Source organism: Gouania willdenowi, chromosome 16 (assembly GCF_900634775.1).
Source record: "Gouania willdenowi chromosome 16, fGouWil2.1, whole genome shotgun sequence".
NCBI lineage: Eukaryota > Metazoa > Chordata > Actinopteri > Blenniiformes > Gobiesocidae > Gouania > Gouania willdenowi.
In genome coordinates this window covers 7,061,361-7,349,718 of record NC_041059.1, presented here as the reverse complement: position 1 = coordinate 7,349,718, position 288,358 = coordinate 7,061,361, and the positions used below count along the sequence as shown (strand labels likewise).

Genomic DNA, 288,358 nt, shown 5'->3' with positions numbered 1-288,358 from the left:
TTGATTTACATAGCACTTTATCCCTACTAATAAAGGGAATAAGAAGCAGTTATGTAATCTAACCTTTTTTTTGCAGATATCCAGCAGTGTTTGAGTAGGAAACCATGAGCTGCATCTAGTGTTACCATAGTATGGATAGGATGACGAGCGTTCCCACTGAACTATACTTTTTTCCCAAGATGCATTTGGAACTACAACGACAAAAACCTGAATCACACTGAGGCTAAATATCTCTGTTGATTCTCTACCTTTGAAAGTTCTGAAAACATTTTAAGTGAGAAAGTGACCAAGGAGAATATCAACACATTTGATTCATAAAACTCACGGAAACACATTTCATGCCGACATTTCGGGGATTTTCGGAGAACCTGCCATTGTGCTACAGAGAAAACTTCTGCTTAACTTCAAAAGTGTTAAAAACTAATGGAAGACAAGAGGAGATGCTTTTATTTTGAAAAGGGGATGATTGACTTTAAGCTTGAAGCTGTTCCCAGGACAATTTTACGTTGCACTCGCAATGCATCATGGGACGGTTGAGTATGTCCCATATCGTATACATTTGGGTATTTCTTGCGTACAATCTTTCCATACTATCTAATGTGAATATATACTAATTTTGACATCAGACTTATTATGAGTCATACGTTAGTATGAGTCGTACGTTAGTATGAGTAGTACTTTAGTATGAGTCGTACGTTAGTATGAGTAGTAAGTTATTATGAGTCGTACGTTAGTATGAGTCGTACGTTAGTATGAGTAGTACGTTAGTATGAGTCGTACGTTAGTATGAGTAGTATTTTAGTATGAGTCGTACTTTAGTACGAGTCGTACGTTAGTATGAGTAGTACGTTATTATGAGTCGTACGTTAGTATGAGTAGTACGTTAGTATGAGTAGTACGTTATTATGAGTCGTACGTTAGTATGAGTAGTACGTTAGTATGAGTTGTACGTTAGTATGAGTAGTATTTTAGTATGAGTCGTACTTTAGTACGAGTCGTACGCTAGTATGAGTCGTACGTTAGTATGAGTAGTACGTTAGTATGAGTCGTACGTTAGTATGAGTAGTACGTTAGTATGAGTCGTACGTTAGTATGAGTAGTACGTTATTATGAGTCGTACGTTAGTATGAGTAGTACGTTAGTATGAGTTGTACGTTAGTATGAGTAGTATTGTAGTATGAGTCGTACTTTCGTACGAGTCGTACGTTAGTATGAGTAGTACGTTAGTACGAGTCGTACGTTAGTATGAGTTGTACGTTAGTATGAGTTGTACGTTAGTATGAGTAGTATTTTAGTATGAGTCGTACTTTAGTACGAGTCGTACGCTAGTATGAGTAGTACGTTAGTACAAGTCGTACGTTAGTATGAGTAGTACGTTAGTATGAGTAGTACGTTAGTATGAGTCGTACGTTAGTATGAGTAGTACGTTAGTATGAGTCGTACGTTAGTATGAGTAGTACGTTATTATGAGTCGTACGTTAGTATGAGTAGTACGTTAGTATGAGTTGTACGTTAGTATGAGTAGTATTGTAGTATGAGTCGTACTTTCGTACGTTAGTATGAGTAGTACGTTAGTACGAGTCGTACGTTAGTATGAGTAGTACGTTAGTATGAGTAGTACGTTAGTATGAATAGTATTTTAGTATGAGTCGTACGTTAGTATGAGTCGTACGTTAGTATGAGTAGTACGTTGGTATGAGTAGTATTTTAGTATGAGTAGTACGTTAGTATGAGTCGTACGTTAGTATGAGTCGTACGTTAGTATGAGTCGCACGTTAGTATGAGTCGTACGTTATTATGAGTCGTACGTTGGTATGAATCGTACGTTAGTATGAGTAGTACATTAGTATGAGTCGTACATTAGTATGAGTAGTATGTTAGTATGAGTCGTACGTTGGTATGAGTCGTAGGTTAGTATGAGTCGTACGTTAGTATGAGTCGTACGTTTGTATGAGTAGTACGTTAGTATGAGTCGTACGTTTGTATGAGTAGTACGTTAGTATGAGTAGTATTTTAGTATGAGTGGTACGTTAGTACGAGTCGTACGTTAGTACGAGTTGTATGTGATTTTGTACAAAGCCCTGGGCTCTCACCTATAGAAACACGATCTGATGGGGAAACGTGACACTTTCACGAAAATATATGTTTCAATTTATACATAATTTCTGCATTGTTTTTGTGCTCATATTTTTCAATTGAAAGTTATTTTATGCAACTTTATTGATTAGAGCATTTTATTAACGATTATGGTAAATAAACTTGATTTATATTGCGCTTTATCCCTACATTGAAGTAGTCTCAAAGCGCTTTACAATCTCAACTCATTCACCCATTCACACACCAGTGGGACTGAGCTGCCATGGAAGGCACTAGTCGGCTACTGGGAGAAAGTTAGGGTTCAGTGCCTTACACAAGGACATTTCGATCAAACCCCCAACCTCTCGATCAGTAGGCGACCCCTCTACCACCTGAGCCACGGTCGCTCGTAAGGGATATGGTCACAGTGATGAATCCAGTTGACATACATAGTTTTACAATTTGTTCCTAGCAGTTTGACATACAGTAAATTGTGCTGCATAACACAAAAAAAAGTGCTGAGTTTTTTGTGCTGAGTTCCGCAGCACAAAAAATATGAAAAAATTTTGTTGCAACGCATAAAAATGACTTAAAGCATTTTCGAAAGCTAGCATGATTTTGACTGTAGCTTCCCTGAAGGCTCCGCCTTTATCCCACCCACCCCGTCGCTTGTATTGTGTAGAAACTTTGTCGTCTCATGTCTCATTCAGCAGTAAGTGAACACTGAACTTTATCATTATATATGTAAAAAAAACGTGACAAATAATTCAGTTTTGTGTGTGGGCTCGTGCACGCCAGGGGTCGAGAACGAGCAGGGAGACAGGTAGACGTGATTGGTTCAAATAAAACTAATCGTCTTTTTTCATTGGTCGTTGTTTTTACAGGTTTACAGCTGCTACAGATGATGGATTTTCTTTGTTCTTTCTTCAGATCACATAAGATCTTAATTTCTGTCAGGACATAAAGACAATTTCAAACAAGAACTTAAAAAAGGAGAAAATCACCTACCCTAACTTTAATGTCATTTTTATGACAGTTTCACCATCCTCATCAAAACAGGTCATATAATCTATAAACAAACCATGTTTTTAAAATGCTGGGTAAGAAAAACCTTGGTTTTCTGTTTGAAACAAACGTCTTTATGCTTCATCACACCTAAATGTGATGAGTAGCTTGTTATCCAGCTTTCTACAGAGTGGATGATTACACATTCATTAGATTCAGGTGTGTTTGTGCATCTCATACATGAAGGACTGTGGCCTAGAACAATCTTATTTATTCATGTGGAAGTGGTTTGTGCATGAACTGCATGAAATGAAAAGAGAAAAACACCCCTTTGACAAATCTAATGAGAAAAAAATTGGAAAAACAAAATCTGATGTTTAAACGTCGGGAACGTGCAGAAAACCAAACTAATGTTTAAGAAGCATGTTGTATAGCGGAGTGGGTAAATAAATCAGCTGCCAGTCAAAAAGTCAGGGAGAAAAACTTCAAAAATATTTTTGTGTTTTCAAGTGAGCCGAAGTGGATCCACATTGGCAGGATTAGTGAGAATAACATTAGAATTAGACAGCTGTCTACAAATCTAACATAGATTTGTAGACATAAATCTAACATAGATTTGTAGACAGCTGCAGATAAGACAGATTTAGGTTTCAGTTTCATTCATCTAAAGCAGACGTGGGCCCCCGAAGTAAACACTGAGTCCAAAAACACTTTCACATAAAACAGCAAAAATACACAAAACAATTCTAAAAAACAAAGAAGGAAATGAAAGAAAAATACACAAAAAGACAACAATAATGGACAAAAGGAAAACTAAAATATGCAAAATAACAATAAATATACGCAAAAAGACTCCAAAAACACATAAAACAACAACGAAAACACTTAGAATGAGAGAAAGATAAACACAATTACAACTAAAATACACAAAATGAGAAAAGAATATCCAAAATTAATTCCAGCAAAGTTAATGTTGCCTTCTTTTTTGAAATAATATACCAACTTAAAACAAAAAATACCCAAAATTAATCCAAAAACACAGCACATATAAATATAAATCTACACCAAAATCTTTGATCATTAAATTAAGAATTTATTTTCAAAAGAACCTAAATATTTAAAAGGTTTAGTACATAGCAGGGTTGTCCCAATCCAATATTGATATCTGATATCGGTCCAATATCAGCCAGAAAACAATTATAGGATTTCATTGAACTGTATCTAAAATCTCTGATATAAATTATAGTATATTCATGTCATTGTAGAATACTGTAGATATTATGTTGAAGGTTAAAATGAATGTAACCAATTGGTTAATAATAAATGGGTCAGTTTTTCTCATCCCAACTGTTATTGACTATTGTTCTCTGTTTGAGTGACATCACTTGATCAAACCTTTTCTAACATTCCACACTACAGAATAAGTCATAAAAGTATGTATGATTTGTGCTGATATCGTATCGGATCGATATCGGTATCAGCTTTTAAAAAAATAAAAAAATAAATAAAATAATACTTAGTAGGGTATATGATATATTTCACTAAATTAAAGTCACAATTCTTTTAAGACACCTGTCTCAAAAATACAAGTAAATCAAGGATTTCACAATGGAAGTTTAGTGACATGTTTTCCAACAATCTTTTCAGCACCATATTACATTTTATCACAAGCTGTAAAAACCATAAAAAACAGACTCTAAATATGTGGTTAACCATGTCAGTGCAGGCCACGTCACAACGTGTGTTTAATGTGATCCCGACTGCAAATCACAAAGCCACAGATGCACTAACGCAGTCTTCATCTTCATGTGGATTACAGTCGGTCACTTGTGAATAAAGGTCATGTTTGTAATCAGCTACTCTGAGGGATTTCTAATACTTGTCATGTCTTCTGTATATTGCCATGTCAGCACAACGGGAGAATGATCTCAACTGACACACATCAACATTTATCACAATAACAAGAGCAGCCATGTCTAATTGTGGCTGTCACTCCTTTTTCACAAGGAGAACACATGAGAAACAAGAAGACTCACAAAGTACCAGATATCATCTTTACCAGATATCGGCCGTTATCTGGATCATTGATCCTGATCATGGTACCGTGATCATTCACATTTTAAAGGCATTACATCACATTAATAACCATACAGTAGGTCCAAATGTATGGTACGGAAAGGAATTAGGGCCATTGGGAAAAAGAAAAACAAAAAACAGAGCCACTGAAAAAGAAAAGAAGATGAAAAAAAAGAAAACGTTAAGACCAAAAAGAAATGACAAAAAAAAAAAAAAAAAAAAAAAATATATATAAAAATATATATATAAACACTAAAAAGATTTAAATAAAAACAAAAAACAAAAAAACAAGGAAGACAAAAAATGAAAAAATAATTCAATTAAATTCAACTTATTTATATAGCGCAAATTCCAACAATACTCATCTCGAAGCGCTATCAAAATATAAAATTCTTATGAAAAAACCATATAACATAATTTTCAAAAAGTTTTTTACGATTGGGATTTTTTTTTTTCTTCCACTACTGGATTTGACTATTTTTTCTATTGTTTTTTTTTTTTTCCAGTGGTCCTAATACTCTTCCATAGTTTAACAACAATCAAAAAATTGTGATGAAATGCACAATTTGGAGTCGAATTAGATAAAAACTTTTGAAATTGAGGAACCAACCCAGCATAACTAAGTTAAATTCAATAAATTTCGGTCAATTACAAACTGAGATATGAACTTTTGGAAATATCCCCAATAATGAGAGAGATTTTTCAATTTTTGAAACTAATCCACAATCATGTAATTGATACGGATCCTCTCAAAATGTAATTGAATCATCCTTTTTTGGGATAAAATTGATCAAAATCCTATTAGTACTTTTTGACGCAATCCTGCAAACAAACAAATAAACAAATAAACATTGGTGAAAATATTAATATTAAAAACCTCAAGTTTTCATTCAGTCTGACATTAAACCTCATTTAACAAACTGTATTTTCTTTAGCTATTACGATTTCCAGATAATTATTCAAAAATATCACATTTTCAGAACACTAAATTTTAAGATAAACTTCATAGCTTAGATCCTATGGAGGAACTGTTCTTTTTGTAGACAAACAGTTTTAATTTCCTGTGTCCTTGGGTAAGACACTGTGTCTGCCGTGTATGAATCCCATCATATTTTTAAGGCTGTTGGAAGGACTTTTGGTGCAGATTGGTCACACATTGAACTATTTAAATATTGGACTGAGAATCCACAATCTTTTAAAATCCTCAACGTTTTCCCTTATTAGAAATCCCTTTTAGAAAACGGTCTCTCTGATAGAACAAAGCAATGTGTGTGGCCTAGAGGAGTTGGAATAGATTGCTGTATTTCTCAGATGTGAGCTAATAAAGAATCATCTCTCTAGTCTATAGCACACGTCCCAATCACATCTATAATACAGCCCGTGGGCCATAAAAGACCCATCACAGGCTTCCTGCAGGCCTGCAGGATGGATTTGCAAGGTGTAAATATTACAGAGAATACATTATTTATAAAGGCTGCACGGTGGCAGGGAGATTGCCGGATCCATTACATCCAGATCCAGGAATATTTGAAAGAAGTTTGTCCATGTTCCTCCTGAATGTGGATGGCTTTCTTTCACATCCTCCATGCATTCACATTCAACGTTAAGGTGACTGGAGTTCTTTAAATGACAAGTAGAAGATGTATTTGCATTAATCATAAACTGGATTACTATAGAGTTCTGTTCTTTTGACACTTGACTGAATGTTTTATCCTGTCTGATATATAAAAAATATGTAAAACACAAGGGAGGAGGTGTGTGTGTTTGATCTGAGGTTATCAAATTCATGTATGCATTTAAAATAATGACCAATACAAGCATTAATACAGGAAAGAAAAAAGGTAATACTGTCCTTTTGTTGTAGCGTTGTGTGTTTTTGAAATCATTTTGTGTATTTTTCTGTCATCCTGAGTAATTTTGTTGTTATTTTACAGATTTCTGTTTCATCTTTTGTGTGTTCATGTAGTAATATTTGTCTTTTTTTTGTCCTTTTGTGTATATTTTTTGTCATTTTGTAATTCTCTGTATTTTTGTTGTTGTTTTAAGTATTTTTATAGTAATTTTGTATTTTGTCCTGTTTATTTTTTGTATTTGTTTGTCATCTTGTGTATTTGTGTTGTCCTTTTGTGTATTTTGTCGTTGTTCTGTGTATTGTCGTCATTTTGGGTAATTTTCAGTTATTTCTGTTGAGTCATTAAAAACTTCATTGTCGTTACATGTGCCTCAATGGTGTTGACTTTTGTTATCAGCCAATGTCTTTCTTCTTTGAATTTAAAGATATCCTCCACTGTTTTTACAAATGTGGCCTAAAACCTATGAAATGTACTTATTAGAAGATTTATGCCTGATATATAAATATTTAAAAATGGGACTACTTTACCATTTTATGGCCTTTGTTCCGCCATCTTGAAATGACGTGATTGATGATGTCACACGGCCCCACTTGCCTGTAAACATCCCATTGTTTACTAATGGAGGGAAGTTTTGAGCCTGCTTTTTAGATCATTTAGCAGCTTTTTTGGTCAAAATCCCAACTTGTTTTGGTTGCTTGCTAACTTCAGCCACCTGAGAGTCAATTACATTTTAAGTTGCTTAAAAACGTAAAACATATTTTTCTATGACCAGAAGATAAACAAGGGCTTTTTAATGCTCATTTGTAACAACAACACACAGCCACACCCCCTAGCGGCAGGGCGGCCAATCGCATAGCAAGGCGTTCCCCCTACGTAGAAGTAAAAGGACCAACCTCCGCGTCACGTTGACGGCATGCCCCCGGCGTAGGTCCTGACGCTGAACCTTAAACCAGGCTTAACAGGCAGCGGGGCCGTGTGACATCATCAAACAAGTGATTTCAAAAGATGGCGGAACACAGGCTCTAAAACGGTAAAGTAGTTCTATTCATAAAAAGTTAATTAGAACAAATAATGTGAAAAATAATGTGTTTTGTTAGGCAGAGATCTTCTAATAAGTACATTTCTAATATTTGAGGCCAAACTTGTAAAAACAGTGGAGGATCCCTTTAAATTCAAAGAAGAAAGAAATTGGCTAATAAAAGAACGTCAACACCTTTGAGGCAAATGAAACTACGATGGAGTTGTTAATGACACAACAGGAATGGCTGCCAAAGGCAAACAAGCACAATGATACCTTAGTGGTGTCTTCTTTAATAGTTTAGCAGCTCCACCCAAGGCAAGCTTCTTTATTGGCTTTTATTCAAACAGCAGTTTGTTCAATGAGTATCTACATTAAAGCATGAGCATTAACACATGGGCAATGCAAATGATGCCTTCCAGGTGAAAGGATGGGAAGTTCACGTCGGGTACACGTGACAGTGGAAGGATGCAAAGAAAGCTCATTGGGTAATGGATTAGCGCGCAGCTAGCATGAAGAGTAGCAGGAGGAAGTATGAATATTCATGAGCACGATTCATAAGATGAAGTAAAAAGTTGCTATAATTCATGACACATTGTTTGTGATCATCTTTACAGTTTTGCAGCGGTAATTATGAGTTACATCTGGTGACAAAGGGTATAAGTCTTCCAGTAGCTAAGCTAATCATCTGCTAACCATCCAAGCAGCTAGCAACGACTTTATTAGCATTAGCCGTAGAGTGCTTTATGTACATTTTTGCGCGTGGGCATCATGTTATGTAGATATGTACAAGTCCAAAATATGTATCCAGTGCTAGCTGACACATTCTTTGGGAATGTTTAGGCTAGTTTTATTTCGTTGTGTCATTATCATATATGAGAAAGCCACAGGTGAATGTAACAGATTGCAAGTATTCACGTTACTGTAATTGAGTTGCTGTTATGGACACTTTTTTTTTAAATATATTTCTAAATCAGTAATGTTATTTGTACTTAAATATGTTTTAAAATAAGTCAAGTAAATTGTTACATTCCTACACCCAACCATTACTGAGTAAATTATTATTTTTCATAAATGTAGCTATGCTTAGAGCCTGAGCATTTTTTTTTATTATTATTTTGAATTTAATTTCTTGGTGTTATTTTATTTAAAAATGAATTGTACATTTTGACAAAATGTTTTATTTTATACAGATGCCTTTGTGCAAAATAAATTAAGTTCCAACTGTGCAAGATTTGGTCTCTTGTTTTTTTTTAAGTTTATTCATGAGATGTTTACTGTATGCAAGGGAACCGTGGCAAGATTTATTACCAAAAATAAACGTTCGGGGTGAAAGTAATTAGTAACTTTTACTTTGCCTACTATTTAATTGAGCTTCTTTTTACTTGTATTTGAGTATTTTATGTATGAAAGTAACAGTAACTGAATCATAACATAACGTCACCACTTGAGCGGACATGTGTGAACGGTCACATTTACAGACCATGGAGTCGCTGTTAGCTTACCAATAAACAAGTAGAGATTTGTCACCTTTATAATAAGTGCTGACTAGGCCAAGGCCAAGGCAGGCTGACTTGATAATAATGTATCATGTTTTTCTGCAGTCAGTGTCTTCTCCTCGCTCTTCTCTCTCTGCTCTGTTTCAGGTGTTGTGAAGCTGATGATGGCAGTTCCTGATCTGTGGTTCACGGCTCAACTAGTCTGAGACACTGATGTTCTATCTCTTTATCCTGTTCTGCTGGTCCTTCTGTCCACTAACCCCAACCAGTCGACGCAGATGGCTGCCACCTCTGAACCTGGTTCTAACGGAGATTTCTTCCTAAATGCTTGTTCATGTGGATCTTGTTGGGTTTTTACTTTCTTATTATGAATTTTATATTTTGATAAGCGCATTGAGATTACTTTGTTGCATTTTGTGCTATACAAATAAAGTTGAATTGAATTAACAGTACTTCTACTTGAGTAGGATATAGCAGTACTCTGGCAATGGGTTTATTAGCATTGGACGTAGAGTGCTTTATGTGCATTTTTGAGCATGTGTATCATGTTATGTAGAAATGTACGAGTCCATAATACTGTATGTGTCTAATGCTAGTTGAGCATTTTAGATGGAATGATTAGGCTAGTTTTCTTATTTTGTGTCATTACGAAAAAGCACAATAGGGGGTTAAACTGTGTAATCAGTGCAGAGTTTATTTATACATTTTCCTCTCAAAGAGTGAGTGCCTCAGCGCACATTTAGGGTTAACTTTTAAACTCTGCTGCCACTTTAAAACAGCAGAAGGAATTATTAATAGCCGTCCACAGTAAGTTTTGGTGGTGTGTATTTTTTTTTTTACTGCCACCCATAATGTGTCTGCTTGGTTTTAACTCTTTTTTTTCTGGCTGGGCAGCAATTTTAAGTGCAGTCGAAGCCCTTTTTTGTTTATTCCCACAGTGAATAATGAAACATGCTGTTGTCAAATGATCAAAATCAATGAAGTAAACTTTCAGTCAAGTCTAATAAAATGAATAAAGTTGGGAACAATATTTTTCATTCGGTCTGGCTGTCCACTTTTATCCTCCACGTCAGAAAAAGTCGTATGATGATTGATGACATCTGAAAAATATCTTATGTATGACAGACATCATGAATCACAACAGTTTTTTTTTTTTTTTTTTGTAGGTTTTTTTGCTTGTGGTCTGGCCATCAGCTGCAATATGTTCTCAAATAGTGCTATTCTTATTAGCCTAGTCCAGGTATTCTCAATCTTGGGGGCAGAACCCCATTTGGTGTCGTGAGACACTAGGAGGGTGCCGCCAGATGCCTTCAAGGAACTAAAAATATTTTCTGAACAATTTGAGCCCATTTTTGCCATTTTTTTGCTTCATTTTTGTTAAATTACTCCAATTTCTGCCACCAAATTTTCAATGTCATTTTTTTTTATAAACCCTTTCCACCACTTTTCCTACCTAATGTCACATATGTTGACCCATTATTGTCACTTTTAACCACTTTTCATCTTATTTCATGCTTGCTTTTGCCAATTTAATCACATTCACGAATTAGATTCAGTTTAAACTAATTGTTCCTTCTTTTTCTGTCACTCTGCCAATATTGACATTTGGAACCCTTTTTTTACCTTCTTTTTTTTATCTGTTTTTGCCCACTGTAATTAGAAACTTAGCAAATTTCACCACATTTTCCACCATTTTTGGTCACTTTTAACCCATTTTATTTCTGATTAAAACAAGGATTTACATAATTAAGATGACTGTATACTATGGCCAAAATACAAAGACTTCCTGCATAACAGTGGAAATTATTCAGATGAATAAATGTGGTTATCACAGATTCATAGAAGATTCATATCCAACACAGTGGGGGTCCCCGGTCTCTGGCACCTTTATTTTTGGGGTGACGGGCTGAAAAGGTTGAGAACAACAAGACTCATCTAAAAAGATCTTTCTACAAGTTTTTCTTTCTTATTTTTATGTGTGTTTTTGCTTTAGAAGGATTACATTCAGTCTTACTATGTGTCCCAGAGATACAGAGGTCCTATTAGAACTACAGCACTTTTAACATCTAATGCATCATGCTCGGAATACTAAAAACCAGGAAAATGTGTCCCTAGGTTTAAAAAGTGTTTTTCGAGTTCAGCGTCATTTGGTGCAAAGCAATGATTGCTGCCTTTGCTTTACAACATGTTTGCACCATTTGATGAGCTACATTTATAAGATAAGAGCAATTTTCCCTTAATGTTCTTTTATTTCAGTACATGGAGTTTTTTGTATTTTTTTTATAAGTGTTTCATTATGTTAGCTACATTACCATGGAAAGAAATGAATAAAATTACAAGTAAATTGCTTTATTGTTTTGCAGGAATTACATTAATATAAATTAATTCATGTTTTAACACAAAAATATCAATTATTCAAATCAATGGTCTTTTCTGCTGTTCTAATCATCATTTTTTAATTTTTTAAACTATTGTTTTGTTATCGTTTTACATGTTAAAAATAAAGATATCAATCAAATCAATCAATCAATCAATCAATCAATCAAAACTAACATTTATGGCATTTCCTAGTTTAAAACTTTCTTTGTTGTTTCGGCATCATATATCATTGCAACTGTTACGTTTATAAGACTAAAGTAATGCCCATTTATTTTTTTCTCATAAAGAAAAGTTAAAGTTTGTACACTTTACAACACCTGTGTCAAACTCATGGCCCGGGGGCCAAGTCTGGCCCTTTGGAGCATCCAAATCGGCCCACAGGAGAAAGTTAAAATGACAGAAAAAACATGAATAATTTTGTGGATGAAACTCAACAATATTTGCAGGGACTCACAGTTTTCCCAGTGCTTATATCACATGATGGCAGACATTTTTAATGTTAAACTGTTGAAAAAAATGATCAACAATCCTACAAAAATCTTTACATTTCCCTTCAATTATTGCATAATATTTCCCCTAATTAAATAGGAAATTTAAAGTGAATATCCTGTTGGGACTGATATCTGTCACTTATTGTTTGGATATTGTCGGTTTCTTCAATATTTTGTATTTTATGCATACGTAGAAGTGCAAACTAGGGAACAATAATGTTGAAATTACCCATTTTCCTGCATAAAATCTTTGGCCCTCTTGAGATCACACTGCTCCTCATTTGGCCCCTGAACTAAAATGAGTTCGACACCCCTGCTTTGTATATCTAATTAACCTTTAGGCATTGTCTGTGCTAAAAACACATTGGCGCCACTGCTTTTACTGAAGGTTTCACCTCACCCTCGTTCCTGAAACACTTTGGCTGCATTACTAATGTTAAAAGCCACATGTATTTGTATACAGGTAAATCTATACCCTAAATGCTGTGGAGACGCTGTGCTCCCTAATGGCTTATCATCATGTTTTGCCTGATAAGTGCAGTCAGGGGCCGGATTAATATTTAATTACAAAGACTGCAGCCACGTGAGTATTGAGTGCATGCTGCACAATTCACAAAAGGATAGAAAAAACTGTCTTTTTTTTTTTATTGCAGACAGTTTCACTTGTGGTTTTGTTGTTCTGATCACTCAACAGACCAGAAATAAAATATCAGGTTCAGGAAAATAAGATCCCGATCAATTCCTGTGTCTCAGAGGCTCACAGAGCTTCACTCATGATCACAATGAAGTGATTCTATCATCGTTTTAAAATTCCACGAGATGTTTCACCAACTGTCGGAACATTCTGAGCCTGAGTATTTTCTCTAAAATATGTTCTCACTTATGATAAAGCTGGCAATATGGAGGAGGTTCCAATTTGTCACAATTATGAATCAGCAGTCGTTGATTACTGCCTTGTGCTTCTGTGTGCGTGTGCATGTGTATTAGGGCCTAAAACAGGGGTGTCAAACTCATTTTAGTTCATACGACCCAGTTTGATCTCAAGTGGGACCAGAAAAATCTATTTTTCTGTGAAGGAAATAAGCACAAATTCAAACAAAATCTGGAATGTTAAGAAATTCCTTGACTTTGCTACTCATTTTCTCAAAATTTGCCAGAATTCTGAACGATTATTTGCTTGAATTTTTAATTTAAAAAATAATTGAGATTAATATTACTGTAAATATTTTAGTATTGCAACCCCCATCGTTTTTTACCTATAACTTATCTGTTAATTTACAAAAAGTCCTGTTTTTGCTGTAATTTCTACTTTGAACAAAATCGTCCTGTGGGCTGGACTAGATCATCCGGGCTGAAGTTGGCCCGCGGGCCTTAAGTTTGACAGATGTGTCCTAAAGCAGGGGTTCTCAACCTTGGGGTCAGGACCCCATTTGGGATCGCAATAAATCACTAATAAACCACTTCCCATCACTTTTCCAATGTCGCACATGTTTACCCCTTATCGTCACTATTTACCTCTTTTCACCATATTTCATGATTATTTTGTCCAATTTAACCACATTCACAATTTGTCATGCCCGCTATTTGTTCCCACAAATTGTTTCAATATTGACACTTTGAACCCTTTTTACCCTTTTCTGTCTGTTTTTGGGAACTCTAATTTGCAACTTTTAACCAAATTGTGTAGTTTTGAAAAAAAAAAAAAAACCCATTTCACCACCTTTGCCATCATTTCTGGTTGAGAATCACTGACTTAAAGGATAATGGGTGCCAGTTACTCTCACTCTCATTGAGGTTTCCATTGATCACCTGACACTTCAAAGGCCGGGGAGTGAACATGTGAATCGACTCCATAGTGACCTCGAAACAGTCGTCCATTAAGATTTCTTCAGAACATTTAGAGACTCAATATCGACATGAAACTATAAATAAAAAACCTCCATGTGCAGACCCAAAGTGAAAGATTTTCTTGCTGCTGCCCATATATACAGTATATATATATATATATACATACTGTACGTAGTTCCCTGCAAACCCTGTAAAATGCATCACATCGTACCATTTGCATTTAGATCACTCCTTTTTTTTCCCCACTGCACATCTTGTACGTCGGGGAACCGAGTCGATACTGCGGCGGGATCTTAAGCAGAATAGATGGAGGTGGTAATGAAGGCGAACCACCAACACAAACAAGCCGCCTGATGGTTCCTCCACCCGGCACCGTGCAGCACCTGGAGTCGTTAGTTTTAATTAGAAGAGGAGGGGGGTGATAGCAGCTTCCCTCCCCACCCACATATATCCCCTCTGGTGGAGGGCAACAGAATTATGATTCTCCTACATCCTTCTGCACATGTTTTTCTTTCCTTTCATTATTTGGTACTTAATTAATGTACCAGATGTGGAATACAAGGGAGTTAAAATGTTTGCACAACAAAATAAATAATGCCATTATCATATTAACGAGTAGAGTTAGACAAACTGTAATATGTTTGAAATTTAAAGATGCTACCCCCGGTAATACTTTAATGAGATGAAATCATAGTGTATTTCTCATAGATCAATTAAATAAACATTATTTAGTCCAAAAAGAAAGGAAAAACCTCATAATCGCAACCTGAAAGTTGTTTTTTTTATCTACACCGTAAACACTCCCACAATGCAATGTGCAAAAATGTCAACAAACAGAAGCTGTTTTCAAAATCACAGACTAACGTACTACTCATACTAAGTATAACTTCAAAATGAGTATGTAATGCGTTCACATTAGATAATAAAAAAAGGTTGAGTACGTGAGAATTACCCGGATGTATACTATATCAGGACATTTTTTTAAGTGTGCATGGTGGGCACACTAGTCATACTCAACCGCCAAATGTGAGCATGGTGAGCGCAACATAAAAAAGTCCTGGGACCGGCTTCAAGCTAAAAGTCAAAACAAAAGCATCTCTTCTTGTCTTCCATTAGTTTTTTAAGGCTTTTGTAAACAGGGCTCTTGTTTTGAAGTTAACCAGAAGTTTTGTCAGTAGCACAATGGTGGGTCTCCAAAAACCTCCGAAATATCGGCATGAAATGTTTTTCCACAAGTTTGATGGATGAAATGAGTTCATGTTGATATTCTACTTGGTCATTTTCTCACTTCAAATGATTTCAGATCTTTCAAAGGTGGAGAATCAACAGAGATATTTAGCCTCGTTAATGTTGTAGGTTTGAAATGGATCTTGGAAAATTTGTAAGTATACTTCAGTGGGAACGTTCATCATCGGTCATCGTCCTCCTAATACTAATAGTATAACATAGACAGTATATACTCATTGAGTTTGTGGTGCATAGTATGGAGTGTGCCATTTCAAACACAGCCAGAGTGTTTAGAGTGGAGATGAAAACGCACTTTAAAGCAGCAATTTCAACATTTTCATTTTGGAATAGATGATGTTCAATTCATTGGTATATGAGGCGTACACTATAGATTATATCAAATAAAGAAATGTATCATGGACAAGCAGCTTTCATTTTAGTTTTCTCACAAAAAAACCCCATAAGATTAGGAGTTTTCTGAAGTGACCATTGAAGTGGTCCAAACTTACACAAATGTGTGAAAACTGAAGATACTTCTAAAGTAAACTGTGTTCACAGCTGTCTGTGGTCTCTTAAAGAGTGATAGTGAGTTCAACCACAAGAGAAAAATAGTAATTTGACTCAGTGCTTTTATTACTGCCTCCAAAAGCCTTTTACAAAGGCATCCACATTTACCACTTCACGCACACATTCACAAACAAAAAATAATGGGTTGGATTCTTAGAGTGCTTCATTTTCTTTACGCAGAAACTCAAAGCAGAACGGAAACCATTATTCTTGCACACCACAGTCATACTGAAAGACGATCATCGCCGCCCTAAGGCAGTGTGACAGGAAAGTGCGTTCACACTTATATTAGTCAGACAATGCATGTGAAGTTTGTTGCTCAATAACAGGAGACCAATTCCAATAGGACCGCCACCAGAGGCAGCTTTAAGGGTTTGGTGTCTTGCCCAAGAGCACTCCACCATTCACAGGTAGTGGGGAGTTGATCTGCAAAGCTTTGATGAGAGGATAATCTTCTTTCTACAGGAATTAAGTGCAACAATTTGATGTCCAGAGGTCAAGTCAAGTTCATCAGGATTAGCGTAACCCCCAATTTCCACCACGACAATGTGTATTATTAAACTGAAACAGCCCAAATGAGCCAAAGTTTGCCCAAGATGGCTGATTTCTGTCTCCAGTCTCTGTCCAGTTGTTGAAATGCCACTAGGTGCAAATACTGATGATGAAATTGCCACCAGACAGCAGCATATAGTTGAGAGCTGGATTGTGTGTCATCTGTGTGCAGTAATAATACGAGCGCTAGTTAGTGGCTCAGACCTGACACTTCCTGTTAGCTCAGGTAGAGGAAAAAAAACAAAAAATAATCATGCACTATCCACTCAAATCCAAGAAAAGCCACAGAATAGCCAGGAAGCACTGATAATATCATCTGATAATTCAGAATTTGGTGTGACAAATCTCCTGTTTGTCTTATATTAGAGTTCCGGTGGCTCCTCGGAGCTTTATCTATTTCATTCTTATTCAAACCACATGTGGAGGATTCTCTTCCTGATGGAATCACTTGGCTCCCACCCCCCCTCCCCTCAGCTCCTCTCCACTGAGGCGTATTCCATGATTTACATTACCTATCAAATCTTCCATTCCCATGCTGTCAAATACTCCACACAGCCTTCAGCCTAGTGGAATACGTTAGGCCTTGCCTCATCCTCTCAGTGCGTGGATTTCAAACTGAAGGAGTGGCTGCATGGGTTTTTGCCATTTTGATCAACTTAATTCTAAAAAATAAAGCCTGTGTTTTGGAAACCTGTAACAGTCTGGCAGTCACATTGCTATGCAAAGTCCAATCTTGGTTCAGACGAGTGGAACTTTTTTGCATTTACCAAAGCTTTTCAAATCCCACCGAAACTGTATAAAAGGTATACAGTGTAAATTTGTCCTCGGCTTCCAATTCAAGCTTACATTAGTGTGTGAGACAACATAGGGTTGAGGTTTGGAATTTAAAGACAGTTTTAGCCACTATCCCTGCTTTCTTTATGGTTTGTCTGAAAACACCAAAAGTAAATGTTTCCATTTATTTCTAATTTTCTTTATTTCTCTTTTTTTTCTCTTTTTTCTCTCTCTTTCTTTTTTTTTTTCCTTTTATTCTCTTTTTTGGTATTTTTTCTTTCTTTCTTTCCTTTTCTCTTTCTTTCTTTCTTTCCTTTTTTTCTTTTTTTTTCTCTTTTTCCCTTTTTTCCTTTTTATTTTAAACAATTAAATTGCAGCAATAATTGTTGATATACAGTCTGTAAACATGCGACTAAAGCTGATACCCTCGATTATTTTTTTAACTGAATAAAATCATAGTATATGCCTCATAGATCAATTAATCCCACATTGCATTGTGGGATGTGCAGTCACGGAGATGGGTACATAAGTGTTTTTACTTCATTCTGTTATCATATACTGGGAATACTGTAAGGCCGCAATGATTAGTCGACATAATCGATAATGTCGATGACAAATAATTGTCGATGCAGATTTTGTATCATCGATGCGTCGTTTAAACATGATGAAATTACACTTAAACTTGTGATATTCAATTTATTCATGATTTTATTGGGATTTCAATGATTTGATGTTTTAAATATAACAACACCACTACAAAGACATTGTTTTAATTCCTCTCTGTGAAACATGCTGTCACAGTAGAACAGGGACACTTACACAGGTGGAAGGTTTTAATCAAGTGTGCTAAAATAATACGGGCTTCAAAACAGAAAAATAATTGCGACTAGTCGACTAATCAAAAAAGTCATTGATAGATTAGTCGACTACAAAAATTAGTTAGTTGCAGCTCTAGAATACTGGGAACAAACTAGAACATAAATAGTGTCAAGCGACTGTCCTTGTATGGGGAAAAAAGACACCAAAAACAACAAGTAAAAACACTTGTATGCATCCGTTTACGGTACTCCACATCCCACAATGTGATTCATGAATGCATAAAAATGTCAACAAGCGGACCATTTAAGGTGAAGATAAAAAACAACAACTTTTAAGCAATAACTTCAACCGTTTCCCTTCTTTTTGGAGTAAAATGATTCATTGATCTTTTCGTCATACACTATGATTTTATCTAATAAAAAAAATGATCAGGGGTAGCAGCTTGAAATGTTTCCCTGCTTTCAAAACCAGCGGAAAATTACGTGATTTCACATGTGATAATGCACATTGCCAATGTGTCAAAATCTGCATAAATCAGTCAGTGTTACCCAGACTCATATTACTCCTGGGAGGCCCATGTGTTTGAGAGCAGCGCTGCACCCCCTGGTCCAAGTTGATTATATCAAGCAATATGCAGCACGACTGGAATGCATAACACGGTGCACACATCCCTCCCCTTGGCTGTAGTGTGAGAGAAGCTGCTTTATCTCAGGGCTCAGTTTAATACTCCAGACTTCAGACGAGCCACCCTGGGGTGGACAGATAGAGCTTGTCATTGTTTTACTGGCTCACACTCCACTATAGAGCTGTATAGGCCCCCCCCTGTGAGCCTCTAGTCAATGTAACGATGCAGCAAAATTATTGAGCATGGATTTGTCATTCTGGCTCTCACATGCACTTTGTCTCATTCTGGTCAATGTGTGCCCAGGCACTAAATGACATTCATTTGAGTGCTGCAGCACCCATTCAACTGCTTCAAGTGAGAGTTGGGGGGTGGGGGGGTTGGAAAGATTTTTCAAAGGGGAGTTTTTTTTCCATTACTGTCTCATTCTAATAACTCGTATAGAGTATTAAGTATGACAAGCCTAATGATGAATCAGTGTCTGAGTTAAGTCTATGAATTATTCCAAGATTTTTTTTTGTTCTGAACTAGTTAAAAGTAGCATTTTTCATTTTTTTTTTTTTCTTGTATCTTGTTTGCAGATGCTGTCGAAGGTCAACACGACATGTAATGCAATCTTTTTGTGAATGCATGTTTCATTATTGCAATTAAATAAATTAATTAATTTTATTGCATATTCGTGACCATCACCAGCCCTCCCTAACGAAAGGTAAAAAAAAACTTTATTAGAAAGGGAATATAAAAAAAGAGGGAAGTTTTACACCTAGGTGGGGGGAAGGGAACAGGGAAGAGGGAGTCAGGGTGAGACAATGGGAGGGATGCGGAAGAGCCAACTATTTTAAGGTGGAAGTGCAATGTGATGTTATAGTTGTGCATATTGTGCTTATTGTGTTGAGTAATTAGTTAAGCCAGTCTGGTGATAAGTGTGGAGTAATTGTAAAGTAGCATTTAAATTAGACATAGGAAACTGGCGGCCCGGGAGCCACTTGTGGCCCTCGGTCTAATTTTGTTTCATGAAGTTGGAAGTTCTATGAAGAACAACATAATACACAAAACTCCAGAAACACAGAAAACAACAGCTAAATGCACAAAGTGTCAAGAAAAGTACAAAAAGTATCAAAAAACAAAACAAAAAAAATTCATAAAAAACACCAAATGACTACAAAAACAACAACATATACAAGAGGACTTCAAACATACACAAAATTACACCAAATGACAGAAAAATACACAAAAGGACAAGAACAGAACAAACATAACAAAAACACACATAATGACTTGAAAAACACACAAAAAAACAAAGGAATTTGCCATATTGACAAAAGAAATCTACAAAATGAATTCAAAAACACACAGAATTGTTATTCATGAAGTTGGAAGTTCTATGAAGAACAACATAATGCACAACGTGTCAAGAAAAGTACAAAAAGTAACAAACTATACAAAAAACTATTCATAAAACACAAAAAATGATAACAAAGACACACTAAACAACAACTGGGTCGCGTACCTGTACTGGGTGGGTCGTGGACAGCTCGTCAAAAATGAAAAAATTCTTAATGTCTCTCATGTTGGATTTGGATCAAATAGCCTACATGAACTCGTTCTCTTCCTCTTCTTTCTCTTTGGGTCTTAACAGTGACATTTAACAGAACAGAGGTCCAGTTGTGGAGCAGCTGTCATATCCACTCAAAGGTATATTATTCATACCGTGGGCAAATTTACAGTAGCCCAGCAGATTTTAATTAAAAATAATCAGGCCCATCCTGATTTTTCCAGGCCCACCCATTAGCTATGCTCTGTTTCCGCCACTGGTCCCAGCATGAGACCAGTTGAGAATTTTTGCACTATATTACTACAAAAACAATAACATATACAAGAAGACTTCAAAGACACACAAAATTACACAAAATGACAACAAGAACTGAAGAAATATAACAAAAATGCCACATAACGATTTGAAAAAACACACAAAAAGACAACAACTTTCCATAATGACGAGAAAATCAACAAAAGGAATTCAAACCCACACAAAAGGACGACAAAGAGAAAACTCATTGTTCTTTCCTCTATAAATGCTTTGATTGGTCATTCTTCTATATGCTGACATGAACAACGTGGCCCTCGGATCAGACAATCACATTTTTGTGGCCCCCACTGTGATAGAAGTTGCCCATCTCTGATTTAGATCATGCATCAATGCATTCACATGGAATACAATAAAGACTTTGCGAGACATTTACAGTGTGATCATTTTCCACTCTCCAAAGGTCTCTCTGTTTCTGTCTTAGCTTTCATTCACATGCATGGCAGCGGATAGCCGCTAGCCCGCTAGCCTGAAATACGCCTGCCCCCCTATAATGAATGGGTCCGATTAGCCCCCACTGTGTATGGGCTCGACAGAGGCATGGCAAAGCGAGCACCGTGAGGCTGGTGATTTGTCGGCTGTACAGTGGGAAAGATATTAGCGGGGCCGTTTGGAGTCCCAGGAGAGCTATGTTTCTTGCTGACGCCATCACATCTGCAGGCAAATGCATACGTATGTCTACACCTCTCCTCTCCCCCCCCCTTCCCCTCCCCTCTCCCATCTCCTGTGCCATGGCTTCTGCGCAAATAACCTCCTGCTGGACCTAAAAATGAGCTTTGGCTTTTACTACGCATCGATCTGATTTTTGATCCTTTGGGTTCTCTTTTTCACGGTTTGCATGGTTACGTGTCCAGACCCTGAACCTTGTTTTGCATGAACACTACTATTACTGCAGTAAAGACCAACTGCCATATTTTTACTTTTTCTCGAGTGAAATTATATTGTTTTTTCTATTGTGGATTGACAGTCATAAGAGCTAAAAGTGCAGACATTATAAGGAGTTTGTTTTATGCACACAAGAAGACATCAAAGATGATGATATGATCACTGACAACTCATAAATATTGAGACATTGTGTGATTCTGTCTTTCTCTAACATTTTGCATGAGGATTTCAGTTCCACTGATGAGTGCCGACTTGTGATGGTAAGACCACTGGGTTAGATCATCTCCAAAACTGGTCCAGAGAAGGAAAACTGGTATAGATTAGATCAGGAATGAGATTTTCTGATCCGAGGGCCACATTATCAACATTCATACCAGTATTAGGAATAATGACGAATTTGAGCATGAACAGAGGAAAGAAGAAAAGATCTTTTGTCATGTTTTTTCTGAGTTTTTAGTCATTTTGCGAGTGTCTGGAGTAATTCTGTGTATTTATCTGTCATTTTGGGAATTTTTGCTGGAATTTTGTGTATCTTATGTCAATATATGTGTTTTGGTTTTTTTCTTGTGTGTTATATTTGCATTTTGTTTATTGTCAGTCTGTGCTATTTAAAAAAAAAAAAAAAAATCAGTATTTTTTTCCGTCTTTTTGTGTAATTGTTTTGTGTGTCTGATGTCCATGTGTGTGTATTATTAGTCTTTTTTGTGCATATTTTGAATATTTTTGTGTTTTTGTTGTTGTTGCTCTTTGTTTTTTGTTGACATTTTGTACATTTTGCTGTTGTTTTGTGTGTTTTTGGAGATATTTTGTTTCTCATGTTGGCCTTCATATTACATCCATTTTCTTGAATTAGAATTTTTGGTGGATTTGTCTTGGGGGCCACACAGAATTAGACCGAGGGCCGCATGTGGCCCCCGGGCCACCAGTTGCCTATATATAGCTTAGATTATTATTATGATTATAAGGAAGCAATGGTCCTTAATGCATTGATTACTGACTGAGCAACCTTAGGGAAAGTGTCACAATACAAAGCACACCAAATGTTCTGCTTTTGCTGACCTTGAGACTTGGCTAAAGAACAAGCAAAGAAGAAATCCCATTTCTATGGCTGGCGTAGTGGTAACGTATGGCTGACCTGGGAGACATAGCACCAGTGGACGTATGTAATTTTCTGCTTGGCAAATCTCCATTTACAGGGATGTTAGACAGATCCAGCCTTGCTTGGATGGGCTCCAGCAGATCGTTACTATCCTGTGCAGGATAAAGCAGTTACAGATAGGGGATTGATGAATAAATGAATGAGTATATCCAAATGGGTCCCACTCCACAGCAAAAAAAGGGTTCGGGAAGAGTTTGATGACATGAGAGATTAGTTTGAAATGTTGAACTTGATTTAAAGCTGCAGTATGCAAGTCTTATTGGTCAAAAACCCATAGTAATTTTTCAGCACATTGTAATTCAAAGAGAACACTGAACCTCTTGCCTTCTCTTGGCTCTGTGTGCAAGCTTTAGAAATCAAGCAGCGTGATGCTCTTTCGTTTACAAACCAAGTGGTCCTTGAGCTGTTTCGGGCATTACTATTGGCTGCTCGACAAAAGTTGAAGCACGTTCACATTCTGTTGGTTGAAGGCGCAATGGCGGACGTTCCAGCATGAAAAGTCTCCAAGGCTTACATGGCAAAGCAAGCCAAAAAAAGTAAGACGGATGTGGAGAAGCAAGAGGCTAAGAGGGAGAGTGATAACAGACAGAATAACAGACGTGTGCGAAAATGCCGGTGAACAACAGGAAAACAGGAAGCAACTTTGAAGCAGGGAGAAGATGCGGGACCGTGGTTGTTTTCATACCAGTGTCACAGATTTTTACATATTGCAGCATTAATCTGTGTGCTCTGAAACAGGAAGACATACATTCTGTATATCCATACACATGACTGTTCTTCATGTTAAAAGATTGAGTTTGATAAAGGATCTGCTGCTAATGTCCAGTTGCTCTACTTGGAGTAAAAAAGTGAGGTTCCAGCTAAACCTAGGGCAACCCATTGGTCCTCAAATATTACTTCTCCTCAAAAGAAAATCCCATCTGCGCTTGCTGCTCCATAACAAGTTAAATGAAGGAGAAAATAGTTTTTGGCTTTTTGGTCCGTTGCTGTACCCGAATCGAGCAAATCTTGGCTTTTGTAGATCTTGGTGACAGATACCGATTTTGCACCCTGTGGTGCTTGCTTGGCTCTACTGGATTCTATGTGTTAATCCTCTTTGGCCATTGGTCTACAGTCCCATGGTTGATACCAGATACAGATACAATGGTTTTCAGTATCTTCTTGTTGCTACTCATTGATGGCTGAGCAAATAATACCTGTGGTACAGTGTACATTTTAGGAAATCCTCAGGTCTCAGAGTGAGGTATCAGGTATCAGGAAAACCTCTTTCATTTATCACACGAAATTGACTCATGTCTCAGCAAAAACCTCCAGATGAAACAGCCTCAGGCATAAAAATAAAAGTCAGACTCAACGGCTTCAGGTCGTAAAACACGACGTGGCGATTTAAATTGAAGGAATCGGAAGTACACTTACTCTCGTATCCAAAGCATTACATGATATTAAAGACGTCACTTGTACTTCCGGTTTCTGTCGTGTTTTACTGCCTGAGGTGGTTTTATTTGAGGCCGTTTATTCTGATGACTTTTATTTTGAAGCCTGAGGCTGTTTCTTCTGACAGCAGTTTGGTTTGACAAATAACAGAGGTTTTCCTGATACCTCACTCTGAGACCCGAGGATGTCCGTAAACCCTACGATAGAATACTGCCTGTCATCAACACTGAGTTACTGTAAGCGTTGTAAAACCAAGCCAAATGATGCATTACATATCATATTTTAATAACTAATTCATGCATTTTCGAAACATGCTTAAGCTCACTTTCCAAAGACTGGATATTGTCCGACTAGGCTTAAGCCCTGCTGACAAGGTATGTCTCGTGTTATCAGAATCAGAATCAGAATCAGAAATGTTTTTAATGGCCATGTACAGTTTTAAGGACAGTACAAGGAATTTGTCTTGGTAGTTGGTGCACAAAACAAACAACAAAAAAAAAAAAAAAGAAAGAAAAAGAACAAAGAACAACCCAGCAACAACAATAATAATAATAATGATAAATACAAAGGATGAGGGATAAATAAAGGATAGATAGAGAATAAAGGATAAATAGGATAAATATAAATATATATATATACAGTGCAGCAGATAATGTCATCATGGAGGTGGTGATCGGGTGGGGGGGGTGTTCAGTGGGTGACTTGGGGTGTGTTCATGTGGATGGTGGCAGAGGGAAAGAAGCTGTTTTTGTGTCTGGAGGTTCTGGTCCTGATGGACCGAAACCTTCTTCCAGAAGGGAGAGATTGAAACAGTTTATGACCGGGGTGGGAGGGGTCGGCCACAATCTTTCCTGCACGCCTCAAAATCCTGGAAACGTACAGGTCCTGGAGGGAGGGCAGATTGCAGCCGATGACCTTCTCTGCGGAGTAGATGATACGCTGCAGTCTGGCCTTGTTCTGTTATGATAGCAGAAGCAAAAAATGATGACTGGAAGAACTCTTGTTTAGCTGTGCTGTGCTTTCACACGCTTCCATCTCCAAAAACCCTCATCCTCTTATGTAATTCTCACTAAATCCCAAAGAGAAGTCCTGAAAGCGAGGTTGTCAAACATGGAGCCAAGACCAAATGAAGATTTTTGGAGCATGTAGTTTGGCCTCGGGGGGTGAGTTTAAAAAGAAAGTAAATATTCCTAGAGTGGAAGTCTATATTTTTCTTTAAGACAGTTTTTGGCCCACAAGTATAAAAGGTATACTCTTATTAATTAGAGTGCCATACCATTTTTGCTGATAATTGTACTAAAACATCCATTTAAAATCTAAAAATATTATATCAAACATATCTATTCATTGTTTGAAAACTGACTTTTTAAAGATAAGATAACATGAGTGCTCAAAAAGAAATAACTTAATGCTCATTTATCCATAATGGGTTTTTAAACATTATTGTTTAGATTAATTTAGATTAGATTGTACTTTTATTATATTATCTATTTTTTTTTATTGTTGTTATTGTTTTTATACATTGCATTTATTTCCAGAAAGGCATACACAGTTGGTACCAATTTATCAATATACAAAACATGTGAAAAGCAAAATAAAATACTAAAATTTTTAACAGTATACAATAAACAAATGAGCTTTAGGTATTCGTAATGATAATAATTATTACTTATTTTAAAAACGTTTCTATGGTTTCCTGTCATTCATTACAGCCATATAATAGATCTCTTTAGAGGGATTTAAAAAGAATGGTGTCCTTGACACTGCAGCGGGCAAAAAAGCCGCAGCCTAATCCGAGCTGTGTTGTGTGCATTACATGCTTGTTTATGCGTGTGATGACTCAGCGCTTTTGGTACATTTTTAAAGGATCAATAAGCTTGTTTGAGCGGCTGTCCCCTTATCCCAAGGCCTTAGGGCATGGCTCACATCAAATAACAATCACACAAGCTCCATGTTGAGGGCAGAGGCCTTAAGGTTCCTCCACTCCTCTCCTCTGGGTGGACAAACCTTGCAAAAAGACACCAACTTGAAGAGTAGTTATTTATGACCGACACAGACAGGATCTCTCCATTGTGCCGAATCAGCTCTCCGGTGGCCTTGCAGAACATAAATCAGCAAACTCAAGCTTCATTCCCCAAACAATCATCTATCTGTCCCAATACCCCTGGCTCAGGAAAGTGATGTGGTGTGTGTCCATTATTGCTACAACCAACAAAGACTCCTCCGACCAAAGGTTTCCAAAGGTGATTGCCTTCAGGGAGTTAATAGACTACAGTCCAGCTTTGCCAAAAGTCCAACTCCAAAATTTTGCTGAGAAAATTTTGAAAACAACTCTAGAGCTAAAGAATCTAATTTTGTAACTAGAATATTTGCATTTCCTGAAGAGAATGCAAGTGAGGATGCAGGTGCTGCCCGCGTTGCATTGCACTGCATTAGCTTAGCATTAACATTAGCATTAGCTAGCATGAACATTAACATTAGCATTTCATTAACATAGCATTAACCAAGTTTAGCATTAACCAAGTTTAGCATTAGCCTAGCGTTAACATTAGCCTAACGTTAGCATAAGCACTAACCTAGCATTAACAGTAACCTAGCATTTGCCTAGAAACAACTTTAGCCTGGCATTGGCATTAGCCTAGCATTAGCACTAACCTAGCGTTTGCTTAGCAATAGCATTCACCTAGCAGTAGCATTAGCCTAGCATTGGCATTAACCTAGCATTAGCACTAACTTAGCACTAGCTAAGTATTAAATTAGCATTAGCTCAGGATTAACCTAGCATTAGCACTAACCATTATATTGTGAAGAAGAAGAAGATTTGTGCAACAGAAGAAGAACCAAATTTAAAAAAAACAATTAATTAATAAACACTACCGGTCAAAAGTTTTAGAACACCACATTTTTTCCAGTTTTTAACTGATAATTATTCAGTTAATTGTGTCATTGCACTCTGAAATGAAAGCATAGAACAAATAAGCGATTTGAGTTGAAAAATAAATCATGGAACCCTGATGCTCATGAGTGTCTGGTACCACAGTGTGTTCCAACACTGCTTTTATGCAGACAGTGGGGGTTGGAAGTAACCAAGAAAAGTTGGAACACCTGTAGGAATTAATAGCACCAGCTTTCAAGGCTGATTCAACCTTCAGAACAGCTTTAAATTGTTAACCCACTTCGTGTTTATTTATTATATTTTTTTCTTTAATGTATTTTGGGAAAACTGCAATGAAATCTTTTGAGCACTAGGGTCAAAACCACCACAACCTCCACGTATGGACTTCACGTTCAAAAAAACAAAAAATAAAAAATAAAAATCCCATCTGTGCTTGCAGCTGCACAATGAATTAAATGGAGTGGGACAGAGCTGAATTTAGCCATTTTTGGCTATAGGTAGTCAACCTGGTTAATCAACCGCTATCATACTTACTCATAGCTTTTTTTCATGATCTGGATGGTTTGTCTTCCAAAGAATCAACGTGGTGTGACAGATATGGCAAAAGATAGTAAACAGCAGATGGAGCATGAACAAGAATAGCTGGCACAATGATGACACCTGGACCGCCAGGATCTCTAAAGATTGATTGACTTTAACCTTCACGTGATAAAAGCCAACAGAAAAGACAGAAATGAATGAAGCAAAGACAAAGACCAAACAGTTGATAGTATAAATAAAACACATCCCCAAATATTGTGATTAAAAAAAAAATTGGAAGAAATATGCAATAAAAGGAAAAATAATACAAAAAATAACTCCAAAAACACACAAAATGACCGAGAACTGCACAAAATGTCAACAAAAGTACACATAATAACAACAAAAACACAAAGGATTTCAAAGATATGGAAAATGACTCATAAAACACACAAAATGACAGTAAAGACACACTAAAACAACCGTTTAAATACGCAGAATTACTACAATAACACACCAACAGAAAAATAATGGAAAAGTCACACAAAATATCAACAGAGTTACAAAAAAAATACACAAATCAACAGTCAAAATACAGTAAAAATGAAACAAAAACACACATAATGAGAAAAATAGAATATAAATTACAAATCAACAACAATAACACGAATCGTCAAAAATATTGTCTTCATTTTACATTTTAAAAAGTATTTATGTTAAGTGAAGTATGGAAATATTGTGTTTTTTAATTTACGATTTATAAAAACATGTCTTTTTTTCGGGTAGTAGTTTGTCAAGAGATCCATTATTAGCGTTACTGTTAAAAATGCAATCCATTAAATTGAGTTTTGGAAAAAACGGTTGTTTTTTATGTTGAGGCGGTGGAGGGTGTTGTCGGCCGGTGCTGAATGTAACTAATGTAACTTGTAATCTAACTTAGTTACTTTCAGAATCAAGTAATCCGTAAAGTAACTAAGTTACTCATAGGAGCAATCAGTAGTCAGAAACACTGACCACGAGTCTCAAAGAGCTGTGTCATGTTTCATTGGTGTAAACTGAAGTTGTAAAGGCTGTCAAAGGCAGATTTTAGAAAGGATCGTCACAAAAAAGTGCACAAAGGCTTTTTACTTTCTCATCTGCTCAAAAAAGAAAAGAGAGAGTTTATCATAAGAAGAGAACTAAAACCTAACTCACCCCTCCTACTGCTCCATGCTCTCTTTTCAAGAAAGGAATGATAAAGTATTGACTTTCCAAGCTTGTAAACAGTTGCTGGCTTTTTCTCCTTTTTTCTGTAGACTAGTTCAACAAGAAAAAAAAGACAGCCTTTGACAGTTTGCCAGAAACTACCTTGACCAAAAACTGGAACTGAATCATGAAAAATGCATCAAGTGACAACAAATGATTGGTAAGAATACTGAAGTCTTATTCAGATTTTGTTCCAGCCTTGAGATGTTTTAAAGACGAGCTCAGTTTCTGTCACTTTTTCAAAGCTCAAGATAGTTTATGTCGTGTTTTCTCTTTCAAATAGAATATCTTTTTGTACTGCACCTGCTGAGCCTCCATTAAAACATAAATCCACTACAGATCTGCATGCTCCGCAGTCGGCAACAATTCTGCTGTCTCGTAGATTAAGATAGAGTGATCCAAACAACTTAGCAACACTTCCTGACACTGCACTGATTTGCAAACTGATTACAATGTCAGAGTGACACTGTGTCTGATGAGGTGTAGGGTTGCTTTTTTTCTTTAATCCGAAGAAAAAACAGGAAATAAGAGCGCTGAAAGGTGGCAGATGGTGGTAAAGAAAATAGGCCAGGGTTAGAATAAAGATGGAGAGAAGAAGAAGAGGAAGAAGAAGGATCAGAATAAAATGAGGATTCTGTATCCTGAAAGTTGGGGATCTTGGAATTCAATTTCCTTAGTGCAAGCAGAAGAAAGAAGATAGAAAAAAAAAAGGTGAAGGAATGAGAGAAAGCAAAAGAGATTCTTTCAAAAAAACAGATAGAAGGAAGAGATAAGCAGGTTCAAGCCAAGGTCAAAAGTAGAAAAGCATCAGTAAACAGTCTGATCTCCTGTTGCTGCGCTAGAGTCTTAGGCTGTGTTCGGAATCCAATACTCATACTACTCATACTAATTCTGACATCAAAATGAGTATGTAGTGTGTTCACAACAGATAGTATGGAAAGATTGAGCATGCGAGAAATACCCAGATATACTCTATATGGGGACATTTTAGAAGTATGCACGGTGGGTACACTAGTCATACTCAACCGTCCCATGATGCATTGCGAGTGGAACGTAAAATCATCGTGGGACTGACTTCAAGCTAAAAGTCAAACATCCCTTTTTCAAAACAAAAGCCTCTCTCCTTGTTTTCCATTAGCTTTTTAACGCTTTTGTAAATAATGCTCTTGTTTTGAAGTTAACTGGAAGTTAAACCTTTAATCTTTTTTAAATCTATATATTTTCCTCTGCAACATGCATATGAAAGCATGCCTGTCAAAAGAAAAGTTTCTTTCAAAATAAAAGACAAGTCCAACATGAGAGACATTAAAGGTATAGAGGACAATTTTACCAAAGTTTAGAAAAAGAATACTTTGAAAATTGAATCGCAGTACTTTTTTAAAACTATATATTTATCCCTTCTCTTGTCCAGCAGTGTGCCGGCTTGTGGAATCTGCTACTATTTTCTCTCTGGCCGCCTTCTACACTTACATGTTAATGTTACATGTTAATAAATGATTCCTTACCCCTGTAGCACCGAAAGAATATTTGTAATATTACGTGAATATCTGTAAAAGTCACGTTTTTCTATTAGCTCTGTCTCTCTTCTTTACTGCTAGATTAGCTGCATGCCAACCGACCACTGGGTTACCACTGCCCTCTGCTGGTCCAAACAAATATCTGACGTAAATCAGTGCAATGACATTTTTTTTTTTTTTTTTGCAAAGTCCAATTGTTAAGGCACAAAATACATTTTCAGTTGCACTTTTAAAAAGAAAAATAACTATTATGCAGTTTTGCATTGTTTACTATAGAACCAGAATTTAAATTAATAAGCTTCTTCTTCATTTGTATTATTCCTTTATTTATTTCATTCAAGATTTATTTTTAGTTAAATTGCATTGTTTTGAATAGTTTATCAAGGGATTCTTTTGACCATTAAAAATAAAACTGTATTTTCTAGTTTTTTTCCCAAAAAAAATAAAGGAATATTTTTCAGTCATAATTTCACTACAGTCTCAAATTGGAAAATAAATCGGGAGAGAATCGTATCGTGAACCCAGTATTGTGAATCGAATCGTATCGGGAGTTGACTGAATCGTTACATTCCTATTTGTAAGACAAGGCAATTTTATTTGTTTTGCGCATTTCATACACAAGGCAATTCAATGTGCGTCACATGCAGTGCAACAGAAAACATCTAACAGTTTAAAAATCATTAAGAACATTAAAATCAGCAGTAAAAACATTTAAAATCAGCAGTAAAGAGTAGTGCATAGTATGGAGTATGCCATTTCTAACACAGCCTTAATGTTTTAATGTCTCTGTGCGTGTATGCCTAGTGCACGGTTGGCTGGAAGCTGGAAGCCCTCGATGGGGAGCCTGGCCACAGTCCAGGGCTCTCAGGTAATCTGGCGATCGTGCCAGTCAGACTGGAGATGAAGGGGATTGTTTCCCCCTGAGCTTGTTTGGCCGAGCTGTCGCGTCGACAGAAAAAATGAAAAGCAGCTTCTTCTCCGGGCCTATCCGTCTCTGATCTGTCCTCCACGCTCCAAGGTCAAACAGCCACAGAGTTAAAGGGAGAGCAGGCGTCAAAGGGGCTCTGTTGAGATGATGGGAGAGGCTGCCTGCGTCGAGTGTGTGTGTGAGACAGACAGAGAGAATATTCAGCAGCCAGGTACACGGCTTGGCTCGGAGCAGGTTTCTGTGTGCCCTTTGTTTGTCCTGAGATGAGTTTTAGTGTGTGTGTGTGTGTGTGTGTGTGTGTGTATGAAGGAATAAAAGAGAAAAAAATGCGAGAAACAGATCAAACACCATCAGCGTGCTGCTGAGACGGAGCTTGCCAACATGCAGTTTGTTTCTCCCACCTACGGTTAAGTGCGTTGGTCTCTCTTTGGTCTTCACAGCCTCCTGGAATGATAACCAACTCGCTTTCTTTGTGTTTACCTAAAACTTCTGTTCAAAGAAATGTTCAATACTAATGGATAACTCAAAGATGCCACAGTTTCCCTTCTGATGAAGGGAACTGAAAGTGTTTTGCAGTCCTTTTGTGTGTTTTTGATATTTTGTAGAAATATTGTGCATTCTTGTTGAAATTTTGTTTATTTTTTTAGTCCCTTTGTGTGTTTTTGGTGTCATTTTGTATATTTTTCTGTCAATTATGTATTTTAGTTATTGTTTTTGTTGTTATGGGTTATTTAGTTTTATTTTTGTGTTGTTTTGTGTCTTTTCTTTTGTGATTTTGTGTATTTTTCTACAAATTTGAATGCTTTTAGAGCAATTTTAGTTTGGGCTTCCAGTTGCCCATGTCTGCTTTGAAGTAAACTGACTTTGGTGTTTTTCTAAAAAGTTCATATCACATCATATTTCATCAGCTTTTACTTTTCTCTAATCCCATTTGTCTTGTTTGCAGCTCCTTTAGTTTTTGATGTCGAGAGGATTGCATAGTGTTTGCAGGACTGCTGTGTTTTCACTTTAGCACATGAAGAAGCGTGTGATTTCTGTGAATATTCACACATAGGAATGACCTGTAATGGATCCAAAATTTAAAGGAAACCTTGCTCACGAATGACGGATTTTGTTTTTGACGGATCTTTAGTCGTGTCGTTAAAACAATAAAGGCCACTTCGATGGCTCTTTAGAGGTGGAACATGCAGTGGAAGGAAAGGATTTTTTTGAACTATCAGAGACAAATGTGTTGAGTCATGTGATTAGCTATGCAGCTGCAAATGAGCCAATGATTGCAGAGCCTACGACAAACAGTCTGTGCCAGCCTATACGGACGTGTGCCAAAGCACCAATTACAGTTTTAAACATGCTGTGGATATTTTTCTTTGCCAACCCATTTCACCAGACTGAACGGGTGGGTCACATGGAGACTGTTTGCAAATATTTAATCCTGTTTTTAATCAGGATCCAAAGGGGAAAAAAACAAAACCCTCTGTGTTCTCGTCCAACGAGCCAAGCATATTTAGCTACTCCAATAACCAGGGTCCTCAACTAAAATCATAGTTGGTCTCCTTCCTACAATTATCGCTCCTCTCACTGATTAAAATGTTTCTAAAGTCCTTTGATCAGTTTAGTTTTAGCTTTGTGCTTCGTAACCTTTTTGGCCTCTGTTTCCTTTCCTTGACATAGAGCTGGTTTTTAGCACTTTGTTCTATACACCAGTGGTTCCCAACCAGGGGTACGTGTACTCCTAGGGGTACTTGAACACATTACAGGGGGTACTTGGAAACATTGATGAATCTATTTCCAACATGCAGGGTCATTTTTAAGCCTATTTCAGACACTGTGCATGCTCATCCAACATCTTTTCCACCCGTTGTCAATAAACGGCATTGATGCAATAAACAATATTGTGGCCTTAATATCCTACTAAATTGTTACTAACATGTTATGCGCATTACTAAAAATTTAGGTAACTATATTCTCTGATATACAATCATTGTAATGCACAAAATTGATATTTAGTGTGCGTTAAACGTACAGGTTGACATTTTCAAGCTTTAGGAGATTTCAGAGGCCAATATATTACAATATTTTGAAAAGAGGATGTTTGATTTTTAGCTTGAAACCGGTCCCAGGACGATTTTACTTTCCGCTCGCAATGCATCATGGGATGACTCAGCAGCAGCAGCAACAACTCAGTGTCACTTACAGCACCCACACGGAGGCTGCTGCGCGCACATGAATAACACATGCACTACAGAGTTCTAGTGTAACAATTACAACTCAAACATAATGTAAATCAAGCAGCAGTAATTACCTTTCAAGCAGAAAAGTCACCAATTCCATCTTCTACTGCTCTAGACCATACACTGTAAAAAAGATGGCGCTCTAGCTCCGGGAAAGGGGCGGGGCCTATGAGCAACAGCTGTCAGACAGCCCATCAAACACAATTCTGGCTCTGATTGGTTCTTTTTGCTCAGTCGCGGTGCATTCTGGCAATCTGCCAAAGGCTGCAGGAGCAGCAGGGGGCGGGGCTCAATGAGTCTGTTTTTTTCACACAAACTACTAGTTTCATGTAAAGCTGTCCTTACATAGTGACAGCTTTAGTAAATATGACAAAAAAGAGTTGCAGACTGCACCTTTAAGTCAACATGACTGAACTTCTGGACAGAGTTAAACCGGTGTTAATATTGTTCACCAAAATTATGTTGACCTCATTTTTGTAAGTGACAAAAAGGAGACTTTAACTAATCAAAAAAAATACACGTGAAAAAAAACTTTGTCAAAATAGATTGATATTTTTATTAACTAATAAAAGCGTAACTATAGATCAGAACTAATCAGAATCAGAAGTGCTTTATTTATCGCTGGGGGAAATTATTAATTGTCACAGATGCTTGAGAAATATTACAAAATTAAAAAAATAAGCACTAAAGAAAGAAAGAAAATGAAAAAAGAAAAAGTACATAATTAAGTAAAATACTGTTATTAAATGCAAGTGCACACATTACAGTAGAAAAAATTAAATAAATATACAAATATAACACAGATATATACAAGGATCAGAAAGCAGTCAGGTTAAAGTAGAATACTCATGTGATCATGTAGTTTTACGCATTGATTACATCAAATCTGTGTGTTTACAATCATTAATAACATCCATTATCAAGTTGATCAATGGTAAATGAATGCATAGACTCTTATACTTTATAATTTAGTCAACTATATTTGTAACAGATTTAGTCAACAAAAATCCTAATGTTATTTAGGTGACTAAGACTAGACTATAACTACATTTTGACTAAAACTAAGTTATAAAATATAATTTTAGTGTAAAGACTGTCATAAGGCTATAGGTTACATTATAGTTGTTTCTAGCTCTATCGTGTTTCATATGAATAAGCCTAGACTTTAAATATTTACAATATCTTTATCATAACTTAGCAGACTAACTTTGTCTGCTTTTGTGATTCTGACGGTCATTATGTTACTTATTGCGCCATGAGCCTTCACTGTGCATATTATTATAATATTAAGTTGTTTGTCATGATGCTATACCACATCACCCTCCGCTGGATATACTGTATAATCAGCTGCAATAAATTATACTTTAGCATTTTAGAATGCTAGTCATACTTCAGCAGTTTATTTTGGTGAAAGTAACTCAAAAGTAGTGTAATATCGTAATGTAATTAATTACTTTTAAATGACAGTAACTAATAAAATATAATGTAATATATATTTTTTAAAGTAACTTGCCGAACACTGATCGTCAGGGTTGAATCCATTTTATTTTTTGACAAAATAGTTTTCCAACAAATAGCTTTCATACCACTGAATCATGCAGTGTTTTGTATAAGGAGGTGTTAAACGTGTGACGGCACATTTGTTTTCTTTCTGTACTTGATGAGACTTTTTTTCTCTCAACTGTTAAATACACTTGCTGTTATGCTGCTGTTAGCTAGCACCCTTATCTTTAGATGTGTTTTTTATGTCTGTGAAGCCTGGGCATCATTTGTGTGTGTGTGTGTGTGTGTATCTCATATGTGTACTGTATAACTGTCACTGTATCATCTCTTTGTGGACGTAGATGAGTAAGTAGAGGTCAGAAAAAGCCATTTTTGCCCCATCAGGGTAACATAAAACCACATCACATTTTCTTTTTTTTTTTTTATTTCAAAACGTGTTAGCTCAGCTTTAGCGGTGAAGCAGTGCCTGCAAACCTCACAGTTGAAATCGCAATCGCACATTTAACCACAGCTCTTTTTCACACCACTGTATTAATCTTTTCAGGCTTTCGTGTTGGAGAAAATGTGATTTCCTTTATAAGAAATATGTATTTGAATGTTATGTGTGAGAGAATGAATCACTATCTTGTTTGAGAAGGTGTGAAATATACATTCATCGATCTTTGTCACTTTGGTGCAGAAATGGGTAACATTTATCACTGAGGAGGCCACAAAAAAGTGTTTGTCTGAACCGAGGGTCACATTATCAACATTCATGTCAGTGTTTAGAATAATAACTCATTTATAACAGGAAGGACAGGGTTTTTGTTGTGATGTTGTTCATTTTCTTGTCATTTTTGTTTGTTTGTGTTTTTTGATGCTGCTTTGTATATTTTTAGTCATTTTATGCATTTTGTTGTTTTGGAGATATATTGTGTTTTCTGGTCATTTTATGTGTTTTTGGACTCATTTTGTGCGTTTTTTCTGTTATTTTATATATTTTGGAGTAATTTTGTATAATTTCAGAGTCATTTTATGTGTTTTTCTTGTTATTTTATGCATTTTTGGTGGTCTTTTGTGTGTTTTTGATGTTTTTTATCTAGTTTTTTATTTGTTATGTTTATGTGTTTTGTAGAAATATGCATGTTTGGTGTTACATGTGTTTTCTGGTTGTTATTTTGTGTTTTTTTCGTGTTGTTTTTGATATTTGAGTCATTTTGTAAATTTTTGGAATCATTTTATGTTTTTGGTGTTGTTTTGGTTGGTATGGGTTTTTGTCATTTTGTGTATTTGTGTATTTTTCTATACTTTTGTATTCTTTTGGAGAAATTTTGTGCCTTTATTTTGGGGGCTTAATGTGGCCCCCGGCCCCCAGTTGCCCAGTTGAACAAACTGGTTGTTGTTGTAATCGAACATGAATAACTGTGTAACTGAAGACGTAATTGTAATTGAAAAATGTAATTGACCCCAACCCTGCCTCTACCCTTGTGATTATAAATGCTGCTGACATACTGTAGATGGGACTCAAAGATGTACAGCACGTCTGCTGGAATCAAAGAATGATTCCATGCAAAATCACTCATGAATGCAAACTGCACAAATGCAATATGATGATGCATGAACAGCATCACGCTTGATAATGAGGGGGTTCCTGGAACGCTGTGTAAGATTCAAAACACAAATGCCCTTCAGTCTTCATCACTCAGAGATCTGTGCTGATCCTGCAGAGAAAGCAGACCCAGCCTGAGCCTGTGATTGATGCCCTGTCCTGCTCATCCCAAAGCTGATTCACTTCTACAAGCATTGTGGGAACACTCGCTCTGCTTCACTGCTTTTTATTCCTGCCAGGCGGAGCATCCCCATTACCCCAGGCCCAGTCGTGACTGCAGACAATGGGCGAGTGGCTGATCAGAGGTTTGACACAATCAGGAATTGACAAAAAGAGTATCGTTGAGAAGATTGTGTCAGAGAATTTTGTACAATCTTTTGGTGAAGAGTTTTATAAGCAACTGCAGTCAGCTGAGGTTAAAGAGTTGAGAAAAGATAACAAGACAAAGGTAGACATGAAAAGAGCCTGACTAAATGTAGTTTATCTATTCGTTGCAGAAGCCGTTTTATTCCAAACAGAGTTTACATGTTCTTCAGATCCTTTTGATTCTAGCTTTTTATTGTTACCTTTACGTTGTTCACTTTCTTGTAAATTATTTGTACGTTGTCTGTTCCTGATGTTAATCATTGTATAATATTATCAGGTTTAGACTGCAAGCCAAGCACACAGATTTTACGCTGGTGGAGTTGGACCATCAGCTACAGCTGGTTCAGAACGTTGCAGATCCAGAACCAGAACAAAGAGGTCAGAGCTAGGGATGTAACGACGATGTCTAAATCTCACAATTTGATATAATCACAGTTATGGTTGATTATCGCCAGGTATCTCGCAATGCAATGTATCACAATATTTTTGCCCGCAATAATGATATTATCACGATACAGCGATAATCGATATATCGCTGGAAATACATCCACGATACATAACGATATCTGTGTCAATGAAGAAATTCAGAATTTATCTACTGCACTGAATCCATTTCACTGGAATTGCAAAACATTGTCAATCAATTTCACAAGAATGACAGCCAACTAAATCAAAGTGTATACTGTACAGTGGCTCTTCTTAACACACACTGATCACAACTAGTCACATGTCCTTGTGTTATGGTTAAATCTTTAGTTTTTAAGGGAAGACTGATACAAAATAATGCTTCACCAACATATTGTTGATGATGTTTTAAATTAATTTAAAATCATTAAAAAAAAAAGAGAAAATGCTGAAAATACTCATTTCAACTTGTCTGTAAACATGGACACATATCAGTGCTGCTTAACAAGCAGAATGAACTTGTTTTATGTAAACTGAAAAATGTTGGTGAAGCTGATCAGCAGATCTCTCAGATCAATGGACACAGGTCAGATAGTCGAGCCCAGAGTTCACAGCAAACACAGTGACGCGGCTTTTAGTTGTTATGCTGCAAAAAAGTGGAACAAATTGCAGCAGAGCTGAAGTCAGCTTTAAGTGTGCAATACAACAATATTGTCTGGATGGAGCAGGATTCAAACCACAGAGAAGGAAAATATTGGGGATACGACTCGATCTAGATACTGACCTTTGCCTAAAAAGGGGATCAGTCCTGTATCCCTCATGCTGGAACTTTAACGGTATTTACTAGTAAAGGAAAAGTTTAGATGCATTGATAGAAGGTTAAACGACATTTAGTTAGATTATCTTACAGTTAGAAGGTTGTGTGTTTGCCTCCAGGTCCCCAAGTTTAACTACAGTCTCTAGATGCTATCCTTGTACTCAAGGACAAATTGTTGTCTCTTGACTAGAGTAGCTTCTTCTAAGTCCTTTTGTCGAGGTACATGTTGATAAAATGTTGGCAGGTTAATGGAAGCAAGGAAACAGAAAGACGCACCGAGGTCTATGAATAACCAAGCTTCAGGACAGGAGTGAATGCCATTGTGCCATTGTGTGAAGGACTTGTTAGACTGCTGAAATATCCAGAATATGCACTGCCCGTTGTTCTTTGTCATGTTTTAACCCTTCGTCATCCTTGAACTGTAAACATGAAGAGTCTAAGTAGGTGTTGAAGATGAAAAGAAATAGTCATTCACTGTAGCTTCAAAAAGCTTCTACTGAATGAATTCCAATATAAATGGTTTATGCTATGGCTTATCGAGCAAGTTAATTCAACACTGAGTCTAGCCTGTGCAATAAAGTTATTTCATTCAACATGTATTGACAAATTGTAACCAAAGAGACAAATTCCATCTTGCTTTGGATTTTCGTGAAATTTTTACACAAGGGATAGCATCCGTAAAAGCAGTGGTTCTCAAACTTTTTTGGCTCAAGTACACCATTTCTCTTATTTCTGAATCCCAGTACCCCTTTTGTTTGATTACAGCATTTTGCTAAGAAAACTATTCAAAAACAACTATAGAACATAATGTTGGAATGAATGAGTTAATCTCATTTTGTAAATAAGTATATATAAACAGTATTTAGTGCAGTGGTTCCCAACCTTTTTTGGATCGTGACCCCATTTTGATATCAAGAATGTCTGGCAACCCCAAAAACTTTTTTTCTAGAATGCATTTTTGATCATTTTAGAGGTCAGATTTTCTTTTCTTTTCTTTTGACTGCATTTTAGTTGAGCTAGATTTATATTTCACTGAGTGAAAGTATCAAAATACAGTTATTGAAGATTGTGTGTTTTAATTAAAACATTTTTTATTTTATTTTTGTTTAAAAAATCTATTCACACTATTTATAAATTGAAAAGGTTGAAAAACACCGATTTAGTGGCTCCTGAATAGATTTATTTCTATAGTTTTGATCATTTCCAGTCATCTCACACCTGGATGGTTAATTTTCCACTCTCTCTTTTTTAAGTACCCCCTGTAGTGCCATTGCTTATCCCAAGGGGTACACGTACCCCCATTTGAGAAACACTGCCTTAAAGCCTCAAATACAACCAAAGATAATTAGAGAGATAAGTTAACTGATATCTGCAAAGAAATGTCTCCATCATTTGTGTGTTAAAATATACCTTCTCTACGTCTCAATGGGACCACCACAGAAATATCAGCTGTGGTTGTAAAGTCCTGCAGTGAATACCTTTTCATTCAACATTTGTTCTTTTATATAAATAATACATATTAAAAAAGAATTTGGACTAAAAAGAGAGAGCAGTTGTAGAGACAAAGAATTGGAGCATTGGAAATTGGGGAATAAATATTTATGTCTTGTGATGTTTCTGCTGGGCACAATCTATATTATATTTAAATGTGGCAATGCAGCTCACCCATGAGGAATGTGTTGTTGGGAATGATTGCACACTGCAGCCAAAGAGCACATTGAGGGTGTGTGAGGATTAAGCAAAAGGAGAGCTGTGCTACACATATGAGGTGAACAAGACAAAAGCCAGGGAATGAGAACGGACATCAAAGGTGTTGTAAATTGGACATTGCAAGTGAAGGAGATGAAGATGGTGGAGGCCTACACAGGGTTGTGCAGTTTGTGGCGTGATGGGAACCAAATGAATTGAACAAGACTGCTCACTCATGTGTGTCCTATGGACATGTGTGTGGGTCACGAAGAGGAGTGAGCTGGAGGTGTGAAAAAGGTGCACACGTTTTCTACCAAGCATGTTCAAGGAACAATGAGAAGAAGGACAGTCACATGTCAGCTCACCAATCATTGCAATATTTTCTCTCAGCAAAGGAAATCACCTTTAAGTCTATGCCAGAGGTTCCCGACCGTGGGGTTGGGACCCCATTTAGGGTCACGAGACACTGATGCCTTCAAGAAACTAAGAGTATTTTTTTAGACAATTTGAGCACATTTTTTTTTCTTATTTTTACCCTTTTTCTGCAACTACACCAAACGTGCCATATTTTAACTTATTTTCATCACTTTTTCTTGCCATATTTTTGTTCCTTTTAATGCTCTTTTGCTACATTACCCCCATATTTGCCACTAATCCATCAAATTCCAATGCGTTTTCTGCATAGTTTCCCCTTTCAAAGTATTTTTGGCACTCATAAACCCTTTCTACCACTTTTCCCACCTAATGTCACATGTTGACACATTATTGTCACTTTTTTGCCTCTTTTCACCATATTTTATGCTTAATTTTGCCAATTTAACCACATTCATGAATTTGTCATGCCCATTATTTGCCAGTTTAAACTTTTTTCTGCCACTTTTAAGCCAATATTGACACTTTGAACCCTTTTTACCACTTTTTCTGTCCATTTTTGACCACTCTAATGTGCAACTCTTAACTCATTTCTGCAGTTTTTATAATCACATTTCATCACCTTACCACTATTTTTGGTTAGTTTTAATCCATTTCATTTCTGATTAAAACAAGGATTTACATCTTTAAGATGACTATATACTAAGACGCAATTAATAATAAACTTCCTGGATAACAGTGGATATTATTCAGATAAATAAATAAATGTGGTTATCACAGATTCATAAAACAATGGATCATCATTCTGCTGATTTTATGGCTGGGCTCCAAAAAGTTCTCCCCTTTAGTTCCCATTATAGATGGCCCTGTCTCCACATGACTGTTCTTCAATGTTCAGGTCTGTGTTCAACCACCTTCAGGTACAGTTGGGGTCCCCTGATCTCCAGAACCTTTTTTTTTGAGGGTCGGAGGATGCAAAGGTTGAGAACCAATGGTCTAGCCAACTGTGTTTTGGCTCAACTCTGGACTATTTCACATGTACTGTATATCTGCTGTAAATGCACAATGTTAGCTCGCTGCTTTTTTAAAACAAGGCCAAGGAAAACATGCCTATCACGATGTAAGCAATCTATCTCTCTGAGACAATAAGAAATACAATGACATCCTTACACAGTGGATTAGATTTATTGACCACACTCCCTCCCAAGATGGACTTGGTGAGATTACCCACTGCACAGTGCCAAGAAATCTGATGTATATTATAGAAACCTGGCACCCACTCTTGTCATTAATTTTAATGGAAGTGCAAGATTGTACATCAAATGAAGCAACATGACTTCTCACATCAATTGGCATATCAATAATATGATTGGTTGGCAAAACAATGACTTCAGTGATGTTGTTTCATTGAAAAGAATTTATAATAATCACGACATTCACACATTATGGTCCTACATGTGATGTGTCATGAGAAACCCAAAAACAAATCGGCCAGAGGGCATTTTGAGTTATTTACAGATTGTAAAAGTGTGGAATCTAAGCTTTCCAATGGGGTAACACACATAAAAATTAGATAACATTTGAGAAAGTTATGGCCATTTGAATGTTTTCATTCTTTAAAGTACAAAGGAGGACAATGATCTTCAAAGATTGTGACGTTTTTGTCACCTTAGAACAGCTAGCTGAGGGAGCAGAAGAAATAATGCAAATTGGGACTAACCCAACCCTCGAGCAATGGTTGTCTATAGCTGTTATAACCTTTTTAACACAAATCCATGTCACATTTAATAACCTTACTTTCCATAAAAAGTTGAATCGATGCAGAGCAAGAGCGTTAAGAAACTGTTTCACTTTTAGCAGCTGTACTTTACTTTATCGGATGTGCTTGAAACAGCTAGTTTTAGTTATATGACTTATGCCGCAGCACACACCCTTCATAAAGCAGCGCTAGTCGGACACATAATCAGAATAGATGGTTACATAACATGTGTTTTACTTCAATGTGCAGTTTATTGGCTGAAAACAATAACAAAAGTGTGTCAATAGTCAAAGACATTCGCTTTGTAATCAGCTGTTGGTATTCCACACCCCCAATCAAGGAAGCTGTTTTCAAAGACAAAAAAAATCACTATTTTCTCAGAAAATTAAGGTTTTCTTTCCTTTTTCTCAGTTTTTCTCATGCTGACTCTCATGCTGCGTCACATTTTTTACCAACTGCTTTAAAAAAATACTGAATAGCGTTATACAAGCATGAAATCATGGCGGCAGTAGCTATTGATCGGGAATGTGCATTTTGGTTTTGAGCAGGTTTTAAGTGTGCCGGCACTCCTGTATGTGCAAGTTGTATAAGTATTCTTATATTGCACCAGTCATGTTTATTTGTGGAATAGATCTCATGTGGCATCACATTTAAAATAGCCTTAACATGTTATATGCATGGAAATATATATTTTGTGACTTCAAGTTAGATTTGGGGGGGCGGGACTTTGTATATGTTGGTATTGGTAAATATCGGAAATTGACTATTTTGTGTTGGAAAATATCTTCCGCCAAAAGCTAATATCAAACATCCCTCATTTTGTTGTTACTTCTGTTTTTCTCTCCGTCTTAATTCATGTTTAAGTACAAATTCCCTCTATTGTCACCACTGCAGTCTTCAATTATACGTACACGCAAGTTAATGCTATACAGCGCTAAGAGAAAGCACTGAGGTGTGACTGAATTGCCTAGCCAAGTGCTCACAGCCCATATCAATAGAAGTGCCTTCTATGCTTCCCCTAACTGCACTCAGACACAAACAAAGAACGAGGCTTCAGAGTGAAATCCCTGGAATGGACAGCTCTAGGACGCAGGGTGAAAGTTAAACAGTAGTCAGAGCTGCAGTCTGGTCTGGTCTGCCTGCTCCATTAATACACAATAAAACAGGTGAGTGCTGCAGTGGTGCAGAGGCTGGCGTATGCCAAAACTGAGGCTGCGGCTGCAGCAGTAGACCGCCCGCCTTGACTGTCATCTGTCACCTATTGTAGATAGTCTAGGGTTGTTTAGAGAGGAAGCAGAGTGGAGAGCAGAACGCTTGGTAGAGGTGGAGTAAGGCAATGCAACGGAGTTATCATTGTATAATAAGAATAAAGGAAAGCATGGACAGAACACAAGTCTGTCACAGGGTTAACATATTCCATACATGTAGAGCAGTGGTTCCCAAACAGAGGTACGCGTAAGGCAGACATAGGCCACTGGCGGCCCCAAAGTAAATGTAGAAAATTACAAAAAAAATACACAAACAAAAGCAAGAATACCTGCACAATAACCTGCACTGACGGCATGTTTATTGTATATATTATATTATATTTATTTAGTATATATATAATATTGTTATCAAGAACGTATTATTGCATGCCTTATTTTTTAATTTTTATTTTTTAAATCTATTCTATTCTATTGTTTGCTATTGCACCTTTTTTAAGCACCTGTAAGCCAAAGCAAATTTCTAGTTGTGAATTCTGTTCATCAACAATGGTAATAAAACATTTTGGTTCAGAATACAGAAGAAAATACAAAGAATTGCATTGCAGGGAAATACATTAAAGACGAGAAAAAACAGAACTACAAAAAAAAAAAAAAAAAAAACGACACCAATAATACACAAATTAGTTCAAATAACACAAAACAACAACGAAAATACACAAAATGACTAAAAATAAATAAATAAAATTACAGTACACAAAAAATGACTCTGCAAAAATACATTAAATAATAGAGAATTACAACATTGCAGGAAAATACAGTAAAACACAAGAAAATACTCCAAAAACACAAAAATACTACAAAGATTAATAAAAAAATAATAAACCAAAATTACTCAAAAAATATACAACATTTCAGAAAATGACAACAAAAGTACACAAAAATACAAGAAAAACTCAACAAACCCAGAGTACTAACAGACAAACAAAACAACAACACACATTCACAATATGACTCCAAAAAACATACATTTTACAGAAATTCACAAAATGCCTCATAACAAGAAATACAACAAAAATACATAGAATAACAAAAAAAAAAAAAAAACCTCCACAAACTTACAATTCAAAATATTAGTTTTTTCCTTTATTAATGCTCAGATTGGTCATTAAACTAAATGCTGACATGAATGTTGACAGTACTATTGCTCAATAAAATTCTATATTTTCCTGTAATTTATTTGAACAGAATTATTTTATTCTGTAGAGGCCATTTTATCACATACGATTTACATAGGAGACCGTAATCACTTAAAAGTTGCATTGTTTAAAAAAAATAAAAAATTCCACTCATTGTTTTGAATTTGTAGATTAAGTCTTAGGGAACCAATGTTTGAGACACAGTTATGGGTTTGCGAGAGCCCACTGTTCCTCAATGAAAAAAAACATATGAAACGACAACATTTTGCAATTCCTGAAAAAAATAAACTCACCAATAAGAAGCCAGCATTTCCCTTTGCTAACCATGACAAAGTAACTGTAACTAAGTAAATGATGGTGACATACATCAGAGGACCCATTACTGTGTGATGGAGTGGATGGGAAAATGGAAAATGAAAATGTGGAATAACTGAAAAAGTTGAAGACTTGTAAAAAAAAAAAATAATAATAATAATAATTGAAGTCTTATTTGTCCAAATCGGTTGAAAAGGGCGGGACTTGTTAGAGTAAACAATAACAATAGTTTGAGAGGGCACTTATGATGTGAAGAGGGGTACACATGAATTGCAGGATTACTATTGCAACAACACATCATCAGTAGAGTTAAACTAACCTGTCTCACCTTTGGGGGGTACACGGGACAAAAGAGAATGGGAACCACTGGTGTAGGGTAAGGCTGTACGATTAACCTTAATCGTATCGATATTAAGGTTTTCACTACTGCGATAACGTAACCTCAGATGCTAGAGTTTTTTCTTCCGTCTCCATCATTTGAGTGACATATATGTTCATCAATCAGCCTTCCTGGGCTGCTGGCCAATCAGAGATGGTTACAGGACACAAGCTTGTATGCGATACAGCGAGTCTCAGAGTGCGCTAATAACAACTACACCAGGGCCCTATAAAATCCACAATGATGGAATCACGGAATCGAACAATGAAAACGGAATCAACTGCTGAACGCGGAAATGGACAGAATTAGGTTGAAACGTCGTCACCATGAAGAAAAGGATGGTTTTTTATGCGGAAATGTCCTCCCCGCTCTCACCCAGGCTGCTTCAAACACCACCTAAACACCGTCTAAACTGGCAAAAACTATGCAAATCATCCGTGAATCCTAAATCAGAGAAGACCAGTTCCTGCTTCACTTTAATGTTTCTGTGAAACTCTGTTCGTTTCTCATGTAGCGCTGCTGTGTTCCGTGAAAACATGAGTCAGCTTTAATCAGCTTCACCTGCTCAGAGCGTTTAAACGTCTCATCAGAGCTACAGAAGATAAAGTTGCTCTATTGTTGTGGACGAGACCATCGACGCTATGATTGTAGAGACGTTAAAATATTCTAGCCCCTAGTGGTGAAAAGACACTTCTTACGTGTGATGTGTCTCGCACATTTATTCTTGTGTAATCATTACGGTCTGGTATGATGTCATCAAGATCATTTAAATTAGGTTAATTTAAATTAAATTGATCAAAACTTAATCAATAAACCTGATCAGATTCAGTAAACCATTGATCCCTGAGGGGTAATTGAGTGACAATGCTGCTCTCATACATCTTTATATGACATATAAATAAATAAAAAGGAACAGTTAGAATAAGCCATGTCACTACAACTTATATCTACCTTTTAATTGTATCTTACTCATTATTTTGAATTACATTTTTATTAATTACATACATTTTTGTTTAATTATGGGTTTTTTATTTAGCAATATTTTGTTTCCTCACAGGAATTCAAAACTAATATTTTCTGAAAAAATTAATTAATATTTCTCAAAAAAAAAATAGATGTGGAAAATTGAATTTGGAAAAAAATAAAACGCATACCCATTAAAATGTATAAAGTATTTTTCAAAAATCGTAAATTGAATCGAATTCGCAATATCTGTCAGAAAAATTGCAATTAGGTTTTTTGTCAAAATCGTGCATCCCTAACGTAGGGCTCATGTTTGCGCGGATTAGGTTTGGTGTAATAACAGTAGCAGGTATTGTCCTTGAGAAATGGTAAAACCCTCTGATGAAGTCTTCCTCACTTTTCTTTTCTTTTTATAAAACTAGTTTTCCATTTTCTGGTGTGAGCGAGTAGTATAGTAGACGTTTCCCTCAGGATAAATTTTATTCCTCTGCTGTTGAATAAAAAGAACGATGACTCACAAAAAACCTTGGTGAGATACAAAGTATTTTTTTTCTCATTATTTTTAAAAAAGTATTTCACTCATTTGAAGGATTTCTTGCTTTCAGTAACAACGTGGTTGTTTAACACAAACTAAAATTAGTGCCAGAAAGAGCAAATGTACTTCATGTTCTACTTATTTTACAAGAAGTTTTGTTCTAAGATACCTTGCACAACAGATGTTGCTCGCAAAATGAAAAGAAAAGCCACATTTTTGTCTACTTTAATGTAATTTTTAACAAACAAACAAAATAATGCAGTATTCCTAATAATCAGAGCCTTTCCTTTGAAAAGGTGTACAATAAAACTGGCTGATTTTTGAGTATTTCCAAAAGTCCATTCAGCTGAGCAGAACATCACGACATAAAGCATACTGTATCAAGCGGATATAAAGCTTCATCATTCTTGTAATGAAGGCAGATTCCTATTGTATTTGTTCTTTCTTTTTTTCTCTCTCTCTTTTACTGACAAATGTCAAAGCCTGGCTCTACACAACACATCTCTTTTCAGCCTTTAACACCATATAACTCCTCTCTAGTCCCAATTTATTACCAGGAAGTTGGTAATAAGCACTCAGTTGCACTCATGGGACACGTAACGCATGATTTTCTCCATCTCCCTTAACTATTAAGGTGGAAAACTGCTCTGCGATAAAGGCACCAACGTTAATCGAGGCTCAACATGAAGACACGAGCACATTGTGTCGTTGTGTCTTGTGTTACGTAACTACTACAAAGTGGAGACGAAAAACAACAAACCCGACACAATTCTCTGTGTCATTTCTAATGAACTTTGTCAGTACTGTATGAAAAGCCAAATATTTTTCAAGTTCTGCAGTGTTTTGAGTCCACTGAGCCGCATCTGTGGAGAGTAGAAATGTGTTTTAATCAATCTCAGTCAGAGTTCTGTAAGAAGCCCTCTTCACCTCCATGAACACACCGTGAGACTTTCTGCCTACCCATTTCTCTTTTCTCATTTAACTCCTTTTCTTCTCTTTCGCCACAGGGCACAATATGTCATTGTTCATAGCGGGTAACGCTGGCAGGATGTGACGTTCAGGTGAGAATACACAATGTTCCTTTAAGTGACTTTTAATCATTATCTATGTTAAATGAGAGAATAAATTGGCTTTGGTTAGAAAATAGTGGTAGAGGAGTTGTTCTTTGGTGCATCAAGAGTTATAAACTTTTCCTGTTCATTTTACTTACTGCATTGTTGTAGATATTTTACTTTCCTGCTTTTTGAAACTTTGGTGAATTTCCTCACTTTGGGGTTAAAATAAAGTATAATCTGAGCTAATTCCCCATTCGTTCACAGTTTGTACCAAACCAAATTGGAGGTACACTCAAAATGGAAGGTAGAAAGTGTTGTAGAGGAATTGCAAATGTAGTGTTAAAATTGTTGACCTAACATTTTTTGTCATAGTTTTCGTCCACTACATTGTTTGCAGTGACAATGCAGTGTCAAATTACACAATATCTGATCAGAACTAAGTCTTTTTTTGGAAGGTCATCCAATCAAAAATACTTTTTTTTGTGTATGTGTGGAAGGCGGGACAAACTGGTAAGTCATCCAACAGGACAGATATGGGCAACAAGACATAGCATCAAAAATTGTAATTCAAGATAATGGAAGTAATATGAAGCCCAACATTAAACACGAAACAGCAAAATGCACAGAATGTAAACAAAAATACACAAAGCACCAACAACTAAATCACAAAAGATTCCAAAAATAGACAAAACACTCAAAATACGCACAAAATGACATCAGACACACAAAACAAGCACCTAAACTCACAAAACAACACATTTACAAAATGACACCAAAGGACCACACAACGCTAACAATTACACAAAATGACAGAAAAAAATACCTAAAAAATGACAAAAATACTGAAAAAAATCCAAAAGGGCACAGATGATAATAAACAAAATGCAAACATAACACACAGGAAATAACAAAAGGACATATAATGACTCAAAAAATACACAAAATGCCAGCAGAAATTCCCAAAATGACAGATAAATACACAAAATGACTAAAAACTCAGGAAAAAAACAACAACAAAACAACAATAAAACCATTGTTTTTTCCTGTATTAATGCTCAGATTGGTCGTTTTTCTAAATACTGGCATGAATGTTAATAATGTGGCCCTCGGACCAGACAATCACATTTTTATGGCCCTGCTGTGATATAACAGTTGTCCATCCCGCGATAGGGAGTAAACAAATGATGGTCTTATGTATTGATCAAATTAAATCAATAATTCACAAACATTAATGCCATCCCATATCAGATATTAAGTTGACTAAAACTAGAGACTATAACTGAAATTAATCCCGCTGGCTAAGTTTTGACTGAGTTTTGGTCAAAAGACGATGACTAAAACTTGATCAAAAAGTGCTGACAAAATGAACACTGCAGATGACAATGAGAAGATGTTGGAGGTCATGTATGAAGACGTTGCAGAGATGATAGACGGGTTCAGGGTAAATGAGGGGCTGACAAACAATGTCTGGCAGCAGTCCTCATGGACTATCATTTTTGCAGATGGAGATGTCATCTGTAGTGACAGTGGGAAGCAGATGGCTGGGGTCTTGGAAAGGTGGAGGTGTGGGTTTGACAGTTGAAGAAGCAAAGTCTGCATATATACATTTCTGAATGACAGTAAAAAATTTAAAAAAGAAAGGTCAAGATTCAAGGTAGGAAATCGTTAAAAGAAGGGTCAGTGTATGTTTTGGTCGTTGGATTTTCTAAAGCCTACGCAAATTGTCATAGGGGGTATGTGATTTATTTATTTATTTTAAATTAGTGTGACAATATTGGAAACTAGAATATGAATAGACCAGCAGTCAGGAGCCTCCATGCATTGCCACAAATTACACAATGGCCTCTGTAAGAAATGATAAATATGTTGTATTTTTCTTTTTCCAAAATAAAAGAGGTAGCTTCTCACTGAAAATGCCAGTAAGCAAATAATTTAGATTTTTTTTTTTTTTAAAGAGTGATAATTGTAAATAATTTTTTTTATTTTGTGCTTACATTACATTTGAAAGTGTGCAGGAGTAGGGGGTACATGGCTTCAGGTTAAATGTCTGAAGGGGTATGGGACTGTGGAAAGTAAAAGTAATTATTTATTAATCATATTTTTCAAAATAAAAATTGAAGATTGAAATTCAAGGCATTTTTCTTCATCAGGGACGAGAAGGGATGATTTTCATTTTTTTTAATTTAATGTGAGAGGAAGTTGCCTTTTTCAAAGTAAGAGCGTGTTTGAGGATTGTGTTGTGTAGGAGACAGAAATAATTTTGGTGCTGTTGTGTAACAGAAGTTGATGGACATGAATCAGTGCATTGTTTTTCAAATATAATAAGAGTGTGTCTCCAGGGAAGAGGACACAACTGCCTTTTTATTACTTCTTTACCCTGTCAAATAAAATTTTAAAATGAAAATCAATTATCCAGTAATTATTTTGTGTTATAATATTCTTTACTGAATGGAAAAATCCAATGACCAAAACATACTCTGATTGTTACGGTGGATGCATTGAAATTTAAATACCTATGATCATCCATTAAAAGCCCTTTTCAGTTCACAATAGCAAAGAAAAAGTGAATGCAAGTCATAGCCTGTGGAATGTAGAGGTGAGTGACCAACTTAGGGGTTACGCGTAGTCGTCTATGTAGATATGCTGTATAATTGCATTAAAAGCTGGTGTCCACACCAGTAAAGACTCTTGTCAAATACAACATGAAAGTACAACACATTCCTGAGCCTATTGTGGCCACTGGCATCAAGTATATTTAGCAGAATTACCTAAGAAGTCGCCTAGATCGAAAATGCATCACTTTTTGGGAGGAGGACCAACCAGCATTGGATCTCTAATCTTTTGGAAGCAGTCACCCAAAAGTTGTGCCTGAAGCTAGAATTATACTGCTCTGCTTCCTGAGTCAGTGTTGTCAGGAGAGAAATGGCTTATTTTGGAGCCCTTGAGCAGGCTCAGCTTGGAACACCTGCTGCAGTTTAGAGGTGTAAGAGCATCAGCTAGCAGCTCACAAAGACTGCTTTGGAAAAGATAGAAACAAAGCTAAACTCTACTTTCCTAATTTCTTCCTATCTTAAATGTAGAGTGTCTTACACATGTTACATTAGCATATTTTAGAGCTTATTATTTTATGGATGGCAGTTTTTAATGTCTTTTAGCTATTGTAATGACTTACCAAAAATGTGAATGGGTACTTCCATAATTTAACAGTGTAACACTTTACTTGAAGTTTTATGCTTAACGCTGAGATTACGCTGTCATTATTATGACATACACCTCTCATTAGAATAGAATAGAATCATTTTGCCCCTCCCAACAACATAGTATTGGTTATATTTAGGCTCAAAACTAATATTTACTAGTAAAAGTAAGGAAAGTGTGCATTAATTATGTAAATTAGTGCATTTTGCTTACATATTTGGTGAGCACCGTCTGGGATTCATAAATATTTTCAAGGTCCTCCTGCAAGGTGTTTAAGTACCCCGAGGGGTACAGGTAGACCTACACTGTTCTAGATTGGACCAAATAGAGAGACATCATTCTGTGCGTCTATAAATCAATGTCTGTCAAAGAAAACATGGTGAAGCTACTTTGTGAATCTCACCAAAATGAAGAGGATATAATAATTGTGCTTGTTAAGCAGCACTATGTGTCCATGTATACAGAGAAGTTGACAATACTAGCACTGAAATTAGTATTTTTTGTATTCATTTTGTTTTTAATGATTTAAAGTTAATTTGCACAAACGTAAACAATATTTTGGTGAAGCAACATTTTGTATCAGGCTTCCCTTAAAGACTTAACCATAACACAAGGACAAGTGACTAGTTGTGGTCAGTGTGTGTTAAGAAGAGCTACTGTGCAGCATACACTGTTTTACGTTCATGTGAAATTGATTGACAATGTTTTGTAATTCCCGTGAAATGGATTCAGTGCAGTAGATAAATTCTGAGTTTCGTCAGTGACAGTTATCGTGATGTATCGTGGATTAATTTTCCCTTGATATATTGATTATCGCGAAAATACTGTTATCGCGGGCAAAACAAAAAACGCGATATATCGCATCGTGAGGTACCTGGTGATACCCACCCCTATAATTCAGTATGCTTTATGTACGTCTGCTATACGTTGCCACCTCTAAAAACTGTCTGCCCCCCTCTTGCCACCCCATTGAATTTCTAGATCCACCCCTGTATGTATGTATGTATGTACTTGTTTTGCTTTGATTATCAATTAATATTGTATTTTGATATATAGACATCAAATGTGAGATGGGGGTGGAGGTGGGGTTAAACATAAGCTAATGCTTCTGCCCATTTTCACTTGATCTGAGCAGAGTGTAGACTGTTTATGCTCTGACTCTGACCAATACATAAACCAAACTAATGACAACCTTCCTGACATCTTATTCATGCTAATGACATTGTCATGTCAGCCTTACGTATAAAACTTCAAGCAAAGTGTTCCCAAATTTTTATATTTCTGACAAATACAAAGAAAAATACAAATTGTGAATTTGCCAAACACCATCGAAAAAAACATGTGTATCTGTAAAACCTTGAGAGGACGTTTTTGAAACGGTAATTTCAGTGCCTGTTTCCTTGATGAGGAGCTTTTGACAGCAAAGCCTTGAGCTCCAACATAAGGACTCGTCATTCACAAAGCCTCTCTACACCCGTTGTGCTTAGCATATCCTTTTTACTGCGGAGTATAATTCTTAACACTGCTTTTAAAGTGTCATGGCCTTGTTTCGTGTTGCTCCGAAGACAAAGAAGCAGAGAACTCCTGAGGAAGCCAAATTTGCTGCTTTGCTATTCTGTCATTGGGAAGACACAGTCGCGTGGGAATTTCACTGTGGCTTGAGTTTCTAAAAGTGTGCTGCGAGAAGAAAAAGAAAGCAAAGAGGAAGATGAGTCAAGATGATTTACTTAACTCATGGGAGGAATTCCTTCTGTTAATTTAGTTCCCACTTGATGTGAATCAAAGAATGGTATAATTTGCAGCTTTGTAATTTCCAGTGGCCACTTTAAAACACAGACAAACAATAATAGGACGAAGGAAGGTCCACTTTTTCTTTTGGTCCATGTTTCAATGTTGGGCTGTGATCAAGCCGGGTTAGGTGAACTGTGGAAGTCATTGCTGTAGTAAGAGGTTCAACCTATTGCTTTACTCGGAGAACAACTAACGTGCTCTCATTTAGATCTTCACTGATCCTCCCAGGAAACCAGATATTAAAGGTCATGCCATTTGTTCTAAGAACCCCAAAAACATAGTATTTGAGGTTTATTTTCCCAAACTCGCCTGTTTTCCAGAGTTTTAGCCTCTGAAAAGTCACTTTCTGAGTAACTCTAAGCAAACAGGCTGATTTGTGGCCTACCTATGCATATTCATGAGTGGGCGTGTCTATAGACAGGACACTGACTTCCTCCTCCCCGTACGGTGACGTAGGGCCAGAGGACCGCCCCGCCCTTCTCCCACCCACTCTGTAGCCACGCTGAAATACTCACCTTTGTGGGCGTGTCGGTTTACATGTCAATCACGGCAGAGAGATTTCTGGAGGCGCGGCTTCTTCAGCTCAGTGCTGCGTCAAATTCGTCATCAAAGTGGGAACTCGTCATCAAATTGGAGCGAGGTGTTTGGGTTCACCCTGCAGTAAGAAAGGAGCAAATCACCCTCTAACTAACGACTGAGAGAATCACTAAAAAACCACTTTGGGCATGTGTATGAGGCCCTAATAACACTTTATCATGTTTAAAGCACAGAAAAGTCGATTTAGTGTAACATGGGCCATTTAAGCTCAGGTGCATCCAGATCTGTTTCTAGCTCTAAATCTATATTCTACAATCCAGTTCAGAATCACTTGAGGGAAATGGTCTTTCCATTCTGAAAAAGGTCAATACCTTATGAAATCAGAAAAAGAAATGAAAAAGCTACAATGCTGAAAAAACTCTGACCAATCCCTGCCATTCGTTCCCAATGGAAAGAACCAATCAGATGCCTTCATGTCCCTCTCTCATCCCATCGTACACTTGTCTTCCCTTCTGAGCCCCATATGCATTCAAGGTTGTGGGGGCGTGGCTTTAGACGGAGCCCTGATGGGAGCGCTAATGGGAGGGGGAGGAGCTTAGAGAAGGTATTGCTGGCTGAAATTGTTCTAGATTGCAAATATTGCACACTAGCAATTTGAGGGTCCTGAGTTTGACAAACATTTCTAACCCATTAAATGGTCCATGAACTGCTATGACAACCTATCTTTAAAATCAAACATCTTAACTTGTAGAACACCAAACTTGAGTAAGTGCCTATCTACGACTCAGCTAGGACTCAGCTCTGAAGCCCGCAGTTGACTAAGGCACCCTACGCATGTGCTTGTTTCGCATATAGGCAGACACGATATATATATCTTATCACCTAGTTCATGGATATAGAACATGCATCAGGTAAAAAGAAATGTAAGTTAAATAAAAAAAACAAAAATCCCTGGGAAACCTCTTCTATTCAAAACACAAGTTTTAAAATGTTAAAGTTAGTATAGACAATATATTGCTTTCAGATTTAGACCGCCTGTGTAGTAACATGTGGCTGGAGGCTTTAATATACCGCAGAAGGTCTGATGTTGTATCCAGCATCAACACATTAGCAGCAGAACTTTTAGGTTTCGTCATGTTTACTCCAAAATGTAGAAAACTAACTCACTACTGTGCTCATACCTAGTTGTTTTTCTTTTTTACTTTTTAATGTATGTATATATGTATGTATGTATTTCAGTGTATCTGCCCAGCTGAAAGGGGGTGAGGGTTTTCAATATGCTTTTTTGTCTTGGGAATTCAGAAGAAAAAGAAGAAGAAGGAGAAAAAAGTTCTTCTCGCAGAAAGCAACCAACGTTTTTGTTTGCAGGCTGCAGCACATCCGTAAACTAAAAATATTCCAGTGAGGTGTAGAAACTTGGCTGAAAGTTTTTGTGTGTTTATTTAAAGCAAGATATAAAAAAAAAAACACACGTCACTGTGTTTAAAGTACGCTTTTAGATTTTAGGAATTAGCGCTATTTTAACAGCCACCGTTTGCTTACGTATGGATGAATGCATACTCTATGTGCAATGTAGAATCTTTTCCACATCTTATATTTTTAATTATTCATCCTTTAAAATGTTGGTCTTTATCTATGAATTGACAAAATGTTTGTCAGTGCATCTCTTATTTATTATAGTAGTACAAAGACAAAAAGTGCTGGGACACTACAGGTGGCCTCTGGTGTTGTCATCGGAGGTTAAAAAAAAACAAAAAAATTCATGCGAATGTGGCGCTTGTCTCCTAACAGGTGCCACGCTGCCATTATCAGATACACTACGGAGCCAAAATAGATTATCATAAAGATGATGCAATTCTGCAAATGTATGATAATGAGATTTACACTGAGTTGCAAACTGCTTTTCTGAAAAGATATCACTGAACAAGGTTACAAGAGCAGCTGTGAAGATGACTCTATCATAGCAGAAATAGCTTCCAGTCTTTGTTTGTACTCCAGATGGTCTACTATTGTTTCAGTATAAATGACAGTTTAAAATAGACCGCCTGAACTTTTTGGTATAAACATCTGATAGGACATGATCAATGTGTATAGAGCAGGGAGCTATTGTGGGAGGTCAAAAAAAGATGGAGGAGAAGCTGAAGGGTGGAGAAATAGATGGATATCAGCTGAGTGATTGAGATGCAAAGCAACGGGGACAGACAGGTTGAGAAGCAGGCAATGTATCATTGACTGGAACTGTCACGAAGCCAGGACAGATTCCACCTGAGCTCTAAAAAGTTCAATTCAAACTTATTGGAAAATGCTTTCTTGTCCTTAGAAAAGCTGGTTTTATTGAATAGGTAAAACATGATGAGGTGTTCGTCTTGGGAAGACGCACAGCAAAACTTGAGCTTTTCATCACATGATTTACAGAGACTTGACAGTGTCTAGCAATCTATACATTAATTATGGCTGTGATATAATCGCACAGATGTTGACGGCAGTCTGGATCTGATTAATGATTTTACTGGGAATCCGTCCAAACCAGACAAAAAAAAAGTGTCAGACCCATGGCATTAATGGTGGAACACATCCAATACACGAGGGCTTAAATGTCTATTGATGGGCCATTGGTAAATAGGTTACCATGACAGCAGAGAGATGAATGACAGTCATAAACAACAAAAGATTCAACTGTAACATTCACCTCCATTTAGTATCAACACAATGCCAAACAGCAATCAATTTCAGAAGATGCTGATTTACTTTTCGTGGCTCTGAATGGCTTTCTTGATAAATTTTACTGCACTGGAAATGTTTCAGCTTTAGTTCTTCAACTCTCCCTGATCATCTGTGCTTTTCTGAAAAGCAGCTCTGAAAATAGATGGATGGATGGATGGATGGATGGATGGATGGATGGATGGATGGATGGATATTTGTGTATGTGCTGCCTGTTGGAGTGCTTGGTTGTGAATGTGTGTGTGTGTTTGTGCCTGTTGCTGCAGTGACAGTGTGTGTGTGTGTGTGTGTGTGTGTGTGTGTGTGTGTGTGTGTGTGATCTCTGCACCACCACTGCTGCTGCAGTCCCGTCGCTGATGGAGTTGCTCCGTTACAATTGCACTTCAACGTAAAGTCCTATGTTTGGTCCTGGTTGCTTTCTCACATGATTAAAAACCGCACCATGCTTTGCTTGAGCCGAACCGAGACCTAGATTTTTCAGAGGACCAGAGTTTGCTTGTTTTCTCCACACCAGATAGTTCCAGTGGCCTTTCACATATCGTAAAAAGACCGGACCATCAAAGGAAGCATGGTTTGGAGCAAAGATGCATGTGTGAAAGCACCCTTATCTCCCAACCCTGGTCCATGATTTGATCAGTCCTCACTTCACGATCCCTGCGAACACTGCACGAACTTCGGCAAATACAATGTGGCATAGATTGATTTTATTCCTCTGTTAATACATCAAGAACTGCAACTTTGAGGGTTGTTGCTGAATTATAAGAGAAAACAATCTGCCAGCAAATGCTTTTCTGATTGCACTGCAAACAGCTGACTGCAGCAACTTCTTGACTGCTTTTTGAATGTCTACAAAATGATGAGGTTTTTTTTTTTGGTGAGATCATTTGAGATGAGTCGATGAGAATGTATGTTTGGGTTGTTTTTTTTTTTTTACGACTCCATCTCTGCCTGTCAGTTCAAAAGCTACTTATCAATTCTGTTTCATTTTTTCGTCCATCAATCACACGCAACACTGCTGTACTTCTTCAGGGTGAATTTGTTTCCAAGCAACTGCCAAACAGCTCACCAAGAGGCAACTATCAAAGTGAAGAATAAGTGCAAGGCCATTTAGCACATCGCTAACATGGTTTGGTCGTTAAGTTGAAAGAATCGATACCTTCCCGTTCCTGCTTTCTGGTTGGTTGTTTGTTATACAATGAATCTACACAAAAGTTAATAGTACAAAATGAGGGAACGTGTCTTTAAGGAGACTGAAAGCTTGTTTCATCACTGAGTATATTTTTACAGATCTCTCCTTTGCTGTATTTTCCAAGGTAAGAATAATCTTTAATGGACTGTGGGTTGAGTTGAACAAAGCCGAGAGACATTTTCTAAACTACTGTCTCTTCTTATTTAGACAGACTAATAACAGTCAGACACTGTCAAGCTTCAGTCAGAGATTCAGGGGTGTTTTGGTGAAGCTTGTATAAACAAACTTCAGTATGGTGGTAAGCGTGTTGCTTGCCAATTCTCATTCCTCTGCTTTGAAACTTGCCTTATGCATTTGCTAAGCACTTGGCATAAGAATTATTGAATTTATTCTCCTCACAAAAATTGGCTTTACTCTTTGAGTTTGGAGAATGATAAACGTTCTTTCGGACAATGCAGTGAAAGGAAATTTCAGAGAAAAGTATTCAAAAAGGGAATGGTTCTAAACTTTGGTACTTACAAAATTGCACATCAGAGTTGACTTGCAATTGAGCAAGTTGCCACATTTAAACCACCTTGGCCAAGTACCTAGGTGCTTGAGACCTTTGTTTTTTTTTCCTTTTGGGGCCCCAAAGGGCCCCTGGGACCCAAATCAAAAATCTGGCTCTGAGCATCCATGCTTACACATCCATAGATTATACCGACCAAATTTCAGCCTGATCCATTCACAAATAACAGAGGAGTAGTGATTTTAACTAATGTACACAACAACAAGAACAAGAAGAAGAACAAAGTGATTGTCATGTTGAGTCCGGTAGTCCAGCCTAATAAAAATTAAGCAACTCAAGCCCGTGTTGAAATGAGCTAAGAAGTCAATGACATTTCTATTGTCAATGCAAACGTCACCATTGGTGTTAAAAGTCTGACCTCTGTTTTATGAAGTCCTGCTAATCTCCAGTAAAGGAACTTACATTAAATCTTACTTAGCCTGGAGTCCTCACATGGTTTTAATGTGTACCGTGTGATTCTACTGGGCGGGACACAACCCCCCACTGTTCTACTGTGTCCCTGAGGCAGGCTGCTACTGCTCTTTGGCAACGTCCAGTTCCAGAATGCGATTATTCTGATTCCAGGAGCATCTCTGTCCCTGGAAAAAATTCCCATAACACAAATTTCAACTGACAGTAAAAGTTGGCCCTCTTTCAGTGCATATGTTAAGTAAGCTGTGAACTTTCATTAACATTGTGGTTATTCCACAAACACATATTTTTGAGATGTTAATTACATACTGCTGCAAGTAAATGTGCAAATAGTTTGTGTTGTGTGTACACATTCCTTTTCTAGAGAATTTAAAGATATTCATGGGAGATTTAAGGAGCAACCATTCCAATTAGTGATGTCTCATGTCTATTAGTGCTCTGTTTATACAGAATTAATGGCTGTGATCATCATATTGTTTGAACTACGCCCATTCTGCAGCATGGGAATGCTCAGCAAGGCGGAGATTACCAAGAAAGAGGATATGAGAAAGAATGGGGGGGGGGCGGGATGGAGGGCATGCCTGTTTATAACGAGATGCCCCAAGAATGCTGAGCAGAAGAGATAGAGAATAAGACAGAATGGTAGAAATAGGACCAGGCGACCAAATGTGAGCAAACAGGAGAAACAGAAGAATTCATTTTTTCACCAAATAAGAGATATTGATTTGCACGTGTAACAAAGGTATTACCAATCAGAAGAGATACCAAAGTAAGAACACAGAGAAAAAAAAGGACTTGAAAATATAAATTACAAAACACTAGAACAATGGCAATCGATACTATCACAACTAGGCTACGGCTGTATATTAAATTCTTATTTAACTACACCTTTATAAGTTGTTTTTCTTTGACCGGTTTAGCATTTACAAACCAGAAGAACAAACACTTATTCATCGAACAATTTCCTTTTTTTATTTACACATTTTTTATTCATTAATCGCCTTTTCCTCTCTTACGTACCACGTCGGAGGAATATTTTATTTCCCAGGTTGTCTTTTAGATGAATTGGGCTGTCTACAGAAGCATCACTCACGCACCTCTTCCTGGCAGAGCTTTCTGAACTGCGTGGGCTGCTTCGTGCATTTAAAACCTTGTGTCCTGGACCATAGAAACCTTGACAAGTCACTTTATACTACATTAATCATTCAAATCAGCTAGAGATACTTTATTGTACAGAAATTACCTCAAAGCATTTTTTTTTTAACCAAATATTTAACTAGGCTTAATTCTGTTCAAAATTTGTGACTCCCAAATTGTGGAAGTCTCTCCTTCCCTAAAGCATTTTTTAATTAGTGAGGATGCAGGAGGCATTTCCGTTTTTTTCTTCTGTCAGTAATAGGGATGTAACGATTCACTCAACTCCCGATACGATTCACAATACTGGGTTCACGATACAATTCTCTCACAATTTATTTTACAAAATGGAACTGTAGACAAATGATGATTTAAAAATATTCCTTTATTTTTTGGGGGGAAAAAACTAGAAAGTACTGTACTATTTTTCTTTTATTTTTCATTGTCAAAAGAATCTCTTGATAAACTATTCAAAACAATGCAATTTAACTAAAAATAAATCTTGAATGAAATAACTATAGGAATAATACAAATGAAGATGCCTATTCATTTAAATTCTGGTTCTATAGTAAACAAAGCAAAACTGCATAATAGTTGTTTGTTTTTTTTAATGTGCAAATGAAAATGTATATTGTGCCTTAACAATTGGACTTTAAAAAAAAAAAAAAACAATCTGCACTGAATCGTGATACCTATGAATCGATTTTTAACTGCCTTTCGATTAATTGTTACATCCCTAGTAAGTAATAAACTCGTCCTACACCATTTGTCCGAATTTGACAATTAAGCAATTGCATCGTTCAAAAAGTTCCAAAGATTTATGCTTGTACTTTTGCATGTAACTTTTAAACTTTGACTTATTACATTTTTTCTGCAACTGCATTGACTTTTCATCTCCAATCTCATTTTTACAGTGGACAGCTCATTAAGCTAGCTTGGAGCTGATCCAGTTTTTACCTTAAAATCTTTGCAAACAATATGTCATAATTTCTTTTATTTTTCTTCAACCTTTTAGAACTTTCTTCAGCTTTTTTTTTTATTTTTTTTTTTAACTATGTAGTTTTATTCTATTTTGTTTAGAGTTGTCATGATTATGAATGTATTTCTGAAGGCTAGGTTGTACATGTTTTTATAGAGGGTACTTGTATATTGTTTTATAGGATTGTAATTTTATATGCTGTATTTGTTTTGGAGCCCAAAAGGACAGGAGTTGAAAATTAGCTGTAGCTATAACTTTATGTGCAGCACATCTGATTCATGCTTGAATTGAAACCATGAATTGCATTGTCCCTCAATAATAAATCTATATATGTGTGTGTGTGTGTGTGTGTTTATACTCTATATACATACAAATACAGACAGACACCATGTATTTATCTTCATTTATTTAAGGCCTATTGCTGAAAGCTGCTGAGATGAAGGAAGACACTGGGGGGGTATTTCATCAAAGTGTTCTCAGTAGAGCCAGGCTTATGGTTTAAACCTGGTTCAGCTAAGCCATCCGTGACCATGCTGGCTTTTACCATTTCATCAAACTCTTCTCAGCTTGGAGCTCCCCAGCTGAACCGAGCCAGCTGACAGTGTTTAGCTTAAGTGCATGTCCTCATAAGACCCACGAGATCGATTGATCACAGATTTAATGATTAGAGGGACGGCGCATGTGCAGAAGCTTTCACGATGAATGAGAAGCCAATAGGAACCAATGCTGAGACCAACGGGATGTGACATCATCTGTTACTGAGCTGATGGTTAGGGTTCACACTACAGTATTTAATGACACCCTCTCTGCTAATAAGACATCTCCAACGCACCCTTTTCTCCGACAAAAGGCAAAAACCACATGACGACGTCCATAAAGTTGGGCAGCCAGTACGGGTGAGAAGAGCAGTTGAAAATGACACGCAGATATTTTGTGTTGCTAAATTGAATGAATATGAATAAAACAAGTGAATCTAGCACCATGGAATTTTTTTTTATTTTTATTTTTTTTTATATATATATATTCATATTGTTTTTTATTGTGACAAAAAACTGGAGGATACTTTTAACCCAAAGTCCATGAGGACATAGTCTAAACAAAAATGCATTTAAAGAGTAGTGCCCAGAAATGGGAACGAAAATCCTTTTCTAGCCACTTTTTCATGGTTCACCTTATGGCCTACTATATGTTAATGTTAGACTAATGCCATTGGCAATGTTAATGCTAGGCCATTTCTAGTGCTAAGCTAAAGCTAGGCCAATGCTAATTCTAGGTTAATGTTAAAGCTGATATCCAGAGTTTGAGTTTATGTATGATTTTTTTGAAATGCAAAAAAACAGCTAACTCGTCTTTTACTATGTTCTACTGCCGGTGGTCATTCATATATATTAATGTATACAAGTCCCTCCTTCGTCCTATAGACCCCTATACAAATGGAAACGATCGCCGACTGCGCCCAGCCAATAGGCTTTGACTTCCTGTTTTTGAGAGTGTCAATCAAAGTGAATGCGGAACTGTGCATGGAAACAAGGCCATGCGTAACAACAGCAAACAGGTAAATATGATTTTGGCTCTTATCTGACCTATAGACCTATTTCAATGTGACCTTGTTATGTTCCACAAAAGTAGAGACGTGGCTTCTGGTAGTTTGGTAGAGGCAGTGGGAGGAAATTAGGTTGTTTAGGGTGGGACATCGAGACGTTTCTCATAAACTTTGAATAACAGCTTTAATGCTTGTTAATGCTAATGTAGTGTTCAATGATGGGGGCCAGCACCTGCATCCTCAATTGCATTTTCTTCAGGAAATGCAAATATTCTAGTTAAATATGCCTCGTGTTTTGTTTGACACTCATTCTTTGTCATTTCTGTCTGTCTTGTTGTCAGTTACCCTGAGACACACTTGCGTTCTTTTGAGCAGCAGCTAAAACATGCAACGCTCCAACTATTCCCCAGCTTGTCACCTTGGATTATTGCTCTCCTTGTCTTCACTCATCCATTTAGTCCCCTTTTGTAAATGATTCTTTCTTCTCATTTTCTCATAGACCACAGGCAAATAGAGCAATGCTCTTTTCATCATTAACCTCTCTGCCTTTATCCAGCTCACCCCAGGCTAGATCCACCTAAACCTGCACTCATTACTGGTAAATCAAACTGAGTTGACCAAATCTGAAGGTGAAGAGCAGAAAGATATTGACGCACTGGAAACACAATCATATATGAACTAAATGTCATAACTGGTGAGGGGAAGCCAAATAAACCAAGAAAGAGAGGGAAGACACATATTTGGGAAACAATAGCAAAGCAAGTACAGGGTAGGATAGTGATTCAGTTCAGTGCACTTCAATAAATAAAAAAAAGGATAAGAGAGACAGCGTGTCACAGACGACAGGGGCAGAGAATCCATTAAGGAACTCAAGAGTGGCTAAGATGATGTGTGGGGCAGTCATGAGCAGACACACTTAACGCCTAAAAACGATGGCACTTGGCATGGTTATCTGTGATAGATATCTACCGCCACAAACCAGTTATTTATCAATGCCATATTTCTCTTTGACCGAGACTACCAATTCACACTCCTTTTATAAGATTTCACTCGTTCCTATGGACCCTTTCACTTTATATTTGTACATGCACACTTTTCAACGTGTAAGGAAAGTCCCCCAACATGTACAGCATTGGCACTAATCACATTCCTAGATGGATCATAACTTGACCAAAGGAGGTGATTAAAGCCACATATATATATTAAAGGGGACATATCTCTATTTGTTCTAAGAACCCCAAACACATAGTATTTGAGGTTTATTTTCCCAAACTCCCCTGTTTTCCAGAATTTTAGCCTCTGAAAAGTCACTTTCTGAGCAGTTCTGAAATCGGGCCATTTTAGGGGCCTACTTATGCATACTCATGAGTAGGCATGTCTATAGACGCTCACTCACTTCATGTCTCGCTCTTTCACAGGGTGATCAGTGATCACCAAAGCAATTTTATTTGTGCTAAAAAACAGTTTTCAGCCAAAAAACTGCACATTACATTAAAACACATGGCTATTTAAGCAGTTATTGTTATTTTGAGTCCGTCTCAGCGCTTCAGGGTCCTTGCATCTCAGCAGCAGCAGTAGTCATTCAAACTCTCACCGGAGTGTTAAGCTGCTAAGTCACTTTCTCCTCCATTGCTCTTCTAACTACAGGAATAGTGCATTTAATGTGATAATCATTTGTTTTCTCCAACCGCGGCATCGGATTGTGTCACAAACATGTCAGATCAGCAATACGAGGCGAAAAAACAGGTTCGCCAATGCGCCGAACCACAAGAGTGTAGTACACCTCTGCATGAACAAATAGTGCTTACACTACAGTGTACGTTCACTGTGGAGGCGCGGCACCGGCAGCAGGCAAGTTCTGTATTTAGTTTTACCGGTAGCTAGCGAGACAAACAATGACAGACTTTCGCAAAAGTTTTTATCAGGTGGAGTTCATGGGTGGAGTTACCAGCAGTGGGGACGGTATTTTTTTTCCCGATTGGACTTGTGATGTCACAAATCTGGAAAATTTGAAACGAAGCAATTTTCTCTGTGTTGTAAGACTTACAAAGACCACAAAAAATGACTGAATGAATTTATTTCACATCTTATGTGCGGGTGAACACTCAAGTTACCTCATATGTAATTAAAAAAAAAACTGCAAAAGTGGATTTTTCATAATATGCCCCTTTAAGACAAGAAAGCTCCTCATTTACAAAACATTGAGTAGAATTTGCACTAAAAGGTAGCATACGTTGAAAATGTGCTACACCAAAAAAAATTCTGATTCACAAAACTGTGCGGAGCTCACCTGCACACACTTTTCCCACAGGAGATTTCATGTGCTGCTGTCGACATGCCCCCATTCTACCATAAGTGGTCAATGCAAAGGCGCTCATAAATAGTTTTTTCATCAAAATGAGCCTGCAATCCAATGGGATTCTACCATTGTTCATGGCAGTAGATTATCATACTTATATATTTATTATGTATTGTAATGCACACTAGGAAATTATTTATTACTTAGTTTTCATAGTTATATCTCTAAAGACAATTTATATTTAGTTTGGAGAAAACCATACAGGTTGACGTGTTCAAGCTGTAGAGGAGATTTCAGAGGCCTACGTGTCAATAAAAAATGAATAAAAGAAAGAGAGTTACTAAATTGGAGTGATTAATGGGTTATATGAATGTGAAGAGAGGCTTTGAAGAGAACCGTGTAAATGCTTCTCCTACTTCGATAGTATGATTGAAAAAAAAAGAAAAGGGAAGGAGTCTGCATTAGAGGCAGGCTTGAATAAATTCCATCATTTATAACTGGCCGACACACGGCTTTGATGTGGCTTCAAGGCCGTACTCTCCGACATGCCCAGTCTCCATTTGCTTTCTGAAAGCTGACTCTCCCTACAACTTGTTTTATCATTTACTGTCCATCAAATGAATATGCCTATGCAAGCCCACAAATCATTGGCACATCCTAGGCTCAAAATGATTAGCAGTGACCATGATCATACACATTTTGAACCTCAGAAAATAAAGCCTCTCTCAGTTGGCAGCCATCACCAACCATAGCCCTTCAATCCTGCACCAGCTTCACTAGTTCCCCTTTGGACAGATTTCCTTGATTTTAAGGTTTTTGTAGCCACACCCCTGCAGATTTCAGCTAAACACCTGATTGTAAAGAGAGGCTCATTACCAGGTTTTCAGCACAGGTGCATAATGACATCTTCATCAGAGTCAGGTGCTTTGGAACAAAGAGAAAGAGAAATCTAGGCTGTGCTCAAAAAGGCATACTAATGCACTACTCATACTAACATCCTGACATCAAAATTAGTATGCAGTGCATTCACATTAGATAGCATGAAAATATTCAGTATTCTAGAAATACCTGAATGTACTATCCTATACTATACTATATCGAGACAATATGTAGGCAAACTAGTCATACTCAACCGTCCCATGATTGCAATGCAGGTGTAAAATCATCCTGGAACCGGTGTCACGTACTGAATGTACCTCCGTACTGAGATTATAACCCTAATCCTAACATAATCCAATAAACAAATAAAACATGTGTCCGTTGACTTTAAAAACAAATTTATTTTTTTTTTAGCAAAAAATCATTTTTCGGCAGTGTGCATGTGCTCGCATGCGCATATACAATCTCAGTACGATGTGAACTACATGACACACATTAGTTTTGAACCCTTTTGTAAATAGGGCTCTTGTTTTGAAGTTAACCGGAAGTGTCAGTGGCATTATGGCAGGTCTCCAAAAATCTCGAGAAATGTGCATACGCAAGTTTCATGGATCAAATGACCACATGCTGATATTCAACTATTGTCACTTAAAATGTTTTCAGAACTTTCAAAGGTGGCGAATCAGTGATATTCAGCCTTAGTGTGCTTCAGGTTTTTGTCGTTGGTTCGAAATGGGAAACTTGGAAGTATACTTCAGTGGGAATCGTCATCATCCTAATCATATTTATAGTATAATGTAGTCAGTATATAGCCCCCTCATTCAGTTTGTAATGTATAGAATTGAGTGTGCCATTTTGAACACAGCCCTAGATGATTGAAGTCTACCATGAAGATCTGAGTTTGGACAGCTCTTGCTTCTCAGCATCTAATCAAAGTATTTTACTTACAATCTTAGGTCCTCTGTTATTCTGTAACTCCATGCTTACCGTAGTTTAACTGTCTGTAGATTAATATTTTGCTTTGCGTGTTCCAACATGGTTTCCTTATTGTTTTGGTGCTGCTGTGAATGACTTTTTTTGTTCTGCAACAAACAAAAATATGGGTCAGATGGATGTAACTCACGCTGGAAATGAATCCCTGCTAATTAATCCCGTGTTAAAGATCCGTGTGAAAGCCTTGACCACAGGGACGATTTAGTGAAGGTTCAGAGTTACTGTTAGGATAATAACTTCCAATATCATTTTTTTTTTAATTCCTTTCATACAGCATAAAAAAAGAGTTCTTAGCAACACCAAAAAGATGAGAAAATCGTGTTGGCACACATTAAACTATAGATTCTGTGTCACAGTTTCACAATCCAGTTTTTGTATGTGTTTGTATGTTTCCATTAAGAGTATTAATATATGGCTCGATTTATTTATCTACCAACTCCTTTTATCTAGAGTCATTGCATCATAGCTTTAAAAAAAAAAGATATAATGTATTTTAGATGCTATTACTTGAATTTGTATATATATTAAAATTCCCTTTTCTGTAGTTTTCCAGTTTTGAGAATAACTCTACTGTTGTATGTTTTATTTTAATGAATATCTGTTGGTGATTTTATTATTTGTCACTTGTTCTGTTTCTTCTTATATATATATATATATATATATATATATATATATATATATATATATATATATATATATATCCTTTTTTAAAAGGAGCAACGTTTATGTCCCTACTCACCCACATAAAAAACCCTTACATGAACAGCATTTTGTTCAATTATTATGGTCAAGGTAACAGCAATAACCTCCTTCATTTCTATATTGACCTTTAGAAGGGGAACCTTGTGTTAATCATAATATTCTTCACTGTAGCTTCATGTTTCCTTATCTCTTGACAAGTAGACCATGTTGTTTCCAATTTAGGTTTTAACCTTAATTTATGATGAAAATACTTTAATTTCAAGGTATTTTACCGTCACAGCATGCAGCGGCTCAAAAATCAGTTGCATGTTAAGAAAATGATGTAGTTACATTATAAACCCTTGTTTACGCTTTAAATGTACATACACTTGTGCACCTTGTGTACACAAATGGTCCGTCTCAAAAAGTGCAATAAAAATGTACTCCATGAATATTTTTTTTTACTTCCACCGCATCAGATTTTTTCAACAACGTCAAACCTATCCATAGATATGAATTGTATTATGCATTTCAAACCCTTTTTATGTTTCTACAGACTTTATTATGAGAACCTCAATTTTTTTCAGCAGGAAAAACACTAAATATACAGCATTTTTAAAATTAAGAGCCAAAGTGAAATATTTGTGATGAAAATATTATAGCCGAGGCCGTGTCATTAATTGATAACAGAATTGAATTTAATGTATTGTTTTTTTTTTTTGGCACAAGGACACTTAAATAAGAAATTACACTTGTACACCTGGTATATTTTGCAAAATAAGAAATCCAGGCCTTCACTAAAATTCCCCTAAAACTTTATGCTATGGTTCTGGTTACACCTAAAACATATTTTCTCTTTATTTTGAAGGTAGAGGCTTAGATCTATTAGGTATTATTGAAAAAGCATTATGATATTACAGTATATGAAAACTAAATGGTTACAAAGATAGTCAATAAGGCAGATTTGGTCAAGGGGTTACTAAGTTTCAGTATAATACATGTCTCCTTTCTTATACACTTCCAATACACAGGACTTTGGAATTAAGACAATAAACATGTAAAAACGTGTTTATTTAAAGGGCGACCGTGGGTCAGGTGGTAGTGGGTCGTCTTCTGATCAAGAGGTTGGGGGTTCGATCCCAGTACCTGACTATGTGTCGAAGTGTCCTTGGGCAAGACAGTGAACCCTAAGTTGCTCCCAGTGGTCGACTAGCGCCTTGCATGGCAGTCCTGTCCCACTGGTGTGTGAATGTGAGAGTGATTGGGTGAATGAGCTGATTTGTAAAGTGCTTTGAGACTGCTTCAGTGTGGCGATAAAGCGCTATATAAATCAAGTCCATTTACCATTTACCAAAACAATAGTGGCAAAATTCCATACAGCTAGCTTATAAAGGTGCAATAGGTAACTCTTATAAAACTGAATTTTTGTCATATTTGCTAAAATAGTCACTATGTAAAGACAGCATTACATGAAACAAGTAATCTGAAAAAAAAAAAAAAAAAAAACAGGAAATAAAAAAAAATAGGCTATTTAAGTCCCGCCTACTGCTCTTACCACAAATTGCCAGAATCCACCGTGACCGAGCAAAAAGAACCAATCAGAGCCAGGATTGTTTGATGGACTGTCTAACAGCTGTTGATCACAGCTCCCGCCCCCTTCCTCTTCAGCTAGCCTTAGCATCAACAGCTTACACAGCAAAGGTGCGTTCACACCGAACGCGACTGTAGCGACTGCAGTTACTTCAATCACCCATGATGAGTCGCTTGAACATAATGGTGCTTTTTGGTCACTTCATCACTTCATTGCTCTTGTGACGCGATGACCAGGGAACTGTGTGTGTGTGTGTGTGTGTGTGTGTGTGTGTGTGTGTGTGTGTGTGTGTGTGTGTGTGTGTGTGCGTGTGTGTGTGTGTGTGTGTGTGTGTGTGTGTGTGTAGAGCCGGTGACAGGGGAGAGAGAGGGTTGATCGCTTCTTCTCTATGTTTAAAGCACTTATCGTAAACTTTTACGGTTTAAATAATCAACGTATTGAGTTACTAAAGAATGAGTTCACTCAGAATGTAGGCTCATTCAAGAAGTTAATCGCTTTAATTTTGCCCCGATAAGCTGAGGAAGTGTAGTACAGCCCTCCGCTGCAGCCGTCTCACTGTAGCGGAAGGGAGGAGCTGCTGCCTCCGCTCTACAGACAGTGAAGGATGGGGTTCTTGTCACTTGAAGTAGCTTGAAAGTTCAAATTGTTCAATTTTGGTCGACGAGGTTGCGCTTGACCGAGTCGCTCAAAGTCACTTCAGTCGCGTTTGGTGTGAACGCACCTTTATCGGTTTTGTTGTGTGGTTTACTGGCCATTTAGCAATATTCACGCCAGCCTCCTCTGGGGGGAGGGACTTTGGAGGCAGGGCAGGAGATCAGCGGAAAGGGAGGGGGAGGGATCTGAAAGTTGTACTTGTTCAAATTTAATGCCAAGTCATTCTTTCTCCTCCAACTTACTGACTGCACTTTTAAAATGACCTGAATAATGAGAGCCAAACAAATAAAAACACTCAAAATGTCACTTATAGTCACAAAGATGCTCCGAGTGTTAAGGCACCAACAGCTGAGGTCATGTGTCTCGCTAGAGTTAAAAAATGTATTTAGTGGGCAAGTAATTCAGATCAAATCATTATTATTATTTTTCTTTTTTTAAACAGCCAATGAGCTGCTACTTCCTTGTCATTTTCTTATCTTCTTCATGATGAGCAAGCACGGCATTCCTCTTTTCCCCAATTTAAATCTCAATTTATTATATCCTATTAAAATCTACCCTTGAACCAAAACCTTTATTATCTAGCAATAGGGTGCTTTTCTTCGGCATTTAGCATTTTCCCCCCTCACCCCAATCTCTGTCCTTCTGCTTTTTTGGAAAACATCATTTGAAATACAAGCCCCTGAAAACCAAAAGAATTGCTTCTTTGGTCCTTCTCAGTGGGGTTCTCAGAAGGACAGTGATTACAAGCGAGTGACAGCCGCCTCCGCCATGCCAATTAACACCGGGGGCTTAGAAAATGGAGCATGTGGAGAATGGGAAAGAAGTGCTCGTGCCCAGCATCTCCATACATTACCATACTAAGCAGTCCAGTAGGGCGTCTCGACTCCACTGGTATTCTTACAACAGACACTTCAGGGACAGGTTGCAGCGAGCCCGATGTACTCCAAGTCAAACATGTTTGCATAAACTGACCTGCTCTTCAAACACACTCAGCGAGGTGCCCTTCTATGTTTGTCGTTACTGTCAAAGTTCAAACATCTAACCGTATTGATTGGGTCTGTTGTACAAATTATGTGGAAATAATACACATTTTACAATTACCAATATTTATCTTCCGCCAACTTTCATGTTGTTTTAGGATAAATTTAGTTACTTTTATGACTTCAGAAGTCTTTTTAGTTCTGTTCCAATCGACTAAAGCAGGACACACACATTTATAACCACTTTTATAGGCCTGTGTTTGTACTGATTTTCAAAGAATGGCAAACACTATATTATCTTTTATCAGATCATCCTATGAGTTTATCCTGTGGTCTGAGGTGTGTTAGGACTGAATTTGTTCCGACAATCAGCTCCAAAACTGGTCAAGACCAACAATCGTAATCATTAAACTTGTTCAACGCTTACGACCAAAACTCCTCGGGTTTCGGGAAAGCCGACGACTCCCGACTCATGACCTTTTGATTTATGACGTGGAACAAAATGGAACGAAATGAGCCAACTCGGAACCTGGCATTTCTGAGTCGAAAATTCAGATCTCCGAGTTCAACCAAGATCAGCGGCAGCATGTTGAAATATCTCAAACATAACATTAGATTTTTATTGTGACCTTAAAAAGCAGGAGCCCCGACTTTAGGTTACATTCTGTTGCACCCTCAAGATGAACTGCCAAGAAACAAGTCCATCTTCTTGAACAACTTTTATTAAACACGTTACCAGTTCAAAACAAGCTTAACTTCGGCTCGTCTCCGTCATTCGCCTTCTTACACCCACAGCGCCCTCTTTTGGTAAAGTGGAACTATAACAACTTTCTCTCTCCGCAATCATGCTCACCACTGAGTATTGTCTTCAAAGGGAACATGTTAAACAAAAGTAATTTAAGCACTTTCACATGTGAAAAGCAAGAAAAAAATACATGTATAAACAAATAATAAAAAATATTATGTCTCATTATGTCTCAGGGTGCTACAATTCCAAGTCACTTTTTCAAGTAGGTCGGAAGATCCTGGGTTCCGAGTTGCTTTGAATGCAGCCTTAATTCACGTTGTAAGATCTCGTGTTTGATCACGTGGGATTTCTGCCTTGGAGGAAGATCAGTGTTTGGACAGAATGGTTATGTGTGTACTGTGCTCTGTTGAATTTATTGAAGCTCACACACGCTGTATGATCAAAACTTTTCAACGCTTTAGACACGTAAAGCCCAAATGGTAATTGTTGACTAAATCCATAAAAAGTCAACTATTCGGTTTAACATATGGGTCTTCGTCTCCTAATTTGGGTTTCTCAGTAATGTCGTCTCATCCACCATTTACTATCTCACATGGGAGCAAAACCCTTATCAATACAGGGCGGTGTTTATTTGAGATTTACATAAATCAGGCTTGTAGTCTAGTGGACTAATAGTTTATATAGTTTCTCATAAAGACAAAATTCTACTTTAAATAAACCATGTCAGACTTTAAAGCTTTTTACCAAAGTACAAGAGGAACTATTGGATGGTGAAACAAGGTAAAATTGGAATGAGTTTAGTATAAATGATTGTGTATATAATAATGGGTTCCAATTATTAGTTACCTTTCCATTTGGAAAAGAGGAAATGGAATAAAAAAAAGCAATAAAAAGAAATCTAAAAAACGTATGTATTAAATTCTAATGCTATTCAGTGAGGAAAGGAGTATTTTTGTTTAACACCAAAGCACAGTTCAACCTCATTGTTCTGAAGCAGCCATAATGTAATTCATCCTCGTTAAACAATAACTCCAGAGCCCCTCGCCTCCACTTGTGTTTTACATTACTCTCAGCCAATATTTTAAATAACACCGCACTCATTTCAAACTTTGCCAACTTTGTCCTCTCTCGGGCTTTTCCTCAGATTTAAAGTCTCTATTTGCATGCTCTACCCACAAGTGTCCCCATTTCCCCATTCAGTCAAAGAGGAAAGTCCACGAAGAGTCTTTGTAATCCGTCTCTGAGTCACTTCAGTCTCCGTGGACTCAGGGAAGCAATAGTCTTCAATTCCAACTCAAAACTTAGATTATTGTTTGAAGTTGTTGCAGCTGAAATCCTACTAAGAGGCCTTGCCCACAGGGGAGAGAGGCAAACACAGAGAAGATAATGGAATTGGAAAGAAAAGAATGGAAATTAGTATGTTATCATCATTAAACCAAACATAAACGTGATGTTTGTTTGTCCTTTTCTTCAAAACGATCAGTTATGCTTGCTGTGCATTACTGATCGTTTTTTCCCGACCTGGATATCGTGAGTGTTTGAACAATAATTTCCTTTACAGTTTTTATAAACAACTATAATCTTAAGAGTCATAAAATTACTTGACATGTTGAAAAGAATGCATCGGAGCCTTGGGAAAGTCGTGTTTTAAATGTGTGCAGCACAGTCGAACACACAGCAAGAAAGTCCTGGGTTCATTTTAACATTAACAAATCAATATCTCAGTTCGTAAATGGCCGATCTTTATGAAATTTGACTTAGCTATGTTGGATTGGTTTCAAAATTTTTCCAACAAGTTTAATCCGGATCGAATTCATATTGAACATTTTTACAAAAAAAAAGGGGTGCCCATACATTTAGACCTACTATATTGTTAATAATAGAGAGTCTTAGGGACGGACATTTCTTCCAAGCCTTTAAAGTGTGAATGATCATGGTACCCTGATCAGGATCATTGATCTAGATAACTGCCTATATCTGGCAAAGAGGAGATTTGGCATAGGTTTGTTTTTATTTAGGTTTCCTGCCACCACAAAAAGGGTTTGGGTAAGGTTTCAACTAAATTAAGTCCAACACTAATTATGGCTTGTTTTAATTAAAAGTGTTTGCATTGAATCTCTGTAACCATGTGGAATAAATGTTTTCCTCCAGAGTCAAGCAAATAAATATCTTGGTTTGTAAATGATTGTTTTTTATGAACTTTGACTCAGCTATATTGGGTTGGTATCTCAATTATTCCACCAAGTTTCATCCGCATCGCAGGCGTATTGAGCATTTCAGCGTCATTTTACAACAAAAAAACAAAATAAAAATGGGGGTGCCCATACATACTGTATTGCTATTAATAGGGACATACATTTATTCCAAGCCTTTAAAAGTGAATGATCATGGTATCATGATCAGGATCACTGATCCAGATAACTGCCAATATCTGACAATGGGGATATTTGGTGGAGGTTTGCACTCTGAGTGCTCTTGTTTTTAGGCCTCCCTCCACCAGAAAAAGTGCATTGGTTACATTTAGTCATTAATTATAGACCCCCAAAAAATACTAGGTTTTTTTCATGTAGTTTTTAAAATTTTTATTTGTATTTTTTTTTTTTTTTTTTTTTGGGGGGGGGGGGTGTCAAAAGGTTCAAACTAAATAAATTCCAACACCAATTCACAATGGCCTGTTTCTATTCAAAGTGTTCGTGTTGAATCTCTGTAGCCATGCGGAATAAATGTTTTCCTCCAGAGTCAAGTTAAGTTTTATATTTTGATAAGAGCTACAAGAATACTATTGCTGTAACTGGTGCTACATAAATATAGGTGAATTGAATTAGAGTCTTCATTCTGTAGGGATTGTTGTAGCAACGAACAAGGAACAACATTTGGAACAATACTGAAGATCTGTGTTCATTCCAGTAAATTGGATTTTTCAAACCTGACGTGAAATGCAAGTTCGTGTCAACATTTTTCCTCAGGTGTTTCTACTTTGATCGAATAATTCAAACATTAGGGAAAAAAAAAACATGACTGGGGAAAAAGTCTATAAATATAAATTGGAGCTGTCAAGTAACTGAGTAAAATCTTGAATAGCACTAAGGAAGCTTGCCTGGTTAAAATAGTTGTTTGTTTGTTGGATCAGAGTTTTTAGTGTCAAACCGAGGCGTTGAATCAGTGCAGGCTTTACAATAATAAGCCTGCAGCATCTCATAGTAAATACAGAAGGCTGAAATAAAGAAGGGGGTGGAGGACATGCTGATTATGGGCACAGAAAACCATTCTGTGCTTAATTGTCTTGTACAAACAATAGCACATTTACAAAGGGTGCATAAGCTTATTTTGAAATTAGATATCCTTGAAGACAGAGAATAAAGCTCATTTAGCTCGTCTGGCTCTTGTGTATTACTTACAAAAACCATTTCCCTTTTTATGACCAATTAATTAAGTAAAAATGCACTTTTTTCAAATTAAACTATTCTGTACAGCACATCGCAGAGGAACACATTCCCTATGTAACGCAGTACTAAGATATGGTATAAACAGAAAGTGGATTTTTTTTTAGCTTTATTGTACGGGCGACCGTGGTTCAGGTGGTAGAGGGTCGTCTTCTGATCGAGAGGTTGGGGGTTTGATCCCAGTACCTGACTATGTGTCGAAGTGTCCTTGGGCAAGACACTGAACCCTAAGTTGCTTCCAGTGGTCGACTAGCGCCTTGCATGGCAGTCCTGTCCCATTGGTGTGTGAATGTGAGAGTGATTGGGTGAATGAGCTGATATGTAAAGCGCTTTGAGACTGCTTCAGTGTGGTGATAAAGCGCTATATAAAATCAAGTCCATTTACCAGTCCATTTACTTTTCACTGTTAATGCTTTAGATCAGAGGTTCTCAACTTGTGGGTGGCAGGAAAAAAAACTGTATTAACTCATTAATAGCTCTTATTTTGATGTTTTTCTTCACACCAATAAGAAGAAAAGCAGATTTTTATACAGTTTTATTTCAGGTTTTTTCTTATTAAATTGCACATTTTGTTTAATTTATTCAGAATCTGGAGATAAAACTGCACTGAGCATTGACTGTTACAATAGTGAAACTATTCCTAATTATCAGTTCCACTGATGTGATAATCTTTATCATTTCAGCGTTAAACTGCTATTTATTTTTCTGCATTAATAGTGAAATTGAAATTTTCCCTCAGTTTTGTTAATGGCTCCTTAAATTAGAGCATGTGCAAATCCCTGCTTTAGATTTTTGACAAAGAACGCACTTAAGAACTGGTCTGATTTTATGTTCCCTGCCCAAAACGACTGGATTTTTTTTATTTTTTTTTTTTAATTCCAACCATTTTCAATCAAAATGACCATTACCTTTTGCAACTGGAGGTACCACTGGGTTGTCTGTTGGATCAGATCATGTGGAACCTTCAACAGTCATTTCTGCTTCAAAACCAAACACTTCTGGTTACAAAATCAAATCCCATCACTAATTACAACAAAAATAAAGATACTATCATAGTTATTCACGTCACCTAATAGTGGTAAAAATAATATAACTGACTGATCTTTGATGTAATCTTCCTGAATTATACAAATATATTATTGTGAATTACATTTCTACTGTTGATGCAACGTGCAGATATTGATAAAAGAGGAATGCGTCATTTTGCTAAAGCCACGAGGCTAACACCCAGAAACACGTGCCTGACAGCGGGAAATAAACCTCAAACTCTTACGCAACCACCAAGAAATCATTAAGTAACTTCTTGGAAATTAGCAGCTCATTCTGACGTCACTCAACACAGCAGGCAAGCCATTTTACATAAATAATGCTAACATTTCATTAGCTGATTAATCAGTCCAATACCTGCTCACTCATCTCCCCCCACTCAACAGGGCATTATTTGGTAATTTAGGAAACAAAACAACAGTTTACAGCACTCCAACCTAAACACTAAATCAGAAATAGATAAATTCCAAGCTAAAAAATAATAATGAAATAAACACAGCATTTGAGCCCCGTGGTTTTGACCAAGTTGGCCAATGATGCAACCAGACTGTAATGAACTGCTATTATTGGGAGAGTAAGTTATGCATAAATTTGGCAGTCAGAGCCTTTCCTTAGTGTGTTTTTTTTCCCAGCCTTGCAGTTTCTAAGTAAGATGATTAGCTCTGTTCTGTTTAGATGACCCGTTTTTATACTTTCACCATCGACAGCCGAACAGCGCACACATACCAAGAGGCTGACATATTTACAAATGGTTCATTAGTAGTTGTGAGTAAAGACAAAGTGTTTCCTTAAATAGTTTTATGGTCCCTCTGTTAACAGTGTAATCAGAAGTGTTTTAAAGTTGGATTTAGCATCTATATTTGTTCCAGTCAACCCAGTTACGGACACAAACATCATGCTTCATGCTTTGACAATTGAAATTTCCACATTGCCTAATGGCTGCACCCCCCCCCCCCCCCCCCCCCCCCAAAAAAAAAAATATATATATATATGAGCATGTAAACGTTCTGGAAACACAGTTAGGCACTACCTAATTTTGTTATAGTATTTTTGAACAAGACATTTCACCCATAAAACTATTGAATAGATACAGTACAAATACAGGATGACAGAAATGGTCAAATTTGTTTACCACATTTTTTTTTTTAAACTAGACGGAAATCTTCTCAGAGAATACAATAAAATGGATATAAAGTAATGATCTAAAGCAGAACCTGACGTTAAATGAGTTCATCAAGAGTTGTCATTGTGGCTGGAGATGTTAAACAGCTTCTATAATGGTAGCACTACATCACTGGGTTGTAGTTGTAGCTAAATTTAAAAAAGAAAATGATTGATTAAATTGAATCAAACTGAAAGGTAAACGTGCTAAAGTAAACAAAGAGTTAACAGTGATGAGTAAAGCGTAAGTAAAGTGACAAAAAAATTGAGTAAGGTGGCAAAAAAAGGTTCAAAAGTGGCAAGAAAAGAGTGAATAGTGACTAAAATGGGCCAAAACCAGTCAAGAGTGGCAAAAAAAAAAAAAAAAAAAGAAAATGACAAGAGGAAACACGTGGTATGTAATGGCTAAAGGTATAAATGAGCAAAATGAAACAGTGAAAAAGGGTAAAAATGTGGAACAAAAAGTAGAAAAAAAGGGAAATATGTGTTATTTATTGGGCAAAAGATAGTTTATTTGGATGAAAAGTGAAAAAATGGTTAAATAATTGACAACATTTTGATAGAAATTAGGAAAAAGGGATATTTATTGTCAAAAGGAAGCTAAAATCTGAAAAAGGGGCAAAAACGTGGCCAGAAAAGAGTGAAAAGTGACTAAACTGGGACAAAAGCAGTCAAGAGAAGCAAAACAATGACAAAGAGGAAACAGGTGGTATATAACTGCAAAAGGCAGCTTAAATGAGAAAAATGTGTCAAACAATAGTGAAAAAGGGTAAAAATGTGGGACAAAAATTAAGGAAAAAAGGACACAAGTGGTATTATTTATTGGGCAAAAGGTAGTTTATTTGGATGATGATTGATTAATTGTGATCACGACTTTAGTTGTAACAAAAAAAAAACAAAAACTGACTGTCAACAACATTTACATTTAAAATATGAGCTATGCACTCTGTATAGTAATATATTTATTTTGCTAGCCTTTGGTACATTTAAAAATGTTTGGGTATTTATTTTTTATTTTGTATAATTGTATTCAAAGCTTCATTTTGCACTGCAAACTATATTGTTTGTTTTTATTACACTACATTTAAACATTTTTTTTGTAACATGATAATTGTGATTATAATCGTGATTACAATATTCATCAAAAACAATAACTTTGGCAATAATCGTGCAGCTCTACTGAAATGTGGCAAAGAAATTGTCAAAGAATTGACAAAAATTTCTGGGGGAATAATAATTAAAATTAAGACACACACACACACACACACACACACACACACACACACACACACACACACGCACACACACACACACACACACACACACACACACACACACACACACACACACACACTCTGCACCAACACCAAACTAACTATAAATCACAGCCATGCGTCGCTAGAGTTAGTCCCGCCCCTTTGCTCCTCTCTGATTGGTCGATGAGACCCCTCGGCCAGCCTCTCTGTTCAGGACATCGGCTCAATCATAAATCCCGCCTCCTTCTCAGCAGCTGCTGATTGGTTGAAAGTATCTCTCCTTGAAGTGTCAATCACGCGCTCTGTGGCGCGCCTTACGTGTTCAGTGGTGAGTGCGTGCGGAGCGGAGCGGAGCTCAGAGACGCACCGCATACCAACGGAGGGACTGGGACGCACGGACTGACTTCCATCCTCACAACAACTGCTCACCCATGTGAAACCAGTGGACACTTTACATTTCACCTTTTAAATCACACGCTTTTCCCTTTCTTTTTAAATCACTAATTAACTCCCTGGAATATTTTTTGGTGGTGGCTTTTTTTTTTTTTTTTTTTTTTTTGGAGAGATTTGGTGCTGGAGAAGATAATAATCAGCATTACGCATCTTTCTCAAAGTCAACGCTGATGTTTTCCTCCACTCACATGTAGTAAGAAGCGTTGGACGTTTATCCATTGGATTCACAGTTTAGCTGTGCAAAGAAAGAGGAAAAAAAGGAGAAGAAGAAGAAGCAGCAGCGAGGAATACAGAGACTACCAGGCTGCACCAAAACAAGCAGAGAGAGAATCAATCCTAACTCCATCATGGGCTGTCTGCTGTTGCGGAACATGTTTGCTGCTGTGATGCTGCTCATGCTCTGCAAAGGTAAGTTTACACTTACTTTAATGATGCTGCGCCTCTGTTCTGTGCATTTCATTTGGGGAAGATGTACGTCTGTGGGGGTGAATACTAATGCTGATGTGGAGGAGGGGGGGGGTAGGTACCTGCTTGTGAATTACGCGTGTCTCCATCCACGCAGAGGTGTACAAGGAAAGGGAAAGAAGCCACGCACGGAGCGAGCTTTCCCAGTTCATCCTCTGCACCTCGGTACTGGTGGTACTGGTGGTACTGGCACACGCGAGTCTTTACGCACCGTGATGTTGTGCAGGATGTTTTACGTAGCAGTGCAATGAATGGGCCGGGTGTCTCCACGCTCACGACGCATCATCATCATCACCACCAGTGCAAGAGGGGGGTTGTGGAGTTAATGCGCGTGGCAATGCAGGGGGGGGGAGAGAGAGAGAGAGAGAGAGAGAGAGAGAGAGACTCTTCTGTTTGATAAAAACCAAGGTCGAGAGAATAAACACTGATGGTAATGGATTGTGATCAGACCTTCTTTAGGTCAGGATTCCCTCTTACTGGGGTCATGGAGAGCTACTGTCCTGCATGGTTAGTTCTATCCATGCTTCAACATGCCTCACTAAATAAATGTCAAATTATGCAGTACAGCTAAAGTCCTGGACCAATAATGAACATTGATCTCCACAGTTTCACAAACACACACACCAATATTCAGTCACTTCCTGGTTTAGCGATGGCGGAATCACTAGCTGGGTTTCCATTACCCTGGGAAATACGCAAAATCTAAATTGTGCAATAAAAACTAAATTTCAAAACAAAACAAAACACCGACATATCGCTTTCATGAGGAGGAGGTTTTTCAGACGTTTTGATATTGAAATGTATCGCAAAAGTGACATGGAAACACTTTTTCGCAAAAAACACGTCACAGGACGTGATGGACTTGGTCACATGACCACTTCTCCCTGAGAAAACATGCGGATAGAAAAGGAGATAGACATTAGGAATATGAATTGTTGAAAGGAGGATGTGAGCGTCCATCTTCCTGCAGCGAAGTCTCGCGGGTTGAGATTATGGGGCTCTAAAACAACATTCAATAAAAACATTTTAAAAGCGCATTTATACTTTGTCGACATTTAGATATATCGCTTTAATTTTGCAAAAATCTGTAATGGAAACCCAGCCACTGTCTGTGCCTGACCCTTTCAGATCCTTTCCACCCATGCACGTAGACTACGTCACTTCCTTCACTCGCAATCTTTACGACAGAGCTCCAACGACGTGATATTTGAATGTAAACCTACCATATGACTTTTGTTAAATATTTGACATTATTTTACACATGTGAATATGTGACTGTTTTTGCGATGTTTTTTACTGTTAATTTAAAAAAATTGAAATTCACTCAAAACAAATTTTCAATAATTTGGGAAATCTTGGCAGCAGGTTTAGAATGCACAAGCTACTTATTTTTAAATAGCAGGGTTTCAACCTTTTAAATATTACACGAACTGCCATAAAATAGGCCAAATGGATGTAGACGAGTTTTGCGTTAAAAGGATCTGAAAGGATCAGGAGTTCAACTTTATTCATGTTGAAAGTTAATTCAATACAGAAACAGATTATGGCCAATTCTCGGAATTTCCACTTTATTCTCAACATTATTATAGATTTGCCCTAAGACTGTAACAGTTCGATGAAACACACACACCGAGGAAGAACATGGAAACTTTGCACAAAAGCTTATCCATGGAGCTTGAACCTACACCTTTCTGTTATGAAGCAATGATGCCGCTACTGCTTCATGGAGCAGTTTTCATTTGAAAAATCGTATGTGAATCATAAATCAATGAATAAAAGTAATGAGAACCACACAGTGCCGTGACCAACTATACCAGGGGTGTCAAACACAATTTAGCTCATGCTGAACTACAGTATGTTCCAACCAAACACATGAAACACATGTTCTCATAATTAAACCAAGTAACTTCTCTATTTTTATACACATGCCTACATCAAAACAGAGAGGCTTGTTTTGTTGTCTCAAATTGTCATTATAACCATTGTGGGATAAGACTCAAGCATTAAACCTGTATATAACAGACACATGCTGATGATCAAATTACACTCATTTTCTCACTTAAATACACATACTTTTTGACTGTTGTTTGACTCTTAGGAGCAATTTTTTACATAATTGTATGTAGTTGTTCATTTGTATTTATACTTAGATTATAAGTAGTATAATAATAGTAGATATAATAGTAGTAATATAATAGTAGTAGATAAGTAGTGTTGTTCCGATGCTGTTTTTTGGTCCCGATGCTGATACCCAGTTGCACAGTATCTGCCGATACTGATACTGCTGTTTATACAAAAAAAAAAAAAAATATACACATATATATACAGTATATGATCTATTTTTCTGGATCCAATACTACTTTTTATGAACTTAACGAGTAATTTCTCACAAGGCTATTTTCAACTAGTACACATTCTTCTTGATTGGTGTTCGGTTTGGTGTTGGTGGATTCTTCTTTGTTGGTGTTTGAGGATTCTTCTTCCGTTCGGCGGACTGGGTATTGAAAGTAGTTTGAAGAAGAGTTTGATGCAGTAAATGGTATGCCTTTTTAGTGCCGTATCAGGATCCCTCCCGATACTAGTATCGGTATTGGCACAACATGGATTATGAGCTATATTTTGTTTGGTTTTAAAGCTAGGGTAGGCAATTTTCTCGAGATACACTTTTTAAGTTTTTGGTTGAAATTGTCTTTATGTCCTAATAGAAATAAAGATGTTATGTGCTCTGCAAAAGGAACGAAGAAAACCCATCAACTGTAGCAGCTGTAAACCTGTAATAACTTCGACCAATGGAAAAAAAACAAACCATTTTTTTAAACCAATCACGTCTCCCTGTCTCCTTGCTCGTTCTCGATCCCTCACGAGCTCACGCTGAAAGCGTGTCACCGCTGACAGAGTTAAAACAGAGCTTTTAGTCACGTTTTTTAACATATATAATGGTAAAGTTTATTGTTTACTTACTGCTGAATGAGACAACAAAGTTTCTACGCAATACAAACGATGAGCTGAGCTCCTCTTCTGCAGCAGCTGTGCGCATGCATGTGAGGGAGACGGAGCACAGAGGGGAGGGGGAGGGGGGTAAAGGCGGAGCCGTTGGGGAGGCTACATTCAAAATCATGGTAGCTTTTGAAAATCGCCTACCCTACCTTTAATCTGCCAGCATTCACTGGTAGTATTCATTATTATGTGTGTAAATCACCAGTTCAATGACGATACAATAAGGTATCCATTATTTGGAGGATGGTACAATATTTACAGATATCACAAAGTTTGTCACGATTTGATATCGATTCGATTCAGAGGCCTTTGATCGATTTAAGACAACATTATACACCCACTTAACACAATCAGCTACATTTCACCATAAAGCTAGAAAACAATACCAAGTCATTTTGATGTTTTGATGATTTAGTCGCTGAAACATTTCAGACATTTAAATGGAAATCATTCTATTTGTCAGGTATAAATAGCACAATAAATCTTTCAATGTTAATCAATGGTTTGTTTCAATCGATTTCATTGGATCTTTGTTTAACCATTCAATGTATCAATCCAGGTCAATGGATCCATTTCAAACAATTACCAACCCTGAGTTTCACATTGTGAGACATTCTGCTGGTTTTCAATTCATGGTCCAACTCAACACTGACCATTTTCTGATGTTTTACCATCTATGGCAGTGGTTCTCAAACCCCTTTGTCTAATTACAATGTTTAGCTTGAATGAACAATTGATAACACTCTTTTTGATGATCTTATTTTGTAAACAAGTGGAAATAAACAGTATTAAGTGCAGTGGTTCCCAACCATTTTTTGGATTGTGACCCCATTTTGATATCAAGAATTTCTGGCGACCCCACACACTTTTTATTCTAGAATTACTTTCTGATCATGTTTAAGATCATATATATATATATTACATTTTTCTTTTTTCTGCATTTTAGTTGAACTAGATTTATATTAAACAAAGTGTAAGTACAGAAATGCAGTTGTTTTAAGATTGTTTGATTTTTAAGAATAATTAAAATAAATAAAAAAATCAAAATTTTAACTTTTTCAAAAATTTCAGGTGACCCCATTTAAACTTCAGGCTGCCCCACATAGGGTCCTGACCCCAAGGTTGAAAAACCCTGATTTAGTGTCTCCTGAAAATAAATATTTCTATAACTTTTATAATTTCCGGTCACATCACGCCTGGAGTGGGATCAAGACTGACACTTTATTTGTTAATTTTCCACTCTCTCTCTCTCAAGTACCACCTATAATCATTGCGTACTCTTAGGAGTACATGCACCCCCATTTGAGAAACACTAATCTACAGCATGTACAACCATTTAAAAGTCTTTCACTCTATTCTGAACAGCCACTCAAATTTCCTCAGCCTATCCAAGTCTCAATTAGTCTTGCCTTCGTCCTATGGGAAATCAGTATATAAATAAATTACTCTGGCCCCTAATAACAATAATTGATGCGTCAGTGGAATAAGATGTTAGGTTAACAACCTGCAGATGCAGATGAGCCCTATAGCCTCCTGTCGGCCCCTGGTAGGGCTTCCCACAGCGGGGGGGGAGCAGACGGTCGGCCCGGCAGGACGCTCACAGCACACCGGCACTGATCTCAGCATCGTCCAATCCAACATTTATAACCGGACCCATTTTCATCATTTCAGGTGTTGACCCCTCTGGGTTTTTAAAGTGAAGGTGTGACAAATGGTATACGACACAGGGGAATGATTGGTTATTGATGTGCACGTTGCAGCACAGGTTCATGTGAGGGGTATCCTGCTTCTTTCCTTTCAGTTGCTTTGAAGGCAACAGTGAAATTATTTCTATCTGTGAGTTTTTCCAATGATATTTGGAATAATAGTTTGGATCAGTGTTTCCCAAGCAGGGGTACAGGTACCAGGGTTGGGGTCAATTATAATTATAATCGCTAATTGATAATTAATTACAATTGTGATGTAATTATAATTGTAATTTTAAAAAACCTGTTGCTGTCGTAATCGTAGTTAAATTCTGTAATTGTAATTGCCATAAAAATCCTATGAAAATTGTCAATTATTATTCAACGCAAAACTGGGGAACCATGTTAGTTTAATTAATGTTAATTAAAATATGTTTCAAATCAAGCTTTCACACATTTTACCATTTAAAAAAATTGAATCAAGGGATAAACTGACAAAAATAGGCTCAAATGTCCACACCAAAAATATTAAAAACTATATTTTCATTGATTAGGAAGCCTAACAAGGTAACCAATAGATCGGAAAGAAATTCGATGATAGATATTTGTTTTTAGTGTATTTTACAGCTGATTTAGGAGATGCTAACAAAGCTAACACAAGAGGAAGGTTAAGTTTTATGGGGTTATTTATTTTTATTTACTTGATTAATTGTAATTGAACTTTAGTATTTGATAACGTAATTGTAATCGACTTTGAGGATAAAAGAACTATTGTAATTGGAAAAAATGCCGGTCAACCTAGTCACAATTGAACATGGATAATTGAAGACGTAATTGTTTTTGCTCAATAAAATACTATATTTTCCTGGCAACCGATACTTACTATTGCAGTAATAGCATAAAAGTTACATGCTATTTAAAAAAATCAAAATCTACTTTAAATTTCACTCATTGTTTTGAATTTGTAAATTAAGCCTGAGGGATTTTAATCAATGAACTGATTTGACGAAATGCAAAGAGGGTAAACAGGTCAAAAACATTGTGAACCACTGGTTTAGATCTATTGGCTTATGAACTTGCATTTATTAGTTAGATATCTGCAATTGTAGCGTACATAATACAGCATATGCAGTGTGTGTCGTACAAATGAGAGCAGATGGGGTTGCCCCCCCCCCCCCACTTTGGAGGATGTTCCTGTAACAGGAAGCGTGCATGGTGAGGAACGGGGGTGAAAACAAGTGGGGTCGCTATGTAGCTCCCAATCCTTGTCTCGGCAACATATGGGGGCCAAGTGGGGTCAATGCACATTGCACATGTTAGCAGCACATGGACACACACGCAGAAACACGCAAACAGACGTATATTCAACTGGATTATCGGTCTTGGCTTTGAGATGAAGAGAAAGGCCATGCCAGCATCAACAGATGTCTTGTGCTTCAATTCTGAAGAGGGCTCTGTTGTTTTTTTCCTCTCTTTGAAGTCCACAGTTTCTGTTTGCTGTTGTCCACCAGATTTGGCTCAGAAATGCTTAGCCGTTTTGGCAGGCTTTATTTATCTGCAAGTGTTGGAGTGAGAAAGCTTGGGTTGGACTGGAGAGTCTTGGGGACGAGAGTATCAAGGCTTCACCAGTCTAGAGTGAGCCTGAAGTCTGGATGTTTCCCCCAAGGTTTTATTGCTCGTTTCTATTCTAGCACAGTTTTAAAGTAGTACACAGTGGAAAACATACTGCTAGTTACACTGGACATTATTGGTAGAAGGCTGAAATGAAATACCAGTATGTTTTCTGTGTGTAAGAATAAAATCCTAAGATTTTATCTCTGGTTTAGGTAGAAAACAAACGTTAGCAAAAATCTCTGTCTAAAGCAAAGGTGGGCCACAAAAATGTGTTTCTTTGATGGTGGAGCCATATTATTAACATTCATGTCAGAATTTATAATAATGACCAGTCTGAGTATTAATCCTGGAAAGAACAAAGAGTTTTGCCTGTGTAGTTTTTGTGTGTGTTCTCTTATTTTATTTTTTTTTGTTTTTAGACATTTTGTGAGTTTTTGAATTAAATTTTTGTTTTTCTGTAATTCTGTGTATGTTTGATGTTGTCTTGAATGTTATGGTTGCCTTTTTGCCTTTCCGTGGTCCTTCTGTGTAAAATTAATGCTTTTTTTTGTTTTTTTCTTTTGTCATTTTGCATTTTTTGGAGTCATTTTTTTGTAATTCTGTTTTGGTTTTTACTTGTTTGTACTGTAGGTTTGCAATATTTTTTTGTGTTTTTCCTTGTCATTTGTTGTTCTTTGTTTCTGTGATTTTGTCTTTTTGTCTTATTTGGAGTAATTGTGTGTATTACTATTGTCATTTTGTTAATTTTTGTAGTAGTTTTGTGTGTTTTGGGAGTATTTTCTGTGCTTCTTTGATGGAAGGGCCACATTATCAACATTCATGTCAGCATTTAGGGGGTATGCTACTAAGCGCGATTACCTCTGATCGCGCAAACTTCCGGGATTTAATCAGTGTGTGCTGGACTACGAAGCTGGTTAACGTCTTGCGGTGCTAAATCATCACCATGGTAACTTAGGCTGAATGACTAACCTGGTCAGGACCAGGTTTTGTTCTGGCTAGGAAATGAGCGATTACTAAAGTCTCGCCTCCTCACCAACCGGTTATCTTAGAAAGCGAGCTGTCCAATAAAAATTGATGTGTGAACATGTCACTGTGTGGATCTAATGACATCCTATAGGAAATGGAGATTTTTATCTGATGGACTGATAACGTAAAATAAATCAGCTGATAAACCCTATGTGCATCCGATGCTTTCAGACCGATAAATGAATTAATTTATTCCTTAATTAACTCATGTATTCTGGGTCAATGCAAAGAGCCTCGGGCCCTTAGAATAATGACCAATCTAAGCATTAATACAGGAAAGAACAAAGAATTTTTATATTTTTGTGTGTTTTTCTGTCCTTCTGTGTATGTTTGTTGTTGTCTTGATTTTTAGGATTGCATTTTGTGTATTTCTGTTGTCCTTTTGTTTAAAATTAATGTTTTTTGGAGTCATATTGTGGATTTATTTTGTCATTTTGCATTTCTTGGAGTCATTTTTGTGTATTTCTGTTGTCGATTTTGCTTGTTTGTTAGTACTGTGGATTTGGGGAGTCATTTTTTGTGTTTTTCTTGTCTTTTTGTGGACTTTTATTGCCCTTCTCTGTTATTTTGTATATTTTTGTTTTCAATTTGTCTGATTTGGAGTAATTGTGTGTATTACTGTTGTCATTTTGTTTATTTTTGTCATAGATTTGTGTGTTTTAGGAGTATTTTCTTTCTTTTACTGTTTTTCCTGCAATGTTGCAATTCTTTGTACATATTTTTAATGTATTCTTGCTTTTGTTTTGTGTATTTTTCTGTCATTTTGTACATTTACTTTGGGGGCATAAAATAAGACCAAGGGCCGCACGTGGCCCCCTGAGCCGCCAGTTGCTTGAAAAAAAACTGTTGCAGAATGTTCTTGAAGAGTCCTTACTATCTCATGATCCAACAGATTCCCATCAATCATCCAAGCTAATAGTCTGCCCTTAATACTTAGCTCGTGTGATGAATGCGACACCCGCCTTAGATTTGTGACCTAAATCGTATCATAGAAAGTTATCCAGGTTTGTTTGGCATTTGTAGGTGTTAAAAATTAATGTCAGGAGCATCACATGCATGCTATTCATTTTACTTTTCTGCAGTGGGAGATTTGGCCTCCGGCTTGACAAAAACCTACATATAAGAAACACTGAGGATGCTAAAAAAAGACTAAAAGGGAGAATCTAAAGCAAACAGTTATCAAACAAATAAATGCAAAACAGCAAGACAGGTTTACCAAGGTAGATTATTTTTAAAAGTAGGTCAATCATGCATGCACTGACAAGTGTGAAATGTTTCGCTATGAGTAAATATTTGGATCCAAGTGAATGCTTTTCTACACAGAATAGACCCAAAGCAGCAACAACTATATGCCTTTTATGTTCCGATATGTAAACGCCAAACTGGTAAATACTATACACAGATCCTAAAGGTTTCATTATGTTATTCAAGGTCATAGATGAGAATCAATGGGAAGAAGATCTAAACAAACTGAAGACAGGGTCAAGTCAGCATTATCCATTTCAGGGTGTTGCATCGACTCCATTGATCACCAGCTACTCTAGCATCTGGTTTTTCGGGACGCAGTTAGGGCTGGGCGATTTTTAAAGAAAAATTCGAGTTTTCGATTCGATTTTCAATTTTTTTTTTCAATGCACTTAAAAATGACTGCAGACATCAGATATATTGTCAAAAGTGCAACATTATTGCTGTGATTGTCCTCAAGAGTTAAAATGCATAGAACAATCCCAAAATAAAAAGTAAACGAGGTTCTGTCATTCAACAATTTCAAGCTTTAACCCAGGTTTAAGCAAAAGTGCAACAGCAACTTCACGGTAGCTTAAATCTCAGCATAGTGCGAATAAAAAATTAAACATGCCTGTGGCACACATAACCTACTCAAAGGGTACACAAATGTAAACAAAGAGGGGGCTGGTGCCACGGTAACACACAAGGACGGAACTCAAAAAGTACAAAAAACAAAATAAATAAGAAATATATATATATATATTTTTTTTTTTAAACTCAAATTTGCAAAATAAAAATCATTTTTATCTACACATTTGATGAATCGATTTTTTGCCCAGCACTTGGATATTTTAAAACCAATGTTAAAGCCTCTGCCATTCCAATGTAACTGCATTCTCCACACTGTTGGCTCTGCGGCTAATTTTACTTAAATGAACATATCAGCAATGGATAAAAGACCTGACAAAATATCTGGCACTTGAGGAAATTCGCTCAGAGGTTTAACCTTTATTAACATTTCTGGAAAATACGGATCCCGGTGCATTGATATATGTGTACATAGAGTACAGACCCCTGCTTGTATACATGCATGATATATTTGTAAGGACATTGAATATCATTGCATCTGTAATGTAATAAGCTTATTTTACAACCATTGGTGTGTACAGTAGATCATGTTTAGAGCTCTGTCAGAGCAACTTAAGGCGCGAAGGATGAGGTTATTTAGGTTCTGTATGAACAATATTGTGCAGTTGGAGATTGCTTTTGAAACACCCAATAATAACACAGAGAAAAAAAATTGTCAGAATAATGTTGGATTAGGTAAGAGAAATTGTTTTTTTTTTTTTAAAGTAAGGCTCAATAATGTAGCAGTTAACCACAAAGCATCAACCAATTGGGTAACTCTTATATATATTGTTTTAATTTGATTTGTTGGCGTTAATTTTCATGGTCTTCTATTGTATTTCTTATGTATTTTATTCAATTATCTAATGTTCTTGTATTTAACCCATTGGTTAATAATAAATTGGTCAGTTTTTCTTATACCTACTGTTGGTGATTATTATTTTATGTTTAAGTAATATCACTTGAACAAGCCTTTTCCATAATTCCACACTACAATAAGTGAGAAAAGTGTGTACGATATGTGCTGATATCGTATCAGTATCGGCCAATAGTATCGTATCAGGAGTGAAAAAAGTTGTGTCAGGACACCCTTAATCATTAATGTAATGTTATTTTTTGTTGCTCCTCTGGTTTTATAATGGGTTTATTAATGAAAAAATGCTTTTTGAATAGTGAGGTCACTTCATCCACTCCAAATGCAAATAGAACCACACAACAGAGGCTCCAAGCTTTGTGCGTTTCAGTCTACGGTGAAAATTACGTTGGATTTGTTGTGCTAACCACATGTGGGGACACTGGACGGGGAGTTAAAGAATATTTATGTGTCTCAAATGTGATAGTGGACAAACTATCACAAAAAGACAAGGCGCTCTCATCGGCAAATCAATAGAAAAGGCTTATGTACTAATGCAGGCCATGTCTAGCACTGGGACTTTTTTTTTTGCGTTTGTGTCTGTGCGTCAATCAGATTCTCTGGTTTTGTGCAGTGGGAAGTTTTTTTTTGCTTGGGCCACAACCAGGGTAGGGGGTCATATAAATTGTAATCACGTGATTGGTAATCAATTACGGCGGAGTTATAACTCATTTAAAAATCTGTTGCTGTCGTAATCAAATTGTAATTGCGTTCAGATAATTTCTTTTGTAATTGCCATAAAAATCCTATAAAAGTGGTCAATTATAATTTAATGCAAAACTGGGGAACCATGTTACAGTTCTATGTACTGTTCTAAACATATGTAATTCATTATTAAAATATGTTTCAGATCAAGCTTTCCTACATTTTACCATTTAAAAAAAAAAAATTGAGGCGTATACTGACAAAAAAGGCTCAGATTGCATTAAAAATGTAATTGTAACTGAAAAATGTAATTGGCAATGAATGCGAAAAGTAGTGTTTTCAGGCCTTTGTCAAATAATTGCCTTCTATGGAATCCTCAACACAAAGACGCCTTTATCTACTACACAGATATGACATTGGATACTTATGTGTATGCAGTTCTAATGCTGTTTGTGTAGCAATTATAATTCCTTTGAGCAATGTTGCCATGACTACAAACACATCAAAAGCCAGCCTTTGTATCCTATTTTCTTAACACTGGGGTGGAGGAAAAAAAAAAAATAACTGCACGCAGCACCTTGGTGTTTATTGTTGAACGCCTCCAGCATGATCATGACATGTCAAATAATCCACGTAGTGTGACGGCCCTGTCTGAAACACATCTGACCCTGATGTGATTGGTGCTGCCATGCTTTCCTTTAATCCCACCCGTATGCTCCATTTACACAGGTACGACTTGTGGGTGCAACAAATGGCGAATAACAGTTTTACAATGCAAATTCCCTCGCCTGCGCGTGCCACCTCTGACATCTCATGGCACTGAAGGTGTGCCTGGGGTTTGGCGCTAAAAGGGGATGAGAGAGCAAGATGGAAGAGAGGGAAATAAATAAAACTGAGGAAAACAGATCAATAAATATTTCAGCAGCTGCTCCCTTCACAGACTTCTCTTGAAGCCATAAGAGGTGGAGAGCGAGAGAGAGAGAGAGAGCGAGAGTCAGGGATAAAGTGCACACAGGAGAGGGAAAGATGGAGAGAAAGGAAGAACAGGGGTAATTGTGTTCCAGACTCCTTGTCACAGAGAGTGAGAGAGATGTGAGTGAAAAAGAGAGAATGGGGATAATTGTGTTTCTTGGCTTTAATAGACAGAGAGAGAGAAGGCATGAATGAGGGGTGGCAATGCGACACAGGCCGTGCTAATGAGCACCACATACCAACATTGTCTTCAATAGAAACACAGAAAAAGCCATCGGAGGGCCCCGCGCTTCCAGACTTTGGCACTTTATAACAGTCACTGGAAGAATGTGGTCTGTCCTGACTTTAGCATAATTCTAATTCCTGTCAGGAGTTAGTGAATGTCTGTGTGGGAGTGAAGTTTGTGTAGTGGCAAGCTCTAAATAATAATGATGAGCTCTGGTCAACAGCCAAGATGGCTAACATGCAGAGGTGAAAGCAATGGATTACAAGTACTCACGTTACTGTCATTGAGTTGCTTTTATGGGTAAATTTGAGAATAAATCAGTAATTTTATTTAGGTAAAGTCATTCGTTACATTTCTACACTCAACAGTTACTGAGTAATTTTTTTGTTTTATTTTAAAATGATCAACGGACATTGTGAAATTACAAAAATTGACATGACCAGACAAACGCATCACAACATATCCGACCAATCAGATTAAACGTTATGCACAGTGCCAAAACAGCATTGTGAGCATCGCCAGAAGATTCAACAAGAACTATGTAAGCCATGTTGACAAAGCATCTGTTATTGATTAAAATAAATGTCCATTTTGAAAAAAACATTTTATTTTATACAGATGCCTTTGTGGAAAATAAATTCAGTTCCAAATATGCAAGATTTAGTCTTTTTCTTTTGCAGTTTATGCATGAGATGTTTACTGTATGCAAGGGAACCGTGGCAAGATTTATTACCAAAAATCAAGGCTGAACGAATGATCGCCATGAAATCAAAATCAGATTATTTATTGAGGATGATTTTTGTAAAGTCAAAATCGGAAAATCAATTTTCCCGTTTAATCATGGCAAGAGTCTCGCTCCATTTACAAACTGTTGAAAAAACACATTTCAAATATATGTTTAATGTGATAGAGCCCCACCACAACCTTTTATTTTTTAAAGGGGACATATCATGCTAAATCCACTTTTTTAGCCCTTAAATGCATTTTGTTGTATATTTAGAGTGCTTAGAAGTACAGAAAAAATCAAATTAGTCTCTTCAGGTGCTCCGTAGATATCTTTATATTCTGTTTTGCTCATATTTTTCAATCTGTTTCGATTTTTCTGTTCTCTATTACGTTTTTTGAACTATTACATCACAGTATTTGCAGCGGAACTGCCAAATTAGTACATCAACACCAGGTCCAACACTTCGAGCAATCCACCATTTTTATTTCTCGCTTTTATTTTGTAGTCCAAGCTCCAGGATGCAGAAGTTACGAGAGGATAAGTCAAAATGTTTGGTTGCTGGATGTAGTAACCCACACGCTTCATTACACTGTCTCCCAGCATCAGAACCTTTTCAAAGTGCCTGGTTGAGTTTTATTTTTCACGGAAATGTACCCACATCTGTGGGTAAGGTCATTTTTGTGTGCGCAAAGCACTTCAAGGATGACTGCTTCTGCAACCTCCGCCAGTATAAAGAAGGATTTGCTGAAAGACTTCATCTGATTGAGGGTTCAATTCCTTCTATCTTTGGAGACGACGAACAGAGCACTTCGGTAAGCTGTAAATAACGCTAAAAAGTGTGATGATAAGACGTCCCTGTCATTGTTTTGTTAGCATTAGCAGTTGCACCGTCTTCAGACTTCATATGTTAGCGCTGTGTGCTCGTTTTAGATCCTTGATGATATGGCCTACGTGATTTCATTTAAGTCTAAAGTTTTCATTAGTCATTTCATTTTGCCGTTTTTGTCTTTGAAAAGACTGTATTAAAATGCATTTCGTGACGTTAGCTTGGCGCTAGCGTTAGCTCGGTGCTTGTGTTAGCTCACTTGTTAGGGTTCAGCAGGTTCATCATCTTCATTTTCATCTCGCTCCTCCGGGTCAGACTCTGGCTCAAACATGTAAGGCTGGATGGACAAGTCTAACGTTGTTGACATTTTGTAAATAACCTCTGAATAAAAAGTTTATGCGCCGCTTCGAACTACAAAAATGGCCGAGCAGGGTGGAGTTGAACCGAGTGTCACCTGAAGAGGGGGCGGGGTATGGAGTGTCTCATTTGCATTTAAAGAGACCGCACCAAAACGAGTTGCTCTCAGAAGCACATCAGAAAAGGGGTAGAAAAGGGGCCTGTGGAGCTATAATAATGAGGAATTCAGACCCAAGCATTGCAGTTCTGCTTTATATAGACCACAACTGTATGATTTATATGTAAAAAGGAAGGATTTAAAACCATGATATGTCCCCTTCAAAAGGGAATTTTGTGTGAAAAAAATTTAAATCAGGATTTTGTTTTGAGCTAAAATTGTGCAGCCTTATAATAAACTTGGGGGGTGAAAGTAAATAATAGATTTTAATTTGAGTACTATTTATTTAAGCTACTTTTTACTTGTACTAGAGTGCAATTTCAATCAAGTAACAGTACTTCTCTTTTAGTAGGATATATCAGTACTCTTTACACCTCTGCTAACATGTTGTTGGGAGTCAGGCATGGCTGTCATCAGATACTTCCAATCATCAGCCAGTCTGTTCTTACTTTCTCGTGAAACGTTCAAATGCACTGTGCACATTACATGCGCGGCGTGTTCAGTGCTGTATGTTTAATGCAGGGGTTGGACGCAGCGGGAGTGGGGGCGAGAAAGATGCCTTATGAGGATGGACAGGCCGCAGAGATGGAGGAGTTATGAAAAAGCTGATTGAAGGTGGGCTGCAGGGCGGGAGCATGGAAAAAGAGACAGATGGTGTGAGGGAGGAAAGGGAGGAGGCATATAAAGACCTGCGAATGGCGGCGTTCAAGATGGATTGATTTCACAGGCAGATCATTAGGAGGAGCAAAAAAAAAAAAACAGGCGGTTTACCCTGCCAATGAAAAGCTTATTTGAGCCATATTGCAGAGGGGAGAGGTACAACTGTTTAAGGGTCACCAGTTGTGTGTAATGGTGATATGAAGTAGCTATTGCAATTCAATGCAACTGGTTAGGGAGTCATTCCATTGAGCTAGCACCCCTTCAATAAAATGCTTGAACAGTTCATCCACATAGCAATGACTGTTCTGACGATTTTCCATTTAAATCAATTTGATTTATACAATGCTTGAGTTAGTGAACAATCAAAAGAAAAAGCCACCAAAAAAACCAACAACCCAGCATCACTGGACTGGGATCTGTTGATCAGGCACCATTAGCTCCACTGAGAAAACACTTGCAGGACAGCAAAGACTACATCAGATCAAAGAGACGACAGCACTCAATATTGGCTTAAACTCTAATCAGTCTGAATATCAAGACCTTCCTCTTCTGTTCCTTTTATTTTTGCATATGCTAACACTGTCGAAACCAATGTCAAGCAAGTGCTGTACAGTTGCTCCTCTGATGGCTTCCTGAAAAAAAAATCTAACAAAATATATTTAGTTTAACAACAAAGACGAGAAACAGTAAGGACCCCTAAAATAGACACCAGCATACTGTATATGGTAAATGGAGTTGATTTATATAGCGCTTTATCCCCACACTGAAGCAGTCTCAAAGCGCTTTACATATCAGCTCATTCACCCAATCACTCTCACATTCACACACCAATGGGACAGGACTGCCATGCAAGGTGCTAGTCGACCACCGGGAGCAACTTAGGGTTCAGTGTCTTGCCCAAGGACACTTCGACACATAGTCAGGTACTGGGATCGAACCCCCAACCTCTCGATCAGAAGACGACCCACTACCACCTGAGCCACGGTCGCCCATATAGTAGTGTGGTACTCAATACTAAGGCTGAACGATATGGACCAAAATTGATATCTCGATATAAATCTCAATATTTTTAACTCAAAGTCTTACCAGAAAGACAATTCTAGGTCAAATTTGGTGATGAAAAATGCCACACAGGCACAATATGTGCTACTTTTTCTTCTACAAGGGACAGCATGTGTGAGTGAGTTCTGTAGTGTGGCTTGTTTAAGGAAAGGTATGCGTTAGGACGCATTCCGAAATCCATCTGCGCTTTTTATGCTATTCTGAAAATTAGCAAAAGCAGCAACTTCTAAAATAAGGATTTTAATACAAAAATAAAATGAAAATTTGTCATTATTGTAATTTTCCATTTCGCCAAGATAGAAACCCGATATATCTTGAATCGTAACATTTTGCCTATGCATACACAATACCACACTATCCGATACCAAGACCGGCTCGAGACCAGAATGCACCAAGATCAAAGCCTTTTGAGAGTCAAGACCAAGGCCGAGACAAGCTGAGGCCGAGATAAGATCAAGACCATAAAAAACTATTTTGAAAACCATGACAAAGTTGAAAAGATAAGAGTTTTCTTTAATTTTAGTTTTCTTTTAAAAACATTTGACAAAAACAAGGTGTCTGTAACCTTCAAAGTACAACACGAAAAAGTCTCCAATCTTGACAAATTTGTTCAACTAAATTCTTGCAAAAATAAAATAGTTAATTTGTCAGGTGAATGAAGCCTAAAATAAGTGTTCAGAGGTCTTTCTGACTAGAAATAAGATTTACTGATGTCTGAGTTTTTGCAGGTGTCTGACACAAATGGCACTTCAAAAGATTTCCAAGGTGGCAGAACAATCAGCGGAGCTAACGCTAAATGTTTGAAGTCAAACTGCAACATTAATCATTCAGGAACAGTTCAAAGTGCTACTTCTCTTTATCACATTACTGAAGTTGAAGAATAGCAGATCAGTGCTGGTCTTGACAGAAAATCCAGAGACTGAGACAAGACCAAGTAAAAATGCTCTTGAGTCAAAGACAAGACAGAGTATTACAACACTAGTATTTCAATGTCAAGTACCAGATTTTTAACTGAAAGGAACTGAGGTCCAGCAAAAGCATTAGATTAAAATAAGAGTCCAAACAAGATATATTGGTACCAACAAGTTATTGTGATAAATAAGAGTCTGGAAAGTTAGTTGTATTCTTGTGACTGGAAACATCAACCGACTTACAATCATATTTGGTTTTATTGTGTGAATCTGGACAATTGTAAAAGCAAACTATGACGGTGCCCAGGTTTAACGAGTGCCTGTTGCTCGCGAGCCGAGCTTATGCTCTGGATTTGGAGATGTCACACTTTGTGCCTTCGTTAAAGCCTGGCATGTGGCTTTGACTTCAGTCGTGATGGTGCCTCTGGGATGTCTTGCATTAATGTGTCCATGTTAGCATAACATCCTGACATTGAAAACTAACTTAAGAAAAAATTAACTGAAGATTGGACTGTGACAGGAAATGTTCCACATTGTCCAAGGAAACCTTTTTTTTCTGTGGCCTTGGGGTATTGCAATTTAGATTTTACTGATCTCAGTCAATAGCAAGAAATCAGAGAAACCATTTTGAAACAAAATGTATTTGTGATGATTGTTTCTTTTGATATAATTGGGATGTAAGGTGGGAACTAATCTAACATCTTGCCATGTAGACCATTAATTGTGTTTGGGAGAGGAGTGGGTGTGTATTGTGTTTTGATTTTCCACTAATTAGATGAAGCTGATAACACCTAAGGGTTTTACTGGACTGTTTTCAGCACAGTATTGTTCTGTTTAATAATCCTTTGTGTTTTGATCTGAAATGGAGTTGCTCTTAGTGCTGTGTGTGCATTTGGATTCATATTAAGAATGTTATTACACAACTCTATTGCTTTTTGTGCTAAGTCATTCCTGAGGTGGCAAAAGTCATTCATCTTCCGTTCCAACTTCATGCCGTACAGAGCTCAAGGCAGTATACCTGTCGTGCAGTGATTTTTCATTTGTTTACTTTGAACGTTATTTACTTTACAATAAGCTTGTTAAATCGGCAACTCTTGAAATGATCAGCACCAAACATGAAGTAATCATTCCAAATAGGACTTTTGATATGCATTATTATTTTTTGGAAGACCGTCATGTCTAGAGAAATTCAAGGTTCGCACTTTACTTCAATTGTCCTAAACCACATTTGTCAAGCTCAAAGTCCGGGGGCCAAAGAGTTCCACAAAATTCCTCTCAATTGCACAACAATTGGTAACAAAATCAAGAAGGATCCGGCTGGGACTGACATTAAAAACTACTGTAGGACACAGTGATGTTAAAATAGTTGTTTTTCACACCTAAAATCTGCAGCCCATGACATCAAACTGGTCCATATCTGGCCCCTGAACTAAACTGAGTATTGACCAGCTTCTCAAATATCATTGTCCTGGTAGCAACTTCCTGTCTGCTAGCTGAACACAAATATGCTCCTATGGACCCTCATTCATGGACTTCAAGCAGATCAGTGCATGTTTGCACAGACGTGTGACAATAACTTTCAAAGAAAGACCAAATATCTGCAAGGTGGAACTATTGACTTTTCATTTGCGGCCATGTGCCCCTCCATAACAATTGGCTCAATGCACTTCTGGACAGGACTCCAAGACATGTTGGCCAAAACTAATGAATCCACATCATTAAAACAGGGGGTTTTCACAAAAATACCAGCTATGATAATCCAAAGCACCTTATTGTTAAAACACTGCCTTGGTTTTGAGGTATGGCTATGTGTTGTAACCCCAAGAGCTGAAGCATGAGATGAAGGTTTTTCTGAAATATACAGTAGTTTATCCGTACACTTTCCATCAGAACTACCATTAACCTCTTCAAATAACTTGTTCAAAAGGTCAAACAACACCTTCTTCCAATCCTTCCTCGTCTATCCATTGACTTTGTTGCAAGTTTGCCAATTTTACATTTTCATACAAAGTGATCATTGCTTAATGAGAACCATACACAAGTTTGCATTTGTCAAACTCACTCTAAATCTTTTGGGAGAGAATGTCCACATATGGCCAAACAACTTGTGCCGTGGACTAATAATTCTTGTTATTTACTTCACTGTCACAGCTTGTAATGTTGATTGGTTAAAGCTCCACATCGGCGTAGGAACAAATGGGAAGTTGTTCAGCTAGCCTGCCTTTAGTAATGACTCTGTGAAATCATTTTGTCACAGCGGCAAATCATCACACTCGCTTCCCATCAAGGAGGCACTGGCTATATCGATGTGACCTTTTCCCGTCCAGTGGACCTCCAATTCCATCAAGAAATAATGAAGGTGTCACAAAAGGGCAATTAGCTACCTAATGTTGGATAACAGTACTCTAATACAACATATTTTTGCTGACAAGCCAATATCGATACCAGACAACAACTGTTATACTTGAGACATGCCGAGAGGTTATTGGAATTGTTGACCTTATTAAAATACTTTCTACAAACTTTTCTCTACAAACATACGTTTTTAGTAACAGTTAGGAAGAAAAGTCTGAGATTATAATGTGAGTGGATGTTGCCTCGAACTGAAATATTCATGTTGGTCCCACCTTCTACGGCCACCTGTCTATTGTAAATGCCTTCTCTATTAAACCTTAGCTAACCTTTGTTTGTCATTTTGGAGTTTGACATCTGTAATCACAATTGATCTGTAGGCCACAGGGAGGCGGCTAAATCCGACATGACAAATGTGGGGCGGACCATGCAGGTGTTTTCTTAATCAGACTGACGTGATTGATCCTCCCTTGAATCCATCATGATCAAGCCATATTGACATTGGGCCAGTATTATTACTTTTTCTCTCTTCTGTTTTGACATTGGGGAAAAAAGAAACCAACATAAGCTGATTGACTGCAGTGGGAGAGGTGTCCGGTCATACAGTTGCCACAGAATATTCTATACCGATCAGCAAGTTTAAGCAAGTTTTCAATTGTTTAATGTGTAAGAATGGAGGAGAGCATCTCCAAAAGTTAACTTCTTAGGTTGTTGAACTCATTTTAGTTCAGGGCGAAATACGAAGTAGTCTGATCTGAAGTGGGGCACAGATTTTTTTTTTTTTTTTTTTTTTTATTCGTTTATTTGATATGGACATAACAACTGCATTGGACAAACCAGATACATCGTTTTCAGTGTTATAGCAAAACTGCTAATTTGCAACACCTGTCCATAGGAGGCAACACATTTCACAATACACAATGCAATACAATACACATTACACTGGGGAAAAGACGAGAAACATTAATGCGCCCTAGTTTGCACTTCTGGCATGCAAGTAAACACTGAAGATATTTAAGCATTAGATAACTTTTTAACCAATTTGTATTTAATTTAGAACAATGTTGAGGGATTTTGCGATCAAAAATGGCTGTCGACACGAAATATAAGCATGATAAAACTGTGATCCCTAGCAAATATTGTGGAGTTTCAATGGAGTTGTGTATTTAGAGCAGCTGCAATATCCACAGCTGCTGATTTAGTTGGTAATTTACCCAATGATTAATGTTTTCTCTGTCATTTTCACTTTCTTCCGTGGGCTGAGTGGGATGCTACAAAGGGCTATAATTGGCACACGTGTTCTAGGATGTTACCTGATCTGGGGGTTGAAACAAGGTGGCCGAAGTTCATTGTGCCATGTGTGGAGCAACTGCTGGCCTGTTTGATTCAATCGAACCAGAACTGATATTGTACTTCAGTTTCAATTTCTGTCAAAGTTTGTACTACTTCTGATAGCAATGGCATTGTTTAGTTACATATGGAGTGCAATTGTTCAAGACAGAATTAATGTGTGATCTGGAACTGGTCCTCAAGCAATGGTAGAAGCTAACCTGATCTAGAGATGGTGCTGCACTCTATGTTCACTTCCTGGTTCCTAGTAAAGATAGGACAAAGGTTTATGAAGGCAATTATTTTGGGAAATTCAATTCAACTTTATTTATATAGTGCAAATTACAAAGTCATCTCAAAGCGCTTAAAAAAAATCCACAGTAAGAAAGAAAGAACCCAACAAGATCCACATAAACAATGTTACTCAAAGTTCTTTGAGTTTGCTTTGCCTGGATAAGGCAAATATGCAACCATGTAGATATACAACTAAAAATGCAGCATAGAACTGTGCAGCATAGAACACTTGAGCAAATGTGCTCAATATCACACACTTGATGAGATTTGCATTTGCTACTTGCTTGGCGTTTGATGCCAGTTTCAAGGGTTCACTCTCCAACATTTCTATGTTGGACACAGATTGCCATCCATATATGCTGAATTTCTTTGAGGTTTAGTGTTTTAGAGTCAACTAAAACAAATATGGGGGTGGACATAATTGTATAGAAGTTTGTTGTTGTTGCAATGGAAAACCCAGTGTGTTTTTGCACTTTAAGTGATGCTTCAGTGCCTAGCCCAGGGGACGGCACATCCCTCCGATTGTACCCACTCACCTCCTGCTACTTACCTCTCTAATCCAGCACTTAAAAACGATTGGTGCGACCTATAGGCCATTTATTAATGTTTTTTTCTGGTGCAACTTCCCTCCTACAGAAAAAGGACATATGCGTTAAGTCTGATTTGATTACCTGGAGAATCCTACATTTCAGGATCCGTTTGGGAAAAACTGCATCATCTCCGCTGTGAGTCACCTCTAATGCAAACCCTTTGCATGATGTTTCAGTGGACGCTAATGATCATGATTTAAAACGGGGGTTGAGTGGTTACTGTTGTTGGGGTCTCTTTGAATCCCAGTATGGATCCGATTGGGTGTGAATGACGAGGCCTCTGGATGAGAGGTTAAATAATTTTTATGGAAAACCTTAAGTCCATTTGCTATGAGTAAACCACCACATTAAATCCAACAAATGTCACTACCATTCTCTATTGTAAATGAATACCTATTTGCCTTTATTTAACTTATCAGAGGGCGCACGGTGGCTTAGTGGTTAGCACGTTCGCCTCACAGCAAGAGGGTCCTGGGTTCAAGCCCTGGGGTGGACACTTGGGTCCTTTCTGTGTGGAGTTTGCATGTTCTCCTCGTGCTGCGTGGGTTTCCTCCGGGTACTCCGGCTTCCTCCCACAATCCAAAAAACATGACTGTAAGGTTGATTGGAGTCTCTAAATTGCCCATAGGAGTGAATGAGTGAGTGAGTGGTTGTCTGTCTGTGTTGCCCTGTGATGGACTGGCGTCCTGTCCAGGGTGTACCCCCGCCCAGCGTCCTATGAGAGCCGGAGATTGGCACCGGCAGACCCCCGCGACCCTGATAAACGGGAATAAGCGGGTATGAAAATGGATGGATGGATGGATGGATAACTTATCAGATAATCAATAACAGTCATATAGGGAAACCCCTACTCTATTTGTGATACAAAGGTCAAACAGTTGCAGACACTCAAAGTAGATGGTGATTTAGAGCATTTCTTACTTACCTATTGAAAATAATACATTTGAGTTTTGATTTAATGTTGTTAAAATCAAAGGTAAATCCAAGGTCAATGTAAAAATCAATACAATTGCTTTTTATCAATCATTCTGTACTTTTATAGCAGCATCTGCAAATCTGTATTTTTTGTTCATTTGTCATAAATCTACAAATCACAATACACCGGCTGTATTTCCTATATTATTGGGTTTATAGAGTTGTACAACATTGGTAAATCTTGCTATTTCAAAGGCAACAAGAAACTAGCATGTACTATAGCTACTAGTAAATTAGAGGACTATTTTATTTTGGTGAGATTTTGACTATGGAGTTCTCACAAACACTGAAAACATTTTATTCACACCCAACGATTCACAAAGAAAGTTAGTGTGGTTTGCAAATACAAAACATAATTCACAAACTAATGCATTTTGTTTCACAATTAAGAAACGTACCTGTCAAATACAGCATGATTTACACATACAATGAAACATGTCTTCTTTTACAAAAACACTCTTCGAATAAAAACAAAATTACAAAAAATGTTTATGGTTTTTCAAAATGTTAACTTCATAGATGACTTTTTAAATATAAAATATATAGTTTAAAAGAAGGTAGCATACCATGTGCACAGTAGGTAGTGTATATGGTAGTCTCCGACTCTCGTTTTAATGACTGCTTGAATATTTACAAAAAAGACATTAAATTAATTTTACAGCAGATTTGTTGTTTTCAAAAAGCTTCATTGGGGGGAAACAAACATTCCCTCAAACCACTAAAAATATTGTTAGTAAAACAATGTAGCGTTTAGTTTCATTGAGTGATTATTATTTTGCCTCGTTACTGTTTTCACTTCAAGCCTTTGATCTTGTTCAAATATTGGCCTTTTGATCTCATATTCCTCTTCTATATTCGTTGTTGCATCATTAAGTACTGATATGCTTTCATAATACTGCAAAATTGTTATTTGAGCTGCAGCGTCCCAGCATAACAAAGGGTGACAAATCAAAGTAGCGCCCCCGCATTAACTAATATTTTCTTGCAACATGTTCCCTGGCCTGTTGATTTAATTCTAATTTCTACGCCAAGTTACATTTAATTGCTTATCATATTATCAATCTCCAAAGCCGTGACTGAAGACGAATTCTACCATATTTTAGTAAAGTTACACTATTTTATTTCCTGCTCTTTGATTTCAGTGTGTGGCATTAGATCAGGTGGGTCACATCTAGTTTTTTGAGAATTGGACAAAGTGTATTCTTACAGTGGCTGGGAAGTGTCAGGTGAATGCATTTACATAAACGAACACAAATGCAAACCGGCCACAATGGAAGTGTTTCCGACGGACCGGTATTACAGTCGGACGGGTATTATGATACGATAGCCTGATATGAAAAATATTAAAGTATCCTAATCAACTTTCACTTACTTTCATACGCATTTTGATGTCTTCTTCTTGTTCTTCTCTGTTCTGGTGGGTTAAAAACATCCGCCAGAAACGTGTCCGTCTGTAATACCGGTCCGTCGGAAACACTTCCGTTGTGGCCATTTTGCATTCGTTTTGTGACCTTTTTGCATTTGTGTTCATTTCTTTAAATGCATTCACCTGACACTTCCCAGCCACCGTATATTTTAGGTAAACTACAACACACCACACTAAAAAGTGTTGGAGTTTGGTGGCAGGATACTAGCATAGAGGTGTCGATCTATAAAAATCAGTTTTGCAGATTGAGAAGTTTCCTGTGACAGGTGTCCCTTTTAAAGTAAAAAAAAACACCAAAAAAAACACTGAAAACAAGAAAAAGTCTCCATCATCGAATGCATTTACAATGTGGTTTGTTCTAAGGCTTAAGTTCCCAAAGTGGGGTACAGGTACACCCAAGGGTACGCAAATTGTCATAAGGAGTACGTGAATGAAAATTAAAAACACTGCCAACATTGGCAACTAGAATATAAATAGAGCAGCTAATGCTATTGCAAGGTTAAAGCTAATGTAAGTGAATGCTAATGCTATTGCTCAGTTAATGTTAATATTAGGTCAATGCTAGGTTATCGCTTTTGCTAGGTTAATGCTATAAGCCTTTTCACACTGTCGCTCTGGTTCGTTTTTTCAAGTTCAAAGATCAAGAGGATAAACTCCCCATGACTGACGTGTGGGAAGTGAGTCTGAGAGAGATTGAGATTATTTTACCCGTTAGAGTGTTCGAAAGATTTTTTGCGTAAACGTGGTATCGTAGTTAGCTGCACACAAGCTGAAAATTCTGTTTTTTCCTGACTTTTCAAACTGTTTCAGCTGATGCCGTTACTCCAATTGACTTATCGACCTGTCCATCTTGTGCACTTCCTTCAAATATGTTAATTGCAATAAAATAGCTTAATAAAAATAATGATGGACCTGGTTAGTGAATGGTGTACCTCGTAAATTTACCTTTTCAAAGTGAGAACTCATAATGTCCTTTTCACACTCGGAAATCTCTCTTGTACCATCAATATTAACAATGATACATTTTATTTAAGCGCTTTTCAAAAACATTTTACAGTTGTTAAAACAATTACACAAGTCAAAAAAGAAAACAATAAAGTAAATACATAATCAAAAGTTAAAAGCTTGTAGAAGGAGTGTGGAAACAGAGGTCTGTTGTTTCTCTCATCGGTTTTACTAAAGTGCTCGGATACGTGCATCAGTCCTGGGTAGAGTCTGAATCCGCCCGCTGGAGACCCAGCGGAAGGATTTCGGTGTTTTCATTCACCAGGGGTGGAAGCGAGGGGACTGCCCATGCTGCTCTCATCGGTTTTTAAAAGTGCTTGGATCGGCCGAAACCGGCATCAGCGGAAAACCCTGGACATCTCCTGGAGTCCGAATGTGTCATATAAAAAATATGAACACTCTTAAAACACTGACGATCCCTGGAATAACATTACAAACACTTAGGTTGAAAATAAACAGAGTAAATGAGCTTGTTTACGTTTATATCCCTATAGTCCCATGTGACCAAGTGAACAGTATGAGGAAGGAAGACGTAAAATAAATGAATGAGTGGAGTAATACGGAAGGGAGTGTGTGTGTGTGTGTGTGTGCTGAAAAAGCAGCTCTGAAAATGGATGGTTATTTGTGTGTGTGTGCTGCCTGATGGAGTGCGTCTGTTGCAGTGACGACAGTGTGTAATTGCTGCGTGTTGCTGCTGAGCTGGTACTGATTGGAGTTGCTCCGTTCCTCGGACAAAGGTCTTCTGTCTTTTTTTGCTGGCTCCGCCATGATACAAGTTTGAGAAAAGTTAATTTGTAGACAACCATGTGCAGCCATGGGGCTGGTCATAATCTAACAGTTTGTATTGGGCTGCCGTAAAGCAGTACGTCTTGCCACCGGGTCGGAGGCAGGAAAAGTTGCAAGTGCGGTTTTCTGGCCAGAGACAGCAGGGAGAAATGAAAGACAACCCCAAATCACCCCAGAAACACTTGTAATACCCTCACAGGGACTACGAGAATGATTTATTAAAGTGAAAAAGTTACTTAGTTCTGCTTTAACACTAGACACCCTCATCAAATGTGGCCAGCTACAGGGTGATCAAACTGTTCACGGACACCTACTGACCAGGTGTTTACATGCTCTACATGTTTGTCGTTAAAAACGATTAAAAAAATGATTTGGACATTTTTTGGATTGATACAATAATTGTGCGGTGAAATATTGCCAAATTGAGTTTTTTTTACACCCTTAATAACCAAAGCAGTGCCTTTCGCAAAACATTAATACACTGTAATTATTGTCATACTAATTAATACTTCTCCTGCCTAGATCTCTACCTATAGATACTGGGAGATGGGTTTCAACAGTTGACAACAAGTCCGCCTGGAAACAGGATGCCAACAGATCTGCGTTTGATTAACCAACTGTTCAAAAGACTTTGTCAGCTCGTGATCATCAGCGTAAAAACCCAAAGACTCCTTTCACAGATTATTGTGAATCCTTACTGGGAAATGACTCCCCACCCACCATTCCCTGCCCCAAACTCCTTCTATCATCTTATCAAACAGGCAGCTGCTGCTAAAAGATTCATGCACGTGGACTTTGGGGTCATTAAAGGATGATCCACGGCAAAGCTGTTTTTTTTTCCGCCACCATAATGAAATCCAATATTCATGAAATGGATTTCCCCTCAGCTCGCCCACTCCACCCAGTCACAGATGTGTGTTTGCAAAGGCGTTGTTAGGCTTGCACTAGTTAATGGTATCCTAAAGGCGCATTCTCAGACCACCCCGGTTAATTATGCAGTGCTGATGGATGACCTTGCTGTACATTATTTGTATAATGCTAACTGGTGTTAGCGTATGTCGTGGCTCTTTTAAGAGATTAGGGTCACAGTAAAAAACTAGTTAATCAAAGGTTTGTTTATGCAAATACAACACTAAGCACACAGAACAGCTACTTACAGGTTTTCAGGGCCATTAGGTTTGCAAGTGAACTGTTTCATAAAACCTGTAAAGTAAAGAACTTCCCTTTGCATGGTTATTCATTGTTTTTATGCCTGATAAATTTATATTGGTCGGCAAAGCTCTTATGACCACTGAGAGCTGGAGCGATTAATGCTGATTATCCTTTTATCACAGCACCTGCATGTCAATGGGGGAAAAAAAGAAACAAGTACAAGCCAGCACTTTAAGATTCTTTCTCCAGAGTTCATGTCTTAGTTACAAGACAAGTAAGTAAAACATCAGAACACCTTTAGCTACATGATGTGAAAAGCAAGTGAAACACTGATGCTAATATTCTGACTTGTTACATTCTCGTCAGGTAGTTTATTTTGATAAGATGTTATAATTATTGCCTCTTTTTTGCTCAACTATGTTCATGAGCATTTGTGTTAATGAATAATAAAGTAGTGCAAGTCATTGATGCAAGAAATATATACAAACTCTGATTAAACCTTACCTAGGAGCAACTCATCTGTAACTGAATGTCACACATCAGACATAGGCAACTGGCGGCCCGGGGGCCACATGCGGCCCTCGATCTAATTTTGTGCAGCCCCCGAAACAAAATTGTAATTCACAAAATTGGAAGTTATATAAATACCATCATAACACAAAACCCCAGAAAACGACAGCAAACTTTCAACTAAAGTAAATAAAATGATAGACACACCAATTACAAAAACAATGTATACAAAAGGACTTGAAAGACAAGACGCCAACAAAATTGCACAAAAAGACAGAAAAATACACAAAACAACAATAGCACTAAGAAATATGACAAAAAACACAAAGGCCACAAAAAAAGGCATAATAAGAAAATAAAGAAAAACCAGACTAAAGGACTATGAAGACAAAACTATTTGTAGTTTCCTGTATTAATTCTCAGATTGGTCATTATTCTAAATGCTAATATGAATGTGGATAACGTGGTCCTTGGATCATACGATCACATTTTTGTGGCCCCTGCTCTGATAGAAGTTGCCCATCTCTGTCATACATGATATGAAGTTTTTTCCTTCCTAGGTCTTGTCTTGCATTAAGTTTATTTCCAGTGCCCACATAAAGTTTTTTTTTTTCATCTCAAATTAAATACTTGCATCAGTTCTGTCATTTTGCTCACAATTCTATGTAAAAAAAAAAAAAAAAAACAATTATTGAGCATAATGAGGGAATAATGAGTGATAACACATTTGAAAGAACCCCATTGTAAATAAGTGGAATGTAACAGTGTTTAGTGCTTTTTGAATGAATATACTGTACTTCAGTAGTTTTATCATTATCACAAAACCCCATATTTTTTAATTGTTTGTTAATTTTCCACTTTCAGTACCCCCTTTATTTCTGATTTAACTGACTTGGTGACAGTCCAATACAAAAATAATATGAACATAAGGTTAACTGCCATTTACAATCGCTATGCATGTTTTGTCCTTGCAACACAAAAAAAAGATATTGCATATATTGTATTGCTTTTTAACTAAAAATAAACTTTACAAAATCCATATTTTTTAGGTTTTCGTTTGTCAATTTTCCACTTTCTCTCTAGTACCCCCTGTAGTGACATTGCGTACCCTCATTTAAGAAACACCATCATACATGGTATAAAGTTATTTCTATCTTCCCCATCTGTCTTTCGTTCTCTCACTTTCCAGTTTCCACACTGTTTGTTTTTTTCATCCCAAATTAATCAAAAAGCGATATTTTCCTCAAAATACCTGCATCAGTTCTGTCTCACCCTAGATCAAGTTAGCGTCTCAAAATTGATTTCTTGGACATCAAATAGTAGTACAACATGACTCAGACCTTATCTGACACAGTCCTTTAGAATGTGATATCCCTGTGTCTAGACAGCACAAAGCAATAAACCATTGATGTCAAAAGCCTCCAAAGCTTTAACTTTAGACTTTGTTTTGATGCCAAGCACTAGAGGCATTGAATTAAACGTGTCTTTTGGCATTTCCAATCAAAAGAGGTAAAATAAATTTCCTCCTTTCCTTTTTTTAAGTTCCACCTTTGCTAAAACCTGTGGATGCAGGTTAGCGTAGCCTCAGGTTAGACAGTGGACAAATCCTCAGCATGGGTGACAGTCGGGCATTCATTGGCTGATGCAAAAAGAGGTGCTAAGGCCTAACAGCTCAAAGTAATAATTAGCGTGTGTAGGTATATAATGGGCATGGTGGCCTAATTTAATTTCTAGGTTTGGCAGTCATGCTAGATTCAACATAAAAGCAAGCATGCGAGACCACCGCAGGGCAGCATTGGTGGTTGAATATTAATGAAGTCACACACGGGGATTGTCTTTAGAAATTTAAAAAGGGACGTATTATGCAATGCCAACCAACTTTGCTGCACAAAATTACAGCAGATCATCATTTGAATCTGTGGTCTATGATTAAAATTACGCCACTATCTTCGGCACAGCAATTTTAATCAAATGAACTTTCCTGGTCACATAAAGATATTACGCCCCTGTTTGCTCCTCAAAACCTTAATTATTATAACCAGCAACACTGTTATCAACACTGATAATCAGCTCGATCTTTCATCTCCATTTTTTCATTGGTATCATTATTACAGATTGTAGGTCCTGTGATTTTTGCTTATCGCTGTACTGCTATAGCCTGCTGTTATCGCAGAAAGGTGATACTTTTATTCATACTGATTAAACTTTAGTGTGCCAAACTCATACCTTTTTTCTGAAACGCCACAAAAGTTGACATATTTTAACCTATTCATCACTTTTTGCTTCTTTTAATGCATTTCTGCCACTTCATCAAATTTTAATACCTTTTATGCACATTTTTTCCCACTTTCAAGACATTTTTGACACTTATAAACCCTTTCCACCACTTTTCCCACCTAATGTCACATATGTTGACCAGTTATTGTCACTTTCAACCGTTTTTAATGCCTATTTAATGATTTGTAATGCCCAGTTTAAACTAATTGTGCCTACTTTTTCTCTGCCATTTTTAAGCCAACATTGACACTTAGAACCCTTTTTACTACTTTTTCTGTCCATTTTTAGACACTCTATAATTTTCAGTTTGGCTCAGAAGTCTTTTATATGTACGAAAATGCATTTCAAACTTTTTTAGATTATTTATATTGGAACAAAAAGGGTCCTGTGTAAGCACAGTTTTGCACTAAAAACAATTATTCATGCTGCATCTGGACCCTAGCTACCACTCCCTTTAAAATAGTGCAAATGGTACGACCCACATATGCTTCTGCTGCGGCAGGTATTCTGAACTGTGGATGTGACAAGGAGCGGGAGATAGACAGCAGCAGGAAACCATGTCTTTCTCAAGAAAATAAAACCAGGCCAAAAATGCAAGGAAAGAAATTAGAGGGTGGGAATGAGGGAAAGCAACTGCTTACTCAATTATTCAGAGGTGAGCTTTAAAACGCCCACATCTTTTTTAGGCAATATATTATTTTGATTGAAATTAACTACGTGCACTCTCATGCATTTAAATGCTGGAACATTCTTTTTGCACGTAAAATCTTAATTGGAAATAGAATCGTTTTAAAGTATTAAGTAGGTAGCCATGTGTCCCTGTGATTCTAATCATTCTATATTTACCTTTTTACACATTTGCTTTGTTCATATATTTATAGTTATATCCCCCTTCCCACCACACCCCCCAAAAAAATTAAAATTACCAGCCACCACTAAATTTTAGCAAAAGTATGTCACAAACACAATAAACCACTAAAATATAGTAGAACTAATGTATATCATAATGCAAGAATACTAGTGTAGTTTCTTCCAGATGAATAAAAAAAAAAAAAAAAGAGTGTACATAACTTACAGTAGGGGCCCAAGAAGATGGTTTGTACCAGGGCCCAAAATGAGGTGCTGCACCCCTAACAGTGAGGCTCCCCGGTCTCTGTCACCTTTATTTTGAAGGTCGCGGGCTGAACCACTGCTTTAATGGACAGCCATAGGATAGACTGGGTTAAATACTGCAGATTAATCACACACAGGTGAAAATAATGAGGCTAATGAGCTCAGGAGCAACAGGAGGGGGAGGGGCTAGAGAGCTCAGTCTGGAGGTATGACAATAATCTCAGTGTAAAAAAGAACAAAGGCGTACAACAAAAGGTTTTTGTTCAAATGTAATTATAAATACTAATACTAATTGGGGAGTGGTGGCCTAGTGGTTAAGGATACTGGGCTTGCAATTGAAGGGTCGGTGGTTTGAATCTCACCAGAGCTATTGCTGTGGGATGTTGAGCAAGTCCCTTAACCCCCAACTGCTCCTCAGGGATGGGTCAAATGCAGAGGACAAATAATTTCATATGTATAAAAACATATATGACATAATAAAGGCGAAAGCCCCCATTTAATCTTTAATCTTAATCTTTTAATCCTCAGCAAAATACCAAAGTGAATAAATATACACCTGCAATATTAACAGTAATGCAAATTAGCTTCCAAACCTCAATCATCAGGAACACAAAGTGTTGCCACTTGAGTCAAGTATCATTGAAGTTTGTATTTACACATTTACTTGTATTTTATCATCTAACTATTTTTACTAATATTTAGCTACATTTACATGCTGCTACGTCCTGGGAGGGAAGACGGAAGGAATTTTTGTTATCTGCTGTAAATCACTGGGTTGAGAGTGAAATATCTATTACTAATTCACTTCAGTTCTCCTTTTGGGTTTTCAAGATAAGATGCGATAAGATGAGGTAAAATAAGATAGAATAAAAGATAAGGTCTACCTTTATTCATCCCACAGTGGGAAAATTTCAGTGGAAAAAAGAGAAGAAAGTAGCACTTCACAGATTGGGAATAAATAAAGAATGATTAACGAGGGTAGAATAATGATAACGCAATACAAAATAAATAAATAAAATATTAATGATAATAACAATATGAATAAAAATATGTCTTTTGGGCAGAAGCTCAAAGCTTTTGACTACAGTTTAGAAGATTAAAATATTTGATCAGTCATTTCATCATCTAAAGGTCCATTATTGCAATTCCTTATTTTAAGAAGCAATCAATGTGTTTCAGTAAATACCAAGAAAACGTCGCAAAATAAAATTCCTTTTAGTACCGTGGGAAACAATGTCAAACTGTAATGAACGTAACTGCTCGAATTCCACACTGAAAACGGCCACTGACACATAACTGTGACTGTGTCAGTTCAAATCTCCTGAATGTTCATGATTACGTTGTTGTCTAAAGCAGTGGTTTTCAACCTTTTCACTCCGCAACCCCCTAAATAAAGGTGCCAGAGACCGGGACATGGCAAATAATGGGAATGACAAACCTTGAATGTGGTTAAATTGGCTAAAATATGCATGAAATATGGTGAAAAGAGGTTAAAAGTCACAATAATGGGTCAACATATGTGACATCAGGTGGTGGAAAGGGTTTACAAGTGCTGAAAATGCCTTGAAAGTGGCATAATGTAGCAAAAATGCATTAAAAAGAGCAAAAATATGGAAATAAAAAGTAATGAAATAAGGTTAAAATATGGTGAGTTCAGTGTAGTTACAGAAAAAATAAGCAAAAATGAGCTCAGGTTGTTTCAAAAATATTTGTAGTTTCTGGAAGGCATCTGGCGACCCCGTACCAGTGTCTTGTGACCCCAAATGGGTCCCGACCCCAGGGTGGAGAACACCTGGTCTAAAGCAGTGATAGACATATTGCCATGCTCCTGGAAGAGCCAGGGTTTAAGTCTTGGTTGTAGTGCGATGGATGTACATTTAGTATAAAACTTGTCGGGTTTGGTGCAGTTTGCACTAGCGTTAAATGCTTTACTTCTATCTTTATACTGTTGACAAGAAACATTGATGAGATTTCGCTGTTAAAAAAATAAGAAACATTGTCCATAACCACCTACAAAGTGTGTGTAAAAATAATTCAATAATCTCTGAAGACACGTTTTATTTTATAGCACAGCTACTACTTTTGTTGCCTTGAGGAAACCGAATCCTTTTTGTGGCGAGCACACAGATGTGCTACCAGATGTGTGGACAAAGATTTTGAATATGCTCCAGGTGGGAAAATGACAATTGCGTACATTTCAGAGAAGATAGTCGCACATCTTCATCTATAAAGGAACCAATAACATGTTGAATGAATGAACACATTGAGAGTAATTTACTACTTGATGGAAGTGGCTTCACAAGGAAGCGTTTCTCCGTGTGTCCGTGTGGGGATTGTTCAGGGTCGGGACAAATGTGATGCACTCATGTTTCAGGAATGTTCAGAGCCTTGTGTACATTTATTCCAGGAAAGACTTGAGACTATTGAGCAAGCGGGGGCCACAAAAACATGATTGTATCTGATCCGAGGGCAACATGATCAACATTCAGTGACCAATCAGAGCATTAACACAGGGGAAAAAATAGTTTTAGCTTTTTCTTTTGTCTTTGTGGTTTTGATGTTTTCTCAGTTTTCAGTCATTTTGCATGTTTTAGGGGTCATTATGTGTGATTTTGTCATTTTTTTTGTGTTCTCGTTTTAATTACGTGTGTTTTTCTGCATTTTTGTTGTTGATTTGTGCGTTCTTTGGAGGACCTTTTAATTTTTGTTGTCTGTCATTTTGTGTAGTTTTGTTAACAGTTTGTGTGTCTTTGGAGCTATTCTGTAACATGTTTTTTTTTGTGTGTTTTTGAAGTCATTTTGTTTGTTTAAGTGGTTGTTCTGTCTGTTTTTGTGGTCATTTTGTGTATTTTTTTTTTTACTTTTTTGTCTACTTGAATTAAAATTTTTGAGGGATTTGCTTTGGGGGCTGCAAAAAATTTGACTGAGGGCCACATGTGGCCCCCGAGCCTCCAGTTGCTATAGAGTATGCTACTGGTGAGAAACGTGTGATGTGCCTGAAAGAAAGAAAATAAACTCTAAAGTTGACATCTGAGGCCACATTTAACACCAGGTGTTAGTGTTAGCAGAGCACAATCATCTTTGAGTCATGTTTAAGTAGAAGATGAATGTTAGAGCTCTACTTGTCTTGGCAGTCTGCGTTGTCGTTCCTCACATAACCTAGTTTCTTCGTTTTATTCTCGTTGTTTGTGTGCCATTGGGGGTTAAACTCTCAACCCATCTGCTCTAATGTCTGTCTTCTTTCACTTTGCCCTTCTTCAACGTGAAGCACCTCCTACATATTTACTGTCAGACAGATGACAGTAGGTTTACTTGAAGCTGTTGAAGTGCAGATAGTGTGTAAAAGATTTCAGGCCCTTGGATTGTGTGCAGGTATGCAAAGTATTCTGCATAGTCGTCGGTGAGTGCATCTGCTAACAAGGCCCATACTCTCACTGGGAATTGAAGTCCCCAAGGAAACGAAGAAGAAAGAGGAACATCCAAAAGGACTGGGAAGGGAGAGTGTTGATTGTGAGCCTGTGTGTGTGTGTGTGTGTGTGTGTGTGTGTGTGTGTGTGTACATGGCTGTGCCAGCACGTGTGACTAGAGAAAGATCATGGCTGTGTTTGAAATTGCATACTAACGTACTACACATACTATGTCTGACGTCAAAATGAGTATGTACTGTAGTGCGTTCACATTAGATAGTATGGAAAGATTTAGTTGGTGAGAAATACCTGGATGTGTACTATATGGGGACATTTTTAAGTATGCACGGTGGGCACACTAGTCATACTCAACCACCCCAAGCGGAACGCAAAATCATCCTGGGATCGGCTTCAAGCTAATAATCAAACATCCGTTTTTCAAAACAAAAGCCTCACTTCTTGTCTTCCATTAGTTTTTTTTAACACTTTTGTAAATGAAGGGTCTCCAAAAATGTCAGAAGAAAATGTGTTTCCGCAAGTTTTATGGATCAAATGAGCACATGTTGATATTCTACCTGGTCACTTTCTCATTTAAAATACGTTCAGAACTTTCAAAGGTGGCAAATCAACTGAGATATTTAGCCTCAGTGTGCTTCAGGATTTCGAAATGCATCTTGGGAAACCTGGAAGAAAGTGTCTATTTGTACGGTTGCCATACGGACAACCCCCGGTGCTATTGGTACGGTTACTGAAGTACAAGTACGTAGCGTCTTAGGGTTAGGGTTAGTCTTAGTCACACGACCTAAACTGGCCAATGACTGACCTATCACGTGACCTAAACTGGCCAAATAGGGGCGCTGCGTATGGATTGAATGTTGGTATATTGATATGGCAACCGTAAGGATAGCCACTGCCAACCTGGAAGTATACTTCAGTGGGAACGCTCATCATCCTAATCATACTTTAGTATATATAGTAGACCAGTGGTTCACAAACTGGCTCAAGTACCCCTTTCTCTTATTTCTGAATCCAAGTACCCCCTTTGTCCTACTACAACATTTTGCTCAGACTACAATGAACATAATGATGGAATGAATGATAACGCACATTTTAAAGAATCTCAGCATGTAAATAAGTGGAATTTGGTGCCTCCTGAATAGATTTATTTCTGTAGTTTTTATCATTTCCGGTCATCTGTGGGACCAAGAATGACTCTTGTATTTTCAATTCTTGTTCTAATTACCATCATCATTATTATGATTATCTTTTTTTTCTTCAGACATTATCTGAGACCAAGACTTCCCTGAGACCAGAATGCACAGAGGCCATAAAAATCATTTTCAAAAACCATGACAATGTTGAACAGTTAAAGAAAATTCTTTCTTTAAAATACGTTTGACAGCCAAAAAAACACATGAATCAAATCTATTTATCGTTTTACTAAGTTCTTATCCTCATTATCACATTAATGTTAAAGTTGAAGAATAGCAGAAATCAATGCCGGTATTGACATAAACAATCCAGAGTTCGGGCACTCCGAGACCAAGACAGAACCAAGTAAAGATGCATTCAAGTCTGAGAGAAGACCAAGACTTTTAAAATCTGGTTTTGAGACCGGTCTTGAGTACTACAACTCAAGTAAAACCCCATCCTTTTTAATGCTTTCATTTGTTCAGTTTCCACTCAATTTCTCAAGTACCCCCTGTAGTGCCATTGCGTACCCCTAGGGTACTGTAGTAGACAGTATTTACTCATTGACTTTGTGGAAAAACAGCCTTTTCAAAAAGTCTTTCATTCCTGTTGCTTTGATCACATAAGGAGGCGAAGTAAAAAGGTCAGAACAGGGTAAGAACTCCTCCTCCGATGAGGCATGAGTCACCTTAGGAAGTGGAGCCGTCCAGTGCGATGTGCAACCTCCATCTGCATCCTCACACCCCTCAGGGACGGGGGGTGGGGGGGGGGGGCGGAACCTCCACCCCGAGGGACACGGTCCTCGTTATCTCTGCTGCTGCCATTCACACCTCAATTTCCATCACCGCAAGAGAGAATAAAGTTATCAATCCCTCTGACACACACACACACACACACACACACACACACACACACACACACACACAGAGTGGCAGGAACAAAGACATTCGCACTAATAACAAGTGTTTTCTAATTGAGCGCACTGACTGACAGCCATGTGAACAAGAACAAGGGTTTTCTATAAATACAGTATAACAGGCTTTCTCCACCAAAGTGAGAAGTAGTTGGCTGCCACACACACACACACACACACAAAGTTAAGAAATAAGTGGTTAAATCATGACTAGAATAAATCAAGAAATCTGTATTTGTTTCCTCTTTTCTTTTTTTTTCTTTTCTCCCTCATCTGTTCCTGCCGCCTGCTTGATCTTTCAGCCTCGACACGAAAGACGAAATTGAATTAAAAAGTGCTTTTGATATCTCTTCCCTGCCCAGATAAATAAAATGATCAGACTCTGTCAACAGGATGACTTCTACCTGAGCCACCCCCCACCCCCACCCCCTCCTCTTCCTCACCCTGCTATCTCTTCACCCTCGCCTCCTATCCAGCTCCTCCCGTCTGATTGGAATCTGGAAACCCATTTGCTGTCTTGCTCTCAGACCCAACTCGGGCCATGTCAGGTAGTCTGCTCACGTCCGTTCACTACTTGTTTCCTCACTTCCCTTTCCATTCTCTCTTTTTTTTTTTCTTTCTTTTTCTCACTCTTTTGCTCTCTCTGTTCATCTTTATCCCTTTGCTGTCTGCTGTAGGCTCTGTGGAGAATTTGCCCAAATTACTTGTCATACTGGCAGCTCCGTGTAAATAAGCCCAGAAAGTGTGTCACTTTCCCCCCCCACCCTCGTCCTTTCCTCCTACCTCCCTCCCCCTTTTCCTTGACGTTATGTCCTCTCACTTCAAACCAACCTTCCCCTCTTTTTATATCCATCACATTTTACCCCCTTCTTTTTTTTTCATGTTGTCCTCAACCTCAATCTCCCCTTGCAGTTCACGCCGCAATCGCTTTCTACATTTTGTCTCCCTCTGTTCCGCACGAGGACGGTGGCAGGCTTTGGAAGTCTTTGTGGTTTTTTTTCTTTTGAAGAAAATGGTTTTATTGCTGACACTGTGGGAGATGTTGCATGTAGAAAAGGCAGGACATCGCCTAGCAGTCGTATCACCACTGGGCTTAACCAAACACAAAAGCTTTTTGATGATATAGCACAGGTGCGTTTCTGTTATACATCCAATGCCTTTATAAGATTAGCAGACAACAGCATGTGCAGACACGTAAAAAATAAATAAATAAATAAATAAAATAAGCAGAGGTGACAGTAACAGATTCACAATACTGTACTGTAATTGAGTTGCTTTTTATGCGTACTTGTACTTTTTTGAGTATTTTTCTAAATCTGTAACTTTACTTGTGCTTAAGTATGTTTTAAAAGAAGTCAAGTAATTTGTTACATTTCTACACCCAACCGTTTACTGAGTAAATCATAATTTTTTGTTTTAAAATGATCCACGGACATTGTGAAACTACAAAAAATGAAAGGACCAGACAACAATCAAATGCATCACATCCAGGGTTGGGGTCAATTACATTTTCAATTACAATTATGTCTTCAATTACAAACCAATTATGATTACAATAACACAGGTTTTTTTCCTATTACAAATAAATTATAATTAGGATTTTTCCCCTAAAAGTGAATTACAATTACGTTCTCAATTACTTCAACTAGTGCGGGTGCCTGTAGAAAGTATGTATTGCTATAGAAAAGTTGGGAGGATTTTCATGGATGGACAAATGAGGTTGTTTGAAGGTGGGGACAAGCACAAAACAACAGCAAAAATGCACAAAATGTCAACAAAAGTACACAAAATGATAACAAAGACACTAAACAACCACTTAAACACAAAATTACTACAAAAACACAAAGAAAGGCAGCAAAAAGTCTCCATGTTGACAAGAAAATAGACAAAATGAATTCAAAAACAGAAAATGTCTTAAAACTAAAAAAAACAAAAACAATAAAACCCACACTAAAGGATTACAGAGACATTTAACCTTTGTTCTTTCCTGTATTATTGCTCAGATTGGTCATTATTCTAAATGTTAACATGAATGTTGATAATCTGGCCCTCAGATCACACAATGACATTTTTGTGGCCCCGTTTTGATAGACGTTACCTATCTCTGCTATATAATATATTTTATGCCTCTGTGGAAAAGAAATTTATGTTTTAATTGTGCAAGATTTGGTCTCTTCCTTTTTAAGTTTATCCATGAGATGTTGACTCTATGCAAGGGAACTGTGGCAAGATTTATTACCAAAAATAAAAGTGTGTGGTGCAGTTTTTTGTGAAATGATTGTTTTGTTATTTGTAATTCGGGCACTGTAGGGCGTACATTCATATTCAGGGCCAAGCTCTCGGTTCAAGGTGTAATCATTTCTCACCCAAACTGCTACAGATGCAAACACTGTGATTTGCAGCGAGGCGGAGAGCGAGGTCGAACAAAACATTGAAGAAGACGTCAACGTGGAGTTGAAAGAGCAACTATTAAAATGACTTGGAAGTTCTTAAATCACGTGTTGCTAACATATCCAAGGTCTTTCTAGCCACCGTTGTGAGGCCACTGCACACCCCAGTTTATCTTCAAAAGTGGTTATTTTTCAGCTTTTGAAATTTACAAAACGTGTCCTATTTTATTACCAAAGCTTCTTCAAAACGCACAGTGAATTTTGATGTCTTCAGTTCGTTTCAGTGCATGCAAAATGAACAGGAAATTCTTTTTTTTGGCTGCACAAATCCAAAGATTGCTTTAACATTTCAGCCCTTTTTCCCCCCCCCACACTTTCAAGTCTTTCCAAAAATCGTGAATATTCATTCAGCCTGGGATTTCATGCTGTGCCTCTTTTGTGATTAGATAACGCATACATTAGTTCGACTTTTATGCCCTTTTTAGAGGGAATTAGTTCATGGTTCCAATAAAGGTTTGCAGAGATGATAGCACCTGTTAGCTAAAGGAGGCTCAATCAGGAGCAGTCACGCTTCACTTCTTGACAATCCCACCACGCGGAAAGAACTGTGCAGATCCTAAACTGTTCTACTGACGGCCAACAGCGTTCATAACTGACACGCCAAAGAAAAAGAAAAGGAGAGGACACAGCCTGGTGTGAGAGCAGCACCTCAAAGCATTTCATACATGGTTAAAACACAAAAGCAGTTTACACGCATACTTCCGCAAACTCATGCTAATTCTTGTGCAGTAATGTAATATATGCATAGCTGTCCCCTAAGGCATGGCACATCCATACGGAACTAGAACAAGGAAAAAGACCTTCTTAGAGGGAATCCTATTAGCATTCCCGTTGAAACAATGCCTCGCGGGCTTATTTTCACATGTATATGATTGCTAGGCATAGAGAAAACTGAGAAGTTAGAGGCGGTTGAGCTATTGTAGAAGAACAGTCAAAGACAACAGGATGTGTAGACCAGTGTTTTTCAAAAGGGGGTATGTGTACCCCTAGGGGTACGCAATAGTACTACAGGGGGTACTTGAGAGAGAGAGAGAGAAAGAGAGAGAGAGGAAAATTAACAAATGAAAGCATTAAGAATATAGAGTTTGTTAATGATTAAAATCATACTAAATATACCAGCAACTCACAAATGACAACAAAAAATATACTGAATAATAAAAAGAACGCACTGGATGACACCAAAAACACACACACCAAGGGAGAAAAATAGTTACTATTACCAGCAAAACACAAAACGACAACAAAGACACACTAAATGAGAGAGAACACACACAAGATCACTACAAAATACACAAAAACCAACAGAGAAACATACTAAATGACATAAGAAACAACCAAACTACACCCAAAAAAAACACACACACACACAGACACAGAGAGAATAATTTAAATAATGCCAAAAACAACAACAAAAACAAACAAAATAAGAGAAAAAATATACTGAATAATAAAAAGAACAGACAAACTACAGTAAAATACACTAAATTACACTAAAACCACACATACTACAAACGAAAAATGCGTACTATTACCAGCAACACACAAAATGACAACAAAGACACTGAATGAGATAAATATACACACGATCACAAGAATAACTAAGAAAACAACCAATGACACCAAAACACCACACACAGCATAATTTAAATAATACCAACAACACACAAAAAACAACAATGAAAAGACACAAGATAAGAGAAAAATATACTGAATAATAAAAAGCACAAACAACAACAAATTACACAATATGACACAATAAACCCACAACATGATGATCGATATTATTTTGATTAGAATATCAACTGAAAATAAAAAGGTCCGTTTTGGTCGTACATCAGGAGGGAGCTGACCTGAAGACTGTGTCATTCTACTTATTTACAAAGTTACAGTATTTAAAATGTGTGTTATTGTCACTCATCCATCCATCCATCCATCTTCATACCCGCTTATTCCCGTTTAACAGGGTCGCGGGGGTCTGCCGGTGCCAATCTCCAGCTCTCATAGGGCGCTGGGCGGGGGTACACCCTGGACAGGGCGCCAGTATTGTCACTCATTCATTCCCTTATTATGCTCTATAGTTGTTTTTTCACTGAATTCTGAGCAAAATGTTATAGCTGGACAAAAGTAGGAGAAAGAGGGCACTTGAGTCAAAAAAGTTTGAGAACCACCTGTGTAGACAAAGCTGGAATATCAGTACATTCTATTTTCTGGAATCTTTAAAGAAGTCAACACAGGGCTGCTGATTTGCAATTTGACTTTGAAGTAAAACTAAATGGGTTGCAGAGAGTGTGTTTTAGGTGTTTGTTTGGCGGAGTGACCTGTGGTTCACATTAGCTATTTGGCTCATTGGCTCAGCTGGTGAGCGACTAAGTGAAGGAACAAAAAGGACTGGAAAAATGACAGCAACGAGAGAGAGAGAGGGCGAGAGAGAGAGACGCCTTTGATCGGCGGAGCTCTCTGACACCACACTGCTCTATTTAGACGGGTGTCCATGGCACACAGCTGCCCCGTTGTCCCAAAGCATGGGGAGACTTTAGGAGCCTCTTCCTCACCTCCTCTATAGCCCACTGTTAGTTTGACAGCCTAAGCCAGGCTTGATTTCTCCCACGGCCAGCGTGCCATCTGTGGAACAAAAGCCCAAACAACATTCTCAATTAAAGCTCATTCATGAAAACGCAAAAAGACAAAAACCGGGGGGGAAAAATTTCATCTTTAAGCATTTTTTACCCCAAACATAGGCAATTAACGGTCCTCACTCTAATTTGGAGTGGCCCAAATGACTTAAAAATGTACAAAATTACAGAAATATACACAAGACCAGTGATTCTCAAAGTACCCCATTTCTCTTATTTCGGAATCCAAGTACCCCCTTTATCCGACTACTACATTTTGCTTAGAAAACTATTTAAAAACAACTATAGATCATAATAGGGCGACCATGGCTCAGTGGTAGAGTGGGTTGTCCAGTAACTGAAGGGTGGGGGTTCAAATCCCGCTCTAACTGAGTCATTGTCGTTGTGTCCTTGGGCAAGGCACTTTACCCACATTGCCTTGTATGAGTGAGTATGAATTGTGCATGAATGTTGGTGGTGGTCAGAGGGGCCGTAGGCGCGAAAGGGCAGCCACGCCTCTGTCAGTCTGCCCAAGGGCAACTGTGGCTACATTGTAGCTTATCAACACCGGTATGACTGTGAGTGACTGGTGTGAATGAATAATGGTTTCTGTAACACGCTTTGAGTCTCCTCGAAAAAAGCCATTATTATTATTATTATAATGATGGAATGAACAAGTGATAACACACGTTTTAAATAATCTCATTTTGTAAATAAGTAGAAAGAAACCGTATTTCTTTGGATCGTGACTCCATTTGACCCCAAAGTCTTTTTTTTTCTAGAATTTGATTTTGATCATGTTTGAGCTCAGATATTTTATTTCATTTTATTTTTTTTTACTGCATTTTAGTTTAACCAGATTTATTTTTCACATAGTGAAATTATAGAAAATTTTGAAATATGAGATTGTTTTCGTAATAAAAATGCAATCTTTACTAATATTTCCAAAATATCAGGCGACCCCATTTAAACTCCTGGCGACCTCACATGGGGTCCTGACCCCAAGGTTGAAAAAAACTGATTTGAAGGCGCCGGAATGGATTTATTTCTATAGTTTTTATCACTTTAAGTCACTTTCTTTGTTCTCTCTCAAGTACCTCCCCCTGCTGTGCTGTCACAAAATGACTCTAAAAACACACAAAACTGCAACACGAAATTAGAGAAAAATTACAAAACGACAAAAACACCAAAAACTAATACATGAAAAAATTCTCCAAAATGACAATAAAAATACACAAATAACTTATAAACACAAAAAACAACAACAACAACAGCAAAAACAAATCAAGAGGAAAAATATGCAAAATGACTTCAAAAAACACACCAGCAAACAACAGAAAGCACAAAATGATAGAAAACAACCACAAAAACTAAACAAAACAATAAATGACACCAAAAACACATGAAATGACAACACAACCTCATTGTTCTTCCCTGTATTAATGCTCAGAACGGTCTTTATTTTAAATGCTGATATAAATGTTGATAATTTAGCCCTCAGATCAGAAAATCTAATTTTTGTGGCCCCGCTGTAGTAAATGTTTTGCACCTCTGTTGTACCCCATTTCAGAAGACAGAAACATGTTTTTTTTTCTGTAATAAGCCAAAGATAAAATTCCCCACCGTGTCATGGCTTGATTTCAGATCCATTTACCCACCCACATACTGCAAATGGGCTTGAAAATTTATGTTTCTCTACGACGGTGGTGCTATCGAAGCAGAGAGCTGCCATTGGACGGGAGAAGAGATAATAAAAGAGGTATACGACGGGATCAATACCACAATTCTTGTTGGTGTTCAGGCAGCAAAGTAAAAGTCGAACAGAGATTTAAGTGCTCACGCAAGATTGAAAAAAGACGTGGACCTGTAAAGAAGTTTTGTGGGTTTAATTTTGTCGCCATTTCCTGAAAGAGTAAATTATGTCCACAAAGCCTGGACATCCTTGGCTTTTGATTTATACTTTTATTGGTTTTTTTTTTTTTTTTTTTACACACTGCCAATGTTTGTTTAGTCTATTGTTTTTTTTTTTTTTGTTTCTTAATGTGCACAGAGGTGACAGATGTTGAGGAAGAGCTGGATTGCGTACCGCTCTGGTTTTCTAAAGCTGATTGAATTCCTGAGCCCGTTTTTCATCAGAATGAAAATAATAGTGCAAAGCGAAAAAAAAAAAAAAAAAGTCTAAATAAATACATCTTCCAGGTTAACAGCCTGAATAACAGCTTAACTACATTTCCAGGTTCAAATTTAATTATGTGACAAACCTATTTAGTCGGTTGTTGCACTCAAGTATAGGGGTGTGTAATGCCTGGTATCTGGTGATACGATTCGTATCCCAATACATAGGACACGACATGCTACAATACGATATATCCCGATATTAAAGTATAAGGCAATTATTGCAATTTTTTTTATATATATATAGGACTTAAGAAGCAACTCATCTGTAAATGTGTTGTACACCTTCATGGGAACATTATGTATGAAATATATTTTATTATAATATTTTACACTAAAAACATTGGCTTTAACATGCCATGTGCCAACAACTTAAAATAAAAAAAAATAACATATAATCTGCCTGTGGTTTTTAAACTAACTTTGACTTTAGTGCAACATGACTGAGGAATACGCCTAGAACAACAAATAAATGCAGAAAGTTAGTAGTTTCTTTTTAGATTTTATTGAAAAAACACAAACTGGTCAACATGCCCAGGTTTCAGAGCACTTCTTTGTGCAGTTACAATGTCTCCTGCAGTGGAAAACACTTTCTTACTTAAATAAAAGTTAAAAAATAAATAAATAAATAAAATAAAATAAACAAATAAAAACGACATTGATTATTTTTTAATCGATCCAAGTATCGCGCAACATAATGTCACAATATATTGCCAAATTCATTTTTTCCAACACCCCTACTTAAGTACGGGAAAAAAAAATACACAAGTTTTATTAATTTACTTTATTTTCAAAACATGAGATAGAAGAGTAAGAATTTAAATTGAGTTTTGAGTTATTAATCTCTGCATATTTCCTCAGGAGTTTGACTTTGCAGCTCAACAAATGATGTAATAATGGTATTTCCAAGATGCATTTTGATTGAATTTCTCCAGCAAGAGTTTTTATGGCATCGAGATGCGAGTAAGTGAAGACGCTTAGATGGAGTTTGTTTTGCCATCTTTCCTAACTCGAGTGCCCGTTGCTCACTCAAGTTTTTCCATCTGCCCCATTTTCTGAAGATTATAACTAAATGAGCTCCTATCGTGAGTTGAAAAGTCTAGTCTAGCCTGTACTGCTATTTCTGTAGCACAGCAGGAGACTAAAGCCTGGTAATTGAAACCTATGGTAGCTACTAAAGCTGATTTCACGTCGGGATGGTGCCGAGAGACAACAGTTGATATTCAGATTGGTTTGGCTCGGTTTGCGTTCACAATGTACTTTTTAATCGCTCCAAAGTGACAGGAAAACCTAATCAGTTAAAAGAGCTGCTTGTTAACTAAGGCTGAACGATTAATTGCATTTGCGATATTATCGCGATATCATAAAACGGGATTTTCTAATCGCAAAAGCTGCAATTTTTTGCAAAGTGTTTTTTTATTGATTTTCTCAGTCATTAGTTAGAGGGTGATTTGCTCCTTTCTTACTGCAGGGTGAGCCCAAACACCTCCAATTTGATGAGGCGTTCCCACTTTAATGACAAGTTTGAAGCGGCACTGAGCTGGAGAAGCCACGCCTCCAGGAAGCTACGTCACTGTGCGGGGAGGAGGAAGTCAGTGTTCCCTCTATAGATACGCCCACTCATGAATATGCATAAGTAGGATGCAAATCAGCCTGTTTGTGTAGAGTTGTTCAGAAAATGACTTTTCAGAGGCTAAAACTCTGGAAAACAGGCGAGGTTGGGAAAATAAACCTCAAATACTATGTTTTGGGGTTCTAGAACAAATGGAGATGGTAAAAAATAAACATGACATGGAACCTTTAAGTTTGTATCTAAAAAACGTCCAATTGGTTATAGCAGATTTTAGTTCTCCTTACTTTTGCTGCACTTTAGTATGTGTGATGTTACTGACTTGATATTAGTAAGCTTTATTTTATTTTTATTTTTCATATCCGTTTATTTTATTTATTTATAGACTGTCCTGTTAAGTTCAGAGAGTTTAACATTAGGGATGTAACGATTCACTCAACTCCCGAAACGATTGATTCACGATACTGGGTTTACGATAACGATTCTCTCACGATTTATTTTACAAAATGAGACTGTGGACAAATGATGATTGAAAAATATTCCTTTATTTTTTGGGGGGGGGGGGGAAAAAATACTGTACTATTTTCCTTTTATTTTTCATTGTCAAAAGAATCCCTTGATAAACTATTCAAAATAATGCAATTTAACTAAAAATAAATCTTGAATTAAATAAATAAAGGAATAATACAAATGAAGAAGAAGCTTATTAATTTAAAATCTGGTTCTATAATAAACAATGCAAAACTGCATAATAGTTATTTTTCTTTTTAAAAGTGCAACTGAAAATGTATTTTGTGCCTTAACAATTGGACTTAAAAAAAAAAAAAAAAAACGTCATTGCCCTGTATTTACGTCAGATATTTGTTTGGACCATCAGAGGGTGCTGGAAACCCAGTGGTTGGTTGGCATGCAGCTAATCTAGCAGTGAAGAAGAGATGCTATGCTAGCAGACAGAGCTAATAGAATAACGTGACTTTTACAGATATTCATGTAATATTACAGATATTCTTTCGGTGCTAAAGGGGTAATGAATCATTTATTAACATATTTAAGAGTAGAAGGCGGCCAGAAAGAAAGTATTAGCAGACTCTGCCTGCCGCCTACACTTCTTGATACCGCCCTCTGCTGGTTAAAAAAAGTACTGCGATTCAATTTTCAGAAAATCGATATCAATCGTGATACCTATGAATCGATTTTTAACTGCCTTACGATTAATCGTTACATCGTTATTTAACATGTTTACATGTTTTAAAATAAAATGACAACGTTAAAGCCAAAATTGTTGTTTTCTATGTCACTAATGTGAACATTTTTAGATCAAAGTTAAAGGCAATTATTTTCTCTACTGCGTATGATTGAGAGGGAGATTTTTGGACATGTTGATGTAATGTGTTTGTTGATGATTTTAAATGTTTTTACTGATGATTTCAAATGTTCTTATTGATTTTAAGCTGTTGAATGTTTTCTGTTGCACTTTTGATCATCAGAAATCAGAAATGTTTTTAATGGCCATGTACAGTTTTAAGGACAGTACAAGGAATTTGTCTTGGTAGTTGGTGCACAAAACAAACAACAAAAACAATAAAAAAAACAAACAACCCACCAACAATAATAATAATAATGATAAATATAAAGGATGAGGGATAAATAAAGGATAGATAGAGAATAAAGGATATATATATATATATATATACAGTGCAGCAGATAATGTCATCATGGAGGTGGTGATCGGGTGGGGGGGGGGGTTCAGTGGGTGACTTGGGGTGTGTTCATGTGGATGGTGGCAGAGGGAAAGAAGCTGTTTTTGTGTCTGGAGGTTCTGGTCCTGATGGACCGAAACGACAGGTCTGTAGTCATTAAGTCCTGTGATCCTCAGCTTTTTAGGGACAGGAACGATGGTGGAGGCACATGTAAAGCACATTGAGTTGCCTTGTGTATGAAATGCGCTATACAAATACATTTGCCGTGCCAAAATAGAAAATGTTGATATATGACAAATGTTGATATGTTGGTCAAATACAAGACGAGAAAAAAACCACGGCAGAACAGTGTTTTCCCTAAGTTTACAGCTTTTATGGAGGGAGTGTGTAGAACTGTGTGCAATGCAATTTTTTTTCATTTGGTTTTAGTCTTCAGTCGCACAACAAAGATTGGATTTAGTTCAAGTCACATTTTTGTGTTTCAGTTTTTTTTTGTTTTAGTTCAAATTTAGTCGGTGGCAATCAATGTGTCTCATTTTAGTTTGTTTCCCATTTTTGACATTTTTGTTATTTGGTAATAGATTTTGCAAAATTATCTTTGTAAACACATAATAATAAATTCCTTGGTTTAAATCTGGGCACCAAACTATATTAGCTAAACCTGTTTTAGAACTGTTGGAAGCATTGTAAAGACTTATAACACATTTTAAGAGATGTGTCTAAAGGTAAAAACATGCATTTCCCAATTTATTTTTATCGTTACTTATTTGAATCATTGTCCAATGATTTCCAACACAATTGTCCAGCGTAGAACTTCATCAAAAACCAAAAGGACATTAATAGGAGACACATTGTAAAGGGTTTTTTTTTTTCCACTGGTGGACCATAGCTTACTTTATTTTTGCCATTTTCTATCGGAGCCATTTCATCACCCAGAGGTCCAGGTGTTCTGCACTGACAGCTAACTTTTAGCTTCAATACACACACCAAGTGACCCAGACGTTTGTCATCAAGAGAAAAGATGAATAGTCTCACAACTGTAAATCATCTCTTTGAAATCTGAATCATCATAGGCTGAGTTTGCGGGGGACAAGAAAGCATCCCTAGCCGCCATTTCTGCTCACTTGCTCGATCCAGAGTAGATCGAGCCAATAAGAGCCGAACAGGAAAAAAGTTTTCATTGCAGTTTTTCCAAAATAATTTGAAAAAATACAATTCTCAATATAATGTACACAACATACAAATATTTAAAGTGCCATAAAACACAGTGACTGCACAACATATATAGAATTAATTTGTTGTAGATTGTTTAATGTATTTGTTGTTTTCCTTGAAATGGTCCCAAACTTTGGAGAGTTTAGGTTGGTTCTTTTTCTGTTGCTCATTTCTTCTTCACAATGTGAATGGTGAAGCGACACTGAGCCTAGCAACTTAGAAATGGAACTAAACAATGCATTGATGCACATTTTTGCAGTCAACATTATCAATTATGTTACTAATCACTTTTGCATTATTGTATGAGATTCGTGTCAACCACAATGTTAAACACATTGTGGTTGACACGAATCTCGAGACGGACTATATATTTAATCCCCCCCCCCCCCCCCCCGGCAAGAATCTCAAACTCCGTCTATGCAGATTGTATTCTTCTGTCTTCTGTATTTTTTTGTCATTTAAAAGAATAATCGTAATATTTTATAAATTTTTCCAAATCATTCATTAAACCAGAACTATTCTTCTTCAGTGTGTGAGCAATATGTTTCCTACAGTATGTGTTAAATACACCTCTGTAGTAGAGCATTATCAGTAATCTGAACTAATCTGTATATTCTTTATTAGAACATATAATGTTGTGAGGCAGTAGTTCTCACCCCTCTTGATTAGAAAGAGTTTTATCTGCTTACAGAATTATTACTATCATCAAAAACTGTGTTGGTGGTTGTTTCTCCAGTGAGTAATACTAAATGATTGTTGTTTGTAGTGCGTAGAAAGCAGATACGCTTTCCGCAGACTGAAACCTCTGAGAGAGGCAATTAGAAATAGAGCAAAGACACTGGAGCAAGGAGAGAGTTGAACGTCTGTTTCACTCCTCAGGGGGAAACCACTGTCTGTGACCTTGAGCAAGGTATGCAACCTTCAGTCAGTGAGCATTGAACAGAAATTGCATTGAATAGAAAGTCTTATTGAGTCATCTCATCAAGTCCACATGTAGAATAATATACTGTATATATGAAATAAAAGAAAGACTCTGTTTTGAGCCAGGGTTGGGGTCAATTACATTTTTCCGTTACAATTACGTCTTCAATTATCCATGTTCAATCACACCTCATACAATTATGTTGACCGGCGTTTTTTCTGACTACAGAAACATTACAATTGTTTTTTATCTTCAGAAAGTCAATTACAATTACATTGCCTGAAATAAATAACCCCATAAAACTTACCCTTCCTCTTGTGTTAGCTTTCTGTTAGCATCTCTAATGATAACAGGTCCTTAATCAGCTGTAAAATACACTAATAACAAATACATATTGTCTAATGTATTTCCTATTTATAGGTTACCTTGTTAGGCTTCTTAATCAATGAAAATATAGGTTTTAATATTTTTGATGTGGGCGTCTGAGCCTTTTTTGTGTCTGTATAACCCGAGATTAATTTTTTTTTAAATGGTAAAATGTGGGAAAGCTTGATATGAAACATATTTGAATAAGTGTTCACTACATATGTGTAGAACTGTACACAGAACTGTAACATTAAATTATAATTGACAGTTTATAGAATTTTCATGGCAACTACAATTACAAAGTGAATTATTTAAACTCAATTACAAATTAATTATGATTACGACAGCAACAGATTTTTAAAATTACAATTACGATTATAATTACGCCATACATGTAATTAATTATTAATTAATTGACCCCAACCCTGTTTTGAGCAGCTGATGAACTGTTATCTTCCGGTTGTGTGTCATCTTGTGTTTGTGTGGAAACTTTGGTAGTGTGTGTGTGTGTGTGTGTGTGTGTGTGTGAGCCTGTAACGTAATGAATGAAGCTTTTTCGATCGTCTGTGTGAGCACGCCCATGCTATTCAGCATCTGTGGCCCGAGCCATCCCTCAGGTGTCTGATATCTGATCGCATGGATTGATCGGCCCAAGGAGAGCATGACATTCAGCTTCTACTATCACTCTGCAAACTCCGTCGACAATAGGGCCGTGCGACCACAGTGGTAGCATCCTTTCTTTCACTAAGTTAATTACATTCCAACAAATCCAATACTAGGCAAATAAAACTATATGATGAAGTGGGGTGGGGGGGTTGGGGGGTTGGGGGTGGAGGGGATTAAAAGAATCCAAAGAGATTCCTGTTCCATCTTCCATCCTTAGCTGTTGGTAACGCTGTAGGCATTGATCTGCTTCTTTGGCAATAAATAAACCAAAATAAATTAGCACCTTTGCTTAACAACCACCCTGTCGATTATTTAAATTCATTAATTAAGTTTTAGAAAATCCAGGCTTCCTTATCTTGTTGTTTTTTTGTTAGAATGTAATTAAAAGTAGGGTGGTGTAGTGGTTAGCTCATCTGCCTCACAGCAACATGGTCCTGGGACACACAAGTGTCCAACCCGGCAGGTCTTTCTTTGCATAGTTTGCATGTTCTCCCAGTGCTTGCATAGGTTTTCTTTGGTACTTTTCCCACCATCCATAAACATTCATGTTGGCTTATCTGGTGAGGTGTTTACGGTGCCGTGGGTGACCAGGATATCATAGAGAGAGACCTGCTGAGAGTCTGCTGCCAATTCTTGCAGCTCTGCCTTCGAGAAATGTTCATTCCTGTCTGAGAAAAGTGTATAAAGTGTGTGATGAAGGGTTTTACAGCCTTTAAACATGTATAATAAATACTGAAAAAAATAAAGCTGACTACTTCGTGGATTTCGCCTATTGAGGGTTATTTTTAGAACATAACCCCCGCGATAAACGAGAGACTACTGTAACACATAGGGATGTCCCGATACAACTTTTTCATTTTCGATATGGTACTGATATTGCAGCCTTGCCTCTTACTTATTTTATAGTGTGGGATGTTAGAAAAGGTTTGATCAAGCGATGTTACTCACACAAAGAACAATAGTCAGCAACAGTAGGGATGAGAAAAACTGACCCATTTATTATTAACCAATAGGTTACATCGTTTTTAACCTTCAAAATAATATCTACAGTATTGTACAACTGAATAAAATAAATAAAAAATTAATTGACTGGCGCCCTGTCCAGGGTGTACCCCCGTCTTGGGCCCTTTCACAGCTGGAATTAGGGGAGGGCCAGACACTGAATGAATGAATAATCAAATGTAGTTCAATTATTATTATTATTATTATTATTATTATTATTATTAATAATAATAATAATAATAATAATAATAATAATACACTTTATTTATAAAGCACTTTTCAAAACACATTTTACAAAGTGCTTTCCAAAGGCAGCTATATATAAAAAAATAATAATAATAAATTATTCTTTAATACTTGTTTTTTTTCACATTATTTAAAAAGTAAATAAATCCCAAATCTACTTTTTTGTCCTGAAAACAAACGTATTTGGTATAAAGTTGTGTTGTTGATTGATTTTTGTCCAACTTTTGATCCTTTGCTACTCAAAGTATTTCAATTTTGCATATTTGTTGTATAACTGTAAGAGTGACGGCCCTCTATTGGTTATTGGCTATTGTAATCTTTTTTCTTTTTATTAAGCAAAAGTGCACAGTATAGATAACAAGGCACTTATGTGTCATATACAACGATCAATAGAACAATAGATAGGACAGCATATTGAAGTCAAAATCACAGGTTCAATCTCTACACAGAGGAACAAAATAGTGGCAAAAAAACCAACAACACGCAAATGAAGAAAAAAATATTAAATAAAATAAATAATAAATACATAATTCAATGGAACAATAGAATACAGATTTAAAAGTGGCTATGGTTTTTCTGTCAACGTAAATTTTTCATTCATGTTTAACATGTTTTTTTTGCTTTATTATTTTGTTTTAGCATTTTAAGGGATTTAAAAAAAAATAAAATTAAAAATGAGATGTGAAAGGCATTAAAATGAGGTTTTATTTTTGAGTATTTTGCTTTAGCTATTACAATCAAATGTTTCCTTTTGCTAAAAATGGCGGTTTGTGATATGTTGGTGGCTTTTCACATCATGAATCATGAATTGTTCTTTGGAGATTTTATATTATAGACTCGGCGTGTCTTAACTGCTTAGCCCTGTCCATAATGAAGGCTTTTTTTTTGAATTTCCAGCCTAGGCAGCCAAACCATGGGGTTTAGTTACTCTTTAAACCATTTTTTCTGGCAAGAAAGTCTCATCTCAAGTACTACTGTATATATTTGATAATATTGAGACTTGTCGGTTTATGCTCATGATATATTTGGCCTTTGCCCTGTGCGCTTGTGATAAAGCAGCTGGTAGAGTCTTATCCAATCCATTTTTTTTCCAGGCCATCTCTAGTTATTGACTGCAGTGACATAATGCTTCTTTAAGTGAAGGCATTCAGGACGACAGATTAAGCCTGAACCATCAACCATCAGTTGAATGAATGGTCTTTTATTATGTGGTCCATAACACCACTTTCTCACAATAGAGGCCTCAGACACCGTGGCAGCATTTTATAACCCCATTTTTCTATAAGTTACTCACGACAAAGCTCCCTCAGATTCAAGAAAAAAATTCCCAGGAAGTCCTTTCACTGCATATCTTGACATGATTGATTGTCATTTCGTGGAAAATCTCCTTTAATCAAGAGTTAAATGTTGTGTAGAAGAAGAATTACTGGACATCAAACTAGATCTCTTGGAACTGAAGGTTCTTCCAGGATAGGATCCCTTAAGTCATCATTAATATTATCTCAATGGACTGGCTCGGGGGACAGATTCTGCCACTAATTTTTGGTTGTGGGCAATCCCAAGTCATGAAAACCTTATTAAAATGTGTGATCAAAGCCTGTTCATTACTGAGTAAGGAAATGTGAAGCCGACGGTGGATCCCACAGAGGCAATATTCTCCTTCTAATAATACGTAGTAAAAAAGAAAGCATCTCTGTTGCGGTGCAGGCACTGGTATTATCTGAAAGGACTATGTTAATATAACTGACATCATTGCAGTGCTGGGTTGAGAAGTCGGTCTGGCCAGCAGCCATTGTCATCAGTGGTAGTTATATTTCTCTTTGATCATCAGCAGGAAGTGTAGAGCCTAATATAGTACATTACAGCACCAGTCTACAATAACATGTAACCAGCACGTCTCTAGTCTTTTCTGCTGTTTTATATTCCATCCACACACACTGTTAGTTCCCCTCAGGATAGTCAGTGTCCCGATCCAGTATTGATATCAGATATTGGTCTGATATCAGCAAAAAACGAGTATAGAATTATAATGATCTGCATTTAGAATCTCAAAAATAAGCTTTCTATTACATAATTTGTTTTTATTGGATTTATTAAAGTTTGTTTTTTTTCAGGGTTTTTCTCATTTCTTCTTATTTGTTCTATTCTATCGTAGAATGTGCATAGATAAGTGTTGTCCCGATCCGATATTGATATCGGATATCGGTCCGATATCAGCCAGAAAACGAATATCGGATTTTATCGGACTGCATCAAAAAATCTCCGATATACATTGTAATATATTTATTCAATTGTAGAATACTGTAGATATTATGTTGAAGGTTAAAATGTATGTAACCAATTGGTTAACAATAAATGGCTCAGTTTTTCTCATCTCTACTGTTGATGACTATTGTTCTCTGTTTGAGTGACATCACTTGATCAAGCCTTTTCTAACATTCCACACTACAGAATAAGTAATAAAAATATGTATGATTCGAGCTGATATTGTATTGGTTCGATATCGGTAATGGCCAATACTCAAGGCTGCAATATCGGTATCATATCGGAGGTGAAAAAGTTGTATCGGGACATCCCTAGTAATTACACCCTTAAAACCACTTTTTTTCTGCTGAATACATTTATGATTAGGTATGAAGTACCTGAATTAACTCTTTCTTTCAGAAAATGCACACAACTGGGCTTTTGTTTTCCAGCCGGTGTTTTTATAAGCCAAAATTATTGCCAACGAAACTGTTTGATATTACTCAAACAATGGTCAGCAACAATTGGTATGAGGAAAAACTGACTCATTCCACCCTAGTGTTGGTATTCACAAAGTGTTTGTGTAGGTCAAATAAAAGCTAGAAAGAATGCATCAGTGAAGCAGCAAACCCTGCAATAGATAGGCAACTTTGTGGTGAGACAGACTGGCTGTGACACTATTAGACGTTTGGCCTCAGATGTTCTCTGGCTGATGCAACCGCATATGTTTTTTTTTTTTTTTCATTTTATTTCATCCTCACTTGTTTTTCTCTCACAGATCAAAGACCATAGCCAACATTTTACTAATGTATTCAGACTCTCAGAGGTCAGTGTGTCTCTTAATCCACCTGCTATTATACGCAGGGCACCTTTTAAACTATTTATAATTCTGTGATGTATCTTTTCAGCTCTGAGGTCACCTGTAACAACACATTTCTGTGCACATTTAACCTTAGGCTGGATTCCGTTGCACATTAAGATGTTTCATTACAATATTCTATCATTTACATGCTAAAAATGCTAAAAGGTCAACAGCTTCTACCGGAGTTGGGGTCAATTACATTTTTCAGTTACAATTACGTTTTCAATTCTCAATTACTAAAGTTCAATTACAATTAATTAATGAGCCTGAAATAAGTAAGCCCATTACGTAACCTTCCTCTTGTGTTAGCTTTCTGTTAGCATCTCTTATTATAACAAGTTCGTTTTGACCCATGTCTTAAATCAGCTGTAAATATACTAAAAAAATATTATCTATCATCTAATTTTTTTTTCCATCTCTTGGTTACCTTGTTAGGTTTCCTAATCAAAGAAAATATTGGTATTAATGTTCTTGGTGTGGGCGACTGAGCCTTTTTTCTGTCAGTATTCCCCTAGAATATTTACATTTCCTGAGGAAAATGCAAGTGAGAATATGCAGGTACTGGCCCATGTCATTGAACACTGCATTAGCATTAGCCTATTATTAATATTAGCTAGCATTAACATTAGCTAGCATTAGCCTGACATTAACCTAGCATTAGCATTAACTAGCATTAGTATTAACCTAGCATTAGCATTTACAAGCATTAACCAAATATTAACAATAGTTTGCATTAGTATTAACCTAGCATTAACATTTGCTAGCATTAGCCTTGCATTAACATTCATATTAGCTATATTCTAGCGTTAGTATTTGTTAGCATTAACATTATTATCCGAGCAATAACATTTTCCAAGCATTAACATTTACTGGCATTACCATTAACCTAGCACATGACTATTGGTGTAATATGTGCAATATAAATAAAGTTGAATTGAATTGAATTCATATTTGCATTAACTAGCATTAACTTAGCATTAGCATTAATCTAACATTAGCATTAGCCTATAGCAACAACTTAGCAATAACATTAGTTAGTATTTGCCTAGCATTAGCATTAACCTAGCAATAGCATTTTGTTCACAAAGATTTTATGTAAAAATTATATTATATATGAAATAGATCAAAAACAGATGAAGAGTTGAAAAACAACAGAAGCTGAATATTTTAAAAGTCGAATGGTTGAAATCCGGTAAACAATGGCTGAACAGCTGAAGTTCAAAGTTGAAGCCGTTAAATCTTAAAATGCTTTGCAGAATTTTTTTTCACAAAAAAATTCATTTAAACATTTTCATAAAAATTCAAATCACAAAAGTAGAAGCATATTTCACACTTTTTGATATCTTTGTTAAAATTCTGTGACTGATTTTAGATCCTCACTAATTGACCCCAACCATGGCTTCTACAGTTGTCTGCATTGCATAGACTTGGCATGGCTTTTAAAACACTCTTCCTCTTAAAGTTTAAGTATATATGCCATCTGGTCTGAATAATATTTGCCCACTGAAAGTGAAAAGTTTCATTGTTTCCATGAAACACTGACATCTGTAGCATTAAGCGTCAAAGTAAATCACATGACGGACGTAGAGCTTGTTTTTAGCATCTGTGCTGAATAAATCCTAATGATTATTTTTAGAAGGACTGATATTTGGCATCCCTGATGTATTCTGACTCACGTCTTTCAGATTTTTTGTTGTTGTTGTAAAGAGTTTGTTATTCTTATCCTAAAATGCCAGACCATGCCAACTATTAAATTCCCCGCAACATCACAGTTGCAGTGAATGTATCTAATGTGTATTTTTATCACGCCTTTGAAAATGGATGACTGCCAAGTGGAAGGATAATAAGATGTGGAACGTGCGTGTGAATTTTAAAACAATTCCAATTTTGCCCTCCGTTTCCATTATCATAATCTTCAAAGATGCTTGTCTTGTTCATTTTGCTCATGACCCTGGCAAATAAGTCATTGGATTTCCTGAAATAACTGCAAATAAGAGAGCCATCATTAAGATCCCTTGTGTGAAGAAGGATGGGACGGGGCAGGCTTTGGATATGAAAAGACGTCTAGTTGATGGCTTTGCAAATGATCTGAACTCCACTCATGACATGAATGCAAATCTGTTAAGTTTTTCCTCTTCCTTCTGCAATGCAGAATAACCCCCATAATTAGATGAGTAGTAGGAAGATGTGCTCAAATTGTGGCAGTCCTCATGTGGAAGACAGACAAGTGCTTTATACGTGGTTTAAAGGTTTTTAGACACGGGGCACTGCTGATTCTCATAATGTACCTTAAATTGAATCTGAAAATTCCACTCTCCCATCTGATGGGTTCTTTTCTTCTCTGTGGCTCATTTTTAGAATTCTCTTTTTTAACAGTGGGTTGAATAAGGGCAGAATCAGTCCATCTACATCAAAATCTCACACTGTTGGAGGAAATTCAAGGTCTAACACATACATACTGTACATTCATGTGAATGTTTTATTTGTTGTGTGTGTTTTAATGGAAAAGCAGTGTGCATGTGTTGCCCATCCTCATGCAAGAACCGTCGTGAGACAGGTTAGTTTTACCTTACTGATGATGTGTTGTTGCAATAATGTGTTCGAAATGGCATACTCCGTACTGTACACTACAAATTCAGTGAGTACACATTGTCTATATAAATATAGTATATACTATTTGTATGATTAGGATGATGACCGTTCCCACTGAAGTATACTTTGAAGTTTCCCAAAATGCATTTCGATCAAAGAAGAAAAAAAATCTCATCCAACAAGCCAAGCATATTTATCTTCTCTAATAACCAGGGTCCTCAGCTGAGATCATAGTTGGTCACCTTCCTACAATTATTGCTTTTTTTACTGATTCAAATTGTTTCCAAAGTCCTTTGATCAGTTTAGTTATAGCTTTTGGGCCTTTGTTTCCTTTCCTTGAAATTAAGCTGGTTTTTGATTCAGGTTGTGTTTGAAATGGCACTCTCCGTACTATACACTACAAACTCAATGAGCATATACTGTCTACTATATACTTTTGGTATGATTATAATGCTGACAAATGATGAGCGTTCCCACTGAAGTATACTTCCCAAGTTTCCCAAGATACATATTGAACCTACAACGGCAAAAACCTGAAGCATGTTCAGGCTAAATATCGTTGATTCTCCATCTTTGAAAGTTCTGAAATAATTTTAAGTGAGAAAGTGACCAAGTAGAATATCAACGTGTGGTGATTGGATCCATAAAATCTGTGTAAAACACATTTCCTGTTGAAATTTCTGAGATTTTCGGGGACCCGCCACGCCATTGTACTACTGACTAAGCTTCTGGCTAACTTCAAAACAAAAGCCCTATTTACAAAAGTGTTCAAAAACTAATGGTAGGCAAGAAGAGATGCTTTTATTTTGAAAAGGGGATGTTTGACTTTTTGCTTGAAGCCTGTCACAGGACAATTTTATATTCTGCTCGCAATGCATCATGGGCGGTTGAGTATGACTAGAGTGCTCACCGTGAATACTTGAAAAATCCTGATATAGTATACATCCGGGTATTTCCCACATACTGAATTATTTCATACTATCTAGGGATGTAACGATTAATCGTTAATCGTTGTTTTGAATAGTTTATCAAGGGATTATTTTGACAATGAAAAATAAAAGGAAAACAGTACAGTTTTTTATAGTTTTGAACCAAAAAAAATAAAGGAATATTTTTCAGTCATCATATGTCTACAGTCCCGTTTTGTAAAATAAATTGTGAGAGAATCGTATTGTGAACCCATTATCGTGAATCGAATTGTATCGGGAGTTGAGTGAATCGTTACATCCCTAATACTATCTAATGTGAACGCTCTACAGACTTAGTATGAGTAGTATGACATTTCAAACACAGCCTTAGTCCAGTTCTTTTTTCACATTTCAATATTTCTACTTTATGCTTCAAAAATTCATCCAACAGACCAACCGACCAATGAGCAGCCACTGATGTTCTGCCTAATCAGTCCAGTCTAACAGAGTTTGTGAAACCGTTACTACCACGTTATTACTTTTTGCATGCGTTGCAACACAATTTCCACATGTTTCTCATGCTGCAGGAAACAACTTTTTTCTTGGCCGCTCGGCAAGAAATGTTTGCGTGCTGTGTGGCACAAATTTGTGTGGAGCTGCGAGGAAAGAATATACAATCCATCGTTATCAGAGATTTATTACCTTAACCCAGTGCTTCTCAAACTTCTTTGGCTCAAGTACCCCCATTCTTTTATTTCTGAATCCAAGTACCAAGTACTTTGTCCAACCACTGCTCAGAATTCTATGAAAAAAAACTGTAGAGCATATTGATCGAAGCATGAGTGATAACACACATTTTAAAGAATGTCACATTGTAAATAGGTGGAATGAAACTGTATTTAGTGCCTCCTGAATAGATTTATATAGTTTTTTTATCATTTCTGGTCATCTTTCACCTGATGTGGGACCAAGATTGTGCCTTGTATTTTCTGTCCATGTTCTAATCAAAATCATTTCCATCATCTTTATTATGATTATCATTTTATCTACAATAAACAATATGAAAAATAAACCCTGAATGAAATGTACAAAAATAGATACCTTTTTGTGGCATTGTCACATTTCCCCTTGAGATCGTGTTGGTTTAAACTAACAATAAAACAAAAATAAACGTTATGATTTCATGGCAAAGGTCATCAATTGGTTGAGGGTGGCACCATGCAGAACGAGGGCGGGGCTAAGCGCTGAACATACTTCAGTGGTACAAAACTAATTGCGTTTAACCTACTTGTATGATGTGATATGATATCTTATCGCCTGCTTATCCCGACTACGATAGGAGGCCACCAGATCATCACAATGCACATACTGTATGAGGAACAAGTCCATATCTTCCTTCTAAACTTTGTTAACTTTCTCTGTTGAAGTGTCATTGAATCAAAAATGATTAAAAGTTATTATCCTCAGTACCCACCATTTTTCATTAACTGGTGAGAGACATTATAATTAGCTTTGTCTCTCAGATCATTATGATAAGATCATTTGAAAAGGATAATTTCAAACCAATGAGGGATACGAGCCAATGAGACCAAATAAATCTGCTTTGCCCTAAAAAGTAGTGATATTTTCTGAAAAGTACGAGGACTCTTGGCTGATTGGATTTAAGTATTGCATGAACCATAGAGGCTCAAACTGCTTGACAAATCACTTTTTAAAATATTGGCTCATTGGATTTACTTTTCACTCATAATGTATTTGGATGAAGCCATCAGCAAAATAAATATTGAATTATAGCATCAAACCAACCCTGGCAGCTGCTCTCACACGGGGATGTGGGTTTTTTCTGTTTTTTTTTTATGGACTATTTCATATATCTTGTAATATTTATCTCAAATTTCAACTTTAAAATACCGTCAGTCTTTTTTGCATATGCTTTGTGTCTACAAAGTGTGCCTCATTATCTGACTTTGTTACTACATTTTACATAAACAATAAATACTGAGAGCTTTGCCGCTGCTGCACATAATCTTTTGGTGGCCTGGGGCTTGCAGCGTTTTGCGAGTTTCCACTGAAACACAGAGGCCCCAAGGTGAGCAAGGCATGTAGTTAGCCTACTTTACTGAACTTCCTCTGTTTATGCTCTTTTTTTAATGTTGTATTTTTAAAGTGTAACGAAACTCAGCGTTTTTGGCTGACATGCATAGGCAACTCTATCGCAGCGGGGGCCAGATTATCAACATTCATGTCAGCATTTAGAATAATGACTAATCTGAGCATTAATACAGGGGGGAAAGGGTTTTGTCTTTTTTTTGTCTTTGTCTGTGGTTTTGTTGTTTAGTTTTGCAGTCATTTTGTATGTTTTTGTTATTTTTTGTGTTCTTTTTGTACTTTTGTGTATTTTTCTGTCATTTTCTGCATTTATGTTGTCGATTTGTGCGTTTTGGGGGTCACTTTCTGTATTTTCCTCTCATTTGCTGTGTTGCTGTGTCTGTCTTTGTTGTCATTTTGCATATTATTGAATTTTTTTGTTTGTGTTTTTGTGTACTTTGCTGTCGATTTGTGTGTTATGTTCAGTTGGGCTTTATGTTCCTTCCAACTTCTTGAAATACAATTTTGGGGGATTTGTTTTGGGGGCCGCACAAAATTAGACAAGGTTTTGTGGTTTAGTTGCTCCCTGAATATTTAACAAACAATTTTTTCATTAAAGCGTTGCGTAAAAGATTATAGCCTAACACCTAACACCAGATTACACAATTTGGTATGTGGTATTTTCATCAAATGTAATGCTTCTAATGCCGTTTAAAGCTGCTATTTCAGAAAAGAATTACGGTGCAGATGAAAACAAACTTTCAAGCGATGATTTTGACCTTTTTTCTATTCTTTTCGGAGTAAATGATGTTTGATTCATTGATCTATGAGGCATTCACTATGATTTTATCCAATAAAAATGTATCAGAAGTTAAAATGAAAGCCACTTTGAACAGTTGGCCAATCAAAGCTTATCCAGGCAGGTTGACCCTTTGTACTTCATTTTTGGTGATTTCATGCTTTTGTAATACGATACAAATGTCCAAATTATGAACCAAGCTATAAACAAATCACAGGATGACAAGCTGGTTAATAAATGATACTATTGGGGCTTGATTCTAATTAGCGAATCCACTAGACTCTATTTTTAGCCCTGGTTTTATTCTGCTTGTCAGTTATAGGCCACTAATTGCTTTGACATGTTTTTGTAAATCAGTTACAGCTATTCCCATAAGATGAAACATGACAGTGTAATTTAGAATGAAATTCATTATTTAAAAAAAGCTGTGTGCTGTTACATAAAATACATAATTCATCTAAATGTGCATATACTGTACTTGTGAACGTGAAATTTGTTCTTCTGAACAACGTTGTGTGCAGTAACTCGCTATTACCCATTATTAGGGATGTAACAATTCACTCAACTCCCGATACGATTTGATTCACGATACTGGGTTCATGATACAATCCTCTCACGATTTATTTTACAAAAATGGGACTGTAGACAAATGATGACTGGAAATATTTCTTTATTTTTTTTGGTTCAAAACTATAAAAAAAACTTTACTGTTTTCCTTTTATTTTTTATTGTCAAAATAATCCCTTGATAAACTATTCAAAACAATGCAATTTAACAAAAAATAAATCTTGAATGAAATAAATAAAGGAATAATACAAATGAAGAAGAAGCCTATTAATTAAAATTCTGGTTCTATAGTAAACAATGCAAAACTGCACAATAGTTATTTTTCTTTTTAAAAGTGCAACTGATCATACATTGCACTGTATTTACGTCAGATATTTGTTTGGACCAGCAGAGGGTGCCGGTAACCCAGTGGTCGTTTGGCATGCAGATATTCTTGCAGTGAAGAAGAGATGCTATGCTAGCAGACAGAGCTAATAGAAAAACGAGACTTTTACAGATATTCACTTAATATTACAGATATTTTTTTGGTGCTAAAGGGGTAAGGAATCATTTATGAACATGTTTAAGAGTAGAAGGCGGCCAGAAAAAAAAGTAGTAGCAGATTCCGCTCACCGCCTACACTTCTGAACAAGAGAAGGATATATATATATATATATATATAGCCCTCTGCTGTTTAAAAAAAGTACTGTGAAATGTTGTTGCAAAAAGTTGCTGTTTATTTTAGCATGCACAACTTTACAGTTGGTGTCCAATATAAAATCATGTCATTCTAAAGTAAATGTGCATTTTCTTTGATAAATGGTAAGACATTAAACACATTTTATGTTCTTTACATTTCCATTACAGCCACCCTTTAAGGAACTTCCTAAGGGCAAAGTCAGTGTTAGACTCTGCCCCGTCGTGCTACTCATCTGTCGTATTTTATTCTCATTTTTTTTTTTTTTCCCAAGAGTCGAGTGTATGTAAGAGCTGCTCCACTCCAGGGCTCAGTAAAGGTGACTCAAATCCCATTTTGAGTCTGGAATGAGCTGGTTTCTGCCCTAAAAAAATGATTTCTTATTTTTTTTTCCGATGTATTGACTGGACAGTAAATCTCACGGCATCAGAGGAAAGACCTAAAGTGCAGCTCTACAGGATTTAAAGATGACCATAAATGTGTCAGTGGCTCACTGATGCTCTGGTGTAATGCCCTCGTGTTAAATGTGCAGCGTTGTGGTCTGATACTACCATCGCATGCACAGTATCGCTGACAGAACAGTGATAATGAGCAGTTAAATTTTATGTGTGGTGGCCTTTGTTTATGTGCCTTTACGAGCATGTTCAGCCTTGATAAGCAGGTTTAACATTGTACAGTGAGTCTACCCTGGTTCTCTCATTAAAGCGTGTTACCTTGTGATATAAATCAAGGTTATTTCTGAAAGTACATTCAGATTTTACTTGTTAGCATTTTAAGTAATGCGGTTAAGGGTGTTCTGACCTGATGTTGATATCGTAACCAATTATATTGGCTTGCATTTACAATCCCTGATAATATATATATATATTATTGTTTTTAATGGATTTATTAAGGTTATTTTTCATGGTTTTTTAGTTTATGTTGTATTTATTGAATTTTATTGTAGAATATTCTAATGTTTAAGCTATATCACCTCCACACCCTCCCATCTTTGGCCCAGCTCCACTCTTTGCTTTCACTTTCTTTCTTTGCATATCTACTCCTCTGTGTGCACAGGCACAAGTGACATGGAGGCTCTTGCAGACACACACAATCAGGCATGGACACACACACACTCACACACATTCTCAACATCTCTCAGTTTAGCCCCCACCCCTGCTGTTTGTAACCCATATCGGAGGCTCCGTCACAGGAGATTAGCTACAGACTTGATCAGAGTCTCTGGTTGGCAAAGCTGAATTTTGGGTATAAAGAATTATGAGGAAAAAACTTCCCACTTTCTAACACACATTTTAGGGACTTAAGCTTGGTTTCTTTTTTTTAAATATTTTTCCTGTTAAAATTCACTGCTCAATGTAAGTTTATTTTGACAATTTTTTTTTACGACTTTCTAAAATGAATGCTTTGCATGTGTGCGTAATAAAGAAACATGTTCACAAATCTTTTTAAATTATTTTTTTTGTAATTTTGGCAGTTTTTAAAGCATATGCTCCTCCCCCACCTAGTGGTCAAAAGTTTTAATTTCAGTTTTCCCAAATTCATTGGAAATAAATACAATTTTTAATATAATGTGAACAAACATTTTAAAGAGTAAGTAAACTCCAAACTTCCATTTGGGTATGAAATAGTTCTGTTGATTGATCCTGGTCCAACTCTCAATATTTTAGTCAAAGTATTTTAATTTGGCATATTTTGTTTTAAAAAAATCACAATGACTGCCCTCTATGGGTTGAAACCCAGCTATTACAGTTGATTTTTGCTATTGGCTGAGAACAAGATCATGTGACGTTTTGGGACCATCTTGCTTCACAAACAAGCACCGTTTGCCCCGCCCCTTTTATAAAAACTGTGGTGAGTAGGTTGGATTGAGAGAAGAGTGAATAGAAAGGTTTAATGAGTCGCTAGTCAACATAGCATAGATTGTTCATTGGAAATTTTATCGTATAGACTGGGCGCGTCTTAACTGCTCCAGAAGCCCCGCCCATAATCAAGGCTTTTTTTAATTTCCCCTCCTAGTGGCAGGTCAGGAGGAAGCAGGGGTTTAGTTACTCTTTAAGTACCATAAAACACAGTGACTGTACAAAATATTCTATATGAAATTATTTGTTGTTCTTTGAAAAATACAAGTTATTTTTTAGCGCTCGAGTCATGTGACCATAGTCTTTCTTTCAAGTCTTTTTTTAAATTATAAAATAGTTTTCTGCTGCTTTGATTCAAACATATTACTGTTAGTTTCATGTCACAGATGTTAGTTCTACCTGAGGTGTGTAGTACTTAGTTTTTAAGTTTTCAGTGAAATTGTCCAAAACTTTTGAGACTTTAGGTTGGTTCTTCTTCTGTTGCGTAATTTTTCTTCGCAATGTAAATGGTGAAGCGACACTGCACCCAGATGTTTATACTGCAGCAAAAATGAAGCAGAAAATGCCCACGCCAATGCAAAATTTTGATTATTTTAATTATTATTAATTATCTTACTAATAATTTTTGCGTTATTGCAAATGTTACACACTTGCATGTATTCCAGACACCAGAATGGTGTTTTTGGGGCAAACAAGAAATCACGGTAAGATTCAAGTAAAAACACCACATCCCACAATGCAATGCACAAAACCTTTCCAACAATGTCACTAAGAGAGTTTCTACAGTGGAATAATTTCAACTTTTTACACCTTTTTCTTAAACAAATGATTTTCCATTCATTAATCTATGAGGCCTAACATTATGTCTTTATCAGATAGAAAAAATATCATCTCCAGCAAATTAAAACTGGTTATTTTCTCGCTGGCTGTTTCATAGAAAACAGGCATAAAGCCGAAAAGCCACGTTTCAAAAGGTTTTTGTGTTATTTCTTTCAATTACAAAATGGCCTGTGCCAGAACAGCTGCTGAGTCTGTAGAGGTTCATAATACAAGTAGTCTTAAAAAGGAGAAGGTGCAAGGCAATTTCATCATTTACAAACCATTAAAAAGACATCCCGCTACACATGGGAGCCAACGCAGGGATTTCAAAACTGTTTCTGAAAAGTTCGGTGTTTAAAAAGAAATCGGCAACTGGCGGCGCCCTCGGCCTAATTTTGTGTGGCCCCCAAATGCACAAAATGACAAAAAACAATAATACACTAAAATATCCCAAAATGTACAATATTACAAAAAAAAAAAAACACACAATAAAAGACAAGAGGAAAAAAACAAGAAAATACGCCAGAAACACACAAAACTACCGGTACTACAAAAAGTAACAAAACGACAACATTAATGCACAAAATGACTGCAAAAATACACCAAATAACTCAATTAACATACGAAATGGGTGAGAAGCTCAGTAATCAGGGAGGGGCTCAGAGTAGAGCCGCTGCTCCTCCACATTAGGAGGAGCTAGTTGAGGTGACTCAGGCACCTAATTAGGATTAGCCTCCCTAGTGAGACGTTCAGGGCACGTCCCTCCTGAAGGAGACCTTATGGAAGACTTGAGAGTGTGTCTCTCGGCTGGCCTGAGAACTCTTCAAGATCCCCCCGGAAGAGCTGGATGAAGTGGCCGGGGAGAGGGAAGTGTGGGCCTCCCTGCTAAGGATGTTGCCCCCCGCGACCCGGCAACAGATAAGCGGAAGAAAAAGGATGGATGGAAACATACGAAATTAAAGAAAATGACAACAAAGTACAAGAAAACACAAGGAAAACACAAAAAATGACTCTGCAAACCCACAGTACTAACAGACACACAACAGATATAAACAAAATTGATTCTACAAAAAGGAAAATTACAACAGAAATACACAACATGACACCAAAAGACATACATTTTACAGGAAAAACACACAAAAGGACAACAGAAATGCACAGATTGATTTATTACAAGCAAAACAAGAACACAAGTACAGAGAATGACAGAAAAACACACAAAGTTACTCTAAAAACGTTTTTTCTTTCCTGTATCAATGCTCAGATTGGTCATTATTCTAAATGGGAAATAGGTAAGTTTTATCACAGCAGGGCCACAAAAATTTGCTTTAAAAAAATAATACAAAGAGCCATTCATTTTTCCATTAATTGTTCTAAATATTTTGCATTAACACTTCCAAAAATTGTAGAAATTGAACGCTGCTCCCCTCTCTGTTCAGGCATTAATACACAGGCGCTGTATTTTGATGCATTACATATTCACCATCCAATAATCGAGGTGGGAGCCCATTACAGATACAGTTTTCCATCATGCAGTCCTAATTTATAGAACACTATCATCCGCACACCCGCGCAAAGCTGTGTGATCAATGGACGCCACATCTCGTGATCTACGCGCTGATACTGAAGGACAGCTGGCTCTGTAACAATTCTGCTTGCGTCTGTTTACGCTTTTGTATGCAGCCATGCTTTACAACGCAGCGTCTGCCAATGAGCTTGACAGTTAGAGGGCTACGAGTGTCCCCCTTTCCTAACAGCGATAAGACAGATCTGCACCGCTTCTTCGCTCAGCTGATGTCAGCAGTATCATTAGAATAAATGAATCACAGTATTGCTCACACGCTTTTTTTCTCTCTCCGTGCATACAAAGAGAATAGGATAATGCAGAAACTTGTGCCCTCTATTTGCTGTTATTATGGTTTGTGCAGGAAGATATGTGTTACAGCGATTTAAAATGCAGTTTAAAAACCAAAATGTGCTACTTGCTCGTCTTTCAAATGGCTTAAAGAGTCAATTGACTTGATATGCCAATTGCTCCCAGAGCGATAGTGTGGGCAATCTTAGAAAGCCTTCACAGTTAGTGAAAAAAGTGGGATGTTATCTAAACCAGTGGTTCTCAACCTTTTCAGCCCACGACGCCAACAAAATAAAGGTTCCAGAGACCGGGAACCCCGACTGTACCTGAAGGTGGTTGAACACAGACATGAACATTTAAGAATAGTCATGTGGAGACAGGGCCATCTATGAATAATAAATAACAATAAAGGGGAGAGCTTTTTGGGGCCCATCCACAAAGTCAGCAAAATGATGGTCCATTGGTATATGAACTTGTGATAACCACATTTATTTATTTATTTATTTATTTATCTGAACGATATCCACTGTTATCCAGGAAGTGGTGGTTAAAGGGTTCAAAGTGACAATATTGGAACAATTAGTTTAAACTGGTAAATGATGGGCGTGACAAATCGTGAATGTGGTAAATTGCCAAAAATAAGCATGAAATATGGTGAAAAGACGTTGAAAGTGACAATAATGGGTCAAAATGTGGTGTAAAGGGTTTATAAGTGCCAAAAATGTCTTTGAAAGTGGAAAAGAATTTGCAGAAAATCCATTGAAATTTGATGGAGAAGTGGCAGAAATGGGATTAATGTAAAATGGCATTAAAAGGAGCAAAAAATGTGACAAGAAAATGTGGCATTCTCCTCTCAGGGTACATAACGCAGCAGGCCAGCCTGGTGCAGGCTGGGGAACCGCTTGGCCAACAGGTAACTAAGCACCACGTTCACCAGGTACCCCCGCCCTCAGGAGCCGTCCCCACTCCGCCCGCACTCCCTGCACATCCCCGACTGCTCCCGCTCCATCCTCTCCCTCTCCAGACACTTCTTAGTGTCTTGCGACCCTAAACGGGGTCCTGACCGCAAGGTTGAGAACCCCTGATCTAAACCAATGGGAGACAGAGTAAATGCGGTGGTCACTGGTTGATTAAAGAAAGTACGGCAGTTCTGTTCATTGTCCCATCGTCTTTCAGTTCGCTCCATGGGTGAAGGGGTGACTTTCAATTAGCACAATGAGTGTGTTTAATTAAAGGGTGGTGAACTGTAATGAAGTACAGCATCATCCCCGGCTCATCACTAAGATAGTGAGGGAATTTGTTGCTTGACTTGACATGTCAGGGTGACCTTCACCAAAGCAGATGGAGACTCACAAAGTGCATACCTGAGCGCCCAGGTTCATTATCCTCCTCATTACTGATCAATATGGTGGACATGTCTTATGCTGTTGTACGTATTGCAAGTGACGTGTGCATGTTGGCATAACAGTTGACAAGGATTTTTATATGACCAGTTCTTTATGAAAGAGGACACTTGGGTCGACCTCTTCATACTCAACGTACTCAACGTTTTCTTGAATCCACCTTGTAACGGCAAAACACAAAATGATAAATAAATAGGTTGTTATCATCCATAAGTTTTAAAAATTAATTTCTCTCTTCATGACAAAGACTTAACAAAATCTAAAAAACTGTGGTGACTCAAGTCAATCACCTTTATTAAGCATTACAACAATCTGTCCTTGAAAAATCTCATATATACCTTCTTAATATCTCTCAATCATTGAAACAACGAGAAACATTTCCTCCTAGAAATTAAAACTATAAGAAAAAACTCATGGCTTACAGAACCTTAAATAATCATTAAATATACACTTTAAAAATTACCTTTTTAATTAAATCCACCGTTATTTGGTCTCCTGTAATCCCTCTTTCTCTCTTGGACTTTGGTTCTCTTTCTCTTTTCCTTGTGTGTGACGATTTTATTAAAACGTAGCGGTATCTTTAATGATTCTGTCACGTGTGGGTCAAATGATAGTATTTAACCATATTGACTGTAAGGAGCAACTCATTAGCGTTCAGAAGCTGTTGCAATTTCTCAGATAGAGCAAATATTAGCAGCGTAACTGTCTTTTAAATTAACATGTTCCTGAGATGCGTTCGAGGTCCCTGGGAAACCCGGACAATTTCATTCATTTGTAAAATATCCCTAGACAGCCCGGACACGATGTGAAAAGAGCACATGTTCGAAGGAAACCGAACATATGGGCACCCTCCCTTTTTGGCTAAGCTATGGCGTAAGTAAAGACACTGCTGCAATGTCTCATGAAGTATTGCTGGTGTTTCTGTGCACTTTTTCTCTCCCTTATGATTTCCAGCTATGGGCTGTAAAGAATTGTGATTAAAAATGATTAACATTGATTGAAAAGGCCTCCTGGAGAGCTAACCGATGAGTGAATTCATTTTAGTATTGCTCAATAACACATTAGCACTGGGGATAGTTAGCCTGATCAGAGTTGATGTGATTTGTGTTCATCTTCGTTTGGTCATATTTGCTAAAACTGGGTAAGATAGGCTATAATAAAATACTAGTGAGCAGCACTCTTCAGAAAAATCTGGTTATTTAGACACAGATCTTATTGTTCTTCATGCTAATGTGGTTGTTACACATCCAAAGATATCTCAAATTCATCAATTTAATGAAACTCTACAATATTTAAAGGGTTGTTTTTCCCTAGTTCAGGAATCTGCAAGCTTTACTCTCAAAGGAGCCATTTTGCCTCATCTCACCTGGATTAAAGTCCTCCTGGAGCCAGAAAAAAAACCTTCTCAATGAAGACAATACAGTGAATGAAATTCTATACAATTAAAATGACATAGAATAATGTTTGATTTCATGATTTGATTTATATTGATCATGTAAATGGCAACTAAAAAACAGATAAAAATAAAATGAAATAAATTAACATCAAGAAATAACAACTAAACAGTATCTTCATCTTCAAATTCTTACACATCTCAGTTTACATGAACACAATGTTATATAAAGAAGATTATTTTTAGTTAATGTATTTAAAGGGCCACAAAAAGTAACTTGAAGTTTGATAACACATGATCATGTGATCAACACATGCTAATTTCTTGCTACACATAAAACATGCATATTTAACCTGCACATTGGTGGTTAAATGAATCTGTCCCCACACTATTAAAATCTCTATTTTCTTCCAGAATAGTGTTTTTGTTGGTTTAGTTATTTACCAGGGATTTAAAACTTAAGGTTAGCCACAGGTGCAGGAAAGTTGATGGTCTGTAGATGTTGCAGGAAGTGAAGTAGGAAGGTGCTGAGTCATTGGATAATGTGATTTATTTTGTTATATCTTAATTTTATTTGTCATTAATCAATAATAGCCTCTGTTGGAAAATAACAACTCTTTATTTCAATAGATTTTTTTTAAAGCTATAGGGAGCCATTGCAAAAGAGTCAAAGAGCCACATGAGGCTCCAGAGCCGCAGGTTGCAGACCCCTGCCCTAGTTCATATTACATGAATGCAGGCATTTTGAATTGCATATTGTGGAAAGAACTCTGAATTTTTTCACAAATATTGCAGTTTCTTAGAAACAATTCCACAAAATTCCTGTAGATTACACAAATATTGGTTACAAAGTCTAAATTTTTTGAAGCGAAGACACCTGCATTAAAGTGTGCAAAGCTCCAGTGGGATTGTAAAAGTACGAAGCTATAGTGCGTAGCAGTTAGCTTTGAAATATCTTGGTTAGAGGCATTATATACTATAATAGCATATAAAGATAAATAGTAGGATTGTGCAATATTTTATTGCAGAAATTAGCCATTTGTCCCTCAATTTAGCCAAACATGCCCAAAACTGCCCCTGTTTGTTGTCAACAACTTATCATTCTCTGGAGCGCTGTAAACGCTGTTTACGGAAGCTCTGCCGCGGCGCCTCCACGGTGTGTACTGCCACCGCCCCCTTCACACACCGCCGTCTGTGCTCGTCTCGGCTTCCTGAAGCTGCCGTGCTGCGATACAACGCGGACCGCTACTTGGTTAAGATCAGACAACCATCCAACAAAGAAATTATCGAGATAATTTTTTTGGGTCAATATTTCTCACCTCTAATAAATAACCTGTCTTTGTCAATATTTACTGCAAAGAAGATGAGAAATTAGAGCTCTACAACACAAAAAAGCTCAAAAACAGAAGGTCCGAACAGAGTAACTAAGCTTTGACAATTAAATTAGGCCTATACATGAAATTGTCTTTATGACTTCTTTCTTAAGTACATATTCGGGCGATTGAAACTCATTTAGAAGTGAGCGCACATTAAATTTGAGGGTTTTATTAGCATTCTTTCTTTTTTTTTAAATGAACAAAGTTGAGGATCCAGGGATTTTATGGTCAGTGGTCAAAATATAGCAGCTTTAAAGCTCAATTCCTCTTAAACTGTAATCCCTAATGTAAGAGACTTTTACTTTGATCATTCAAAAAGCAGTGTTTGTTGGCTACAAAACAAAGATATGTTACATTGCTTACGAGAGCACTATTTAGAGATCAGAATTTTCCACTGTGTGTGTGTGTTTGTGTGTGTGTTGTAACACATGAGTTACTAGGATTGTTGTGGGTGTTGATGGTGCCTTCATCCTGGTAGTGGTCTGATGTAGCAGCTCCTCTCGAGGCTAAAATATTTGCACTTAACTAAACGCAGAACACCCACACACGCACACGCACGCACACAGGCCAGAGAGCGTTATACAAGTGGAAACACTGTTGGTAGCAGCGCTATGGGGGTATCACTTTTTCTTTGTTTTGGCTTCTTTCACTGAATGGCATCATGGTTCAGTTCTGACGCAAAGTATGAAAAATAGTGTTACAAGGGCACAAATTATTGTCAAATCCATTTGCTTTCTATTCATCACCTCAGCATTGTGTTTCGCGTAATTGACTGTGCACCCGCTGGTGTGCATCCAGCTTGTGTTCGGCAGATGCCAGACCTCTCAAATGAGTCCGAGGGGGTGTTGGGGGGCTAGGGGTGGGGGGTAGAGGAGGCAGCCAATTAGCCAGTTCACATGCATGTCAGAATCTTTCATCTATCATTGCCAAGTCCTCTGCTTAAAAAGTCACTGTAGTCGGTCACGGAAGTCACTAGATGACCCCTCGTTTGTTTTGGGGATGGCAGTTCAAAGCCATAGATAGATGGCGTAATGGCACTCAGGGGTCTCACCAGGAATTGTTCACAGCGTAGGGGGATTGCGTGGCGCGCAAGATAAATGTGAATGTTGTAGGGGGGTCCGGGGCCCTAATTTTGTAAAGCTAAAGTATTATTATTTTATTTTTAATTTTTTTGTTGAATTGGTGAAGGGTTATAATGAATGTAATTATAGAGTTACTCATGCTTGGTACAGGTCCTCCACTAATAAATACTCACAGACACTGAACAGATAATAAATGACATTTTATTCAAAAGACTGATTGAAGACTGCGGTATTATGTGGAACCCGCAGTAATATTACAGTAATATTGACTGTTATGGACATACCCCACCCCCCCCACAACTCATTCATTTTGTATTTTTCTATTGTTTTATTTAGTTGATTGTTTTTGTTTAGATAATGAAGCACACTGTTTATATTATAGGTTACAAAGTGGAGGATGTGCACAGTAGAGCTTTAATCGGGTCGAAAAAAGAAGACCCGAGCCCGACAGAACACGGCCCGAACCCGAATGAAGCCGATGTCTCTTTAAGCCTGAACCCGTTTCAAGCAGACGGTATTCACATCCGTGCATGTGCATGTAGAATGATCTGTTGCAAGTTATAAACATGACGAGCAGCTTCAGGTGCCGCTACATGCTAGCGGTTGAAGCACATTGTTTATATCGGATGGTAATTATGGTTACCAAGCGGAGGAGGCACACAGGCAACATCGGGGGCAGCAAAGTAGCTGCAGGGGTTCTTGGGGTCCTCAGGTGAAGCCTGTACTAAATAGACGGTGCGGCTGACGTGATGCAGATTATAAACAGAGTTTAAAGAGTAAATGCCTTGATTATGGGTGTTACTTCTAGAGCAGTAAGACACGCCCACTCAGGCAGCCTGTCAGTGACACACCGCTGCCTGCTCAACTACTACACACAATACACAGCCCACAAGCATAAGCACACAGCACTATATTACTCACATACAGTCCCTGCTCTATTCCCACCATGAGCCTCAGAACACCACAGCCTCACACACACACACACACACACACAAAGACACACACAGCAGCAAGAAGTAAATGCACGTTCGCACACACGCAGAGACAGACGGGGATATACACACAATGTGTCTGTACATACACACATAGCTTGATGAACCCTCTGATTATAGAAGCACAGAGTCACAAACATCACCGCTGCTGGGGGCAGCTTCACACAGAGAATCAAACTTCCTCAATAAACTGTCAATCAATGCTCACTGAGGGCTGTGGTTGGAGGAAACCCTCCTCCCTCCTCTCAGCTTTTATAGGATAGGCGGGGCCAACAGTGAAAATAGCAAAATTCACTTGTAATAGCCAGCGTTCAGATCTTAATATGGCCAGTGACTCACATTTTACAACTAAATATGCAAAATTAAAATACTTTTACTAAAATGTTAAAAGTTGGACTAGGATCAATCATCAGCACTACTCAATAAAAGTGGGTTTGGGGTTTAGTTACTTTTTAAACAACACAGACATGCCTGGAAGTCCCTTTTGTGTCCAACTGTGCAACAATTATTACGACGATACCGATTGAAGAAAGCAAAAACTACAGAAAAGCCCCCAATGCTGGTTGAAACACGTAAGCATAGGGGGCGACATCACACCGTAGGGGATCAAAATCACACCATAGGAGGCCTCTATATGCTGGTGAGAATCCTGGCTCTCATGATGGTTAGGGTGGTACACAAAACTGGACTTAAATCACAGTTGAGTGGCTTTGACCATGGACCATCTCCAAAACTGTGATTTAACTCATATAACCTGAACTCAGTCACTAAATATAAAATAAAGTTGCTACGTTGGCAACACTCGTTGAATATAGAGTGACAGTGGAAGGATGACCTTGATGGACTGCTGCGAAAAAACAACAACATAAATATTGACAGGTGTGGCATGATGAAACGGCACATTTTCTCATTTATTGTCACTTGGGTACAACATTGGGCGGATTCTTTACTTTCTTTTTATGATGCTCAGCAGCTCTTCACCTCATTTCTGCTCAAACTACTAAATACTGAGGTACATGCACATACAAATCTGGATTTTTTTTTTCAGTCTGGTTGCATTTTAAATTAAGCTCTTTGCGTCAGATGAAGTGAACTTTCAATATCGCTGTTATTAATTTGCGAGGTTCATGTAAGAGACAAATGGAATGACACGAGAAAGAAAACGCACAGGGTGAGTCATTCGGAACATTTATGATTTCTTCCCTTTTTTTTTTCTCTGCAGCAGAATATTTTCATAGTGACAATGAGTGGCACTGGATCTGTGGGTTTAATTGCCACTGATAGGCAGCACCAAGGGCAAATCTAAGACCCCCTTACTTGACTTACTGATTGTAGTGTGTGTGTTGCAGTATTCATTGTCCTCCCCCAAGTGTCTGATTACTTTAACATCGCTTTGCCACTCTGAACTGCAGGCCTTCTTTCAATTTGCTGGTGTTTTCAGCCCACGTTGTCTTCCCTAAATTATGCTTAGTTTTTGAGTTACGAGCCTGCCGACTTTGAAGGATTCTGTCAGGATCTTGGTTTCATTTGACCCTTTCCCCAGAAGGTGGTTTGTGGAGTGCAATCATGCGTCGGCTTGAGCTCGCAGGCTGTCGCTCATATTGACAGCCGTTCTTTTTCTTTTTTTTTTTCTGAGCAGAGGACCCATGTGCATTTGTATGTCACCATCAAAGACAAATAACCACATCTGAAAGGCATTAAATTAACACTAGAGGGGATAATTCTAAATATACAACCAGGAGTTCCTATAATGACGGAATCGGACACAACCTCTCACTTTTTTGGACTAAAAGTGGCCCCAGCTTTTCAGACCATTTTGCAGATTAAGTGGTTTCTCCGTATAAATCGGTATAAGCTCCTCATGTTCGCCTCTAGCTAGCTGATGCTGACAGGCATGCGTTTAATAACTATAAATAACTATATCCCTCTTTCTCTCACTCTGACAGAGTTCATCTATGTGAGAAAGGGATTGTTGTGTCAAGATTTTTGTTGAGGCTTATATTTTTCTTTGCTCTATAGAAAACCCCTATTATCCCTATTATGGTGATACTTATCATAACAAAGCTGTAGCCGTGCATATTCTTACAAATTGCTTAATTATCATTTAGAAATGCTAATTATCCACTATAACTGTTCCCAGAACTGCATTACCAATAACTATTGCTTATGATTATGTCTGTGGTGTAGCTATGCTTCTACTGTGAATAAGTAAGTACTCAGAAATTTCCTGGGGTGTTTTTCTTGCACTGAGTGGAGGTGTATGAAATGGTCTGAGAGCACATGGTGTGCGCTGTTTTCAAGAGATTGTTTTAAATCTAATTCTTTCCAAACCTATCAGACTATTAATTGTCAGACTGAGCACCACAAGGGGTGAGATATATAGATTTTAGAAAACCATAGATTTAGCAAGTTCATACTTTGCATTGTCAGGCAAGGCAAGGCAAACTTATATGTATAACGCATTTCATACACGGGGCAATTCAATGTGCTTTGGTTTAATAAAGAACATCAAACGTACATGTTAATGTTGCACAAGTAAATGCAATTAGGTGCATTATCGACATGTGCTGAGGAAAATCAAAAGCAATCAGGAGTGGCTATCCGTGCTTAGAGAGAAAAGGAGAAACTAGAGAAAGAACAATTTCTTGGCAACGACCAATGTACTGTACGTGGAGGTAGAAGCAGCAGGTACGTACTCTCCTAGTGTCTTTGGATTATGATTAAGTATTTTGCATTCATACTCTACATTTCTAAATTTAACATCACTATGTTTTAGTTTATTTGTCTTTTGATGAAGTGGAGTTTGTGAGATGCAGATGATTCAGAGCATCAACAAAGAACTTCCGACTGGAGACATTGGATTTTTTACAGCGTAGTTTGAAGAGAGAGTTGATAGTTGAAGAGAGAGTCATGCAGGACAGTGCCAGGCATCCTGGCACTGTCCTGCATGACGGCGTGAGAGAATTGGAGTCTGAGAAATATGAAACGTATCACCCTGTAGCCGAGTTCAACATGGCTAACCCCCCCCATGTAAAAGAAAACTGCAATAAAGATAAATTCAGAGGAAATCCTGACAGCTTTTGTTTCACAAATCATTGCCACTTATAATTGGCGCAGGAAACGTTACATTTATGAGTTGGTTTATTTGGACGGTTTTCTTCTCAGGACCAGTTTTTCACATCGCTATTTCCCTACCTGGCATCAAAAGCTCTTTCGATGTCAGTATCTCCTGCATCAGCCCAAAGCGCGCCAGAAACTCATTACAACTTAGGCTGAGCAGAAATGAATTTCATAAGACACAAGGAATGGGCCGTAAGCAATAGCACTGATTTTCAAAGACTCGAGCAAAAGACTACACATCCACACAGAACCTAGAATCCATACAGGCTTTTTATTAATTCAATTCTCTTAAAGAGCGTTAGTGAGGTTGTGTTGGCTAAGTAGGTTCTGTGCGGAACAAAAGAAAAAAGAAATTTGAAGGCTAAAAAAAAACAAAAAAAGCGTCATGCACCGAAAATCAAAGTTGAGATTTTTTTTTTGGAGTTAAAAAAAAAAAAAGTCGAAAATCAATGTCGGCATTTTTTAGGGCCACTGAAGAAAAAAAATCTGAGGTAAAAAAATAAAAAATCATCCACTTCAAGAAAAAGGTCGAAAAATCGATGTCATCATTTTTTTTCATTATGCTGACTGCTTGTGCAAAATGCCTGGCAGGCAGTTTGAGAAACTGGTTAAACTATTCTTTAGAATAATTAGTACAGATGACTGTTACTTCAAAGTGCACAAACTGCGACTCTGCTTACACGCTTCCTCGTTAATATAATGGTCAGTATCCCCGCCTGTCACGCGGCAGACCCGGGTTAAATTTTTATTCGTCCTGTGCTTTTTTTTTTTTTAATTTATAGAACATGTCATTTGTTAGAATTACCTTTCCAGGAACTAACAGTGTTTTGGTCTGATTCAGTTTGCTGTGTTAATTATATTTTTGCAAATGCAATTTAAAAATCTGCAAAATGGTGACTCGTACCTGCAAGCTGACTGTATAAAAATGGAGACGATTTAGGATGTCCAAATGTCTCCTGGTTTACAAATTCCTTAATGGATATGATAATGGTAAGTATAGTTTAACCAGTTCCTCAAACAGGCATTTTGTACAGTCAGCATAATGAAAAATAAAAAGTTGACATCAATTTTCAACTTTTTTTTTTGAAGTGCATAGATTTTTTTTCCATTTTACCTCTGACTGAATTTTCAATCAGGTAAATAAGGTTTACTGTGGTCTATTTTTTTTTTAAATTATCACTGTCTATCAGGTTTGCTCTATTGCAAATTTGTTTTTACTGTTTACTATTGACAACGTCTACCAGTGTAGTGTAACTAAACCCCCAAGTTTTGGTTTACCTTGATTATGGGCGGGGCTCCTGGAGCAGTTAAGACACACCCAGTCTATACTATAAAATCTTGAAAGAACAATCTAGTATGCTATACTAACTACCTACTCAATACTCACTGGAGCTCTCTAATCACAATTTTCTCAGTTCAACCTTAAAATTAGCGATGTCCCGATACAACTTTTTGACTTCCGATACGATGCCGACATTGCAGCCTTGAGTACTGGCCGGTACCGATTTCAATCTGATACAATATCAGCATGAACCATACATACTTTTATTACTTATTTTGTAGTGTGGAATGTTAGAAAAGGCTTGATCATGTGATGTCACAAAAACAGAGAACAATAGTCAGCAACAGTAGGGATGAGAAAAACTGACCCATTTATTATTAATTAATTAATTATTATTAATTGGTTACATACATTTTAACCTTCAACATCGGATCGGGACACCCCGACGACTTAAAATGCTTTCAAAACTTTCAAAAGTGGAAAAATCAACGCAGATATTTAGCCTCAATGTGCTTCCGTTTTTTGTCGTTGTAGGTTCGAAATGCATCTTGGGAAATTTGAAAGTATACTTCAGTGGGAACGCTCATCATCCTAATCATCCTATCTATACCTATAGTATATATACTAGTATATACTCATTGAGTTTGTGGTGTATACTACGGAGTGTGACATTTCGAACACAGCCCTTGATTGTGACACAAGATGGACCCAAAACGTCACATAATCTCGTTCTCAGCCAATAAAAAAAGGGCTGTCACTCTGACATTTTACAACAAAACACACCAAACTGAAATGCTGTGACTAAAATGACCAACAGCGCTACATAATATCCAAATACATTCTGCATGTATTCAGCAGAAAATATGGCTTTGGGGTTTAGTTCCTCTTTAACCAGCCATTATTAATCCAAACTCCTGAGAGCAACTCAAACTTTAACACGTTTTTGTTAATGAAGACATTAATTTGAACTCCTAGATTTAATTTCTTGGAAAAGTGTCGCACCATTTTCTGCACTGTGTTGTATCTTGTTCATCTCACTGTCTGTGTGTTCCTGTGTAGTGTGTAGTGTGTGTGTAATAAGGCTGTAACCGTGTTCTGGAGTGTTACATGCTTGAATGAGCTAATTAGAGGATCACTGTAAATCATTTCTGTGGCTGATTAGCGGTCAGATTCCGTCCTCTTTTCTGACACCTCCACCCTTTTCGTCGACCGAGCCTCCACAGCCTGCGGGGAATGCAAACTCTACTGAATTCAGGCTAACAAGACTATTAAACTATCCAGATGGTGAGGGCGGCTGAGGGAACGGGCTCAGACAAACGCTTGTCTGCTGCAGATCTGCGAGTGACATGTCGTTTGAAGGCATTTTGTCACACTGTGGGCTGTCACAGGCTGATGCTTTGAGCCTGATTTAAAAATGTAAAAAAAAAAATATTGTCTTGGAAGTTGTTTCAGATGCATTTATAATCTCTTTAGAGGGAAGAAGAAGAAAGCTGCAACCACCGGGCCTTTTGTTTTCCCTCTTCCTCATCAGCAGCACTCTGTAAAGGAAGTAAACTGGAACAAAGAGACATTGGGGACCAACGCTGAAAAATAAATCTGCTGATTTAATCAGGATGCTAGGCTTGTCTTTCACCAACTGGATTTTGTTCCTTGACTGTGAAGAGAAGCGGGACCTTGAAAACTGGCATCTCACTGATCTAGTGGCGCCAAAAGAGGTGATAATGTCACTCCTATGGGAGCTCAGGTACTGTTAATTAACATCTCATTAGGGCACATCTTCAGTACTAAATTAAGAAGCAAATATTCAGTCATTTTTCAAACGACTGGTTGAATTCTGCAATTATTGGACGCATGGAGAGTGAATGAGTAAACCAGTTGGACTCCCAGGAGGTGGTCAGACTCCACCTGGTTTTTTGCTAACCTTTTTCCCTGTGAGATGCTCAAACCTGCAGAGTATTATTATGCTCCCACAGCTGCAGCCGCTTGCTAGGAAATAGCTACACTAGAGGGCCAATTTAGAGCTAAGTTGGACAATTGAATCATGGAAATAAGACTGGCCGAGCATGTGAGGCGCTTAATTTCCCACCCGTCCCACTCACTGACCTAATCATGAATTCCAGCAAGAGTGAAAGTGGGTCTCCATGTGCTAGGCATTAGCACCCAGCATCCCAACAGTGCCTTGATGTTAAGATGTGTTCGGTAATAAGGAAAAGAGACACGACTCAGCCAAAGCTGGTCCACTCCTCTGGGAAATTGCAGCTCTGAGCACTGTAATCTGATTACTTTTCCCAATTAACGAGTAAAGTAAGGTATTATAGATGAAAGTAATGTTTACAAGTACTCACATTAATATAATTGAGTTGCCTTTATGGGTACTTTCTTGAGTACATTTCTAAATCAATCATTTTTACTTGTACTTAAGTACGTTTCAGAAGAAGTAAAGTCATTAGTTACATTTCTACACCCAACCGTTACTGAGTACATTATTATTTTTTTAGTTTAAAATGATCAACAGACATTGTGAAACTACAAAAAAATGAAATGACCAGACGTCAATCAAATGCATCGCATCATAGCCGACCAATCAGATTAAACGTAATGCACCGTCCCAAAACAGCATTGAATGAGGGTTTTTTACTCAGTTTTAGAGTTCATAAATTTATTTTGCATTGAATACATTTGCGGTATTTTATTAGGAAATAATTCTACATTTTGACAAACCTTTTATTTTATACAGATGCCTTTGTGGAAAACAAATTAAGTTCCAAATGTGCAAGATTTGGTCTCTTCCTTTTTAAGTTTATACATGAGATGTTTACTGTATGCAAGGGAACCGTGGTAAGATTTATTACCAAAAATAAACGTGGGGGGGTGAAAGTAACTAGTAACTTTTACTTTGAGTACTATTTAATTGAGATACCTTTTACTTGTACTTGAGTATTTTATTATACAGTACTTCTACTTGAGTAGGAAACATCAATACTCTTTACACCTCTGATGATAATTGAATAAACAATAATTAGAATACAGTTATTTTAGGCTGCATTACTGCATTACTAAATGAAACCGTCTCGCTACTGTTTGTTGGGCGTCTCGTGTTTTATAGCGCATTCAAGCCCAGTCGGCCACCGTAGTCTCAAGCCAGACGTAAGTGGCGCGACATCATTGGTAAACAACGGTTGAAGCTCACCGGGCTATATTGTCGAGGACGCGTTGCCAATTTCTACCGTAAACTCTGAAACATTCCGAGGGATCGCAGAAAAAATACCGGCCAAAATCTACGCCGAGCTGCCACAGAGAAAGTCAGAAATATAAGTTTATGAATTAATAGAGGGAAGAGTTGTTTTATTTCATTAGAATTTGGTGGAAAAATAAGTTTAAATGTTCAGCAATTTTCTTCAAGTCAGAAAGTGTTGTATTAAATTTCATTTTTGCTTGATGCAATGTGCATAATGTTAAAAAATAAATAAATAAATAAAAATAAACCAGATTTAGAGAGAGACTGTTTCAATTGATCACATTTTGAATGTGGAGAATGCCAAAAGAATAGAATTAGTCTGAAAGGTCTACTAAATAATATTTTGTGCATCCCATTTTTGAAAAGTAACTTAACTATATAAAGTAAAGTAAATAAAGTAACTAGTTTCTTTCTAAAATAAGTAATCAGTAAAGTAATTGGATTATTTCCTTGGGGGAGTAATCACTAATCACTAACTAACACTACTGAGCACAGCCAAGCACAGACATGGGCAACTGGCAGCCAAGCAATATAAATATATTACACAAAGTACACAAAATATTTCCAAAATACACAAAATAACAAAAACAACAACCACTTACAAAAACAAACAAAACAACCACACATTAGAGAATAGCTCTAAAGACACACAAACTGTTAACAAAATTACACAAAATGATAGGAAAATACAGAAAGCAACAACAAAACTACAGAAAGTGGCCTCAAAAGCGCAAAAATTGACAAAAATGCAGAAAATGACCAAAAAATAAACACAATTACACCAAGACAGAACACAAAAAATAACAAAAACATAAATAATGTCTCTAAAAACACACAAAATAACTGTAAAAATACATAAAACAACAACAGAAATACTCAAAACGTCAAACCACAAAGATATAAAAAAAGACAAAAACCATTTCTTCCCTCCTGTGTTAATACTCTGATTGGTCATTATTCTAAATTCTTACATCAATATTGATCATGTGACCCTCGGATCAGATACGATCAGATGTTTGTGGCCCCCGCTGTGATAGAGTTGCCCATCCATGAACAATCAATTCCTCACAAACACGTTTTGGTGAATTTAAGTGGCTGAAAATGGGCTTTGATTCATTGTACGTCAGTGTTAGACACTTTGTGACAGCTGATGAAGAGATATACAGCAAAATGTGTACCGTTTAACCCACATGACACACTCCCTGATTCAGACTGGCTGTGTGACAGACACTTGGTGAGCTGACTGACACGGTGAGTCACAGCAACACCAAGTCTCATTACAGCCCGCCAAGGATAGGAGACCCGTGAGGTTTCATCCCGGAGCCTCCCAAACGCTTTACGCTCCTGGAAGTGTTTGTGGCTGCGATGCTAAGTGGTCTTCAGAGGAAAGAGGATGATTTTCAGTTTGAGAGGTGACGGTAATGAAATAGCAATGGGAGCAATGAGCAGTTATCTTTACACAACCTCGAGGCTTTGCTAGTCTTTATCAGATCAATAGTCCTCACAATGCCCATAGAGATATTTTTAAGGTATAACGTTCACATTGGTTCCAACACACAATCACTCAGCCATAAATTCTACCATTTAATTCTCTTTTAACGCTGCTGCCTACAATATATGTTTTTTTTTATCAGATACAAATTGTAGTGTTTGTCTTGTAGATCATGAATCCGACATCATTTACCAAAACAGAAAAGGAAAACGGTTGAAGTTCTCCATCGTAAATGCGTTTTTTCGCGAATTGCATTGTGGGATGTGGAATCATGTAAACTAATATATACTAAATTAAACTTCTCTGCACCCAACTCCGTGTCTCTACATCCCACAATGCAATGCGTGAAAATATCAGTGTTTACTGGTCTTTGATTTTAATGATCATTGAGGCCTTTATTATGGATTTATCTGATTAAAAGATAATTGTGGATAACAGCTTTAAGTGTTTGAATATTGATTTTGGGAATCACTATACGCTGATCAAATTATTCTTGATCAATTAGCGATCTTGTTTTTTTTTACGTAGAGACAATCTCATATTTATCTGTGTGTGATTTTTGATCTTCCAATCATCTTTTTTACTGAAGTCGTCCCATTCCATTGATGGACGTCACCTCCTCATCTATTCTCAGCTGCATTTCTTTAGCCATTCTTCCCTCATCAACCACACCAACACCAACCCCAATCCCCCCCACACACACACACACGCACACACACCACTGATCCAGCTGTGTTGAGAGCCAGGGGTTGATAAGCTGTGGTCAGAATTTCTCCAGATGGTCGCCCTATCAGCAGCTGCCGGGGGTGGGCCTGTGGGTGGTGGACGGTGCCGGGGTGGGTGATTACAGTGTTGTTGTACTTCCAGGTGAGAATGGGCATGCACAAAAGAAAATCAATTGCCGGCACTACGTTATGGTCTGCCTCCTCCACACTAGGGCTGATTTCTTCTTCTTCTTTTTTTTTTCCTGTGTAGCTCTGCTCTGTCGCCATGGGGGCTGTGTGTGTGTGTGTGTGTGTGTGTGTGTGTGTTTGATGGTTTGGCTTTGTGCAGTTGTCCCTGGAGAACACCACTGCCTCTGGTAGTAGAACTGCAGTGCTTGCCGTTCCAAGATGATCTACATATGCCAGCATAATGGTTCAGAGGAAAAAAAAAACCACAGCCCAGATCACCTTTACATGCAGGAGTGACTGTGATCTTACACTCTTGTTGTATAGATATAAACATGTGTCAAGTGTTAAAAGCATAGGCGGAGTTTGAGATTATTGCCGGGGGGGAGGGGGTTCTCAATCTTTTTGCATGTTTTGTTGTTGCAATTAAATAAATGTATTGCATAACTGTGACCATCACAGGCCCTCCCTATGAAGGGTGATAAATATTTTATTACAGGGTGAATTTGAAAAGAGAGGACAGTGTTACACCCAGGTAAGGGGGAAGGGAACAGGGAAGAGAGAGTCAGGGTAGGAAAAATGGAAGGGGTGTGGAAGAGTTGATTATTTTAAGGTGAGAGTGAAATGTGATGTTATAGTTGTGCATATTCTGCTAGTAACATAATTAGTAGTAAATCAATTAACAACATATTTGATAATGTCGACAACAAAGATTTGCGTCGATGCGTCGTTTAATTTAGCTTCTTAACGTCAACGGGTCAAAATGCACGCTCTTAAAGGATTAAATGCTTCTCAAATACAGCAGCATATCACAAGTATCATATACCGTTTGAAAGCTTAGAATCTTCTGTTTTTAACCATGTAAACTATTCTAAGACCCAACCATCACAGCAAACACAATCATATATGTTGTCAAACTTGGAGACCAAAAAATGGTGACATAAACAAGCCAGCAATCCTCACCTTTAAAGCGATGTCATGTCTTACTGAATCCATATATTACATTAAAAGTGGTCTCAAAATCTTCATAATACATTCAAAAATCCAATTTATCCCAGCATTTAGTCCAAAACACAGTAAAACTGCTGTAAAAGAAATAAAATGTAATAACGTATTTACAAGAAGAAAGCAGCTCTGCCCTGATTTCTTCTTACTTTTTATTTTATTTTTTGCTCTGTGACTCTGACCTTGTCATTAAAAATCCTCATTTTTTAGATGAATGTTGTAAATACATGATAAAATCAAGCCCGCGGCTGCTTTCTGCTTCATTTTTTGTTGCAGTACCATACATGAACTGCTGGGTGCAGCGTCGCTTCACTATTTACATTGTGAAGAAGAAGAATTGTGCAACAGAAGAAGAATCAAGTCACATGACTCGAGCGCCCAAAGATAACTTGTATTTTTAAAAGAACAACAAATTAATTCATATATTTTGTTACGGTCACTGTTTTATGGTACTTGAAAGATTTGTATATTATGTACATTATATTAAGAATTGTATTTTTTCAAATGAATTTGGTAAAATTGTAATGAAAACTTTTGACCACTTGTGTCGCGTTGATTCATTATTGTTAAAAGGTTCTAAACGTCTTTCGCTCAATGTGAATTTCACATATTTGACCTTTTAAAAAGGGGCTCGACACACACTTCAGAAGTTATCAGTGACAATCAGTTTTAAAGAGCTTATACCTCCATTATTATCTCTGCTGATTGGTTGTCGAAATAATTTATACAAGAGAACATGGAAATGTTTTATACTCATCACAAAAGGTCAAGGATATTCTAATTTTGATTGAAAGTTATTGAAAATTGTAAAAGTTAATACTACATAGTGATGAAGTAAAGTATGTAGGAGAGAGTAGCAATCTTGTGGATGTATTCATCACAATACATTTACTGACAAAAATGATTAGTCACTGATTGTGCAATGAACAGAAACCGTTGAACAATTTCAAATGTATTAGGATTGAAGACATTTTAGGTTCTGGACAAAGTTTGCATTAATATTATAATGTAAAACAATAGAAATTGTTGGAAATTTTATACAGGACTACAAAACACTTAGGAAATCATGCCAAATTGGGCAAAAAATACATTTGAATAGATTTAGAGTAACTTTAGAGATGCTTTAGTGGCCAGACAGTGGCACGAAATTATATTTTGACATTTTAAATAAAATAATAATGCACAAATGAGTAATGTTTTTGAAAGAAAATGAAGAGTGAGCACATATAAACTTTAACGCATTTTAACTTCTTTTTTTTTTTTTTTAACTTAAAAAAAATGTAGTGGGACAGAAAATGTAGACGTTATGTCATTGACCTACATCCAGAGAGGAAAAAGCATCAAATTAAGTTCACCTGTGAAAGTTAGAAGCTAGTGAATTTCCAGAAATATCTTCCATCCTGAAGCCAAACTTCTCTATATTTTAGTTTTTCTGCTATGGTCCCTTGTGTAGACTTAGTGTCAAAACTTGGGAAAAGTTTATTTTCGTCAATGACAAATTTTTCTTAAACTCATCTTTTTTTAACCCTTATTCAGACAAATCTTACAAGTAGAACATTAACATTAGTTTTAAGTCCTGCTCACTAGCCACAACATGGAAAGCATCACACAGAGACATCCTAGTGAGCCCTCACTTAAGGGTACGTTCACTTCACACTGTTGTTTACATCATTTCCTCCTCAGTCCATTCCCCCCCTTTTTTTTCCGGTGGCCTCACTTTTTGAATTCCGAGAGGCTAAAAAAAAAGGCTAAACTCTCTCAGAAGCTCCTGCATCCACTTCAAACAAGGCCTGGTTTCTTAGAGCTGTTGGTGGGAAAAACCAGTGCCAGCGATGGAGGGTCTCCAGGGGACCAGTATGAGAGGCATACACAAAAAGACGAGGTGGGAGAGTCAGAGTGGAAAGAGACTGATTTGAGAGCAAGGGACTGAGGAGGTACCCCATGTGCATGACAATGAGGAAACCATTCAATTAGCCAAGTTTTATGGCCCCTGATGTTGATTACCTCAGACAGGCCAGCAAGTCCCATCCTTTTACTGATTAAAACCCAGCAGCGCAGCAATGAGACACTTGGAGGGATTGGTCAGACAGTGGAGGCTTTCTAATGTCTATTTCATAAGCAAGGAGAAACAAGGTCAGTGTTTTCTTGGAAATTGAGCCCACTTGTGTTTGTGAGTGCTTTCAACAGGTAATTGGATGGAAATACAACAAGCTGGAGGGAAAAAGCAGGCACAAAATGTCCTCTTTGAACGGCTCTGGATACATATGTCTGGTATGATTCACATTAGCTGAGGAAAAATGGCTCTCAACATGTGATTAATTACACTCAGAAATGTCATTACCCCCTACTGGGTAATCAGGGAGGCTTCTACTGGAGCTGTGTACTGATTGCTAAATGTGTCAACAGTGGCCGTCTTTGATGAAAGTCCAGTTACAGACGCATTACGGCAGATGATTCTTCATTTTGAAACTGTTGACCAAGCTTGATGCTCTCTGCCTCGAGTTTATCAAAGCAACAGTAGTCTGAGTGACCCCCAAGGTGCACAGTTAGCACTCGATAATCAACAATAATTCATAAATAGCAGGTTACTCTTACTTTGGCGTTACATTTGTTCATGTTATGGCAGTAATCAAGAACAAAATACATAGTAAATATGATTTTTGCCACTCCAGATAATAGTGCTGTGCTCAAGACCACACTATGAGAGATCAAGACTTGCCTGAGACCAGAATGCACCGAGACCAACACAAAACCAAGAGTATAGAGAGTCGAGACTGAGTCAAGACCAAGAACAAGACCATAAAAACATAATCATTTTAAAATAATGACAAGGTTCGACAGTTAAATAACATTCTATCTTTAGTTTCTTTTAAATACATTTGACGGACAAAAAGTGTCTGTAACTCTATCAAAGCAGAAAATGAAAAACTGTTTACTACACACACAAAAAAAAAAAAAAATGGTGTAATTGAATTTTTGGAATAATCACGGTACGATATGAAATTTGATATAGGGCTCACGATACAAAATACTCACGATACAAAATTAAAAAAATCCCAGTGAAGATAAACAACAAATCTTGATATCTTGAATGTGATATCCTTGATATCACATTAAAAAAAGTTTTTTAAAAAAAGCAGGAATGGTCTGGCTGGTCTCAAATCCAGGCAGTCCAAGACAAGGCCGAGTAAAAATGCTTCCGAGACAAGACCAAGACCTTTAAAAGACTGGTCTATAGTGTACTACAACACTACTAGATGATTAAAAATTCATAGGAAAGGTAAAACTCTAATGCTGCGTTCACACCGAATGTGTCTTCTGCGGCACCGGACACATCTGCCGTACGAAACGTACCGCAGGATCAAAAACTGTCCCCATTTGCTTCATACCCGCAAGCAAAGCCCCGCCCACCAGTGACACATCCAACTCGGTGAGTTTCACTGCCTACTGAAGCGAGGAGTTCCTTTTTCTCCTCTCACGAAAATAATACACCAGTGAAAAACGCCGGTGTGATTAGCAGCTAATGCTATCCTAGCTCAGTGCCGACTTTCAAAGATGAAAACTACAGAGAGAACTTTTACCTGCTACTACCACCTCCTCGCTGATTCTCCTCCATGCCAAATCCTTCCTTGTCCGGTCCCGGTTATAAAGGTCGTGTCATACAGCTCCAGGTGGTCACACAGCTTCTACTCCATGGTGAATTGTTGAACAGACCGGTGTCCATGTTGACGGCCTGACGTCATCATCAACAAAGACTCTGATTGGCTTTTGTCATGCGAAAACCGTCGTAGGAGTTCAATATTTTCAACTCTTGCGGATGTGCTTAAAATCAACGTAAGCATCTATTTATTGACTTGGTATGTAATCTGGACGTACAAAGATTTTGTGACGCATCCGGTGTGAACGCAGCATAAAATAGCTTGTTATTATCCTGCTTGAGTTTGACTTAGCACCAAAAATATCAGCGTTCCCAATCCGCCTTCATTCGTGGTCACAAATCATTTTCCTACTTCCACTTGACGTGACACCATCATCAAATGTTCAGGCCCGTGGGCACTGGAAATAAACAGTGACATCAGTGCTGCAAAGGCCACCTGCTAAGAAGTCTGTGTCTTATCTTTTAGCAGAAAAGGACTGTGACAGACAATTTCAACATCCAACGCAGGGACAGACATCAGAAAGGAGTGGAAGGGACGGAGGAGTGATGAGCTGCCACACAAACACGCCGTCTTTTTAGTTCTAGTTTTGACTCAGCGCTTGCTTGTCAGCAACATGTTTTTTCTTCTATAATTATTTATCCCCAAAAGCCACTGACCCACTCAATTAAATCCCTCAAAGCTGTATCTCATATTTTCTCTTATTGCCAAGAATGTAGAGAAGAGAGGACAAATAAATGAAGCAATTTCAATATTCTAACAGTTGCACATTGAGTATGGGGATTGGGTAAATAAATATGATTGCTCTGGTAATTAAAAAAGAATGGCAAAGGGGAAATGTAGGAGAGGAAAAAAGGAAAAAGGAAAGAGTTATCCATATCTGTGGCACATTTGTGACATGATTACATGAAGGGAAATAAAACCGGATTATACTGAGACCAGAATGGAAAAGACATAAATCAGGCCCTGGCAACAATTGGATAAGGTCTTTGAGGTCGTGGAGTGTAGGTTTAGAGAGACTAGTGTGACCTCATAGTGCAGCAGAGGAAGTGTGAGTAAATACGTTTGCATGTACAGAGTTGTGTGGGTGAGATAAAGAGAGACAGGGATGGGACTGAGGGTTAGATTTAAAGTGCACATGCAGAAAATGTGATTGAGGATTGCACCATGTATATTTTTATCATTGTTCGGTAAAATAAAACTAGTGTTGCACGATATTATTGGCCGGTTAGTGGTATCAGGTAGGTGTGTGCATTGGCTTGAATCTGATGATACAATTCACAATTTGCATGCCATGATAGGATATATCCCGACTTGCTATGCATGTTAGCGCAATTATTTTATTTTTATTTTATTGTAGGAAAAAAATATTGGTATTAGTTATCGGCCAAACGAGATATAAAATATCGGTATTGGTTATGGGCCAAATGAGATGGGGGGGGGGGGGGGGCACTTGTGTGTGCACCTCTGTGAATTGTGTGTGTTTCCATGTGAGTGTTTTCAATCTTTGTGTGTGCTCGCCCATGGGTGCACTATGGTTCACTGCTGCTCTGAACCTACTTCAGTCAAAAGTGTGGTCTGAAATGGAAAATGAACAGTGGGTGGACTGTTGCTGGGGTGAAAGGAGAGAGAGGAGAGGCACGTTTTGCAAGTTGTTGGTAGTGTGTGTATTTGTGTTTGTGTGTGTTGGGAAAAACAAGAATGAAACAAAGTGCTTTAGCTTAGTGTTGACTTGGTGAAAATTACATCTTAAAGGAACAATGCTTGATGAGATTTAGGGGATCAATATATAAAACCGTGGCTGCCAGGATGCTGAGCAGCTGGAGAGGCAAAGAGAGCTGCTCATGGGTCTGAATGAGAATAGGACCAAGACACCCCCCCCCCCCCCTTTTATATGCTACCTCAGCCACTGGAGGGGGTTGAGCCACATGAGTAAGGAGTAGGGGGCTTCTAGCTGACAGCTGTTGAGCTCTTTGGAATCTAAAAACAAATTAAATCACTTTATTTCTGACTTAAAGGCTTTAGACCAGACATGGCAACTGGCGACGCCATGTGACCCTCTGTCTAATTTTAATGTGGCCCACCAAAGTATATTTACAAAATGACAGAAAAATACACAAAACAAAAGCAATAATACACTAAAAAAGATACAAAGAATTACAACATTGCAGGAAAATACTGTAAAAGACTAAATAAACACAGAAAATATTCCAAAAACAGACAAAAACTACTACAAACATGAACAAAACAGCAACAGTATTAGATAAAATTACTCAAAATAACACAAAATTACAAGATTACTCAAAAAAATATACAAAATTACAGAACATGACTACGAAAGTACACAAAAACTGAAAAAATTACAGAAATACACAAAAATGACTCCAAAAAATGCAAAATGACAACATAAATACACACTATGACAGAAAAAACACACAAAAGGACAACATAGTGTATGCACAAAATAACAGAAAAAGTCACAAACCAAAAGCAAGAATACATAAAAAAAAAAAAGATACAAAGAATTATAACATTGCTGGAAAATACAGTAAAAGACAAGAAAAACACAGAAAATAATCCAAAAACAAACAAAACTACTACAAAAAGTGAACAAAACGACAACAGTAATGCACCAATTTACTCCAAATAACACAAAATGACAACACAAATACACAAAATTACTCAAAATATACAAAATTACAGAAAATGACTACAAAAGTACACAAAAAATTACTTGGCAAAACCACAGTACTAACAAAAAGCAAAATGACAACAAACACAATATGACTCCAAAAAACATAAATTTTACAGGAAAAACACACAAAAGAACAACAGAAATGCAAATAATTTCATCATAACAAGCAAGAAAACAACAAACAGAATGAGAGAAAAACACAAAATCACTGTAAAAACTCTTTGTTCTTTCCTGTGTTAATGCTCAGATTGGTCATTATTCTAAATGCTGACATGAATGTTGATAATGTGGCCCTTCGATCAAACAAACATGTTTGTGGCCCCCACTGTGGTAGAAGTTGCCCACCTCTGCTCTAAACTGTCCTGCCCTAATTATTGCCATGCATTGTGAGGTCGTTGGCTTAACTTTTATTCATGATATGGTTGTAAAATCTGATAATAAAAGCAGATGGACACATTGTACAAAACCTGCAGTAATTTTTAATCATAAGTAATGAGAGTTTTCTTACATTCTCACTCGTCTCTTTTGCTCAGTGCAGACAGATACGTTCACAGAAACACATCTTTCACAAGTGCTTGATTACACACTCATTCATAATGTCTATCAGACAAACACACACATGCACGTTCAAAACACTCATCCAAGTCGAGCAATGCGGCATAGATTTTCCCCCCTTTTTGCCTGTTATACAAGGCTGTTTCTATGGCAACAAGCTCAAGTTTCTGGCACTGGAAAGGGTCGAAACTCATAGGAAGTGTGAGCTGCCTCCAGAAGGAGAACAGTTCATGGATGGGTAGAAGGGGCTGGGAAAGAGTTGCCGGTTCAAGAGGATGAGGCGGCAGCTGTGTGACATTTGTATGGCTACGTAATGTAGGCCTATATCTTGCATAAATGTAATTATTTCCTAAACTCATACTTATTTTGGATTAATGTTGATTTCTGAGTGGTAGGTGAGTGTGAGCAACCATTCTCAATGTGACGTTTTTATTTTTTTTCATTCCGTTCCTCGTAGCCTGGTAGCCTCTTTACCTAGTAGTCAATTTTAAGAGATGTGTAGTTTTTTTCACCACGACAGACGTCACTAACCTTCGCGGCCATCGGATTATTACGTTACCTAGTGGAAGTGCATTTGATTGTCAAAACAACGTGATGGCCTTTCCCTAACTCCTTTAGGAAGATTCCTAACACCTTTCCTTAACCTTGTGATGTCATCCATGGGGTTAAGGAAAAGTGGATAGGAAAGGAGATAAGAGGGACTATTAGGAAGCAGCCATAGTCTTGGGACCTGACATGTAGGTCAATGAAGCCTACAGACAGGAAGCATTTTCCTCACTTACCCTTGACTGTCTGCGTTCAGGTCGTCTCCTTCCTCTGTTGCAGGTCCCTGAGCAGTCTTTTGTCATCCTCTGGGCTTAGGGAAGGATTGTGCTCACTTTAGATCTGCTTTCATGGGAGATCTATTAATGTCTCACCTATGATATTGACAGGGAATGGCCATGGCTATGTAAGTGCTTCATTTTTTGAACTATTACTGTAAGAATGAAGGACACATTACATATGCAGCATCATACAATTGCATTCTGATTATGTTTTGCCCACATTTCACCCAGTTTTCCCGCATCAGTATTCATTTGTGTTGAGTAGTTTTTTTAACCCTAAAGAAATAAAGTGATAGCGGTGGTGAACAAACCCGAGGCCGTTTCTACATTAAAGTCTTGCATGACTTAGTGCAATATTAATATCTGTCTTCAACACCCCCTCTACGCTTCTCTGCCTTCACCTTTTCTTCCTTTCAGGAGCGATCCGCGGTGATGGAAGCTCTTCCTTTTTTATTATTGTTCCTAATGGTTGATTTAGCTTCTCTTTTCCGTTTTGAATCATTCACTTTCCTCTTAGTGTATTCTTATTTCTGCCGCAGCATTAATCTTTCTCCTGAATGCGAGTGTGATTGACAATCCTATATCATTCATGAGTCAAGATTTTACATAAAAGTCGTAGCACATCACTCCATTTTGTCTTCTGGGATCTTTTTTTTTCTTTGCATTCTATGGCTGGTTTAGGAAGTTGAGTGTGAAGTGACTTTTCCAATAGCTGAACCCATACAGGAAGTCATTTTTGATATTTCACAGGGTGCATATTAACTATTAACACCCTACTGAAGAATTTGGTCAAGTTTAATTTGTGAAGGGACTCCACTGATATTACACTTTTTTCTTCATAAGTACCGCATTTTCCCAATAATATCCAGCTGTAGTCCCGGAGCGGAAGACCCTGACATGACACAAGCCTCTGGCTTGAAGGAAGTGACGTAGCATACCGGAAGTTACCTTTTTCCGGAAGTTTTATTACCATTATTGAAGTATATTCAACTGCAGCCGCGGGTACAGTGCAAGCAACGCCCCCCGCGCCCACGCAAGCAGTTTTTCAATGCGCTGAGCCATTAAAAAACACCCACATGTACTTTTTCAATGAAACCTCAAATTTAGGCAGGACGTGGAAGCGGTAGCGGTTAGGTTTACGGTTAGTAAAAAAGAAAGATAAGTATTGTAAAGTTACAAATTTAAAAAAGGAATTTCTGGTATTCTACATCACTTCCGTCATGCCAGAGGCTTGTGTCCAGAGCAGGATTCGAACCCCCAACCCTTCAGTTACTGGGCGACCCACTCTACCAAACTATGTGGAAATACACAGAAGTCTCAGTTAAATCGGACGGGAGTATAGCAGCCCGCCTACCTGCCGGTTCTGATTGGCTGAGTCGTTTGAAGGGCACCCTCATCAGCCAATAAGGTGCGGCCTATGTGACGGTGTGGCCTTTAAAGGCAGTGCGTTCAATAGGCCGGAAAATACGATAGTCTCAAAGTCACATTGACTCATACACAAACACACTAATATCAGTGGCATTAAAGCTGCTATAGCACTACATTTTCAGCAACTTGAAGCACTGGCTCCCACTGGGAGCCAAGATGGTCTCACATTTGGACTGGGACTAAAGACAGTGTTATACATAGATATACTGTAGCTATTACTGTCTGATCCACAGCTTGCATGAGCACATGATGACCCTGTAATATGTTAACATCCATCTCCAGGGTTTGCTCTGTGATACTCCGAATAAATCTATGAGCATAACTTAGCTCGTGAAACAGAATGAGTTAGCTAGGTTGAAGGTTTGAATCCCATTTGATCCCAGGCATTGTTGTAATGACCACCATGAGCATTACCCAATGAGCTCTAATACATTTTTAAAGACGAACCAGGGACCACTGTGGCACAAATGTAGCTTTCCTTTTCAATCACTAGCCAATTGACTAGTGGTATGAATGCATGAATAAAACCAAAAAGGATTCATTTTCCAAATAAAGTGCTACTTATATGCTATTGATAGTATTTCAAAGTAGCTGGAATAAGGCTCAGTCACCCTGTAATACCTTTGCAGTAGAAAATGTTGGTTTCTGATATGTAAATTAGACTTCATTTAACGTTCCATTTTACAAATGCATTTACATAAAAAGTAGTTTTATCACACACTAAGTACATTCTATAAAATTCTTCCATTACATGTTAGCTTTAGTTTGGATAGGATTTCAGGTTGTTTGACTGGCTTATCTCGTGATAGGACAAACCAACATGGAGAGCTTTGAAAGATTTACTCTACCTAAAGCAAAGACAAATAAAATGAAAAGTGCTGTAATGTACAGGGCCATGGTGACAGGGAATGCGTTATATGTAGTTGTAAACTGCACTAAGAAGACAATTGTACTGGATGTGGACTCCAGGAAGTCGAGCAATGGCTCTCACCAAAGCTAATGGAGATCCAAATAAAAAGAAAGTAAAAAGAAACACCGCTTTAACTCCAAAAGCAGTGTAGTGTGTCTCAGTTTATACTGTATGGTGTTGTCCTGTCTGCTTCGGTTAATTAAGTGATGATGGCAACCTAATATTGGTTATTGGAAACGTAGAAGATTGTTGATTTACAGCAAGTTGCCAAACAGGCTGAATATTTTGATTTCCAGACTGGACAATTAAAAGTCAAGTCACTGTGCTTTCTACATTCTTATCACATTGGAAACAACAAAACATTTCACTCTTGCTGAGAAGCATTTAGAGTTTTCTGGGATTTGACAAGCAGAGTTAAAATCCTGTGATAAACTCTAAAACTTTGGTGATTCCCCTGACTTGATTCAGTAAATGCTTTTTTTTTTTTGTCTTTTCCTCTTGCTGCATTCAACCTGACTTATCCTCCCCTGAGTCACTCTTTCTTTTTGTTTTTCTCTTTGTACTTCTTGGTGTGTTTTCTTCTCCATCCCTCCATATCTGTGCTCCCTCTACCACTTTTTTCATCTCCTCAGTCTGGTCTCATCGCTGGCATTTATTCTCTCTTGATCTGGCCGTGGCAAACCAATCCCTTTGACCCCTGGTAGCCTGTTCTGCCTCCAGCACTTCCACAAAATTGAACATATCTGACAATCATTTTTTTCTTTCTTTACAGCACAGATAAACACAGCAATGGACTCAGTCTAGCTACCTGCCAACATATTACCACACCAGCTCTCATACCGGCTCCTTTCCCAACCTGTGTTCATCCTTGCTCTATTCTAATCCCATCCACTCCTGTATTTTATTACTGCCATCACCTTGAGTCTACTTTCATAAGCTGTAATAACCAACTGTGCCAAAGTTCTCCTTCCTACGCTGTTCAAAGTCCACCCCGTTCATCATTTTACCAAATGTTTTTGCCATTATCACTCAAGTTTTATGTACAAAATGTTTTTTTTTCTTTTTTTTAATTAAGACTTGTGATTTTAAGATTTCTACGTGGGCATTTTCTTCTTGTTTTGTCTTTGAAATGGTCATTAAAGCTCCAGAGAGTGTGTGCCTTGACCAGTTTTTCCAAAACACAACGCAGTTATTTAAAATATACTGCTTGTCTTAACCGTGTCATAAGTGTTTGAAATGAAAGATAACCATACCGAAACTAGATTTTGGATTAAATTTAACATGAATAAGAATTATTATAATATAGAAATGACCTTTGAAGAGTATACAACTGTATGAAATAGAAAATGTTTTTGTCAATGTATCTCAATTTTCAATAACAGGCCATGAATTGGTTGATAAAGGACCAAAAACAGGACAATAAAAACGAGGGAAAAAGAGTTTGATTAGATTTTCAGGGGATCTGCCTTTCTCTAAAAGGTTTGTTACAAGGAGATTATGTTTTTAATGACAATTTATACAAAATGGAAGGAATAAATGCTGAATCCAGTTACAGTTAGTTTTTCTCCACCGTTTCTCTGACCCTCTTATTCGCTCTTGCCAAACAGAAGCTCTACTTCACACGCTAAAAGTCTGAACATGAAATCACCACAATGTTATCTGATCGGCTGTAACGTGCAAAGCCTCAGCTTTCAAAAGCAGTTTGAATTTTTTTAATTCAGCAAACTTTTCTTGAGTTACGATAGTCCAAATTGCGCGAAACGTTTCTCCGATGACGATGTCGATTTTGAGGAATGAAAAACATAAAAATTGACATTGTCTTAGTTTCTCTGCTCTGAACTCTGAGCACTGCCAACCCGCTGGCCTTCAAGATATATTTCTTAGTTTTGATCAAAAGTTCTTGAAAATGTATTGTTTCTTTCCCTAAACTGGGACCCTAGGTTTGCAATAGCTATACCATGGAAATGTAAGTGTCGCAGTTTACATTGTGTTACAAAATGAATCCTTTTCAAAGACTATTAAGTTGCATAACATGTCATGTGCACAGCTTTCTTTCTTTTTTAACCTAATGAATTAGAGCAGTGTTTGTCAAACGGGGGTATGCAATGGTACTATGAGAGAGAGAGAGAGAGAGAGAGAAAGGTAACCTAACAAATGAAAGCATTAAAATATAGGGTTTCATAATGTTCATTTTTAGTTAAAAATGATAATCATACTAAATATTATCAGCAACTCACAAAACAACAACATAAAAAGAACAAACAACAACATAGGAAACACACACGCACACACACCAAAATAGATTCATTAAAATAATACCAACAACGAACAACACATGAAAACAACAACAAAAGCACACAAAATAGGAGAAAAATATACTGAATAATAAAAAAGAACAGACAAAAAACAACAAAATACATAAAATTGCACCAAAAACACACACAGTTACACAAAAAACACACCAAAGGACACAGAAAACACAAAATGATGATAAAAATGATCTTAATTAGAACATGAACTGAAAATACAAGGGTCAGTCATGGTTCCATATCAGGAGGGAGATGACCGTAAATGATAAAAACTGTTTAGAAAATGACATTCTTTAAAATGTGATATCACTCATTTTCATCATTATGCTCTGGAGTTGTTTTTTCACAGAATTCTGAGCATAATGTGGTGGTCGGACAAAGGGGGTACATGGATTCAAAAGTAAGAGAAAGGGGTACTTGAGCCAAAAACGTTTGAGAACCACTGAACTAGAGGATACATTCTTTGGCCTTGTTTTGTTTGTATGGCTGTTCTAATCTGGAATTATTTAATTCTACTTTTGTCAAAAGGACCCAACCAGTCTGTGTTTCTTATCTGAAATTTCTCCTCATGACACATCCACGCGTAGGGTCCAGTTAAATGTGGCAGTGGGGGAAAATTAAGTGTTTACCACTTTGCTCTTTATTTTTCCATGACATTTTGTTTGGCTTTGTTTAGTTCAACATGAAACTATGCTAACAAGCAGTGAGAGCCACAAGGTCAGTGGTTAACAGCTTTCGGTCTCCAGAAATACACCTTCTTTTTAGTTGAAAGGTATATTAAGTGCGTAAGGAAATAGACCCATGGGCTTGGAGGTTAAAGGCTGTGTTAACCATTTAGAGTTGTTTACATTTGAGGCAGGCAGGTTTCATCGTGTTATTTGGGAAGATTTAAGAGAATCCAGCTGTAACTCTAAGACAAAGACAGAGGTTTGCTGAGGTCAATTGTCTACGTATTACACCCAAACTCAAACACCTTGCTGAAATCCTTCAGATCTCTTTCACAGCCTTTTTGTCCAACCGATAGTCAACAGCAGCCATGTTTAACAAGGCTTGGCCTACGTGTACTAGCACCTTATTTTCTCTCATTAATCTGATGTTTCCAGCTTTTCTCCCACAGACCTTCAAAGTTCTTGCATTGTCAATGTCTTTATTTTCTGCTTTCGAATTGTTTTTTTTTTTAGGTAAAAACTTAGAACAAAGAATTCCACAACTACCTTGTTTCTGATGATTTGTGTTTTCTTTTGGTCTGGTGCAAACGGTAAGAAAAAGTGTCAAAAAGAAACGCAAAGAATTGATGTCAGCTTCTCCTATCAGCCATTAATCCTCCTGAGCTACATTGTCATAACACCATAAAGTAATTTACATTTAGTCAGTGAAATGCCTGGTTTTCTTTGCAATCTCACCACTCAAACGTCTGAGCAAGATTTAGTTATCTTCCTGCCTATTGATCAAAGCGTTGTGCCTGCAAGGCCTTGATTTTTATTGGTAATCAATGAAAAACATCCATTTCTGAGCTCATGGCCACCTTTGGAAATGATTGAGGTGAATATCTGTATCCAAAGTCATTGCTGATGTTGTACAACATTTCATCACTGAATCTTACCCTGTAGCAGTTTTATAACTTTTGTGGTGTCTGTGATGCCTTTGTCTATAATTGTCACATAATAAGCGTAGACGGAAAACATTTAGCATAATTTGTTGATGTACCGGTGCATTGATTCGGGGAAAATGTCCATTTAATGATAAAAAAAAACATTAGTGTTGTGCTCAAAACCATATTATCCGAGACCAAGAGTTTCCCGACACCAAGACCGAGTCAAGACCAAGACCGAGGCCATAAAATCAAATCAAATTTTATAGTATAGACTGGGCGTGTCTTAACTGCTCCAGGAGTAACGCCCATAATTAAGACATTTTTTTAAATTTTTAATTTCCTCCTGCTGGCAGGTTAGGAGAGAGCAGGGGTTTAGTTAGTTGAATCAATGATATTTATCATTATACCAAGTTCTTCTCCACATTATCACATTAATAAAGTTGAAGAATAGTAGAAATCAGTGCTGGTCTTGACGAAAAATCCCGAGTCTGGGCATTTCGAGTCCAAGACAAGACCTAAACCTTTAGAATGTGGTCTCGAGACCAAGATCAGTCTTGAGTACTACAACACTAAAAACATTACTTATAATTGTGATCGACATGCTGTTATTTTCTCTGTCAACCATGAGCACAACTTTTTTTTTCCCTCAAGTACTCTGCATTTACATGCCATGTTCATTGAGTGGCTTCATATACAGTAGCTGTCCCTCACCAGCCATCCTCCATGGTGTTGGCCAAATGTGCAAATGGAAAATGGGCAGTGGCCAGCCCGGCGACCCTCGTAACCCATGCCTTATTCATAAGCATGAGATGCAATGACCCTCATCGCACACCATGTCAGGAACATACTCCACCCTATCCACCAAAGCCTCTTACCTCCGAAACTGCTCCTGTCCACTAAAACCCCAGTGGCATTTCCACCGCCTACAAGAAAAATGATAATATTAATGGCTTTCTGTACCAGCGAGAAACAATGAAACCCAATCCAACACAGCCTCCACCTTGCCTTTGCTTGAATATGATAAAATGATTTCTGGTCCTGCTTTCTTATATCATCGCACAGCACAGAGGATAAGCTAATGTTGTGGTCAGGCTTCAGGCATTGATGCAGACAGACTGGCCATCCTATCAACCTTCTAATATAGAGCAGGGAATAGAGCAAAGCAAGAGTGTTCAGGGTTGGATGATTACATGGTTCTGTGGTTTCATGAAGATGGTGTCCAGCTATGACATCAACTGTCTGACATTTAGGATGATATGTCCAGAGTACCGTTCTGGCACAAATAAACCAAGCGAGTCAATAAGTTATAAACCTGTATTAAAAAACAAGCTTTATTGAAAGGTCAGATCATTGTTGGTGGCCAAGTGAAAGAATTGAATGTGGAGGGAAAGGTATCAGAGTGGTCTTATCAGCAAAAATGTCTTGATCATGAGAAGACTTAAGGATCACCAATGACGTTCACTCGTGAACCTAAACATTTTTACTTCCTTGGGCCTCATGTAGTTTCTGTCATTAGATGTCCCCTTGTCATTTTTCTCTCTACAAAATCTTTTCCATGGATAGATTAAACACCCAATCTATCCTAGATTCCCTGGCACTATTTTGTTCCCCTTCTCAGCTCTATCCATCTTGTTCTCCCAAATGGTTTGGAAACAAGAAACGTATCTCCTGATTAGAATTTAATTAAAAGATATTTAAGCCCCCCTCCCTTCATTGCCCTAAGCAGAAACTACTTGTTGGTTCAGGTGGGGTGACAGAGGAACAACTCAGCTCTCCATGGGTTGCTGATTATTTCTTAGTTTCTTGGAATTACACCTATAGATCAGCACTATTAAAGCAATACAGAGGGATACAAAAAAAGGCTTTTAATTTGCAGGTCCAGAAGAGACAACAACAACCGGGGGTGGAGCAGCAATTTCAAAAGTGATGGTGTTCTAATGGTAGGGCAACCGTTGACTCCCAATTTTGTTTATCAAATTAATTCACTAAAACCATGATAGAGCTGTTATTAGGTCAATGATACTCAACATGTGGCCCTTTATGTCTTCATTTTATTTATTATTACCTATTATACCCCTTTTACCTTTTTATTTGGCCATTATGCAACTTCCTTTGTCCCATTTTTGCCCCTTTTTCCCAAATAATTAACACTTTTTTGTTTTTTCAGACTATTTGACAATAAATATCCCTTTTTCCCAATTTTTGTACTTTCCCGTTGACACTTTTATCCAATTTTTGTCGATTCTTTAACCATTTTATTTTTTGCGACTTTTCATCCAAATAAGAGTCTTCTGGCCCAAAACACTTGTTTCCTTTTTCCATCTCTCTTTTTGTTCCACATTTTTGTCTTTTTTCACTATTGTTTGCCAAAATTTTGCTCATTTAAGCTACCTTTAGCCAATACATACCAGCATTTTCATTTTGTAATTTTTTTTGCTACTCTTAACTGCTTTTGGCCCATTTTAGTCACTTTTCACTCTTTTTTGTCATGTTTTTGCCAATTTTTTGCCACCTGTTACTCATTTTTAGTCACTTAACTCACTTATGTAAACTCTTTGTTTACCTTCTCAGAACAGCGGCTTCGTCAAATGTCTGGCTGTGACTGGCTTGGTCAACATTCATTCACTCTAACTGGACCAATACGTTTTCAACAATGTGTCCTCTGTAAAAAGTGAGGGGGTTGAGTTTTTGTTTTTATGAAAGTGCGGGTGTCGCATCCCCCTCGGGTGAGACGTGCCTGGCACCAACTATTCTTGCCTGTCTATCCTGTTGCATCTCAAAGTTCAAAGTTAAATCGGTGGAAGTAGCAATCAACTCTAATCCACTTATCTCATCGATTCACCCCCGCCATGCTCTAATTCTGTCTTTCCTGAGGATCATATCGGGGGCTTGGTCCCTTAGTGGTGCCTTTTGGCCTGAGTAGCATCCAGTGACACGGGTTAGTGAAAGGCAGTACAGTGGTTGTTGTCAGGATCTCAACCCATTAATTAGCATCATTTCTTCACTGCCAGGGCCTTGGGAGCTTAGGATTGTAGTAATTGTAGACAGTTCCCAGTTGGTTCCCCATTGCCACAATAGCTCCCCTTGTGGACGGTAAATGAATCAATGTGTGTTTGCATGTGTTTCTAAGCTCAGACTACAATCTCCTTCTTATGGTGCCCTAAAACAAGACTGGTGGCAAAGGAGTGGGGCTGCTTTTAGTGCACTCTAGTGCATGTTTGTGTGGATTTGTCAACCAGTGTGCCTTTGTGTGCTCATGTGTGCGGTCATCCTCCGGCTGTGCTGCTGCTCATTAATGACCCGTGCAGTGCCTTGGAGCGGAGGGTGTCACGGCATGGTGAGTAACAGCTTGGCCACATTGGCTGCTGCCAAAGCCGCGGCCTAAGCCAGGCCCCAATGCACATTACACTTTAGCATGCATGTGCGCGCGAACACACACACACACACCTCTAAATGGGTTTATGTTGCTGTGGATGGCAGACTTAAGACTATAATTAATTTACGTGCATGCAAAATAAAGATGCTTTAGCATAGAAAATATGTATGTGCTCATTAAAAGTAAATGAAGATTGATTTTTCAGTGCAGCAGGAAACCACAGAGGAAAGAGAGTTACATTAACCTGCTTTGTGTGTTTGGGCTCAACGATAGGGAAAATTCAGTATCGCCGTTAGTCCTAAATTACATTTTTAATGTAGAATTTAAACAAAAATAAGTCAATCTATCCAGAGACATAACAGCTGGCTTGTAGTTATTTATGAATATATAATAAACAAAACCATTATTTGTTTTGTCTCATAACATCTTCTCAATGTTTTAAAGGAACGTTTTTCAATAACTTAAAACAAGCCCAAAGCAATGTAAAATTATTTGATATGAAAGTGAAAAGCATCTAGAAACTATCAGTGATTTCCTGCACCCATTTTATAGACCATACAGAATAACACAGAAGTCCATTACCACGCCTTTGGGGGGGAAAGCTTATTGAGATTGAGCAGCTACAAGATAGTGTTCAAAATGACTTCAAAATACAGTTGCTTCCCTGGAGGTCATTGTTATTAGGGCGGATCTTTATGCTCACACTTGTCATGTGAGCGTCCAGAGAGGGAGCAACTGAGCCGTGTGAATAAAAAATGGGCAGGGCACACTGATGCGTGCTGTCCATGCTCCACATGTACAATGTTAATGTAGGGCAGGGGTTCAGGGACTGAATATGAAGTAGTTTGGTCTTAAGTGGGCTGCAGATTTTAGGCGAGAAAATGAGTAATTTCAACATTAATGTCCCCATGTTTATAAAACTCCAACAATATCCAGGCAATAAGTGACATACATCAGTCCCTGCAGAATGTTTATCTAACTTTTATGTAATTTTTTTTGAGGAAAATTAAGTTCTTTGAACAATTTCAGATTTAAAATGACTGCAGTCATGTGACAAAAGCATGGGAAAATAGTAAATCCTCCAAATATTGGGGAATTTCATTGAATTTGTGTATTTAGATCTCTGAAATATTTGAGCTGAGATTTTTGATTTTCTGATTTTTTTGGTAATTTAGACAATAATTTATGTTTTTTTTTTTTTTAGCTTTCTATTGGGTGACGAATTGGATGATCTCAGGGGCCGGATTTGGCCCTCGGGCCTTAAGTTTGACACATGTGATGTAAGGGCAAAAGTCAAGTAATCTGTATGTTGAAAATCTGTCCCTAATTCTGGGACCAATGCGACCCTCTGTGTGTGTGTGTGTGTGTGTGCGTTGGTGCGTGTGCACAGATTTACACTGGGTGAGTGATGAGCACTGCAGTGCTTTGGTGCAAGAGGCTGTAGCTTGAAATCACATGGGGGCCTCAAATGACATGATTCACCCTGTGCTTCTGTAAAGATACACCACCACCACCACACACACACACACACACACACACACACACACACACACACAAGCCTTAGAGATATATGAAGAACGAGAGATTGAGAGAGAGAGAGAGAGGGAGAGAGAGAGAGAGAGAGAGGTGAGGGAAAGACGGGGCCCTCACATCCTTTTAACTGGGTCTCATAAATCACTGACAGCAGCAAGGCAAGATTATGTTGTCAAGTTAAAGAAGTTTGTGTGTGTGTGTGTGTGTGTGTGTGTGTGCACAAATAGCGGTGGTGCCAGTGGTAGAACAGGTGGCCGAGCCTTGCTGTGCCATTCTTCTGCAGCGTTTGTTGAAGAAAGGCTTTTTAAAGCCTCCCCACATGTTGCAGACAGCTGAACAACTTTTAAAAATGCTCCCCAGATAGAAATGTACAGGTGGATGAAACGTTCCAAGAAAGGCATAATGTAAACAGCGAATGGCGTACGTATGAAGACACACTTGGCGCCGCGATGTGACGTGAGGTGAAGCTGGATCTACCTCACTCTCTGGGGAGACTGGAAAGCATCAGGCCAAGAAGATGTCTTTCCCAGTAACACTAACTGATGTCATCTGGTATAGGAGGTATTAGATGTCATAAACCATTTCAAATTCAGCACTCCTCTAAATAATATATGGTAGTCAACTCAATAGTAAATATATATATATATATATATATATATATGCAGATATTAATTTTTCATAACTGATAAACTGTCAAATTGGCTCTTGGTAGGAGTGAAATAATGATTAATCTACAAAATTTGGGTGGAAGTAAAAATAAAAATATAACAAAGTATGCACAACCTGCTGATGTTAACGAATTATAGCCTATACATATACTGTAGCTTATACAAGCATTGCTATATCTAACTTATATCAAGCAACTTATCACAGCGTAGAATACGGTATCCCTCTTTCTAAATGTCAATGTTCTCTCAAGTTCAAAACCAGATTTGTGGGGAGTTACAGGATTACTTGTTGAGGCATGATATATGTGAGTGAAAACCCAAAATAAAGCACTAACTAAGGATATATCCAGGGAAACAGAAGTGAAGGGGAAAAAATGCTAATACACCAGATCAGAGAAGACAATGTCAATGAAAACCAGCTCAAAACCAGCATCAAGTGTCAACAAACCTCTTTGCCAGATATTCAAAGTTATGTTGGAACCAATCCGGCACAACTGAGTCAAATTTAATAAAAAATGAGTCAATTACAAACAGAGATATACATTTATGAACTTTTGCCGATTATGAGTGATCTGGATTCCCTCCAGAATTTGATGGAATCTTTGGTTAAAATTTTGTTAAAATCCGATTTGTAATTTTAACAAAAATATAAAAGATAAAATAAATGCCGGTGAAAATATTACCTGGTTGGTGAAAGTTATGCACCAGCATTCATTGTGTGGCTGTGTTCAAAATCTCATACTAAGGTACAACTCAAAATGAGTGTGTAGTGCGCACGCGAGAAATACCCAGATGTATACTATATCGGGACATTTTTTAAGTATGCACAGTGGGCACACTAGTCATACTCAGCCGCCCCAAAAATCAAACAATCAGAACAATAGCATTTCTTCTCGTCTTCCATTAGTTCGTTTTAACGCTTTTGTAAATAGGGCTCTTGTTTTTAAATTAACCTGTCAGTAGCACGACGGCAGGTCTTCAAAAATCTTAGAAATGTTGGTATGAAATGTGTTTCTGTGAGTTTTATGGATCAAATGAGCACATGTTGATATTCCACTTGGTCACTTTCTCACTTAGAATGCTTTCAGAACTTTTAAAGGTGGAGAATTCACGGAGATGTTTAGCCTCAGTGTGCTTCAGGTTTTTGTCGTTATACTGTAGCTTCAAAATGCATCTTGGGAAACTCCGAAGTATACTTCAGTGGAATCGGTCATCATCCTAATCATACTAATAGTACACAGTAGACAGTATGTACTCATTGAGTGGGTAATGTGTAGTACGTTTTACGAACACAGTCTGGAAGGGAAGACAGTAGAAAGCACAATAAGACAACAAGAGTTCCAAACATAAACTAGAACCTAAAAGCTACTCAAAGTTCAAATAAACAGAGACTGAGAGAAATCTATTAACAAAGAGGACCCACATGAGCTGAAAACAAACACTACATCAGACCCTGACAAGATGCTGTGCAGCCTTTCAATAGCTTTGTGTTGTACTCTGTAGGATCATCTCGAGGGTACGTCTAATCAACAATCATTTCTGTCTGTTGCCACATGGGCTGAGACTCATCTGGTAATGTGTGACAAATTGCTCATCATTCGCCTAGAAAAGCATTTTGATAACCAAGGTAGAGCATGGTAAGTAAAGTTAGGGTTTGGATTGATGTAGAGGATTAAAGATGGAATGAGTGAGATGGAGGAGGGGAGAGTCCATCATGGATATATGGTACCAGCCCCCAATCAATTATTACGCCATGCAGATCAGCAGGCAAGCCCACAAACAATGCAATGATGGCTGTCAATTTTCCCCCCACACCGCAATCAACCTCTGGGAAGGATTTAGAGGATAAAAAAGAGAGAGAATCAGACAGAAGAGGAAGAGCAATGACGAGAAAATGAATTGGGTGGGGGGGGGGGAAGTTGGATCTCACTTGTTCCAAGGTTTGTTTACTCCTCTGGGAGAGAAAATATGGAGTGACTGAAAACAATGGATGTTTATGTGAGCACTGTGATGTGTCAGCTTTCCTGATTGGATAGAATGTTGGTGTTTTTTTTTTTTTTCAGTTAGAAGATGAGATAGTGAGGAGGATGGAGAGGAGAGATAACCTGCGGAGATGGAGATTTATCAGCCACTAAAGCTGCTGAAGGCTTTTTTTTTTTTACTCCTCAAAACTGAAGAACTTTTCAACATCAGTTATAGCTTCTCAGTAGTAGTTATTTAGCTTATCAATCAAAATTGGTCCTTTTACATTTGGTGGTAGTTTACATCTTCATATTTAATTGGTTTAATACATGTTAAATAGCTGGAATGTCATTAATATTAAATAAATCAAATAACAATGTTTAATGTTAGAGAATAATAGATAAACATATTGAGTCCTTAGTGATTAATCCTTTATTCATAAAAAATAATAGAGAACCTGCAAACTCTACTCAAATAATTAAACCCTCTCCCTTCAAATCTCAATTTAACTTATATATATATATATATATATATATATATATGGCCTCCAGGGCATATGCGTCAAACTCATGGCACGGGCGCCAAATCTGGCCCTTTGGAGTATCCAATTCGGCCCACAGGAGAAAGTAAAAATGACAGAGAAATCACAAATCATTGTGTAAATGAAACTCAACAATATTTGCTTTGGTTCACAGTTTTGCCACTACTATATCACATATTTGCAGTCATTTTAAATGTTAAATACTTTGTAAAAACTCAAAATTCAAACAAAATCCTTCAATTTTTGTCACATCAAGACATAATATTTCCTAAAATTAAATAGAAATTGGTCACAAAATCTAGGAAATTTAAATTGAAGATCCTGTTGGGACTGATATTTATCACTTAATGCTTGGATATTGTCTGTTTCTTACATTATCTGGATGTTTTTTTATATGTTTTTGTTCTAAAATATGAATACGAGCACAATCCATTACTCTTTTCAAATTTGAAAAAGGCGATCAAATGTCTCGAGGTACAAAAATATGAGAAAAGTGTGATATGTCTCACTGTCGTTCAAAATCACTCACATTTGTCTTAAATGATGAAAGGTCAAAAGCACAGGAGCAATATGGTGAGCCCACTTCTCTGCAAAGTTTGGCTGTAGATGAGAATTGAACTCTTAACCTTGTGTGCGTGCGTGCGTGTCACCCGAGACACTGAATGCAACCAACAGTTTCAAGGGAAATGATGATGATGACTTGGCTGCTGGTTCTACAGAGGTGAGAAAGAGAGAGAATAGAGGGCAAAAAAGTGGAGGGAAAAATTGGGTGAAAATGGCAGGAGAGAGCTTTTTTCGGGGTGGGGTGGGGGGTACTTGGCCTTGTGTAATGATAAAACAATGCCCTTGAGTCAGCACAATTAACCTATTTTCCCATTGGTGCTCTACGCAGCATCGTATACAAGTTAACAGCGTGACCTCGGGATGTTGTGAACATAAAAGAGCATGCCTTCTCTCCAAAGGCTCAGAATGGGTTTGTTTAACGTTGTCTTTACAGAGTGATGACGGAGTTAAAGGTTGGGCTGAGGATAGAAAACAACAAAGGTAGTACGACACAGGTTTGCCCAAAGCTTTCCTTTAAAAAAAACATAATCCCACAAGTAGGGCTGCAAGGTTTATCGATATCGAATCGCAGTCGAGGTTTCTGACTACTGCAATAACGTAATCTCAAGAGGCTGAGGTTTTTTTCCTCTGTCTCTGGCGTTTGAGTGACGTTCACCAATCAGATTGAGCTGGAACAGATAAAAGGTCTGAGTTTCCATAAATCCTCTGTGATTCCTCCAGAAGAGGGCGCTGTCCACATGAAACCAAATATTTTTTGAAAGTGGATGAATGTGTTTTGTTCTAATGTGGGGCAATTTGAGCAAGAATATGGTGTTTGACAGTCTACAAGTCACATGACTGCTTTCACTCATTAAAATCGCGAATCGAATCGCAATCGCGATATTGGTTCGAAAAATCTCAATTAGGTTTTTAGTCAAAATCGTGCAGCCCTACTCACAAGAATAAAACAAGACTTTACAATCAAGCACAGTGGTCTTTGAGCCAGGGTTGGGGTCAATTATAATTGCATAATTAATTACAATTATGAAGTCATTATAATTGTAATCATAATTGAAAAATATGTTGCTGTTGTGACCACAATTGAATTGTAATTGTTCAGATAATTACCTTTGTAATTGTAACTTGCTTGGAAACTCCATAAAAACTGTCCTTTACAATGTCATTAAAAACAAAACTGTGGAACCACGTTCGATGGCTTACACATAGGCATAAGTAGTTAACAATTTTAAATATGTTTCATATCAAGTTTACCTGTAAGATCATTTTATTAAAAAAAAAAAAATACAAATAAACAAATCTAGGGATATACTGACAGAAAAAACAAAATGGTTGACGGATATTATTTTTTAGTATATTTTACAGCTGATTTAAGACATGAGTCAAAACTGACCAGGAATCATAAGTAATTGAGAACGTAATCGTAATTGACTTTCAGGGGGGAAAAAAAATTACACATTTTTGTTGTAATTGAAAAAACTGCTGGTCAAAGTAATCATAACTGAGTTGTAATTGAAGATGGATAATTAAAGAAGTAATTGTAGTTGAAAAACGTAATTGACCCCAACCTTACTTATAGCAGTCACCTGCTTTGCAGCTTAATTATTTTATGTCGAAGAGGAACTGGAGTTTTGGGCGACATCTGCTTCATCAACGATTTGTTTTCCCATAAACTTTTTAAATAGAGGTGATGGCAGACGGCGCATCAGCGTCTTTTATTCTCCCCTCCCTTTTTGTTAATCCAGTAGGATGTCGCCAGGGGCGGACTTCTGCACCATCTGTGGCTGCAAAGTGCCCAAAATTTATTAGCGGAAAGAGACGAGGTAGACAACAACCAGAAAAGCCACCAGGCAAAGACTTACAGAGGAAACAGAAGGGCACAGCGACAGAAACCCAGACTTAAAAGGATGTCAATGAATTATTTTCTTTGCATAAATGAGGGATGATGGAGAGGATGACTAAAGAAATGAGACCAACAGATTTCCTGATAGACTGAGAGTAGGGAGACGGAGCATGAGAGAACATATCTTTATAGAAGGAAGTGAGCAAAATGGTGAAATGGAGTGAGAGGAAAGTAAAAGAGAGAAGAGCTCAGGGAGAAGGACGCCAGAAGGGGGAGAAGATGATGAGGAAATGGGTGGTGGGGGGGGACTAATGGGTAGCCTCAGCGTGGCAGCTAAATTTTCCATGTGTCTGTCAAAGTCTCACTAAAGATCAGGAAATGTCTGTCACAAGGGTTTAAATCTCTTCCAGTTTTCTGCCCGTCTCTGCCTTTATTACGGAAGCCGTTTTCTACACTTTACTCTCTTAAAAAAACAATCACCAATCATCTATAGACTCATTTCCAATATACCTTTTGTACACTTAAAAACAACCCCAATACCAACACACAAGTCTTAATAAACTAAATATTTGAATGTGTGGAAAATGTGTACAAACTTGCCAGCAGAGGTGGCAAAAGTACTAGCCGTTAGTACTCAAGTAAAAATACACGCTACTAAATGCTACTAAATGCACTAAAAAGTAAAACAAATATCCCTTCAATATTAAGACAAGGCTTTTGAATCATCAAATTCCATTTATTTTTAAAGAAGGGAACAGATTGAACTTGTTACCATGTACCAGTGTTCTACATGGAAACAAGTTCAATCTGTTGCCTTTGAACACCTGGAGAATTTATCACTCATGATAAATACAATTTGTAAAAAAAAAAAAAAGTGCAAATGCTCAATAAAATCCAGAGCAGCTTTGAGTTTAACATTTTTAGTTGGTTTGGACTTTTTTTTACATCAAAGGCTTAAAAGTAACGAGCTCATTTTTAAAATGTAAGGAGTAAAAAGTACAGATATTTGTTTAAAAAAAAGTAAGGAGTAAAAGTAAAAAGTCGGCAAAAAATAAACACTCAAGTAAAGTACAGATACCAGAAAAAACTACTTAAGTACAGTCACCTCTGCTTGCCAGTGAGTGCAAACACATGTTGTGATAGGTTTGTGCAATGAAGACCATGTTAGTTAAATGTGCAAAATAACTCCAGCAATCTATTTAGTGTGTTGGCCTTTAATGAATATGAAAACTCAGCAGATCTGCTATAAATATGCAAAATACTGGGAGGAGAATATGTAAATACATCAGTTTAGTACACACAATGTGATTTACTAAACTGCACAGACTTTACGCACAGATGACTACAATGTTACGTGAAGGAGACGGAAGCACAAGGAAACACAAATGAGAGGATGAATATTTTCTCGGTCAATATTTTTGGAATGAAGGAATCAAAAATAATTCAAATATATTTCTGTGTTTCCGCACCAAAGCTTGCTGACGTAAAACCCTAATATGCAATGTGAAGTTTGGAGATGTTACTTTTTGTGGTTACTGTAGCCCCAGGTTTGTTGACTCATTAGATAAATAAATATCCATATCAAAATGTATGAATGCAGAATTAGTGTTTTATTTTTCAGTACCATTAAATTAACAAGTGATCTGACAGTGTTTTTATGTCTGTGTGAATGAGTGAAGTTGGTCGGTAACTAGAGGGTGACATGCTTTCTGTTTTTATTAGGGAATCCCTCTGGACCGGATGCCTTGCTCATTGGCATACTCTCTAAATAAGGGGTTCTCAACTAGTGGTCACCCTGGGAACCACATTTTTGGCACGGTCATTAAATCGCGACCCACTTTTTTTTTAGAATTCAATCAACCAAATTTAGTTTTTCAAAAATAGCTGTGGAAAACACACAGATATACCTTTTTAAAAACATAAACCTGTACATTTCCCTGTGTAACATGCATTTCACAGCATGCCTGTCAAAAGAAATCCAACATGAGAGATATTAAGTATTTATTTATTTTTTTGACCCATCGGTATGGTCCGTAACCCACTAGTTGAGAATGGCTGATCTAATGAGCTTGATACGTGTAGGTTAGAGGGTTAGGGTTTGAAGCCGTCGAACATACGTTATGGAAATAGTCATGAATTAAATTATAGATTTCCAGGGGTTAATGTGAGGATTGACCTGATTTATTTAAGTTGGCTGCTATAAATTAATTAAATAAATAAATGTACAGTATATATATATACAGTATGAATAAAAATGACAAACTGTTGTCTCTCTTAATTTTCCTGTCAGTAAATAAGGCACTTCTTTCTTTTTTTTGTTTGTTATTATTATATAGGCGATACCTAGATTATCCCCAGTTTTTATTATCTTCCTCTCTTCAGTCGGCTGCACTTCTCATCCCCCTGTGCTCCACCTCCCTTTCTGTGTCCTCCTCAACCTCCCACCTTCCCTTCCCTCTCCAACCTACTCTTACACCTCTGCCTATCTACAGTCAGGACTTAAGACTCCCAGGGGGGTATGGAGGTGACGGGGATCACGGAGCTCTGTGGAACGTGTGTGTTCAGATAAGCCGCTGAATTAGACCAAGGAAAAGATCAGCTGTGGCGTTGCAGGGGAGAAAAGATGAGCATAGAGGTGGGAAGATAAGAGAGTAGAGGGAGACAAAGAAGAGGAGAAAAGACGGCAAAAAAGGGAAAAGAGAGGAACACCAAAGCTTTTATGAAGGTGTCATGAGAGCTTGTGAGGAGTAGTGATGGATGTGAGGATTCCTGCTGTTGCTCCACTTGTTGAGCTTTGTGATAATGGTGGTGGGCTTTAATACACATTTCATCTATTTGAGGAACTGTAGGTCCTTAACGTTGACATATATAATCTAGGGCTCTTATCTGACAGTTCTATCAGCAGTACGTTTAGCTGTAAAGCCACGTTTAAAGTCTGTAGAACCTTCCTATTAGAGACATAGAGAAAGTTAATGAGATGTAAAATTGTCATTTAAAGAGATACTCAACTCAAGTTACAAACATACATCAGCTGAGGCTGTGCGTTCACAATAGATAGTAGGGGTGTGTATTGCCTGGCATCTGGCGATACGATTCGTATCCCGATACGATATGATATATTCCGATATTAAAATATAAGGCCTTTATTGCAATTTTATATATATACATATATATGTATGACTTAAGAAACAACTCATCTGTAAATGTGTACACCTTCATGAGAACATTATGTATGAAATATATTTAATTAGCATATTTTACACTCAAAACATTGGCTTTAACATGACATGTGCCAACAACTTAAAATTGTTGTGCAGTTACAATGTCTCCTGTAGTGGAAAAGTTAAACAATACTGTTTCCCCTGAAGTTGAAAACATATACAATAACTTTAGTAAATTAAAAATTAACCTATTCCAATGACTTGCACCATCTACAACATGTGTCAAACTCAAGGCCTGGGGGCAAAATGTGGCCTTTTAGAGCACTAAATTTGGCCCGCTCGAGAACATAAAAATGATAGGAAAAAACATGACACATTCTGTAAATTACCAACTAATTTAGTTGTAGATATCTCAGACCCTCCAAAATTCAAATAAAATCCACAATATCTGCAGCGCTTAGTTTTCCAGTTCTTATATCACATGACGGCAGTCACTTTTAATCTCAAATTGTTGAAAAAACTCTCAATTTTTGCAAGTTATTCCACAAAATTTCCCCAAATTCTTACAATCAGGGAAATTCAAGTGAAGATGCTGCAGATATTGATATATTCACATACTTTTGTCATGTATATATCATGTATACATGGAAGTGCCAACCAGGGCACATTAATGTTGAATTTGATATTTTTTCCACCTAAAATCTGTGGCCCACTTAAGCTCAAACTGGTTTGTATTTGGCCCCTGAACTAAAATGAGTTTGGCACCTTTGATCTAAACTAAAACTGTTCAATGGACAAAATGCACTGCTTGGGTTTAGGATGATGTAAATGTATAAAATCCACATTTCAATGAATCCCAGACTTAACATTTGATTGCAAATATCAGAAACCAAAACCAAAAGAAAACCGCCTATTATAAATCTAACTCTGTCAGATCATTTCAGAATGACTCCAGACAAACATGGAAGTACTTTACCTAAAACACACACATGTGGAACAAATTCAAAAGTCTCTCGGACACAAAAAAAAAAAAAAAAAACAGAGGTAGGATTTTGAAGCATCTGTAAAAACAGATCTTTTATGAGGCCCTCGTGGACGTCCATAACTGACTAAACCCAGCCTGAGTGAACTCAAGCAGAACTGTAAATTGTAAATGAGAAAAACACACAAACTGTTTTACTTTGTTTCCAGCTCCACTGGCTTTGCTCATTATCATGTGCCACGAAGGACAAAAAGTCCATTCAGTTTTCCTCCTGTATTGGAACTTCACGCTCTTTCAATTCAAAGATTACATTAAAGATTAAATACACTGTAAGGATCCAATATGTGGCTAGCAATCCTTCACACAGAACAGACGGAAAATGGTCTAAGGCTAGATTTTCTTTACTAACTTAATTGTACAAATAGTATGGTTACTTAAAGGGCCCATGTTACGCAAAATTGACTTGTCTGTGCTTTAAACATGACAAAGTGTTATTAGGGCTTCATACACATGTCCAAAGTGTTTTTTTCATTGATTCCCTCAATCGTTAGTTAGAGGGTGATTTGCTCCTTTCTTACTGCAGGGTGAGCCCAAACACCTCGCTCCAATTTGATGACGCGTTCCCACTTTGATGACGAATTTGACGCAGCACTGAGCTGGAGAAGCCCCGCCTCCAGGAATCTCTTTGCCATGATTGACATGTAAACAGACACGCCCACAAAGGTGAGCATTTCAGCGTCCCTCGCGCAGTGCTATGTATGTATTTTCTACAGTCTATGTCTGTACCGGCGCACGCCCCGCCCCCACGCTCTGTCTTGTGTTTATAAAGCAGCATGAGCTCGGCTATGGAGTGGGTGGGAAGAGGACGGGGGCCGTCCTCTGGCCCTATGTCACCGTGCAGTGAGGAGGAAGTCAGTGTCCCATCTATAGACACGCCCACTCATGAATATGTCTTAGCAGGCCGTAAATCAGCCTGTTTGAGTAGAGTTGCTCTGAAAGTGACTTTTCAGAGGCTAAAACTCTGGAAAACAGGCGAGTTTGGGAAAATAATCCTCAAATAATATGTTTTTGGGGTTCTAGAACAAATGGAGGTGGGTTAAAAATAGCATGATATGGGACCTTTAAGCTTGCGGTTTATAGCGCTGACACAAAAAGGAACTACTGTTTAAATAAACTTTGAGTCAATCTAAGCCTGTGTTATAACTAAATACCTTTATTTTTGGGAAAGGTTTATTGATGAGGTGCATGCATATACCAGTGATTTTTGTTCTGGATATTCATTCATTCATTTATTTTCCAACCTGCTTATTCATGTTTAGGGTAGACCACATGTATCAAACCAAAGGCCCGGGGGCCAAATCTGACCTTTTAGAGCATCCAATTCGGACTGTAGCAGACTGTAAAACTTACAGAGAAAACATGAATTATTGTGTAAATTACCAAATATTCCAGTTGTATATATCTCATATTCACCAATTTAATGATTTCATCTACAATATGTTTAAGGGCTTGCAGTTTTCCTTTGTTTTTATCACATGAATGCAGTCATTTATAATTGCAAATTGTGGAAAGAACTCTCAATTTTTCCACAAATCTTGCAAATTTGCACAAAATGTCACAAAAAGTTACACAAAAATTGGTTATAAAATCAAGAATTTTTGAAGTGAAGATTTGGGAGGGACTGATATTAAAAACTAGGACACAATGATGTTAAAATTGTTGTTTTTCCCCACCTATAATCTGCATCCAAATTGACATTAAATTGGCCCCTGAACTAAAATGAGTTTGACATCCCTGGGGTAGATGGACATATACTGTATATATATAACTAATCAAAATAAAACTATAATGTTCACATGGGAAAAAGTCCAATAAGAACTAAGTTTTTTGGGGGGGAATTTATCCAATCAAAACTACTTTTGATGCATAATAGGCGGGAAAAGTCGCTAAGCGATCTAATAGGAAGTCAGCTGATTGTGTTTGCGTACATAAGACGGCTCGGGTGTGTTTTTACAAACATTAATACTAACCCATACCAGGTTAATCAATGGTAAACTAATCTTTAAAAAAAATGCATAAACTGTATTTTAGTCAACCATCTTTACAGGAAACTTAAAAGGAAACATCAAAGCAGTCGAACAAGTGAGAGGAGATCAAAGTGGATTTCCTAACTAAACCATAACATATCTTTAACAGATTTAGTCGACTAAAATCTTAATGGCATTTAGTTGACTAAAAGTAGACAATAATGTTGACTAAATTTTGACTAAAACTAAGTTGCATTTTAGTCAAAAGACTAAGACTAAAACTAAGTCAAAATTTGCTGTGAAAATGAACACTACCACTACACCTTGGTTCTGCATGGACATTTATTAGTGCTGGTTGTTCACTGTTAACTACAAAGATGATGATGATGATGATGATATGAATGAAAATAGTAACACAATAACTACTATGTTGCATAAAGATGCTCATGTTACCGTTTGTCATTGTTCTAATGCTCGGTTTGGACTTCATTGGGTAAATGTGGTGCATGACTGACGCACTGAATTGTTGATATTTAGCAATTTGCAATAATGAAATGTTGAACAGGTATAATATAATGTAGCAGTAACATTATTTTGTTAAAAAAAAACAATTGTAACCGTAAATATAGAAACTGATGGCTGCAGTTTCCAGAATCTGCTGCTGCACCTGCATTCACACTGAAAGCTTATGGATGTCAACGCATGGCAGCAGCCATTTCTGAAGTGCTGCTTTGTCAGCAAAATAATCCAAACTGCCGTCAGTGATATTGAGTTATCAATTATTCAGTTATGGGTATACATTACAAACACAATACAGTACAAACAGTATATATCAAACTTAGGAGTGTCCTGCATTAATGTCATTAATTGATGCTATTATTCCTCATTGTCTGTGCATTGTCCATTTATTCTCAGACAAGAATTTTAAACCCACTAAACTGTCTTCTCTCTTCAAGCCTAACGTTGTACATTTATGGGAAAAAAAAGCAAGAAATAACTCAAAAGAAAATGACAGCAAGGGGTAAAATATTTAAAATGCAAATTACCTTTTTTGCAAATGAGCAGACTGAACATGACAGATTGATAAGCTGTTAAAAATCCTAAGATCTTATTGAAAGAAATAGTCAAAAAAAAAAGATCTCCTTTCTTTCAACGTCTTGCAAAGCAATGAATGCTCTGAGTCACGCACAATCACATCGCGCTGGAGGTTAGCTTACACCACAAGGGGGTTGATTTTAATCTTCTTTTTTTCCCCCAATACACCAACGTTAAATGCCAGGAATAAACATCTGGCTAATGTTTTGTCGGGTCATTTGCACGTGAAGTCGGCATTGAGGCAGTGACACGCGAGGTGAGCGCAGATAATGAGACAGCTTGTAAAAAGGCTCGAAATGATGTGTTAAAAAAGCGATCTCCTGTCGACTCGGGCGCTCCTTGAATGGGGATAATGAATGACATATGAATTGAGGAACTGCCTGATCATTTGGAGGGCACATTTATGTTGAAAAGTGGGGTTCGTTAAAGGAATGAAAGCCGAGTGATGGGTTTTTTCAGTTCACACAGCTTAAAGCACGTGTTTTTCTTTCAGGAGTTTCACAAGCGTCTCAGGGAACAACATTATCTTCCTATGTCGTTGACATTTGTAATACATCAACAGCTGTGTCGAATTTATTACTGGTATTATAATTAACCCTTCTATTATGCTTGGGGTCAACTGATTACACCAACTGTAAAATTGAAAGTTTGACCTGATGGAAGGAAAAGGTCATATCATCACTACAACCAATGTAATTACAATTAAATTACGATGTTTTTATCCTCAGAAGTTCATATAAAATTACGTTCTCAAATACAAAAGTTCAATTACAATAATCACAATTACTGAGCCTGAAATAAATAACCTAATAAAAGTTAACCTTGCGTTAGCTTTCTGCTAGCATCTCTTATGATAACGGGTCCTAAATCCCATGTAAATTACACTAAAAACAAATATCTATCATCTAATTTCTTTCCCATGTATTGGTTACCTTGTTAGGCTTCCTAATCAATTATGAAAATATAGGTTTTATTATTTTTGGTGTGGGCGTCTGAGCCTTTTTTTTTTGTGTTAGTATTTTCATAATTGTTAACTACACATGTGTAGAACTGTACATATAGAACTGTAACATGGTTCCCCAGTTTAGTGTTAAATTATAATTGACAACTTTTAGAGAATTTTCATGAAAATTACAATTACAATGTCAATTATCTAAACTCAATAACAATTTAATTACGATTACGACAGCGATAGCTTAACAAAATTACAATTATCATTACGTCGTCATCAAAATAAAATATCAATTACGTGATTACAATTATAATTGACTCCAACCCTGCCACAACCAATAGGGTTAATACTTGTGTTCATTAATGTTGACGTCAGTAAATTTGAGAAGATTTGGATGAAAACTAACGCTAGAGAACAGGTCATGGTTTCATTATCAATGGGTTTTTGATGTATTCAACAAATAAAGTGTCTGACACAAAAACATGGTCAATCATTTTCTAAAGGCAAATATCCCTGGGGTCAGATTGACCTCACGGGTAAAATGTGTTAGTAATATTTGGGAATAATAGAAGAGTTAAAATGTCAGAAAACTGGTTACATACAGTATAAAGGCCTGTTTGGATTATAGATGCTATAAATTCTAGTTCTCTTGAGAAGTCGATTCTTCCTTATTCTTGATATTTTTGTAAATATTTAAGTATTTACAGTAATAATTGGTATGTTAAAATATAATATAGAGTATATGACAGTACTTTTAAGTTGTACTCACTATTCAGGTGAGTGTATTTTGGATAAAGTTCAGTGCAGTCCTTGTGTGTTTGCTGTACTATCGTGAAGATTGTGGAGTTGAAGAGTTGGTCCGCCAATAAAAGATGGTGATTTAGAATTGTATTTATGTTGCTCACAGAGCAATAAAGGATTAAAGACACACCACAAAAGTCCTTCAGCAGCGTCTGATGAAAAGGAACAACACATATGGTTTACAGAAGTGAACTCAGGTATTTTACCCATTGGCGTTTCTTTTAATTACATTTTACCTTCTTTAACGGCTTTAGCTACGCTGTTGATTTCCTTGCTTTTTTTTTTTTTTTTTTTTAAAAGCCTCCTGTGTTGATAAAACAGCTTCATCATTAACTTGAGCTAGCAGATTTATAAAAGCCTAATTTCACCAGAGGTGACATAAATGCAAAGCTGAGCTGCCGCCTGCTCTCCACAAATCGACCATAACAATTGAATAAACTTTTGCTGCGCCTCTAATCTTTGTTTTTCACAGCATGGGTTTTTTTGTTTTTCCTGTCTGAATTCCAAGAGTTAAACTTATTGATTGCTTTTTCCAAATAAACTTGCCTCTTTAAAGGAAAAAGTGCACAGCCAGCCAGGCTACAAGTAGAGTTTGATAGGTTGAAAAAAAGGTTACATGGAGGAAAACATACTTTGGAACTGGAGTTGTTTTAATTAGGCCCATAGGGTTTCTACTTTTAGCTTCATGTACGCACCTGGGTCACAAAAATAGGTGAGAATTGGCTCGTCAAACTTAATAATTTGGCAAAATCTGGTGTGTTTTGAAATAGATCAAGGATGTATTTTGATGTCATTGCTTAAATAGATGTGTACACCATGGTTGGGCTTGTAGGCTACACAAATATTTACTGCCAAACTTACTTTATATTCTCAATTTAGAAAACCTGATGATGCTTGTTATCTGCATTTTGGGAGGAAACTAATAGAGAACTTGAAATCCAGTAAAAACACAAAACAAAAACGAGCAATCATCATTCTTACATTTTTAGTTTGATCAAATAAATACTTCTTGAGATAAAGACAATTTAGTGAGTGGGGTACTGTATGTGTCATTTTCTTCCATTTTCAGCTTCCAATATCTAAGGAACTACATCACATAGGAAAGTGACATTTGGTATAGTAATACAGCTCCACCTACTCTATCAGAACATACAAAAAGATCTACTACTGTATATATTCCATCTAATGGACATGCCAACTCCTCAAATTTGGAAAAAAAAGTTATTTGGGGTTTGAGGCTAATTTCATTGGCCCATAACTGGAGTTGTGTTACTATATCAAATTTCAGTTTTCTATGTGGTGTAGTTCCTCAGATATTGGAATCTGAAAATGGAAGAAAATTGAGGAAAATCAACACATACTCCGCTCACTAAATTGGCCATATCTGATCGAACTAAAAATGTACAGTGCGCCAATTGAATTATTAAGGAACAACTGGCCAAAATGTCTGATTTTTCTTAAACCAAAGTGCGTGGTATGTCCTGAAAATGTGTTGAAATGACATGGAATGACCCTATAGCCAGTTTATAAACTCCAATTAACCAAATGTGCATGTGATTAAAAGGTGTGTGGATGAATGGAGTCATTTTAGTTGTGCTGCTGCACAAACCATCCTCTTCATCTGAACATGTATAGGTTGTGAGTATGACTAAACAAAGAATGGCAGTGTTTCTGCACACAGCCGTAGTCGGATACATATGACGCAGTGATTCAAACCGTGAGGAGTCACAGTAGTGGAGCAACAAATGGCAAGAGTTGCAGTGAATGCACATGAACCCGACTGAAAGCTGTAAAGAAGCCGGGGTCTGTGCACACACACAGGCAGAAGTGTGCCAACACATGCGGAAAAAGCACACACACACACACACAAATTCAAAAACATCCAAACAGATTTACACGAGCAAATACACATCCACATTTCTCGCTTCACCCACACAGTGCTGTGGACTTTATCTGTAGTCTCTGGCATCGCAGTGCAAAGCACCATGCCTCGTTCGTTTTTTTTTCCTTCTCCATCCCAGCCTCAGGTGCCCCCCATGCCCCCCATCCCCAAGCAGGAGTTAGTGGATGTCTCTCTCTTCATGTAGTTCACTTTTGTTCTTCGCAGCTAGTTGCGCTGTTGTGAATTATCCTGACATCACCTGGATTTCTAACCTCACTTTCGCCCCTTTCGCTCACCAAAAAAGCCTATTTTACTTCTGTCTTTCTATTTCTTCCTCCTCAATCTCCTGGGACCCCTGGACAAGCTGTCATTCGGGAAAGAAAAGAAAAACACCTACGTACAACAAAAACTTTCACCGAGCAAAGAAAAATTCTGAACACAAAGAAAATTCTCATACGAGCATGAATTCATTGAAATGGAGGTTTTCGGGCGGAGGCAAACGCTAAAAGAGTTTCCTTTTTTTATACTAAACTCCAAAATACATCAACTTTGCTGTAGCCAAAATGCAGTTTCCTCTTATTTTGTTGTTTACAAAAAGAGACAGACAAAGACTGAATCATTGCTAATTGCTTATTACCGTGGTGGTAATTGCACTTCATTCAGACGTTACAATGAACTTGTTTTGTTCTGTTGTCTGAGCATGGTACATGCTTAGCATGTCTTTGCAGAAATGTGTCATTATAAGAATGAAATGAGTGCTGGGTGGGAGATTAATAGGCTGAGTCGATTGTGGTACCACAAAGGCTTAGGATTACAGACAATAAAACTCCAACCAAAAGCTGAATTATTTTTTTTTGTTTGTGGCTTCACAAAAAAGGAGATGTTACTTAAAATGTTTTCCTTGAAATATGGTTGTGCTGTTAATGAAGTGGGCATTATTTTAACACTGTCACAAGCTTCAATTTTTCATTTTTAAACTTTTAAGTGTGTTATTAATTTCCTTCTGCAGTTTGGTCCCAAATTTTACACTCAAATTGAACTGACTGGGCTTGGGTTACAGAGCTTTTATGCATGTATGACTGAATTTCATCCCTTTGTGTGTGTGTGTGTGTATGTGTTAGGAAATGTAACAGTTTAACTACCATATGGATTTTGATTTAAAGAGTACTAATGGGTTTCGGCATTAGTCCATGGAGAAAAGAGGGTTAGGAGAAGCGTAGCAGGACCCGCTGTGGTTTTATGTGCACGTGGCTTTTGGTCTGAGCCAAACTGGATCCACTGGTAAGGAACTGTTTCTGCTTAATGATGATGTTCAAGTGCTACATTCAGCACTTTATGCCTCCATGCACTCTGCAGTGGTCCATTCATTTCTGTCAGAGGTGGGATTATTTGGTGGGAGGGATACCATAAAAAGACATTGATAGAAATGTTGAATCAGAGGAAGTGATCAGTGATAGAACTGCAGATCCTGCATGTGTGCAACAAAGAGACGATACAGAGCAATTTTGTTGTCGTATGGGCACCTATAAATAAGATGTTCTTATTTGCTTTAAACCATTCTGATTCAACCATATGAAGCAGTCAGCTTGGGTTCAAGCTCTCAACCCTCAATCTTTTAAAAGTGGAATCTTCCAATATTGAAAAGGAAAAAGGAATTTATTCATTTGTTTTTTTTGTTAGGCAAGCTACAATGGCCTCAAGTAAAGGAAATAACCCAAAGTTAGGGTCCAAAATAAAAGTGAAGTTGCATTAAAAAAAATTGTTTTATATCCCATTAAAGTGTAATCTTTATACTATAAATCAAAACAGAAATCATTTTTTTATTCTTACATTCCCACATGCAGTTATAGGCTTATAAAAATTTATTTTTTTCCAAATTTGAACGGCTGGTATGCCCACCAGATAGGATGTATAGCAGATATTTTTGTATATTCTGAGAGTGTAGGTGGAGCTGTATTACTATACCAAATTTCAGTTTTCTATGTGATGTAGTTCCTGAGTTACAGTATCAGAAGCTGAAAATGGAAGAAAAATAAGGACACACAAATATCGACACAAACCCTCCCACTAAATTGGCCATATCTTAAAAAGTGTTCATCTGATCAAACTAAAAATGTACAGTGTGCCTATTGAATAATCAATGAACAATTGGTAAATATTTCAGAATTTTTTGAGACCGAAGTGCATGGATTGTCTTAAAAAGATTTTGAAATTTACCCTGAATGACCTGTATACAAATTAGGCAATGATGTCATTTAGCAACTTTTAGGACAGCCAATAGCTACTTTCCTTACTGAGGAGTTGGTGACACTGATCATATTGTAATTCCTTATTCACATTGAACATTTCAGAATAAAAAAATGTTTTTGGCTTTTGTGGCTCAGAAAAAAACATCTCTAATGGACAAGAATCAATAAAGTATTCCAGTGAGTTGCTTTTCTCATGCACAGAATGTCTGACCTGTAAATATTTATGGCACTGAGTCTTCCGTGATTCAAACGTCCTATGAATTCTAACTACACTAGAAAACAAATCTTGAATCATCAAGTATTGACCGTTCTAAAGGCAGAATGCAATGGTGTTCGTAAAAGGACGTCATTAATGTTCAAAAATTGACACTCTTGTGCGTTCAGGCTTCAATGCTAATCACAATGTGTGTCCGTTCAACCAGCACTGGCAGCATTGCACGTGCTTATTTGGAGAGCAATCACCTTGCTGTCAAGAAAATCCTTTGAAACAAGTTCACCTGATGATGTAATGTCAAAACAATCTGAAAGCATGTAAACACTTGTTTCCCTCACCTCACTGCGCACCTCTAACAGGAACGGAAAATATTTGGTTGAGGGGGGAAAAATGACATTACCAGACAGATTCAAAACAATTCATTCACCATGACGCTGGTGACATTTCCTAGATTTGCTGTCAACTGGAAACATGCCAACATCCATTTTACTTTGGCGGCAATTGTGAAAAGTGGGGGACCCGTGTATCCATCTTGTTGTGTTGTTTAGGAGCCGAGTCCAGGTGGTTCCTCGCTGTTTTCCCATCATTCTCTCTGTGCTCTCCTGTTGCTCCATCCCTGACAGGTGGTGCAGAGGGGAGGGGAGATGCCACTAGGTGACTTGAGAATTCCACTGATAGGAAAACAAGGGAGGCTGAATGAGTTGTATAGTGTCAAAGAAGGAAAGATAGTAGAAGTAGAACCAGTGCTTCATTGAAGGGGTTGGACTTGGGTTTTCCAGAGTTAATGGGATCAGGCGACAAAAGGAAAGGGATCTCTGCAGTGGTTAATGTTTAATCCGCCATTCCTAACCCCTTGTCTCCACTCCCCGCCTCCTGGCATCTGATAATCCTTCGGCTGCTGCTCTTTATCATCAAGGTGTCTTGGAGAAGTGCCTCTCTAAATATTTAATTGGCTGCAGCATGCCACTGTTAATTATGAAGGTGTGTCCCTTTTTGATGCTTTCTCTCTGGTCCTTGTGTTACTGCCTACATTATTGCAGTTCTAACTCCTTCCTGATGTTTCTGCATTGCCTTTTTTCTTGACAGATTTTCGCAAAATATAAGTGACATTTCTAAATGTCGGAAAAGTATAATTGCACTTTTATTATTAAACAGTATTTTGGAGCCTTGTAACCTCAGTTAAATCTCATCCCATGAAAATGGACGTTACAAACCTCCTTATAACACTCTGAGCCTTTAGACAGCAAACAGCAAAGGAATGCAAACATACACGGGCGGATAGCCGCAAACCGGAGTCCGCGAGGACTCCAAAAGGCCAATTAAATGCAAAGCTCAGATTTTACAACCACGAGGACTCCTCCACGTAGTTGGTGTCACACAAAACACTCCTCTGCATTTTATCGAGACGCATTAAATGTATCACCGACCTGCATTTCACCCTCTTGGTGAAACAGAGCAGGAGAGATGGAGATGAGCTTAGAGGAGAGACTGGCAGACGAGTTTTAGCCTCTGAAAAGTCACTTTCTGAGCAACTCTACACAAACAGGCTGATTTGCGTCCTACTTATGCATATTCATGAGCGGGCGTGTCTATAGACGGGACACTGACTTCCACCCACTCTGTAGCTGAACTCATGCTGCTTTACAAACACGTTTACCGGTTCATACATAGACTGTGGAAAATACATACATAGCACTGCAAGAAGGACGCTGAAACGCTCACCTTTGTGGGCGTGTCTGTTTACATGTCAATTACGGCAGAGAGCTTCCTGGAGGCGTGGCTTCCCCAGCTCAGTGCCGCATCAAATTCGTCATCAGAGTGGGAACGTGTCATCAAATTAGAGCGAGGTGTTTGGGCTCACCCTGCAGTAAGAAAGGAGCAAATCACCATCTAACTAACAACTGAGGGAATCAATGAAAAAAACACTTTGGGCATGAAGCCCTAATAGCACTTTATCATGTTTAACACTAGCATGCCCAAGGTTTTCTTACTCCTGCTGCCCTGCCCAGAGGCCGCCAAATGACACTCATTTGCAACTCAGTGGGGCCACCTCTCTTATGTAAATAAAGCCTTTCGATCGGAATGTGCAGCTGGGCAGTGACAAACTTTGGGGGTTGGTGTAAATGATGGCCAGTGTTGAGAAACCAGTTTCTCCCAGGTAGATGTTTGTTAATCCAAATAACATTATATGGAATTATTGGCTAAGAATGGCCAAATTAATATGAGCCATGTGTGTTGTGATCAATTAATAAACCACAATAAATAAAATTAAAAAAAGAAAAACAGTAATAAAGCAACCAAGCTCCTGTTTCCTACTCCTGTATTTTCACTATTTACCTTTATTGTTTTTGTGCTTATAAATCAAATGTATTGTTGCTATTTATGGTAAAGCAAGATTTCCGAGTGTGAAAAGGACTGTTTGAGTTCTCACTTTAAAAAGGTAAATTCACGAGATCCACCATTCACTAACCAGGTCCATGAATTATTTTATTAAGCTATTATTTTACAAATTTGAAGAAAGTGCACAAGATGCACAAAGAATCAATGCTTCAACAGGGAAAAACAATCTCAATCTCTGTTTACACCATCAGTTATGCTGACATTATCCCTCTTGACCTTTGACCCAATGCGGAAGTACTGAACCATTGTGAAAGTTTGAAAAGGCTTATCGTGTGTGCTTTGTGGAAGGGTGGGCGAAGGTGTGAACGATGATGATATCTGCGCCCACCCTTCCACAAAGCACAATTCACCTCAAGGTGAAAAAATAGCCAACTCTGGGCAGATATTTCACTGACTCTGGCAACTGAGAAGCAAGGATGTCAAAAGTTTACAGCTCTCAGCAGGCTTTGGAGATGATCCTAAATGACACCAACCCCTGTGACTCCGATGGAGAAGAAATATCCCTTCATCTGAGTTCTGACTCTGAAATTTCTTCCGGTAAGATTTTCTAAACATCCTTTTTTTGTTTGCTGATTATGGCAGTTGTGTTTTTAATGTTTCATTAATCACATCTCAAAAATATGATCACCCTATAGATGAGGAGGATTCGCCACCTTCAGAAAAGAGAGGTCGCCTGGAGACACACGAGTGGCTGACAGAGACGGCAAAAGACGGCACAGTGTGGCGTGAAGAACAGGTCGGAAGGCCTCTCCATCACAGCCCAATTGAAGGTCACGTCACAGATGGAGAGCCAACTGCTTTGGCCAGAAGAAAGGTGACGAGTCGCTTACAGAGTTTCTTCTGCTTCATAACTCTGGAAATGCTTCGGACCATTCAGGAGTGGACTGTCCAGCATGCACTCCAGACACAACATGAGAACTGGTTCATGGCCATACCTGAACTAATGGCGTTCATTGCCATCCTGCTTCTGCGGGGGATTGTCCGCCTTCCATCGCTGCATGACGCATGGTCAGCAAATCTGGGACCGCCCCTGATCAACAGGATTATGGCTCGAAACCGTTTCAAGGACATCATGCAGCATCTACGCTTCGACGACAAGGACACACGCGGTGAACGAGTTGCGACTGACCGGTTTGCTGCAATCTCTGACGTTTGGGGGTCTTTTGTTGCCAACTGCATCACTTCGTACAACCCAGGCAGGCACATCACCATAGATGAGCAACTTTTTCCAACTAAGACTCGCTGCTGTTTCTTGCAATACATTGCAACGAAGCCGGACAAGTTTGGTATCAAGTTCTGGGTGGCATGTGACCTTAAATCCAAGTATGTGTGCAAAATCATCCCATATCTTGGCAAAGACCCCAGTCGTCCACCTGGGGAGAGATTGTCTGAAAATGTGGTGATGAAGCTTATGGAACCGTTTATGGACAAAGGAAGAACTGTTACAACCCACAATTTTTTCACTTCATTGTCACTAGCACGTCGACTGCACAGCCGGAAGACCACCCTCCTTGGCACAGTCAATAAGATTCGCCGGGAGCTTCCAGATTCAGCTAAAAAGAATTTGGCCCGTGAGGAATTCAGCACACAAGTGTTTTCAACCTCTGGTGCCACACTGACTGTTTATGTGCCCAAACGAAAGAAGACTGTCTGCCTCCTCAGTAGCGTGCACAGCGTGGTGGAGACTGAGGCTACTCGGAAAAAAAAGCCGAACACAGTCACCGACTACAACAGCATGAAATGCGGTGTGGACGTCATGGACCAGATGGTTCGAAAGTACACTGTGCGTTCAGGAACACGGCGTTGGCTAGTCGCTGTGTTTTACAACATGATTGACATTGCAGCGCTGAACGCACATGTGCTTTATCAGGCATGCACTGGGGTCAAGGAGAGAAGGGTGGACTTCTTGCTGGAGCTTGCAAATGAGCTTGCCCAGTCTCATATGGCAGCCAAGGAGGTGAATGAGCAAAACCTTCAGCAACAACCACCCACACCTGATGTGGGGAAAAGGGCATTGTGCCAGGTGAAGTGTTGCTGCAGGAAAAACCGTGCCACCAAGCGTTGTATGTATTGTGACAAGTTTGCATGTGGCAAATGCATAAAGGAGGTGTGGCAGTGCCAGAATTGTTCACAAAATCTCTATTAAATAAATTTCACCAAGAATGCAAACAAACTGTTGCCGTCTCACTATTATTACTTACTACTTTCTGTTGCAAAAGTTGAAATATAAGTTGCAACCTCTATGTAGCTGCTGTATGGGAAACACAAAGGAGATTACAAAAGGTCTTTGTGTCCTGAAACCTACCTAGCCACCCCCCCACCCTAGCTGAGGGGGGAGTAGTGGCCTCAGTAACATAACAATGGTCACAAGCTGAGTTGTTCACACCCGCCAAATGACACCAGCTTGGACTTTATAGGTATAGGTGTCAAATGACACCACTCTGGTCATGCTAGTGTTAAAGCACAGAAAAGTCGATTTAGCGTAACATGAGCCCTTAAAGAATGATGGGACATGTAGGATTTTAATGAGAACTACTACGTGGCGGTGCGCTCAAGTATGTAAACTCTGAGGAGAGCGGATAGTCCGCGCAGAGTCCATTGTGCGCGGGGTCTACCCAAGTATGTTTGAGCCTTGATGTGGCAGTAATCATTTTAAAGTCTAATTCTAAGAAATGTCCCGGTCATTTGACCAGGTACGTCAGGTTCTGTGATGTGTATTTGCAGAAAAAGTGTTTCCATAGCACTTTTGTAATATATTTCAATATTGAAACCTCTGAAATTCCTCCTCATGAAAGCATAAAAACTTTTTGGCGATATTTTAGTGTTTTTTCAAAATTCAGGTGTTTTTAGATCAAACTGGTCTGTATTTGGACCGTGAACTAAAATATGTTTGACAACCCCAACTTGTCATGATTCAGCCAAAACAGACCCGAATATGTTTCAAGACAACAAGCCTACATTTGCAGCATCATATATGGATTATTTTGGCTCTCATCTATTTTGCATGTGCCAGAATAATGCCAAAGTAGATCATTGCAAGATGTGGCCCACATCTGTATGCTTTCTGGATACTGCTGCGGTTAATTTAGCAGCAATGACTACCGTTACTAAAGCCACATCTGTAGCTACAGCCTTTTTTTCAGTGAGACCACTATGACCTCAACCACCTCAAACACAGTTATCTGTTTTCACCCAATTCTTGCAACTTGATCCATACGCCTCCCCCGTTCAATTTAAAACCCATAGCAGAACCTGTTCAAATGGATTATTGTTGTATTTTTCACTATTGCCCCAACCATTAGCTATCTTGACACCAGCCACGCTCCCAGAAGTAGATTTCCCTTCAATCTCAGTTTATTTGATCGTCAAGGTTAGTGTGTGTGCGACATGAACGGCACTAAGCCTTTCAAGGACTTTGCAAGCGAAAGTTATGATGCTCAATATCTGCCAATATCAAGTGCAATTACAAATCAGGTGCATTTAAAAGAAAGTCAAGATAATACAAATCACACAATGGATGTCTTGTGGGAAGTGAGCAAGCTACCTCGCAATGTTTTTACAGACAAAAAGTACAACGCAGAGAAGCACATTGAGTTAAAAAAAAAAAGACCACACCTTGGGGAATTGCATTGGCCTAGATGTTAGACTTCATGAGTGTGCTGCAGATAGCATCCACTGACTGTACATTATCTACAAAATAATGGTTTGCTTGCTCAACACTTTGCGTGCGAGTCGTCTGGCTTCAGCTGGTCATTAAGGGAGCTTTTCACTGTGTTTTCAGTGTCTCTGAAAGAACCATCTGATCTGAAAGTGGGGAATTCCTTTATTGTTCAAAGCAGGTCATTGCAAGGACAAGACATGCAGGTAGCCAGACCAGACAGTGATTGCAGCGAGTAGCAGTTAGCAGGAAAATCCAATATGCTCTGGTTGGACACGCCGACACCAGGGAATGCTGTGTTCTACCCTAGCACTCAATCATTTGATCTCTTTTTACTGTTGTTCATAGAAGCGGTCCAAACTGTACCCCACTGTACCCCCACATTTATCTGAATTATATCCACCGTTATCCAGGAAGTTTATTATTATTTGCACCATAGTATATAGTCATCTTAAAGATGTAAATCCTTGATTAAACAGAAATAAAATGGGTTAAAAGTGATCAAAAATGGTGGAAAAGGTGAAATAGGACAGAAAAAATTGGTATAAAGGGTTCAGTGTCAACAGTGGCAGAAAAAAAGTAGGAACAATTAATTTAAACTGGCAAATAATGGGCTTGACAAATCGTGAATGTGGTTAAATTGGCAAAAATAAGCATGAAATATGGTGAAAAGAGGTTAAAAATTACAAAAATGGGTCAATATATGTGACGTTAGATGGATGGGAAAAGTGGTGGAAAGGATTTCTAAAAGTGCCAAAAATGTATTGAAATTGGAAAAACTTTGCAGAAAAGACTTTGAAATTTGATGGAGAAATGGCAGAAAAATGCATTGAAAGGAGCAAAAATATGGCAAGAAAAAGTGATTTAAATAAGTTCAAATGTGGCAAGTTTGGTGTAGTTGCAGAAAAAGGCTAAAAATAGGCAAAAATGGGCTCGAATTGTTAAAAAAAAAATATGCAATGACAGAACCCTTTGTGTGATCTTTTTTACACTAGATGTCTGCAGGGTGTTGTTAGATATCTTAAGCTTCCTCAGTGGTGAACCCCCAACTGTTATAGTGTCCGTAGGTTAGGACTCCTGCATCACTCGGCGGATTCACTTCATCAGCCTGCAACCCAAGAGCCGTAAGAGAGCAGGGAGGAGGGACGATTTGAGAAACGGATCAATAAAGCCCCAAAGCACCCGGGTAACTAAATGCGACGTCTACAGATTCTGTCCCTGGCCGTGAAACAGCAATCTGTTCGCAGCACTTTGCCCCTCCATGTTGTTGTGTTTGATCATAGTTATTATGTTTGGCCGCCAACATTAGCAACAATTGCAGAAAAGAGATAAATAAAAAAACGAGAGGCATACACCATGTTCCAGCCAGATGATGTTTGCATTTTTGTTTACTCCCACTCAGTACTGCAGAGGTACGCTTTATACATCTGTGTCAATTAAAGCAATAATCATTCATCTCATTAATAGAGAATGTATTCAAATGTCACTCTTCACAATTTTTCTTACTGCATAAATTTCTTCTGAATAAAAGCAGAGGTTCTCAAATTTTTAGCCCACGTCCCCCAAAATAAAGGTTCCAGAAAACCATAAAGTCAGCAAAATGATGGTCCATTGTTCTATGAATCTGTGATAACCACATTTATTTATTCATCTGAATAATATACACGGTTATCCAGGAAGTTTATTATTATTATTATTATTATTATTAACACCATAGTATGTAGTAATCTTAAAGATGTAAATCCTTCTTTTAATCAATAATATAATGGGTTAACTTAAAAGTAACCAAAAATGGTGGAAAAGGTGGTGAAATGAGATTTTAAAAACCACAGAAATTGGTTAAACGTTGCGGATTCCAAAAACAAATAGAAAAAGTAGTGAAAAGGGTTCAAAGTGTCATTATTGGCTTAAAAGTGGAATAAATGGGTGGAAGTGGGGTTGGAGTAATGTAGGAGCAGTTAATGGTCATGACAAATGTGGTTAAACTGGCAAAAAAAAATAGACGTCAAATGTAGTGAAAAGAGGTTAAAAGTGACAATAATGGGTCAACATATGCACTATTGAGTGGGAAAAGTGGTGGAAATGTTTTATAAGTGCCAAGAATATCTTGAAAGTGGAGTAATGTTGCAAAAATATGGCAAGAAAAAGGGATAAAAAAAAGGTTGAAACATGGGAAGTTTGATGTAGTTGTAGAAATAGGGTAAAAATAAGCAAAAATGGGCTCAAATTGTTCAAAAAATATTCTTAGTTTGGTAAAGACATGTGGTGAAGCAGATGAAAACATTAAATAAACTTCCAATTTCATCAAATATTTGACTAACATAAAAAAAAAATTACAACGTACGGCAAGTATGATAAAAAAACAAAAAGTGATACAATTATTAATGTGTGATTTTCTTTGTGTGATTTTGAATGAACTTTATCGACATTAACTATAAGAAAAGAGCTGAACTGCCCATGGGCTTTGGTTGTAAATTAGGTTTGGTATCAAACTGAATAGTGCACCTTTATTTCCAGTAAGTACCTGACAGTGGGGATAAAGAATGAGTAAATCCTGGTGGTGCCCTGAGGACCCTTTGCTGGCCGGACAAAGGTGGTTTTCTTTCCTCCAATTAAGCAGCTTGTCCTGTTGCACTCGAGCATTTAGAGTGAACGCCAGTCATAAAAAGATTCTGTGCAGGTAGTGGACGCGTCAGGAGGGCTGGGAAAGGACGAACCTCACTGCAGATCATTTAGGTTTATCAATGAGAATTACATTTTAAATTTACAATTACGTCTTCATTTATTCATGTTCAATTACGATTACTTTTACCACCATTTTTCCAATTGCAATGAATTAAAATTACAATTAATATTTCCCCCTGACAGTCAATTACATTATGTTCTCAATTACAATTAATCACAATTACTGAGCCTTTAATAAATAACTCCATAAAACTTAACCTTCCTCTTGTGTTAGCTTTCTGTTAGCATCTCGGTTTTGACCCATGTCTTAAAAAAGCTCTAAAATACGCTAAATAATATTATCTGTTAATCAATTGGTTTTTCATCTTTTGGTTACCTTATTAGGCTTTCATAACCATGAAAATGTTGGTCGTAATATTTTTGGTGTGGGCGTCTGAGCCTTTTTTCTGTCAGTATACATCTTGATTAAATCTTTTTTTTTTTTTTTAATAGTAAAATGATTCTCAAAAACATATTTTAATAATTATTAACTATGTAGGCCTATGTGTACACCATTGAACTGTAACATACTTCCACAGTTTTATGTTTAATTATATTTTAATGACAGTTTTTATAGAATTTCCATGACAATTACAGTTACAAAGTCCATTATCTGAACTCAATTACAATTCAGTTAGAAAGTGTCTATTCATACGGTTATCGTATGGAAGTACCAAAGTACACGTACGTAGCGTCTTAGGGTTAGGTTTATGGTTAGATTTAGTCTTTGTCACGTGACCTAAACTGGCCAATGAGCGACGCTGCACATGGTTAGAATGTCGGTATATTGATACGGCAACCGTACGTCTAGCCACTGTTACAGCAACATAATTTTTTTTAAAATTATGATTACAATTATAATTACATCATAATTGTAATTAATCATCAATTACGTGATTACAATTATAGCGGACCTCATTCCTGAATGAGTGTTGAGGCATATGTGATTCATCCTTAGACTTTATGTGGGGGAAGGAGTCTCGCTGAATGTGTTGACCTCGTTATTACGTTTTTGTGATTTTTCAGAAACGAGGCGGCGTGTTGCAGGTTTGACAATACGAGGCGCCAATAGAGCTGTGAAAATGGGGAATTGAGTAGGGAAATGGGAATAGCTCCCTGGTGGTTTGCGGCGTTAGCAATGTTGGTTGGAGTATTCAACAAATACATGGATTCAATCTGGCATGTGTTTGTATCTGTGGTCATGATGACTGATCGTGAGCTTATACTGTCTATAGGTGAGGCCGTGTACTTGCATCTGCAGAGATGTTGTTTTTTTTTATGACAACATGTCACACTCGTGTCCACTGAGCCTTGAAACTGAATTGAATTAACCTAAATAAAAAAAGTTACTTGTGTGGAGAAATGAGGACTTGAAAAGGAATAGCTGCTTGTGCTGAGGATTGTCACATACAAAGCACAGGAATCCATAGCAACTAAACCAATAACTGAAGTCCACGAGGAAACCAAAGATGACATTTCTTTTAATATTGGCCACAAAAGCTGAGGTGCTTCATCACCTACCCCTCAAGGTTTTCAAAGTACGAGAGTAAGAAAAATGAAGAGATTGCAAAAATTAAGATGATTTTTTTTCATTTGTGCTTATTTTTCCCCTATTTCTGCAACTCCACCAAACTTGCAATATTCAAACCGATTTTCATCACTTATTTTTGCTCCTTTTAATGCTTTTCTGCTACATTACTCCCATTGCTGCCACTTCTCCAATCAAATTTCAATGTCTCTTCTGCATATTTTTTTCCACTTTAAAGACATTTTCAGCACTTATAAACCATTTCCACCACTTTTCCTACCTACTGTCACAAATGTTGACCCATTATTGTCACTTTTAACCACTTTTCACAATATTTCATGCTTACTTTTGCCAATTTAACCCCATTCACAATTTGTCATGCCCATAATTTGCCAGTTTAAACTAATTGTTCCAATATTGACCCTTTGAACATTTTTCACCACTTTTTATGTCCGTTTTGGCCACTCTAATTTGCAACTTTTAACCAATTTCTGTGGTTTTTAAAATGCCATTTCACCACCTTTTCCAATATTTTTTGGTCACTTTTAACCCAATTTATTTCTGATTAAAACAATGATTTACATGGATAGCAGTGTATATTATTCAGGTGAATAAATACATGTGGTTATCACAGATTCATAGAACAATGGACCATCATTTTGCTGACTTTATGGATGGACCCCAAAAATCTCTCCCCTTTATTCCCCCTTATAGATGGCCCTGTCTCCACATGACTGTTCTTCAATGTTCATGTCTGTGTTCCACCACCTTCAGGTGTAATGGGGGTCCCCGTCTCTCTGGCACCCTTATTTTGGTGGTTGCGGGTTGAAAAGGTTAAGAACCACTGCTTTAAAGGATTACGGTTTTTATTTGGAGGTTTTCTGAGGTGTTTTTGAGGTACTGTGTGTGTTTTTTTCCTCTTCTCTCTGTCTATTCATCAGCAAATTTTCACGCCTACAAGCAGCAGGCAGTAGGTTTTTTTTTTTAATCATTTATGTGCTTCAGGAAAACATATTGTACCTAATCATGTACAACATGAATATAAGAATGCATTTGGACTGTGTATCATCGTCTCAATGCCAACTACACTTTTTGGTCCCAAAAGCAGCAATATAGGATTTAAAAAGCAGCGTTGCTTTTGAAAAGATAATTCAGTATTCATTGTAGTTGGCAGTACTTCATTCTCTGTCCTATGCAGGTACAGATTAGGATAGGTATTCTAGTTCGTAAGATTTTCTCATTATTCTGAGTAATTAAAGCTTGATTCCGAAAAGCCCCTTTAATTTGTAGTGCAAATTTTTCATCTATTTAGTATGGAGACGCCATCATTTTTGGTGTAATCCCTTTAGAGCTGTTCACACATCAAATAGCGTTCTGTGCATTGAGTTCTTCTACCATTTAGGAGGAGTTTTGCACCTGACAGCAGAAGATTTGTCTCTGAAAGTCACTAATATTAAAGCCCTAGGCTGGAGAGAAGCTAAAATCCTTTGGAGATATTAAGGTCATCTTGCAAGAAGAGCAAATAACTGATGACGGGTGAAGACAAGCAGAGGTATCTGGTGTCTTGCTGTGTTTTAAGCAAGAGTTCAAATGAACGGAGCCAGGTGTCCTACTGGGAAGCAGCTTGCCTTGAAAAAACAGTCCCATTGCCAGGTTTTCATGTCTTTCATTACCTTGTGTTATTACTACGAATACTCACTGATGCTTTGACATTTTTAAAGTTTACTACTTCTAACTTGAGTGTGTCAGACACACGCACCAATGGCAGGATTGCATTATTTTTTTCTCAGCTATTAACTCGCAGGATGGCCTGTGTGGGTTTGTAGCGGTAGGTGGGACGAGCATCCCTTCTGTTACTGTTGCTTTCCCTTCATTTCACGCTCCAGCTACTCTGCATGAATCCTCTTTCCTTGGCTCATTATCAGCGCTGTTCAATGAACGTGTCGTCCCAGCCGAATGCAGGGTAAAACCAAATCATTATTCCAGGACGGGGGTCAGTGCGGAGATGTGGACTTGATTGTTTAGCATATATAATACATTTGTTTCATCAATAAGGGATGATACAGGGACATATTCCTGCTGCAAATGACTCAGTGAGGTTGCTATTTTTTGTGGCACCCAAAAGGAGAGTTTGAGATTCTTGACGGGGGGCAAAAGAAAAAAATAGAATTCAATATACAGACCATCTCGAGATTTGCGAGATGGTCTGTATTAAATGGTCTGTAAATATTAGAATATTTGCATTTCCTGAAGAACATGCAAGAGAGGATGCAGGTGCTGGCCTGGCTTGTACTGCATTAGTTTAGCATTAGCATTAGCTAGCATTATCATTAGCTTGTATAAGCATTAACTGGCATTAGATAGCATTAGCACTAACTAGCATTAACTAGCATTTCTATTAGATAGCATTATCATTAGCTTGCATTAGCATTAACTGGCATTAGCTAGCATTAGCATTAACTAGCATTATCATTAGCTTGCATTAGCATTAGCATTAACTAGCATTAGCATTAACTAACATCATTAGCTTGCATTAGCATTTACTTGCATTAGCATTTACTTGCATTAGCATTACCTTGCATTAGCATTACCTTGCATTAGCATTAGGTAGCATTAACTAGCATTAACATTCACTAGCATTAGCAATAACATTAACTAGCATTAACATTAGCATAGCACTAACCTAGCATTAGCATTAACCTAGCATTAACTAAGCATTAACCTGACAATAGCTGAATAGTAGCAATAAGGTTGAAAAGGTTGAAAAAAGTTGAAAAAGCTGACATTTCCAATGAGAGTGGACGGGAACAGAAAATTGCACGCATAACAACTTAAAAAGTTTTAAAGTTACAAATTATAAAAGTACGTTTTGATAGCTTAATTGTCAAAAGTGGACAAAGAAAAAAGATCAAAAGACCAGGATAACAATAGTATTAAAGAAAAAAATATTAGTAACATAAGGGATAATGTTCACTACAAAAATGTACATCAACTTGTCATTTAATGTAAATTCATGATAAAATCAGGCCGGCAGCCGCTTTCTGCTTCATTTTTATTGTAGTACCATAACATGAACTGCTGGGTGCAGTATCGCTTCACCCTTTACATTGTGAAGAAGAATTGAGCAACAGCAGAAGAACCAACCTAAAGTCTCAAAGTTTTGGGACCATTTAACTGAAAACTTATACTAGTGTTTAAAAAAAAACAACAACAAATGAATTCATATATATTTTGTACTGTCACTTCAAATATTTGTATAATATATTGACAATTGTATTTTTTCAAATGAATTTGGGAAAGCTGTAATGAAAGCTTTTCATCACGTATGGTAGTACCTGATGTTGATGAATACTGAGTGAGCATCTGGTGAAACTATTGAATGCTAATCGCACCTCTCGCCTTGTTTTTCTTGGCAGGACCCAGTGTGAATGGTGCAGAATTCGGACACATGCCGGACAACATAACAGTCCTGGAAGGGGAAAGCGTCACTTTGAGGTAACTTTTGATCCTACATCTGCACCAGCTGATACCGTACAATAAGTTTGGCCCTACGTGTCCCATGCTTTCCTAATCTCTAAATCTCTGTCGGCTAACTTCAGTTAGCTATCTCACATTGTGCCAGCACTGTCTGTGTGAAGCTGAAAAGTTGTTTATCAGTGTCATCCAGTTTCTCTGCAATCATCTCTCTGGTTGATAAAGCATCTGCAGTAATATTATAAAGGCTGACTCTCTCCATCATGTCTAACTGTGAGTGATAAAGTGGAAGTCACATCTTTACTTGGCCTCCAACCTCCAAGGGGCAAAAAAGCCAACTTCCTTGGATGTGACCTGGCTTGGCAGCACCAGGGAGCAAAGAAAAAGTCAGACAATATATATTACGACAAGATATCACAATATTAAAATGTCACAAGATGTATTATTGAGGATATGAGTGGTATCGTAAGGGTGTCAGATCTACTCGACACTAGGGCTGGGCAATATATCGAGATTCAAGATATTCCGAGTTTTCTATTTTGGTGATATAGAAAATTATAATATTGCCTATATATATATATATATATATATATATATATATATATATATTTTTTAAATAGTTATTTTAGGAGTTGCTGCTTTCACTACTTCTCCGAAACAGCAAGAAAAGCACAGTTTGATGGATTGCTGAGTGTGTCCTAACACAGACCTTCCAATAAACTAGCCACTCTACAGAACTCACTCACATGTGCTGTCCCTTAGATGAGAAAAAGCCAAAAGTGGCCCATATTGTTCAGCTGTTTGTTAATAAATGTCCCTGTGTGGCATTTTGCATCAGCAAATTTAACCCAGAATTATCTTTCTGTTAAGACTGTATGTATTATAAAATTATCGAGATTTATACTTTATACTTAATTATACACTTATTTAATGTTTATTCTTTATTTTGTCTTTGTTTAATGTTTATTCTTTTATTTGTGATATAAGTGGCTGCAACAAAAACAATTTCCCACTGGGATTAATAAAGGAATTCTGATTCTGATCTGATATCGTATATCGGCATTTTGAGAAAAAATATTGAGATATAAGTTTTGGTCCATTTTGCCCAGCCCTACTACACACCAGATTGTTATCATTCAGATTCAGATTCAGTTTATTTCCATTTGCATTATAAAACCACATTGGAAAAACAAGGTGCAAGTAGCTCTAAGTGCACTGTCAAACATTCATTCATAAAACATAAAAGACGGTCTTACAGTAAAAACAAACAAGAAACATAGTAAAACAAGTTAAAAAGGTTACACTAGAGTTAAAAAAAAAAAAGTACATTTGTGAAACGCAATTAAAAGGTAAAGAATGAAAAGATAATAATTATGGTTTGTTTTTATTTTTTATATCAATAAATCGAATAAACAAGTGTTGGACAATATCAGCATAAGAGATATTGGCAAAAAGCTAATATCCAACATTCCTTTTTTTGGCTGATATCCAATATTGTCCAATTCTAAATTTCCGATTTCCAATATTTACTGATAGTTAGGCAATATCACACGAGGAGTGCTGTTGTGCTGAATATCAGCACTGGTGTGATTTGGTCGTAGGCACGAGTGCGTAAGTCTGCTAACACAAATAGTTCTGCAACTGGAAGAGAGACAAGGGTGTTGCCAGGCAACACAAACATTTCTACTTTGTTTAATTTCATATTCATAGTCTGATGACCGTTCATATTATAGATCAAATGTCATTTGTAGAAATATGTCCATGTTTGCCACAGATAGTTAACAACTGATGTAACATTAATTACCGGTTATTAAAATGTCTGTACAGCGAATTGATGATGTCTTTAAAAATCCCAGTGCTGTCGTACACGATATCAGCACTCATGGAATGTCTCTGGTCCAATCAAGTTACTTGGTCAGCGTTAAGTGTTGTATAATTATATTTACATTATGGTTGTTCAATTCTCTACACTACAACATGGCATTTAGTTCCATATCTGGCCAAATTATTTATGAACTAATATTTAGACGTTGCACAAGACACTTTAAAATTGCTCTATATTATAAGATAATGAGCCAAGGCATATTGTAGTCATTTGTGGTTTTGTTCTGCAAAAGCAAACTACAACTTGCATTACATTATTAGAAGTTCAGTGAGCAACAGTGGCAGTTTTAAAGAAAAACATTGAGCCAGTGGCGACAAAATCACTGATTTGCTTCCCTTCATAATCTGCTTGATTAAGGGCATCACAATGCTTTGGTGGAATCTTTGAACCTTCATTTTTCCATAATGTTATATACATGAATAATGTATATAATGTATATGTAATCAGGCAATTTCCAGAAAACTTTGAGCAGCTTTTGCAACCTCTAAAACATCTGCTTTTTCTTCCAAATGTCTTTCTAAATCATCTTCTGGATACCAATGCAGGGTTCTAATCAAGGTTATCTGAAACTGTATTTTGTTTTCACCATGCTTTGATGAACCACTCTAAAATACATAAACCCCCTTCATGATATACAGTACCACTCCATAGAAATATGATGCCCCACTAGATAAAGGAACAATTAGTTTTAAACTGGCAAATACTGGGCATGAAAAATATGGTTAATTTGGCAAAAAAATAATGAAATTAAGTTAAAAGTGGGTCAACATATGAGACATTAGGTGGGAAAAGTGGTGGAAAGGGTTTATACATTTCAAAAATGTCTTGAAAGTGGAAAAATGTGTATAAAAGGCATTGCAATTTGATAGAGAAGTGGCAGAAATGGGAGTAATGTGGCAAAAAATGCATTAAAAGGAGAATAAATATGGCAAGAAAAAGTGATGAAAATAAGTTAAAATGTGAAATGTTTGGTGTAGTTGCAGAAAAAGGGTAAAAACAAGCAAACATGGGCTCAAATTGTTCAAAAGATATTCCTAGGTCCTTGAAGGCATCTGGCGACCCCCTCCCAGTGTTTCAAGACCCCAACTGGGATCCTAACACCAAGGTTGAGAACCCCTGCTGTAATATACCTCACTGTGAGTTGAGGCTTTTGACCAGGCGGTCTGCAGACCTCTTTAATGACACTACTGTAAGGAGACATCTGAAAACTGAAGGATTTTCACTGTCCAGAACTGAGTTCAGACATTCATTTAGTAAAGCATTTTCTCTCCTCATTTCCACTCTTAGCACTTGTTTTGAAAACAAGTCTTTAACTCAAATGTATTACCCTGTACATATTACCATAAAATGAAACTGCAACAGTTGTATTTGGTAATCAAATGTGTATACCAGGTTAGGTCATGCCAGAAGCCAAATTAGCTGCCAAACACAAGACTAAAGAGCCTTTTAAATAAACTCAATGTTAATGTAAAATCACTTTTCTCCAAGTGACACAATACTTGGTGTGTTATGCTGGCGACCACACTGTTCTGTTGGTTTTTACGCAGCCCATTAGGAAGAGGAATATTTGATGCTATTACGGAGCTTGTGTCCTCTGGGCCCGCAGTCCTTATGCAACAGCGTCGGTGGATAAGTGAGTAATTTTAAGGATAGATTAGTGGATCGTTTGTATGCAGTTAATGGGTTTTATGATGGGGTGCGTTTGTTTTGTTTTTATCTTTACTGTCTCTATCTAAACCCTTCTGGCCACAAAGACAATGAATCCAAATCATGTTGGACCATTTTCTTTATTATGTCTTTGTCTTCGTGGAACAATTAGACAATGGGTTGACATGTCTTTGTCAAAGTACCTCAGCTGGGTTAGTGTTGTTGCACTGTTAACACTGTACCAGTCCATTGTTTTTCTAGGTGTTCAACTTTGTCCAAGTCAAAGTGTGAGGTTTTACAGTTGCCACAAGCCTCTTCCTGCTGGAACCAGGACTTTAACTTGGACAAAAGTATCTGCACACATACAGCGGTTTTACCGCCAGGCCTTTTCTTTCAACTCACTTTATAGTTTATGTTGATTCATTCCATCTCACTATCCACCAGCTCAACCCATTCCAATGTAAAAGGCAGCTTATGCCCATTCAACCCAACAGAAGCTGTGTTTCCATTACAGATTTCTGTGAAATAAATTTCAATATCCAAACGTCAGAAATTCCTCCTCATGAAAGCGTAAAAACCTTTTTGCGATATTTCAGTGTTTTTTTTCAAAATGAATGTCTTTGCATTACCAGTTTTTAGATTTTGTGCATTTCCAAGGGCAATGGAAACCCAGCTAGACGTATCAATGGATACACCCACAACAGGATAGAACCCAGACAGTAGCTTGTCTCCATTACAGATTTCCGCAAAATAAAAACGATATTTCTAAATGTCGACAAAGTATGTTTGCACTTTGAACGTGTTTCCATTGAAGGTTGTTTTGGACAGAAGCCTCGCTGCAGAAAGGTGGATGCTCCAAACATCCTTATAAAACTCTGTATTCCTTTGTTGTTTGCGGTCTAATGCTAAGAAATGTCTCCGTCTCCTCTTCCGTTTACATGTACTGCGCCATATTTTCTCAGAGAGAAGTGGTCATGTGACCAGGTACGTCACGTTCTGTGTGTTTCCATGGGGCTTTTGTGACACATTTTAATATCGAAACATCTGACATTCCTCCTCGTGAAAGCATAAAAACTTTTTGGCAATATTTTAGTGTTTTTTTTTTTTTTTTAAAATTCTGGTGTTTCCATTACCTGTTTTTATTGCGTTATTTAGATTTAGCTAATTTCCAAGGGTAATGGAAACCCAGCCAAAGAGATTCAGCAGGCAGGATTATTATTTGTAATATCAGTCCATTTCAGTGCAGAACTCAATCAAAATAACCAAAAGAGGAACCCACACATGGCTTGAGACCAAAGATTCACACACGTCTCAGCATAACATGACAGCCATGAACGACTTTGGAAATAGTCACTTTCATATTAGTATTGAGCAGAGATGCATATTTTTGGACTGTGTAAGGAGAAACTGAAGAAAGTCTCCACGCAAACAAGCCCCATTGGGAAGTACCATGACTAAATGACAAAATAAACTACTACTAATCCTAGAAAAAAAATGTCTTTAGGGTTGCCAGAAATTCTTGATATCAAAATAGGGTTAAGATCCAAAAAAGGTCCCTTGTTCATTCCATCATCATGCTCTCTAGTTGTTTTCAAATAAAGTAAAATGTTGTAGTCGGACAAAGGGGGTACTTGGATTCAAAAATAAGAGAAAGGGGGTACTTGAACCAAAAAACTTTGAAGAACCACTATACTACACCTAAATGGGTCTTTCCCTTTTCAGCTCTGCTCCAGAGCAATAGAGTGACATATGAAGGAAATCAAACTTCCCCTTGATCAATAACTTTGTGTTACCCCCACAGGTGTAGGATTGATGAGGAGGTTACCCACAAGGCCTGGCTGAACCGCTCCAACATTCTCTTCACGGGGACAGACAAGTGGTCACTGGACAAACGGGTGACCCTGATCAACAGCAACAACAGTGATTTCTCCATTCACATCAACAAAGTGCAAGTGACCGATGAGGGGCCCTACACCTGCACCTTCCAGGCCAATAACAAGCCCCGCATAGCCCATGTCTACCTCATTGTTCAAGGTCAGCAGAAAGCTTTATGGATAGTTGATAGCTGCAAACTGTGGGCCTGGATAATATACGTAATAAATCCAGAGGGTGTGGATTTGATTACCTTTGTGGCTGCATGGGAAAAATATCAAGCCCTTAGATCGACGAAAAGTGGTTAATTATGCATGTTGATATTTTCCAGGGTGAACTGTCGTCTAGTGGGTGTGATAGAGCTTTATTATGAAGAAAAGCAATTAAGATTTCTCCCAATGGTTCATTTCCTTGTTCCAACACTGGCCAGATCATCAGTTAGTAATGATTTTTGATTATTGCTGATGCATTTTTGAACAAACTGCATACAGAGATAACCTGAGCAAGTTCCCTTACATCAGAATAGAGAATAAGAATAGAATCATTTTATTGTCATTGCACAAGTACAGTTAAATTGCACATGCCTCTTCCAACAAGTACACTTCAAAATTCAATCCAAACAGTTATCATAAATAGAACTTAAAGTATGGTAAACGTCTGTCGAGTATTTATACAATATCTTCTAGAATTGTAATTCAAGTAGTCGTAAGGAATATGAAGCTCAACATAATACACAAAGTAACTCCCAAAACAAAAAAATCGGCAGAAAAATGCAAAAACACAAAAGAAAAAGAAAAAAATACACAAAATGACTCATAACACATACAATGACAACAAAGACAGACACAACAAGCACTTCAAACAAAATGACTACAAAAACACACAAAACAACAACATTTACAGAATGTAAATGTTGACACAAAATGACAGAAAGCAAAAACAAAAACAGAGAAAGTGACCTCAAAAACACACAAATCAACAACAAAAATGTAGAAAATGACAGAAAAATACACAAACCAAGAACCAAAACAAAACACACATGACTAAAACCTGACACATCAAAATCCTTTTTTCCCCCTGTTTTAATACTCAGACTGGTCATTATTCTACATGCAACGACATTTCGTTCTCATCTATACCGTAAAGTTCAAGTTTGAATGACTATAAAGAAAGTCTAAGTCTAAATGCTGACATGAATGTTGATAATGTGGCCCTCGGATCAGATACAATCACATTTTTGTGGCCCCCGCTGTGATAGAGTGGCCCATCCCTGCCTTACATGCTGTTTATCATGCGTCCCATTATGATGACTTGCCTTTATAAGCTGGACCTTGGGCAGATCAGATGGATGAGGCTGTGTGTTGAGTTGACACATGAGGCTGTCCAAGCACCTTAGTAAAGAAGCAACAGTGCACGACCACAACACGAGCACAGTCATCCAGTCGGCAGCCAAGTGAGCGAGTACCTGACTGATCCTGAGTGACATGATTTATTAACATGACACTGTCCAGCATTGCATACCTTTACTTACACCTTTTATTTATGCATACTTTGTAATATTCTTAAAGAACCGACTTTAAAATTACATTAAACATATTTCTTTGATACTATGGTACTTGGCACAGATGGCCATACACATACAGCTAAATATCTAACTCCAAGTTGCCTCCCCTTTCAGCCCAGTTTGATATTACGCAAAAATAATTACACCCTCCAGCCAGTGTATCAAACACGAGCAGTTCCTCCATCCAATCTGGGCTTTATTGCACATTAAACTGGTGTAAAGCAGAAAAAAAAACATCCGATGAAGACTTGGAATAAAACTCAGGCCCAGCCAAGCTCATTAGATACAACGATAATGGATGATGGTTCAAGTTCGTAGGCCATTGGGTTATCAAACTTGTTCATGCATAACACCTTAGCACTTTGGGGCAAAGCAGTGCTCACGGGTGGTCATCAGCTTGAAAAATACCAGCTAAAATTTCCTCTCCCTGCTGCAAGCGTACTTTTCTTTAAAAATCAAATTAGAATTGATGTCAGGAGAAGGAGAGGGAGGCTCTAATGCCCATTTGCAGCAATTTAAAATGCAGTGCATGTTAAGTAGGTGGTCAAGCATATTGTTGCACAGTTCAGCAAGCACGGTGGTACAGATCATTAATCAGCTGATTGCCTGGCTGTCTAAGGGGAAGAGATTTGCATTAAGATTTAAACACTTTAACAGGTTTATTTTATCACACCCTATCAAGATTTTTGATGGAATAAAAAGATGATTTTGAGGTCATTTTATAACAATTTCATCTTGTTTTACAGTGCCAGCCAGAATCGTCAACATCTCGAAAAATGTGTCGGTCAACGAGGGAGAGAATGTAAACCTGTATTGCCTGGCAGTCGGTCGACCTGAGCCCACTGTGACCTGGAAGGATCAGAAATGTAAGATACTCCCCCATTGTTTGCTTGTCCTCTGATTCACTGTTATATTAAGTGTGTCCGAATACTCCCTCTTATCTCCTTTCCTATCCGCTTTTCCTTAACTCCCGAAAGTGTTTAAGTGGCGGCCATGATAAGGAATGTTCAAATTCTTTAAAAGCTAAGGAAAGGAGGCTCAATGCTTCCTTTATAACCTCCTTTAACCAAGGAAACACTGATGACGCAGGTCATATAATGGCGTGTTTCTATCGGCGGTATCAGCTCTACACAGCTCCGCACTCCTCGCTTTCAGGACCCAATACTGACACGTGAAACTTCCAGACTCCACGGATTGCAATCAATGGTGGCCAAATGCTTCCTCTCTCAGACCCAACCAGTGTCTGCTTTGTGCCTACACATTTTCAGACCACGGGCCTCATTCATAAACGCAGCGTCTGTACGAAAGAAAGAGTACGCCACTTATAAGCAACGTTTGGGACTTGGCAAGATAATGTGCGCACCTCCACCCTGACGTACGCAGAAAATCATGAGAAACTGGAAACTCCACCCCCAACAGGAGAAGGATGAAATTAAAGACAGTTCTGTGAAATTGATGCATTTGTGTGAAATAATGAAACAATGCACATTTCACAACACGTATCAAAAACGAAGGAGGAAAAAATTATTCTGACGCTTTAGGGAGTGAGTGACGTGCGCATGCCTACAAAAACAGCTTTACATTAATAATAATAATTGTGAATAAAATTACATGATCATTGCACAAAACTGCTAATCAATTGGCTGCAACACCTGTAGCTGTTATAAAAAAGAACGCACTCACAAGACGCACAGTGGCTTAACTGGCACTGCTGGAGGACGTGGCTCACGGGAGACTCTGTGGAGGGAGCGGATCTTCAGAGACCAGCGAGACCTATAGGCAGAAGGACCCCCCGTAAGGACAAGGTGCCCGCGGTGGGAAGCCGGGGGAGGCTGCGGTGCCCCCGGCCTCACTTACCCCAGCACTACCGACCAGTAAACACCCTGGGACTGATGAAAAACATGTTTTTTCTTTAAATGAATTATTGTGAATAACGTATGGTACCAAAAGTGTTTTACTACTTGTTCATCATTATTATTTCAAACAAGAAAATACAATTTAATCCCATGCATGGCGCATATAGTGCATCTGTGTCCCCCTCAACCTCGTTATAACACAGAGGGGTTCCCCAACGGTCCTCCAGCTTTTTGTCTGTGAGGCTGAGCTCAGTCACAGTCTGACGCTCTGAGGCAACGCAACGCGTTTCTGGCATTCGTAATGCGCACCGTGACCAAATGACACTCGCCTGCGTGTGTCCACCTCAACAATTAATCCCTCCACCTGCATTCAGTGAAATGTTTTTTATTTGCTCGTTTTCCCACTCGATCCACGGTGACATTCGTACTAGTGAATATTCATTAAGGTCGTTCACCTTTTATGGGCACCGTATGGGCGGAGTAAAGTGCTTCCTCACGATCAACAACTTTCAAGTCGATGTTGACGTACGTCCCTCATTTCTAATTTTTTTTTTGCATATGCGCTTCCTGGTTTTTAGCGTATGCCAGTTGAAGTGATCTTACCGAGGCACACTTTTATAAATGAGACCCCAGGGCTGCTTTTTTTGGAACCTCAACAACTGTGGCACTAAAAAAAGCAGCACCAGGTACCACGGAGGAGGTACTTTTCCCAGTGGAAACGCGCAAAAAGCGAGAGTTACCAATGCAATAATACAGTATGCCTTGAACAACTTTAAATGATCTAAAACCTATATATTATGATATGCAAGCACAGGACATTTTAGTCAACATATTTAATTTACTGAGGAATGCTTTGTGTTGTTGGACATTTTTATGCCTACAACGTTATGTAGGCCTATAGCTTGCATAAAATTTAACAATTTCTTAAAATCATACTTATTTTGGATTGATGTTGATTTCTGAGTTCTTTTAGTTTGACTTTTGTTTCTTGTAGCCCTCTTTTCCTTTGATTTACATTCAAACCTTGTGATATTTGAGATTATATCAGTGCTTTTAGTCCATTTTTCGAAATTTCTATTTCACTAACCTTCGTCACCGTCACATTATTACGTCACCTAGTGGAAGTGTGTCTGATTGTCAAAATAACGTGATGGCCTTATCTCCTAGGAAGTCTGCTAATATCTGTCCTTTACCCCGTGAATGACGTCAAAAGTGGCTAGGAAAGGAGATAGTAAGGACTATTTGGACGCAGCCCTAGTCTTCCCAACCATCCCTCACCTCCGTATCATCTCCTAACATCTCTTTTCCCCGCGCCGCAGTGTTTGCTCATCAGCCTTCACCTCACGTCTGCATGTTTATCCCGCGTCTGTGTGTCATTATTCTTAAACCCAGCTGTTCAGTCTGTCCCCGTCCTGAATTCACACTCATGCTTTCTCCCCATATCCTAATGATTTGTCCGAAAAAAGAAAAAAAAAACACACACACATTACACGTAATTATTCCCACTGCGCCGCCGGTAATCATCAGCATCTGTCTTCATTCAGTCTGTCAATAGGCATCATAATGCACAAAACTAATTTTATTTTGTTTTTAACGTCTGTCTAATGAGGAAGCCGAGCTACTCCGGGGTGGTCATCATGCACGGCTCGATTGATAAAGTCTGATGATCTACTGTAGATTTAATCTTCCATGTCTATTGTCCATATTTAAATTCAGCCATAATGGTCTCTCAAGCAATGTTTCTTAAAATCTACCTTCTTTTCACACCTTATCAGGCAAATTAAACCGTGTAAGCGTTAATCGTTTTCAAACATCTCGACTTTGCCATACATTCAGTTTGGCATCCATGACGTTTCCCCCTCTTTTGTTCTGCTAACTGCAATTGTTTCTCAAATGGGGGTTTGTGGAACCCTAGGGGTACGCGATGGCTTTACAGCAGGTACTTGAGCGAGAGTGGAAAATTATCAAATGATTGCATTAAAAACATGGGGTTTTATGATGTTTATTTTTTGGTTAAAAATTATATTAATGATGATGGAACATTACCTGAAAATACAAGGACTGTAGTGGGAGATTACCAGAAATGATAAAAACTACTGAAAAAATGATTAGTGACGCAAATTCCAAAATTCGGTCACCGAAAATTTTCAGCTCAAAATGGCCCAAAAGTGCATTTTCGCTTCTTGGCCGAAACACTTTTATTCACTCAAACAACTAACTGGAACAGGATGTTTCAAACACAACGGCCAACACGCGTGAGTCTGGATTATTGATATATTCTTTATAGCATTAATATTAATTGATACAACTACAATGCTTTGATTAGTGAGGTTAGTACGCACTAAGCCATAAATGCTAATAATTTCTTTCAGTGTTTCAGTCAAGAGATTTCCTTTTGGTGCATCCCTAGAAATAAATGTATTTAGGAGGCACTAAATACTGTTTCATTCCACTTATGTACAAAATAAGATTGTTTAAAATGTGTGTTATTTATTCCATCCACTGTGCTCTGTAGTTTGTTTTTTCATAGAATTCTAAACAAAAATGTTGCAGTCAAACAAAGCGGGTGCTTGCATTCATAAACAAGAGAAAGGGGTACTTGAGCCAAAAACATTTGAGAACCACTGTTCTAGATCGGGGGAACCCTCACTTTTTTGGCTCGCAAGCTCTTCATCATCTACTGTGTTGTGGGGTTGTAATTGTAAATAATTAGATTTTAATATTTACACTATTAGAAATATTTAATTATTATTCAGTATTTGTATAATATTGAAATTCAACAAGGAGACATCAACATCCCCGCCATATTGGTTGTCATTATAAGTCACAACCTTTTCCTAAATGTCCTAAATCTAAGAACTTTGATGTATACATAAGAAAATATGATCACATCAGATTAAAAAATTGCTGGCTATCTTAAATGGTTTCTAGGAAAAGCTGTCCCCTTTGAAGATACCTTGAACAGAGTAAAAACAAGTTCTGACAGAGAAGTAATCATTTGAATAATGGGGCACCCGGGGTCCCCCTGGTGCCCCCATGACACGTGTGGGCCCCATTTATATATTGGTATGTGAGAATGATTCGGTCCCACCAACTGTTGTAATATTTGACTCGCAAATAAATGAGAAACAACTTTTCTTTTTCCCTTTTGAAGAGGCCCATTGAAAAATGAATGCGCACTTCTCATTTTTGAACCTCATCTAGGTATTGATACCCTAAAACCACACACCAAATTTGGTAATCGTATCTTAAACATTTTCTGAGAAAAGCCATCCCCTTTAACTCAAACGGACGGACTTACCTATTACACCCTTCTACTTTGTGGTGGAGGATAATGAAACATTACGTCTTAAAAGCCAAATTAGACAGAAATATATTTTAAAAATGTAAATACATTTAAAATATTTTGAAAATGAAGTTTGTAAACTATACAGAGTAAAAATGTCGCCTGTAAAAGTGATGGTCAGCAGTTTGATCATTTCACAGTTCAAATCCACAGATGCACGAAACACAACCTCTGTTGGAAACCATGACTTTTCTTAGATTGTACAGTTACACAGTGTATTTGTATTATCTATATCTTTCTTTTGTTGTCTAATAACTACATTCATTAACACTAATATTCTGATGGACATGTCCTAATGCGTACAATATTCTCACCAACATCTGGCTCTTATGTAGCATTAGTAAGCTCACCAACAGTAGCCTTTACAGCGTTATCAATGATCACATCATATATTACAATATTGATTGTAATTGTTACGTGTTTAATCATTAATACTCCCCAACTCTGTAGTTAACTAGAAGTGCTACGCAGAATAAGCAGCACCATGAACTCTCACATTGAACAACATTATTCTCCAGTCTACACTTAATCAGTAGTTATTGCTCAGCTTTGTATAGTAAACATCTGTGTTCTGTGTCATAAACCGTTTCAAGTAGAATAAGCAGCATTTTAATTCTCACAGAATATTGTATATCCTTATTAATTCCACTGTGAGAGTAAGAGTGATGCTTATTCTTCATAAAACTGATTACTACACAGAACATTGGGATGTTTACTGTACAGAGCAGAGCGCTAACTACTGAATAAGAGACTCTTAACCCAATCTGTACAGTAAACATCTCAGCGCTTTGTATAGTAATCAGTCTTATGCAGAATAAGCGCCACTGCCTTGGCTCTCTTGCACTCCACACTTAGGACCACAAAATTAATGAATTACAAGTTGCTAATTAAGTTACTTTATTCAGTGAGCAACTTAAAATCCAGCAGAAGAGCACATTGTACTACATTTTGATATAGTTTCCCACGTATCTGTATTTTCACTGCTCAGCCTGCTGAGCTGCTCTGAGTTTGTTTCTTAAATATCTCCTTTTCGGCTTTTTATTGTCACTGTACAATGACACACGTCAAGATGAAAAGCACAAATTACTTGTACTGCAGTGAACTCGAGCAGAAGGACTGCAAAGCTAAGCACGCATCTGTTCAGTGTGATTTACAGTAGGTTCAGTTTACCATGCAAACAAACTGTTTTTATTAGCTGTGTTGTATGTAAATGTCATGTAAACTACTGTATATAGAGACATTTTTTAAGTATGCACGGTGGGCAAACTAGTCATACTTAACCGCCCCATGATGCATTGTGAGAGGAACGTAAAATCGTCCTGGGACCGGCTTCAAACTAAAAATCAAACATCCGACTTTTCAAAACAAAAGCCTCTCTTCTTGTCTTCCATTCGTTTTTTTAACGCTTTTGTAAATAGGGCTCTTGTTTTGAAATTAACTGAAAGTTTTGTCAGTAGCACGATGGAGGGTCTCTGAAAATCTCGTGTCTGAATGAAATGTGCTTCCGCAAGTTTTATGGATGAAATGTCTACATGTTGATATTCTACCTGGTCTTTTTCTCACTTAAAATGTTTTCAGAACTTTCAAAGGTGGAGAATTAACAGAGACATTTAGCCTCAAAGTGCTTCAGGTTTTTGTTGTAGGTTTGAAATGCATCTTGGGAAACTTGGAAGTATACTTCAGTGGGAACACTCATCATCCTTGTTATACTTATAGTATATAGTAGACAGTATATACTCATTGAGTTTGTAGTGTATAGTACATTAGTGTGACATTTTGAACAGTCAGCGGCATGTGCTAATCACCGGTGAAGTTACAGTATTTAAATATTGCAGTAGAACAACTGTCTTTACTGTTTTTATGTGTTTTTATTTCCCTGTAGCACTTTGAAATGAGTTTTTCATATGTAAAGTGCAATACAAATAAAATTTATTATCATTATTATCCTCTATTTGTTTCAAAATAAAACCCTGAGGAGTTTCATATACAGTACAGTCTTGTTTTCATTTAATCATAGGTAAAAACCAGCACAATTATTGACATGACCAAGAGTCAATGACAATTTATAAGGGGGGCATACAGATTGCAGGGGGGGACAATGAAAGGCCAGTCCCTGTTGACTAGTAGCAGCAACAACACCGCTCAATTCAACAGCAAAATAACTATAATTAAAAGGTGATAATGAACAACTCAGCAACCTGTAATTATACACTTAAAGCCAATAATTGTATTATTGTACAATGACAGCCATGAGGTTTTTTGCTGTGTCACCATTTGGTCTCATCTTTTTAGCACCGTGTCCCTCCTGCTCTATTATGTTAGTGAACCTACGCATAGCAGCATCAGTATATTAAACAGCTACAACCAGCCCTGTAGTTATCACATTCACATATACCACCCACCCACTCACACACACACACACACACGCACACACAGGAGTGCATTTTTACACCTGCAGCAAACACACATAACCCAACATCACAAACTCTGCACATTTGTTCTCACCAGAAAGCCTACAGCATATATCTCCTCTGTCAGCAGTAATCCTGCCTCTATAGCCGCCCCACCATCTCGCACTAACCCCCCCCCTCTGCTCGCGCACCCGCCCGTAACCGATCAGCTCGCAGCCGAAGAGATAGGGCCTGCATTGCTATTCCAGGGGAGTCTCTGCATCCAAGCCATCAAGTTTGCTGGAGACCGGGGCAGAGAAGAAACGAAGGAGGAGTAGGGTATAGGAGGGGGGGCGGGGGGGTGATGGGGGGATGCCGAGCCTAAAGAAACAGGAAGAGGCTGCTGGCCATCTGTCCCCATTACTCAGAGACTGCATAGAGAAGCTGCATTGAGGGGTAGTGAGGATTGGAGTGGATGGAAAATGTTAACCTGCCAGTAGGTGGTGCATTGCAGGCATTTTTTCTAATTACAATTCAAATTCCAATTATTATTTATCCCCCTGAAAGCTCATAAAATGTAGGCAGTGGCTATCCGTACGGTTGCCGTATCAATATACTGTACCAACATTCTATCCGTACGCAACGCCCCTATTTGGCCAGTTTAGGTCACGTGATAGGTCAGTCATTGGTCAGTTTAGGTCACATGACTACGACTAAACCTTACCCTAAACCTAACCCTAAGACGCTACGTTGATGTACTTCAGTGATCGTACCAATAGCACCGGGGGTTGTCCGTACGGCAATCGTACAAATAGACACTTTCTAAAATGTATCCTTCTCGCTTTCTGTTAGCATCTCTTATGATAATGGGTCAGTTTTGACCCATGTCTTAAATCAGCTGTAAAATACACACAAAAAAATATTATCTATCATCTAATTTGTTTTTCATCTCTTTAATAATTTCAGTGTGGGCGTTTGAGCCACATGTGCTTCTGCTGCTGCGCTGTGGCAGGTATTCTGAACTGTGGATGTGACAAGGAGCAGGAGATAGACAGCAGCAGGAAACCATGTCTTTCCTCAAGAAAGAAAAACTAGTTGCCAAAAATGCAAAGAAAAAAAGTAGAGGGAGAGAAGGTGAAATGAGGGAAAGCAACGGCTTACTCAATTCTTCAGAAGTGAGCTTTTAGGCAATATATTATTTCAATTGAAATTAACTATGTGCACTCTTGCGCATTTAAATCCTGGAACATTCCGTTTGCAAGTCAAAACTTAATTGGAAATAAAATGATTTTAGAAAATGATTTTGAAGATTGAATTTTGCTGCCAAGAAGTCTTAAATAGGTCTTAAATAGGTGGTTACATATATATATATATATATATATATATATATATATATATATATATATATATATATATATATATATTAGTTATACCCTAGGCTGGTTCACAATATGATGGTACAAAAAAAGTTTGACAAATTTTGCCAGATCGCATTTTGCTTTGTTCCTATTGATATTTTGAACATTTGTACCAAAAACTGAGCCAATATAACGTTTGTAAAGGATGGCAAAATTGTTCACAATTTGTATTGCTCAGCCAAAGAATGCGTAACTTTCACAAATATCAGAAACTTTAACAATGTTTCCTGAAAAAAGGAAAAAAAACCTCAACATTGTGACAAAGTGTGCCACCCCTAAATTTGCAGCAGTTGAAGCCATTTTCGGTTCAGATGCTAACAAAGTCAATGTGAACAAGGCAAAAAGCGATCTGGCAAAATTTGGTTATTATATATATTCAATAAACCACTAATATGAAACAATAAAATATAGTAGAACAGATGGATTCATTCGTAATTGTGAAGAAAAAAGAACGCTTATATAGTATTGCAAGAATATGAGTTTAGTTTCCAGGCAAAAAAGGAAAAATGAACATAACTAACAGTAGGTGCCCAACAAGATTGTTTGTACCCAGGGCCCAAAATGTGGTGCTACGCCCCTGGAGGACACACAATCCCTCTGAGGTGAGAGAAACATGGAGAAAATGCTCTTTTTCTTCCTCCCACCTGCAGTTATCACAGTCCTTACACACAGACAGTGATAGCACACTGCACTGTTATTTACAGGAATATCCACCAAAGCTGTGATAAAAGCTAAACGCCCATTTGCACACCTCCCTGGTATGCATCAGTTGACCCATCCACACATACACTGTGCTTTTTTTGTTTCTCTGAGCTTAATGCACCAGCACAGAAAGAAGCTCAGAATGTGAGAAAAACATCCACGACGCCCACATACACAGCCAGCTTGCATTAACAGGTGCCGGCGTCATTTTACCAGGCACATTTCCAGGAACTACTGAGCTTATGAATCTATAAATGCTTCTGTCAAAGTCTGTATTTATTTGAAAGGGTCTCAATATTAATCTTAAACAAGATATCAGCATATACAGTATATGCCAAGGAAAACCAAAAAGGACATGTTTTTAAAGAATTTGACAGACATGGATTTTAAAGGCTATAGTCTATTGATCCCGACTAGAAAGTAGTTGCAGTTCAAGCTAAAGTAACTGAGCATTTTCCAACCATCAACCCTCAAGCTTGACTATTTTAAACATAGCAACAGCAGGGGAAGTGTTTGAAGAACGATGCACGTCAACTAGTATTTACATTGAGTATATACTGTAGGTAAGGCAGGTAAATAGAAGCAGGTGTGTCAGTTGTCACTCATAGAAATATTGTTTTCAAAACTGAACTGTTTTACAAAGAGTTTTAAGGCCCATGGTCTAATTTTATGCAGCACCCGAAGTAAAACGTACAAAATGACAGAAAAATAAAGCAAGAATGCATTAAAAAAAATACAACATTGCAGGAAAATACTCCAAAAACCACAACAAAACACTAATACACAAAATGACTCAAATTAACAGAAAACAACAACAAAAATACACAAAAGGACTCAAAATACAATTATAGAAAATGACAACTAAAGTACACAAAAAGACAAGAAAAACACAAAAAAAAAAAATCACTACGCAAACCTACAGTACGAACAAACAAGCAAAACGACAACAGAAATACACAAAAAATACTCCAAAAATAACACAAAATCACAACATAAATATGACTACAAAAGACATACATTTTACAGGAAAAACACACAAAAGGAGTACAGAAATGCAAAAAATTACTCATAACAAGCAAGACAACAACAAACAGAAAAACACAAAATTACTATAAAGCCTCTTTGTTTGAGACATTTCTTAGCATTATACTTTAAAATTATTACTGCCACATTAGACAGCTAACAATAAAAAAATACGGAGTGTTATAAGGAGGTTCTGAGCGTTCATCTTCCTCAAATGAAGTGTCCCAAGAGTTACGAGCCTCCAAAACAACCATCAATGGAAACACGTTCAAAGCACAATTAGAAATATCGCTTTTATTTAGCAAAAAACTGTAACACACTTCTGCATAGAAAAACTTGGGTTTCCTCCCAGTAAGTTCTTCCACATCTAAAACACATAAGACTGGTTTATGAAACTTTGCTGAGGACATATTTTAGCTGCTGATTGACACACATTCTCACAGGGGCATTTCTTGAACATGCAGGATTATTTACAAATGCACTGCTGTGTCTGCGGGGACGACATGTTATCCACTAAGGCTTTTTCTTTTGGCGTTGGCTTTGCGGATATATTTCTGACTTACAACTAAACAACTAATATCCTAAAAGCTGGATTACTGGATTATTAGCGGACTCCTCCTGAAGTATTGTGGTGTATCCTCACTCTGCTTATACATACTGTTAACTGGGGTTTTGTTTGAAATCATTGATTCCCAAGTGGCCAAACTAAAGGTCAAGGACAATGTTCTCCCATTTGGAATTTTATTAAGTTAAAGGTTGGTAGTGTTTAATTATAAGAAACCATAATGTCTAGCAGGTGGTGACCCAAGCAAGGCTAATATTTCCTTCTTCTCTTTTTTTTTTTTTTTTTTTTTACAATTTTCTGCAAAAAGTGCGAACAAGGAAGATGGTTAACATTTTACTTGAAGTTTTATGCATAAAGCTGACATTACGTTGTCACTATTATGACATGACACCGGTCATGAGCATGAATAAAGTACCATGAAAGATGTTATTAGGTGTTGTTCATTAACCCTAACCCCCGAACCTAACCCGTAACCCTTAGTTACCCTAACTCAGAAACCTAACCCTACTAGATTCCTCCACTTAACCCAAAAGATGCCAACTTAGCTCCAAAGGTGTCACAATTTTGCAAACGACACCTAATGACAGCCTTCATGACACCTTATTCATGTTAATGACAGGAACTCTATGTATATACTGTATGTATATATCACAATTTGTTTTTTTAAGTTGGTTTTACAATATTTAGGATACAAGCAGTTTATTTCCACCTTTAATTACCCAGGTTCCTACACCTTACCCATTCTTCCTAAACCCAAACCCATTTTCCCTCACCCTAACCCTAACCCCAGATACCCCCGAACCCTACTCTTCCCCATCCCCCTCCTACACATCCCGATATAGGCACTTTATCTTTTATATCCATATCTTAATTATTTATTTTTCTGAAATGTTTTAATTGGTTGGGGCAATAATCTGGTTTTTATACTAACAGGAAGCTGCAGAACCTTTCCTTTTTTACTGAGACCTGTTTTATTGGAGGTTTTTTTTTTTTTTTTTTTTACTTTGTTCTTTTACTTCCTGGTTTTAATGTTTTCTTTTATTTTGATTCGACTATTTTAAATCTTCTGATTTAGGGAGGAGGAAGGGGTTCCTATAGCCTCTCTATCCCTACCTAAACCTATCCCCTAATCCTAACCCCACTAGATCCCACCACCTAACCCAAAAATGCCAACATAGCTCCAAAGGTTTCATATTTTAGCAAACAATACTTAAATACAGCTTAATTACACCTTATTCATGCTAATGATGGCGTAATGTCAGCCTTATGTATGAAACTTTAAGTAAAGTGTTACTGGAACACGTTTGTTTCTCAGGCCATAAACACGTCCATTGCCACATTTTTTGTTTGCTGAGCAATAAATGGCACAAAAAAGTTAAAATTTCTGGTTTATTTTTTAATTTTTTTCAACTAAAACATGTTTCTGTCAGTCACAGTGTCAGATAACAGGTTTAACCTTCCCTCAGCCACTCCATCTCTCTCAGTTTTAACCCGACACTGGACCTCTCTGCTGTTTTGAAATAGAAATGGATAAAAGGAGACAAGAAAACAAGTACCCTGATGATCTATTCCTGCTCAGAGTGCTGCCAGGGAAACATAAGCATGGCCTCACCAGCTGATCTTCTCTATTCCATCACCCCCCACACCCTTTGCTACTTGGAGCAATCATCTCTGGTGGTCAGGAGTCAGTCCTTCAAAAGCCATAAGTGGTTGATTGGGCTGTATTTTACAGAGCATTGTGGCCATTGCCTTTGTTCGGATGTCATCTCCATCCAAAGTGGTGAAAGGTTTGCCGTGCAGGTTCCAGAGATCTCGGAAGGTGAAACAGAGTATAAAAGTCATCTGACATTGATGTGGTTCATGAATAGTCCACAAAAAAACTCAACCACATCAAACAGCGTACTTGACACCGTTCACTATTTCCTCTTTATGTTGCAGTTGTCTCTTTCCCCTCCACTCTGATATCTTTGTAGCTCTTTCTGCCTCTTCGCAATATCTCTGGCAAATTACCTTTTGCGTCCATAATGTGCACTCCAGTGCTCGATTGCTCTCTTTTTTTTTTTTACTTCCTTTGTCCTTTTTTTATTTCTTGTGGCTCAAACATCTTTGTGTATATTTGCTCTATCGTTGGTTGTGCTTCTATCTCTCCCTCCTCCCTTTCTCTAATGCACGTGTCAAACTCAAGGCCCCGGGGCCAAATCTGGCCCTTTAGAGCGGTGGTTCTCAAATTGTTTTGGCCCAAATACCCCTGATTTCTGAATCCATGTACCCCCTTTTTTCTGTGAAACACCTATAGAGCATGATAATGGAATGAACAAGTGATAACACACATTTTAAAGAATCCCATTGTAAATAAATGGAATGAAAAAGTATTAGTATTTATTCCTATAGTGATTTCCTGTCTGACGTGGGACCATTTACTGTTCATGTTCTAATCAAAAGCTCAGTTTCATCATCAAAATTATGATGATTATTTCTAACTAAAAATAAACATTATGAAATCCCATATTTGTTATGTTTTTCTAATTTCTCTCAAGTACCCCCTGTAGTGTCATTGCGTACCCCAAACACTGCTTTAGAGCATACAATTCGGCCCCTGCAGGAGAAAGTTAAAAATACAGAGAAAACATCAATTATTGTGTAAATTACCAAATAATCCAATTGTAGATATCTCATATTCACCAATTTATAGTAAAACTCCACAATAATTTAAGGGGTTTGCATTTTTAATTGCAAATTGTGGAAAGAACACTAAAATGTTCCACAAATCTTGCAAATTCTTACAAATAATTCTACAAAGTTATTCTAAATTGCAGGGGAAAAAAAATCAAGATTTTTTGAAGTGATATGAAAACTAGGGCACAATGTTAAAATTGTTCTTTTTTCCCCCACACATAATCTGCGGCCCACAGATCAAACTGGTCCATATTTGGCCCCTGAACTAAAATGTGTTTGACACCCCTGCTCCAACGGTTCTCTGACGGAGACATCAACAGTGCTATCTTTATTGGACTAATAGAGCTAGCATTGCACCCACCTAAACCGACAGTATCAACCCCACGCACGCCTGGATGTCCCGAACAGGCTTCACCACAATAGTCGCTCAACGCTCGGCTTCAAACGCAGCGACTGCAAATAATCGTCTGCAGCTCAGTCGCTACGCTAATAATCCTCCAGTATAATCTTCAATTAGGACCGTGGCACTAATCTCTGACAGAAAGAATCGTGGCGTTTAGTGTCTTTTTTTTTTGCTTGTGTTGCTCAGGAGCTGTTTTTGTGAGTAAAGTAAATGTCTGCTGACTGACAGCGGTTTGGTGTTTTGCTTCTGTGGAAGCTTTAGCGAAAGAAAGTAAGCAGCAGTATAGGAGCTGGATTTCCTTGTTAGAGCTGAGATTAGTCAATATATTTTGTCATGTTCCACAGTCTGACTTCTTTAATGGGGGAGAGGAGAAGGAGAAGAAGGAGAAGAAGGAGAAGAAGAAGAAAACAGCCTAATGGTTTAAAACTTCCAACAGGAGAAGACGTAAAGTCCTACTCTTCTTCTTCTACTTCTTCTTCTGAGTCTGACGCTCACATTCTCTGACTTTCTCGTTGAGCTACAAACATGGCCATGTGAATCTCTCCCCCTTCTGTTCCACTGCGTCATGTTTATCACCAAAGGAAAACAGGAAAAGTGTGAAACTGAGTAACTCGGTTCGGTGAGCGCCTGGAAGTAGAAAAACCAAACATCTATCTCTTTGCATAATGCGGTGATGCAGCTGACTCCCGCCGTGTAAAGGGTATCACACTGTCAAACCATGTTCATCAGATTCATCATTTACAACCTGTAGAGCTCAACAACTATAGCGAATGTTTCACAGGCTTTTTTTTTTTTTTTTTTAAAGAAAGATTAATGTAAATCATAAGTGAGTTTTAGAAGTTAGTACACAGCTGATCCTGTTGTGTCACAGTTAGACACCATAATCAAAAGCAGGAGCCGCTGGTGGCCAATTTTTATATTTTCTAATCAGAAAGACAGTGTAGACTTAATATTAATAAATCGAAGATCATTTGCTCAGAAAAACAAGGTAAAAGCGTGAAATTGCTGCTCTAATGTTTGTTTTCATCTCCACCGCAAACACTCTTTGGAAAAGTGTCATGCTTTGTATTGTTGAATGTGGAGTCTCTTAGGCAGATGCATAAATAGTTTCTTTTTTCTTTTACTATGATTTCTCGTCTTTTTTCAGCAGACAAGGACAGTGATTGGCTTGACACCATTTTTGTTCTGGTGGTTTTTTCCTGGGATTCCCAATGATATCGTCTCAGTCTGTAAGACATTCAATTTTGATCGCATTCGGATCTAAACACCAAAATAAACATCCGCCATTGTTTTACCACAACTTTTAGTTTGTGAAAAAACCAGAAATATATTGTGAAGTCCATTTGCTGGTGTTATTGGGTGCAAACACAATAAAACACAGTAAAGGCTCAAACATACTAGGGCGGACACCCGCGAAGCGCAGTCCGCCAGGCCAATTAAATGCAAAGCTCAGATTTCACTTCTCAGCGTAGTTGGTGTCACACAAAACACTGCTCGGCATTGTATGACCGACCCGTATTTCACCCTCCTGGTGAAACAGAGCAGGAGAGATGGAGACGAGCTTAGAGGAGAGGCTGGCAGATCAGCTACGGCATTAGCAACACCTTTAAAACACGTCCCAGGAGAACAAGGACTACAGATATGCTCTAAGAATCATGGGACATGTAGGATTTCAATGGAAACTACTATGCGGCAGTGCGCCCGGGTACGTAAACTCTGAGGAGAGCGGACTGTCCGCGCAGAGTACGTTGTGCGCGTGGTCCGCCCGAGTATGTTTGAGCCTTAAGAATGAAGTAAAAACGCTTCTATGCATCTTTGGGACTCCACATCCCACAATGCAATGTTTGAAACTTTTCTGACAATATAATGACTTCAAGTGTTTAAAGCTTTTCCGCCCCAATTTCAACCTCTTACATCTTTTTCTTTGAGCAAATGATCATTGACTTAATCATTTAACTTCAACATTATTGTGCTCTTGTTTGCACTTCTACGCATACATAAAATACTAAATATGTAAGAACAATATTCTTGCAATAAGTGATGATATCAGTCACATCAGGATCTTCACTTTAAATTTGCTAGATTCTGTGACCAATTTCTATTTAATTAAAGGAAATATTATGTAATAATTGGGGGAAGATGTGACAAATTTGTAAGAATTAAGAGTTTTTTAACAGTAAAAATGACTGCAATCATGCAATATAAGCACCAGGAGTGTTGAGTTACATTTACACAATGATTCATGTTTTTTCTGTAATTTTTGCTTCCTCCAGTGGGCCGAATTGGATGCTCCAGAGGGCCAGATTTGGCCCCTGGGTCATGAGTTTGACACTTATAATCTACAGGACTCCACATTCCTTAGTGTCAGTAGACCTTTCACACCTTTTTCTTTGAGCAAATGATAAATGATATTTTGATCTATCAGGCCTAAACTATGAATTTATCTGATAAAAAAAAAAAAGTTATCATCTCCAGCAGCTTTAAAATATCCATGTTTGTGTTGAAAAAGATAATGTTTAGCTAATATCTTCAATCAGGAAGTATATCGGTTCTTATTAAGTAAATAAGTCATTTTTTTAATGTTTATTTTTTTGCTTTGCTTGATGTTTTTAGACGGATTGGTGAGTGAAGGTGAGTTCCTGGACATCACAGAGATTAAGAGGCAGCAGGCGGAGGACTACGAATGTATCACCAACAACGGTGTGGCTCCACCTGACCAGCGCAAGGTCAAAGTCACCGTCAACTGTAAGTTAACCCCCCACGTGGCCCCGCTGGTGATAACTCACCTACAATTACCTTGTGAAGTGTTTAATGAATAATGTATGTGAATGTGTCATCATGTGTACGTCTTAATTGTGTTCTCTAGGGATGTTTTTTAACCTTGTGGGCAAACCACATTTTAAATTTACTCCATCAACTCTCTTGCTCTTTATTGTTCCAGTCCCTCCAATGATAACAGACATGAAGAACATGCCAGCACATATTGGGAAAACGGCCATCTTGCGTTGTGAAGCATTGGCTGTGCCACCAGCCGTCTTTGAGTGGTTCAGAGATGAGCACAGGTAAGACCCACCAATAGCTGATGAATTCACACAAAACCAACGTCTAATCTTTGAATTTCCTATAAAACAAGACTTTGGTACAACTATCGACTCCCTGCTGGCCTGTATATTTTATTTTTTAAGCAAAATAAAGCAATGTATATTAAAGCCACAAAAAGCACATTTTTGTAAAAACGTATTTATAAAAAAAATGCCAATTTTCTATGTTGATCTTTAATCCCATGACGTGTTGGCTCCTGGAAACATGATTATAAGCTAAATCTCTTAGCTCACAGCATGGGACCAACTACATGGCTTTGGGAAATAGACACTGTGCACATGTGAATGTAAAAATGATGATGAATGAGAGGATGGTGTGGGTTGGCTCTGCAACCAGACTGTGTGAGGGTAACTGTAGCCAGAGATGTAGCTAACCGTCACTGGTATTAATGTTGTTTGAGGGAATATTGGCTGTGATGGAGCATTTAAGAAAGTAAAGGGATTCTTATTAGTAAAAAAAAAAAAACTACTTACAGTATGTAGAGTTTAAGACTTTGTCGGCTTTTGTTTTAACATAATTTAACAGTTTGACTCATCAACTCATTGACTCGCTGGAATGGTAAATAATCACCATACAATGTTAAAGTTTAACGCATTGCAGAGTCCTGTAGACCAGGGGTTCTCAACCTTGGGGTCAGGACCCCACATGGGGTCGCGAGACATTGAGAGGGGGTCGCCAGATACCTTCAAGAAACTAAGAATATTTTTTGAGCCCATTTTTGCTTGTTTTTACCATTTTTCTGCACCTACACAAACATTTTGCTACATTACTCCATTTGGGCACTTATAAACCCTTTCTATCACTTTTCCCACCTAATGTTTATCCATTATTGTCACTTTTAACCTTTTATTCACCATATTTCATGCTTTTTTTTTGCCAGTTTACCAACATTCACCATCTGTCATGCCCATTATTTGCCAGTTTAAACTAATTGTACGTACTTGTACCTTCGGGTACAGTGGGGGTCCCCGGTCCCTGGCACCTTTACTTTGGGGGTCGCAGGCTGAAAAGTTTGAGAACCACTGCCGTAGACAGATGCATAGAAGTGGTGTTAAGGTACTTCATTCTTCCTGTGATTTCTTGTATTTCTTTGCCAGGTAAGGAGAACTATGATTCGCTTGCCTCCATTTTTGTTCTATTTGGTTCCCAGCATTCCTCGTGATATCACCTCACTCTGTCACTCTGTGAGACATTCCATTTCTGACAGATTCAGATTTTTCCGTATAAGCCCCCCAAAAAAATGAAACATCCACCATTGTTTTGTCAGAAAAACAGAAAATGTGTTGGGAAGTGACTTCAGCAGAGGTTACGGGAAGAATGACGTAAAAACACTGAACATATAGAACAAAAATGGTGTCAAGCAAATCACTGTCCTCCCTGTCCGGCAAAGAAACACAAGAAATCACAGAAAGAATGAAGTAAAAACACTTCTATGCTGTGATTCTCAAATGGGGGTATGCGATGGATAGACAGGGGGTAATTAACAAAGAAACGCATTAAAAATATGGGGGTTTAAAACAAAAATGATAATGATAATGAAAATGATCTTGATTAAAACATGAACTGAAAATACACCAGGTGAGAGATGACCAGAAATAATAAAAAACTATAGACATAAATCTATTCAGGAGCCACTAAATACTGTTTTATTCCACTTAATTACAATGGGATTCTTTAAAATATGTGTTATCATTCACTCTATCATAATGCTCTATAGTTGTTGTTTTTTAGAATTCTTAGCAAAATGTTGTAGAAGGACAAAGGGGATACTTGAACCAAAAACGTTTGAGAATCACTGGTCTACAGGACTCCATATCCCATAATGCAATACATGAAATTTTTCCAACAATATCAACAACCCGAGGGTTAATGATGGAGATCAAAACAAACTTTGGAACGGTAATTTGAACTTTTCTTTTTTTTTGTTAATCTTTTTTTAGCATCTTTTGATTCATTAATCTATTATTACACTGTGACTTTATTGAATAAAAAATGATTGTATCTTGCAGCTTTAATTAACAACTATAAGATAATTTTTTTTTAGCAAAATAATATGAAGATGTTGATTCTGAGTGTGATCTTGGCAGTCTTCCTTATATTCAACCCTTGCCCTTGCCAAGTACAAGCTTGTTGGTAGATTACCTACACTCAAACTGAACATTTTTAAAAGATCAAAACATTTTGGTGATTTGGAAAAAGGAAAAAAAAAAACAAAAAAAAAAGACAGACAGACGACAAAGCTTTTGTGGTTAATAGTGTAAACCAGGCCCCAGTGGGAGGATTCAGTTATTTATGGACTGGGAGAAAATACGGTACTATTATTACAAGGTGAAACCAAACTGATGTGTGAAAGGAGAGCTTTGTTGCATGATTTCCTCCAGAGATTTGGCATAAAACATCTTGTGGAGTTTTAGTTGGAAGTATAATGTTGAGGTGTTGTTATTTTTGGCACATGACCTTTTCTTTTCTTGTTTTTTTTTTTTTTTTTTACAACCCCACCATGAACATCCAGGCCGGTAGAAAGTGACAACACCCTGAGGATCAAAAACGAGAAAACGCGCTCCCTGCTGCTGTTCACCAACGTTACGGAAAAACATTTTGGCAACTACACTTGCTTCGCCTCAAATCGTCTGGGGGCTTCCAACGCCAGTATGCTGCTGTTTCGTAAGTTAACGCACATACACACACACACACACACACGGCAAGGCAAGCGCATTTCATACACAAGACAATTCAATGTGCTTTTTTTTAGAAAACAGTTTAAAAATCAATAAAAACCTCAGCAGTAAAACATTTCAAATCAGCAGTAAACACATTAAATCAACAATAACATGATTAAAATCTCTCTCAGTCATACGCAGTAGTGAAAAAGAGTACCTTTAACTTTGATTTAAAAATGTTCACGTGATGCTGACTTCAGCTCTGCTGGCAGTGTGTTCCACTTCTTTGCAGCATAACAACTAAACGCAGCCTAGCCCGGAGTGGAGGACCGGGACAATTCCCGGTGGGCCGGTCTGATGATTGGGCTGCGAGGGCCGGTATCACGAACTGAGTTTACCTCGTACTGAGATCGATTATGAGCATATATGCTCATACAACCTTAAGTCTAACCCTAACCAAATCCAATAAACTAATAAAACACGTGTATGTTCACTTTGAAAACAAAAATAAACAAAACTGAATTATTGGGTTTTGTTTTAGCAAAAAATAATTTTCCAGTAGTGGGCATGCGCATATATGCTCACCGTGACACCGGTGTTTACGCACAATCCTCGATCATAACACTTGGTTGATCACGATACAGAAGTCACTGCTCCTCCACTGGCAGCTCTTTCCTTTTTTTGCAGACGCATTCCATCCATGCACTCGGTCAGTTTCAGAGGTGTCCAAAACGCGGTCCTGGAGGGCTGGTGGTCCAACAGGTTTTCAATGTGTCCCTGCTTCAACACAGCTGGGAGACTCGTTAGCAAAGCTGCTTCAGGATATCAGAAGTGTTGGCGCAGGGACACATTGAAATCCTGGTGGAGGGTGTTTGGACACCCCTGGTATAGACATAGGAACTATAGATGCATGAGGTGCAGCCACACCCCCTCCCATTTGCACCCCTACAGCCCTACTTAATTATGCTTTAAAAAAAAAAAAAAAAATCTGAATTAAAACCCGATTTGTCTGAATAATTAATATTGAATAATGAATGCGTTTATCTATGCATTTGATATGATTTGCCATCTTGTTTTTAATAAATGAAGCAGGTGATTAATTATAGCTGAAGTTAGTGTAGTGGTCATGTTCTAAAGATCTCATGTTCATCCATTCTAGTTCTCTTATAAGTGATGCTGATATAAAATACATTTAATGAATTATGAAAAACAGATGTTTTTTCTTTGCAATGTATTAATAAAGAGCTGTATTAATTTTCTAAAATATTTGTTTGCAAAATGTACATTATCTTCTATGAGATTTGCAATTTTGAAAAGGATGTGTGGTAAAGACTAATGTTGGAGATCTTGAAATAATTCTTCATTTTGAAGCAACCCTTACCTGTACTGAATTGAATTTTTTTAGAACAATCCACTGAAATATAAGGCTTTACAGAACAGCATGCTATTGTAGACTCAACATTTTAAGGTTAGAACATGATTTTTATAATATGTTTTGATCTAAAGTGGGCCGGTCTGAGGTATGAAGCTTCAGGGATGAAAATGAGTCCCACTCTGGCCCTGAACGCAGCGTCGCCATTTTTGCTGTGAACTCTGGGCTCCACTATCTGACCTGTGTCGACCTCTTTGTTCTGGTTCAGACCAGGGGTGGACTGGTCCAGTCTGCTACGTTTTTGTATGGGCAAAAAAAGAGGAACCACGTGATATGTAATGGCTAAGGGTAGCTTAAATGGGCAAAATGTGGCAAACAATAGTGAAAAATGGCAGAAATGTTAAACAAAAAGAGGCAAAATGTAGGAAAAAATTAAACAAGTGGTATTTACTGGGCAAAAGTTAGCTTATTTGGATAAAAAGTGACTAAATAAATTGAATAAAGAATAAAAAATTGATAAAAGTGTTAAAAAGAACTTGCAAAAATGAACAAAAAAGTTGATTTATTGGCAAAAGGGGTAGCTAAAGTAGCTGAAAAATGTGTCCAAACTTTTTGAAAAGGGGCAAAAATTGGACAAAGGAAGTTGCAAAATGGGTAAAAAGGGGTTAAAAAGTTTTTCCCTTTTACGGTTTTTCTGGGGGAATAATAGTTAAAATTAAGACATAAAGAGCCACATTTTGAGAATCACTGACTTAATAAGGGCTTCTACGTGGTGTTGCTGATAATGTAGTGGGCTGGAATTGTTGCCCCAGTCCACCGCTGGTTAAGACCTAAGCTGCAGCGTTCTGAACCAGCCGTAGCTGTCTGACTCTCTTTCTGGGGCACAAACTGAAATGAAAAAAAAAGCAAGTGTGCAAAGTCAAAGATGCAAACAAATATACTCTTTTTTTTTTCATTTTGTGTTACTATCAATCAACAGGCAAGCGTAGGAATAGAAAGAACAATATGAAGAGCTTCTCCTGCCTGGCTCAATGGCTTGTAACTCTGCGTGACACCCTGCGTTTCTCTGCCCTCTCCCCATTTTTGTCATTCCTCGCCCCATTAACGCTTTGCCTGCTATTATTTCTGTATCTTCTCTCCTCTTGGTTTTGTTATCTCTCACCCTCCATATTTGGTCCATACACAGACTCTGCTCTGTCCCGTTACCCAACCAGTTGTCATTTCTCCAAGAGCCAGATTCACATTAGGCGTCCCCCAATGAGCGATTCCCTACCCACCCATTTTCTGTCATCCACCTCCTCCTCCCCCTTCTCTTCTTCTTCAGTGAATTTAGCATTACCATCCTAAGTGAGTCCTTCATCTATCCCTTTTCTTCTATCATTCCTTCAGCCATTATCTCGCTCAGTCTCCCTTCAATGACTCACTCCGCCATCAGACTCATACATCTTCCCTCTCACTTTTTCCTCCACCACTGCTACGTCTGTCAACCTATCTCTCTATCATCTGTCCTTCTGCTTCCTATTTTGCCTCTAATCTTCCGCTGCCATCATTAGAACACAACAAACCCTTTTTTAGTTGTGGACTGGGCACAGGAAATAGATCCATAATGGCTTACTTACTATTTTTTTTCTTTGCGTGTCATTTCCTCTCTTGACTTTGTGTTCTGCTTTTTTAACCTATTTTTTTAACCATTTTAACAGAACCACATGAAACATTTAATCATTAACAACCATCTATTACATCAAAATTGGCACATTATTGTAATTGGCGTCCGCCGAGGAGAGCATTACTCAAACAATTGGCTGCCTTCACCAGCTCTCACTGAACAATGTTAGATTTTTGGCCACCAGGTTGAATTTTTTTAAATCTCTTTGACAACACAAGAGAGAAAAAGAGGAAAAATGGACGTGTGATTATGGAGTTTTTTTATCAACTTGTACTTGTTCTAATCCAAACTAAAACCGTTTATATAAAAAAGCTGAGGACGCGGAGGTTTTCACAGGAAGTGAGGGAGATGAGAGGTCATGTTTGTAAGAGAGATGATAACTATGTAGATAGTGAGGGTGATAGAAAAAGCTAAAGTGCATTAATTGGTTTTAAACAAACTTTACCTTCATTATTAGCCCTCCTATTATCCTCAAATATTACTAAAACGTCAGTTTAGTTTAGTCTTTATTTGAAGGGACAATGCATACAGACTTTAACATCATAGAAGACAGAGATGTTCTACACCAGAGTATAGCTAACCAGCTAGGTTCCCTCTGTAGTCCCTGGTCAATCTGACCCCAAGGATATGCAATTGGAAATTATTGACCAAGTTTTTGTATCATGCACTTTGTTTATTTGTTGAATACCTAAAAAACCCCTTAACTCATTCAGTGCCAGCCATTTTCAGAATTTCTACCCTCTCAGTGCCAGCCGTTTTAGAGCATTTTGACTGATTTTTAAAGACCAACAGATTATTTTGTACGATGACATCTGACACCGGATTCTGAAAGAATAAATTCTCTACTTTCCTCAGATTTTTTTTGTTTTGTTTGTAGCTTGTTTCGTTCTTCCGTAATCAGCAGTTGAATAGAGCAAGTTTTACACAAATAGCCAGTATTAGAGCGAAAAGCTGAGAAAACAGGCTTCTTCTAAAGAAGCATTTTTTTTTTTTTTTTCAATATAACATCTGAACATTAGTTTCCTTTTAAAAAAAACATCAAAACTGAGACAAGGCTTTTGATGGCAAAATTATTATGATTTTGCTATTTGGCTCACAGTTGAAAGTTTTGCTTACTGTATTTTGTATCTGCACATTCATGACTCTCACAGAGTGGACCATATTGATTGATGTTGGTCTTTCCATTTTTGGAAAGGATTGTGTCTGCTGGAGGGTCAACACTATCATTCTCATTAGATGAAAATGCCCAAAATCAGGGTTCTCCTCAACACAGTCCTTCTCTATGTCACTTTTACTGTGAAAGAGCTGTTCCAAACCCTCATTGACAGTAAACCTTTTCCGAGAGAACATTTTTAAGAGACAGAGCATGCAGATTTCAATGCACACAGAGCACAATGAGGAATGATTTGGATAAAGGGCTGCCATACAAGCTTTTATATATTTCCTCCTCTCGTAGTTTGCATGAACTACCATTATCCTTGCGGGAATACCTTGTCCTCCACAGCGTGGGAAATATCAGTTCTACTTTTGCAGGTGCGAGTAGTAGGTCACGCATACACACAGATACATGCACACACATTCATGCCCATGGTTTGGGAAAGTTCTCATGAGAATATCGTCCCCCCTACTATTCTAAAATATGTGATAAATTATAAAACATTCCCATTTTGTTGAAATTTAGTTGTGATGGGGGGGCTAAAATGTTTAATTTATTAAGGCTGTACAACAGAAGTTTAAGAACCACTGGCCAAACAAAAGATGTTCTTTTGATAAATCCACACTATTCTATGCTCAAGCCAGGAAGATAACTAGAGGAAAATAACAGTGTTTCCCACATAGAGCTCAATAGTACGGTGATCCTGAGACCTGAAGACGTGCATCACCTAAAACATCGCCTTCGTCAATTGGAAAACACCAAAGAAAAATGTGTTCACGCTGCAGAGTTGAGAATCTGAGGCTTGTTTTCCATCACTGCTGTCACAAACTATACCTCAGTAGCTTTATCAGTCACTGTCAAAAACTAACCCTGTTGTTTTTTTTGGCTTTTTTTCTCCATACATTTTAAGAGCTCAGGAAACTTTTCACTGCATGCTGTCACACGCGCTCTGTTGTTTACAGCTTGCACTTGTATAGGTTGCAGTTTTGGGTGTATACAGCTTTACTGTTCTAGGTTGTGAGTTAATCATGTGCATTTAAAAAAAAAAAGAAAATTGTCTTTTGCTGGATGTGTCTTAGCGAAGCTGCTGTTCTCTACCACAAACCACAAGTAGGTTCAATGTTGCATGAACGGTGAAATTGTAACGCTGCCAAATCAAACGAAACGCTGGAGTTTCTGATAAAGAGAAACTTTGGTTGGCATCTAAGCTAAGTTCTCCCTCAAGCACTAACATATGTAGGCAAAAATACAATAATATTAATGAAAGCAACATTTACTGTAATTATTTTAATTGGCCATTCCTACACCTAAGAGTAAAATGGAGTAAAAGCATTTAACTGAGATGAATTTTATGTAAATTTGAAGTGTATATGTTTGTAGTCATTCTTCTCTGTATGAAATTGAATACAAATTAATAACGCAAAGTGTTTTCATACTATTTCAAAGAAATCCAAGCGTACGTTTGCTTTAAAATGCACTTCTCAGCTTAGAAAAAACAAATTCTCATAAAGTCATCAGAAAAGGACTAAATGACACCGTTTAGGCTCTGGTTCAAGTTTAAGATTTATCGTTTGCTTTCTGGCACTATTACATTGATCTGAGCCATCTGTAATGTAATTAATGTCCCCAGTGTTTCATCTGCCACTGTTTGCCCTTCAAAATGTGTGAAATTATTGATTTGTTTATTTATTTATCATGCAAAAATGTTTTCTGCTGATCTTCTTTGAAATTGTTCAAGAAACGCTTATTAAAATCAAAAGTTAGAGATTCTCTTTCTCAACTATAAGGTTAAAGTTTAAATTCAAAGCAGTACGTAAAAATGAAATGCTTATTCAATGAACATCTGTTTTAATCACTGAAGTTGTACAAACTTTTTTTTTTTTTTTTTTTTTTTAATACGATCAAGTGCGTATATAATTTGGAAACAAAGGCAACTACACCTAATGCGTACAAGGAATGATTGTACAGGTATTTTATACTAACCCTGTGCACAGGACTGGACCTGGAATTATTAATTGCTTAAACGACAAAGTAAAAAAATGCTCCTTCATGTCAATGGGTGGCAGCATAAGGTATAACTTGTGTTTGAAAGATTTTCTTGAAATACTGTTTTTGTTTCAACTAAACTATTACATGTTTGGAAACTCGATATTTATTAATTTAGTTAGTTAATTACAAACCCATTAAATAATAATGAACATTTAGTAAGAATGTGCGATTGTAGCCAATGGCTAATTTTTGTCATGGCAGGTTGATGTGAAACTGTAAGGACTTACAGATACTCAAAACATGAAAGCACAATCATTCAAATATTATTAAAAAAATATAGAATCCGTAAAGAAAAATTATGAATGCCAAAATAAAGGAAGAATTAAAATTTGGGTGTAAAGGTAATTTAAAAAAAACCTTTTTTTAAAGTGAATTGATGTCACAATGAATTTGGCAACTAATATTTCAATACTACTGTGTGGTGAAATGTAAAAACAATAATGCCAATGATCTGAGTATGTAAGAGTTTTATACTTGTTTTTTTTATTTATCCGTTTATTGAGTGTAAGGTCCGCACTATGCACTACAAACTCATACAAAAAAAAAAAACGTTAATGATGAAATTATGTAGAAGATGAGAATGTTTGACAAGAGAAAAAACGAGGTTTGATGTAAAATTATTTGGGTTCAAATCAGGGGACGGATCTGGATAAGCATAATGCTTTTTTCCGTCGCCCTTTCCGGCATGCAAAAGGACAAAAAAACAAAAAAACAAAAAAAAAAAAAAAAAAAAAACAATGATGTGATTCTGCTCTGAATGTCAAAATGAATTTCTGTGATTGCAACCATGTCGGAAATGAACTGAATAAATAAATAAAAAATAAATAAAATAAAATGAGTACATACCGTCGACTATATAGTAGAAGTATGGTTGGGAGGATTAGGATAATGAGCATTCTCACTGAAGTATACCTCCAAGTTTCCCAAGATGCATTTCAAACCTACAACAACAAAAACCTGAAGCACACTAAGGCTAAATATCTCTGTGGATTCTCCACCTTTGAAAGTTATAAAAACATTTTAGGTGAGAAAGTGACCAAGCAGAATATCAACATGTGCTCATTTGATCCATAAAACTCACGAAAACACATTTAATTCACACATTTAGCAGATTTTTGGACACCCGCCATTGTGCTACTGACAGAACTATCCCCCGCCACAAAGTGTGAAGGAGGATATAGGTTTGAGCTCCGTCCGTCCGCGTTAAAGGGGAAAGCTTTTCTCAGAAACCATTTAAGTTAGGACAATCAAATTTGGTGTGTGGCTTCAGGGTATCAATACCTTGATGGAGCTTGAAAATGAGAAGTGCACAATAATGTTTTCTGGAGTTATTGCCCATTTTCCTTTTTCTTTTTTTTTTACTTTGTTCGAGGTATCTACAAAAGGGACAGCTTTTCTCAAAAACCGTTTAAGATACGATAACGGAATTCGGTGTGTGGCATCAAGGTATCAAAACCTTGATGGAGTTTGAAAATGAGAAGCGCGCAATTATTTTTTCCGGAGTTTTTGCTCTTTTTCCATTTTTTGTACTCTGTTCAAGGCATCTTCAAAGGGGACAGCTTTTCTTAGAAATCGTTTAAGATAGTTTTATAATCTGATTTGATAATATTTTGCTATGTATACATCTAAGTTCTTAGATTTAGGACATTTAGGAAAAGGTTGCGAGTTATAATGATGATCAATCTGGCGGGGGATGTTGATGACTATGTATTCTTGTTTGGTGTTAAAAACTAGTGGAAGACAAGAAGAGATGCTTTTGTTTTGAAATGTGGATGTTTGATTTTTAATCTAAAGCTGGTCCCAGGATGATTTTACATTCCGCCCGCAATGCATCATGGGGCGGTTGAGTATGACTATTGTGCCCACCGTGCATACTTAAAAAATGTCCCAATATAGTATACATCTGGGTATTTGTTACGTACTCAATCTTTCCATACTATCTAATGTGAACATACTACATACTCATTTTGACATTAGACTTAGTATGAGTAGTACGTTAGTATGACATTTCCAACACAGATCTAAACATGTCTCCTAGTGTAAAGATCATTTGGTTCTCTGTGTCGGAAACAATGAAGCTGTGTTTTTACTTTCTTTATCTTCTGAGATTTTGTTGCTTTATGTGTTTTTTCTTTTGCCTTGGTTGTGTTTTCCCACAGGGCCAGGAGCGCTACAGGGACAAGGGACTGGTTCACATGCAGGATTAAGCCTCAGCCTTGTGGTTTCACTCTCTGCCTTTCTTCTGCTGATGCTGTAATGGTCCAACATCTCCTGGAGTCATCCTTAAAAGCCCCTAAAGCCTCCTTCACCTCTCTCCTCCCTCCCTACCCCTACCCCCCCCCACCCCCACCACCACCACTGCTGAAGGAAAATGGAAATTTAATTATGAACCATCACTGTGAACAAAAAGAATATGCATTATTTCAGGAGCCATTGAATCCTTGCATCGAACACCCCTTCAGTGACCGGAACTCCAGCACCTTCAGTTCAATATTAAGGTCGATTCACTGTCATTTTTCTTTCAGGTTGTTGGACTTTCTTTGTTTTTTCCCCCATTGTTTTTACCGAACTGGTGTTTAAACAATTTTTTACTCATAAGAACTGTGTTAGTGAAAAATGTGAAAACAGATCATTTAAAAAAAAAAAAAAAAAGTGGATAATTCGTGTTATTTACGACATAGACTTTTCCCGGACGTACAATGTTTGCCTTATGGAAAGTATACATAGAATCATTGTGCAAATGGTGGGTATTAATGAACGAGATATGATGTGCTAATGGTTTCATGTGATCTGTGAATATCGTCCAACAGGTGGCCATGTTCGGTGTCGCCTTTTTAATCACACATTTACAAACACACTGATTGCTTTTTTAAGTTTAACTGAATAGCAGTGCAGCTGCTATGAATGATGTCAAAAATGTTTTAAGAAAAAAAAAAGATCTGGGAGGTGACAGTCGAGTCGAATCTACCCCCCACCCTCAATCCCCCTTATATAGATTAAGGCTGCATGCATCCGAATAGTTCCTCCTATAACCTTTCTTATCCACTTTTCCTTAACCCCCAGAACGTTCCAATTCTCTATAAGCTGAGGAAAGGAGGCTCAATGCGTCCTTTATAACCTCCTTTAGCTGAGGAAACACTGATGCATCCTTTATCAAAGGAGACCAGATAATGCTGCCCCACAATTCCTTGCGGCGACAACATTTAAAGGGACATGCTAATCTAAGTGTTCACAGAAACTTATTGATGACCAAAAAAAGAGACATTTTTAGCCACATTATGTTTTATTCAACATATTTAATTCACCTAGGAATGCTTTGTGCGGTTGTACATTTCTATGCCTACAACGTTATGTCGGCGTATGTCTTGCATAAATGTAACTATTTCATAAAATCATACTTATTTTGGATTAATGTTGATTTCTGAGTGGAAGGTGAGTGTGAGCAACTATTCTCAATGTGACATTCTTAATTAGTTTCACTTTTGTTCCTCGTAGTCTGGTAGCCTCTTTTCCTTTTCTTGCAATATTAGAGATTATATCAGCGGTTAGAGGCACAGGGGAAAGTTTTATGAATGTGCTTTTAGTATTCCATTTGTAGTTCTTTTCACTAAGACAGACTTCACTAACCTTTGCAGCCATCGATCTATTACGTGAGATAGCGGAAGTGCATCTGATTGTCAAAACAACGTGATTTCTTTTCCCTAACTCCTTTAGGAAGTCTCCTAACACCTGGATGAAAAGTGGATATGAAAGTAGATAGGAGCGACCATGGCTAAGTGGTAGCGTGGGATGTCCAATAACCGAAGGGTTGGGGGATTGAATCCCACTCTATCCAAGTCATTGTCGTTGTGTGCTTGGGCAATGCACTTCACCCACATTGCCTCGTATGAATCTGGTGAGTGAGTAAGTGTTGGAAGTAGTCGGAGGGACCGATGGTGCACTATGGCAGCCTCGCTTCTGTCAGCAGTTACCACCACCGCGTGTGGAGTGAAAGAATAATGCACATCAATGTAAAGCGCTTTGAGTATCTATGAAAGAGCACTATATAAAATCCAATGCATTATTATTATTATATTATTATTATTATAGGAGGGACTATTCGGACACAGCCTGAGGGTTCCATGCTACTGAGTCGCATGTTGACTCATTCACGACCCAGTCCTTTTCGGACCCCTCGCTCCAGTCCCACTGTTGAAAGTGATCTGTCTAGTCTCCCTCCGCATCGCTTCAGTGTTTCTCTGCTGTGTGTGTCCCCCCCACCCCATCCTATTCCTCCCACAGTGTAAATATATCCAGTGCAGAGGCCAGGCCGGAGCTTTCCAGCCACATTCGCTCCAGTCCAGAAACAGCTAGAGACTGTTCGATGACAGCAATATCTTCTGTTTCTATAGGCCCCGCCCTCTTTGTCGCTTGTTGATAGCATGTACTGGTTAGAAAATGTTCCTATTGTGACCCCACCCCCCCACATGAGCCCCCTCCCTCCCCGTCTCCTTTTTGTCCCTGCACTGTTTGTTTTTCTCTGCAAGGTTACCTGCTTTTACTTTTTTGGTGTTTATAATACTACCGATGATGATGATCATATTGATGACGATGTTAATAAGTATTTGAATAACTATGAATTGTATTCTGTGTGAAAAGATGCTGGTGAGCTGCTGTGCTTGGGGGGGGAAAACGTTGTTTTTTGTACTTTACTCACACACACACACACACACATACATACATACAGTACATGCGCGCGCGTGCTACAATGAGAAAAAATAATAATAAAACAAAAAACGTGTAAAGTGATGTGCTCTATTTTGCCATGACAAGCTTTGTAAAAACACATTATTAACTGTCTGATAAATCATTTCATCCACACCCCATAGAAGCAGTGAATGATGGTGTCATTTTTCATTTTCCACAAAGTTTTATGTATTAATCTGTCATGTGCCGTGACTCTCACACACAGCCAGGCATGTCCACTTATTATTAAAGTGTGTCATTCTCTGACCAGCTTAGATAAAGGGAAGCGGATTCATGTCAAGTCTTTTGGTGGTGAATATGAGTCAGTTCTTGATTCGCCGGACTGCAGGGAGATAAAGATGGAATTAGCAAATACCTGTGGCTGGCTAAATGAAGGAACCAGGCCCCCACCTGTCCTTCCTGTTGCCCAGTTATGGCTCCACAGTCGATGATTCACAGGAATGCTCTTCAAGGACAAGCTCGCCTTGGTGCACCTGAACTCCCCCCGGTGTGTACGGTACTAGTGACATACAAGCATGGGCACTACAGAACTCCCCGTGGCACAATTATCCAGTGACCTCCCTGATGTCCACTAACAGTCAAAGGGAAGCCTGTATTTTAACCCCCGTCGCGCCTTTGTGACTCTATCCGTTATGCAGCGACTATATGCAAATTTGCCATAATGAGCCTGCACAGTAGAACAAGTTTAACCCTGAAATCCTGAGTCGTGCAAACCTGCAAGAAGACGGAGATGTTCTGTATCGGATCATTGTCTGAATGTGTTTTTAATTCAGTTTGAAACCAGCAATAACCCCCTTAAATCAACTGTGCAAGATATACTGAGGCTGCGTCCCAATAACCACACTACGCCCTACGGACTTCCACAAAGGGTGCACTTGGTTTAAGTGCACTTTGGATGTAAAGTGTTTAAGGGAAAAAGTGCTGAGAGGGTAGAATTGGGACAGTTTGCGCATAAGTCATCCACCCGAGTTAGGACGTCATCAATGGTAACGGTAAAATGGCAAAAGCTGCGTTGGCTAAATTGCTTTTATTATTATCAGCCATTTAATATATGTTTCATATTTTCACTATTACAAAGAATTTGGGAAATGCACGGAACATAAATACATGTACCAAAGCCCTTGTAGTACAAAACGCTTTTTGAAATAACACATATTAGAGAAATGAAATAATTGATACCTTCCTTACACTTGAAAATATTTGTTTTTTTTGCCATTTTGGCTGAAAGTAGAAAAAAAAATGTCAACAAGTATTGTGAGAGTTTGCCAAATTTTAATTTTAATTTTAATTGGAACGTCCCACAACAAAAAGACTTATGGGTAATTCCCTTCATCAAAGTCCGCTTGCACGCACGCTTTGCACAGGTGTGCATTAAGGGCACATAGTGGGCGGAGCTAAAGCAAACTCCGTTATGATTTGGACACCCTACACACTCGCACCCTTCAGTGGAAGGGTGCAACCGAGGGGCACAAGTGTGGGTATTGGGACGCCGCCAAAGTCATGGTTAAAGCTGTGGTTGTAATATCTGGAAATGTAGGCCCTACAACATTACCAATAACGGTATATCAAACAAGTCTGTTGTACTTTTATCGTGTACAGTTCTCTAAAAATGATTGTGAAGCTCTCTTTTAATGGTGGAATAATCTGAAACACTACATGTCGTACTGAAGAGTCTCGCCCTCTGCGATGTATTTGGGTTTGTCTGTGTGACAGAAGAACACATGTTGTGCATGCGTCTTGTTGTTCGAAAAAAAAAAAGAAAAAAAAAAGCTGTGACAGATTTGATTTTTAGACACAAGAGAAGGTCATGTTGTCGGTGCATATTTTGGTAACACTTTACTTGAAGTTTTATACATAAAGGCTGACATTACGCTGTTATTATTGTAACATGAAACCTGTCCTTAGCATGAATAACGTGTGGAAAACCTCATGGTATTATTGCTTAAATCAAGGCCTTTTGTTCATACATAAAATGTCACTCGTATGCATTTTGCTAGAGTCAATTCTTTATTCAGAAAGCATATAAACCTTTAAATCAAATGTTAAATGCTTTAATACACTTCAATGTCATATGAAGACTGTCATTAAGGGTCGTTCATTCATCCCCTATCATTACCTAACCCCACTAGATGCCTCCATGTAACCCAAAAAAATGCCAACATAGCTCCAAAGGTGTCATAATGTAGCGAACAACACTTAATGACAGCCTTCACGACACCTGATTCATGCTAATGACAGATAATGACAGGTTAAAGCTGATAGCCAGTGTTTCTGAGAAATCTATGGTTTATGTATCATTCTTTTGAAATGCAAAATAATACCTAACTAGTCCCGCCTTCATCCATGGACCCCTATACAAATGCAAGAAAGCGCCGACTTCACCCAGCCAATAGGCTTTGACTTCCTGGAGCGGGCCACTGTCAATCAAAGTGAATGCGCGTGCAAACAGCAAATAGGTATCACTGAGCAGCATAGCATCGTGGAGGAGCGCTCCGAAACTCCAGTTACCCATTCCACGATTGCCAACGTATAAAGCTTCCACTAAAAAAGAAAAGAAAAATCAGGGTATAAAGCTTGTAGATGAACGTCATTGTGACCGCAACAGAATTTATCTCAGAGCTGCTTTTCAAAGGTGGAGCGACTTACTGCTTTTAAAAGTATTCCAAACGGACCAAGATTTGGCGACATTTCTCATGGACAGGTAATAAACATGTTTTAATCAAAAGTTATGGCACTATAACAATAAATGTGTAGTTTTGTAATTACGCGACTGTTATGTTTGTGCGCAAACATAAAGGCGTAGCTTCTGGTAGATTGGCAGAGGCAGAGGAGGAAGTCGAGCTGTTGAGGGCGGGACATTGAGACGTTCTCTCAGAAACTCTGGATTGCAGCTTTAATGTCAGCCTTATGTATACAACTTCAACTAAAGTGTTATCCATGCTTTATTCTGTTTCACTCTTTTTTTTTTTTCTTTTTTTTTTTCTGTTTTTGTCATTTACAAACCAAGGAGCGTCAAAAGTCCCAACTGTTCCCGTCTCCCCAGTGCTATATAACATCAGTCTGTACATGAGCTGTTCTTGATGATGAAGAAGAAAACAGAAGATATAAAAAAAAAAATATTTAAAAAAAATGATAATACACTGTCATGATTTTCCATGAGTTGAGAAATACTGTTTGATTTTTGTGTATGGATGAAAACAGAGTGGCATGTTGTGTGTAAGCAGTTTAAATGTAACTGAGTGCGGATGTGTACAAAGAAGCACTAAAAACGTCGTATTTTGATTGGTCTGGGTGAATGTACAGAGTCGTGTAAAAGGTTTGCCATGAGTGCAAAATGGGGATGCTTTGAAAAACGACGCCAAGAAAAGTTTTCTTTTAATCATAGCAGTAAAAAAAAAAAAAAAACAACTCTGTATTGAACGTAAGCAGCAATTTCTCTAAATTGAACTACTTTTCCTTTGTTCGCTTGTTGGCACAGTCCTTCAGGTTTGCTTTTAAAAGCAGCCGCACATTTCCACTGTGGAGTTATTGGTGTTTCATGTTGGGCTTCTTAGTTTAATGATGTCTCGGTCAAAATAATAACTTCTAAAAAAAAAAAAAAAAAAGATTGAGGTTTTGTACATTTGTTTGAGGTCTTTAAACTAAAAAGCATTGGTTTAGAGGACAAAGGGATATTAAATGTCTGACTGTCAACACGGCGCACTGTTCTGAATATAGTGGCAAGGTAAAGTCTCAGTTTTTCAAACAGGAAGGAAAATCTTCATGTTTTTGCACTTGGGCATAGACGGTATTCTCCCAGATGAACAGCCTTTGGATATTTTTGGTAAATTGGGGAAGTGAGGCCAAACCGTGTAATAAAATAACCAGTTCTAACCACTATGATTGTGCCAAACCCAAGACATCTAGTCTCAAACCAGCTTTGAACAAAGCTGCACTCCCCAATTTGACAACTAATAATTTGTTTTTGTATTAAATTCTACTTTTTTACAACCCAAAATGGTTTAGAAAAACTGCAGCGACTGAAAACACCAAACTAAATAACTGGATGAGCTTATTGCAAAGGTTTTTTTTTTTTTTTTTGGAGTGAATGTGTGTAGTAGCGAATTACTCAGTTAGCAATTAATTACAATCAGTCAATTATTGAAATTAAAAAAAAAAACATGCTTTTTAATCTTGTTTTCCTAATGTTATCAAGAGTAACAAGCTGCTCATTAAAACGGTACTGGCTGCTTTTAGATGGAGTATTCAAGCTAATGCGAAAGCCATGCTTATGCTAACGCTAATGCTACTGGCTAAGCAGAGCCAAATTGAACACATTGAGGCTGCGTTTGAACAAGCACACTGCGTACTATGCACTACAATCTCAATGGTTATATAGTATATACTATTTATTATATACTATAAGTATGATTAGTATGATGAGCGTTCGTACTGAAGTATACTTCCAAGTTTCCCAAGATGCATTTCAAAACCCCGACGACAAAAACCCGAATCACGCTGAGGCTAAATATCTCTGTTAATTCTCCATCTTTGAAAGTTCTGAAAACATTTTAAGTGAGAAAGTGACCAAGTAGAATATCAACATGTGCTCATTTGATCCATAAAACTCACAGAAACACATTTTAAGCTTTCAAAGATTTTCAGAGACCCTCCATTGTGCTACTGATGAAACTTCCTGTTAACCTATATACAAAAGTGTTAAAAACTAATGAAGAAGCGATGCTTTTATTTTGAAAAGGAAATATTTGATTTTTAGCTTGAAACCGATGTCACATACTGAGTTTACCATCATGCTGAGATTACAACGCTAACCCTAACATAAACAAATGAAACGTGTCCGTTCACTTTGATAACAAAAATAAACTAAAATTAATTGTCTTTTTTTAGCAAATATAATTTTTTTGGTAGTGCGCATATATGCGTATATACAAATTCAGTATGATGGGAACTCAGTACATGACACCGGTCGTCACGGTCTAAGTTTACCCGCTACATACTGAGATGTACCTGTGCTGGATTAGCCATGCACAGATATTATTGTACTGATTTAAAAAAAAAAGTCGATCAATGATAAAAAACACTATTATTGTCATGATCACATTTATATGAATACCACAGCTTATTATTGTAAAGTTACATTAGGTTAACTGTTATTTATTGCAATGGATATTATAATCATGATTTTTGCAAAATCAATTATTCCTTTTTGTATTGAGTTTTATCATAATCACGTTTTTTTGGAGAATAAACTATTCCTATTCGTGTTGAGAATGCTGCACAAGACACTATTACGTACTCAAGTTGTTGACTGAGATTGTCACTCAGATTGCCATACTGAGCTTGCCATGGGAAATTAGTGAAAGGAAGAATACATTCTTAAAATGTATATTCCAAAACGTGCTTTATTTTTTTATCCAAACAGAATACATGTAATCATAAAAAGTGCATATAATAAATGATAAAACATAGATTTTTTTTTTTTATATGCAAACACATTGAAATTTAATTTTCTATCTCAGCACAGCAGAAGTAGCAAAACTCACAGCAGAACTAACAAAAATTAATTTTCCAGTAGTGGGCACGCTCATAATCGATCTCAGTACAAGGACGTTTTTACGTTCCGCTCGCAATGCATCATGGGACGGTTGAGTATGACTAGTGTGCCCACCGTGCACACTTAAAAATGTACCCATATAGTATACATGCAAGTTCTTCTTGCGTACTCAATCTTTTCATACTGTCTAATGTGAACGCACTACATACTCATTTTGACATCAGACTTAGTATGAGTAGAACATTAATATGACATTTGGACACAGCTTTAGTTTTTTGTCTTGTACAACATTTGTGTAAAAACACAGAACAATGCAGTTTGTTTTGGCTCTTGAACAACTTAAAAAAATAAATAAAATTATTTTCAAAATCAGTTAAGCTGACAACGCTGTTTGTGAGCGTTTGCATGAAACTAACACCAACAACTTTCCATGGCAACAGTACCTTAAACAATTGCCAAAACTAATTATTGTTCTGCATCAACTCTTTTCAAGGCACACAGCTCACTGTTGTAGCAATACTATTTTCTATTAGGGAAGAACAGTGAAGCTTGACATTCATGAAGGTCCTATCTTTTTAGTTCAACTAATTGAAATTAAATGAGGCGGTTAAAACCTAATACGATTTTTGCAAACTTTTTTTTTTTCTACATGTGAAGACCATTTTAGATGATGTGAGCAAATGCTAAAAAAAATAAACCAAAACAAAAAAAAACGTTACATTAGAAATAATAATTTGCTTTCAGTTTTGGAAATTGCTTTCAGTTCATGTTCAAATCATCATTTTGTGTGTTTTCGCTGTTATGTTTGTGTATTTTGTACTGAACTTGTGTGTTTTTCTCTCCTTTTGTGTGTTTTTGTCGTCGTTTTTTTTGTTGCTAGTAATAGTAAGTATTGTTCTCTCTTAGCGCGTTTTTAGGATCATTTTGTTGTTGTTTGTCTGTTTTTTTATTATTCAGTATATTTTTCTCTTATTTTGGGTGTTTTTGTTGTTGTTTATGGGTTGTTGGTATCATTAAAATTATACTCTGTGTTTTTGGTGTTGTTTGGTTGTTTCTTATGTGGTTTTGTATGTTTCGCTGTTATTTGTGTGTATTTTGTACTGAACTTGTGTGTTTTTCTCTCCTTTTGTGTGTCTTTGTTGTCGTTTTTTGTGTTGCTAGTAATAGTAAGTATTTTTCTCTCAGTGCGTGTGTTCTTTGGATCATTTTGTTGTCGTTCCTCTGTTTTTTTTTTATTCAGTATATTTTTCTCTTACTTTGTGTGTTTTTGTGAGTTTCTGGTAATATTTAGTATGATTATCATTAAGTAAAAATAAACATATAATCCCATATTTCTCTCTCTCTCTCTCTCTCTCTCTCTCTCTCTCTCTCTCTCTCTCTCTCTCTCTCTCTCTCTCTCTCTCTCTCTCTCTCTCTCTCTCTCTCTCTCTCTCTCTCTCTCTCTCTCTCTCTCTCTCTCTCTCTCTCTCTCTCTCTCTCTCTCTCTCTCTCTCTCTCTCACCCCCTGTAGTGCCATCGCGTACCCCCATTTGAGAAACACAGGGGTAGAGGAAGGTGTGGGAAGAGCTCTTTGACAACATAAATCTAAATGCTGAGAGCCAGAGGGAGATGGAATGACACCAACCCAGACAGACGCTGAACTCGTAGGAAGTTAAAACAAGCGGGGGGGGGGCTCATGTTGCTTATTATCCAAACCTGAGCGTGGTGGTGATTCCCCGGGGGAAGGTGTACCACTCTCTATTAATGGATATACGCCACGGTGTTATGTGAAAAGCATTAACATAACCTCCATCACAAACACACTCTGTCTTACTTCAAGTGCATAAATAATACCCTGACTGCAGTTCAATGAGTTTACAGTCGTGTAAACATCAACATGTCATATGCTCAGCCTATTAAATGCATTAGATGCAGCAAGAGAAAAAAGTGATTGGCTTCTAATGGAAAGCTGTGGTTATGTGTTTACTAATGCTCTGTAATAAGGTATCATGACAAATGTAGGGTTTAGTGTAATACATTATTAAACAGGATTATTACCTCCACCAAGGAGATACAGCATACTAAATTAATTTTGATAACATTTTTAATTAAAGATGGACAGATCTTTAAAAAGTATTGAAAATACATTAAATTCACGAATCTAATTGTTGTCATTAAAATGTCTTAAATTTCAAAAGTCTTAATTCTTAACACTTAAGTATGATTTTATGATTGCAATTATTTCAAAATAAATCGTAAGATTCATTTTTTTATTTTTTTTAAATATATAATTTACCTTAATGCGCAAACATGACAGCAGAACCAACAACAAAAACAGTGACGTGTTTACAGCGGGACTCAAAAATTGCCTGTCCAACGAAGATTTTTCTTAATAGTTTTTAATTTGTGTATTTTTTGTTGTAGATTAGGAGATTTCTGGCAATTTTTGTCGTCATCTTGTGTGTTTTTGGAGTGATTTTGATTATTTTAGTCTGTTTTTTGTATTTTACTGTCATTTTGTTTGTTTACTTTGGGGGGGGTCGCCAGTTGCACATCTGCACTAGACACTGGAAAAAATGTACCCTAACCTAACTATGTTATTGATAAGGCTTTTTCCCCTTGTGTTACTCTATTGTGTTGTCTTGAATTTAATTTCAAATGGCAATAAAAACTCTTAAAATGTCTTGAATTAAATTTGATTGTAGCTGTAGGAGCCCTGGATAAACCTTACACCAGGGGTGTCGCACTCATTTTAGTTCAGGGGCCAAATACGGACCAGTTTGATCTCAATTGGGCCGAAAAATTAGCAATTTCATCAATAATATGCCCTACTTTGCACTTCCACCTTAAAATGATAAGTAAAGCATGTAAAGCACTGACAAAATCCAAGAAATAATTGACAGATATCAGTCACTGCAGGATAGTCACCTACATTTATTTGCTTTTGTGAGTAATTTTTATTGAATTTAGGGAAACATGAGGAATAATTGAAGCAAAATTAAAGGATTATTTAATTTAGGTTATTTTAACAATTGAGCTTAAAAATGACTGCCATCATGTGAGTATAAGCATGTGAAAACTGTGAGATTGAATTTGTGTATTTTGAGGAACTGTGATATCTACTAGCGTTTTAGTTGGGAATTCACATATTGATTCATGTTTTTTTTCTGTCTTTTATGTTTACTTTCTCCTGCGGGCCAAATTGGATGCTCTAAAGGGTTGGAATTGGATAAAAAAAATTATTGTAATTCAATTGTTAGTGGAAAAAAATGCTGGTCTCTGTCATCGTAACTGAATTGTAATTGATCATGGGTAATTGAAGACATAATTGTGAATGTAAAATGCAATTGACCCAACCCTGGTGTATTTATACTTTATTGATACATTTTTTAGCACTGTACTTACTCAGAGGAGGCAGTTGTAAAGACTCTTAAGATTTTTTTCTCTTTAACTTAGTAAGAAACATACTCAAAACAATACTTCAAAGACGAATAAACAGAATTACTAAAGTACCAATACCCCAGAATATATCTAGATATACTTTTGTGTTAGTATGTCATGTGGCAGCAGGATAAAGCTGCAGCCCCTTCCCACTTCACCTTGGCTTCTGTACGAGAGACTTTTAATTCAAAATGCAATGAGTAATCAATACCTTCGACTAAATGACTTTGGAATAGAGCAATTTCTCCTCCATCGGTCTTACTAGGTAAGATAAATTGATCTAGTGTCTATAAACCAGCCTCAATACAGGGAGCATAATTCATCATACCCGTTACACGACCCCTTTAAATGTACATTGACTTTAGAGCTTTTATGTGAGACTATTTTGGCGAGCCGTAATGTCAGCTCTATGAAATGTAAGTTCAGCACGTGTGAATGAGATCCAGGCGATGAAGAACTAATCATATTCTGTTGTTTATTGTTTTTGTCCGACGTGATGATGAAGTGGTATTTATTCATGATTCCATGTTGACTCTATAAACATTTTTATTAGTGCAGCGCTGTAACTTTATATCTTGCAAGTATATCTACACAGCCATGAGCTGAAAGTGTGCAATTCAAACAACAAGTTGTGTGTGCATATTAGATTATAACATGGTCATGTGACAAACTGGAAAAAAAGGATGAGTGCACGGGAGACGGCGTAGCAAAAGGATACGCTACGCCCAGTGGCAATTACTTTCAAATTTATTATCACTGCTTAAATCCCCCTGCTCATGTCCCATACTGTGCTGCATGTCTAATTCCCATGCATTATCCTAATTTTCAATTGTTTACCAACTATTTGCAGCCTTGTTCTGTTCTAATAGGTGAAGTCCGTGGTACAACTCTATTAGGGGACGCCACTTTTTCATTATCGCAGCTGATCAGTGAATTGGTGAGACAGAGGAACATTTCTTGAGCGTAGTTTAATGGCTAATTTATTTTCCATTTCTATGCAAAAAAAAAACCGAATGTTTCAAAGACCTCTCCATTACCGCTAACAAACCTTTAATGTCCCTTATATTGGTATGAATGGTTTGTAATACTGTAGTACTGCAGTTTTCATTACCTTCGATGGCAACGAATGTCACATAGATTTTCCTCAGCAGCTTATCCTCAAAGTGTGCCACCAACACATTTATTTTTCCTATTTCAGAAGAACGAGCAATCGCACTGGCCCCATTAGCTGGGTTTCTATTATAGAAGTGTGTAAAATAAAAGCAAGATTTCTCAATGTCAACAAAGTATAATTGCGCTTTGAAAGTGTTTCCATTAAATGTTGGGCTGGAGCCTCGTATCTCCCGTGAAATCTCATCCCGCGAGACTTCGCCGCATGAAGATGGGACACGTAGAACCTTTTCATAACACACTGCATTCCTTTGTTGTTTCACGTTTAAAGTGCCAGTAATAATTTTGAAGTATAAAGCTAAGAAATGTCCTGGTCTTCTCTTCAGTCTACACGTACCGCGCCATGTTTTCTCGGTGAACAGTGGTCATGTGACCAGGTACCTCATGTCATGTGACCATGTACGTCACGTTCTGTGACCATGTACGTCACGTTCTGTGACCTCCTCATGAAAGCGTAAAACGTTTGAGCGATATTTGAGTTCTTTTTGAAATTCAGGTGTTTCCATCACCAATTTTTCTTTGCGCTATTTACGTTTTGCACATTTCCAAGGGTGATGGAACACAGCTGGAGTTACTGGTGCTACAGCTCTGCTTGTCAGTATTTGTAATCATTCTAAAACTGCTAAAATCATGATAAAACAAGAGCACAATGCTTCACCAAGCGCCAAATCTCCTCTTTGACAGATATTGTCAGTTATCTGGATCAGTGATTCTGATCATGTTACCACTTTAAAGCAGAAATAGGCAACTTCTATCAGTGCTGGGCCACAAAAATGCGATTGTCTGATCCAAGGGCCAAGTTATCAACATTCATGTTCGTATTTAAAATAAAAACCAATCTGACCATTAATACAGACAAGAACAAATAGTTTTGTCTTTGTGGTCCTTTTGTGTGGTTTTCCTGTTTTTTTTGACATTTTGTGTGTTTTTGAATTCATTTTGTCTATTTTTTGTGTGTTAATCAAGTGTGTTTTTGTTATATTTTTGTGTTAGTGTTGTCATTTTGTGTATTTTTCTGTAATTTTGTGAAATTTTGTTGGCATTTTGTGGGTGTTTGAAGTCCTTTTGTATATGTTGTTGTTTTTGTAGTCGTTATGTGTTGAAGTGGTTAAGTGTGTCTTTGTTATCATTTTGGTGCATTTTGCTGTAGTTTTCTGTGTTTCTGGAGTTTTGTGTGTTATGTTGGACTTCATATAACGTTCAACTTCAAGAATTACAATTTTGTTTTGGGGGCCACATGTGGCCCCGAGGCTGCCTGTTGCCCATGTCTGCTTCAAAGGCTTGGAAGAAATTTCTATCCCCATTAATAACCATACAGTGGGTCTAAATATATGGGCACTACCGTTTTTTCAAATGATCGCAATGAAACGCGCAATCTGGATCCAATTTGGAGGAAATTTGGTGGTATAATTGGGAAAACCTACTCTACATATCCGAGTAAAATTTTATTAAGATCAGTCAATCACAAACTGATATGAACATTTGAAATTTGGCCAATGATGAGTGATAGAGATTTATTTATTATTTTCAAACTGATCCAGACTGAGTATTGTGATCTCTACAAAATGTAATGGAATCTTCCGTGGTGTAAGGTCTTTCTTTGGATACAATTCTGTCAAAATCTGTTAAGCCCATTTGACGTAATCCTGCTAACAGACAAACAAGCAATAAACATTGGAGAAAATATTACCTTCTTAGCAGAAGTAATAAAAGCAGATTGCAGATAAAGGATGATGGATGGTTGAGTTTTAACCTTAAAAGTGAAAATAAGTTATTGATAGAAAATGAAAGAATGTGTGCAGAGTAGTTCAGCCTCCAGTCTCCGTCTCTTCCCCACCGTGACCACAGATGCCGACCTGTCAATCACTCAACCCTCCACAAACAAGGAGCGTCTGGCTAATTACCAGCACGCCGCAGCAATGTTGACACGGAGTGGGCAACACAATGGGGCATCTCACCCGCCTCGTCTCCCCTTATTATTAAGTCGCCCACTTTAAGTCTCCAACACAGAAAAACTCCTTCTACTTGGCTCTGTGAAAAACCATCCCACGTCTGGCCTTTTGCTTGTCAATCAATAGCTGGGTAAATATTGGTTGTGGTGCTGCGAGTTGACAGTGAAAAGTTGGATTTCTTTCACAAATGACAGCACAAAATGGTATTGTTGTGTCAATTTGATCACAGACAGGATGCCAGTTGGTGGTGAAGTCATCAGGGCACCTCATATGACTGCATAATGTACAATGAACTGGAAGCTGGGGTTCATAATTGAAAGGAAAACTCCTTGCATGTCTCTAAAGAGGCAAACAACGGGCTAGAGTGCAGGAACCATGTCAGAAAATTATGTAAAGAGTCTCTTTTTGAAACAGATGACATTTATTTCCCCATAAAAGCCAAACTGTTTGTGACTCCAGATATGTGACAGGCCAGCATAGGTTACCTTCAAATGTGTATCCTAACACCTCATGTTCTCTCTTCTGTTCCTTTCTCGATATCTCATTTTTTATGTTGCACACAGTATTTTCTAGCTTTGTCAGGGACTTATGCCATGGTGTTTGTGGTCCCCAAATTTGCACAACTATATAGCAAGATTCCTTAACAATCAAATGGTTGACGAACTGATGAATGATGGGTAATAACTGTCAGTGCGGTCACATTAGATAGTATGAAATGATTAAGTACTCGAGAAATACCCGGATGAATACTATATCGGGACATTTTTTAAGTGTGCACGGTGGGCACACTAGTCATATTGAATCACCCCATGATGCATTGCCAACGGAAAGTAAAATCGTCTTGGGACCAGCTTCAAGCTAAAAGTCAAACATCCTCTTTTCAAAACAAAAGCATCTCTTCTTGTCTTCCATTAGTTTTTCAACGCTTTTGTAAATTTGGCCCTTGTTTTGAAGTTAAGCGGAAGTTGTCCGTAGAACAATGGCGAGTCTCCAAAAAATTTCAAAATGTGTTTCCACGAGTTTTATGGATGAAATGACCACATGATGATATTCTACTTGGCTACTTTCTCGCTTAAAATGTTTTCAGAACTTTCAAAGGTGGAGAATCACCAGAGATATTTAGCCTCAGTTCCGGTTAATTCCAGTTCCAGTTTTTGTAGGTTTGAAATGTATCTTGGGAAACTTCAATGTATACTTCAGCGGGAACAGTCATCATCCTAATCATACTTATAGTATATAGTAGTATATACTCATTGAGTAGTAAAGTAGTATATACTCATTGAGTAGTAAAGTACTATATACTCATTTCAAACACAGCTATTGTCCTCAGATGAGGCCACAAACTCAGCTTTGGGACCCCCTAGTGGCTCACGGAGCCCTATACTATTACATATTCTGCGTATAGCCGGAAACACCTATGTTTGCACACAAATCCTTTGTGCCATTTGTCTTGCAGTCCCCTATTGTAATATGCAAGGACATCCTATAAAAACGTCCTTCCATCCTACAATGTTCTCCCTTTAATCTGCTTTATTTTTGCTGATGACACTTTGTGTTTGTATTCGAGTGTGTCACACTCTGTGTCTAAATGTGTGTTCACAGCTTCATTGTGAGCATGTATAAATTAAAGAAGGAGCAGTGGGTTTGTTTGTCAAAGTGTGTGTGTGTTACCTATAGCTCACCAAGGCAGGTTATTTTGTATGTTAACGTATAGCTGGACTTTCTCCATCCATCCATCTATCCATTTTCAGACCCGCTCGTTCCTGTTTTTCAAGGTTGTGGGGGTCTACTAATGCCTATATCGGGCTCACACTAGGCGCTAGGCGGGGGTATACCCTGGACAAGGCGCCAGTCCATCGCAGGGCAACACAGACACAAACAACCACTCACAAGAGACTCCAATCAACCTTACAGTCATGTTTTTGATTTGTGGGAGGAAGCTGGAGTACCTGGAAGAAACCCACGCAGCACGGGGAGAACATGCAAACTCCTTACAGAAAGAACCCGTGGCCACCCCAGGGCTTGAACGTAGGACCTTCTTGCTGTGAGGCTAACCACTAAGCCATCGTGCACCCACCTGGACTTTCTCTTAACATCTAAACACTGGATGAAGAAACCAAAATACTCCTCTTATGCTGCGTTCACACCGAATGTGTCCGCACTAAATGTTCTGCAGGTTTTGCAAGATCCAAAATTGTGCCTATTCGCTTTATATGCACGTTTGAAGCGAAGCCCCACCCACCAGCGACACATCCAACACGGTGAGTTTCACTGCCTGCTGAAGCAAAGAGCTGCGCTCCTTTTTCTCCTCTCATAAACATAAACCATCAGTGAAAAAAGCCAGTGTGATAAGAGGCTAATGCTATCCTAGCTCAGTGCCGACTTTCAAAGATGATAACAGAGAACTTTTACCTGCTACTAGCACCTCTTCACTGATTCTTCTCCACGTCAAATCCTTCCTAGTCCGGTCCCAGTTATAAAGGTCGTGTCATACAGCTCCAGGTGGTCACACACAGCTTCTACTCCATGGTTGACTGGGTGAACAGACCGGTGTCCATGTTGACGGCCTGAAGTCATCGTCAACAAAGACTCTGATTGGCTTTCATCATGCGAAATAGTTCAATATTTTCAACTCTTGCAAATGTGCGAATATGATTAAAAATCAGGAGTGCGCTCACACGGCCAACGCTCTTGATGCGCGGATCGGACTGCGATTTTGCCTCTGGGACGCATCTATCCATTGACTTTGTATGTAATCTGGTCGCACGAATATTTCACACATCCGGTGTGAATGCAGCATTACTCCTCAACAGATGTTCAGTGCCATAAAACAACTATTTAATCTTGATATTGATACAGTCAGTTGTTTTAGTGCTATCAAGAGATTTAAAAAATTGAGTGATTAATCAGTAATGTTCAGTAATTAATTAATCTCTTTTTTAATCTTGGTTATTGCCATGTACTTTTGTCAATCTCCAAATCATACATAATACAAATGAAATAAAACATCAGGTCTATATGAAGTGCTATAACTTGACACATCAAAAACAGTAAGAATACATTAGTCTACGATGCACTGGCATGCCTTGGGCTTTGGGATAAACATGTACTGGGCTTAACCTTAGATACGTTGATCCCAAATACCAGATTTAGGTATAACCACTCACTCCTTCCCTTTGTTCACGGCCACCACCATTATACTTAAGCTGGGTGCTGTGTTACCACCTTTAACTTCTCCACACTTGTCACAAGACTGGCTGAACTGAATACACAACACAATAAGCACCATATGCACAACTAACTACATTTCACTCTCACCTTAAAACAGTCGACTCCTCCCCACCCCTTCCATTTACTACCTTGACTCCCCATCCCTGTTCCCTTCCCCCTCACCTAGGTGTAACACTGCCTTCTCTTTTTATACTCTTCCTTTAATAAAGTGTTTCTTAACCTTCCTTAGGGAGGGCTGGTGATGGTCACAATTATGCAATAAAATACATTCATTTATTTAACTGCAATAAAAATAAAACATGCATTGCTGTTTTAAAAAGATTGCACTTCTTGTAGTGTTGACCTTCGACAGCATGCGCATACAAAGCAATAGAACACTTTTCTGAGCAACACAATTTTTGAACACCGACCTTGTTGCTTTTTCTCTCCTTCCGATAATATGAATTATCTACTGACTTTGTTCATTTGTCACTCATGGACTCATTCATTTTTGCTGTGAACCCTGTAAACTTATTCAGTGTGGATTGGAGACGCTGCGTGCTCGCAGCATGTTGCAGTTAGCGCTGTCTGCGCTAGCTGTCCGTGCTAGCCACTTCATGTTAGCATTGAGGTGGTAACGGAGGCTGCAAATCGGCAAACTTTTTTTTGCACAATTTGCACACAACTTGTTTTTTGTTTTTTTTACTGTAAGTAATCGCAATTAACACATAAAGTGACAGCCCTAAGTTATTTCTCATCCCTGATTAATGTTTGCTCTAATTTTTTTTAAAAACTCTAAAAGTAAAGTGTTTAACGGTTAAATAAAAAAAAAAAGTGGTTTGTTGTGAGTAGAACAATGCTCTGTTGGTTTGAAAGGAGGTCATTTTTGTTTTCCCTGCTGGGTAAAATGTCTCCGCTTTTGTTGTGTTTATTGAATTTATATTTATTTATTTATTTATTTATTTTAGCGAAGGTATTTTTCCTAAATCGTCACAATCTTTCACTTGATGGGACATTTTGGTATGAATGGCGTTATCAAATTGTTTCCAACCAGATGTCCTGAATGTTACAAGTAGGTAATACCTATAATCCAAAATCATTACCAGATGTTTCTATGGAAATGGTGGCTGTCATTGCGCAGTTAGAGTTCATTTCATGCTGTTTTGTAGTAGCTCTAAAGGGAGAGACTTCATAAACGGGCTGACACATCTATTGTCCTTCCTAAGCCCACGGGAAAGCTTGCGTCTCCTCTTCTTTGCCTCCACAAGGCTGCAAATGTTTCGACGTAAAATCGAACAAAAAGTGTTGAAGGCTTTTCAGGAGAAAAATATTGCCTAGTTAGTACAGAGTAAGCTGTAGTTTCCTTTCAACAATATTTCTGTTTGTGTTTTTATTGTCAGATTTGACATTAATAATCACATCTCACGAAGAACCATGAAGAAAACCTTAAAAGGCAGATAAATATCAAGTTTCTACTCATTCACCATACAACTATATATCCTGTTAGATAAGGACAGAGGTATAAAGAGTACTGATATATCCTACTCAAGTAGAAGTACTGTTATTTGATTGAAATTGTACTCAAGTACAAGTACAAAGTAGCTCAAATAGTACTAAATATTTTCATCCCTCACATTTAGTGGTAATAACTCTTGCCACGGTTCCCTTGCATACAGTAAACATCTCATGTATAAACTTAGAATCTTGCACAATTGGAACTTAATTTATTTTCCACAAAGGCATCTGTATAAACTAAAAGGTTTGTCAAAATGTACAATTCTTTTTTTTTTTTTTTTTGGTGAATGAATTCAATTCAAAATAATAAAAAAAAATGATCAGGCTCTAAGTATAACTGAATTTATGAACTCAGAAACAAATGTGGAATATGAGCAACTAACATAATAAGTAGAAACCCCAACCTGAACTGAAGAAAGTGGCTGGAAGTTGAATAGAAATTGCACAACTAAGAACATATGGATTATGTTCAATGTGCCTTCATAAACTGTTTATTGAATTTGCTTAGTATCAGTTGGGTGTAGAAATGTAACAAATTACTTTATTTCTTCTAAAACGTACTTAAGTACAAGTAAAACTACTGATTTAGAAATGTACTCAAAAAAAGTCCAAGTACCCATAAAAGTAACTCACTTACAGTAACATTAGTACTTGTAATCAGTTACTTTCACCTATGGAGAAGGAATGTCTAAACCCAGTCCTGGGGGGCCTTGTCTTTCAAATCTGTCCTATTCAAATCTAATGAATGAGCCACTCACTGCAATCTGGAGTATTTCAACAGGCCAAGGTTTTAAAAATTCTGAACAAACGCTCTCCAGGATTGAAGATCGATGCCCCAGTATTGGACAATGGTTGAACAACAATTAAAGACTTCCTCACCCCTAAAACATCACCTATCCCTGCAGATTCAGGACACCAGAGACAGGTGCCCAGTCCGTTGCAGTATTTAAAAAACTGATTTTCCTCTGCTTTATTTTACTGGAGATATTATTGTTAAACCTGTTTGCACTGCTATTTTAGCAGCCTTTCATCTGCTCTCCGTTTGTATGTCAATGACTGCCGCCCATATCATCTGCCATATTTCATCATCACATTTAATATTCACTTAATCACTCTTGGCTAGACAAGTATCCCGTGAAATCAAACCCATTTCAAAGGCGATAAAATCCTTTCTGTCTGAGAGCGTTCATTCTGACCTTGTTGGTGAAAAAAGAGAATTTTGAAAAGAAGTAAAAACAGCTTCTTTTACTTAGTGGTTTATTACCTTAAAACTGTATCAAGTGCTTTGTCACTTCCAGTTTTTTTTTTTTTTTTTTTTTTTTTTTTTACCGCTGGTTGTTAGAGGTTTTCATTTGATCTTCTTTGTACGACACCAGTCAGTCCCAGATGTCGTATCAGCATACTAATCACCAATTGGAAGCACTTGGTGTCGACCCACGGGTCCGATCGACAGTTCTTTAAAGGTCCTCATGTGACACATTGAATTAATGGCTTTGTCTTTGGCCCTGACGGCGACCCCAGAGGGACGATGAGTAACATTGGATATTTCGTCTCTTCTCGTGACACCACGCGGAATCCCTTAAGTATAAGGTTCAGTGGTTCAAAATGAAGCTGGACACCATCTCGATTAAAAATTAGCCCGGAAGATCTGAACCAAATTTTCTCTCTGGTGTTCTCAGGTTTCTGAGTAGCATACTGACTTTTTTTTCTGTCAGTTCATTTAAACTTCACAAAAATTCTCTTTCGGATTAAATACCTCACAACTAATCTCATTAAATCATTTGGCAATTTTGGGGTAGGGATGAAATAATGTGAAAAGGCAGGACATGATAGTAAATGATCCATATGAACTCTTTAAAAGGGAAGTTAGGCATACTGACTAGTGGCTGGAGCATGATATTGGTTAGTATATTCAGTTGACTAAAGCTTGACTAAAACTATAAAATACAGATGGCTGAGCTAAGACGAAATCAACATCCTGCAAAAGACCCAAATAGGGTAACTGAACAAATCTTGCATTCTCAAGATCAAATAAGACAAGAGCACTGAGAGGGCAAACGCCAAAAGGTATTGTCAGTTATCTGGATCAAGCATTACATTTCTATCCCCATCAAAAACAATACAGTAGGTCCAAATGGGCACCCTCATTAAAAAAAAAAAAAAAAAATAGCAATGAAATGCACAATCCGGAACTGATCCGGATGAATCTCAGTGGGGTAAATGAAGAACCAACCTGGTAAAACTTAGTCCAATTTAAAAAAGATCGGTCAATTATGAGCCACGATCTCTAATCTCATTAAATCAGTTGAAATTTTTGAGGTAGGGGTGAAATCAGAATCAGAATCAGAATCCAGAATCAGAAATGTTTTTAATGGCCATGTACAGTTTTAAGGACAGTACAAGGAATTTGTCTTGGTAAATAATGTGAAAAGGCAGGACATGGTGCTAAATGAATAAGGTGAACTCTCTAAAAGGGAAGTTAAGCATGTTGGCTTGTGGCCAGAGGGTGATATTGGTTCGTACATTTGATTGACTAGAGCTTGACTTTTTGTGGGCGACCGTGGCTCAGGTGGTAGTGGGTCGTCTTCTGATCGAGAGGTTGGGGGTTCGATCCCAGTACCTGACTATGTGTCGAAGTGTCCTTGGGCAAGACACTGAACCCTAAGTTGCTCCCAGTGGTTGACTAGCGCCTTGCATGGCAGTCCTGTCCCACTGGTGTGTGAATGTGAGAGTGATTGGGTGAATGAGCTGATATGTAAAGCGCTTTGAGACTGCTTCAGTGTGGTGATAAAGCTCTATATAAATCAAGTCCATTTTTAAATCAGCAGATGGCTGAACTAAGACTAAATGAACATCCTCCACAAAGACCTAAATAGGGTAACTCAATAGATCTTGTCCTCTCAAGGTAAGATAAGACAAGAGTACTCAGCACAAATGCCAAATATCCAGATATTGGCAGTTATCTGGATCAGGGATAATGATCATGTTACCATGATCATTCACACTTGAAGATTCCATCCACATTAATAAAAATACAGTGGGCACTCTCATTTTTCCGAAAAATGGCAATGACATGCTCAATCTGGAACCGATCCGGATGAAACTCAGTGGGGAAATAAAGGAACAAACCCTATATAACAATATAATCTTTGAAGTTAGTACATTTGGTTGACTGAAGCTTGACTAAAACTACAGACTCTTGTCAGCAGATGGCTGAACTAATACTAAAATGAACATTCTGCACAAACACCCTAATAGGGTAACTGAATAGATCTTGCCTTCTCAAGATAAGTGTACAAACACCAAATATCTAGATATTGTCAGTTATTTGGATCAGGGATAATGATCATGGTACAATGACAGATCATTCACACTTTAAATTTCTATCCCCATCAATAACAATAGAGTTGGTCCAAATGGGCATCCTCATCTTTTCAAAAAATGGCAATGAAATGCGCAATCCAGAACCATTTTAGATGAAACCAACTTAACATATCTTTGTCAAATTTCATAAAGATTGGTCAATTGCAAACAGAGATGTGAATCTGAGACTTTTCAAGCCTTTTCAAGCCATGCAAGGCGTTAGTCAACCAATGGGAGCAACTTAGGGTTCAGTGTCTTGCCCAAGCACAAGTATAGAATGGGATCAACCCCCAAACTCTGGATCAGAAGACGACCCCTCTATCACCAGAGCCATTGTTGCCAAATTCCAAAAGTTAATAGAATTGTCCATGGCGTAAGGTCTATTTTTGGTTACAATTTAGTCAAAATCTATTTAGTGCTTTTAAATTAACCCTGCAAACAGATAAACAAATAAATAAATAAATGCTGGTGAAAATATTATCTCCTTTGTGGAGGTAATCAACATCTTGCACAGACCTAAATATAATAATTGAAAAGATATTGCCTTCTTAAGTTAAGATCTTAAGTCCTTTATTCCTCCTTATTTATATTGAAATGATAAATTGAAGGTTTCTACAGAAATAAACAGGTCCATATTCTATTTTTCCTGCACAGACTGATTATAGCAGTTCTGAGGACCCATGTACCACCATTGAATGAATAGCCAGGTACAACCCTCTGAAAAAAAATGATGTCCTCCCTCCAAGTTCATCTTTTGTGCTTGAGCAGTTTCATGACAGATCCAGAAATAATCACCACGCACAATGCACACTACCTTGTATCGATCTTGCCCAGGGAATTGAAACTCAATAGAAAACCAGACAGCGAGGGATGGCTAAATTATTATGTGGAAATCCGTCAAGCAGAACAATAAAAGGGGAAAAAAAATCTTAAAATAATATTTGAAGTGCCATTGGTAATTTTTCAGAGCTGTCATTGTTTATTAATGCATCAACATAGTGGCAGAAGATCAGAATATATTTGCAACTTTTAACTATTATTAGTTTTCTATTTTAAGTGAGAGCATGGTTTTTTTTTTTGTTTTTTTCACCGAATGTTTGAATATACCTTTGAGGCTCAACCATTTCTGCTGGAATCTATTCAACGCAGTATTTTTCTATGATCATACTGTATTTTGCATGTTGTAGACAGAAGTAGGAGGTTCCTTATACAAAGGAATATTGGTATAATGATTATATACCAAGCTTGTTGTACTAATATTCACTTAACCACAAATATTATGGATAATTTAAGTCACTAAAATAAGAAAAAAAACAGCTTTCTTGCAAGAAATTGATTATGGGCGGGGCTTCGGTAGCAGCTAAGACCCACACAGTCTATACTATAAAATCTCAACAGAACAAGCAATGTTATGCTAACTAGCTACTCAATACAGTTGTCTATTCACAGTCCTCTCAATACAACCTATTCACCACTGATTGTAGAGATGTTAGTTTTTATAGGAGGGGCGGGGCCAACAGCAGTGGTTCATGACGTATGAAGCCAACACAAAACATCACAAACCACCATTCTCAGCCAACAGCTTAATTTGATTGTAATAGCCTGGTTTCAACCCATAGAGGGCAGTCACTCTTACCACAAACTGAAATTGAAATACATTGATTAAAATGTAAAAAGCTGGACAAGAATCAATCAACAACTAGTGGTTAAAGAAGCGGGCTTGTAATCGGAGGGTCACGAGTTCGAATCTCACCTGGGCCATCACTGTGGAATGTTCAGCAAAGTCCCTTAACCCAACTGCTCCCCGAGCCTCTCCAATTGGCAGCCAACTGCGACACCTTGGGGAAAATGCAGAGGAAGAATTTCACTACAGTGATTAATAAAGTATACATTATTATTTATATGACACTATCTGAGGACTAACACATATTGTCTGTAAATGTATTTATTTTGTTGTTTATTTGACATGGACAATGTACATTTATACACATTACAGTAAATGTACCAGAGTTAGCCTAATGGCTATTTTTCATCTGCTGTCCCTGGACAGCTGTTAAAAGTCACCCTCAAAACAAAATCTATCCACATTAGTACAATAAGAAAATTGTAAAACAGCATAAAACTTTATGATTCACCGTACTAAAAATGCATAATGCAGTTTCAATAAATAGTTTCAATCATATTTTAAAAATAAATATAAAATAAAATGCAATATACAATGCAAGAAAACTCTTAACTGTCAGGGCTGATGATTGCAATTCAGATTATTCAAAATCCATTTTCTTAGCTGGGTTTTAAATGAATTATACAGTATGTTGGAGTGTCCCTGATATTTACAGGTAATACATTCCAGTAATGGGCAGCTTGAAATGCAAAGGACCCTGGGAAATGCTGCCTTCAATGTGGATATCATTGTATATTATGGTGAGGTGGTAGAGGGGTCGTCTTCTGATTGAGAGGTTGGGGATTCGATCCCAGTCTATACCATTTTTTTAGTATACTGTACACAGTGCACAGTCCAGCATGTTAATGATTACCTACCATACTTGGTTTACTACCATCCCCTACGTGCTCTGTTATTTGTTTTCTATTTCTGTTAAGCTGTTCTTGTTTTAGATTAAATACTGTACACTTGATCACATCCAAGTTTCCATTATTATTATTATTTTTTTTTTTTTATTTTGTTGTGTTTGGGTGTTTTCTTGCTAGCAGGTTGCACTTTTCTTAAAACATATTGTGATTTCCCTCAAATCCTTAGTCCAATTTGCCAACTTCTGTTTCTCATATGGTGAACTAGCAACCGTTGGTGACCAAGTATTCTGAATGCCTCAAGTCATTGGAATAGCAAGCGCTGTGCTTTCTGCTATTGTTCCAATTCTGTATTTGTCATTGAATGGACTCCAGCAACAGGGAAGTGCACCTTTTCAATGTTTTATTCCTTACATAAACAGGCATTGAAATCCAGGATTCATTTTTACTTTGGAGTGACAAACCATTCTGCCATAATCAACTAAAATGCCTTTTATTTTGGAATAACTCGAGACTCAATATGTTTTTTTACAAAATGAATGATTTTTTTTCAATCCTTGTATGCTTAAACAATGCCATTCACTTTCAACAGCATAAATACAGGTGTAAAGACTTTCACTCCCACATTTATTGTTGGTAATAAATGTTGCCACAGTTCCCTTGAATGGAGTAAACATCTCATGTATAAACGTAGAGTAACTGAACCCAAAACCCACTTTTTTCTGCTGAATACATGTGTATTTGGTTATTAAGTAGTGCTGTTTATTAATCCTAATCCCACTCTTCACAGTTTAGTAAAAGTACTTTCATTTTGCATATTTATTTGCCAAATGTCAGAGTTACTGCCCTCTAAGGGTTGAATGCTGGCTATTACAAGTGAATTTTGCTATTGGCTGAAACGGATTTTTAAGATTCCCCTGCGTTATCGACTTTCACTGTTGGCCCCGCCCCTACTGTAAAAGATGAGAGGAGGGAGGAGGGTTTCCTCCAATCACAGTCAGCAGTGAAGTTTTTGACTCTGTGCTTCTAAAAAGAGCAGATTCTGCGATAATGAGAAGGGTTTATCAAGCTATCTGTGTATTTACAGGCACATCATGTGTGTATTCCCGTCTGTCTCTCCGTGTGCATGGACGTTCTTGTCGCGTGTGTGAGTCTTCCTGTGTGTGTGTGTGTGTAGCTTCACGTGGGGATTGTGCGTGTGATTGTAGTATTTGATCACAGATGTTACCGTGTGCTGTTAGTGGGCGTGTCTTACTGTGTCAGGAGTAACGCCCATAATCAAGGCAGTTTTTGAATTTCCCCCCTAGTGGCAGGTCAGCAGAAAGCAGGGGTTTAGTTCCTCTTTAAAAATGAATTATGAAAGAAAGTGTCTATCTGTACGGTTGCCGTAAGTACCCATAAAAGCAACGTCATTACAATAACGTGAGTACTTGTAATCCATTACTTTCACCTCAGTCTGCCGGCCTGCCATAATCAACTGGACAGGTTGATATTGATGGACCTTCAGATTCATGGGGCGGGGGGCTGTCACAACCAGACGACTGATTTTAGCTAAACAGTTACTGCATGCATTGCAAAACAAAAAAACATGTTTTTTCCCCTCCTACCGTGATTGTCTGTGACAAATGTACGGTGTCAGGGCGTCACGCTCTTAGTACTTCCCACTGTTTGTCCTTCTTAACTGTTTCCTGTGAGTTAGAAATTGATCATTCCAAGCTAACAGATTGCCTGCAATGCTGCATACTTGAACAAACTAATGATTTTTTCCAATCAATGTTTAAACACCTCTCTTCCATCACAGCAGTGTGTCCAGCAGCATCAGCCAGTTCCTGATTTAATCCTGTCATACTCCACAGCAAGATAAGTCGACACTAATCACTGTTGGCTGTTTTTTTTTGGTCTGTCGTCCAAATGCCACTCGTTGAGCGAATGTTTGCTCATTTCATGTGTTTTTTCCTCCCCTGCGTTGCCTTTTTAAGTCTTTTTCTAACAAGAGCTAAATGAACCTGTTAACCCCTTATAGGACACTCATGGAAATAAAGGAAATAATACTAAAACATTTACCTTAAAGCAGTGTTTTTCAACCTGAAAAACGTCTGAAATGTCTAGTAATTGATTTTTTTAATTTTAATTTTTTTTATTTTTGTTTAATGATATATGAATTAATTTCTTTAATTTTCAGTGTTCTGTAAAGCAGCTTTGCTATTATTATTATTATTAATTGTATTATTAGTTGTAACTAAAAAAGTGATTAAAGTGGTCGGATTAAATAACTTTACACTTCTTCCTACTCCTTTTCGCACATGTAAGTTGAGAAGTTTAAGTGTTTGTGGATCATATCAATGGTCTATTTCTACTGTTGTAATTCATCATTTTTTGTTTTCATTTTTGTTGTTTTTTTAATCATTTTACATGTTCAAAATAAAGACATTACAATTACTGATATATATATATATACATTGCTTAATTGTTAATATAAATATATTATATATATAAATACAATTGAAATAATGAATTGAATCATTGTTAAATTATTTTTATAATTAAAATGCAACACACAATTTAAAACTGTATTATATACTAATTTGCTTTTTGGGGTCCATCCATAAAGTCAACAAAATGATGGTCCATTGTTATATAAATTCATGATAACCACATTTATTTATTTATCTGAATAATATCCACTGTTATCCAGGAAGTTTATCATTATTTGGACCATATTATATAGTCATCTTAAAGATGTAAATCCTTGTTTCAGTCAGAAATAAAATGGGTTAAAAGGTGACAAAAAATGGAGGAAAAAGTAGGAACATTTAGTATAAACTGGCAAATAATAAGCATTACAAATCATGAATTGGCAAAAATAACCATGAAATATGGTGAAAAGAGGTTAAAAGTGACAATGATTAGTCAAAATATTTGACATTAGGTAGGAAAAGTGGTGGAAAGGGTTTGTAAGTGCTGAAAATGTCTTGAAAAGTGGGAAAATGTGCAGAAAAGGCATTGAAATTTGATGAAGTGGTAGAAATGGGAGAAATGTAGCAAAAATACATTAAAAGGAGCAAAAATATGGCAAGAAAAAGTGATGAAAATAGGTTAAAATATAGCAAATAATAAAAAAAATAGGGTCAGCCAAAAAAAAAAAATCAGGGTCAGCCACATTGTCATCTTCCTCCTAGTTATCGTCACTAAAGGCATGAGAACAGTCAGTCTCCTCTTGGCATTAAACGTATACAGTGAGCAGACATTTGCTAAAAACTACAAAAACAAATTAACAAACTAACTCATTTTTAGGTGAACTGGGCATATGATGCCTACATTTTTTCCTGCAGTCATTTCATTCATTTCATTAAGTTGTCAGCAAACAACACATGTTTCCTAACTTAGTGCAACTAGTCAACTAAAATAAGTGTGAGTTTGATCAACTTACCATGGTTACTTTAGACGTTTCAATCATAAACACACAGTAAGTTGAGCCACATGACCACCTTTTTCTGACTGCAGAGAAAACAGGAAGTTGGAGGCCTAGAAGGTCTCTGCTGATTGGTCAAATCTCAGTAAGAGTCATTTCTGTTGATTGGCTGAGTGAGGACCACATGGTCCTTTTTCTCACCTATCCACAGGACTGGTGGCAAATCTTTCTTTCTTTCTTTCTCTGGTGTTTATTATTTTTATTTCTAATATTTATTAAGAAATTTCCCCCTGGGATAATTAAAGTATTTCTGATTCTGATTCTGATTCTGATTCTGAAATGAAATGTAATGTGTGCAGAAATGACCAAAAACAATTAGTTAAGGTGCTGATAATTTACCATGGAGATATGATGATGGATGGATGGATGGATGTGATGATGGATGGGTGGATGGATGGATAGATGGATTGTTATTTAATCCATAACAGTGCATGGCAATGATGAACACAAACATAGAGACAAGTCTCTGTGTTTATTTTTGTTTTACTCTCTTTTTTTTAATCTCTCTATCTTATCACACATAGTCAGGAAAGAGTCAACGTTGACGTAATATCTAATTATTGCATTTCCAGGAAAGCAAAATGAAATGGGAAAAGAAAACAAACAAGGACAGCTGGTTGTTCTGCTCTCCATCACAAGCAGAACAACCTTCACAAACAACACTGTTCAAATAGAAGTCCTCTGTAGATTATGTCATTATTTGTTTCCACTCTAATGTTGATAAGTGGATTTTTCTTTTGCTGCGTTTAATTTGTCTGTTTGTACCTTTTAAAATGAGTTAGTGTCAAATTATTTATTTGTCCAAAACAGGTAAATCGTGGAAAATACCGCATTGTTTTTGTGTGACATGCATTTCACAACATGTCTGTCAAAAGAAAAGTTTCTTTCAAAATAAAAGACAAGGCCAACATGAGAGACATTAAGTATTTATTTATTTTTGACCAGCTGTCAGCGACTCACCCAGTACAGGTCTGTGAACCACTTTAAGGCCCCGACCCACCAGTTGAGAAACGCTGTTCTACACAATAATGTGTTATATGTATGCATACACATCAAACACATACAGTAAATACATACTATACGATACACATACGTACACATATACATACATGTACCGGTATATATTATATATATATATACATAAAAGTAATATTTTACTATTTAAAATACACTACTACACAAATTTCATCAATTGAATTGAATTTTAAATACAAATATATAGAGTGGCAATATTTAAATTCATAGAGCACTCTATTACAGTTGTTCTCAAACTTTTTTGGCTCATGAACCCTTTTTTCTCATTTCTGAAGCCAAGTATCCCCTTTGTTCAACTACAATGTTTTACTCAGAATTCTGTGGAAAAAAGCAACAACAATAGAGCATAATGATGGAATGAACGAGTAACAAGTGGAATGAAACTGTATTTAATGATGAAATGATTTATTTCTACAGCTTTTATCATTTACGGTCATGTGGGACCAAAACTGGCCCTTTATTTTTAGTTCATGTTCTAATCAAGATCATTTCTGTCATCATTTTGTGTACTTTTGGTGTCATTTTGTGTATTTTGCTGTTGTTTTTCCTGTCCTTTTCATTATTCAGTATATTTTTCTCTTTGTTTTTGTGTGTTTTCGGTGTCGTTTGTTTGTTTCATATGTCGTTTTGTACATTTGCTCTGTTATTTCTGTGTATTTTTAACTAATTTAGTGTGTCTTTGTTGTCTTTTTGTGTGTTGCTGGTAATCGTAACTATTTTTCCTTCTTTGTGTGCGTGTTTTGAGCTAAAAATAAACATTATAAAACCACCTATTTTTAATGCTTTGATTGGTTAATTTTCCTCTACCTCTCTCTCTCTACAGTACCCCCTGTAATTTGAGAAACACTGCTCTATCACAATATATGCCTTTGATTATTTTTATTGAGTATTAATACAATTTATGTAGTATTATAGTATTGATATATTTTACGCCACTATATACAGTACATATTAAATATTATTGTTGTCCAAGGTCAAATTGTTGCTCTTCTTTCTTATATACAAAGGTTTTTTTTTCTTTTTTTTCATACCAACACAACCTTTAATATTTATCATTTAATAGATCAAATGACTTTACGTGATTATAAATGTTTTCATCTTTACCTGATGCATCACAAATGTTCCTCTGCACATCAAAGCTTTTGATCTTTGTGCTTTTTTTTTTTTTTTTTTAATCGCTGACACGCTGACTGGGATGTTTTTAGATTTGTTCATTGTTGCCAGAAGCTGGAGGCCCACACATCTTAGTCATTCATTCTGCTCCATGTGTCAGAATGAATGTTGCATGCATGATCCACCTGTCAAACAGACAGCATTCTTCAGCTGCAACCTGTGCTCGTCTAATCTTTGCAGAACAGGATTACTAGTAGCAGTGCCAGCGTTTATTTAAATGATAGCATTGTTTGTAGCATGTGTGGTGGGATCTTTAAGTGGAATAAGTTGATTTTAAATATAGCCATGTCGCATGCACTGCTGGGAGCAGACTTACTGTCAGAAATAATATGCGTTACATTTGGGGCACGCTGATGAATCCACACTTTAACCAGATCATAAATGTGTTATGCTGCTTTTAAATTGATCCTTTTTTACACTTTTTTATGATGTAAAAAAAAAAAAAAAAAGATGACATGGATTTGCCTGTAAAATTGAGGTCTTTACACACAATACCCACATCTTTCATTTCACAATTTATTCATTATAATTCATCTATTAATTGACACAGTAGCACACAAACGCACCCCTAAAAGTATTTTCTTTTAATATACAGTATATAATTATCACTTTTTACAATTAATTTTTCTCGTCTCATAATTTACAGTACACATACAGAATTCTATACACATGTCACAAAAATACTACAATGGTTTAACACAGGGGTTCTCAGCTGGTGGTCACCGTGGGACACACAAATTGAATCGCGACCCCCCCCCCACCTTTTATTTATTTATTTTTTTTAAGAATTCAACCAACCAAATTTAGTTTTTCAAGAATTGCTGTAGAAAACATGCATATATAATTTTTATTAAAACATAAATCTACTGTATATATTTTCCTGTGCATGCATTTCACAGCATTCCTGTCAAAAAAAAGTGTATTTCAAAGTAAAAGACATGTTCAACATGAGAGACATTAAGTATTTATCTAAACTTCCAATTTACATGTTTTAAGACCAGCGTGATGGAGTCCAGTTGTATTTATTTTTAAGAAAAGGAAGAAAAAACACATCGAATGACAACAACAATTTTATTTCACACACACGGTAAAATAAAATTGCATGCAAAAACATGCATCTATAGCTGCTCTTTAATCGTTCCTTCTTGTTGCACAAGCAGCGCGTTGCAGCACACAGATAACACAGCACCCTGGCATAATTAAAGCTTCAAGCAAAGCTTCATCTTTCTTGTGTCGAGATGACATTCAAAGTCATAGCATGAATGTGTGCATTAGGTCTGAAGGTCTAGTTTAAAAAAAAAACCTATTTATGAAATATAAATCTGTTTACATCTCGTGTGCCAGTTCACAGTACCTGTCATATGACCAGGGTTGGAGTCAATTATGTTTTAATTACCCATGTTCAATTACAATTTCATTACGATTACAGTGACCAGCATTTTTTTCCAATTACAATTAAATGACAGTAATTTTTAATCGTCAGAAATTCAATTACATTTACGTTCTCAATTACTAAAGTTCAATAAAAATTAATCACAATTACTGAGCTTGAACTAAATAACCTAATGAAAGTTTATTTTCCTCGTGTTAGCTTTCTGTTAGCATCTCTTATGATAATGGGTCCTAAATCAGCTGTAAAATACACTAAAAACAAATATTTATTATCTAATTTCATTCCTATCTATTGGTTTCCTTGTTTGGCTTCCTAATCAATGAAAATATAGGTTTTAATATTTTTGGTGTGGGTGTCTGAGCCTTTTTTGTGTCAATATACTCCTGAATTTATGTATTTTTTTAAAAAAAATGTTTATAATGGTAAAATGTGGGAAAGCTTGACATGAAACATATTGTTAACTATATACGTGTAGAACTGTACATATATAGAACTCTAACATGGTTCCCCAGTTTTGCATTAAATTATAATTTTTGTTAATTATTTATCATATAAAATGAATTTTTATAGAATTTTTGTGAAAATTATTTAATTTAATTTAATTTAATTTAATTACAATTATGACAACATATTTTTAGATTAGAGTTCATTTTAATGTTTAGATATTATTAAGCATTAATAATTTATCAAATATGATTAAATGATTTAACGGTTAGGTAATTAAATTATTTCATTATATTCATATATTATTGATCATTGTTAATTTATCAAATAAGATGAAATGGGTTAACAGTTATCTAAATGTAATAAATAATTCAATCAAGTAGTTAAACTAAATTATAAATAAATAAATAAATAAACGTTAAATATTAAAGTTAAATAGTAAAGCTAATTTGGTAAAGATAAATTTAATTATATTAAGTTAAATAACATAGGACTAGTTGAGTTTGGGGGAACATTTCACGAGTTAAACTTTATTAGAATTAATTTTATAAAGTTTATCAAAAACATTAGAATGAAATTGTTCATTATAAATGAATGTTGCATGGGAAGCAATTTCATGCCAAAATCAACAAATTCATCAATTCAGAAATAAAACAACTTTATTGGAAATCGACTGCTTCATTTCCCAAGTGGAATCCAGTTTATTTAAATCAATAGCTTGACAACAATTATAATCAGAATCAGAAATGCTTTATTTATTCCAGCGAGAATTTACTTGCATTACAGCCGCTCAAAAAATACTTCAAATAAAAGAACAAACATCAAACAAGAAGAAAGAAGAGAAGAAGAAAGAAAACGTACATAGTTGAGTAAAATACCTTTAACCTTTAACCAAATACCAGAGTACACGTTGCCGTAGTAAAAAATAAGATAAGATAGTAGTAATAATAATCAAGAATTACTTCAAATAAAGTACAAACACCAAACAAGAGAGAAAGAAATAGAAGGAAAAGAAAATGTACATAATTACGTAAAAGGCCGTCAACCTTGAACCAAAGGAGTTATAGTTGAGCCCAACCCTGCATATTACATGATATCATAATGATACAGGAAGCCAGAAGGCTACAGATAGGGTGTTCATCATCGAGACAAATATAAAAAAAAAGTCGCCAATAAAAAGGCAAAGTAAACCTTTGGTACAAAAATATAAACAGCATTTAATTTCCTGCTCAGATGGAAGGAGGAATAACAAATTTGTTGTGGCAGCATGGCTTGCAGCTTGCTTTCAGTTGGCTCAGATAGCATTGATCTCCTCTTGTTTGTGCTCCTTATCTTTTCCAGTCTTGTTAATTCCCTCCCACAAGGCTCGGAGCATGTGACAGGACAAGCACCTGTGGAGGCGACTTTTAAGCCCTTCCATCACACTGCCCACAGTCACTCTCACTGCAGATGAAGAGAAGTAGAAAATAAGAGGGTCCAGGCAGGCGTTAAAGGTGCTGCACAGAAGGGCCTTGTCTCTCCAGTGGGGGCTTTTCCACTGAATGATGCCCACGATGTGGGAGACGTTGTACGGGCCAAAGCACAGCGCAAACACTAGCAGAGTTCCCAGAGCCAAGCCGATGGCACGGAGACGTCTTCGTCGGTTAATGTGTTGGAGTTTGGAAAGAATCCTAATGAAGTTGATGTAGCAATAACTACAAATGAGGAGGGGGATGCAGAAAAGCACCACACAGAGCTCCAGACGCACCGGCAGGAGGATGTCCAGCTGAGCATCGGTAAAGTTTTCATAGCAAACCGCTGGCCTGTTGTCATTGTTTTCATATGAGTTGGCCACGTCAGCCTCGTCTTTGCCAATAAGAGGGATAATGAACACGATGCTCAGGTGGGCAATGCAGAACATCCATGAGAAAACGCTGGCGGCCACAGCGTACATCGGACGCCGTTTAAGAATGTGCTGAATGGGAAACGCCACGCCTAAATATCGCTCCACGCTGACCGCCGTGAGAAAGAAGGTGCTGTTGTATATGGTCATGTAGAAGATGAAGCCAGAGAACGGACACAGAGCGTAGTGCAACTTCCAGTGCATGTTGTTCATGACCTCCTGCATCTTGAAGGGCAGGAAGAGGAGAAAGAGGAGGTCGGAGATGGTCAGGTTGAGGAGCAGGATGTCGATCGGTGTCGGCCTTTGTCTCACTTTTCTGCATAAGGTGTAAAAAGCCAGAACATTGGCTGGAAAGCCCAGGACGAAGGTGATGACGTAGACGGAGAGACACAGCCAGGTGTTGCACTCCTGCATGGTGGCCTCGGAGTGAGTTGTTCAGTTCTCCACAACGGACGAATGGAAGGTTGAGTTGACGGTTTGATGCGTCTGAACCATCTGAGACGGAGGCTTCTCGTTGGTTCAGTGACCTGGAACAAGACCGCATGGTTTTCCTGTCCTCAATAAACCAGCGTTCATCGTTTCCCCTGAGGTTTAAAGCTCTGCTGATAAGAAGAAATGAAAGGAAATGACCACACTGCACAATAAAGTCTTTAGGATATTATCGTTTGGAGAACAGATTTAAGAATGTACGAACATAATCTTAACCTACACCGAGAACCAAGAACAGATTGTTAATAGAAACATCACTTTACATCTTTCTATTTAAAAATCTACGAAGCTAATGTATTATCTCATAACGAAGCACGAGAGTTAGTCAATGTCAGACATAGGCAACTCACGGCCCAGGGGCAAATTTTGTTTGGCCCCCAAAACAAATCCCCAAAAATTGTATTTCAAGAAGTTGGAAGGAATATAAAGCCCAACATAATACACAGAATAACTCCCAAAGCACACAAATCAACAGCTAATTGCACAACAAATTCCTAAAATACACAAAAAAATACTCATAAAACACACACAATGACAACAAAAACAGACACAACAGCCACTTTAACAAACATAATGACTAAGAAAACCACAACACATTACAGATTAAATCCAAAGACACACAGACTTTCAACAAAATTACACAAAATGTCAGAAAAATACAGAAAACGACAACAAAAATAGAGAAAGTCACCCCAAAAATGCACAAATCGATAACACATAATGACTAAAAACTGACAAAAAAAACCACACAAAGACAAAAAAAAAACAACCCCCACACACACACGTATTAATGGTCAGATTCTAATGCCAACATAAATGTTGATAAAAACTGAATTTCAAGAAGTTGAAAGGAATATAAAGCTCAACTTAATACACAAAATAACTCCCAAAAGACACAAATTGACAGAAAATTGCACAAAGTACAAGAAAAACACAAAAAAATTCCTAAAATACACAAAATGACAACAAAGACAGAAAAAACAACCACTTTAACAAACAAAATAACTACGAAAAACAACAAGACATTACACAATAGCTCCAAAACACACAAACTGACCACAAAATTACACAAAATGACAGAAAAATACAGAAAGTGACCCCAAAAACATACAATTCAACAACATACAGTAAATGCAGAAGAACACAACAATAACAAAAACACACATAACTCAAAACTGAAAAAACAACAATGATCAGATGTTTGTGGCCCCCCGCTGTGATACCGTTGCCCATCCCTGGTCTATGTGTTATTAGCTGCTCCGTGTCGTAAATACAGAACAATGATGTCTTCATCATTAATTTTGCACTGTACACACACACATACTGTACACGCTGTGAAGATCATGTCCCTCATAAACCTAATAGGCTAACTACACTTGAAGGAATTAACGCTTTATAGTTTTAGCAGCTATAGCAGAGGGAAATTGTTCTTCTTTCTTACCATCCGTGTTGTTGTCTGTCTGGAGTTAAAGTGTAAGATGTGCGAGAGGAGCTCAGCTTTTACACTCCACACACTAACCATGGGGAAGTTTTTTCTCTTTCTTATGAGAAGTGTGATGACCAGTTAGTGCAACCATAGCTTCCCCTTCTTCCTTCTCCACTTTGCACCAGACTTCTGTTATTTATGAATTCTCACAGAGGTTCCCGTTATTACCAGCAAACAGAGGTGTAAAGAGATGATTGATCTGACCATTAATACGGGAGCAGGGGATTGTGGGGGGGAGGAAAGGGTTTTGTCCTATCTTTTTTTTTGTCCTATCTTTGAGACTGCTTCAGTGTGGTGATAAAGCGCTATATAAAATCTAGTCCATTTACCATAACAATTATTTTTGCAATAAAATAACACCAATGAATTCAATTAAAACATTTTAAAATTTTGTTTTAAAAGTGAAAAAATTCTCAGGCTGAAATAACCTCCATTCAATGTTGGTTTGGTGCGGTGCATTACATTTAATCTGGTTGGTCGGCTATGATGTGATGCATTTGCTTGTTGTCTGGTCTTTTCCTTTTTTGTAGTTTCACAATGTCTGTTGATTATTTTAAAACAAAAACAAAAAATTATTTATTCAGTGACGGTTGGGTGTAGAAATGTAACAATTACTTTACTTCTTTTAAAACGCTCTTAAGTAAAATGACTAATTTAAAAAAAATACTCCAAAAAGTACAAGTACCCATAAAAGAAACTCAATTACAGTAACATCAGCACTTGTAATCTGTAATCTGTACTTTCACCTTTGCCAGCAAAGAAGAATACCTTTCAAAGTGGATATCGTAGCTTACCTCCACTGCTACTGCCGTGTATAGATGTTTTATTTGATCTTCTCTCCTCACCAGCTTTCAGTCCTTGGCACATTCTTCCATTTACATTATAATATAAACATCCAGCGCAAATATTAGTAACCGTTATTAGGCCTGATTTGGCTCCAATTAATCTCCCACGGTCTCTATGGTAACGCCTGACCCTGTTTCAGAATTTGAGTGGCACGAGTCTTTCCCTGTGATCCTGGTTGATCTCAGGTTATTAAATCCTATTTAGTTTTCCGTGCCCGCCGCCTCGTCATGGACGCCTTTTTATTGGGATACGAGGAGGAAGAATGAGTGTTTGACAAACGAGATGACCCCCTGTCAGACTGGCCCCTCCCCTCATAATGTGAGGATATGGTTGTCCAAACAGACGCCTGCTGTTTGAGCTGTCATATACTAAAACACAATAATCTAAAAATGATAAACCGCATTACAGATAAGAGTGTCCCTGGGGGACTTAATAACCATAAAAACACTGCTAATGTAACAGAGGTCAGATTCATTTCTTCTTCTTCTTTTTTTTTTCTATTCAGGTGACGCAGGTGGTTCAGTCACAGGCTGGAAGTACAGAAGTGGAAAAAAGAGCGAGAGCTTTACAAAGAGCTCCGTTTGATGTCGGCTAATGTATGTAAATCACTCCCAGGAAGTTTCGCTCAAATCTATTCTTTAAACTCTTGACTGCCATGTGTGAGTTTAAGGTATTTAGTTACAGCTTGCCCTCTTTTGTACTAAGTATCCAACGCCTTCATTCTGGCAGACATTCCATGTCACTCACCTATTCAATGTTTTACTTTAAGTTTGCTCAAATGTGGCTATTGCAGGCTCAATGTTTCCATCAGACATAATTGCATTTATATTAAAGGGGACTTATTATACACAGTTTTCACCATTTAAAAGTGTTCCCTGTGGTCTAAATGACATATCTGTGCTGCTGTTTGGTCAAAACATATTATAAACTAAGCAACAAGAGAGATTTAATACCCTGTAAAAATGAGTTCCTTTTTGGGGGGGTGTCCCTGGATTTGCATAGACCCCCCCCCCCCCTTCCCCGCCCCTTTCTTCCGCGGGGTGTCACACTACGTTCACACTGCAAGCCTTAATTCTCAATTCCGATTTTTTGCTCAGATTTTTAGTTTGTTCGCTCACATTACCATTTAAAATGTGACTTGTATCAGACTCTAGTGTGAATGGTTTACGGCTCCAATCTGACCAGCACGCGCTTTGTCGCGTTTGTCTCAAAATTTTTGTGCTTTGGAGCCGGAGAATAAATGAGCAGGTGCTGAGGAGGACGATAAACAAGGAGTAAAATAATGTTTTGGCTTTTTGTGGTGCCAATTTGCTTTTAAACACAGACCACTTATGATATAAACCTTCAAGCTTTGACCGAACCTGACAGAGCAAAACTGAAAGCGACAGGTCCGACAGACATTAGGTATTTATATTAGCACCTGGCCTGAAACCGACAGTTGAAACCTATTTTGTTCCTCACATAAATGACATTTTTATGCTTGTTTTAGTGGTAAGCATTGCATTTATTAACAGACAACTTTTAATGTTAACATTAGATCAGCGCACGGGGAAACAAGCGCCCGTCAAACACAGGCGCAGTGCGCGCATGAGAGTGCACTTATTTACATAACTTTTGTATCAAATATAAAAGGATAATCCATGTTCTTGTGCAGAAAAAGGATTGAATCAACAGTTGATGCTTAAAGACTGTCCCTGTCTCTGCTCCATGAGGCACTGCTGCACTCACAGCTGTTAAAGGGCCCATGTTACGCTAAATCAACTTTTCTGTGCTTTAAACATGATAAAGTGTTATTAGGGCTTCATACACATGCCCAAAGTGTTTTTTTCATTGATTCCCTCAATCGTTAGAGGTGATTTGCTCCTTTCTTACTGCAGGGTGAGCCCAAACACCTCGCTACAATTTGATGACGCGTTCCCACTTTGATGACGAATTTGACGCAGCACTGA

The 288,358-nt window shown here is 37.4% G+C and overlaps 2 protein-coding genes across 2 annotated transcripts; one reads left to right on the top strand and one right to left on the bottom strand.

Moving 5' to 3' along the window:
- Positions 1 to 78,012: 78,012 nt before the first annotated feature.
- iglon5 (IgLON family member 5) lies at positions 78,013 to 251,394 on the top strand. The gene is made up of 8 exons (XM_028469875.1): positions 78,013 to 78,301; positions 213,321 to 213,399; positions 218,712 to 218,944; positions 221,093 to 221,212; positions 237,339 to 237,470; positions 237,667 to 237,787; positions 240,340 to 240,491; positions 248,890 to 251,394. The coding sequence occupies exons 1-8, from the start codon at positions 78,241 to 78,243 to the stop codon at positions 248,985 to 248,987; spliced, it is 996 nt and encodes a 331-aa protein (XP_028325676.1). The 5' UTR covers positions 78,013 to 78,240; the 3' UTR covers positions 248,988 to 251,394.
- A 31,561-nt stretch (positions 251,395 to 282,955) lies between these two features.
- LOC114477529 (free fatty acid receptor 2-like) lies at positions 282,956 to 284,006 on the bottom strand. The gene has a single exon (XM_028469874.1). The coding sequence runs from the start codon at positions 284,000 to 284,002 to the stop codon at positions 283,001 to 283,003; it is 1,002 nt and encodes a 333-aa protein (XP_028325675.1). The 5' UTR covers positions 284,003 to 284,006; the 3' UTR covers positions 282,956 to 283,000.
- Positions 284,007 to 288,358: the final 4,352 nt, after the last annotated feature.

What these genes read in the sequence shown, in the direction of transcription:
- iglon5 (XM_028469875.1), top strand. Translation starts at nt 78,241, where the DNA reads ATGGGCTGTCTGCTGTTGCGGAACATGTTTGCTGCTGTGATGCTGCTC. An exon ending in GGGGAAAGCGTCACTTTGAG is followed by an intron (nt 213,400 to 218,711) that starts GTAACTTTTGAT and finishes TTACCCCCACAG; the next exon opens with GTGTAGGATTGATGAGGAGG. An exon ending in GACCTGGAAGGATCAGAAAT is followed by an intron (nt 221,213 to 237,338) that starts GTAAGATACTCC and finishes TGATGTTTTTAG; the next exon opens with ACGGATTGGTGAGTGAAGGT.
- LOC114477529 (XM_028469874.1), bottom strand. Translation starts at nt 284,002, where the DNA reads ATGCAGGAGTGCAACACCTGGCTGTGTCTCTCCGTCTACGTCATCACC.